The following is a 230,738-nucleotide window of genomic DNA, read 5'->3' on the forward strand; positions in this document are numbered from 1 at the left end:
GAACACTTAGCAAGCACACAGGTTTGTCATAAACAAACACAAAGGTTTGCATTCATCTTGCTAAACTTTCTCACGTCAAAAAAAATAAATGTTCAAAAAAGCCAGGGGTATCAAACCCATATAAGTACTACTTTTGTTCTGAAACCTTTATCCTTATGTAAATGGTGATGGAAGTCATTTCATGTTAGACTTTCTGAGAACTCCTCATGGTAGCTATGAAGCTAGTCTTTCTGTTTTGTCTCGTGGCAGTGATCTCTTTCCTCGTTGGTTTCGTGTGTAACCGGGGGACTGTATTGACTCAAACTCTCCAGCTGGCTCCTCAGGTATAGACACTACCTCAGGTTGAGGTGGGAAGCGATTGGCTAGAAAAATATTTGGGATTGCCAATCAAAAAAACATTTTGGTTTTTTTCTGCAATGTTTAAATGCACAACTGAAATATATTGCACTATGAAATTCCATAAAGATCCCTGTTTTGATTTTTCTAAATTACCAAAGAAAAAAAGCAACATGAAAAAAGAAACCTTTCAAATGCTGCTATGACATTTACAGTACATCCATAAAGGTACTGGGTAATAAAATGTAGTAAAATAACCAGCTCATACTACAATAGACACGTGAAAATGGCAAGTGAGCAACATTTAGCACTGTTGTGGTAGACATACAAAAGAACATGATGAATTGAAATACAAATGGAACATGCTTCACTCTGGACCAGAGCTGTTTGAATCACTCGAGGCGCTGAACAGAGGTTATGCTGGTGGTAAGTAAGCAGCGGGTTATGAGGCACAAGCTCAATACAGATGTTAACTGGATTTTTAGTGAAGTGTCCTGATTCATACATCATTTACAAGGCATAAAAATTAGTTTTATTTACACACATGACCTCCACATTAACATTGGTGTCTGTTATGAAATCCTCTGTGTTAGTACTTGTTTTATGTTTGGTGTTTGTACATGCTCCTTCCTTCGTAGAAATGTTCAGTCTCTGATATTTTTCCCACCACCGGTTTTTGGTTCAAGATGCAAACAGGCCAGCAGGTTGCCATCACTGTAGCTTGTAGCTGTGAGATGATGTTAGTGCCTGTCCCCTCCGTTCTGTTTATTGGCTTTCATAGTGTTTGTTTGTCTTAATGTTCAGTAATTATGTCCATGGTGATTATCCTTACAAGCCCCATAGCAAACGGGCAAACATCTCAGAAATGGGACTTCAAAGAGTAAGCGGCACAGGTGACTTAGAGGGTTTATTATGCCAAACCTGAAAATATGCAGAGTAGGTGTGAGTTTTCGCTGTGGAACAAGGTTGTAAGCAACTCATTTGATGTAATGCAAGTCACCATTCAGTACTAGCTAGAATGCTTTACATGCCAGTTTAAAAACAGTTCATCAATGTATGGAGGTATTGACCAAATGCAGTTGATAACTGACCGACTGTTGGCTAAACTCTGAGCTAAACTCTTTGGTTTGTTTCATAGGGCTTTGAATTAGGTTAGCTTTAGTCATATCAAACCAAACAGAGACAACGTTTTTAAATTAATCCAGGGCTAACATTTGCTGGAAAAGTCTGCTAGCTTTACTGATGATATTTGCTTGTATTTGCCATTTTAGCAGCTAAATCAATGCCAGGAATAACAAACCTTTTTACTCTAAACACAAGAACCGTTCAGACGATGTATGGGACTCCCAGAGCTAAACCTTCAAGAGATGGGAACTGAATTAGGTTCTTTTACAGGTACCGACCAAGTTCTGTCTATAGTACCCAGTACTGATTCACGTAAAATCAACACTACCATGTTTCAATACCTAAACACATCCTTGTGACTGTGAGGGAGTGGAAGTGTCGGTGATTTTCCATGCTGGACTTTAACACAGCATTGCAGGTGGATTTAGAGAGAAAAAATATATTAAATTGAAATAATCTGAGATTTTATTTCAAAACAAACTTAATCTATTACCACATTAACACGCAAAAGTACCAAAAATTGGTACCGCTGAGTACCGATACTGGTTGCCAGGTACCGGCCATTGGTAACACACTGTTTCAAAAGGTACCCATCCCTAAAACCTACAGATGTTTACATGTGAGCAAAAGCTCCAAAGGCTCAGCAGCAACAAGCTTAGTGAACAGTTAGTCAGCGTTCTTTTTTAATATTAATAAAAAAAACTTCCTTTACAAAAACATTACTATTTATGAATTTAGTAAATATCTCCATACATTATCTTAGAGAGAAGAAGAGCACCCAGTTGCAAATGTAATTAGTCTGCATACACTTAGTCTTTAATCTACTATCTGACCATGCAGTACCTAAACATTAAGCGTACCTGTGTATCCTTGTCCATTGTAAGGAATGCCAACACACTGAGAGGAGTCGCAATATCCAGGGGGTCCTGGTGGTCCCCTCACCCCTGGAGTTCCCTGGCGGCCTGGAGGGCCACGAGCCCCAGCGGAGCCTGAAGGACCAGGGGGTCCTATTCTCGACTCTCCTGGTGGTCCTGTGAAGGGAGGACAGAAGGTAAGAAAAAGGCCAGTTACAGAGTCTCTGGATGCCTGCACAAACACCCCTGACATCACCAGTAAATCTTCAGTGCAAATTGCGGGGCTAACACGGGGTTGCAGCACTGTAATTTAAATTTTTCAATGGCTCAATTAAAAAGCTTGACCAAGAAGAAAAAAGTCTTGGGCTGCGTGGAGTTAGCCCCCCGGCCCCGGCTGTCTAGACGGTAAAAACTCAGGATGGAATTTTCCCTCTCCCTTTTTCTCTCCCTTAAGTGAGCACATGTGTTGTCAATGAAGCCACCAAAGAAAGCTCATTGTACCGCAATCCAATTCTCACACACGTATACAGTACACACACACACAAAAGTGAGTCATCAGTGGACTTCCACTGGTCTTCAGTTGTTTCTGAGTTCATTCATAGAAACAGACATGTCACTGTGTGTACTGTTTGCCGGTCAGACATCAAAAGTGGGTTCCTGTTGATCCGCAAAGTTTCCCTAGAGACAGGAAATCCTCTGAAGTGGTAAGCTTTCTGAGAAACATATTCGATACCAATTAAGGAAAGGCAACAGGCCTCTATAAACTGACAAACCAGACTTACAACAATTTGTAGCAATTGTTTCTAAAACTGTGCTAACCTTGATTGAAAACTGATTCGAGACTGTCTGAACTTAAGACACAGAAATTCTCTCCTTATGATGGACGTAAATTCCTTCCATTTAACTGACTAAAATCTGAAATGGGAGCAGTGTTTGGAGAAGCTCAGTATACACGAGGCATAAATCTTTAAGAAAGGAAGGAATCAGGAAAATGTTTGGGGTCTCTCCAACAAATTTATGCAGAGCAGCTGGCGAAATGGTTCTGAGACATATGGCGAAGGTAAATTCTGGCCTGCCGCTGGAATGTGTCATTTTAATTGGACTAATGGGAGAAATCTGTGTCCTTGAAATGTCCTCTGAAAATCTCAGAATAGAAAAAAGAGATAAAGAAATTGCTGTTACCTGGTGGCCCAGTTGAACCTCTTTGTCCTCTGATACCATTTCCTGGAGATCCTCTTTCTCCTTTCTCTCCTTGCAAGCCTGTGTTAACGAAAGGACACACATAAGCATGGTTTGTAACTCACTATTATCTAAGATAAAGAAAAGAATTATGACATTTGATGAAACAAGTATTTCGGAATTTATTCTTCTGAGCACTGTTAAGTAAAATCATGTGTAGACTAAAAAAGGTCATTCATTAAACTGTTACTTAACTTTTTGGCCGTGTCCCCATGACCTTAATAAATTCATTTTTCATGGTTATCTTATTTTCCCTGCTGGCTGCTTTGTTGTGCTTCCAGATTTTGAAAAGAAGAATACAGATCAGTTACCTCTTTCTCCTGCGGTTCCAGGTAAACCTGGGTTTCCAGGGAAGCCAGTTCTGCCAGGTTGTCCAGGCTCTCCACGGGTTCCCTGGTCTCCAGGAGGGCCAGGAGGACCTGGTGGTCCAGGAGAGTTGCTACGGTATCCAGAAGGAATCTGGTTGAGCATCATGTCGATTCGACTCATCTGATCTGAACGAGGAGGGAAACAAAGAGTCTCATTTGGGGTTTCACTGAAGCTTTACGAAAGCTTCACGAAGCTGTAACGACTTCAAAGACCCCTTCAGATCAAGAGAGGTTTCACTCACTGTTCACGAGCTGCTCACAAACTTGTCTGGCGATGGAGCGCATCATATTCTGGGAGGCAATATCTCCCTGGAAAACAAAGGGGTCATCATGAAACCAATGGCAAAGCTTTTATTTATTAATGATACATGGTGAACTATTCAATATGAATGTCAGTAACATAACACATACCCGCTCTCCTTTCTCTCCTTTAAGGCCAACAGGTCCCTGTTAACAAGAGGTACAGTCTTAGAACAACAACCCAGGCTTCCTCTAAGTGTTGTGGTTTCATTCTGAGTACTCACTGGGTTTCCTGTATCTCCTGGTTTCCCTGGTTTCCCAGTAATCCCTGGTACACCTGGATTTCCAGGGCTTCCCTGAAAAAAAAAAGAAACACAAAGCGTAGTGTGTAGTTTAAATAACCGCACTGTAAACATAATTGCAACATTTAACTTCTGCTCCCTGTTAATGATTGTGTAACAAGCTTTAAGTTGGGCTCTATGCTTTGACATGTGCAGGAGGGGGGGCATGTGGCACAAGCTGCCAAGAGCAGTAGATGGAAACACACATGCACAACAGTCAACGGGGATCGGATGCACATGCACACATACTGTACAAACTCCAGCCACCGTGAACTGCTAATGGCTCTTGGAGCAGTCAGGAGTAGTAGGTGCATGTGAATCCTATACTGGCGTGCTGCCTGCTGGCATCATGTCTGGATCTAATAGATTCAGACTTCTTTTAACCACAGAAGAAGAAAACGTGATGCATGCACCGTCCTTAAACCAGTGGTGGGGTCTACAGTCTGCTTTTTTATGTGTTGTTCAAGCAGAGTGAAAACCTGGAGCCAGAAGAGTAATTGCTGCAGATCTATCAGAAAATAAAGCCCCCTGCATGGGATATTTGTTTGGCTCCAAAATCAGCAACACAAAGACAGAAATAAACACACACACACTCACCATGGGTCCTGAGGGGCCTCTGGGTCCAGGTGGTCCATCTTTTCCTGGTGGCCCCTATGTAGAAACAACATACAATCACGCATGGGTTACAGCCCACTGGGGACTCCGTTCATGCAATTCATCAGTGTCATGGCTTCATACTGCTCTCAGCTTCAAATCTGTTTAGGTTACATATATTTAAGTCATGGTTTAGTTCTTCTGGCTTACGCAAGTGACAACATGGAGTGAAACTACACCAAGCATGGCGCAAGTGTGTGATCACATGCTAAACATTAGCTAAATGAAGTGTTGGAACCATTTGCAAGCTTTTAACAAAGTGTGAACACTAAGCAGGCCCTGAGGTAGCTCTTACCCGCGCTCCGCTTGGTCCAACAGGGCCCAGAGGACCACGTGGCCCTGGAGAACCCTGGGAAAAAAGCAGACACACGTAATCAAATGCTAATGATCAGGAACAAGACATTTAAACAGCTCCCTTCTGCATCTGTCAACATGGATTTACAGAAAAAAATCTGAAGTTTCCCACTTATTTAGCCAAAAATAATATATCATCATGTTACTAAAAGCTGGAACGGTTTCATGTCGTCTGTTGAAACATGATGTTCACAAAACAGCCCCTGCAGAGGTAGTGCTGTTAAAACAAGCATTATTGTGTGAAATTACCACGACAATAAGCTTGAGTTTGAGAATTTGACTTTTTCTGATGCTTGAGTTCAATTATTCAAAGGCCAGAATAAGTATTGGTGATGTTCTTTCCCAATGAATGATGGGAGGTGGCTGAATGACCTCATCTGGTTAAATAATGGCAGGCTAAGATTCTATGAAATAACAGCTTGAAAAATTGCTCTCCCATTAAAGGATTTTCCCTGTAACGTGACATCAGTTGAAGTAAAAGTGAAATAAAAACAAAGCACTGCCCAAGTCCCAGGAATCCCATCTTCTACAAATCAAAGATGTTCAGTTTTCGGACAGACTCAAAACCACGTCTTGATCATCTTCAATCACAAGGCTGGGAGAAAACATGTTCCATTCCCCGTTTCCCCTTCTGTAACATGAGTCTGGGCTCCATAATCATTTAACTGCATCCCTGGCCTCCTACTGTTTGTCAGTCAACATGCTGAATCCAGAGTGTGGGTCTCCCCTGAGGACGCCATGGTAAACCTCCCACTCTGAATGTGGTTTCAATCCCTCCGTTTGGACTGATTCCAGGTTCCAGTAGCAACACTGCTCTATGGATAGTCTCCTGCTTCCTGTTCATAAACCACAAAATGAGAGGGGCGGACTTACAGGCAGACCAGCCAGACCCTGGTCTCCAGCATCTCCCTTTGGTCCTTGGCGGCCCTGAAGGTGAAGAAGGAGGAGAAGCTTTACTCTTTGTTTTATATATTCTGGTGTGTAAGTGTGATTGATTTCATGTTTTGATAAGAACATCTGCAGGTAGGAAAATAACGAGGCAGTGGAGCTGCCTGGCTGGAGGTAAAGGGAGTTTTAAGTGTTCTGACTTCAGCTATAAATCCCCCTCACTGCAGTATTCACACACACTCAAACCAGTCTGGACCCTTATCTCCAATCCCTGTGTTTGCCTTATACATCCATAAATACAGATTAAGTGATCGACTTACAGGTTCTCCTGGTAGAGACAGTCCATTGGGGCCCTGTGGACCTGGTGGTCCCATTGAGCCTGGGGGTCCAGCCTCACCTCGTGGACCCATTGGACCCTACAGCAACACGCAGGCAGGAAAACAGAGATTTTTAATTGCTGACAAAAGAACCAACGCAATCAGTCTTTTGATTGTACAAATACAGACAACGCACATCAACACTGGAAATGGGCTTTAATGGTTCTTAACACAGAGCCCTTTGGTTCCAGCTCAGGAAAAATATACAGTTGATAACTGAGCTCAGATGTGATTATGTACACTAATGTGAAGCTGGAGCTGAGCAGTCATCATCCATGGGAAGATTACAATGAGGTGTTGACTTTAATCTCATATGAATTCGGCATAATTGATCATTTCAACAAGCCATTAAATGACGATGAAAAGTTAAATAACTTCACCTACTTTGGTTTTACAAAGAAGATTACAAACTTCAAGCCTGTAGAAAAATATGTATCACATGCTTCAACAGTGTTACTCACTGAATTGCCAGTCTGTCCTCTATCTCCTCGTGGTCCCTTAGAGCCTGGGCTGCCCTGGAGAAGGAAGAAGCCAGAAACAGAGTGAGTGCAACATCAGGAGTAGATTCCAAAAGCACTAAAAAAAAAAAAAAAACTAAGCTCTTCGAAATCCTTGCTGAGGCTCAGAAGGGTTAGCAAGCACACATATTCCAGACCTTTCTGCTGCTGTTTTTCCAACAGGCATTTATCGTTTGACACTTCTCCCTAAGCCCACGTTTCATTGCATGCCACTGGTTTGATCTTCAGCTGCTCTCTCAGAAGGAAAAGAAAATATCACTCCTGATGCGAGGGCCATCCTCAGTCGACTTAAGGTCAAAATGTTTAACAGGCAAATGTCAAATAGCTTATTATAGCTGCAGAGTGATTATAACGTCAGTAGAGAAGAGTATGGCTTCTTCATCATCATCATCAAAACATGTACGCCTTCTGGGAAAATCGTTTCATCAGGTGAGCACTTAGGATGAAGTACAGAAGACATGATGTTAGGAGGGGTCTTTACCGAGGGTCCAGGAGGCCCCTGAGGCCCAATGCTGTCCTGTGTGCATGTGCATGAGTGGGGCAGGGATGGACACTTGGCCTCATCTCTCTGAGAAGAAAAACAGAAGGTCATGAAATTAAAAACTGCTGATAATTGAGACCATGCCTTGGAAAACTACAGATCACAAGAGGTAAAAAAGGAAAGGCTTTATGTAACTCTGTGACAGTATCCTGGCAATGCCTTGTTTTGACTCCACAGGGAGATTTAAATGAAGTGACAGTTGAGAAAGCCTCTAAGGCTTGGGATGGGTCTGTCCTTCATGAGAAAGAGCTGCAGGGTCTGTGGTAGGCTTTCAGACCAGATGCTCAGTGACAGTGGCAAACTTCACCACATTTCTGGAAGTGAGTCTTTGATATAATTAGTTACATAACAACACTGTAATCACTGAGGTGATGTATTAATATGGGATGCAAATTATAGATCCAATTACTCATAATTGGATAAATGTGCATGCATCCTGTATTTACCGTACTTTGTCATAATAATTGAGAATTACAGCTGGCTTCTTCATCTGAAGGAGTCACTTATTTTCATGTAATTGGGGGATCACGCTGGCAACGGTCCGATAAGCGCAAATTACTCAGAATACAGCATTCTATTCAGTTGAGCTAAAGCTCTCTCATTTGGAGCAGCAATCTAGTTATCAGCCTAATGACTACATACAAACATACATGAACCTTTGAGAAGGAATGCATACATACGCCTGCAGTAGATAAACAGTATGAGTAGCAAGCATGTAAAAGATTAAATCAGAAGTCCTTCCAATGTACAACAAAACATGTGCGAGAAATCTGCCAAAATATCCCTACAGATGGCGTTCTGTCCTTACTGTGGCAGGCAGGTCGCAGCATTTGTCTCGGCTGATCCAGCTCAAGCTGCAGATAATATCGAACATCTGGAGCTGGAACTACACAACAGAAGAGGAGGAAAAATGACAGGGTGTTACAAATGGCTCTTATTTGTGATGAAAATGCACATTGTTGTAACAGAACAACAACACGAAACAAAGAGATGCAGCGTCTCATCCCTGCAGCTATCACTGGGAGCAGTTAAGAATTAATTATGTGTTCAAGCACAAGAGGTTCAGGGTATTAATGCTCTGGAAAGTTCCAAACACTTTTCTAAGCCCTAACATTTTAAGTGTCTTTTTCGCTTACTGTCGCAGACTGCTTCTTTCCGCCTCCAGACTTGACCATCTTGCCAAGCACTTCATAGCCTTCCAGTGTGATGTTGTTGGCCTCCTTGATGGGCTTCTCTGCCACCTCTTGGCAGTCCACGTTCAGCTTGACTTTTTCTGGAGAGATGGTGATGTGGAGCTGCAGGAGGGAGAAGGAGGCCTTATTAACAAACCTTTCTTGTCTTTCTTACACTTCACATCTGCAAACTCTGTTGCAACACAAACATTTGGCAAAGTGCAAAGAGCTGAGAAGCTTTAGATGAGCTGTGTTTGGGATAAATCTCCATTTTGAGGTGGCATGATTGCTCATTTAAATTAGAAGTTATTTAAGAAAGTGCAACCAGAAGGGGAGAAACAAGATCTGTGGACCACTTTCAGCCATGTTTTCTGAAGCCTGTTGCAGATTCTGATGCTGTGTTTATTATAATGGCTGAATTCAGGGAATTGTTTAGTCTCTGCAGAACCACTTTAATTATAGATTATGATATTACTCCAGAGTGGTTACTGATTTGGCATGTGGCTGCTGTTTGATGCCTCTGAAGATGAATGAACCACAGGAAAAGTAAAATATACAATCCTTGGCAATTCAGTGGAGATCTAAAGCTGAAGTCCATGATTGAACCAGGACACAGGACGACAAAGTGAAAGATTTTGGAGTTTTCTGTCCAGAGGATCATGCTTCACATCTTGAAACAATATCATTTGTGGTGCACCATCAAAAGTGCTACATTTTCCATACTTTCCCCCCACTATTGCAAATTTTCCCCTCCTCAACCATCGGACAAGCTTTCTTTATGTCAGGAAAAGCAAGCTACCATTTCTTTCTACAAAGCCATAACAACCACAGACTAGGCCACAGTTCCTGGCAACCAATCACAAAATTACAGTTCACTTCCTTGGCAACAGAAAAAAGTATCTGTTGACCACAAAGGGAGAGGGGTGTCGTTTCTCCCAGGATCCTAGCATGGCTGCGTTACACCATGGAGCTCATAAAAGCTTACCAAAACAGCTTTGGATGATATATTGGGATGGCAAATACTGAGCGTGTTTATATTACCTCACTGACCAATAAGTAAACACATGAAAACACATTAGTTGGTGGAAAAACAGCCTGAGATGAAGAGGCGTTTAAGTGACCACTGGTCCTTCGGTTGATGCTCTTTGTAAAGGGATCAGGTTGAGCTGCAGTGAAGCGTTGACAGATGAACCGTTTCCATTCACCATTTGTTAACACAGACGGTTTGCTTCATTGTGTCAACACGCAGTCAAAGTGCACTTGGTAAATTCTCAGGCTGCTGCAGTACGCTTGACACAGCTCAGTGATTTCTATCAGGCAAGCTTTTATTGGTCTTGGCTTCCCTCATTTTTCATCGTTTCATAATCCTGTGACTGGAAGGCCCACTGACGTTGATTTCTTGCATGCACTTGATAGGAAGCTGTGAGCTTTTCTATATAACATCATATCCAAGTTAGCTTTAAAATGTGTAAAAGGAGACCCTTAATCAGTCGGTATAATCTCTGTCAGAATGGTGTTTCAGTGCAGCAATATTTGGCAGATCGTAATCGTTCCATCATTTATAATGGGACGCCTCCAAGTCTGATGTGACACTTAGAAAAGGCAGACTGGATATCTAACAGAGGAGGATTTCAAAAACAATTTCCTGTGTTTCTTGTGTTTTTAGTGTCAGCGTGTTCACTCTGAGAGGTCACACAAAGAAGCAGGTTCATGTCCAATAGAAGGTTGTCACAAAGTACAATAAAAGCTTTCAGAGCAAGTTTTGGCAAACACCTCCTTCCCTGCTTTAATCAGTGATGCACATACTGGCACAGCCTCTCCAACACAAACTCTCACAGGAACAATTTTAGGACCAAGATCAAGATTTTTATGTTTTTTTTGACTGAGAAACAAAGCAGACAGGGCAGTGTTGGGTGACTACATCAGCTTGCATGTTTAAACTTTGCCTGGTTATCCCTGAGCACATGAGTAGTCACCGCGATTCATGGAAAATGTCTTCCTCACTTCAGTTAACAGGAAGGTTCCCACTGTGGACTCCCACCCCACAGTGTGGGAGGGGATTCCCCTGTGGGCTAGTGAGTGGCTAGCATCTGGTCAAGTCATCTCTGAGAGCTTTCCCACATGTTCAAGTGAGCAGGAGAACACGACCCCTTCAGCCTTGGTTACTCTTCTCGAACCAGCCTGAGGGGCTGAAATCTACAAGTGCTGTTTAAATGAGGAAATACCACAGGGTAGGTGAGGATTGAAAATATTTTTGATAGGGTTACACCAAACCAATCAGTAGTATTGGTTATCGGTGTATTGGTGCCCCTCAAAGCTGGAAGAGATCCATGGCGCCGATCCAGGCAAACAGCTCCATCCCTTTTTTTTTCTTTGCTACTTGATTTTTAAATGTTGCCTCTAATGCACTTGCTTTGGTTTTTATTGCATTACCAGTCAGCAGGGTATAGAAGTTTACATTTGAAGACAACTTGTGTACATTCTGAAGATTTTTTTTAAAGGTAAAGATTAAAATATTTCACAGTTTAAATAAATATTAACTTCAGTAATTCCATCTACTCATTTTTGGCCTTTTACCAGTCTTATCCCACAGTAGGGTATGCAGGTTATTATTTAACACTGGTATCAGATCGGTATTAGTATCCATCAATACCAAAGCCCAGGTATCAATATCGGTATCAGAAGCACAAAAGTTGGATCGGTGCATCCCTAATTTTTTATATAAATTCTGATCAGCTACTGGTGACTAAGGGCCATCGGACAAATTGTGATAGAACTCATAGTATCCAGCCAAGAAAATCCCTGATCAAAGGTACCAGATGTCCGTATCAAGCTCCAGCACAGCATAAATCAAAGGGATTGTTGGAAGCAGAACTAGGATGATTAGAAACATAAATAGACTCTTTTATTGTTTGTAAATGAAGAAAAGGGAATTTAGTGGATAGTGAAATTTCTATTTGAAGTCATTGTTTTTTTCTCTTATGAGTGAAAAAAAATTCTCATGAAAATTATCCTTTTTATTTGGTTTAAACTTGAAAATCTACTTTGAGTTTTAGGCTTAAATTTGTTTTCTTCACACATGGACAGCACAGCTGACTGCCATTTGTGACAACCATAATGGTCACTCTCAGCAAAAACACACACACACACACGCACACACACACACAAAGCGCTGAGGTCACTTGGTAATAGCTGTGGACAAAGTGTTGGCAAACCACTTACAGCATGTAAACACACACCAGCAGCGGTGGTGGCAGAGGTACTTACTCAGCAGACCAGCAAATAAGTAGCTAGGTAGACCGCTGCAGAATCACAAGCTCATGGAAGAACAACTGCTGCACCATAAACTAGCCACCCAGTGTACAGTCAGGACTGTAGGCTCAATTACAGCCACAAACTGGGAGAACACACACTCTTACACACACACAAATCAGGCTGCCGTCCAACTAGACCAGCAGTGATGTCATTTACATGCAGTCATGACCCAACATTTTCCGGGGTTCTGTTCATTCATGAAGTTACCCTGCAATTAGTCCTGTAGATGCTGAGTGGTCAAACTGAAACGTCATCTACAGTACACCCTGACTCATGGACCACTATTTCCCTGTCATCAGCTTCTCAGTTTCAAAAATCATCTCTGAAATATCAGGAAAGAAGGAGATCTCGGATGTTGGATAAGAACCTGTTTTATTAATTTTAATATCTTACAACTAAGGGAAAAGAAACGTTTGTTCTGAAGAAAGGACACAATGTCCTTGGGAGCGACCTCAATTCGATTGGACGGGGCTTCGAGTACATTGGAACCAGTCATTTTTCCACCAGCAAGAAATCTTGCATCCTGAGTCACTCCAGTTTGGTATGAAAATATACTATCCTCTATTGTTCTGGTCTTTACACCCCACAGTGGGGGAACATAACAGAGGATGTTTTATCCGCTGCTGTTTTGAGTTTGACTTAAATGCATTTGATGTCTTTTTTTCACCTCTTGCAGGGGCCACAAGGGACTCAATAATCCACCAATGTTTTTCATCACAGTTATAAGCTCTGCATGTGAGTGCATTGTAAAAGTTTCACCATGATAGAAAAGTGAAGAAAACAATGACATTATCATGGGCGGTAACTGTTGTTAAAGAGATGGAAACTGTGGATTTCATGCTAATGAATCTATTTTTTATTTAAAGACATACCCTGAAGAAACCTTAAATGACTGGAAGGCAATGCAGATAGCTGCGTGAGGAACCTTCAGACCAGGATTACTGGAAACATCTGGACTCAACTCTTTTTAATCCATGGCTAATAATCTTAACATTTTTCAGCCAATAATATAGGCTTTGGAAATTTGAAAAAGTGCTCTCACAATCACAAAATGTCTTGTGTGTCAACATCATTTTAGAGTTATGCTCTGACACTTCAACCTGAATAAAAGTTTAAAGGGTCATTGCAACAATTTTACCCACAAAGTTTAGTTTCAATTTTGGGGGATGGATTTGTCAGCTTGCAAGAAATGAGGACAGACCGTCACTAGGGTTTGGACATGTGTTGCATCTTGTTCAGAAATTACATTTACCCCAAACTTCCTGTTTGTTAAAAGAAGAGTAAAATAAAAATTGATCCCAGACCCCGATTTTTAATGTAGTCAGAATAATGGGGGCTTAGACAAAAAATATTCAGGAGAGTCTAGCTGTGGTTGAAATGGTAACATTTGCATGGTTTTTTGGTCTGGAGATATTAGAATATTTCTCAAACCTCTGTTTAAATTAGTTTACAGTCAAATCATACAAAGTCAAGAGACCGCTTAGGCAGCAGAACTGACTCTCAAAGATGGTTCACAGGAGTCTTATGACAGGTAACGTGAAACAGCCTCATGGCTTGGTCTGTTTCTTCTATTAAAATGTAACTCAGTCTTCAAAATGAAGCATAAAAATCAAAGACTTATTAAAGGATTCAAAAACAATATCTGTGAAAAGAATGAAAACATTTTTCTGAAAGTCTGCGGATTGAAAAAGGAAAATCAGCAAGCATGTAACCGCAAAGGACAAACAGTCTGTCCTATAAAAGAGCAACTTTAATAACATCGCTACGTGGTGAGCGAAGCACTCCTCTCCTTGAGAATCGTGCACTGTGTTTACCTTGTGGAAGCTGCCATGGAAAACCCGCTTCACTTGCTCCTCATTAAACATGGCTTTCTGGATCTCTCCTCGGGTGTCCTTGTTGTAGAACGTGATTGTTTTGCTTGAAGCTGAAAAGAGAAGAGTCTTTGATGAGTCCCTGACAGCATGTTACGATGGAGTAGCACGCAAAGGCCAGACAGGGCTGTAGAGAACACATGGTGGAGAGGAGAGGGATGAAGAGAAGGCTTGAAGGGATTAGGTCTATGCTTGTAATTATTTGCATGCATTCACCATGTGTGTAGAGCACTTTTGTAAATGACACCTATTTAGAAATTAAAGCCTCGTGTAAAGATTAAAGAAGAAGATTAAGCCAAATACAAAACCAGGGTATGATTGACAGCTGTGGATCAGGGATTTCTTCTTAAGTGGTTTAAGAGAGTGTACAGCTGTGTGTTTGTTGGGTTAGCTACAGCAGAGTCCCCCCTCCAGCTGAGGGCCAAAACAGGATGGGAGGCTTACGGTTCATGGTGACCCCGACCTCGGGGTTGTTGTTTTTGTCGGAAATCTGCCAGATATCAAAAGGTTCAGAGGGTGTGTCAGGCAACAGGCGGAAGAGCAGGATGATGGTGTAGGATGGGGGAAGACCCTCCGGATGGATCTCCCTGTTGCGTGAAAAACATACATTTGCCGAGTCATGAATCAGATTTTTCCTCTCAGTTCTCAGCAACATGAATATGACATTTTAGAGAATAATCTCCTGTGACACAGCATTTAATTCGTCACAAAGACCTGAAATCTGTTCATCATTGAAAGTTTTTCCTCTGGCCTTGGAGAAATTGCCCTCATACTGGAGCTATTTACCCTTCCCTCTTCTTTGCTGCAGATCAAAGTGCCCTCAGTCGTGCTTCTTAAGTCAACGGCTGTGTCTGCTCCCACAGACGCAACATTCTGAATATTTCACAGAGCATGCTGAGATAAAGATACTCTAGAGTTGACTCTACTGGCCACTTAAATGAGGCCCTGTGAAGAGGTAGAGCACTTGACCTGGAGGTTGTTTCTGTGGTTGTTATATCAATATGGAACAGGTGGGAAGAAGGCCTGGTTCAGGAACTTTCTAATTCCTCCTCCAATTTATTCAGTTCCCCCTAAGAGCTGATAGTTAGCAAACTTCAACAAGGAGTAGGCACAAGGGAAACCCCTTTGACTGCAGGGGCTGTTGAACATCATTATAAGTAATGACTGTGGGCTGGGCAGTTATAGTGCACAGGAGATAAAGCTGTTGGAATCACACTTCCCCTGTTTGACACACAAATACTTTTAGTTTCAGATCTTACTTTGTGGGCTGGTTTATGAAGGAGTCCTTATGTAGTCTGTATGCGATGTAGCTGTTGAAGGAACCAGGCTCCATGGAGATACCGTTCATGCCAGCAAACGTCCGGTCAGTGATGTTGAAAGCCTCCAGCATCCTGAAGCCTGAAGCGTTAGAAACGGTAAAGTCGGCATTTTAGTCTTTTTTAAAAAACTCTGAGGGTTAGTTCGTTTTTGAGGTGGTGATTCAGACATACCAGGGGTGGTGAATCCATTGATGTAGATCAGAGGGCAAGCTAACAAAAAAAAGAGTTATAGAGAGTTTGAGCATGAAGCTTTAGGAAGGTGATTTAAATTCAAGGAGCAGCATCCAAATATATAATTTAATGATGAATTAGTGATATTTTGCTGTCTGCCTTACTGGAGGTGGCAGTTTCGCAGATAAAGGTGATCAGGTTGTCTTGGATCTTGTCAAATGCATCATAGTCGTCGACAACAAACACATGTCTCTCGCTGGGCTTGCTGCCGATGAGTCTCAACTCTTTCATGTCCACATCAGCCACTCCAACCACAAACACACTGTAGCCTGTAGGAACAAAACACACACACACACATTAAAACAAAGACCATTGTTAGTCTTCCAATAACCACAGGCAGTTTCATCGCTGTTTGGATTATTAAGGAGTTTGTAAAAATCAGCCACAATCTTTGGCTCCAATTGGGGAAATCGAAGTTTGGGAGCAAAATGGGAATTCAGTTAATCCGAAACAGCTCTGCTACACAAAGTATTCACTGTGTATACAACTCAGATCATAACACACATGGAAATGATTTATAATTTCACACATACCAGAATGCTGCAGCCTTTCTGCGCTCTTCTTAACATCATCCTGGGACCGTCCGTCTGTGACCACCACCAGAACCTTGGGGACGTTCCTTCTCATGCCACTGTCTGAGGTGAAAACCTTCTCATAGACGTGCTTCAGAGCCACGCCTGGAGGAAAGAGAACAATGATGATGAATAAAGAGAGAACAGGAAGTAAAAACAAAAATAAGGTACCACTGAGATGTTTTGAAGCATACCTGTCTTTGTGTTGCCTCCTCTGTAGCGCACACCCTGCAGAGCTGACAACACGATGCCCTTATCGTGATAAGTGTTCAGCTTAAACTCAGTCTTGGCGTCATCACTGTACTGGACAAATGAAACCTAAACAAAGACAAAACATAGTATCAACATTTTTAAAATGAATTAAGAAATAATCAAACATCATTGTACAAAAAGAGGACCAAAGTTTATGCTAACCTGCATTCCTTTGGGGCTGATGACATCAAAGGCTCCAGTCATGCTCTTGACAAACTGGATCACCTTGTGGAAGCTCTCATCTCCAATACTCCAGGAACCATCGATGAGGAAGACCAGATCAGCCTTAGCACCTTTGCACACTGCAGCACAAGACCAGTGACGTTAATGTAAAGTCTCAGGTAACCTGGAAGAAGGAACTGAAACTGCTAAAGCTCTGCTCACCGTCCAGTGCAGGTGGGACTGTCGCTGGAGCAGGTGGGGTGGGGGGCTCGGTTGGTACCTCAGTGGGTTTGACCACTGCAAAGAGACAAAACAGAAGTTGAAAAAACTGTAGGGGCGAGTTGTTTCTACTAAAAGGCTTGAGTGTGAGACTGCTGTCTTGTCATTCATTTGTATTAGAGCCATAAAGTGATATCTTACATGTCCTCTCCTTCACGCTGACCCCAGGTCCCTCCAGGTTTGGTGTTTGGGCATAAACTGTGGCGTTGTAGAGAGTGTCAGGGGTCAAACCATCAAAGCAGTGGCTGCTCTCTGATCCTCTGACAGTGATCTCCTGAGCCCCACTCTTGGAGGCTAAAAGGGAAGAAAGAAAAAGAAGACAACACAGATTCAGGCTGCAGTTGTCTAACAATATCAAAGTCTATTCATATGAAGTTTCATATTGTGTAATTTATCTGGGAACCTACGGTCGAAAGGATTGACTTTGAGTCTGTAAGACGTAGCAGCTCTGTGAGGGGACCATCTGAGGCAGAAGTTGTCATAGCCGACATTGTAGGTGTTCAGGTCAGTCACATTCAGGTACACTAAAAGGAAACATTGGACTCAGTACATGTCTTTTTACAGATAAACCTGCTGGTCGAAAGGTGAAAGCACGATTAACGTACGTGTTGTGCCTGGTCCAGTCAGAGGTGCGCTGACACCTGTGTTGTACTGAGCCAGCACCTGCAGGTCGTAGGTGGTTCCAGGTTTCAGGTTTTGCAGTTGGTGGGAAGTCACATCTCCAAGAGTCAGCTCCATATAATCAACAGTGCCTGAGGGAAGACATCAGTGTAAAATAATGAGTAACTTATAAAGGAACAGATTTAATAGGCAGATTTTTTTCAATACCAGCACTGTTTCATCAAACACATGCATACCCTCAGGCCTGTACATGAGCTTGTATCCATTAACCCTGGACGGGGCGGGGTCCCAGGACACCCTGAAGCGTGTGTACCACTCATCAGACACGCGAAGATTCCTTGGGCCAAGCATACCCACTGCATGAGACAAGACAGGACAGCACAGTCAACACATTATGCGCTTCAATGCAAAGGGAATGAACTCCAGCGTACTCAGTGTCTGTCAGCAGGATAATTATTTTATTACAGCATGTTTCAGTTTTTGGATTCAGATGAATACATTCAAATGTCATCATCAAGATGATATATTCAACCACATCATAGAAAATTGGGAAAAGTAAGCTGCCTTAAGGAATGGAGTGTGATTATGATATGTAATAGGTTTCTTTTGTTTGAGAAACTAAATTAGGCAAAGCAGAGGCCAAAACTGCAGGCATGAGATTCCCCTCTCTGGAGTACAGCCAGGTCATAATTCTCTGGCAGAGACTCCTGGTTCTTTTGGCAATGTCGAAAAGTCAAGTATTTCACTTATTTCACTTTTCTTACAGTGACTGAGGATTTTAATCAAAGCATCACTCCCTCCAGGTTTTCAGCCATGGATTCCCTTTCCCAGTGGGTGCAATATTTTCAATGCAAACCATCAGTCGGTTTATGAAGTTTGTAATCCATGTGAGAATTTTTGTTCAATCTGTACCTGTGCGTCCATCTCCTTCCAGCTCTCCTCCTGGTCCATCACCGTAGATGGCAGTCACTTTGATATGATAGGGAGTGTCTGGGTCCAGGTTCTGCAGGACTACATTGTTTCTGTTTCCTGGCACTGTAGTCTAAAGGTGAGGGATCGCATAAAGAGAAATGGTTAACAAAAGAGTTATAGAAGAAATTATGGTGTACACTCTGGTTTATTGATTATTTGAAATAAAGGAACAGTGTGAAATGCAAACATGCTTACAAATTCATCAATGGGGTCTCCTGTGGTTGGGGCGTAGGTGATGCGGTACTGCATGACAGGACCTTCTGCGTGTTCCCAGCTCACAGAGAGTGTGGTGGTGGTCGGGTCATATACTCGCATGTTTCTTGGGCCACTGCGAGGCACTAAGCAGGGAAGAGGAAGTTAGATTTCCTATATGTGCTATTGCTACAGTTTGTCTGCTCATACAACAGGACACACCCACTAAGACTGTTTCCCCGCCAAACTTTTCATTTCTTTTAACACACTGATGGAGGGTCTTACATGTCTTCCCAGCGTCATTGGCAGGGGGTCCCTCTCCATCACTATACAGAGCAACAACTCCAACATTGTATGCTGTGTCTGGGATCAGCTGCTGCAGCAGAGCTGTAGTGGTGGTTCCTGGTACCAAAACCTGAGCAAATAGACAGAGAACATCAAACATCAGCACACATGAAGAATTCACTGAAGCATGTACAGAATAAAGATGAGAATAAAGACCAGAATAAAGCGAGTCAGTGGAGATAAAAGCTAAGAAACGATTAAACCAAGAGCCCATATGACACAGATGTTATTGAGAAATAAGCTTTGGTAGCTTTTTTTTGTTTGTCTGTTGTTATTTATTCCCCCATCTGTGTCACAGACCAAAATTAATCAGCAATACAAAAACAGTCTTTCTTTAATTTCTTTCATTTAATAAAAGTTAAAAGTGCTTTTGTTTAAGAAGACTGTAGCATGGTTTAAACCTATAAACTCAGTTCTGAAGAATTCTCTGTACTTCGACAGTCCAGTTAAAACTTTTTTTGTTTAAAGACAAAAGCCTATTAACTGAAGTTGAGCTAAACAAATGAATGATTATAATCGCAGCAGCTGATACCAATAATAGCCTGTACTGTGTGTATTCTTTAGGAACTCCAGCAGCAGTAAAAAGGATGTTCCACTTGCCCAAAGCACGCACAACAAATTTTTCTTGTCCTCTGACAGCTGCTTGTGTTGTACACTGCCTTGAACACCTTCTCCATACTCAACAGCCTCTTGCTGTCAGCCATAAGTGAAAGGAAGAGCCAGATCACCCTTTGAAGTTTGACAGCCGGCACCGCAGTTTAACCCGGTCTGACAGTGACAACAGCTGATTACATAGAGGCCAACCTCCTTACTCTCTCTTTCTGTAATGGTTATTTAGACAGAGTAAGGTAAGTGTTCCTGTAGGGTTCTAGCTTTGTGATAACCTTTTTCAAATGCAGGCAAATGAGAGTTGGTGCATCTGCTCACTGCCTCTTCATGACAGGTGAAAATGTAACTACGATACAGCACTGAAGTGTTAAAGACTTGTACAATCGAAATGTTTTTACAGGCGACACTAGTAAAGCTGGAAATTTGTGCTACAAATCTCCAGCTGGTGTTAACTTTGACGCTGCTGGCTGAAAAAGATCACACTGGCATTGACGCAGAACATTGGATCAAGCAAGGGAAAGAGGTCCTAAGCTCAGAAATGGGGATAAAGGCAGAGAGCGCCTCCCAATCACTTAACTACAAGTGCCTCGGTCTTTGATGCCCATGTTTTGTAGTGTCCCAGATAAGAAACCATTTTTACTAGTGCAGTCTTTCAGGCAGATGCTGGATGAGGGTGACACTTCAAAAGTTGATTGTGAATTTTTTAAACCACCCAGAAATCTTTCACATGTGAGACTATGGGCACACTGATGCCAGATGCCTCATACTGTGCCAAGAGCAGGAGCTACACTTGAAGAATTTCTGCTTTAATGAACACGGTTGTGGTTTAAAACCGTTTGGAGTATGTGAAAGAGAGGAATTCAGCTGTCAGTAACTGCACATGTGCAGGCATTAAAAATCACTCACATGGAGCATTTGGTGAACAGGCTAACCTAACGTCAGACTGTGCCAAAGGATGAGGCTGTTCAGACTGATTAGCAGTGTTAAACCAATTAGAAGGTATTTGGGTCCTGTTGTGCTCCTATATAAATATTTTTTTTAGAATCCATATGTGCTATACTACACATTTTTCCACACAGTAAATGGAGACTCACCGACTCAGAGGGCTTGGCGCCATTCATAGGAGCATAGACCACCCGGTACTGCTGTACTGGGCCTGTGGCAGCCTCCCAGCGGACATTCAGAGTGTTGGTAGTCGGGTTGAAAACCTGGATGTTCCTTGCAGGGAGACGCTCCACTGCCGAGCCAGGAATGTTGTTTGGTGAGAGCGTGATGATAGGCAGAGACAAAGATAAGAAAGGAAAAGGTTAGAGTGAGGGTCAGGGTAGTTTAAAAGAATGATGAGAAGATGATTGTTCAGAGTAGGGAGTGTTGAGGGAACAGGGTTACAGGCCAGCCGTTCAAGCGTTTTGTACAGAGTGGGAAGACAGATGTTAAAAGAGGATGAAGAAAGGCAGGGGAGAGAGAAACAAAGAGATTGCTGAAGTCAGGTGCTGACAGGTAAATGGGGAATGGACAGAGGTCAAGAAATTAGAGGTTAAAACCATCAATTACTCAAAAAACAATCCTGAAAGCTTTTCATAAACATGGGCAGTGTTTTCATTGCATTTAAAACCCCCTCACTTGTGGTAATGCCAGATCTCTTTGCCTTTTTTCCAACACAACATGGAGTTTAAAGGAGAGACATGCCCAAAGACATGAGAACATTTCAATAAATCCAAAACAATGCTGCCCAGCAACCGACAGAGACGAGTTTAAGACAGTATTTAACAATACAGCTTCCACCAGGACACTTCCTGTCAGTGCCCTAAAGGTTAATGAAAAGGATATACAAGGCATATGTGAGGCCTTGTGTGAAGCTCAGCTTCTTAAAAAAACCAAAGCAGATGTTCAGAGGCTTTGTGGCGCTCCCCATAATAAGCCAATAAATGCAGGGGAAAAACACAGTGGGTTGAACACAGTGAGTGAGCTTCCGTACTTTAAAGTTTCACACACCAAAGCTATTTGCCTAGAAAGCTGCTTTGAATTTTAAAGCACAATTAACAGTCAGTGACTAGCAGCAAAGTAAGCTGAAAGAGCCAGAGTAAACTGGATGAACAGAGGGAATAAATGAGCAACCGCGGTTTGACCAGAGGTGACACCATCCTCTACAGAGGCAACCAAGTTACAAAGTTTTCACCGAAGGGTTTTGTCGCTACAATACTGTACATACTGTACCAAAAGTTGGGTTAACATGTCGAGGAAAAAGCCACAGAACATGAGTGTCCAGTGCTACCAAGAGGAAAATCCGGGTAACAGTGGCAGGAATGGAGCATGACCTTAGCCAAGTGAGTTGAGAGCCATAAAACACATAATGCTCTCCATTCATTTCTTACACCCCCCCCTTCCCCACCCCCTTCAGTTTCTTTTTCCCAAAGGAGAGCCAATTACTCAATAAATCCCCTCCCCCCACTCCGCAGACCCACCATTATCCTGACCACTACCCTTCATTCCAAACTATAAATGGACAATATTACGGTAAAGAGAGAGGAGACACCATTATGATCCTGCCAGCCCTGAGGAATTCCTTCCTACGCAATCACTTCACAAAATGCTGACTCACTCTAGGCAGAGATTGGTGGTTTGAAATTGTGGGAGAAACTGAAAAGTCTCTGTTCTTCTATGAAGTTCGAACTAAGCTAACAGAGCTGAAAGCTGTGTCTTTTGATTATGTTAGAAGTTACATTTGTGACATGTATGGCGTATTTCATGTGTTCATTTAACTCTTGAGGCATTTGATCATCTGGGTTTGGCTCACAGGGTTTGAAAGAGTTTGGAAGTTATTTTTAAACAAATCAGTCATAACTGACTGCTTTATTGAAGGTCCCTGACAGACAGAAACCACAAGGCAAAAACGAAGGTCAACTGGTTCACTTCAGACAGGCATGAATTCATTTCTCAGCCCAGAAAAAAAATCCTCTGATCGTCAAACAGTATGTCATTCCCTGAATTCATATCCCCATTGGCGTGAGATATTCTAAACCTTTAAATTCTATTCTTTGTCCCTTAACATCTCTGAATGAAACACCACTAACTGGTGGTCTGTACCAATGATCACATGCATGCATGCTTACATGTTTTGCCATTCTCAGACATTCGTTGACCCTCTCCAGCAGCGTAGACAGGAACCACAGTTACAGTGTATTCGGTGTCAGACTGCAGGTCCTTCAGCACAGTGCTGTAAGTGCTGCCTGATACCTGGGCCTGGATAGAGAGGAAAACAAAGTGAGCTTTAGTTCCTGCTTTGGTGGCTGTAGATTACCATCATATAGCTGTCAAAAGAACAACAGCTCAAATGTAAGTGTTCAAATGCTCTGCTTTTCAACTCACCATCAGTTCATCTCCTCCAGCGACAGGAACATAGAAGATTCTGTACTGACGTACGTTGCCGTCAGCAGGTTCCCACTGAACGTTCAGGGTGCTGGTAGTGGGGTCAGTGACACGCAGGTTTCTAACGCCACCCAAAGGCTCTGGGATAGGATAAAAAAATTAATAACCTAGCCAACATAGAAGCTTCGCCCATTTTAAAAAATTGTAACCTGTCATCTAGAACGACCATATGTCAACTTACTGGTCTTTCCGGCACCATTCAGCTCCATGCTGACTCCTCTGGCGTAGACTGCCACCACGGTGATGTCGTATTCAGTGTCAGGGGTCAGTTTAGGAAGCAGGACGGTGGTTTTCTTTCCTCCAACCTGGGTCTATTTGGCAAAAATAAATGTTAACTTTATTACCATGTACCAATTCAAAAAAGACGGTCATGTTTATAAAAACAATGTCCATCCTGAGTTTTCATTTTGGTTGTGGATTAAACAAGAACTGACTAAAAACCCAACAAGTGTTTTCGTTATCTGCGTATTTGTCCATCTGTACTTCTGTAGCTTTAAACAACCTTTGGTGGCTCTAATACACTAAGGGGGAAGATATTTGATCTGTTTCTAAAAAGAGATAAATAGTTTTACTTCCCTCCATGTGTGCTGTAAATTGATGTCAATAACTCGATGGAAAGAATTCCACCTGAAGAATACTCATCTGTAAACACTTCAGAGCAAGAATGTTTTGAGTTCTCTGGACAAAACACTGAGCACTCTGGCCAAGGTAAATCTGTCGCTGATGGAAGAAACAGTCGGAAGTCTGGTCTTAAGAGTCAGGACTGGAGATGAATTTACTACATTACTTCTGGCCAAGGCTTTGGGGAGTGGGGACAAACAGGAACTCAGAGCGAGCTGGGAGAGCATGTGGATATGTGCGCGCTAATGTGCACACCTGAGCTTTTATGTCTGCTGTGATCCTTGGAGGGTTTCATTTATCACAGGACAACTCTGTGCTGAAACCAGCTAGATTAGGTTTTAGATGACATTGGAAGGCTGTAAGGTTCACAGTTTGGTAATGCACTTAGAAACTTGTTCACACATTTGCATCAGACACTTCTGAAATCTGCCTTGGCTTTCCAGACTAAATAACGCAAACCTGCAGGGACAAGATTTACTCATTAAAATCCTGACAGGGAATCAAAACCACTTGGCTGATGCTGGATTGTTAGCTTCCAGTTTTCCGTCACCTCGGTGCCATATCACACTGTCAGTCAGCGCAACCAAACTTTATCAAACTACAGATAAAAACATTCCATTTTGAGTTTAGAGGCAAACTAATTTTCAGCCAGAGGTTCTCCCTTTGAGCTCCAGCAGAGTAAATCACAAAGAAGAAAACTGGCTAAATCTTAAGCTGTCCTCTCAAGTGTGACAAATGTTGTCTGACATCCAAGCTTTAAAAATCAAAGGTAAAGGGAGTGAAAAAACAAATAGGTCTGAGAGCACAGCAGCTTTGTGCTGGACTTTCAACTCTGCATAACGACTGAATATAATACATAACACCTGAAGAAGAGTACTCTCTTATTATGCAAACAAACACTCACCTGGTGTGGGAAGTGCTTTTGAATTTTTATCAACTTGCACATAACACAAGGAGTACAGCCTGCATGGGAACCATCAGACCTCAGTAGAGATGATGTTTTATTTCCGGAGGGTCTGTTTACTGTCTCCCTGAGATGTTAAATTATCAGCTCCTAAAATGTGTCATGAGAACCTTTTACAACATTTATTTCCATCTCTTAGGCAACTACTCACAGCCAATAAATGCCAAGTGGTTAGGGTGAAATATTCTCACAAAAGTTAGCTAGGACATTTACGCAGCTTATCAGAGGAGGTGTCACTGTGGAGTCTTTTGTATAAGCATCTGCGTAATCCCTATTAAGCACACTTCAGTCCTGCTTTTTAGTCTTGCTTGGGGAAGCAATGAGAAATGTCTGACAATAAACTGAATCCAACTTCCAACAAGTTTTTTTGCACTTGAGCTGGGCAGCCAAGAACCAGTATTTGTCCATATCAATGCTGCCATATCAAAACAACAGATAGAGCAGTCTATACCGTTATATGAAAGCATATAAACTATGCAAAAATATCTCTACAAGCCTTTCTGCTCTACTGGAAGAAACAAATCCAGTGACTGAGTTAAATCTTGAGTAGCTAACTTTGTCCTGTTTAGCAGTTTAAGTCCCAGTAATAGCTTATATCTCCTCTTATGAAGCAGAATATGTGTAGTGTGTATTCAGCGATTCATGTGTAAGTCTGTTGTGTTACTCACAGTCTGGCTTCGTCCTCCAGCTGTGGGGACGTAGGTGATCCTGTAGTTCTGGACTCTGCCTGGAGCTGGCTCCCACCTTGCGTTCAGGGTGGTGGTGGTTTCATTGAACACAACTAAGTTGGTGGGAGGTCCCTGAAGTACTGAAAACGCATACACACATCTCACAGTTAAAACCATGCACTGGCACTCCATTAAACATTATGAAGCACTTGTTTGCATGAAATTCTTACAAACATCCTTTAAAGACACAGTCCTTGATATCTCAAGCAGGTCATGCTTAACTAAAGATTTTGTCAAAAAAATATCAAATAAGTCTTTCAGTTTCATAGTTAATAAATTTTATGTCATAGCACAGCTATTCAAAGGTCTACCGCTGGTTTGAATCAAGGATTGCAGCTTTAAACAAGAAAAGACAACCCATGTCTGAGATTGAGTCTTTTCTGAAGCAGCGATGGAGTCTCTTGAACAGCAATGGATTGATGAAAAGATGAAAGTGGATGGATTGATAAATGCATGGATGAATATGATGGACAGATGGTTGGATGAATATGATGGATAGATGAATGGATGGATGGATGGATGATGGGATGGGCTTTGAAAGACAGGATTCAAACCCCTGTTTTGCGAGGGCATGCATCATTTGCATCCATCTCCAGCCACTGAATATGACATGTGACTGAATGGAAATGACATATTTGGAAACAGCCATGGAATGGTTGGCATGAACGATGGAACATACATACAGAGACACAGACGAACAGACATTTAATAAAACCAGCTCTGTCAGCTGTAGTAGAGCACCATTGGAGCGATGGATGGGTTAAGGCTTTGCTTGATGATGGAGTGATGGTTTTCCAATGGCTGGATTAACAAAACATGCTTTCAGCAACTGAAATAAAAAGCATCCTCTTGTTTTACCACAATAATACTTACCTGTGGTATTACCCCTTTGCCCTTGCCTGGACACTATAGAGGCAAAAATAAAAATGTATAACGGCATGCCTTTGCTTCAAGTTTTTCTCCACAGATTTCCAAAGGGTAAAATCAAAGCTTCATCACTGGTAGGATATACAACACAGAATCCACCAAGAGGCCTTAGCAGCACAGCGTCAACTCATGTCACTGTTTATTGATTCTCACAGGAGGCCCAGGGAGTGTATCTTACATGTCCTCTCAGTGCCCAGCAGGTCCTCGCTCTCTGATTCATCGGGGTAGATTGCTGTGACAGAAACATCGTAGGGTGTGTCTGGCTCCAAGTTCTCCAGGACGTGGGTTAACTCATCGTTGTTCAGAATGGCCTGATGAGGAAAACAAACACAGCATGAAGAAAGACGCTTACTAAAATTTTAGCCAGTACAAACAGAACTTGCAACACCAAATCCATATTGGAATTTTTATAACTGGATTGGTGCACATGTCTGTTTTTTAGATGTTCTCACTGTCTCCTCTAGAGGGTTTTATCAAAGCAAAGCCACATTGGTGCTTGAATCATGTTTTCCCCTTACGTATTGAAAGTTGGATTCTCCCTTCTTAGTCCAGCCAATGCGGTACAGAGCCACATCAGGAGCTCCGTGCTCCCAGGTCGCCCTGAAGCTGGTCTGGGTGACTTCTGAGAATCTAAGGTTCTTTGGAGCAGGAACCACGTCTAAAGAGCAGAAAGAGAGAAAGTTAGAAGCTGGCAAACTGAGTCAATCAAATCATTTTGGCGGTCACAACCAAAATGACAACTTCCAGTCTTACCAGTAATTCCAGTTCCCAACATAGGCTGACCAGGTCCCTCGTCATAGATCGGAGTAACAGCCAGAGCATACTCAGTTTGTGAAATCAGGTTGTCCAGGACTCTGGTGGTCAAACTTCCTCCAACTTCCAGCTGTCAAGAAAAGATACATGGTGTACATCATTGCATAAAAGCTTTTTTATAAAAGCTTCCCAACTTGTGTCTAAAGAAAATGTTCAAAGAACTCCGGCTGTTGTTGTCTTGTGCCAAATTTCACCAAGTCTTGTGAAACGTTAATTCCATTCACAGCACGGGTTTCCTGGAACACTTGCAAAAACAGGGATCTGCTCCTAATAAGACTGGTAGGAAACTTGACTTGAAGGTATAAAGCTCCTTGTTTCCAGGGAAAAATGGGAACAAACACGAACAACATCAAACAACAAGGTGAAACCGATGTTGACCAAACACCTGGGTTACTTGTGTGAGACACCCCGCTGGCTTTACTGCTCTTGATTCCGTTTACTTTTATTAGCTCAATTTCAAGAAATTGCAATCAAGGGATTCATTAGAACACTCACTAGCTTGAAGAGTTCCATATGTTGGTCAGATCTTCAGGCTTTCAATTTGAGTTAAAAGTCTCTCATTGTCTTTCTACATCATAAAACCATGCAGGAGTTTTCACCTGGAATGAGTATGGGAATATGCCGCCACTGTTGAGTGGGATTTATCGTTGCCTGACAGAGTCTGTCACATCATCCATAAGGCCAAACATGACATTCTGCTACTTTCTAGGTACTAAGCTTCCTCTTCCCACGCACTAGGCTTCTCACATTCACAACTTGGCACCCTGAGCCCCTTTCACATGAGTTTCCATCAAAGGATCCAAGGACCACCTCAACCTGATTTATGGTGAAGGAAGCTGCAAAGGCGAACCACAAAGTTTGCTGCTGTGGCCCAAAAGCTCCCAAAAGGGGACAAGCTACCATAAAGTATTCATCCAACCCGTGGTTAGAAAACTTCACTCTGCTCCTGAAAAACTGTGTTCAGTGAGTTTCATAACCTTTTCATAGGACTCCAAAACATTCCCCAATGTCCAGCCAGCCTGCTGCAGTTTCCATTAGAAGGTCCGAGCCAATATATTGAGGGATCAGTCAAAAATATTGATATAAATTCATCACTATAAAATATAATGAATTAAACAGACTCCAGGATATAAAGGGCTGTGGTTAAAAAAACAGAGTTTTGTACTGATAAAAACATTGAACGATAATATCTTGTTTAAATGTTTTCTGTGGTAGAACTGATGCCAGGAAAGAGAGGGTTTGGATCCAAACTCACTTCTTTCGCCTCTCCTTCTTCGGGTTTGTAGGTGATGAGGTACTTGCGAACGCGCCCAGGAGCAGCATCCCAAATCAGCCTCATGGTGCTGTGGGTGATGTCACGGACCTTCAGCTCTCCTGCAGGTGGCAGAGGCTCTACAACAGGGGGAAGTAAATGTTAACTACAGGATAAGTTTATAGGCCTCCATACACCTTCTGTCAGTTATCTGAAGTTAACAAATACAATTTGTCTTATAAAAGACAAACATGTTCAATGAGATCTACTTGAGACTTATCATCCACATACGAGTGACTCCCTGCTTGGTCAGCGGTTCACTGGCCGACTCTCCGTACAGGGCAAACAGGGAGAGAGAGTAGGCTGTGTTGGGGAGTAACCTCTCCAGCCGGACATCAGTTGTATCTCCGCCAACTCTCATCTGTAAGGAAACCAGACCAAAGACAAAATGGAAGGTCAGAGGTGAAGAAGATGACAGGGACTCCTCAGTGACGGAAACAGACATTTGGTCAAGAGCAGTGGGAGAAATATTTTGGTTGCAGCACATCTGCTGATTCCGGTTTGACCCACTGGGTTTGACACTTCATAAACAAATGATGGTGTTCCCCTGGCAGACTGAGCTCATGGTTCACCCACCCCTGTGTGGCCAACAAAGAACCTCTATATTTTCCCTTTTTGCCTTGTGTGCTGAATGGTGGGGCAAACACTAGTGGCTTTGTTAAATGTCATTTTTAGAGTGTGACATCCAGATTTGTCAAGAACTGCTGACAGTGTGCTGAAGTCTTTGGCCCCTTCCACTGCTCGATCATGCATTTCCTGCATGTGAATATGCATTTAGACATGTGACTGTGTCCGCCCATAAACACATGTAAATGTAGTCCCTCATTCCTCGTTCCAATCTGTCAGATCCACAGCTGATTGGCTGTATGCCCTGTAACTCAGTCACATTGTCTGTTTCTGCGAGTGTCTCTTACCTCTTGCTCTAGGGTGGGCTGAGTGGCGTTAATGGCGCTATAGAGCAACATGTAGCCAGTAGCACCTTGAGCTCTCTGCCATCTGACCCGCATGGTGGTGGTCTGCTCATCATAAATGTCCATATCCCTCACAGCACTCAGGGGCACTAGATAAAAACAGAATGTGATGAATCTTCAAAGGATGTTCTCTGTCTTTTGTGTTCATGCAGTAAAATCTGAACTATCACCTCTGTTTTATAAACTTTTATAGATACTTTGTATCACTTTGAAGTCTTTCCTACAGTAGAGATCACCAAAAATGTGTAAATTAACAAACTATTAAAAGTATATAAATCTTGTGTTCAGAGAGTGTTGTTGTGTTGCCTTGAAATTTATTCCCAACTGAAACTTGTTGAAATCGTGTTAGCAATTAGGGATGTAAATCACCTTTGATAGTCAAGAAAAGCATAAAATTGGTGCTATACAAGAGTTAGACTCCTAGAGGCCGCAGTGTATCAAAGTAAAGGCTTAAGAATAATAATTTGTAAGAGCCCACTTTTATTCAACCAGTTGTTGACACCCCATTTATCTGGAATTCCTAAATATGAAAGTTCCCATGATTTACTGTAAACAAGTTCATCATAATAACACCTGCAGGCAATGATCAAAGATAAATATCTTACTTGAAGGTAGTTTACATTTCAATTCCCAGCTTTTACCAAAAATGGCTTTTTAAACCAAGTGAAGTTTCATAAGAAGACGTACATGTGGTCTCTGTTCCATCAAGAGGCTCGCTGCTGTCCTCTCCCACCACTGAGTAGACATTGACCAGGTACTTTGTCAAAGGGTTGAGGCCCTGAAGAACAACTGTGGTCTCCGTGCCATCAACAAACACCTAACGCAGAGGAAAGTAAGATAAATTGCAGCAAAAAAAGTCATCTGACAAATTCTGCATTTTCACACATTTCACACTTTTTTGATTTGGTGCCTGTGGACAGTTGCTTATTATAAAAATATCAGTTTAGAAGCATAATAAGCAAAAGCTCTACCTATTTGCAAGCTTCACTGGAGCATTTTGTAAAGTTTTCCAATTAAAACTAAAAATCCCTTGGACAAACACAGCAAGTGTTTCAATGCTTGATCCATAAACAATAATAAAACTCCTCTGAGTATGTTCAATATTTAACAAAACCATGTGAGCTTGACAAAAACAAACATCTATGTTCATGTAATGAGCTTCAGACACCAAAAAATGCATCTAATCCACATACCCCAAAGCCAAGACCCGGCTTGCCAATAGTGCTATCATAGAGTCATTATTTGCTTTCTAAACCTTTAAACTGAAAGCAGTGTTTTTGTTCCTTTGCCCTGTGTGAGATCGTAATGTAATTAGACACCTAAACAACAAGAGGCCAAAACAAACAGGAGGCTGGAAATAGAAGCTTGAGAGGAGTTTCCCATTACTTGCACAAACAGCGAGCTGGGTCACATCATAGCCAAGCAAAACTTTAACTTCCAAGAGGAGAGACGATTTGACTCTTTACAACTTAAACAAAGGCTGAACAAGCAGTGGAGACAATATGTGATGTATTATTGTGTGTGGTGGGTAATACCTGTTGTGGGGTCCCTGTCTCAGTCATGTACTCAACACGGTACTTTTCTACTGGGCCTTCAGGGGCCGTCCAGGTGGCTCTGAAGGACTGGTAAGTCACCTCTGATGTTACCAGGTCAGTGGGAGCATCGGGTGCACCACCTGTTTGGATGTTTGTAAAAACAAGACAAAACTGCAGTACAGACTATCACATTCAACATTGTTGAAAAAATAGTATTCCACAGTTTCTGACTTAAAGGGAAAAGCTGGTGATCACTGCTTTAGAAAAAGTTACGTGATCCTGCAGTTATTTTTTAATTTGTGGTAACGGACAAATTAGCTGGTAAAAACTAGATGCAACAGCAGATAATGGCAGACTTGTTTACAAACATGTCCCAACAGAACCACAGTACAAATTGAGGCTCTAAAGCCACATCCTCTCTGAGGAATTCCCCTACAGTATCCAACAGCAGCTCCTCAATTTGATTAAGAAGCAGATGATGACTTTTTTCTCCAGTGAGGATGAGTGGCCAGATATGTCACTGTCTGCAGGTTTGTGATGCTACCATTATGTTTACACCCTTATTGTCTTATAATGGAGGAAGCTATGTAAATAAGAAAGCGCCTGTCCTTCATCAGGAATTCTTTGGTGTAAACGCCAACATACCTGGGCCTTTGACACTGTTACAGAGGTTTTCTGTGAGGCTGTCAACAATGTCCAACAGGAAGGAGAAGTCAGCCACATTGTACATGTGGATGGTATCTGGATCACTGGCAATGGATCTCAATTCATTCTCATCAGCGTTCTTCACACCTACAAACAGATATCAGTGGATATCAGTTCCATATCATGACTTCATTCAGTGAAGTTTGTGTAAAGAAAAGTTCAACTAATCTCAGCTTACCAATGGCATAGAGCTCGATGTTCTGGTCACGCAGGGCCTGAGAGCTGATGATGACATCATCCTGGGATTTACCGTCAGTGATCAGCACTCCAATCTTTCTAGCACTGGGTCGCATACCCACATTCTCTTTGAAATTGTTCTGGAGGAGGTAGTTCAAAGCCAGACCTGTGAAGATAAAATCATAAACACACATTGTAAAACTGTCCTACTGTGGTTAAAAAAGTGGAATTATGGCTGTTCCTGTAAATAAATAATAATAATACCAGTCAGGGTGTTTCCTCCTTTGTAGGGCAGGTTAGCAACAGCATCCAGGAGAGACTCCCGAGTTCGATGGGCATTCAAGTGCCATTCAGTCTTTGGGTCTCCACTGTACTGGGCAAGACCTAAAGACAGATAAAAACATTTGCTTTGCAGTGATCTTTTTAGATTTCTTTTTTTTTTTTCACTTGTACACCTTTTAATCAGACCTACCAATCTGAACCCTGTCAGGTCCAATGTCAAAGACTCCCACCATACGGGCGATGAAGGCACGAATGGTCTTGAAGTTGAGACGTCCAATACTCCAGGACCCATCCACCAGCAGCACAATGTCAGCCTGTGCAGTGGTCCTACACTGAACATCTGTCAGGGCAAGATTTCAGACTCTTACACAAACACTCAGTACATGGACAAAAAAAAAAATCATTTCTGACGCTTGTGTACACAAAATGATGTGTGGTGCATTGTAGTGATTGAACAGATGCTCACAAAGGTGGAAAGAAAAAGAGTAGAGTTCTTAGTCACAGAATTTCATTAGAAGCCCCAAAACAAATAAAGTAAAACACAATCATAAAGTAAAACACAAGCAAAAAGTTAAACATGGATTTTTTATTAGAGACATTCTGTGATCCAGGTGTTGTGATTATCATTCTGTCAGGAAGCATGTTGAGGCAGTTGTTCTTTTTTGGATCCTCGAGTCCCAGGGGCAAATCAGGTGAGCACTCTTTAATGGCCTGTGACATATCAAAGGCCTCCATAGTAGAAATAACTGTGCCCTCCAGAGATGCAAGGTAATATTCAGATCCTGTTTTTCCAAAGAAGTGTGTGAAGACAAGGAAAGCTTCTGATCCTCAGCACCTAAAAGAAAGCTGCAGATGTGCTCTGGAGAAAGGCATGTTGCACTAAGTACCACTGTCTGCAACTAAAAACAGGTTAACATGTTTGATTTACAGATTGTTTGCTTACAGAGAAAACTAAGAGCCCCACCCCCCTAACAGACAGACAGTTGTTAAGGTACCACTCCCACTTCCAGATGGGAGAGACTAGTTTGTTGGGGTAAAGAAGTATGTCAGATAACACACCAACAGACAGGTCTGTAAGAGCGATATCAACAAAAGAAAGAATTATAATGGAAACTTCTGACTTAAGACCCTCTCAGATAAAAATATTAAAGGGTAAAGTACTTGTGTGCTTTTGTGTTAAGATCATCCTTAGTAACTGGGATAAGAAACAAAAGAGACTGTGACTGAAGACTGTTTTGTTGGAGACCTGCCTGTAGTCAGTAGACAGTACAGGGAGGGTAAGATCCTCTCACCTCTTCTCTTTTATCTTCTGAAGCTGTTTAATCTGCCTCCTTTTAAGGACTGGACCTGCAGCTGAGTGGTCAAGCTGACCTTTAGAGGAAACACAACATTTTTCCTCTTCTCATACTTGCTCCCTGCTGTGCTCTGACTCACAAAGCAGTAAAAACACTTTATAAACGCAGACACAATATTATACAGCTAAATCTAAACTGACTGGACTTCTAGTGGAAATAAAAAGCGGAAGTCCAAAGTGACACACTGAACAAAGTGAGAAAAAGGCAGGCAGCTGGAACAGCAATTACATCCGTTATTTTGTCAAACAATTAGCTTAGAGGAAAGGCATTTAGAGAAACTAGTCTGCTTTTATGAGGCATGAGTTTACAGTGGATATTCCTAAGTAAAAATTTATTAAGTGATGCTGTCTCAGTGTTTGACTGTTCCCTTCCCAAAGACATAACACACAGGAGACACTGCCATAACAGTGGTGACAGGCGTAGAGAGGTATGACTGTCTTTTTCCCTTTGATAGTGTTGTGCTTTTTACTAATAAATATTGCTTTAGTGGGTTATTTGTTAATTTTACCTGTTGGTACATAAAACGGAGGATCAGGTTCATCTGAGAGAGTGGTTTTCTCCTCTCCAGCCAATGGCATACTCTCTCCTCCATCAAACACACCAAACACACTCACGCTGTATTTGGTTCCAGCTCTGTTGAACAAAAAGCAAATGGTTATCAGAATTTTTCTGATTCCTCGTTACATGGTTGAGTGGGTGTGTGGAAATACAGGTCAGACAACACACCTCAGCTCCTCCAGCACCACAGTGTTGTCATAAGGACCAACCAGAAGTTCTCCGAGGTCAATATCTTCTCCTACTGGGTGGAAAGTAACTTTGTATCCCTTCACATCACCAGGGGCATGGTCCCAGGTTACACGGAAACTAGTCTTGGAAGGCTCTGAAGTCTGAAGGTTTCTTGGGCCTTTGTAAGGTGTCACTGCAAGGACAGGAGGAAAACAGAACTGGATGAAGAAGTTGTTCAGTCAGAGATATTTATGATGATAAGATAGTGGTTGAGTAAATAACGGATAAACAAAAAGCAATTTGTGATAATGTTACGTACATGTAGTTCCTTCTCCTTGCCTTGCTTTGCCTTCTCCAGAGCGGTAGACAGGCAGAACAGTGATGTCATAGGTGGTGAGGGGAGTGAGGCGTCTCAGCACAGTTGAGGTTGTGCCACCGGGCACCTTGGTTGCCAGCTGCCGCCCTCCTACCTTTGGTTTGTAGGTAACCCGGTAGTTGACTACATTTCCAGGTGCTGGTTGCCATGTCACCTTCATGCTCTTCTCTGTCTCCTCAGACACAACAATCACTCTGCCAGCTGCCGAGACTGCAAGGATGGAAAGAACAACAAAGGTTAAAAGAGGAAAAACAACGAATGGATAGTCTGAGGGAAATGTAGATTTTGGAACCTGTTCAGATGGTAATAAGTGCTAAATGTGTGTTACAGAGCCTGTGTTTGCAATATACCTCTGGAAATATAAGCAGCATAGCTGTCCTGCTGTTAAGCAAACTAAGCTATTTCACGCTCAGCGCAAGTCTTTCATCCAGATATCTGCTCAGTTTCCACATGCGTGTGGACCCAAACCTACCAAAACATTTCAGGTTTACAGACATTTACAGTAAGCAGGCCTACATTAACATGATTGATCATGTATAGTTGGTAGGTTTAACAGCCAGGCATGAAAGTCTGATGTCTACTGAATTTGAGCAAAGCCACAGAACTTATTTTTCCATTGTGTGTCACAGAGTGCTTTTTTTATTTTCAGAGCAGGAAGGGCAAGTGAGAATTGTCAGATGCCTCAAAATGAGTTGAGGAAAATATGCAGAAAGTTCTACTTCAGAGAACTTTTATTAACGGAAAAAAATAATGCATCCAAGTCTGCTGTGTGTGGCTCGGCCCAAAGAGACCTGTGATTTGTGTCGGGTGCACGCAAAGGGAACAACAGATTGTCGGAGCAAAGAGCAGGAAGGAATGAGAATGGAGGTTTCAAAGCTGTCTCATGCTTGTTTTAAGTCTGCATGTATGCCACTCTCTTTCGCTTGCCAGAATCAATATACACTAATGATGTTAGAAACATATTTCCTTGGGCGCATTCCATTTCACTAACTAGTGGACAAAATTCCCCGCAACTGGTTTGAGTTTCCACTCAATGTGCTTTTCTCATCTGAGCATGAGTGAAGTCTAACAAGGCAGAGGCCAGCATCTATCTGCCCTTAATCCCCCATGAAAGACTACTGCAGGTGTGCTGGACATTACATCACCTCAGTACATGCATACAACACACACAGTCTGAAAGATCCTACATTCTCAACAGCAAAGGCAGAAGCCAGCAGCTATGATGTTATCGCTTAGCTCGACAGAAAGAACGGAAAGTGTTGCTGAAAGATCTCCTTTCTACACAGCATCCAAAAAAGGTCCTTACAGCTTAACCGTGTTTCCTGGATACACTTCCAGCCTGCGTCACTGGCCCATATTTCTCCACGATGACCTCCTAAATTATTTCTCCAACTTAACCGGCAAATGAAACTTTAAGGTCTAAAACGTGTTTATTACAGGAATGTCCAGACCTGCATTTTTGGCATTAAGAGTGGTTTTCTTAAGAGTTACACACACAAAAAAACAGAGCAACGTCCCTAAGCGGACATGAAACACAAGAAAAGAATTTATGTCTTTTGAGTCTACAAGATACTGTATTTGGAAGAAGTGACTTACTATCCGTGGTTTCCTCTCCATTCAATGGCTGACCCTCTCCATGACCGTAGGCAGCAAACACAGAGACCTGGTAACGTGTCTCTGGGGTCAGACCATCTAGAACGGTGGCTGTGGTGTCTCCTGGGATTGTCTTTTCCCCTTCCTCGTCGCTGTACATAGACTTCCACTTGATGCGGTACTGACGAACGTTACCCGGCGCTGCGGTCCAGGAGACGGCAAAGCTGCTCTCTGTGACATCACTTGTAACCAGGTCTCTGGGTGAACCCAGCTCTGTGGATAAATAAGAAACAAGAGTGTGAAAACAGAGGAAGAAGTATTTCTTCAGTGCTTAGTGTGTACATGACTGGATATGGAAACAGAAAACAAATAGCATTGCTGGTTTTCCAAGACTGATCTGCTCTGAGGTAATAATGGAACTGAGATGTTTTATAACTGAGGTAGAGATATGTTTCTTCAGATGGCACTGGTCTCTGACTCTATAGGTTTGAGAAAACACACACAAAAAAGACGACACCAAAAACCCAAGAACAGTCTCCAACAATATACAGGATCCACTCAGCCAATGTGACATTCTCCCTTTATAATCAGAGGCTGTTGGAAAAATTCTCTGCAAAGCTAATCACAAATCACACATCCCCAGTGCCTCTCCCGGCAGCACTCTAATTTTCCATAGAAACAGACGAAACCTGATCCACAAAAGTGTGTTTTCTACAATCGCAGATGTTGCACCCTCCCTCCTTCCCTCACTTTTCCCGAGAGACCTGAAGGGGGAAAGGGAAAGAAATACAGTGGAGGGAATTTGTGGTGGTGTTCGTGACCAGAAGCCAGCACACGCTTGGCTGAGAAGGATGCCCATGGAGTGATGGACTTTCATCACTCCAGTCTGGCTGCCATATTGAGGATGCACCGCACCAGGACAGGCTGCCGCTTAAAGCCTCCCACACAACCTCCAGGATCCCTGATCCTTATTCAAGCCCCTAAGCCCCTGCATGCCAGCACCTAATGGCAAAATAATTACAGAGAGGAAAGTGCAGCTGGGTGGTCTATCTCAAACTGCCTTCATCAAACCTCAGCATATGCATCAGAAGTCCACCACAAGTGTAACGGATGATCATTTTGAAGTACAGAAGCCACTGTGTCTATATGCAAACTGGAGAGTCCTTCTTGGCCTCCTGATAAAGATGAAAACTCATCTGAGCAGCAGCAGCCAGTGACATAGCAGAGCAAAAGGCACCTTGAGAACAGAGGCGTGGTGTGTAGAGTAATGACCACGAGCATTGACTAATGAAGAGTTACAGAAGCATGAAAACAGAGTGGGCCACATGTAAAAAAAAAATTCAGATCAATCCATCAAAAGGACAATGTTTGCCAAAAGCAGAGGATAACCTTGACTGACTTTTCCGGCTGTGTGTGAACCAAGGACGAAAGGATCACGAGATAATGACTTCTGCAGACAGTAGCTTGCTTTTCTTCTTGACTTGCAGACGGGCCAAAGAAAAGGGGCGACTCCAAGAACCAGAGCGCATATACATGAAACACATGGTCCACAGGCTTTGCAGGAACTTCGGAGCATGTTATATAAACATTAACCAAATGTCACGCGCAGAATACTCAAATTAATCATCAGAGGTGTCATATTCAACAAAATAGAGGCACTTCATCGGCTTTGGAAATGTAAACACTCATCTTTTGATGCTTAAAAAAACACATCCAGGAATCCCCTTTCAACTCTAAAACTTCTTCCCAGCCTTTAAAAAGAAGTGAGCTCTAAAATTAAAATCTTTGTCAAGACCAGATCACAAATTCCCAGCCTCACCCTCTTCTCCAGAAAACCACATGTGACATAACTGGAGATCATCTGAGAGATTCGCTCCGGGCCATGTGCTGGCATAACTTTCACATCTGCAGCCAAAGACGTCTAAAGCTTGAAAATATAAATGCTGCACCTAACAGAAAAATGCTCGCAGGCGATAGAAATGCTCATAAAAACTCTACAAGCTCATGCTGTGAAAAAAATCCTAATGATTTTCTATGGCTGAGGGAGTCGGTCTAATGAGCCACTGTCTGTCTTGATTCACAGTCTTGGAAGTGGATTTGGATGGCGTTATGAAAAAGCACACAGAAACTGAGTTAAAAGATTACACTGAGCTCTGGTTTACAAAGTTTTGCTTTCTCTGTAAACTCTGAAATGAGTGCAGAAAATACATCGTTACTACATCATGCCATTTCAGCACTGGCACCAGATTTCAAACTTCCGTACTTTATTGCTTTTGGTTCATGAAGGCAGACACCTGAGCCACAAAGATGAAGCCGTCAGTGTCTATGTGCCAAGGTTGCCTGTCTCTGTCCTTTTACCTCAAAGGACCTTGTGAGTGTTTGGGAGAACACTCTGGGAATACAAGTGCAGGAGCATGGCTCAGAATAAAATCTCCCAAAGGCATATTTTGCTTGGAAAACCAACAAAGATGCTACAGTTTCACCTGGTGATGTGCTCCTTTTCAGGTTAAAGTTTTTAAAAAAGTTATTCAGGCACATAATGAAACATTTGCTAAGTCATGCAGGTAGTTAATTATTTAAGAATTTGGTACAATAGCTGCTTCAGGGGTTGAGTATTTGACCTCACAGTTATGGGTGGAGTTTTCTATTCACAAGGCCACCCTGAAGCATTGTTCACATAATCTTTGAAGTACCCTTTATTCTACCCATCTCTGCACTCTCTTTGCCTCTGCCTGTCCTCTGCCCCACCCTGGAGAGAGATGAACAGACGGTTCTCACTGTGACCAGACAGACAGACAGCTCAGACAGCCTTCAAGGTCCTCTAAGGTAACATCTTCCACATGCAGGATTAAACGACCTCTTCTGAGGAAAATAATCCTGCAGTGTTTGTTTATAATTTCCACATGTGTGATGTCCATGTAAGCATATGCTATGACACCTTTCTTTCCTCTTTCTGAGTCATTTCAGGATGTTATCATTCTGTCCTATTAAAGGCTTCTGTACTGGCTACCATTCACCATTAGCCACAAGGGAGGGCTTTGTGCAAGCCACTCTCTCCCAGTTTTCACCCACATGGACTTCACATAGAGGGTCACTCAAAATGAGTGACACTCAAAACAATGAGATCAGTGTCGGCGCATGCTGACGTCATGACAGCTTAATGGAGCTGGCTAAACAAAGTGCTTTGTCATGAAGCTTTTTCCTGTGGGGGTGGATGGCTGGTGACAGCACAGATGTGACATGTGGAAACAAATTCTTAGACAACAACCAAGCTTCTTGGTAAGTGTGGGAACAGGGAAATAAATAGAGAAATACAGGGAAAGGAAATTTATAAAAGCTATTAAACTTTTAGATGAGTGGAATATAGACTTAGTACATGCAGGGTGCTTCTTAACGAACAGTTACAGTGTTAGAGACAAACACACCACGCACATAGCTTTGATGTGTCCATGGCTTTTAAACTGAGTCACACATGGACAAAATCTCCACAGTTGCAGTGCTGTTTTCATCCTGGCACCTGAAAACTGTTTCAGCATTGCTGGTCTCTGATTTTTCACCACCACCACAAAAACAACTGAAGTTGGGCTCATGTATTACCTCAAGGCCATTTAGGTGGGCATGTAAGACACACGATCCCCATTATTAAAAAACAACCTACCAAGGACGGCTCTTTCCAGAACAATAATGGGCTGCGAACTCCTTACTGTAATGCTTAGCTAGACATTTCATATTTAATTAACTGGTTTCACAGCTATAAGTGGAACTGAATGAAAGCCAGATATTCCCCAAAGGCTAGAACCTCCCCTTTTTCTCACAAAACAGAGCTCTTTGACTGTTCTGTGGTTTGTCACCACAACAATCGTTTATACAACTCTGCACAACATCAACAGAGCTGCCTTGACTTCTGACTACTGCACTGTGTATAAACTTTGGACTCCACACTGTGCACACTGAACTTGACACAGTCACTTATGACTAATTCCATGTTTTGAACACATTTTAATGGCCAAATCATTTCCCAAATGCCTTACAAGCCACTGTAGCTCACAACATTCTGTGTCTCAGACAAGCTGAGACGTACAGGTATTACGAGGCAAGCATATGGCTGTCAAAGTCTGTTCCAAGCCATTTCTGAGGTTCCCAAGGTTTACAAGCATCCCCCACCCATTTCCATCTCACTTGCCTTCAGGGCGGCAAAGCCAACCTTGCATACACTCTGTGCCAAAGAATCATAGCAAGTGGTACATTCCTGTCTGCCCTCTGTGACCATAGCTCATTTAACCAACCAACCAACCTTAAAAGCTTAACTTCCTTAATTCTGATGTGCTTGTCTGTGAGGAAAGAGTGAGTGTGACATTCTTGCAGAGACTTGAGGACAAAATGCTCTACTTTGCAATTACACATTGGCTGGTCATAAACCTGCAATGCTTCAAAGATTACAACTAAGAGGTAGTAGTGCAGTTTTCTCCTACCTTCTAAGGTAGTTCCTGTTCCCATTAGAGGATCGCCCACTCCAGAAGTGTAGCGAGCGCTGACAAAGAGCTCATATTCAGTGGCCGGTTGGAGATTCTTCAGCACAGCCTGGGTTGTATCTCCCTTGACAGATATCTCCTTCCCATCACCGCCCGCAGCAGGTTTGTAGGAAATGCGGTACTGAAGGACATTTCCTGGAGCAGCCCTCCACGCCAGTTTCATTGTGGATATGGTCTCATCAGAGACACGAAGGTCACGAGGAGAGCCACGGACTGAAAGAAAGAGATGCAACAGTATTTCATATCCAATGCAAAGACAAAACAAGTTTCACAAAAATCTTGAAGCATATATTCCTGACTTACCTTCCTTGGTGGTGCCATCTGTTTGCATGTCGTCCCCCATGCCAGTGGAATACTCAGCAGACACAGACACTCGGTAGGTAGTAAGAGGGAAAAGCTCCTGCAGAACGATGGTAGTCTCTGGTCCAATAGTTTGAGCCTCAAGATTTTCCCCTCCACCACTTAGTGGGATATAGGACAAGCGATACCGTATCACTGAACCAGGAGCAGCTTCCCATATCACCCTGAAACTGTCAGTTGTCTCTTCTGTAACTCGAAGGTTTCGAACAGTTCCTTGTTCTGAAAAGAGAAAAATATCTTAGATTTAGCATATTCTTGATTCAGAGACAAAGCATCGGACCTCTTCTGAAAAAATGTCTCTCACCTTCTAGAGTCGTCTCTTCCCCAGTCAAAGGGAAACTGTCTCCTTTGTCATACTGGGAAAAGACATTGACTTCATAGGTGGTTAGAGGGTATAGTCCAGGCAGAACAGCTGTTGTGGTATCACCAGGCACAGCCAGGGTAATGTAGTCTCCAGTGACATCTTCAGCCTTGCGGAAACGCACCAGGTAAGACAGGGCATTAGCAGCAGGAGGTGTCCAGGTGGTACGGAAGCTCCTGGAAGTGATCTCGGAGAACACCAAGTTGGTGGGAGGAAGCAGACCTGAAAATACAAGATGGCTTATTGAGAATTGATATCATTTGGAATCAGCTAGAAGTCAAAACCAAAGTGGGCCAATCTTATAACTTTAAAGCATAAATGTTATCTTCTTCACCAAATGAAGTAAAGGGTGTATTAAACAAGTAATGTGTGATTTTGGACAATAGACTTCAGTGTTAACACCAAAATTGTGTGGTGAAGTCATTGTACCACTGGTTGGAAAAGCAGCATCTTAATTCTGGGTGATCCTTGAGACTCAGTGTTCTGCTCGATTCAAAACAGAACTCTTGAAGCTGTCCCTGTACTGTTTCAGACTGAAAGTGATAACGTAAGCTGACTTATACTAGAAACAGGTGTCAAGTTTTTGGTTTGCTCACTGCCAGGCCATGGTGGTGTGGCTTGAATTCATTTTGCCTGCACGTTGCCTCCCAGAATTTTCTGCAGTATTAGAATAATCTTTCTTTATTGCATTGGCTGTTTCTCATCACACAAACTCTTAAAGACAAGCCCAACTGACAGGCAGATTGATCAGCATTTAAAATGGGTAGAATGAGCAAAACTGCAGAAACTGACAGACTTAGCAAATGAGTAACATCTCCAACTGTTGCCTTGAAGTTATTGGCTAGTCACAGTTTCTACTACTTACTTCTCTTTTTGATGTTGAGCAGCTCCTGTTCAATCCTCAGACAGATGGACTGAGTCAGCTCTTTAGAGATCCTCTGGAAGGCATCAAAGTCTTCCACTTCGAAGACGTGATTTTCTGAGGGGGGATTAGCGATGGCCTCCAGCTCCGACCTCACTGCATCCTTTACACCAACAGCAAAGATCTCCACATCAATATTCCTTAGGTTGGTGGCTGCATCTTTGAAGGAGTCTGATGACTTTCCGTCTGTGATCAAGACCATGACGCGAGGTACATTCTGTCTTGCACCACGATTGGGAATGAAGATCTTCTCTCTGACGTAGGTCATGGCTCTACCAGTGTTGGTTGACCCTCCACGGTAGGGAAACGTGCGCACAGCTTTGACAACAGCGGCAATATCATGGTGGGTGTTGAGAGCGAACTCAGTGTGGGGATCCCGACTGTACTGGACCAAGCTAAGTTGGACTTTGTTTGGTCCAACATCAAAAGAATTGACCAGAACTTCCAAGAAGGCACGGACTTTGGCAAAGTTTTGTAATCCAATACTGTATGATCCATCAACCAGCAGGACTACATCAGCCTGCACATCCACTCCCAGAGAGCACTCTGAAAAGACAAGACAGAATGGGTAAGCTCAAGGCTTTGTATTGCTTCACTGATGGGTAAACTGCTTATTTTTGAACACTGGTGTGATGACAAGCACAACAAATCATCTCACCTGTTGACACCTTGACAGGCTGGGTCTTCTCCATTGCCATGATAGGTTCACTGGGAGTCAGGCCTTTCAGAGCAAACAGGCTGATCTCATATTCGGTCTCAGGGGATAGGTCCCGGACATTGATGGATGTCTGGGTGGGCCCCATGTACAACTCTTGTCGCTTCATTCCAGGTAGCATGGGGATAAGGGTGACCTTATAACCTGTGATTTCACCTAGTGAGGGGTCCCATGTCACCCGCATTGATTTTGATGCAATTTCTGTGACTTGCAAGTTTGAGGCTGGCTCCACCACTGGGGAAACAATGCAGGAAATGTCTTAATCTTCAAATCTGCATCCAACTGTTTGTTTAGCCGTATTTTAACAATTGTCATACGTCTTAATGGGATCTTTTTGTAGCAAGGACAGAAACTTTGGAGTAATACATATAAATCTCAACTTACTCTCCTCTCCGCTGACCAGAGAACTGAGCTGATCATCAACGCCAGTGCACACTTCAGAGATGATCTTCTTCTGTACCTCTTGGATCATATCAAAGTTGGCAACATTGTACACGTGCTTGCTGTGAGGTGTAGAGGCCATTTCCCTCAGCTCCTCCTCATCTGCTCCTTTAATACCTATGTGGGAAAATGTGAATTTCAAAACCATTAAACACAGACTTTCTTTGCTCAGCGGCTGCATGACAGATGTGGTAGAGCGCTGACAGTTTTAAAGCAGTATGTGGTTAGAAAAAAAAGACAGTACTTGACTTTTATCGAGTCGAATATGGATATTGCAATCAATGGAAAATCAAATTATTTCCAAGAACAGGCAGACTTTCACATGGGAGAGCTTATTCAACAGAGAACTGAATAATAAACCATACCTAGGACAAATATTTCCACTCCAATGTTCCTAAGCCTTTTAGAATACTCCTCCACTGGGTCCTGGGATTTTCCATCAGTGATGATCATGGCTACCTTAGGAAAACCTTTCCTGGATCCAGCTGCCTCCGTAAAGATGTTTTTCAGCAGGTAATCTATGGCATCACCTAAAATAGAAATTTGCACATGTATTTACAGCTTTTTCCATACTTGAACCCCTTCATGTGGGGAATATATCAAAAAACTTTGACATATTTTAAAAATTTCCACATTTAAAGGGACAACCAAAATCTTTAATCATGTCAGTGCTTACTGGCTGCTTTACAGTGGAGAAGAAAATTATAAATGAACATGTTTCCATCTGTCAAAGCATCTTACCTGTCATAGTATTTCCTCCTTTATAAGGCAGGGAGCTGATGGCTTGGAGCAGATCTCCTCTCCTGGTGTAACGGGTAAGAGGAAACTCTGTGCGGGTGTCGGTGCTGTACTGAACCACAGCCACTCGGGTCTTGTCTTCGCCAATGTCAAAGGCACCTGCCATGGCACCAATGAAGCTACGGATGTGCCTGAAGTTTTCTCTGCCCACGCTCCATGACCCATCAACCAAGAACACCAAATCTGCTATTGCGCTAACCGAACACTCTGGGGAAAAACAGTGGAGAAAAAAAGAGTCACTCAGTTAGAAAGTTAAATAGCAGATCATAAAGTTGTTTTGACTTTTAGTTTTGAAAGTTTTACAACGGTTTAAAGACTGGTAGAAAGCATGGCTCAAAGTAAACCACCGTCCACGCCAAAAGTAAGCCAATAAAGGTATGGTAGTAGCTTGGTATGAGAGCAACATTTTTACAATGGCCCATTTCTCTTTCTGTAGGTCTAAATAAATTCTTCTCCTTGACAGTTTGTTGGCTGTCTCAAAGATATGTCTTCTGACATCAAAGGAAATATCAGCCAGTGCCAAATAGTGCACTGGTATAGTCATTACAGTGGGTAAAAACGTGGCTTCACAGACTAAACATTTAGCAGAGGTTCCACCAGCATTGTTCACTTGTATACTTTGAATTCAAACGGGGCTTTAAATCGCTGATGAAATTCTCTGCTGCACTTGTGATGACTCTGTTGAAATAACTGGCAGGGCTTATTTGGTTGGACTTTAATCCTTATTCCCAAAGGTCTTATTAACTCATAATTCTGTCCCTTAAACTTCTTCAGCCCTATTCTTAAAACGACATCTCTGTTAACATTTACTAATGTTTGGAATTATTGCCTGGAAAAAGAGCTTTAAGGGTGGTTGTGACATAGTTTCTGGAAATTTAACCATTAATAAAGGTTTGGGTAAATCTGGAAGTGAGTGTTATAATTCCAGAAGTAACACAGGTGGGAGGAAAGTGATCCTCCCATTAATGCCATGACATTAGTAGCTGACAGTTGGATTCAATAACTCTAATCCTCATCTTTAACTGTTTAGGTGACTGACTGTAGTTGCCTCTGGGTGATACATTAAAATGTGTCTTTTCCTTGACAACCCCTCCCCTTCCCTTCGTCTTCTCCTTGACGCTTGGCAGAACCCATGTCTCCAAGCTTCAAGCCTTCCTTTTCCTTTTCTCTTAATGAGCCAACTGGTTTCAATTAAAGTAACCAATGTGTGTCCTTCCAGTTACTGTCAGATCCCCGTCTGCTTAACTGGTAAGAACCCCAAAAGAAGGTAAAAGGAAGGCCTGACCATGATATTCCATTTGAGAGGAAACATGATGACAGCCATGAAGGGAAAATTTGAATTAAAAAAAATGTAAAGTAAAGTAGAGGACAGGCTCTGCTCAGATTTTGGTTGACACTATAGTAAATATACTCACTGATTGCATCTGACTGTGGCCTCCTGACTCGTTCGCTGGTGTTACTGGACTGAACTGAAACACAGGAAACACTCAGTGAATTAGTGCTGCACACTGGCGCCCCTGCCTTACTGGGGGCTTATTCACTGTGGAAAAGGCAAGTAAATCAACACATCATAAAAGCCAGACAGGATCAAAACCACATGCACACAAACACATATTTTTATGCTGCATTACCTTCTAACTGTAAGAAATTTAACAGTCAATAAACACAGATGGGATTTCTCACTACTATGGCTCATGGCTAAATGAAATAGAAAAAAAGAATAGTCTTTTTTTTTTTTAATGTATCAACTATGTGTTAAATATTCACTTACTGGTCAGTTGTCCAAAGATGGGAATGCTCTCCTCTGTCCCAACAAAGGAGTTTATGGACACCGAGTAGTCCAAATCAGGGGTGAGGTTAGTGATTGAGGTTGTGGTAGCATACGCATCCAGGGTAAAGTCTCTTGCTGGTTCATCTGGAAAAAAACATCCATCAGGCCAACTGATAAGACAGATTGTTTCATGGTTATCGTTAGAGCTAGCTTTAGATCAGCTAAACTGACTTACCTGCATCTGATACAACTTGTATTCTGAAGCCCTCTATCCTTGATGAGGGTCTTGTCCATGACATGTCCACTGTGTTCTCATTTATAATTTTAAATTTCAAGTTTGAGGGTGGCTCCACTGCAAATAGAAGGTAGAAACTGTCAAATTACATCAAATATGACACATAACATGTATGAAAATGGTTGTATTTATGATCAAAACAAAGGATTTTCAATCAAGCATTCACATTGATCCCAACGACAAACACTTCATGGCTGAAGTGGACTTGTTTGTTGTTGGGGACAGACACATAGCACTGACGTCCATTTGTGAGGGTGACGTTTAAAGAACACATGACAACAACACTGGAAAAAGTGTGAGGAGCCATTTTGGAGTAAAATGGCGTTTGTTTGAGTTGCTCGACCGACACGGCCAACAACTCAAGCACTGGCATACACAACATGTGCATGACTCCACACAAACTCTCTCAGAGTGCAAACATTGAGTGAACCATCCAACACATGCTGGGTGCAGTCTGTCTAATGCATGCTTAGACCACATGTTACGCTGCTTTTATCAAAAAGTTTATCTCAGCATAACAAAAAAGTCTGACTTCATTCTCAAGATACTGATTATACAATGGAATCAAGGTTGCCGTGAGACTCTTGAAGTAAAACTTGACAAAATTAGGCACCATATGTTGTATATACATTGTATATAAACATATTTCAAACATAGAAAGTGGTTTGACATTTATTGGTTTAAAACTCTTCACAGAAGTGAGTGGCACACATCCATTGCAAACCTTTTAAAAAGAATACACAATTCGTCACCGGAGACCCTTGTGTACTTTTTCATCGGCAGGACAATGCACAAAAAAATGACAGAACATAATTACTGCTGACACTCAAAAGACTGTTCAGGTAAACCATTATAAAGAAAGTGTATACAGTGAAATAAATATGAAAAACATAAAGTGTGACAAGACCACACGCCTTTACATCGAGCTACTCGATCACAGCATCATGCATCATGTACATGAGAAAGTTGTTTGGCTCAACAACTTTGAGTGACTTGACGATAGTTTCCATGTACACTTGGGACCACACAGACAGAGATGACAAACATATTTTATAATGATATTCTTTCTTACAGCTTCTGTGCTAACAGTCTGGAAGAAGGGAGGCCAAACATTCATCAGAGATATTAGAGATGGTTAAGTCTGTGTGTGTTCTTAACATACGTTAATGTTAGATCAAGGTCATTTCAGTCGAACAATTTAACGACTGCCCTTTTAAAAGTGTTATATGGTTAGTTTTTGGTAAATTACAGTAACTATAGCCTTTAAAATGAAACTCTTAAGTTCCATGCATTTCATGCAACTCAGATCAGACAATCATGTTATCATACAGGAAATTAGTTTTACTCAACAGACATTCTTCTTGGTGAAAACTGGAAGACTTAAGATAGAGCTAGATGGATGTATTGTTTTAGAAAACTCAGGCTGTTAAGTAGGTTAGCATGATATGTGAAAGTGATGATAAATGGTTATGTACCTGAGCATTCATGCAACAAAACAATGATCAATGCAACGAGGGGGCATGTGAGGTGTTGAGTGAGAAAGTGAGCGTCATGAGAAGCAAGAATATCATTGTAAAATACACTTTATGGAGGAAGCCATAGCTTGGGACACACTGAATGCACAGGCAGATGACAAACAGGAGCCCACCAAATAGTCAAAAACTGGGATTGGAGGATCACAAACCTGGCATATCAATTCAAGGAGCCTGGATGGACAGCGTTCCCCCTGATTTCCACGAGCATTCATCTCCAACATCAAAATGGTATGTGAATGTGTATGGGAGTGAGTGTATTTGTGAGATGTGCATGTTTGTGGATGTTTGTATTTAAACTCTGACCAGAAAACTCCCATATTTGTTTATGATTCTTTGAGCATCTCAGTTTGTTACAACTCTACTGACCATACGACCTCCAGGTCAAAAATACAGCTGCAGAACAAATGCGAGTTTGTCCAAATAATTCCTGGTCTGTTATTTGGACTTTGACGTTGATTTTGTTATGTGGATGTCTGTCCCATCAGTTCTTAATAAAGGACATCTCTGGCTCTCTGGGGCCAGTGTCTGGCCACTGTCCTGTTAGTAACCTCAGAGTGAAGCCAGTACACCAGCCAGCCAGCTATGCTGGCCGGAGCTACTGCCGGGGGGAGAGACCAAGAAGAGGAGGAAAGAGCACCGACTCTCCCAAAGAGGCAGGACAGATGCCAAAGTAATTCCACAACATGTGCTGACATTAAACACCACTGCATATTAACTTTCCATATGTACTGCAATTCAGCGTTTTTGCAAAAGCCCGCAAAGAAGCCCTAGAAAGGCTCTTTGTCTTTGTGCTGTCTGAGGATTAATTTGCTATTCTCGTATTTCATCTTTCCATTCCGTTAGTGAAGATATGTGAGGGTAGACATTAGACTCAACTCCGCCCGCCAGAGAGCTTTCAAAAGGAAAAATCAGGAAGGTTTCCATACCATATTTCCATATTTGCCGTTTTACTAGACTGAAATGTTTGCATAAGAAATTACTTCAAGTCATTTTATGTCAGTTGTACTGACAGATTGTTAACAGTCAATGACATGTTAGCTCTAATAGCATGTATGGTAATACCTCTCTGACAGCTCCCAAAACAGTAATATGTGAGCACAAAGTGAGGTCAGGAAGGAACATAGTTGTTGAGATACACCAATTTTATACACAAGTGATTTCCTTGTATATCATATATTCTTTTTCACTATATACAAAAGACATTTTCTGAAGGGCTACTTTAACTATTACCTAAATGGGTAATTGCACTGAGCTTATACATTTTTTAAGTTATTCGTTTTTTTCATTACTCAGTGTTTAGCGTTGCACAGGCTTGTGTTGCAGGAGTAACCTGATGACTCAAAACACTGTGCCTTCAACCATTAGAAAACCACTGCGGAGAGATTTACACAGGTTAACAAGTTCCTACTACAACCTCAGCACAATCATTATAACTCACAAATATGTGATGTAGCATTTTGATGGCTAATTATGGGGACTTGGCAACCTTCCAAATTGTGCTTTGGAAAAAGCGCACAGGCTTGCCATAATAAAAGTGAAACAGTAACAGCCGTGCTCCAACATTTATGGGGGCACATTAAACCCTGAAATGACTTTTGTTCTACTCTGTGTCATGCTGTTTAATGCATTTAATTATAATATGAAATTAAATGACTTTGTAGTTTTGCAGTTGCCAAATCTAAACAAGAAATTTGCTTCATAATTATTTGGTATAAAACATCCAAATTACAGCCTAAGACTTGAATATTTGTTCTGTAATTGGATTTCACATCAAAGCATGTAATGAGTAGTGACAGATAAATCGGGCAAAATATGCAACAAATAGGGGATAAAAGGATGCTCATCAGTCAGTAGTCCAGAGGCAGCAGAGTTACATAGCATACTCATGAAATAGGATAACTCTATTCAGATTATCAATACAAAGGGTTCAGTGTCTGTATCTAATGACTCTGATATTAAAGTAAGAGGCTCAACTCTTTCAAAAAACAACTAGTGGAGATAAACAGGAGAAAGAAGGGAAGTGAAAGATAAAGACACAGAGTGGAATAGTATATGTATGTGTACTGAGGCCAGATGGTTTCATTTACCTTGAGCATCTACAGAGGACAGCAGGGCTGCAAGCAAGGCAGCCGTGGCCAGAGACAGCCCTATCTTCATGTTTGGCCCTTGAGGGTCAGCAGCGCTTTAACCTGTCTGAGTAAAGGGAGAGAAAATGTGTTGAATCTGCAGATCTATTACACTGTTCACTTTGTTTGTGTGGTCAGACCCGTCACCACATGCTGGGGGTACATCTATATCTAATTTACTGCTGCGCTGACATAGACAGATTTAGATTTTGCTGAAGAATGACTGGTTTGCCCTTCACCAAAACCACATAATTCATAACATATGCGATCAACATGCACTCTCTAACTATTTCTTAACAGACCTAATATTCAATCATCACTTTTCACGAGGACTGAAAGGGCAAGACCCATCCAGACAGTGTTTCACAATAGGTGCCACACCTTGCGTCTTCCAGCTAACGCCCATACCCTGAGGTAGTACTTATAGACTACAGGTATTAAGTAATGAGGGTTTAAAAAGACACTCAACACATACCCGTTGGTAATGATCTAACACAGACATCCACTTAGCTATCCTGTAAATGTTGGATCTTGCTTTACTGCTCCCTACATTTATCTAAGTCTTACCTGTGGCTTCAGCCATATAGACATTGAGTGTGAGTAATCTTACAAAGTCACCAAAAACGCATTAATAATTTAATCAATCACTGTTTAAAATGTGTTGTATTGTATATTGATTGAAATTGTATGGGGGTTATAATTAGGTACCTCGTCACAAAAATAATGCACTTTAGATTTTTAAAAATATGTAATTGACTCCTTATATCTCAAAGAAATTATCTCTGCACAAATCAAATACGTTATTTCATACCACAGAGTTAACTTTAAATATTTTTATGCAATTTTCATATCATGTGAAACAGAACAATCTAATGCTCACTTTTAGACCGCATAAAGACAGTAGGCTACTATAGCTGCTTTACAGCGTCTGAGTTCTTTACCACGAGCTGCGTGCCCCGCCTGCTGCACGAGCGCTAAAACTGCAGCTGTAGCAGCGAAGAAATCCGATTCAATATCAAAATCATTGAATTCATCAAGGAGATTTCCAAAGCTTTGCATGTCTATCTTAGTACAATCTCAAATGCTAAATCAGACAAATACGCAGTTTTAATTCAAGATTTCAGTAAAATGGTTCGGAAACTTAATGAAATAATGTGACTGAGCGTTCACTATTTAACATTCAACTTACTTTTAAAAAATAATATTCGTCAAAAAACGAATTTAAATGTTGTTCAGCTTGTCCTCTTGGCGTTAAAAATACGCGGGCATACTTAGCTCACAAACGCTTAACATATTGTAGAAAATATAATTTAAAGGTAAAGATGCAATGATAAAGTAAACTTCTTTCTCATTTTATTTTTAAATGAAAAAAAAAAAACACTTAAAAAAATAAGTTAATGTACTCACCTACTCAACCCCCCAGAAAATCTCCCGACCAAATGTGCGAGCAGCCTGCTGGAAGCCTCCCCCTCAGGAAAGTGAGAGAAAAGTTTCAGGAGCTGCGCAAGGACCCCTCTCTCCTCTCTCTGGCTACTGGAAGCTCCACCAGCAGATGTCCAAGAAGGAAAAGCCTCTTTCCAAGTGGGAAGAATCTTTCCACCATCGGCTACTTAATAGGGGGCAGTTCCCAGCTCTCAGTTTACCATCAGATGGGCTTCTTACGAAACTTCTGCCCGTCAGTGGATGCATGTCCCCCACTAAGACCGATCTAATGTTTAGAAATTACATTTTTTTGCCTGCATTCCTTTGGTCTGGTGATTTAATGAGTTTCCAGCGCCAATGTGACTTCACAGTGGGGTACCAGATGGTCTGCCGTCACCGAGGGGAAGTGTCATATATTGACAACAGGCAACCTTATCCAATGGAGTTACTCATTGTTAGATGGACTAAAAGTAAAAAATATGCCTTTATTCTGAAATCACTGAAGTTTGGCTTTTCATATTTTTCACACTGCTTATAACAAAATTAATTGAAGCATTAAATCCAATATCTTCCACGAATTTCTTCAAATAATGTGATCGAAACCCTACATCTTTTTAAGGGTATAAAAACGAACTATTTCAGTAAGAGCCTTTTCTTAGGCAACCTGTGAAAAAGCTTTTGACAGACTGGGTGTTGGTGCCCTCTACTGGTGAAATCAAAGACTTACTTTAAGCACATCATGATGGCGTTTATGAAATCCAGCCTGATTCATTCACAAAGTGTGTAAGGTCAGACAGTTCATGAAGTTGTACATTTTTTATTTTTCAATAAATAAACATTTCTTCCATACATTTAAAAATACTGATACTGGCAAGACAAATGATTCTTTATCTTCACAAGAGTTTATGTAACCCATAAAGCTCACACATGATTGTTTAATCATAGTGCAAATTCCAGTTTGCTGTAGCTGCTTCACTCTGCTTTCTTGGGCATTGCAGCAGTGAACAGCTCATACACAACATATCCACTCCCTGTGAAGAGATCAAACCAGTAGTGAAACAGATGTGGCTTAGATACAACACAAGCTAATTGACGTGACTTCAAACAACCCTGGATGATGCATTGTCAAATTACAGTTATTCTGCTTTCAAAGTCAGCTTTAGCAATAATATTTATGGTTGAGGCAAAGTTTCTTTTTCTAAAACACAGAGACATCCTGAGTTAGCCTTACTCATCACATCTCAGACTAATGCTGACTTACCAAACACAGTGAGCACCATTGTGCCTCTGTAGAGCAATGCGTCCTTTGTCCCACCCTTCAGATGGATAGGCATGCCATTGTCCTCCTGTTCAAAGAGAGCTAAATTAAGATATATCAGTTTTTGTACTATTTTCTAATGAAGCTGGAGGATCTTTAACTTCTTTATTTCTGTTTATAACTTTCTCTGCTATTCAACTTTTTGTCTACATCATCTCTATTAAACCACAACAATTAGGTGGTGGCATACAGAACAATGAAGCAATGCTTGTCCGGGGATTTAGAAGCATGGGTAGCCCATCTATCAACTATGGCTGCAGTAATTTCTAGCGCTATGCCAGGGTCAGCAGAGCCCGCCACATTGGAACTTCGCTGTTGCAATGGGTTTTTTAATTAGCAGCTTGCAAGCATTATTAGTATGACTTCAGTCCCAGCTACAGCTGGATGTCATTTTAACAGTGAAGGGAAAACCCACTCATACTTATCTGTCAGGCTATAAAGAGGACATAATCAGATTCTGTCTCCAGAACCTGGGAATAGAGTAGAAACTTTAACATTATCATTATCCGTACAAAAAAAGTCTCATTCTCTTTGAACACTCATGGATAAACAAACTCTGTAGACAACTCAAACAGGCATATGGTGACTAAAGAAAGAAAAGTAAGTACAGTAGAGGTAAGAAAAAGGTTTCCCTTGTTACTATTGTGGGTTTGATGATTCCTAAAAGTGTCAAAACCTTTATGTCAACAATAATTATGCATACTTAATAGTGTCATGTGATAGAACACTATGTCTTTAAATAGATTGACTTTACCTGAAACAGTTTTTGTTTATCTTTCACAGTGTTATCAATTTGTCTGCGAGCACTGCTGGAGATGGTCCGCCTGGAGAGCTGTCGAAGTCCCTGGTGATACAAACAACTGAGGATTACATTTGTTTATTCAATGTATGATAATAAAACAGTACAAGACAGATAAGTATCATTAAATGAGTTTTAATTACACATAAATGGAAAAGGGTCCGTGATGGTTCAGCAAGCTGGCTGGAGTGAAGTACGGACATGCTATATGTTCTACAGCATCTCACCACTTCAATATGTGAGCTATAAATAGCTCCTGAGGCGTTTCAGCCAAAGTGGGGACATCTTCTGGCGGAGTGGCTGTATTACACTGATATACAAAGACGAAATCGGTGCGTTGACCTTTGTAAATAACATGTCCCTTAGCATGAGACGATTAAGTAATGCAAACGGGTGAATGTTATCAAGAGGTCAACCCACTGCTTTTATCTTTGAGGGGACTGATCTTGGAGCCGAAAATGCAAATTACGCTGTATTAAATTCATAGTAGTTGATGGTTTGGCAATACATTTTGAGCTGCCAAGAGTATTGAGGACAATTTGGAGAAACAATTTTCAACTCAATGTATACTTTATACCTCTCCTTGCTGAACCTTATCGCACCATAAGCTTTAAACTTTAAAGTGACGTCTCTTAAAAAAACATGCCGTCCATCTGTCTCGTGAACAGTGCTGAGACGCTGCGTGACGTAGCGACGCCTTGTATGAAACGGTCGATTGAAATTTTAGAGAATGAAAACAAGGTAGTCGCTGTTTTATGGTAGATACCTTATCGACGACTTCCCGCGCGTAAAAACACCTCAATCAGACTTCACCTGTTGCTCACACAGAAACACTTCAAATGACGACCGAATGAAATAATCAATCGTTTATTTAACAATTTGAAAAAAAAAAAAACAATGTGTGTAACCCTGCAACATAAATCCGCCCTGTAACGCTAGCAGGGTTAACAGCTTCATCAACTTATAAGTTTATACGGGACTGAACAAAACAAACTTCAAGAGCGTTAATTCGTTTCATTATAATGAACTCAAACGATTTAAACAACAGTCAGTTTTAGGATAACTTAACCAAAACAGATGTCCTACTTACCATAAGCTGTCTGTACATTTTGACAAACTTCACTTCTGTCGCTCGACGAGGTTGAAGAAACGTTACAGCACAAGGACACTGACAGTTGGCTTCCCACAATTCACCGGTTGGTCTGTCACATCCGGTCTCGTGACATTGTTATTAATAGTCATATTTCATAGAACGTTAAAAATGCTAATTATAAGTTCGTCATTGTAACAATCGTAATACTAGGAAAAGGGGAGAAACTACCCGGTAAATGAGGGATATTCCTTCGATATATAGTTTTGATAAGAAAAAAAAAAATCATATGGAGCACGAATACATTCAACAAGTTGTTTATTGGACCCTACAAACTTTAAAAAACCCAGAAAAATCTCCAATTTCTACGGTTAACTTATCTTAAATTAATCAATAAACTGTGATAAACAAAGGATTAAGTGAAACATAGGGAAAACTAACAAATGTGACACTTTTAAAGTGCATATCATTTGGTCAACAATGAAGAATGTATTACCTTAATCACACACTGGTCAAACTGTTATAACGAAATAAATATTTGTGCTCGGATCAGCCTGAGACATTGCTCAGAGTCAAAGGATTAAAAGCATTGGATATAATGTTAGAGAATAATGATTTTTCATGGTTAATATGTCTTGCACATCATTTTTAAGTTGCCTTGTGACTGGAGCAGTCAACTTACACAACCAGTCACATCAGAGGGTAGCTAACCTTATATTTAGCATAACTTTTCATGAGTATTCTATTACTCACCAAAGATAAAATGCTTCATTTTAACACAATGCTCACCATAATAAACAGCACACGTGCAATGATTATCCCATACTATTTTCAGGGTATTCTCAAAGACCAGAGAGGTATGTCATTGAAACATGATGGTACATTCTTCAGCAGGATATATTACAGTACACAATTTGGACAAAAACTTGCATTAAAAATACTTACATCCTTCAATAATCAAGCCATTTGCAAAGCACTGCTAAAATAGAACAGATACTTCTGTAATATATAGATAAATAGAAAATTCAAATGTTATTCTGAAGTCAGGGAGTAACATTCTTAGCAGCTGACTCGAACCTGTATGCACAAAGACACAGACTGAAACATCCTTCTACTGTTGCCCAACACATAAACTCAGCTTTTGATGGGAAACTGCCATCCTTACAGAAACACGCAACAAACAATGACAGAGACCAGTGTATTCACGCTGACATCAACAAGCGGTCCACAACAGACCTCTTAGGGTCAACCATGCATGCAGAGGCAGGAAAATGCAATATGGGAACAGTCTAGTTTGGAATATCGGCACTGTTGTTGCGGGTGTCATATTTGTGGTGGATGATGAGCAGAACCACACCCAAGAAGAAACAGATGGAGCCAACAGTGATGTAGGCAATGCCAAGGAAGGGGTTCTTCCCTCCCATCCAGGAGATGGTGCTCAGGATCATCCTCTTACGACCATCAAAACTGAGCACGGGGTAATCTGAAAAATTTACAGTTAAAGAAATGATAAGAAATGGTTTGACAGAAATCTGATGACAGGGTTAAAATGCACCCTTCACTTTTTAACAAACCCTTATGGCAAGGAGAATGTGTAAGCATACTGAAACCTACAGTGAAATAAAACAAAGCTAGATTGTGCATTACAACAATAATAGTGTGACTTGTCTTAAAAGCAATAAACTTGATCTTTCTCTGAAATATGTAGTAAATTACCTTATGGGTTTAATGTGAAAAGTAAATCCTAAAACAGAAATTTGGAGCAAGAAGTATAAAACCCTGATAAGATCTTGTGCGGGCTCATTAAAACTAGTTGTGGAGGTACATTTTGCTTCCGTGTTGTTATCTGGGTCGCCTGACCACTTCTGAATTTAGCTCCATGGTTAGGCTTGTTGTAGTACAACTTTCAACTCCCAGCTCTCAAGCAGGTATTAGATCAAATTAGTGATGATAAGAAGATAAGCTTTTTTAAAATAGAATCAGAATTTTACTTGTTGATTAAGGCGTTTTGTTGCCTACGGGGCTATTCAGGTCAGGTAAAAACATGCATCGTCAGTTTCAAGTACAACCACTCACTCTGCATTATCATAACTTTCCAAATGTGTCTGTCACAATACGCTTTTGATCTGCTCTCATCTGCCTGCCCAATTCACCTTAATAAGCCTTTAAAAGCATCCAGTTAAAAAAAAAAAAAAACTAACAAAAATACTGTGATACAGAGAAAGGGAAGTGGCTACACTTGACAGGAGGGACAGAGCAGTTGGTGTTTATATAGCCAAATGAAGTGACAGGCCTATAAAACATTGTTGGATCATTTACTAAACTGGCATCAGGAAACTTCGTTAACCATCTAAAAGAAAAAAAAAAGAATCAAAATCCACAAAATTTAAACAACTGTATTTTCACTGTACCGCTGGCATTGTTTTCACAGCTTTCTTAGTATGATGTTATAACTGCTGTGGCCCTGAACACGCAAGCAAACACATTATCTGTCTGAAGTAAAGTGTCACAGATCACCTTGGACTGGCATACAGACCACATCTGTCGAAAATGGCTTTTTACTGCCATCCTCAGAGGGACCAGGTGAAAACAGCCTTTAAGTTTTAAATCTGATACTCTCTTAACATCACATAAATAAATGACGACATAATGTAATCTACGATTAGTGTTCCGCATTAATAATAATAACAATAATCCTATACTGTGAAGCTTTGAGTAAAAATTCTTGATAAATCATCCAAGCTAACCCAACAGCAAAAAAACGGCCTTAAATCTTATAAGATGATTTTTTTTAACCAAGATTCAAAGGATACTGTAAGTGATGTCCAAGACATATTGGCCACTTGGTAGAGTTGGGGTTGAGCTGGATTTCTTCTGGATGATGCGGTAGAGCTTCCGAAAGGTGGGCAAAGCAGCTGTACGCATCCACACGATGAAGTCCTCATTGGTAAAGCCGTTGTTATCATCATCTGATGGGTCTAACTCGTACACAGGCTTCCTCCAGTTCACTGGCTTAGAGGTGCCTGAAGTGGTACAAAACAAAACCATGCTGGTGACTGAAAATGTAACCGTTTTAAATTAAGAGAATCTTTGCTGAACTTTGCTAAAATTACCTTGGAAAGCCAAAGTGAGGTTGTTGTTGTTTCCACCGGGATTTCTGAACTTCACATGCTTGTCTGTCCACCACGCAATGCCTTTCTTTACCAGACGAATTGCATTTCTGGTGCCATTTGAATCAATATGGTACAGCTCCAGAGTGTCTTAAAAACAGAAAGAAACACAACATTAAAAAATGTTACATTACACTAAGGTACAAGTATCCTGTGTTTACTTCAAAAGGTTGCTTTTGTGGGAAAGATGAGAATTTATGACGCTGAAGAGCATGTCAGACCTACCATTGAAAAGGCTGTTAGCTATGGCTCCACAAGGGGCTATTGGTTGTCCCTCGCTCATACGATAAGGTTCACACTCCTTGCTGGGGCTCTGTAAAAAGCATCCAATGTTTAACTAATGCATGGGTATTTGATGAAATTTCTGCATTCCAAGAAGGGAAAAACTCATAAGATAATACCATCAAAGCAGAGCGGTCGCCATTCAGTTGACTGTCATCCCTGGACTTCACATAGCGCCTGTGGTTCTGATAGAAGTTGGACAAGCCGTAGTACATGAAGACATTGCTCTGCAAGGAAAAAGACATTGCACCATGAACAAAGCCTGTCAGTAAGGGCAAGGAATATGACAGTTTGAGAAATTTTAGCAATTAAATGGACTATTCACTCTTGTTTGTTCACATTGCAGATTCTGCCAGTTGTAGGTTTCATAATGTCTAAAAATGTGGTAATATTTTTTACATGGCTCAGTTTTTGGGGTGTGCCTTGAAAGATTCCAAAGACGTCTCATATGGTTGAACCTTCTTAACAGCTTTTCCAGAAAATGCAGCTGATAGGAGCTGTATATAAGTGATCAATAAAAGTTTTCCAACGGTCGATGGTCAAACCAATTTTAGACTAGGTCGCTCGATGATAAAGTGATCCCTGAGTCTGCTTTTTTTAGGCTTTGAAGGGCTCTTAATGGACCTTGGTGTCAGGTAGAAAGTAATTTTTCTTTGTTACTATACATCAAGCAACACCATCACTTTGAAGCCAAAGCATGCATTATTTATTCGATGTGCACACTGTAAGCTTCCACTTACCTCAAATGGCTGCTCCAGAGTGAAAGACACAGAACACTGACACGGTGTCGTGCTATTCCAGCTGAAGTTCTTGGCACAGTTGTGGCATGGACTGGAAATGTCAACTCCAGTATAATCAACCTGTAAAAAAGAAGAGTTTACTTTACTAGTATGCAGGATTGTTATTTTATACTGTTGGATGGGCATGCAGAGATGCAAACGAGTTCAAACAGCAGGATTGGATAAAAGTTTGTTATGACAAAACTTTACAGCAGTAGATTTCAAATTAATGTTCTTTGAAGATACTTTAAATTCATTTTTTGAGTCAACTGGTTAACTGGATACCCATATGTCGAAGTATAATGTGTTTGAAAATGTTTTTCTGACATTGCGATAAGTAAGGATATTTATCCTCCAAAACAAAATAACACATGCCCCCAAATGACAAATCCATAAAGTTACTGCATGTTCGGATTAGAGCTGTGCATTAGTTATTACTAGTACGTTTCAAAGTAGTTAATCGATGAATTAACCGCTGTGAAAAAGCTTTGGGTACCCGTGGGTCGTCACACAACAGGTTTATGGTTTAGCTGCTAACCTTATTTACATTACTTACGGACGCCTTATAGTGAAAAGTGAGTATGGTTAAACATACTGCGTAAAACTCTGCCAAATGTCGTCATTTAAAGGACTGAAATTAGGTAAATCGTTAAGTGAGAGGTAAGCGTTTATATATTATCGTACCTCGAACTCTTTGATGTTGTTTGATGAGACATACAGGCCGATGCCGATGGGGATGAAGATGAGACCGATAACGAAGAAAGCTGGCAGCACGGTGCCAGCTGTCAGGATGGGCTGCCATGCCGGTAGTCTCTGTTGTTTGAAGGCTGTGTTGTCAGGTTTTTTACTCTTGACAGCCCCTGCGCCTCCATGGTTCGCAGCTCCCGAGTGGTGTCCGTCCTCTTCCTTCGCGTTGTAGCTTGACGCCATCATGGCTGCAATCCGCTTCGAGTAAAACTAATCTACTGTAGTTGTCAACCGTCGAGGTCCGCTTAATCCCCAACGGTTTACCCGAGACAAAACCTCAAAAGGAACTGTCTAGGTGGGTATGGAGTGACATGTACTCTATATCCGATCCAAATGTTTTACCTTACTCATTGTTTTGACAAAGTATTTTCTCCGTTTCGTTAATCTCGTCCTCGACGAAGAAGCCGGAAGTGCGTAAGCCAATAGCGTGTTGAAACGTATCAGTTACATCATCACAGCAGAGGAAGACGCCCATGTAACAAACTAATGCCGGAACAGCTGATGCCTATTGTAAAGATTCCACCTTTAAAAAGAGACTTTTGTTATAATATCGGCAAGGGAGATGTTTAAACTGTAGTTTTATGGTTTAGAAGTAATGGCATTACTACTACGACTTGTAGCGTAGGTCTGCTTTTTGTGTATATTACGTTGTTTGAATTTCTATTTGTTTTTCTATTTTTTAACATTTTAAATTTAAGGCTTTGCTTAGCGGTTGTTGAACTTTGACCCTGAGACCCAAGCTTTTGTCAGGTGTGCATCTGTGCATTTTTGTTTTCTCCTTGCTATTTAGGTTATGTAAGACCTAATATTATAATAACTTACCTTGGTCTTAGTTAAAGAAGTTATTTGTTGCTAGTTTTATTATTAAGGTATTAGTGTTACTGTACATAATTACAATAGTTTCATTCAGAAAATGTGTAGATATTTTTTTTTTAACCATCTTGTTTTCACCAAAATAGGTGTAATGTTGTGACATCACCAAAAGATGACACAGGCAGTGTCCTGATATGTAACTAACGGGTCAAAGTTTTAAAAAATGAAGTACTGTGGGCCTAAAAGGCATATATCCTCATATGAGTATGCACAATTTCAGGAGGTTACAATGTTTAAATGGGATATATGGGGTTTTTCTTCTCTTCACAAGCAATGAACAAAGATAATCTCCTACAGTCATGAGTTAAAATTATCGCTTTAAAACTTTTGCTTCAACACACTTGATCCAATTTTCTACCCCTTTGTTTAATGGCAGCATTGTCCACTGTGGCAAATGATCTCAGTTTAGACAGTATGTCACAAATCAGTGGACTGTTTTAACAACTTTGTTGAACACCCCACATTCATAGATGTTGAATTGTGATGACAATTCCCCAGCTTCCTCTGTTGGCATTTTACTTTCTTATTTCCCCTTTATGAAACAACAGACAACAATGGCCTTTGAAATCAAGTTTATTTCATATTATTTTCAGTACAAACCCTTCACAGAAACAACAAAAAAACATAATTTACACAAAAAAAAGTGTTTTGACCTATGATGTGTCTTTATAAAATATTATCAAAAAACTTCTTATATGTAATACAATCACTCAAAAACAAAAAGCAGTTAGTAGCAGCAAAGTCTGATGTATTTATCCAAATGCCCATTAAAATACACACTGAAAATACAAAGAATATGGATCCATATAAACGCATTGATTGATATGAGACATAAAGTACATAAGACTTGAAAAAAAGTTGGTAATTGGTGGCTTTCTTTTTAACAAACAAGAAAAAAAAGCATTTTTGCCTTGTTATGTCAAATAATTCATCTGTTGGAGCACCATAATCAGACATGTTTGAGTATCCTGAAATCAAGCTTTACCACCATTTTGAAAGGTACTGTTGTTCGCTGTGGATTTTTTAACTTCTACCCTCATAGACTGACTCTCAGTTCGTGACTCCAGTTTCACTCCACTCGAGATCCCCATGGTTCCCAGCACAGCCTTTCCAGTCTTCAGGCTCTTGGACATTGGGATGCGAGTCAGCCCTGAGCGCACTGGCTGGGCATCATGCCCAGTCTGTTGACAATGGGGAAAGAGAGTACAGTTTCTCAGGCAGGAGTATGAATACAGTGAGAGCCATGAAGTGTACATAATGAGCAAGGGGTTAAACCCATTAAAAAGAAAGAAAAACAATCTAAAGTTTATAAGAAATGTAGCTAACTATATATGTTAAAAGAAGCATGTGAAGGAAAATGTAAATATTTAATTCTTCTTTCATTTCGATCTCTGTGTTTGCTCAGGCTTGGTTGCAATGTGCTGTTACTGTTTCCAGGATCTTTTGTGTCAGGGAAAGGGCACAGAGCCCTTACATTGGCTGTTTGTGAATGTAAACACTGAGTAACAACTATAAATTACAGCATGACTGTAGCAGGGTGGCAAAATGCCACATCATTAGCTCTGGTGCAGTGAGGCCCGCACATAGGGCCATTCCTGTCACGCTATCAATCTAACCCACAAAGAGCATATTACAGGGTCCAGTGGAACCCCAACACGGTTTTCTTCATTTCCAGTTCTAGTAAATTCACCCCATGAAACTCTCTACTATGTACCTAAGGAAAAAAATATCACCTTTAAGATAAGGATTTCAGACTTCTATGATAAATAGATTGGTTTTTCTGAAAAAAGTTTATCATTTTCTTTCAGACCGATCGATACCTATGTTATTTCTAAATATAAGCAGCCTGTTATCTTAATCAAGCACAGTACCTTATTGTTTAACCATTACACAAATTGGAATGTGAATAAATCTCATTTCATGAGAGGTTAAGTTCAATTTTATCGGACACATTGCAATGTAAAATGGTGAAAAATAATCTCCATATAGTTAGCTGTAATACAAGACAGTAAGAAATCTTTGACCAGGACCAGGAATGACGGGTCAGACACACAACTATGGGGGTAATAACAGAAAAATCTACAAAACAGCAGATGGCTAGGGCCATGTCCACACATAACCGGGTGTTTGGGAAACCGCATATATTTTTACACGTTTAGTCATCCACACAAAAACACAGTTTTACGTCACTGAAAACAATGTTTTCTGAAAACTCCGACCAAAGGTGTAGATGCCGGGAATCTGAGTTTTTGCCCAGTGCGAGTGGACGATAGTATTATTAAAAACAAATTGGGGGAGTTGAAAATACCCCGCTACATGTGTACAAGGTCTAAGTATGGGTACAGTTTAGGAACTTAAGTGGAAAAAAAGAACAAAGTCACTGATTCTGACAGTGATGTGGGAAACTTAATCAGGTGTGTGGCTGACTTCTGAAGTTATGCTCCACTTGTTTAGATTCACTTTCATTAAACTGCTCTGTTCAGTTTGAGTAGTATAACAGCTAGGTTGGCACATTATCATCTTTTCCTTGTTTGCACTCTCTTATTAGCATGCTCTGTCAGATACAATCCAATGCACCACAGGGAAAAAGTAACCGGAAAACATCACAATTTTTCCAACTAGTTTCTTGTGATGCTCGGAAGCCACTCTGTGCATGTTACTTACCTACTTAGCAATGACCTGTTAGAGCATGGGTGTGAGTTGTAGTGACTAGCTGTCATCAGCTTAGAATGCTATTTCAAGATTGTGCACAAATGCCAAGGTGTTCTGATTTCCAAAGTGATGGGAATCAGTGTAGCTCTGTAACTTCAGTCTAACCCCACTACCATCTACTACACCTTCTAGTAAAAGATTTTGTTGGCTTTATCTGCAACCTGTTGACTGCCAACCTAACCTACTGTGCTAGCAACTGTAGCCAAGTATTTGACAGAAAAATAGGAGAATAATATTGAGCACATGGGATTGATTAACTGAATTATGAAGAAGTATGTTACTTTATCCTTGAGATGGACGAAGACCTAAACTCTCACCTAAACTCAACTTACCATGCTTTGTGTGGGTCTTGAAGGGTTGGTTGCAACAGGTGATATCGTGATGCTGCTCATCACTTTGCTCTGTGTGCTCCTGGTAGTAGTTGTGGTGATTTGGCGGGGGGAGCGTAAAACTGTCCCGGTTGATAAAGTCATGTCCTTGTTCTCTGCAGACACTGGCCTGACAACCATTTTCGGGGCGATGCTGTTGCCTAGGTGAATGTGGATCTTGTTGTCATCAGTAGTGGTGATAACACCAGGGTTGTTGTGACCCTTTCGTATCGGCATTGGGACCATTTGCTTCTCCGGGGTAACCTTGAACACAGCTCGGCCCATTGTCATCTCCTGTGGGTCTGGGGACACAGATGCTTCAGGCACGATGGCTGTGCTCACTGTCATAATGGAAACAGGGGAAAGGGGTCTTCCAGAGGCCGAGGAGGGAGCTCGGATACCTTCTGGGGATTTGGCTCTGGATATTGCTGTGATTGTGACAGGAGACTTGGCTCTTTCAGGGCCTTGATGTCCAGTGGTTGACTTCTTCTTGTGGACTGAAGCAGAATAAGTAGGAATGATTGTGATTCTGGATTTGGGTTGAGATGGGTTAGGGCTTAGGGGAGCTGAGCTTGAAAAGACATCCTCAGTAGTAGGACTGCTAATCTCAAGACAGGCCATGTTGTTTTGGTGGTCAGGTGTGACGCGGATGTGCAAAGGCTGCCCTTGTTTTGGGGACATGGTCAGTTCAGAAGGCAAATGGTTTCCATTGATTTGCAAAGGCTTTTGAAAGTTGGTCTCATGAGGTGTGTTGTCCTTTTTCCTCATCCAAGGAATCCAGGATTTCTTTATACCTAGGTCACTGCTAGATGGAGGGAAACGCTCAATACCACTACTCTTTTCTGCTGGCTTCTTCAGACACTTCTGTCTCAGGTTGTTCATGATGTGATTCTCCTCTTGGACAGACTTTCTGATGAATACAGCAGGGGTATCTTCCTCTGACCCAATGGATGATGCCTCTGTCTGTACTCCAGTAGATGTCACAGCAATGTCCACCATTCTTCTCCCATTCAAACTGGGCCTCAAGGCTCGACTATGGCGTTTAGCAATCTCCAGTTCTTTGGTGACATGGAAAACCTCAGTGCTCATGTTCTTGGCCTTCTCCTCTTCTTCTAAGAATCTCTGTTGCAGGATCGAGTAATCCACTTGGAGCTGGGAGAGTTGGTCTTCTTTATGCATTAGTTCATGAATCTTTTCCTTGAGGGCAACAACATCAGCGTGCAGTTCCCTGGTTTTTACCTCCTCCCTCATGCATCGTTGTCGGAGGTCCTCTTCCTGGCATTCTTCCTCCCCTTTTTCGATTGCTTTGTTACGTGCAATCTGACATCTCATTTCCTCTACCTGTTGAGAAAGAATGTTGGCTTTGTCTTGCTCAGTCATGAACTTTTTTTCCAACATGTCATACTGATCCTCTGTTTTGATCAGATCTCCCTCGACTACTTCAAGTTGTTTGAGGCGATTTTTCAGGCGCTCAATTTCAAATGTCAACTCCTTAACTTTATTGTCTTCTTTTTTGATGGGGTCAGACATTCTGCCCTGCTCACAATTCACTGAATTCTTCACTGATAGCTTTTCTGCTTGCTCAAACCCATCCAGCCTCTTTTTCATTTGACTGACCTTAGAATTGAGATCTGTAGTTTTGTCAATTTCATCAGCAAGCTTGGTGCTGAGCTCCCCCTTTTCAATGGTGAGGATTTCTACTTTGGTTTCCATTTCTGATTTAAGCTTCAAGAGCTTTTTGCTTTCCTCTATCAATTTCTCAGTCACCTCCATAACTTTACCCTGCTCAACTTTAATCACCTTGGTCATTTCCTCTTTTTTCTTCTCATCTGATTTAAGTTTTTCCATCAGGGTTTTTCGTTCATCCATCAAGGCGACGGTCAGTGACTTCAGCTTACTCAGGTCATCCTTCAGGCTCAACTCAGATTTTTCCAACTTAAGCTCAGAGGACTCAAGCTCTTTCATGCGGATCCTGAGAGTGATAACTTCATCAGAGAGCTCTTTGGTCAGGCTCTTCTCTTTCTCTAGAGCTGTGTGTAGCTGTGCACACTCAGCTTTACTGATGCTGAAGGCTGCTTCAAGTTTCTCCAGCTCCATCATTCTTTTCTGAAGCTTTTCCACTTCCAGCCTGAGGTCTTTACTCTTGTTGTCCTCCTCCAGTAGCCTCTTCCTTAGCTCTTTGCACTGATTTTCAGTCTTAGTGATCTCTTCATCCTTCCCCTCCATCTCCAGCACCCGTTTCCTCAAGTTCTCCAACTCTGTGATTAAATTTGAGTTGCCACATTCTCCTTTACTGATCTTCTCCCTCAGTTCTTGCAGTTCCTCCTCAGATTTTCTCAAAGCTCTGTTGCTTTCCTCTTGCTCCTCCACTTTGTGCATTAGCCCTAAAAGTTTGGCATTGAGCTGACGGTTGTTGATCTCGTGACTGGCCAGCTTGGCACTCATCTCCTCGTGCTGTTGGGTGAGCTTGGCAGATTTCTCCTTTAGCTCAGCCTCCAGGCTCTGCACCCTATTCCCATCCTCCTGTGCACGCTCCCTGGCTTCACTTAGTGCCTGCTCCCGCTGCTGTAGCTGCTGGCTCAGTTCCTGGACCCGCTGGCTCTGTTGGTCCATTTGCTCTAGGTGCTGCTGGCGCTCATTGACCAACATCAGGGCAAAGGACTTCAGCTTGACCAGCTCCTCTCGCACTTTGGCCAAACGCTTTGAGTGCTCCTTCTCTTTTTTAACCTGGTAGGCCTTTTCGGTCTCAAGAAGCCTCTTCAGTCTAAAATTTGAAAAAGAAAAAAATAATTAATTTGGTGTAATATCTATTTTTCAGCCTTTGTATCCCTATTTTTCATCACGCCACTAAAATGTGATGACTTTTAATCCAGGATGAGATGTTTAATCCCATACAACGTTTTAGTGGTCATGAGTAATAATCCTCTTCTTTTCCATTAGTTTGAGTACAGTATCTCTTTTTTTTATCATGTAAGGTATAATCTCAAACCATTCACACCAACAACAGATTTTTAAGACTCCAACCTTATTTTTTACTGATATCCAACCCTTGATGAGTCGAACTTTGTATTATATTTTGCAGCTGCTATTTCTATAATTCTGATACAAAAGCAGAGTTTGGTGGAAAAGTTTTGGCATGTTGTGCTGCTATGGTGAATAAGTAACAGGATCAAGTGGGGAAACTGGCAAATATCTGCACCATTAATCCCAGACACTCCTGGTATTTTCTGCTTGTTGTTGGGATACAGACCAAGAGCTCAAACTGCAAGAGAAAGTTTAACACCCCCTCACCAAGTGGTCTCCTTTTCTCTTAGCTTCTTTCTATGCTGCTCATGCTCATTCTCATCCCCAGCTCCAACAAAATGCATGCAAAGCAGATTGAATGCAAAGCTGCATCCCTTCCCCACACACTCCCGGGAAGATATAAACACACAACCTGAACATTTTTGCAATGCAAAAGAAGCCAAATGAATTCAGGGACCAGTGCAGGATGGAAGATTGTGCACGTCCAATCATATCTGCTTAAACTAAGCTTTGCTTAGAACACATCCACAGGGGACATGGTTACAGAATCACAAGAACTTAAATACAAAAAAACTACATTCAAACTTACCCACTGTGGATTCTTTAGGGTCAACAAAAGAGTAAGTTTTGCCATTATTCAAAATCCACTGAGAATACTTAAGAAGAAGGCAGAGGCAGTCTTTTTGTTCCACAGATCTTCCCCCGTCACATTCCAAGCGTGTTATCAGGACAATGAAAGGTGAATAAATACAGTGCAGCACCATCAGACTTCTAGTGAGTGATGTCACCTCATCCATATAAGGCAGTAATGTGTGTGTAGAGAGTGTGTGCAGCTCTGCTGTGGACACAGTGAAGGGGGTGGGACCCTTTGAGCAGGAGGAGTGCTTTGTAAACCTCTCCCCAATTTCCATGCTTTCATAAAACATGGCAGATTTGAGGGAAAACAGTAACCGGCTTCCTCTCTGACTTTTATTTTTTCGGGGGGGGGGTCAAAAGTTTTTTGAAGACTAAGAATATCAAGTTTTGCACAGATAGATTTGTTACAGTGTAGGTTTGGTGATTATCAACCTTCGATTTGCAGGATCTCCATATTTGATATAGTTGCACAGTTTGCCTGAGCAGACCACAAGACAAACTCTTACTGTTACAGGAGACGGGAGAGTCTGCTGGTGTTCCACTCAGGAGGAACCTGGACTCAAACAGGGTTTCTTGAAAATGTTATATGTGATGAGAAAAACAGATATGGATGAGGTAAATGTTTCCCTCGGGATGGAAAAGATCTAGGATGACATGTAGCCATAACAATTGAACTATGAAGAATAAATTCTGATTTATACATTAAACTCTTCAGTTGTTCTTATAATAAATCCCTGTTTTCACAACCTTCAAAAACAAACTTGAAGCCGTATCAGAATGTAAATGACAGCTAGCATGTGAATGAATTTACAATAACAGCAGTCTTCTTTGCCAGTTGGAATGAATACTTTTGGCTACTGTGCAAAGAGGCTATCCAGATCTCTGAGTGCAGCTCTTAAAACTCAAACATACACAGGCAGATGTCAGTGATACCCTAGAAAGTGGCCTTCTAAAGTTACTTTCATGTAAAGGTCAAAGTTATGATGTCAGTTGTATTTGGCTTCAGTGGTCAAGTAATGTAAGAACCAAGAATAAGTCCTTCAATTCTTGGTCTGTTACTAAGGAGTAGGAATGGATACTGAACTAGGTACTTTTATGGGAACCAACCAAATTCCATCTATAGTATTGATTCACGTTAAATCAAAAGGTTCCATGTTTAGGTACCTAAATGCATCCTTGTGACTGTGAGAGAGTGGAGGAGTAGGTGATTTTCCATACTGGACATGAACACAGCATTATAAGGTAATATAATGAAGAATAAATTTGTTAAATTGAAAAACTTTGAGCTATTATTATTTAACAAATAAATATTTATTACAACATAAACACACCAAACTACCAAAAATTGGTACCAATACCAATTACCAGGTTCCAGTCATCAGTACCGTATTGTTTCAAAGGTAAAAGGTACCCATACTTACTAAGGAGGAAACAAACTGAACTGATTAGCTGTTAACAGTGTATTCAAGTGGCTAATATGAATTCTTAGCAAAGGGACAAACAGTTCCTTTGATAAAGAAATGCAGCTACCCGCACGGTGCAACTGTCTCCTCTTGGTAATGTTTCCTTCCATTATATATATATATATATATATATATATATATATATATATATATATATATATATATATATATATATATATATATATATATATATATATATATATATATATATATATATATATATATATATATATAATCTATTATGTTAATTTTAGACTACACACTGTTGCTGAAATAAGGAGTTCCAGCCCCTTAATCACCTTAAATTTGTGTGAAAAATATAGAAGTCCACTTCTTAAGTAATTGCACAGGTGTGATTTAGCCAGTGTTCCCAAGAGGATTTCTTTTCCAAGCAGTGGAATAACATCTCATCCTGTGTTTCCTGGGGAATTTGCTCAGAGGCGCTGCGGCCCCTGTGTGTACAGAGCCTGAAGATTGAAGCAGATATGAGCTGCCAAAAAGCTGCCAAAACACTGTGTTGTACAGTAATGACCTCTCTTGACAGAGGAAAAGCACTTACAGTCGAGCACTGAGAGTCAGTGATAGTGTACTGTTTGCATGATTTATGTGGTGTCAAAAGAGAGGAACCAGAAGAAGAAAGAACAGTGGATATTTCAACACAGCTTTAATAGACCTGTCCATACCGTGTGTGTATGCATGCAAAGAATTTTGTCTTCAAAAGTATAAGAATACGATCATTTCAGGTGTATGTTTTTATTCTATGTGCGTGACTTTACTCTCTCTGGAACTCCCTTTCCTTCTGATAACCGTAACACACACCTCCGTGCCACTTTAACATTTCAACCTCTTGACGCGTAAATTGCTTGTTGTCTGAGAGGGTGTTAATGGCTGATGGCTAAAAGTCAGAAAATGCTTCTCCTGACGTGCCCATCCTCTTAATTCCTGTACATGTTTGGCACAAGACCTTTGACTTTTCTGTCTTCACTTGCATCCAGATGGCTGGAGGAGATCAGCTTGATAAAGACTGGATGATGACATGCACCCATCTGGAAGGCTGAATGTCAAAACAAGGCAGAGCAAGGAATGGATAATATCTGCATGCCTTTGTGCTGTACTCGTTTCAAGAAAAGATGATTTTTACCCTGTGTATAGGGAAAATATTCTACAGTGCTTTTCTTTTTTTAATGCATTGGTGTCATATCAGCAGCATATTATAGATTTGAATATTTTTCTCCTTCTGTTTTGCAATTTTGTGTCTATTCTCAACTCCAGGACAGTTTTGTGTCCTTCTAAGGCAACAGGAAGGAGAATCTGGTCTGCAGGTGCTGACAGACGACGTCCTAGCAAAGCTCATCCCGTTCCCCTCTCCCTCTCTCTTTCTGAGGTGACAGAGGCCGACCTGCGCACAAGCCAAAGAAGCTGCTGGAAACTACCTGGCATTAGAAGGAGGTCACCTCCCCCTTGTGTAAAAACCAAAGATCAAGTAAGAGTGAAGAAATTTACCATGGGCTTAAACTAAAGCCAGGGCTTAGTATCCACAGTTTTCACTAAATGTATCCAATGTTTTCCAATTCAAACAGAAAGTTGTGCTCTGCAGGGGGCTCGATGAATTTCGTGATCCTCTAATATTTTTTCAAGTACCACCACAGAATTTACTATAAGTGAAAAGACAGAGTGATTCAGATAGCAATGCCCCCTGATGTTGATTTTTTTTATTCATGTGTATTAGCTTAATAATTAGCTTGATAATGTGATCACTGAAACATCTGATACCATCTTAAGGTTAATGTGTAAACTTGTTCAAAGCCTGGACTTAGTGGAAAGTAGAAAATGTAAGCATGCAAACATGACTAAGAACTAATGGTGGGTATATGTAGTTGTAAACAATATATACAATTATGGTTAGCAGGTTGACATTTAGCTCAAAACCCAGTTTATTTTGAGTACAAGCATTCACATTTGTAACATCAGCTTAATGTTTTCAAGTAAATTTTCTAAGAAGTTTTTCTAAGCAGTTTAAATTATCATCACAACATACTCCAAGAGTGCAGTCAGCAGCATTTTTGACCAAGCAGCAACCCCCGGTCTAAGAATATGAGACAATGCAGAAGTGCTATAATCTGCTGTTCCTCCAAAGTCCACTTGAGACTGGCTCTGGAAGTACCAAAGTCACATACTCTCCGAGCCAAAAAAGAAAAGCCATTTTCACAGCAGAAATTAACCTATTTACAGCCTGGTTCAAAAAACGTCTCCTGTTTAAGTCGCTAATTTTACTATCAGCACACACTGTACGGGGGGTGAATTTTTTTTCTTACTCAGCAGTTTAGAGGATATTAAGATCGCAAGCTCACCCAATCAAAGGCTGCGATCAGAGGCCGCAATCAGAGGCCACTATAGCCGATCTGCTTCAAATACTGGTGACATCAGGGAGACTACGTCCATCAGTGATTCAGTCTATGTTTTGGACCAATAAAAGTTGATATTTCAGTTGAAATTTTGACACAATTGGATCAGGCATCTCTGCACACTGAACCATAAGAAAAGAATCCAGATTCTACCCTCTTACCCCTTCTCATAAAAACCATCCAAAGAAGGCCAGGCTAAAGTCTGCAGCTCATTTCCCAGTGCTCTCTCTGGTGTGTGATGGCAGCTCAGCTGTCAGGACTGTGATTTAGCTTTCATGGTCTGTTTCCTGTGTCCTGCAGTAAAAGCTCAGGAAGAGATGTATTCTGTGCAGGCACTGGGTCAGCACTGCAAATGAACTGTTTGAAGTTCTGACAGTAGATGAAATGCAGCACATAAGTGGTCTCCTGTCTGTTCTACAGATGATTGACTATATAGTGTGTGCTATACAGTACACATGCTTTTTCTCTTTCTCTCAGTCCTGCTTACACATGCAGAACCATTTGTTGGCACAAATTCTCTATTTATCTTCATTAATAACTGTACAATCTGTAGACATGTAACACTTTGTAAGCACTCTTATCTCCATTTGGAGTCTAAGTACTTATATCAAATCGTGTTTCAGCTGACATAAAGACAAAAATAGTCGGCTAAGTCATCACTGGGATCAAACAACTTATTCTAGTATGAATAGATTAGAACATTTTATTCAACTACATTAAACAACTCATGCATACAACATCTCCATCTCCCAGGGTTATTGTGTGAGAGCGGACACCCAAGTGTGATGGGAATTACGTTTTCTAACAAGCAACAGCCAGTTTAAGTCTTCTATCAGCAATCACTTTAATTAGTAGGGCCTCTTTCCTCATATACATTCAGAGCACAGCTCCACTCTCACAGCCAGGCTTGTTTGATCTCTGTGGGGCCCTCCTCACACACGTGATGTAACCGTACCCTCTCCCATGTTAGAAAGAGCTTCTTTCCACCTGACCTCTCATCACTTGTCTCCTCCTGACCAACAAGCCAGGTCACGACCTCACTGATGACTTCATTCACAAATGATGTCATGGGAGGTTTGCTCCTGTCCAAGCGCTCTTGTCTTTTTCTCCTGCTCCACCACCCGTGCCTCTGCGCCCCTCTCTACCCCTGACCTCCCTCTTTCCCACAGCGAATGGTCTGACCCTTTCCTCACCCCACTCTCCGTCCCTCCTCCCTCGCTCAGGCCGTGTACCTCTCACTGTCACATAAAGGTATGTGAGGTTATCACTCCAGCCACCATCTCCCCCTTCTCATCTTCACTTGGCTGATGAAGCTTTTTTTCACACTCTCAGATATCAAAGCATTCCTTCAAGACTCTTTCTCACCACACACACTTTATGGACTACACACTGGTTTTATACGCTATGATGGCTCTATGTTGCATGCTATGTGTGTCATCCTCAGTCTTTTCTTAAGCATTATTGACTGATACATATTGTGCATATTAATTCATATTCTAATCGTATGTGTAAAGTTATAGCAAGTTCTGTTTCTGTCCATTTTGAATTTTCTCTTTTTATGTTTTTTATTTTTCCTGATTTTCACATTTTAAGGTTTGAAAAAAATTTGCTGTGAAAATACATAAATAAATAATGTTCATGTACTAATGTGACTTTGAGCTGTATGACATCTGATACAAATGTACTCTAACATCCAAAGGATGACATCTCTCAGCAAACTAAAATGTTTCCCCACCGCTTTTAATTGTGTCTTCCTCTCACCTTTCTCTCTCCTGCTCCAGCAGGTTGGTGAAGTCGTCGCTTTTGTTCATGTAGTCTACATGTTTGCGTTTCTCTGTGTCCAGCTCTTGGACAGTGCGGCGGTGGCACTTCTCTGCAAGCAGCAACTGACCGAGCATCCTGCGGTACGTCTCTTTGTGTTTCTCCTGCAGACGATCCAGCTAGGAAAGAGCAATTACAGGATGTTCATGGCTGCACTAAAAACAAGCACAATGCTGTCCAGTAAATGTAGCAATAATCTCACTGTTCAGGAACATCTCACCAAGCTGCTGACCAGTGTAAAACTATTGAGACTTATAGACACATTTACTGACCTCAATCATGGGCTTCTGGTAGACGCTGTGCTTGTGTTGCTCTGTGCCCCTGATGAAGCCGTCTCTCTGCAGTGCCTGCAGGGCAGAACCTGGTACTGCAGATCCATATTGTGATTCAAGGGCCTCTGGGGCCATTGGTTTGGCTCTTAGCATGCAGATAACATCTTCTCTTGCCTGAAATATAATGACTCACAATTATTTCAACACATTTTGACTTAAGAATAAGGAGGAGTGTGTTTTCTACATCTGCTCAGCTGTTTAAAGAACACACATCACTTTGTGATGGTGTTTAAATGAGAGAAAAGAGAGATTCAAAATGATTTATTACATGTTTTGATTGTCCAAATTACAATTATTTATCCGTGGTACAATCAGTTTGTCAGATTGTTAACACACTCATTTGTATTATGGATTTTAGATTTCTTTCTAACAGCCACTTTGAGAGCACTTCTCTAGTTTTCTCTAGTTTCAAACTACCACTTTCAACCACAAGATGGCTCTATTGTGCAAATAACTCTAAACGTACTCAAAACACAATGAAGGCTGGACATCTCCCATTCAAACAGGTTATGTGTATCTACAATGCTAAGATCAGTTTTGTTCTCATCATAATCTCTCATATTAATCATTCCAACAAGTCGAAGGCTAAACAAACAAAACAATGTAGAGTACAGCATGTAACCCACCTGAACTTCTCCTTCCATGATCCCCAGCAGCCTCAGTAGATCCTCTTTTGACAGGTCCATGATGCCCTCACTTTTGCCCCCATCATCAGGAGAATCACAAAGCAGCTTCTCTTTGTCAGAGATCACTTCTACCTCCACCTTTTCATCATCCTCTTTCTGCTGAACTTTGGGGATTAGGCTTTTTACGGGGAGACCCACTTCCTGTTCTTGGCTGATGTCATTGTCTCCCTGTGGGACGCCAAGGACCCCATCGGCCGGGCTCTCCACCCCGCTGCTTTTGGACCTCATCCTCTACCTGCACAGAGAACATAAGTCACAGTTTGATTTGTTGTGTTTTCTGATGTGTTGTTTTGCCGTTAATCTTTTGTTACCCCATATTAGCCATTTGAGTTCCATCTGAAAGTTCATGACTTGTGAAAATTTGTTTTTATCACAACTCTCCAGTGACTGTTTCATTGACCCACTAATACCAAATGACATGTGACATCACATGAAAACAAACATGTAAACTCAAAAAAACAACCGATAGCAACTTGATGGCAGTTTTCCCAGAAATTTTCCCAATCTGGAACACATATCCACTATTATTAATCACTGTGCCTATGCTGTTTGTGTTAAACGTGACTGTACGCATCTGTGACACTGTGTCTCTGTGTTGTGTATCTCATGCTGAGTATTGATGGGCAGGAAGCACATTTGTGGCACTCCTGGGTGCTTCAACCTTCTCTGCTGACATTAAAGGTTTGAGTCAAACATTTTATCCAGATCCAGAAAATAAATCCACTAATGACAGACTCTAAATTTAACTTTACTACATTAAACATTTGTGAAAACACAAGCCATGTTGAGGTGGTCCACAGCATGTTGTGTTGATTACTTAAACATGCAGTGAGAAGTGGGAGAAAAACTTTGAGGAGTTAGAGCTTGTAGGTTCACTCATAAAACCCACATATTGCATAACTTAATTAATTTCTGAATTATTTTATTTGATGTCCCCTGCACCCCTGTTTGTGGTGTTAAGGAGCTCTGACTGTCATTAGAAGACAATTTTTGGCCATTTCAAAGATGATACTATGCAAATTAGTTTTAGGGAGGCCTACTCCCCCTCTCTCTCTACTGGGATATTAATTACTTTAGCTACCCATTTCAAATTATATTAAATAATTTTTCACCAAATTGCTTATCCAGTACTGTAACCTGCAGTATGTTGAGTATTTTCCAAAAAGTCTTTGATTAGGCAGTCTTATTCAAAAGTTTGAAAAATTACTCTTAGCCATAAACATGGTAGCATTGCTAATTAGCTTCAGCCAGCCAATAAAAACTGCTGTCCTGAGGCGGTCATCACAGTATTTGGTTTTAGCAGGTTAGTTTTGACTGTTTAGGCATTACTTTGGATATTTTTGCATGCAATTCCAAAAAAATGTACCACAGATACCACTGACTCTGAGGGGGGATTTTAAGTCAAATAACAAACACCGACCAACATCTACTGGAAATGCTGACTGAACCTAACTTTCATCATGGGCTCCACTTTTTAACACTTGAAGTCAGTGCTTGTTTGCAGGTGTGTTTAAGGGACATAATGAGTTGGCAAAGAATGGCATGTTTAACCTCTCTTATAACACCCTTGAGATTAAGTTCACTTTGGTGATCAATTCAAGGTATTATGCAACACTACTGGATGATTACTAACAGAAAACGCCCTACACAGTCTAAAATCCCCAAAATGTAGAACTGATGATATCACAGCACCTTGACCTCTGAATCATGCGCTGAAGAAGATGACTCAAAAGTTGAGAATTCTCTCAAAAGCCCAGGAGAACTGATAGATTCAAAACCCATTTAAATTGTTGGTGCACATAGTATGTTAAGTGAAATACATGAAAACACAAAAAAATCACAGGGAAAGGTGTGTCAATTGGCCCACTGGGGCTCAAAGTCAAACATTACTAAGAACAGCCACAATCTGTTAAAAAGCGATGTCAGAGGTGAACGTGAGGGAATTTGACTTTCTGTATGCATATTCTAAAGTTTTGTAAGTGTATACATTATTGGCCCTTGGTTTGCACCAAAAAAGTTGTTTGTCTTCCTCTGAAGCAGTGGTCTGTGAGGTTAAGAGTGCACTGAGTTCTAATGGTGCTTGAACCCAATCTCTTTGTATCCCACCTTCTTCCAGGAAATGACCCACACACACTAGAGAGCAGAGCACAAGATAACAGCAAATGCATCCTTGTTCAAAAGGCAAAGAAGAAAATCAGACAAACCAACACATTAAATGTGTTCCTTATCATGGTTCAGGGAGTTCATGGAGTGCACACTGACTCCAAGGAGAGCTGGTTCTCTACCAGAGATTAATTGCAGTGCCGTCTTTCCTGCCCAAAACCATTCGTTTCAGCTGTGAGCTCACTATCAGTGACTTAGAAGTCAGAACACAGTAGCGTACACAAATACTTATGGTGTCCAACCCACCATTCAGCCAATGCCAGGGAATCTGAATGACTGGAGACATGCCCAGTGGTAGAGTGCATTAAAATTGGCACGGCTGGGACATGAGTGATGAGACATAGAAACATGTGCAGTGCTGTAAATGACTTGGGCAGAGTTCCTAAGTACGGTGACAAAATGGTTGACAGTCAGTTAGACACCAAGTTTATTTTTAATTTCTGGGCTGATGCCATGAAAACTCAGAGGCTACTGTAACGGCTCATTTTGCAGAGTCTATTTCTGTCAACAGAGTGAGTGGGGTAATGTGGGGTTGCGATAATTAAAATGATAGAAAGCTACATAGAGTAATAGTCTAAAACAATTTAGCAACTTCACACAGTGAGTATTTCACCCTGACATCCCACTCAGCTGTTTCAAAAGGTTAATGTACTGATATAACAGTGTACTGTACTAATATGCTGTGAAAGGTTTCAACATGTTCCTGCACCCTATGCATTTCTTTTTGTTCTAAATACATAAAATGTCTCAGACATTTTTTTTTGCCATTTTTTATTTACAGATTATTTTCATTTTATTTATTTTTTGTTTTCTATTTTTTCCCAGTCTCCATTTCCTGTGGATGTCTTTTTCTATAGTGTCGGTTGTTTGCCACAGTATTTTCATGTTTACCAACTGTTGATACATTGATTTGAATGACGTGTAGTGAAAATTGGTAGTTGTTTTAATATTCAGAATAGACAGAGACGCACATACAAAGAGAATCCTGGTGTCACATGAATATTTCCACACACAACACAACGAAGGAGCCCATCAGTTTCACATAAACAAAACACGTTTGATGACTTATTTAGTTCAAACAACTTGGCTAGCTTTAGCTAGCTTACAGATATTTAGCATTCTGGCATTGCTAGGTGTCTACTCTATTCACAATGTAACAAATTATGCCCCAAAGCTTCTATTAGCAAGTAAATTGGTTTAAGCTACCATTAGCTTTTGTGTGGCGGGAGTTAATTTAAAGCCACATGTCCTCTAGATTTTCAGTGGTTTTGTAAAAAATTGTTTACAATTCCTTCTAAGGGAAGTATCTGCTATTTAACCGCAAAATTGTTGTTCTTACTGTGTCTCTTCACTTCAGAGTTCAAAGAAGTTTAAAAGACTAGAAGTAGCTTTCTATATATAAATATCATAAAAGGCTGATAAAAATGTGATTGTGGACTTAGTGTTAAAGGGGTTCAATAACATTGGGTTAAAGATTGCAAATGAACTCAGTGTCGATTTCTATATTTATCCTAGTAACACTGTTTTATATAAATTATCACTATTTTTGCTGGTTATGTTTTGATAATAAAGTTTTGTTGGTCAAGACTTGGTCATCATCCATTAATTGATTTATTTATTAATTTGTACGTATTTATGTAAGTATGTGTGTATGACTATCAGTTCAGCCAATTGATGACAAGCTTTTGATCTTCCCCAGGCTGGTCAGGACAGCCATACATGTAGTGAATTCTCCAGGGATTCCCAGGACAAGTGGCTTCCATTCCAGTCTGACATTCAGCATTCAGCAGTTGTCTTTATGGAAAACTGACAAGAGCGGCAAGACAACAAGTCTTTACTCTAAAGCCTGTGCCAACCTGCTACAATGTCCACACACCTAATGGCATCTTAACCATGGACACTATGTAACAGATTGCCAAGCATCCAATTCAAAGTTCCTTTGTAAAATGAAAGGGCGAGCCAATATCCTGCAAGGCCCCAGTCAAGGCCTGAGTCTAAATTTAAAGCAAGACCCCAAATCCATGGTTTGGGTGGATCCAGCTGTCACATTATTGAGTATTTATAGAACCAAATGAAACACAAGGTCCAAAAATTAAAAAAGGCCAAAAATATTTTTGCCAAGGGTCAGCAAGATGGGGAATGTCTGTTTGACAAGAACATGCTTTTCTAAGCTGCTAAAGCTAGAAGTGGTGAGCAACAAACAGCAGACTGAATTCATATCAATAGTCAATAATAAACCCTTTGTATTACATAAAGTCGTATTTATCCAGCAATTGTCAAAAAACTGACTAGCTTTGACTCTGGGAGCATTTATAACGGTGGTGTGAAAATAGCTTTGACTAATTTTTCCCTCAGTCAAACACCAGCAGGAATTTTTCTACAGATATTTCCACAGTTAAAAAAAAAACTGGCTTTGAAATAAGCATTTGCAAGTTAGATGAGCTGTAAACTATTTGCTTAATAGAAATCTCTGCATCCATTCCCTCTTGTTTGACTCTTTTGGTGAAAGACAGTTTTTGATGCTGAGAAACAAGAAAGATTAGGCAAAACAAAAGTTTTTCCCACATTATTCACAGACAGTTTGTGGTTATTTAAACAAGAAATAATGTTTTTTGGGTCCGCTGTTTGATTTCAATGAGTTAACATTTTTTGCCATAGTAGTCTAAGTCTTTAATTATGATATGTGTACTTTTTTTATTTTATCATATATGTGTATTTTGTTATACTATTATTTTATGCATTTTTAAAAACTTAATTTCATTTTTTTTATCTATCTATCTATCTATCTATCTATCTATCTATCTATCTATCTATCTATCTATCTATCTATCTATCTATCTATCTATCTATCTATCTATCTACCTACCTACCTACCTACCTACCTACCTACCTATCTATCTATCTATTATAATTATTATTTTATTTTATTATTTTTTTTTTTTTCTTGTTTTTTTAATTCATTTTTTTAAACACTTGTCAGGCTCAGGCACTGTCTAAGACTTCAAGAAAGGATGGAGACAGGAGATGGCTTGTGATCAAAGTGTGACTTATAGCCAAATTCACTTTCCAGGGATGAGAAATTAGAACAGTGGCTGCAAATGGTGTTTTAACATATAAAGAGGGAAAATAAATAATTTGATTCATGTATATCCACCGGATGGGTATTAGATATGTATTCACACCAATCCAGTGTGACTTGATAAGGAGTGGGAAACTTGATCTTGATCTGTGAGGGCAATAATAAAATGCAGCATGCTTGGGAAGCTCTTCCATCCTCACAAGGAAAACAAACTGACCCGATAAGATATGGGACGTTTCTTCAGAAATGAAGCTTCTGATAAGATTTAGAGCTACAAGTTCAAGCCGTTCAATATTGAAAGTTTTGTGACCATCTGTTCCCCATATTGTGGTACAAAGCTGAAGTCTTTTTTAAGTATTATGATGGACAACATATTCCAGCCCAGACTGCCATTGACCTCACAGGGTCAAATTTTACATAATAGACATGTTCTAGGAAAATACCAACACTGGAGGCAGAGTGGGCTTGTTATCTTATTTTCAGATACCAACACAAACCCAGACACATGCTCTTGAGATTCAACTTTTCTATTAATTCTACAGTAAATGGAACCATCAATGAGCGTTCACGTGCAAAACTCAAGCATTTACAGCTTATCCTCCTGGCTTCTAAGTTATTAATACTTTACTGTAACAAAAGCTCTGCTGCTGGCGTGCCATACTGGGGCAAAATGTCAGCATAGGTTGTGGGTTTCATTTTGTAGTATTCTCCTGATGTCACATTAACTCGATCCTCTCACTGGGGCCTTCTGTAGCTTCAGCAGTTAAGGTTTCAGTGATGAGCACACTGAAATAAATGCAGGCACTTCTCTACTTTAAAGTCTTATTTCACCAGCTTGCTTACATTCAGGGGAAACACTTTTTTTTTAACTTAGGAAAAACATCCTAAGAACGGCTTTAATAAGTCACTCATAAGACCTGACAGAACTATGACACTTCTGCTGGTGGCTGTTGGTTAATTATTCATTTTGTGTCTTTTATGAACTCACAAGAACATGGTGCGTAAATCCACTGGGGAACAGCAAACCTTTCATGTCGTGAATGCTGTATGAACATCATCTTCATGTGGAGACTTTGATGTAGATTTACTACATGCCAACCCATCTGTGCTTAAGCCACACATACTGTTTGTAAGCATATGGATTGGTGCAGCTGCTGGAATACATGACTCACCTACCTCTGTTATGTTTATTATGATTTGCATTTATGTAACAAAAACAAGGCAAACAATGGAAATAATATAAAAGCTTGAATTGACATAACAAATGTCTTTCAAATGTCGTAACATTTGAAAGTGTTTCAACAAAACTGTCTATGGAGCACTATGTTTCTCTTGACCAATGGCATGAGTGGCTATCAGCTTTACGGCACAGAGATCAAGGAGGAGATCAAGTTCTGGCTGCTCTATGAATAGAAACAGCAGGACAACATATGGACGTAGCTCCCTCAGATTTGGTGCATGTCATGGGGTCAGCCATTTGTCTGGAGTCTCGTCTAAATCTCTGCTCAATCCGAATTCCACCGATTGTAATCTCTGCTCCAGCCTGTGACCCACATTCTCAGAGGAGCAATTGACCCTCCTTCTTTTTGGGCCTTTTTTGCTCAACATTGATTGATCTTCTTTAACCAAATGTTTTGATTGTAAGATTTGTCTCTTCAACTTGTAGTGAAGGACTTAGGTAAACCACCTCCTATAACTTATTTACAACCTTGACAGTAAGCTATATTTTGAGATATTTAAACATCCCATGCTTGATGTATGTCAGCCCTGCGATTGACTGGCGACCAGTCCAGGGTGTACCCTGCCTCTCGCCCAATGATTGCTGGGATAGGCTCCAGCCACCCGCGACCCTGTAACAGGATAAGCGGTATAGAAAATGGATGGATGGATGCTTGATGTACTTGTCTAATGGCACAGCAATATATAATGTATTAAGATCATTATAAATAGACTATGACTACTCCACAATGCTCATTAAACCAGCTCTCTTATGTGACTTTTCATTCCAAAGCTTGTGTAGCTAACTGAATCATACAAGAACTACATTTCTAGTCTATTTAATTTGTCAGAAAGCAAAAACAGACGTATTTCATTTCATTACACCTGACAGCTTTAACCTTTCCTGTAGAGCAGATTCTTCCCCTTTGTCAAAGTCAGTGGGCAGGTATGCCATTGCATGATTTTGATGGCAAAATACCCACATCTGAAGCTCTGTCATCTTTTGAATTTGCAGCCAGGGTTTGCTCCATAGAGAATCAAGGTGGGGCCACGGTAAAACTCTGTTTTTTAATCTCTAATGAATAATAAAAAAAACTTTTCAGGTAAAAAGGACTGGAAGACGATACAGTCCAGTAATATCTTCAAATCACTACAGCATACAGATGTGAGAAACATTTCTTCGAGGTGTATTTGTTTTTCAACGCTTGACCACAGCCCCATTCAAATGAATGGGGGACACAGAGTTTTTGACCTATACTGCAGCCAGTCACCAGGGGGAGCCGTTTTATATGGATGCCTCTCTTTGAGCTGAGTGAGATGATGTCCATTACTTACAGTCTATGGGATGGACAGCTTGACAGTGTAACAAACATGAAACCTGAAATATTGCCATCGCTCCCTGGTGGCTTACTACAGTACAGGTAATATGAGTCTGTTAACACTGACACATACTTTAAAAAATAAATAAACAAATAAATAAATACATTTGGATAATAATATATTACTTAAGATACAATATCAATTTTTGTAAGCATCTCGCCCTCACAGTGTATGCCAAAGAAAATGTTGTCCCTTGGACAAATGTAGTTTATGGCCCCTGCCTTAACCCTGAAACCTGATATACACCTCTCATCAAAAAGTTATATTTGAACTAGTTATCTGCAAACCAATATACTCTTATTTTACCTGTTGTTAAAACCTGCTTTTTACTTTCAGGAAAGTGTATCTGGGGAAAAAAAATCACACAGTTAGACCAAGCAGCAACCTCAGGTCTAAAAATATGAAGCCTAAGCAGAAGTGGAAAAAACTGTTATCCGAAGGTCCGCATGTTTACAGCCTTGTCCAAAAAACAGCAACAACAAATGCTATCTTCAGACATTTGACAAAAAAGAGCGGTTTAGACCATCTTCTTGTGACATTACGAAGAAAGACCCAACACCAAGACCTGATAAGATCCAGTCCCATTTTACAGGCAAGACTCAGGCTTATCTCATTTCTTTTCACCATGAACAGAGCACTTTACAGCATTAACTGAGCTACAACAGCAAAGGGAAAAACGTCCTTTTAACAGGCAGAACCTGTCCCGTGTTGGACTACTGTCTGCCTTGAGCATACTGGTGTTATAACGAGGGACAGAGGAGATGCAGAAAGAGAGAGATCTCCTCCACTGCTGCCCTTGTAAATTTTGTGGGTTAGTGGGTTACTTATATTGCTTGGTATTGATTAATTTTGTGTGATGTTTACCTCAATCATAAAAAAAAGTTTCTTCAAAAAGAGGTGGAATTAGTTTTTGAAGGTAGAAGGTGAAAAACACAGAGCAAAAAAGATGAAAATGAAACCAAAGGGTGGTATTTTTTCTTCAAAGCAACAATGAAGTTCAGAGAGCGGTTCTTATCTCAGAGCTATCAGTAAATACACAGTGTGTATCTCCTCCATATGTCAGTGACATCACTGCAGAGAGTCTATGGGTCTTTTGTTGCTGTCGTTATCAGTCATCACTGAAAGAGTCATGATTATGTCACTTCCCGTCAAAAAGCACAGATGCTGCATGGGATGAGTAGAGAGGGTGGGAAAATGGTTGAGCTCATATAATGTTTTCCTTCTGTGGAATTTCAGATGTCTGACAAACTGAAGTAAGTTTTTTCCACGGGACAAAGACGTAATGGCACAATTTATGTGCTTATAGACGCATGTAGGGAAATTACCGTGATCCTATTTAACCCTGATAATTATTCGCAACACCCTGAATATCCCTCTGTTTCACCAAATTCATGAATGACCTCACTAGCCGTGGTATTACAACAAGTCCAGAACAAATTAACAACCGGTCAAAATTGCCATCATACTGACAGATCAAAGTGTCATGTGATGGACTTTAGTTGCCATGGCAGCTCAGGTTTTATTTTTGAACCATGAGAACATGAGTTATAAGTACCACTGTTCTGCGAAACATCCAAAAGTGTCCAAACTGCATTTTTGGAATTCAAGACCAGAGGCCCTTATACGACTGGAGCTGTGCATGTGTCAGTGTCAGCTGTTGTTGAGGCCCACCAGACGTTTCGGGAAGACACAGGCTGCTGAGCTCCACCTCCCTGCATATTGTGTCAGTGTTTCATGCACATAGAGTAATTCTAAACACAGATCAGCTTTTTATGCATGCACATTAGTGCACATATAAGTCACAGGCACAGCTGCACACGCAATGAGGAAGGAATGGGTTCAAGGAGTTGATGATATGAGGGAAACTATAAAGGTATCAACGGATCACGAAAGCAATAGATTTGACTGCTTTAATTGTATAAATTCCTCTCTTCAAGTGCTTTTTTAATTCTTCAAATTCATGCAGTGTTTGCTTTTAATCTTCTTATTATTTCTGTGAAAAGCTTTTCCCTCTTTTTTGGTAGCAGCTCTTTGAAAACAAGCTTCACATGCAAAATCTCATCTAAACAAAAGAGAGCCCATCATCCGGTCAACTCTAAATATTAATTACGACCTACCTTGACCGCTCATTCCCTGCTCTGTCAGTAGAAAATTGGCTGTGCTTAATGTTGCATCAAAGAAGCAAACCCTGCACCTCACAGTTAAACTTTATTACTGCCTTAACAACCAATGTCGCTTGAGTGACATAGAGCCATGTCATGAGGTAAGCTAGTGACACATTTAGTGCATCTCAATGCAGCTTTGGCAAACCCCCAAGCTCGGCCGGCTTCCACTTCACTCAAAGACCACACCATTGATTTACAGTAAAACCAATGCATTTACAAGCCACAACTGATAACTGCCCAGTCAACATTCACAAATCTTTCCTTGCTGCTATTTTTTTCTGATTGAGCTGCACAGACTTCTTCTGGAGCATGTGCAGAGCCGGAGCGGATAAGCTAAGATAAGGCTGGGACAAGCACAAAAATGTTAATGAGTAATCTCTTGCCACTTGTTCTCTTTGTCTTGTTTTAGCGGTGATATCACTGAGTGCAAAGAGACCAAATCAGCTGAAAGGGGGTGGGAGGGAGGAAGGGTGAGGCTGCACAGAGCCCCTGAACACTGACAGAGAATCTTTGACAGGGGTGTAAGCCACACCTGCGTTAGATTCCCATGCACAGGGAGGGATACACTTTATGTTTTCCTCAAGGCACGAAGATGTCCTGCTTGACAAATGGACAGCAAGCTGGAGCCATGTGTCTTTTCCAAAAGGGAGATGACTTCATGCAGATGAAATGGAATTCATTTTGGCATCATTACGATCCATAAATATTCAGGATGAAAGATGTCATCCTTAAGGCCTTAGAAGCTTTTGAATGTTAGACATAAACATGTATATTTATAGTTTACGTAATGCATTTGGTGCGCATACAGTAAGAGAAAGCATGAGATTTTCCCACTGCTTCAGACGTGTTGGACTTGGCAGCTGAGGGAGAAGTTGAAAGTTGCATGTGTGCATTTCTGTAGAGTGCATATCATTTAACATGAACTGCCAAATAAGATGGATTACGTCTGCTGCATTCTTAATATCTCAGAGCCATTTTCTTCTGTTGCATTGTATTGCTGTGGGCTTCTCCTCCCACATGCTTAGCACCGAAACCCTCACACTAAATGGTCACATTCATGCAAGAATATAAGGTGTAATTCATTGAAAAATGTGATTCATGACCCCCTCTCCCCCTCTCTTTGAGTTGTCACAATGCCAGTTCTGTGTCATCAACAAGAGTCGTCCCTTGTCTTGTCAAGGGACAACTTATTAATGCAACATGTTGAAATCAGTGTCATATGAATGAATAAAGCTTGAGCTGCATTACGCAAATTCTTCAAGAAATAGTTGCTTCATTCATACGGTGCAGAGTAGTTCTTACCACAGCTCCCCTTAAGCCAAGAGAGTAATTCTATCAATCAATGCTTTTTATTGTCTTCATAAATTAATGACAGCTTAGCCGCTGCACCTGTGGCTCAGCTGTTTCCTGTATTTCAGTCAAAGAAGTAGAAAAGCTGATAAGCTTGCCTTTGCCAGAGGCACATGTTTGTTTCTGCAGATTTTTTCCCACGCACAGGTAGGCAGAACAAGAAAGTTCCCATTGGAGGAAAATGAGGAGAAACAGACTTACCTGCTGTTGTGGTGTCCCCAGTTTTGAGGTATAAGTAAGTCACACCAAGGGTAATCCCAGTGAAAATGGACTACAGCAGTAAAGTATCCTCTGGTATCTTCTGGCTTGTGTGGTACACTTGTGGTGTCTCACCCTGTTGTGCCAAGAGCCATCTCCAGCTCTGCCTTCTCTCTTTCCAGTTCTTCAGGTCAGAGAGGGAATGGTAGCGAGTACTGTAACTTCCCTTTCTCCCTCCCTCTTTCCCTCACACAGCCTATCCAAGCCTGCTCTGCATGAAAGTCTTGAACACACCTCTTATTTTCTTTCCCTCCTATCCCCTCTAAAAGTCAGTTGCAGAGAGTGTGAGAATAAAAGGCAGAGGGGGCTGAAGGGAGTGGGGAGGCACTTTTCTTTCCCTTCACAGCAGTTGAAAGAAGCCGTTGCTCAGAGAGGAAAAAGGCAGAGGTGCAGTGTGATGTCCTTTGTCACAGGGCCAGATCTTTTCACTTAGCGACTTCCTCCATTGTCCCTCTCAGCTCTTTTTTGACTTGAAAGTATGCTTCTATATTTAACCTGTCCATGCTTGCCAACTCAGGCGCTGTTAGCAGCTGAGACTAGCTGAATGCTAGATGTTTTGGCTGGCCAGCTTCAGTGCTAACTCCCCACTGACCCTTAGTGACAGCTGAACCATGCCATACCATTCTCTCATGCTGGGAAAGTCCGGTGACGCAGCCACCCAAGCCCGAGCTGTGGTCCAAGGAACCACCAATTGCAGAGGAGAGCTGAGTTCAGAGAAACTCCTGAGGACTCTGGCAGCTCCACTGCCTCCTCAGCCCAGCTTCCTGAAAGAAAGGCTAGCAAGCTAAATGTGAGGTGCAGTAACTGGGCTCTGCATCAATGGGAACAGCTAGATCTGCTGCCAGGGCTGGACATGAGCACAGCAGTGGAAAGTAAACACCTTTACCCAATTTGGTTCAAACCTCTGACCAAAAGCTTCGCCTTATCACAAAAGCTCAACTCAAAAAAGACCCTTTTGAGTTCTATTTAATACCATACACGATAATCTCATTGTTGAAATTTCACTGACTTGATGACTTTTGTTTGAACCTTTATTGCTGACTTTAACACAGTAAAGCCAAGATATGTATTCTTTTGAAACTGCTTGACCACACTAATTAACCTGTGGTTGAAATTTTTATATAAATGACCTGGGATGGTTAAAAACAATCATGTTGATAGCTTTTCAAAAGACTGAAAGATTCAGAGGTCATAACAGAATGAACTATCAGATTTATGTAACAGACTATGATTTTTTGTGTCAGTTGTTAGCTTGACTGGTACAACCCTGCATTTTTTCTCCCGACATCATGTTTCAAAGTTAAAATTTTTCTACAGACGTACAGAGAAATCCTGCTGTACTACTCTCTGGTAAGGAGTATCTCAGCTGTACTTATAAATCCATTACTTTAGGGGGAGTCAGGGTTTTTTAAACAATTATTTTATTTTGAAAATCATTTCATTAACTAAAACAATGTGGCAATGAAAAATTGATGGTTGCATGATGAAACTTTAAATCACCTTGGCTTGATGATGCTTTCTAACAAGTTCAGCCTACAACTGGTTGTGTAACTGAAATTTGAGATAAATGTAACAACAGAAAAAGTAAAATTGTAACATCAAGTGTTATATTGTGTGAAGAGAAGTCATGCTGTTCTGTAGTCATAGGCTGTAAAAAAATGGATGTCATCCTGTTCAGCTCAAAGTGAGGTCGCCACGAAACTGCTCCCCCTGGTGACTGGCTGCAGTATAGGTAAAAAAATCTGGCTCTCCAGTCATTCCAGATGGGCTGTGGTCAAACTTTAAAAAATTGATACATCTCGTACAAATGTTTCTCACGTCCAATTTCTGTGGTGATTTGAAGATATCATTTAGCTGCCTTGTATTCAAGTCCTATTTTTTCTGAAGAGTTTAGTTTTCAGTATTTATAAGAGGTTAAAAATATTGTTTTACGTCACGTTAAATGATGATTGACAGCTGCCGTTCTTGTGTATTTTTTTGGGGGGACCGTAAAATATGTCAGGAGGTAGGCGGGACCACGCTGTACACTCTACATACAGTCTTTGGTTGTAGTGCATTGTATACAGTCTTATCATACTATTATGTATCACAAATTCTTGTATTGTGTCGTATGATATTGTATTCAATCATGATAAATGGAATCACATGATAAGGTGAGATTTTGTACACCTGGACAAATAAATTGTGCCATAAAGTATCGTGTCCTGTAAAGTCGTATCATGTTGTATAGTATTGTACAATACAGGGTTATATCTTACTATACCAAATGTACTGTATCATATCATTCTATATCATGTCATGTCGCATCATGTTGTTTCATGTAGTATCATATCATGTCGAATCTTGTAGTGTCTCATCATGTCATATTGTGTCGGGTCATATCGTGTTGTGTCATGTTGTATTATGTTGTATCGTGTCCTGTCAAATCATACCATACAGTATCATAAGGTATTGTAATGTCTGATTGTAGCACGTCTTGTGTCTCATGTCATATCGTGTCCTGTTGTGTTGTATTGTGTTATACAGTAAAGTACCATATTATATCATGATGTATCGCGTGATGTTGTGTCATATCATATCATGTTGTAATGTGAAGTGTCTCATCATGCCCTATCATATTGTATTGTATTGTATGATATTGTATTATAATGTATCATGTTGTATTGTATTGTATGGTATCGAATTGTGTCACATGGAATCACATCGAAAATGATATCCTATGATGTCATTTTGTGGCATGATGTGTCACATTGAATAAATAAATAAATAAATATACTGTAACATTAAGTATAATTTCCTGCAATGCCATGTCATGTTGTCTTGTTGCACTACAATATAGTGTCATATCTTAATTGTATTGTTTTGTACCGTACTGTACTGTACTGTACTGTATTAATCATGTTGTGTAAAATGGAATTACATGGTGTGGTGTGATCATTTATTATTTTGTGATGTGTTGCGCCATGCCATTTCACATTGTATCATAGCCATCAAATTTTTACTGTATCATATTGTACTGTATAATATGGTAGGTAGTATGTTATATTGGTTATGTTGGTGGCGTGGTATGGCATCCGATCACATCGTCTCACTTTGCATTTCATCATGGAAAGGTATGGTGATATATGGTATTGTCTCATACTGCATATCGTATATGATTTTATTTTATATTATTTATTTTTGAGTATGTATGAGGCCGACACTGACATCAGACTGCACATCAGTTGGTTCAGACTGTGTATATAACTAAATGTACTAGTGAGCACTGCATATCAGTATCATAAGGAGTTGAGCTGCAAACTTGTCATAATTGTTTGCTGCAGTTTTAGTTGGTAGTTTTGTTTCTGTTGTTGCTACTTCTACTGTTCAAGACACAATTACTGGTCAAATCTCAGTGCCCTGCCAAACACAGATTAGTGTTACAGGGTAAAATCCAACAGGCTAAAGTCGGCTCAGGTAACCTGTAACCACAGCTGCCGAAAAGCAATAAAAGGGATGCACAACAGCTGCATTTTTATTGTACATAAAGTGAAAGTCTTGTATAGTCACCAGAGGGAAGGTGAACACAATGACATTCTTATCTCTAGGTGGAAACCAAGGCAAACACAAAACACACACAATCAGCTAATCAGCAGATAAACTCGCTGAGGAATTGTGTCATAAGGACATAGTGATACTCAGTCCCTCTTTTTCAGTTTGTCTGTGTTGCAATGCAAATCTGGCCAAAGAGCAGTTTTGCTCACACACACATTACTGGATTACGTGGGTGTGGGGCTGATGTAAGGTTTAATCAAACAAAAACACACACTGCAGTACACACAATTCAGAAGCACACATTAACAGCCGTATACATATTACAGTGTTATTTTAACCCATTATGTAACTTCAGCAATCCAATAGCATTTGATTTCTGCCTAGAGGGACAAAACAAACTGCACGCTCTGTAGGGTAATACTGAATATCTAGACTTTTTTCCCATTGCACACAACACTCAAAGTGAATCAGGTCACAAAACTGTCCGCAAAACACAGCACAATCATTTGACACTCCTCCCTTCTCATGTATTAAGTCATAAACCAACATGTGGTATCAAAAAGAAGATCTATCCAAACTGAGGTCATGAGAAGTGTATTTTGATTCAATGCCATAAATCCCCACACCCAGAATGAAGTCATGTGGTGGGATCTAGTGAGGAAGAGGTTTGTTATGATTTCACTCTGTATATATAATGCCCACAGGACGGTGGTCCTGTCTGGGCCCATTGGGGCTGTGGTTGTTATGAATCAGAGTAGAAATATGGGCTGGTTGAAGGAGCTGCCATTCCCACACTTAAATGATGTGATTAGAATGCAAAGCAATCTGATTTAATTAATGCAAGATGGGTGATAAAATGTTGCTGTGAGAAATGAGCTCTGTCACGCAGCTGCAAGGAAGCTTCAGTTTAAATCATGTTGACGGTTTTATCAAAGGATACATGGAAGAAAAAACATCATGATCCTGTTTAGAATCACTTATAATTTCATCAGCCCGCCTTATCAACTGATGTTACCAGCATCAACTTGCCTTCTGTTAAATCTCAAGTACAAACCAACATTAGAACCTCAAGTCTTAACCGGGTCTCTCAGCTCTTGTCATCATATCCCCCCTAGCAAAGTAATAGCTTAGGTACCTTCCAACAGTCGTGTCTGTCGTCAAAACACTCCAACAACATTATCAACCCTCTGTTCACCTCCACTTCTTTGCAGACATCACCTCAGCTCTCCTGGGTCATTTTCAGTTTTCAGTGTGCTGACAGATTGTAATGAGCTGTCCAAGCTGAGAGAGATTAGACCAGGCTGAAACAAAAAGGAACATGGCGTTCCTGGCTGGAGGCCATGAGGGGACCCAAGAGGTTAAAGAAATACGCATGTAGGCCAGAGAAAAAGTAGTTGAAAAAGTAATGGACAATGGACAACTAAGTATTTAACAATGTTGGAATTGAGTAAGTTCTTTATACAATTGGGATAAAATGTGCAAAGACTAATCGCTGTTATAGGCTAATAGTATTTGAAAACTATTGAAGAGGACCGCATCATGTAGTTCAAAATCCTAATGCTGTTGTACTCTACATCTGCGCTCATGGAAAGCTTTCGTTCAGACTTTGGTATCTCTCTGATGACTCTATGGTATTACTACTATAAAGCTAGAAAAAGTAAGCAGCCAGTTTAGTTTAGCTTAGCTCAGCATAAAGACAGGCCAAGTTAGTTAATTAGACACAACAAATTCTCAAATATCTTAACCACATGATATTTTCTTTTGTTGGTTGAATGAATAGTGTATCCAAGAGTAAGGGCTTGGGTGATTTCTTCATGTTAAACTAAGTGCTGTCTGACACCTCCAGGTGCATGTTTATGGTACTCACTTGACAGAGATATCAATCTTTTCATCTCAAGCTCCATTTAAAAAGTGATGAGGGGGGCGCTTGTATGGCCTAGAGCAGTTCCCAATTTTTTCAGCCTGTGAACCCTAAAACAGCGGTGCCAGAAACTGTCGCCTCCCCATCATGGGAGTACACTAACAGGCTAATCAGAGGAAGGACAAAAACAAAGAAACAACAACAACGAAGAAGAAAGGTAGAAAACAGATCAAACATTTTCTGTTTGCACAGTCTTATATAAAATTTGACCCCTATTTCTTTATATTTTTACTTTAATTGATGACTTCAACTAAAACAGTTATTGGATTTCAGGAGGCATTTTTTTTACTCTCTTATCTGTATTTCCACTTCAGGGATCACTGACTTCAAGGTCAGGTTGCACGATCCATGAGTGTTGCCCTCAAGCCTTGGTTCAAATCCAACAGGTCACTTTCCACTCTCACCCTGTTTCTTGCTCTATTTTAGGGGTGGTTAACCAGTCGGAGACCAAGAGCCACAAAAATTACCATGGTACTACAAAGAGCCACATCACACATGTGGTCTTACCAACGCACTTCCTCTCACTTATTAACAAAATGACATAAAATTAAAATCAATACCTTTCCAATTTTCAAAGCGAGAATTTTTGTTTGTGTGTTTAAATTCTTTCTTGAAGCCGTGTCAAAGATAAACTTCTGTTTTTACTGCAGAAGAGACAAAGTTCTATCTATCTATCTATCTATCTATCTATCTATCTATCTATCTATCTATCTATCTATCTATCTATCTATCTATCTATCTATCTATCTATCTATCTATCTATCTATCTATGAGCGCACAAGCAATTGAGAGGAGCACATGCAGAGTAGAGAAACTGAAACTTAAGTATCAATCTCATCACCCAAGTATTAATCAATGCTGATCCCAACATTGGCATCAATATATTAATATTTCAGATTGACTGGCACACAGCTTGTCATAATAATATTTATATGGTTTTATGAATGGATCAAGGAGCTGCACACCAGAAGGCAAAGAGCCACATGTGGCTTGCGAGCTGCAGGTTGGCCACCCCTGCTCTATTTACTGTCCTGTCTTTTCTAAATAAAGGTATAAAAAGCCTGAAAAAATAACTGGAAAGAAAAGTAATGAAGATAAATTCAAACAGAAAATTTAGCTTTGATATCCCAGCAGACCAGTGTTTGTTAAGAATGCCTACTGACTTTCTCTTTGTGTGACTAGGATCTTATTATTGCTACAGTTACTGTTTCCAAGATCTGAATCTGATTATCAAAGTGTCATTAATACCAATGAATCAAAGTTTACTATACAAATACCACCAAACTTAAAAAAACAAGAACACAATAACTACCACAGGGGTCCTATTCTTTATGATGTACTGACCTAAAGGTTTTCTTTGGGTGACATCCAGCTCTGTCTGATACAAGGTTTAGATTTTCCATTTACATCTACAGTCAAGTCATCCCTGCCAAAAATGTTTAATATAAAAGTTTCATCAAAAACTGGTGTTACTCCCAAATTTCTCAACTGTCATAAGTATGTGTTCATTCCAAAGTACTTGAAAACTTTAAGTCACAGAATGGCGATAACAAAGATATCTGTCTCCTTACTATTCCTTTATTAGACTGAACATAAATTATTTGATGAGTATTAATTTTGTATTTCTGTGTGTTTAATGGGATAACATTTAGACCAAATATCCTACAAATGGATATGCATTGTACCACACATCTGGTTTTACTTTCTGGCTGTTAACTTTGTTGAGCCTGTTACATTGCATGGCACACAGCTGCACATAAATACGACTTTTCTTTGAATTATCATCATAGCAGAGGTTAATGTTGAACTTACTGTAGACAGCTCATCTCCTGTGGTTTCTGTGTTAGTGATTTTAGTCTGTTTCACTAAAATTGCTTCAGAAATTATACACTTTCAAGTATTTCTGCCTTTGTTTTTTCTTCTGATGTTTCACTAACAGCTATGACTTACCATCTCAGAAATGTTAATTACTTATGTTTCATTTCCTGTACTTGCTGCTCACACACACACCATAGTGGTGCTGGGAGGAAGTGGCTCTCTGACGACATCATGTGTTCAGCTGCTAACCATATATTTGTTGCCTATAAAAAGAATTCACTAAGGCGTCTCAGGCCACAGAAAAACATATGCCTCACTTCCACAATATTACTTGAACATTCCGTTAAAATGTATATTCTCTTATCTACTATACCAACTGACTTTATTTAATAAATCAAATACATTAAGACAAATTATTTTTTTAACTATAGATGCTTCAGATTAACAGAATGCTGACCTTAATAATCTTTGCAGGTCAGACCATCAATTTATGATCCTTTAGACATCATGCATATTTTAAACAAAGTTCTGGAAGAAGATGACTTTGCAAATCCTTCTCACATCAGCAGACACAGCATGACCCCTATCCTGTCACATCCCACCCCTGTTTCTCTTTTGGTTCGAAAGCTTTCTGTCAAGGTCAGCCATCGGGGGAAACAGACCTGCCACTCATCTCCCAAACCCTGGAGGGGAAGGGTATTTCCATCCTGAGCTCTGACACCAGTGACCCAGCATGGGTCGTGAGCACAGCCAGGGGAGACCACAGAGCCACAGGGTTTGTTTCAAACAAAAGCAGTGTATCACGCAGCATGACAACACACTTGGACAATGACTTTTCCCCTCTTGTGGCTGAACGTGGGCTACTAAGAAGCTTTAGCAGAGAGGTTTCAATTACTTCAATATGAAAGAGGAATGAAATGTTTAATTATTGGCCTCATAATGACAGTGAAATAAGAATATGTTTTGGTTCCCTGACAAAACCTTTCTTTTTGATTTTGACAACATATCTATTTTTCCCAGTTTAGACACTAACTTGTACTGGATGTCCTGTCTGGGGAACAAAAACTCTCTAAATCAACAAAGCAGCGTTTTCTCTTCAAGACAGCATCATAAACTTATACCTGATGGATGTTCTCATCTAAAGTAATGCTATACATCACCCAAGTCATCGAATTGTCGCCTTCTGTTGGCAAAGTTTTACAATTACAGCAGCAACAAACCGTTTTCAAGGGCAACACAAAATCCCGCCTACCTTAATTTGATTCGTCGATGTTACCATTCCTGCAATCTGATTGGATGCTTGGACGTCAGTTGAATGACGAATGCGGATACAAACGAAGAAAATACACACCGATGAGAAACGTGGGTCAACTTTTGTGTATATTCAGCTCTATTTTGTGCATGTGCTGTGTACAAATTGTTATCTGTAATGTCTCGGTTTTAATAACCTCATGTGAAGTCTTCTTTCTCAGTTTCATAGTTTTTACCTTGATCTTTGCTATCCGTCATTTGGACCAGCATCTTATGCTAGCAGCAAATGCTAAAATCTCGGTTAGACTATAATTTCTCAGTAAAAATATCTCTATGACTGCAAGAGGTTTGAGTACATTGCTCTGTTTTGAACCGCTGGATTGGATAAAACTGTCATCGAAATTTAGTTCTCGGCTTGTTGTAGTTTACTTTAGTCTATTAGTGCATTAAAACGGAATGATGACAGTATGCTACCTTACTTAACTATACTAACAGTTAAGCTATCAAATACCGACCTTTACGAGTATTCCAAGCGTGTTGTAAAATAGTATCCACCATGTGTAATGTGTACTACCAGTGGTTACTTAATGTTCTAGTAAAGAGCCACTAGATGGTGCACTAAGTCATGTATTATCAGATAGTGTGTTGAACGAAAAAAAAGAAAACAAAGTCACCTTTTCAGCATCCCCGCCTCAGCTGAAGGCCATTTATTAGAAATCAATTACATGACTTGATCAAGGAGTAATTAGAATTGATCACCACTTGTCAGAATAAGATATATAGAACAGCATTTGGTGAAAATGAGTATAAAATGTTTTAGATGAAAGGTTGAATTAAGGTAATCAAATATCTTTGTAAGAATTGAAAAATGACACACAACACTAACATTCTGACCATGCACATATCGCTGTATAATGTCTGCATTTGAAAAGGTCACTCCTGACTTAACATTCTCTTCACCTTCATTGTAACATTACCTGGCAGTGTATTAATAACAATAATAACTTACATGTTGCCCTTTCCAGTATTTCGAGACATTTATGCCTCTCAGCTTCTGTCTGATTCACTTTGCTGCTGAGAAAGCTGATCAATCATCTGGTTTCTCTCACCTCTTGGTGTGTTTCTGTTTTTACAGTGTTTATGCCTGATGGCTGCCACAGGAAAACTGGTGCCTTACCGCCTACCTCCCTTACCAACAGTGAGTGAGCTTGTAAAGCTCTACAAACTGCGAGCTGAGAAGCAGCTCTCCCAGAACTTCCTGTTGGACTTGAGGCTCACAGGTCTGTCTGCCTCATGCTCATTTTCTTTTCTGATACTGTCTGCAGTGCACCAATACTTGCTAGCACCTGCTCTTTTTTCTTGCTACACTTATGGCACAGTAAATGGTGTGTGTGTTCTGTCAGTGCACTTGATTGCACAGCTTCACATGTCCTTGTCTGAAGACATCGAAAACGACAAGCTTTCTCTGTAAGTGAGGTTGAGTAGATCTTCTGCTAATGTGAATGGACTGAGTCAATTGTTTACAGCCTTTGCAGAGCTTGAGCCTTAATATAATTATCAGTGATGCAGTGCAGGTCTGATCTGCTTTCTTGTCCTTCGGCAAGGTGACTGTTAGATTAATGTATTGCTGCATCACACAGAGGCAGACAGATATTGCAACATCACACGCTATTAATCTCAATTTAGATCCCCGACACTGGGATCCAGACATCTGATTGAAGAATTTAGTTTGATTTATGTGACACCTCTTTTGAAGTAAGTATTCAAGAATGAAACTCACTATTTGGTCTGTTTTCTATCTCTGTCTCACCAGACAAAATAGTTCGTCAAGCAGGCAATTTGAAGAATGCCCATGTGTGTGAGGTAGGACCTGGTCCTGGAGGTCTTACCCGCTCCATCCTTACTGCAGGGGCAGCAGATCTGCTTGTAGTAGAGAAGGACACACGCTTCCTTCCAGGACTAAAGGTAAACTGAGTAGCCACAAAAATACATTGTCTATGTAAACTGGTAAAATGGGCAACATCATTAGCCACCTGCAGAGTGATTTACAACTATCTGGTCTTTCCTGGGTGCTTCTTCATTTTTCTCTTTATGTCATATCACATACATCATCACAGCTCTTGTCTGAGGCAGCGCCTGGGAGGTTGAGAATTGTCCACGGTGACATTCTCACCTACAGGATGGACCGGGGATTTCCAGTCAATATCTCCAAGCCATGGGAAGAAGGTGAGAAAGACACTTGGTGAAAGCTGATGTTTTTTCGTTCTGGGTGAATGCACTGAACTCTAGTGTTTGTTTTGTCTACCAAACAGATCCACCAAACCTTCACATCATAGGGAATCTCCCCTTTAACGTCTCCACCCCTCTCATCATTAAATGGCTTGAGAACATGTCCAACAGAACGGGGCCCTTTGCATACGGACGAACCAGACTTACTCTCACTTTCCAGAAAGAGGTGGCAGAGGTGGGTAAATCCTGCTGCATATTTCATTTTTAGGATCCTGTTGTCTTCCTCAGGAGCCAATAATAAGTTATTGAATAAAAAAAAAATGTGAGGAGTATGTTACATTCTGTGTTAAATCTAAACATGCACTGAGTAATGGGGTTTATCCTGGTTTTCAATAAGAAAATACAAAGTGTTTGTCTTCTTTTGGCCAGTCAAATCATTCACAGCAGGATTTACTGATGTTTGCTTAATTAACATAACTATTAAAGACCCATTAAAAGCTAATTAGAATCCTCATACGCGCTCATTATGCTCCACTATCTGTCCTGTTGAAGTGTTAACCAGACATGTTTCATTACCACTGAAAGTATGCAACCCTAACACCTCACTTCACAGAGATGCAGCACTTATTTTTTGTATTTTTTTCTTCATCCAGAGGTTGACAGCCAGCACAGGCAGCAAGCAGAGGAGCCGTCTGTCGATCATGGCGCAGTATCTGTGCACAGTCCATAACTGCTTCACCATCCCTGGACGGGCCTTCGTTCCTAAACCAGAGGTAGAGTTTAAGTTTCCTTGCTGTACTTAGCATATAAATGGAAATCTTATTAAGTGTTTTTGTCTTATTTTCAGTAGAAAATGCCATTTTAGACTTAAAATAAGCTAAATTCACCTGACTAACCCAGAAAATGTCTTGTTTCAAGTAGACATGCACAGATCCATGAGCGCCTATTTCCTGAATTTTGGGGGAATCGGTGATCATGGATTAGTGATCGGCCCATCCTTACATAAAAAACTGATCTTATATTCCTTCAAGAAGGTCTGTTAGCCAGCCATTGTTGCTTTTTGCTCTGAGAGGTATTTCACAGGTATTGTGATCAGTGCACCCCTAGTTTAAGTTGTTCAAAGACTGAAATGAGGTCTGAATTGCTTAAAACAAGCTAGAAAAATCTGCCAGTGAAACAAGAGAAAAGTTTCTTGTATTAAGACATTATTCTAGTTTCTAGCAAAATTTGTAGTAAATTTTTCTTGCTCCATTGGCAGACTTTTCTTACTTGTTTCGAGCAATTCAGACATCATTTTTGTCTTTAAACAACTTGAAACAAGACATTTTTTTGGACTAGTCAGGTGAATCTGGCTCTTATTAAGTCTTAAAAGACATTTTCTACTGAAAATAAGACAAAAACACTTGATAAGAATTGCATTTTTGAAGTTTGATTTAACCATGTTGTCAAAGGAAACAGGAAGGCTGTTTAATATTTGGCAGCAGGATTGGAGTGCATTCCAATTTTCTTCGTGAGAATGTTTTTTTGACCACATGCTTCAACTTTGTGCTTTCAAGTTTGGTCAAATATAAAGTAAAGCTAAGTTTTGTGGTGATTACGTAGGAATGAATCAATGACTGTATATTTCAGGTCTTCCCTTCAGCTCTTGTGTACCACTACCGTTTTACAAACCTACACAGTTGCACTCTCAGGGGATTATGTTGAAGTAAGATTTCAACTTTAAGAACATTTTTTGCAAAGTTACACTTTGTTTGACAAGTTGAATGTTCATTTCACCCTCAAGCAGCATCCTTGTAATCTTAGCTGCATGAATCACATGGGCAGACAGACGTATAACTATTTCACTGTTCTTACTCGAGTATATGATGACAGTGAGATCTCATCACATCTCCTAATATCTGCCCCCCGTCTGGTCCCATGATCCCATCAGGCCTCCTCATCATGTCACCATCACTCATCCCTCCCTTACTCTCCTCGCTTTGAGGCTACATTAAGACTGTGTTGAATCAGTGTTGTGTCTGCTCTGTCTTTGGCCCCTCTCGAGGTCGTAATGATGCCTGGTGGGTATTTGAGATATGGCACGATCACACGGCGCTTTGTAATGAGGGCCTAGTTCTTTTTTTGGACCCATTTCTCTCTCCACTTTGTTCAGCCCATGTGCGTGTATCATTGGCCAAAGAAAAGCGGTCACTCTTGCATAACATGAAATTGCTAGGTCTATCTTTTTATTCAGGGGGTAAAGATTTATTGGAGGACCAAGAGGCGCATTAAAAAATTACAGTCCTGCTGCAAAATCTGAAAATTCAGCATTGGCTAAAAGACAGCTGCTCTCAGATGTGTTTGGAGATTGCAGATGCCAGACTCATTTGAAAGACTCAGGAGCTCCCTTACATCTTTGTACAAATGAAACCATGTTATCCTTTCCCTGACTAAAGGATAGGTGTTGGGTTGATGTCAGAGATGGTCTGTTGGTCCCTTGAAAATGTCGTGGCTCTTTAGGAGATCCAGTGTTGGTAAATATTTAATCTCCTGTGTGGAGTAAGATGCAGCAGAGTGAATGGGACCAGGCCTGATTGTTCATTCTCTTAGAAGGAATGGCTTCCAATGATTATTTCATCACACTCATCTGCCTTCCTGTGGGTTTTTTTCTGCTCTCGAGTTTCTCATTTTTGTCTGTATTTCCAACCACAGCTTAATGGATCATAGCACATTTGTCTTTAATGTAAATGGGAACCTGTGTGTGTGCACTTGCTACGTGTTATGTACTAATACGAGCAAAGTAGACTCACTCTGTAGCTATGTGTGCATGCACTGCAGATGAATCAGCGCCTCCCACATGCCCACACAGGCCATCTATCCCCACTAAATGTTTTAATGGGCACTTGGTCGAACTGATATCATTAGGAGAGATGATGGCGCTTTGATGAGCTGGCCTCCTGCTGCTGGTGTCCTATAAAAGATCAGAGAGTGCATGGTGTAATTAATGCTATCATACTCTGCATTGTCCAAGCCCCCTCTTTACTGGTATGTCATGTAGTATGATTCATAAAAAGCTCTGTGGCTCCAGATTGTTTACTGGTGCGCATAAGAGTAATTACACCAAATGTACATAAACAGTAAAAATGTCCCTCTTGATTTACTGAACAGCAAGGGCTGGATGGAGGAGGGGTTGAGGTTGTGACACACAGATAGAGACCTCTTGCTGAAGCAGTGTGCTCGCTGAACAAACCTGCATGTTGTCTAAATTTAAAAATGTGTCATACTAGTATAACAAAAACACTTTGGAGTTCATTCAATAAAATAATCTTAGTGCTCTGGAGATAAAGCAGAGGCAACTTATAAAAACTATCAAGGCAATTTAATCCATCTTTTTTAGTCTCTCTTTGTCTTCATGTTTTTTATTTCTAGTTAATAAAACTGCAACTCACACCTTGAGTTAATAAAGCAGATTAGTGGTTCGACTCTAGGCATCATCATGTTCTCTCTAAAGCTTTGGGATTACCTGATTGAGTGAATGAAGCAAAACTGGGCTTTTTGTCTGCATTTGGCTCATCCTTGTCACACTTAAAGGGATATGTTTCTTATTCTTGAAGTGTGGTTGTGTGAGGTACTTGTCAGTTAACAGGGTGTTACCTGTGGGGGATGCAGGTCAGCTGGATCTCTATGGATAATCTGTGCATAAATCTGTAACAAAAACAAGCCTATTGTCTTCTGCATTATGGTCTAATTTGTCCACTGAACTTAGCTTATTTGAAGAAAGTAAAACCCATTAATATTGCTGAAGTGATAAGTCTCTTTAGAATTTTTTCAGCTCTTACCTGCAGTCAGAAAGCTGATTTATTTCAGCAGCTAGTACCCTTACTGATACATAGGCTTTGGAATTGACCAGTAGCGATCCGATACCAGTATTAAATATTAACCTGCATGCCTTACTGAGGGATAAGACTGGTAATGTTTCTGATAAAAGGCAAAAAATGAGTATTTGAATTTGCTGAAATTAAAAGCTTCAGAATGTCCACAAGTTCTTTTCACATGTTAACTTTTATACCCTGCTGACTGGTAATGCAGTAAAAATCAAAGCAAGTGCATCAGAGGTAATATTTCAAATCAAGTAGCAAAGAGCACTGGTAAAGAACAAAAAAAAAGGCATAGATTTGTTTGCCTGGATCGGCATTTCGGCCCCATGGATCTCTTCCCACCGAGACCAGTCCAGCTTTGAGGGGCGTCAGTACCCGATACCACCGATTGTTATTGGTGCATCCTTACTTACCAGGTGTTGGGTTCATTATGTACACTGTTATCTTGCGAATTTCGTCATAAGCATGTCGCAGTTTCAGATCATTTGAAATGTAGTGCACTATCTCGCTGACGCAGTATTAGCTGCAGAGTTTGTTATTTCAGCTTGAGTCTTTGCTTCGGCAGCTAACCCAGCGTATTTCCATGGGGAAAACATGATGTGTGTCATTTTGCAATAAAAAAAACAGTGAGAGCTGAAAAATACATTGAGGGTGTATATCCCTGTTCTGTTTTTTTTTTTAAATTTAGCTTCTGGAGTTTTAAGAAAGTCGAGTAAGATCTCTGGTTGTTGACTTATGCAGGTTGGACTCATATGTAAGCCGCAGGTGTCCTGTGATTCAATAAGGAACTGTTGTTCCCAGGTCCCACTTGTGACAGCAGTAGCTTAGGGTTTATGTGTCTGCACCAATAGGTAAATGAGTTTCGTTCTTCCTCTGGAAACTCCAGTTTAGAGAGGTGCTTGTTTCTACCATAGACAGTATAAAATATATGCAGAGTCTCAGAGACATCACCCTTTGTTCCCAAAGTCGAGCCTTGAAGCCCATCATTGGCAGTTGCCATATTGAAAATGCTGACTCAACCGAACTTCTGTTGATGTTGCGTGAAGAGTATAGCCTTAAAACTACAGTGTGCTGGTCTGTCAGTTGAGTCAGCCATGCCCTCCGTAAACTGAATATCTTAAGAAAAAAAGTCTTAAAAACATTCCCTTCCTGTGTAATTTGTACCAACAGATAAATGAGCTATTCAGGCCAAACCAGGCTGTAAACATGTTGAGCTTTGCTGGGCTTTTTTAATGAGTGTTTTTCTAGTTACCCCAGCCAAAGAAGTTAGGTTTTTGGTTTTTGTCTGTTTGTTTCTTTGTGAATAACATAACTAAAAAAATAACAAACAGATCTTGATGAAATATTCAGGAAATATTCAAAATGGGATAAAGAAGAAGTGATTAAATTTTGGAGGTGATCTGGATCACCGTCTAGATAAAGGATTTTTTTAAAGGATTCTTTATCATTGTGATATAGGGCCGTTTTCACCATATGTGTATATAACTTCATGATAAATGGTCGGATTGCTTTGCAAAACAATACAAGACAAGGTCACCATAATTTTTTGACAGATGTAAAAGTACGATCCAGATCCTGGCAATATTCTGGATGCTAAGATTGGGAATATGAAATATGTACTGGGTCATCTAAATTTTCAACACTGTCAGGAAACAAATTATGGTACAAACCTGCAACTAACACCAAATTGTAGCAGACTGGGAGCTGAAAGGGAGTATAACATTAAAGTAGGACTAAAGTGTTGGTGACAATCACAATAAGCTTGGAGGTCTGCGCTCTTTGAGTGTTTTTCTAGTTTTTGGTGTACCTGCAACCAGCCCTCAAGTGGACTCTAAATGAACTGCATTTTGTAGCGCTTCTGCATTGGATTCATGTTTTAAGACTGAAGGTTGCCTCTGGTTTCCATGTGTCATTGGCACTAACAAAACCAGTCATCTTGGAGTTCTGTTGTATCTTCTGTCTGGGTGGGTGAAAACTTAGATCTTGTGTTTGAAAATAGTGCTGAAAAACACTGAATACTAACAGTAAAGTAAAGTATATATGGCATAAACTTAGACCTTCTATTGTGTTTGTGTTGGACATTTTTTGGTACAACTAAGCTTGTATGCAGCAGTTAAGAGTCTGACAATCATGATCCTCTGTTGGTCCTCTGAAGGTTAATAACATTGCTACTCAGTCAACCCAACTCTCACAAAACTGAACAGAACAGGTCAGCTCTGTTGTCAGTCATCATAAGTAAGTCTGTGTATCTTTAAAGGTTTCGGTGAAATTATAAAGCCACTGGTTGGTTAGTTTCAGACGCCCACTTCTCTTTCATCACCAATGGCAACTCTCAGACTACAGCAAATGAAATGGGCAGCAGCAGGTGCTATACCACACATATGGCAATTAGTGGAGTGTGAAAAACATCTGAAGTGGTTTAATACTGTGTAATCAAACAAACAGGGATTCACAGGAGCCACAGAAAAAGCAATGAAATCACTGAGCCTTTCCAAACAAGCATGATGAGAAAATAGCTTCGGTTAAACGTGGGGGGAAGGGGTAGCGTGGGTTGATTTGAACCTACAGGATCTGGGCAGTGTGGGCTAAAGGGATAATGAGAGGGGAAATGTTGAATCCATTTTAAATTAGCAGCTGTTGGAGCTCGTATTGACGTACGCTGCGCAGATAGGCTCTTATCCGTGCTGCTTTAATCTGTCCGTCTTGTTTCTCTCGCCCCCCGTCTGCACCTCTCTTGAGTCCCATTGAGTGACTGAGATTGTCCTTGAAGGTTTGAGGAAAGGGATTGGCTGCTTTGATGGTGTTCTCCCCCCCAGGCTCAGAGTGCCCTGAGCCTGTCCTGCTCAAGATCACACCTGCCTTTTTTTCTCATTAGTCGTTCTCCGCCTGTTAATACTCACATTAACAGACAGATTGAGTGATAATGTGTTTATGTCATTCACAGATTTAGACATTTGAAAACCTTTTTCCAAAAGAAACTGAGAATTGAAAATTCTTTAGTTGCTTCACTTGTTATACACATTTCTTATTCGTATTCTAGTCAGGGGTCAAGGAGTTTCGAGTGCGTACCACCATCAGGCTCCTGCATCTTCACCACGAAAAACCACTCATCCAGCTTCATCTTCACAGCCTCTTTACATAGAAAAAGGCTGATTAGCAAAGAGCAAAGAGTGTGTCTTGACTTGCTCATCGTCCTCTTTGCGTTCTCACTAGAATGTGATTAAAATCAACTCCTGTCCTACTGCGGCAGGTTTTTAAGTCCTGCAATAGATGCTCCATCACGAGCTACCTGCTGTCTCTTCAGGAGAGCTCCCACTGAGCATCACAGCCCCCTAACAACTGTCATTTATTGAAAGAGTGAGGAGGAAGAAAGGAGGCAGTGAGGAAGGGAGTGGGAGATGCTTCGTGATAAAGGTAGGGGAAAAAAAAAAAAAAAAACGAAAATGAGTTGGAGGAAGAGAATGAGAAAGAGGAAACCAGAGTAATAACTTTGGAGGGTGGCGATAAAAATAAAAGATGGATGGAAATGGAGCTTTGAAAACTGAGAATGCAGTAAGATAAGAGAAGATAGGAAAGTGGAAATAGAGTTTAAGAGAATGTGGAGGAAATGAAACTACATTCTTGGGTGTGGAAGTGATGTATTGAATGGTCAATGGTTGCCTGAAAAGGATGTTAAACGGGGAAAGCTCCCTCCAGGAGTACAGATAGGCCGAAGACAGTTTCATGACAGAGATCGATCTGAAAGGAGAGTGAGGTGTACCTCCAGCAGATGGTTGTCTAGGCCAGTAGTCAGCCTGCTCTGAGTAATGGCTGCATCAGCCATCAACCCGCCAACTAACTGAGCCTCACAGGACGAGAGCCCTACAGATGTTCGCCTTGTACAGCGTCGCCGACCAAGAGCACAGGCCAGATGAGCCGAGCATAAATTAAATTTGTTGATGCTGCATTAAGCATCCATTATTGCTCATAGATGGCAGTGACAGCCTCAGTCCATGCCCTAAAAGCGATGTTTTAACGCCCTCTTGTTCTCCTTTCCATGGCGACGCTATCAGCAGCTCTTTCAAGTAACAAATGAATGCTATCTTTTCAATTCAGAGGGTGTTTCAGTGGTGAATGTGACCCACCTCAGTGCATTGTAATGCAGTGGCAGGCTCAGTGATGGATACCTTCTCTGTGACCTGAAGCGGCCCAGCTCCCGCCTCGACGGCCCGAATGTGAATCTACTCTGAAGGGCCTGCTGCTCTCTCACCTCCTGCCGCACACTCCACAGGCACACAATCCATCCGAGCCAATTCCTATCCCGCAAACAGGGTCAAATGCGGTATCAAGAGTATCGGAAAGAAAGTTATTTCAATGACTCGTGCCTGCACGGTAAACGCCTGAAGGCTTGGTCTCAATACATCACAGACCCAAGGTAAAGAAAGGCTAAAAATACCCTCTCCTTCTCTCCTCTCCTTAAACAAAACGCCGAGGTTGGCAGAGTTGACTTATGAACATCTCTAGAGATATATTGCTCTGCTTAACAAGAAACTGTGTCGGGGTTAGCTCAGAGTCAGCGATCACACTTTAGCATATTCAGCTCTGTTTAGTTAGTGAGCAGAGCAGGCTTGGAGAGTATGCAGGTTATTTTGAAGAGTAATGCCAAAACCCTGGCTCCATCCCAACTTAGGAAAGCCAGTCAGCTTTAAGAAGAAAATCACAAGCGATGCTTTGATGCTCTCATGTCTAATGAAGTGGAAAAAAAATGCCTCACCACAATTGGAGGCATCAATCTATAAGCTATTAACCTGACAGGTTATTTGAAGGCTTTAATTTTTGGGCTTCATGCATCGTGATTTTATGACTTAATTTCAGGCTTTTAAGAGGCACTAGCGGTGTGGGTTGGATTAAGTGGGTGTACTGATGAGATTTTGTACAGGCGGGATTTTAAAAAAGCCTTGTTATCATGATTGTCTGAGCCATAGAAACAAAAGAAAAACGGTTTTACACAGAGCTGCATCAGACTCTTCCCATGCCTCTGTGCTTAAGCTGATTATTGTGGATCTGCGCCCTAACTGAAGCTTAATAGTCTTTTCTTAAACTATGAAATAACCTTTATAGTTATCATTTGCATCAAGAGAGATGTAAATTCAGCCAAACTGGTGCGTCAACACCTTTCAGTCTTTCAGCCGCCTTCGCCTCCAGTTTATAGAATCTTCCCAGGCACACGTCCCGCCCCCTGCTCGAAAAAATGAAATATTAAATGGCCTCCTTTGAACTGTCAGAATGTATTGTTTTCCTACACACGCTCCTTTTGTCATCTGCACGGCTTTTACTGCCTTCCTCAGCAGTAAACTGCTCAGCCAAGGTCGTCGCTATTATTCCCCGGCCTCGCATGTGCACTGGGACCAGAGGAGAGGCGCGCCGACAAAAGGAAGGTCATTCTCCCCTGGCGCTGATGGCCATGTTACATCTCCAGTATGAAGCTTCATGAGCATAACGACTGTCCAAAACAAAGTGGCACATTAAGCACGGCGATACACTCAATCGATTTGGGTGCTCGCTGTGTTCTGAGCGCCAATAGATTTTTGGCGAGCAATTGGCCTCACTGCTCCTTTGCATGTTCTGTTATCTGTCTGCTTGAGTGGGTGAATTCTCCCATCTTCACTTAGAATAGAATAGAATAGAATAGAATAGAATAGAATAGAATAAAATAGAATAGAATAGAATAGAACTTAATTGTCGTTGTAACAAGTACAACGGAATTGAAGGCACAGCAGCAATCAAAAAAACAAAAGTAAGAAGTGCAAAAAGGTCCATAAGAAAATAGATGATGACAGCTTGTCCATCATTCTCCAGTTCAGCCAGCCTCCAGGACTGAGCTTCTTCAGCAGTCTGTTCAGTCTCTGTCTCCTGGATCCTGTCTGTTCACAGCAGGTGAAGCTCTTCCAATGTGGCATTGGTGTCTGATGTTAGCTCCATTAGCTATGTCTGTGAATAGCATGATGCTACTCTGCCCTCTGGTATTCCCTCTGTTGCTGGGTTAGCACAGCTAGCTCGTACATCTTATTGGAGATAGATCGAACTTTTCCAATAACGATGGATGGAAGGACAGGTCGATGTCGTCACCTTGTGGGAAGACATCAGGCCTCACACCAGTTAGCACTGACATGCTACAGGCTGCTAACAGCTGAGTCCACATGTAAACAATGCAGCCATGGTTACATGTAGGATCTCCAGACAAACACAGGAGCAAAAATAGTAAAAATATCACTGAAGCCACAAAAAGTTTGGTGTCCATGACCAACAAATGAGCCATACAAAGTAATGATCCACTCCAAATACAAAGATTATGAAAAAGAGACAAAATAAAAACAAGAAACAGACAAAGAAGAGAGAGCTGCCAAAGCCAACAGGGCGGCGCCTGTTGGCTATGGCTCAATGACTTCATTGTCATCCACATTTCTCTTCCTGTGGTTTTATTTTTGGGAAGGTCATTTGCCAGTCAGGAAAGTCAATGAAATAATCAGGGTGTTTTGAAGATGCAAGGAGGCTCAAAGAGGAGCCTGACGCATGATTAACCTCTGCCTCAAAGTGTCGAGCTCTCACATTCCAGATCTGTCACAGCGGCAACTCGAGGTGAAAGCCTTTGATGGAAAATGTAGGTTAAATACACCGAGGAGCAGATCTTATTAGCAGCTCCCCACGAGAAGAGTAGTTATTTGATCTGCTCTCTTGTTGCATAACCAGGAGGAGTGGGTGAATGTGAGGGAGACTTGAATAATCCATGTTTGTTTCGAGAAAGCACATCCGTACTCACTGGATGTCTGCGACGCCCCAATCAGCTGTAATGAGATCCCAAATTCTCTTGGAAAGAAAGAATCCAACAAGCACTCCATGGGAAGTTTTCAGCTTTTATTCCAAGGAAAATAAAGTGGAGAAAACAAACTGTACAGTCTCCTGACACAAAAAGAGCTCTGCTGCAGGCTAAAGACATCATGCAGTAATTGGCGCAAACTTTGATGACTTGGAGGAGAAATGTGGTGTGAGCTTTTAGATTTAATCATTATACAGTTTCTGGCATTCCGTTTGTTCATTTTCATGTGACACTAGAAAACTTGTCTTTGCTCCAGGGAAGCTGATTTCATCAAACACATTGTGGTTTGAATCCTGCTTTTTATAATTTTTGAGATTGCCTTTTTATGGTTCAATTTTCTTTTTTATGTTGCTTTCTACTTCTGTCAAATATCTTAACTTTGGAAGTGAGTGCACTTCCAGAAAACCCTCAGAATAGCAAATCATCTGCTTTGTATTTCTAACCTCTGAAACATTCACATTTAGAAAAGATGATGATTGGTATCAGTTCGCATTCTTCAAAAGTGAAATAGACTTGCGCTCTTTTTTTATAATCAGTAAATCTGCTTATTCTTTTTATGTCTTTTTTGAAAATTGTGAACATCCTTACAAAAACCTTTTCTCAATTCAAAACTTACATAACAAAAAAGAAATTCTCTCAATGATGGAGCTGGAACCTCTGAACGACTGATACTGATCAGTTTGTGAATTCAGCTCTGATTTTTAGTTTTCTCTCATGAAAGGTTTTTTAAATCGTATGAGATCAGAAATTCTTTTTGTGAAAATTCCTTTAATTCATTCGTAAAAAATTGTGACAGGGACAATTAGGTAGTGATGGAATATAGCTTTTTTAACAGGAATGCTACAAATTGAGCTAACTGTTCTTTTGAAAGTGTTTATAAAGTCATTTTGACAAATCTGTCCCACAGTCTCCCACTTTACAATTATACCAATATACCTAGTGTCACTTAAATATGCTGTGAGGGGGATCAGTTAGCTGCAGCGCCACCTTTTGGCCCGGAGTCTCACATACACTGTCGTGAAGACGTCACTTTGTGGCGTGTATTTGTTTGAGATCGGATTGGAACAAATTCTCTATGTGCACGTCAACTTTTTACTAGATACTACGCGAAAAGGTAAAGTCGTAATCAACAGTTATGTAGCACTGTGGTTTTAAAAGGGACAACAAGCAAACATTGTCAGCTTATGTCATACTTTAATAGCTGGCTATTTGTAGCATTAATGGCAGCCCAGTGCTCCAGTGAATTGTGGTTATGTCCTGCCAGTCATCTACCAATCAGAGCTAACGTAACCTCACTCTTCATTTTATTGATAGACTCTCAAGTTTGAACAGACCACTGCAGAATTACTTCTGACTGTGTTAGAACGCACATTATTACAAACACTTTGGCACTTTTAGCCTTTAGCTTGGACTGAAGCACTTTCTCATTTAGCTTTCTTCTGTTTTTTTTGTCCTTTTTCTGTCTGTGAGGTAGGCTCCTTTGTCTACCATTACTACAAAATTGGCGTTGATAATGTCATTTTGAAGTGTGGATCACGATCAGGCATATATCTAGAAGTAAGTCTTTTTCAAAACCACTTAGAAACTCCTTACAGCCCTTTAAATAAGTGCACATACCGCATCAGTCCTTATGGATTCATTTTACTCATAAATTACAGCTGTTGTCGGTCTAGCTCTTGCATAAATGCCCATCAAACAGGACCTCTTACTTTACACTGTTCTTCTTTTGTGTATATTTATTACGTTAGTTACCAGCTCTACCGCTCTTATTTTCTTCAACCTCACAAAAGTGTTGTAACAGTTCTAGTCACGTATTAGCTGATGCTTTCATCACAGGAGATGCAATCACTGGAAGAGGCTAGGTGTGATATTACAGGGGGAAGTCAATCCCCAAACCCATTTGCACATAGAAATATTTTATGAATAATTAGCTGGACTGAAATTGCTGGTCGTATGAGCACCTGTACAGTACAACAGAGTGTAGATAAGGCAGCAAGATTGATACTGTTATTCATCCTTATAAGCCGATCTTACTGGAGCACACAACAGATACACACAGCTAGCATGTTGCTTTCACAAAATAGTTTTATTGGTAAAAAATAGAACTACTTGCACAAGCACATTGAGACAACTGTATCAGAACTTGTGAACTGTTTTATCATCACAAATATGCTCTGGCAAAGTAAGAAGTGCTAAAGCATCCACAAAAATAAGCTGCTATTATCAAAACCATAGATCACTGTCTTGACACAGTATATGCAGGAGAGCTGTAACTCTTGACACTTTTAGGACCTAGTCACTTTGCACTCTGGCCATTTATAAGCTAATGAAATTGCGTGCTGATGATCAAGCTGCACAGCCACAAAAAAGAGGAATTTCTAGCTTCTATTTTCCACCTGAATCCTATCAGACAGAAATTGTTCCCTTTTTCCAGAGTGCCAGTTGTGTTATGTATTTGCACTGGTCCAGGGAGCCTTGAATGCTCATCCTTTTGAAACAAACTGCTGTTAAAGTAACACGAGTAAAGGTGCTCTGCGTAGTCTTCTTATAAAGAAGATATGGTATGAATATGATATTGTATTTAATATTGAAACAATCAGAGGGAATCCCGATCCCTCAGTAAAAACAAACAAAGGTCAGATACTTGTGTACAGTTTTCACAGACTTACAGTGAACTAGAATTCCTGAATCAAATACATTTCTTCTTTTTATTTCATTTAGAAAACACCACTCTCGTGTCTTTCTACTGAGACGCTCATGCCCAGTGAAGTCTTGCTGTGCTTTGGGAAATGAGGAATAAAGAGGATTTAAAATAACCCTCGAAAGCTGCACTGGTCTGTACACAAGCATCTACTTGACTTGAGACTTAGTCTGGCAGAACAAATCACAAATCCATAAAACATTTGCTAATGTATAATTCATGTACAAACAACGCAATAAAAAAATAAAAAGAAAGAACTTCGCTTTGTATTAAAACGTGTCATCATGAGACAATTTGGCACATTCTCAAAACACATATAGTGTCAATATTAGTTGATGACATGGCACATTCTTTACTTTGTTTATTGCATTGGTTATGGTGCCTGGGCAGTGAGTTGTTGTCAGGAGGCCAGTTCCGTCTGTGCTGGGCAAGATGGCTAAGTCAGGGTGGGGTGAAAACCTGGCCCTAGAGGGCTGCCAGGACTGGCAGTGATGCCCACAGAGATGCCAGTGGCGTGCCAGCAGCAGCCTGCAGGTGGCGAGCTGGGCCTAGCCATCTGCTCTCCCTTAGGAAGCTGCATGTTTCAGAGAGAGACGGAGAGAACGTGCAGTTCTATACATCACTGCCAAGGCCTGTCTCAAACACAAAACAATATTCCTCCTATATCCTCTCCCGTGAAGAGAAGACACACTTTGGAACGTGACTGTGAAAGCGTGACTGTGCTGCTGATACATGAGTAGGTGGGAGTTTTAAATACAGTATGAGCATGTATGTGGGTGACCATGCTTTCACCATGCCTCAGCTTACTCGTCAATGATCACGTCCATGTGACACAAGCAGAAAAAACAGAGAATGACATGTAGAAAAAGAGGAATGGTTACATACTCCAAGGCCTGCAATTTAAGACACAGCGATGGTCTGCAGGTGCAGACTGGTAGCATATGCGCACTGCTGACGCACTTGGAAAACAAGTCACATATGGAGAATGACTCAAGCCTTTTTTAGCTGCCTGCCACCCAGCTACCCAGTGGACCATGACTCTCGAAGCTTCTCCTTTTCTGCTTCTTTTTTTTTTTCCTCTCTGCCACTGCACCATTAAACATCTGTTCATCCCTGTGAGTCTACTTGCATGGTGTAGACACCGTAGCAGTGGGCAGCAAAGAGGAGCATCTTCCACAACCTGCCACGCAGGATCATGTTAGAGGCTAATAAAGGGGATTAAAGAAAGTAGTGCAAGCAGAGGTTCTGATTAAAGCTTAAGGAGCCATGGCTGGAGAAAAAGAAGCCTCCCCCCTAAACAACTCCACATCACTGACTGACACACACACATACCCCCAGACAATAAAGATATTTGAATGCCAAATTCTGTTTCCATGGCAGTGTGGAGGAGGATGACAGGAGTAAAAGCACATGCAACACGCCGGCATGTCTGAGTGTTTACTGTGTACAAAAACACTCAAAAGCATGAGTGTGTGTGTGTGTGTGTGTGAAGGAGACTGAGGGGTTGCTGTAATGGGCAGATGAATTGAAATGAGGAGCTGCTACAGACACATAATTGGTTTGAAGGAAAGAGAAAGAAAACAGCAGATCAGACAGTCCACTGTACTGAAGCACTGAATATCTTTCTGTTTATTTCTCTCCATCTCTCACTTATTTCCACCTGCAGAGAGGGAGAAGCAGGCAACTGTTTATCTGCCTTTTCTGTCTGAAATCCAGCCCAGCAGCCCACATCTACTCCTCCTGACAGACCTCTTTGAACACTTACAGCAGGGTAATGTTACTACAGCTTTTCAGGCACAGGCATTTTGTGGCTATGTCTCAGTCTTCTACCAGGCATTCCTCTGTATTAATACACAGACAGGCTCCACACAGCATGCTTTAGAGGCAAAATATCAACATCATTCTAGTAGCTAACAAAAATATGACCATTTGTTTCGATCAATTCCACATAGCATTCTAGTGGATAAGTATACGAAAATCTACAATGGCTTGCTATGAAAAGGTTTCCACCTACTGCACTCAGGCGATATATTGCCTATTTTGTCAATTGGGAAGGGTTCCAAACGATTGTAAATAGCAGCTAAATGATTGCTTTTTTTACTCCTTTCAATTCCAACCTTTGGCGAGGGAAAAAAAAATCTACACGGAAGCCTTCCTCATTTGTTTAATCCATTCCCCGGGGAACTCTTTCTGTGATTTACTGATGAAGGATGTCTGCATTTGGTTAGCGGCTCCCTTCGATGCTGCAGCACCTTATCCTGGTTCCTTACACATTCACACTGTTTGTTCCAAGGCGCTGCTCAGGGAATACCTCCACTGCTTGTGCTTGCAAAACAGAAAAAGGTGGAGGAGCAAGATAGAGGAGAAGAGAAAATGAATTCAAAGTTGTTGCCCTCCTTTTTCATTTTGTTCTCCTCCTCCATCTGGAGTACAGCCTAGAGTGTACCATAAGCCGTGATGGTTTCCCCTCAGGCTCGTCTCCGTTCATCTGTAGCATACACAGTACTGTTTTATTACACATAGTCCTGCAGGCTGTAGCCAGTCTTATTGTCTAATGGGGAGAGGGAGCAGTACTGATGCTGGAGCTCCTGCTGCTGAAGCAGTTGTTGCTGTTGCTGCTGCTGGAGCAGCAATTTGTCAGGGGGAGGGAGCAGGACCAGATCCTGGGGGCCATGCCTCTTCCCTGAGCAGGACATACAGAATATGGACCCCCCAACAAAGAGGAATCCTGCCGAAACAAAGGCCACGTACACTGCTCCCCCAGGCTCAAACTTATTGCTCTCGGGCACGCTGGAGTCCAGAAAGTTGGTGATGACCTCGTTGGTAAACCAGGAAGCAGGCACCAGACACAGAAAGCCTGCTGCCACAAAGCAGGCGCCGCTGGCGATCGCAGCGTGCCGCTTGGAACGCCGTCCACCTCCCCAACGTGTGCACTTAAGTCCCAAGGATGCAAGGCAGAGACCCATGGCAGCCAGGACGCAGCAGAGCACCATAGTGGTGCGGGCAGTCTGCAAGTACGCAGGTAGAGAAAGCACTGAATACTTGAGTGTGCAGCTGAACATGCCAGTGCTGTACCATGTGCAGTCCATCCACAGACCCTGCATCTGAGAGATCGCTGTGATGATGTTGGAGCCCACATCTGCGCTGACCTTCCAGTTGGGCAGCAGAGTGGCCACCATGGCTCCCATGATGCCCAGCAGCGCTAGGACAAATCCAAATATCTGCATGCCTGTGGATGCCATGCTTCTTTTCAAGACAAAGCTGCCGCTGCCTCAGCCGTTGTCCTCGCCAGGCAGCATTCAGCCAGCGTCAGCCAGGCTCCTCGACCCCACTGCCCAGCCGCCTCTCTCCCCTCCCTTGGTGGCGTACCAGCTGCCAGTCAAATCTCCAGCTCCTCAGCTCCCTCGCTGTGGCTCCACTGTGCTGGAGGAGGGAGATGAAATGGAGAAATTGAACAGAGTGGGTCCTCTCACTCTCCTCCTTTCTTTCGCACCCTCATTCACTTTACACAAGCACATACTTTTCTGGCTGGAAACAAAGAGCAGCATGAAGCACGAGCGATAAGAGCTGGCTCTGGCTGATACAGTAAGTAAGCAAAACACTGGGGGTCGTTGTGCATGTATGCTTTTCTATGGGCTGCCTGCTCCTGTTCCTTACCGGAGCCCCATAGAGCTGTTACTGGAGAGGGAGAAATGAATTTGTGGTATTTGCAATGCTCAATTGCTATGTGGACTTAAAGCTGCAGTGCCCTTACCCCTTACATACTGTGTTTTTCATCAATTTCATTTCTATGCTGTTTAAATAATCCCTGTACTGACAGTTAACAGCAGTTAACAGTCACACATTTCTTTTTTCTAGGGTGAAATATCACTTAGTCTAATTTAGTTAGCTGTCAGGATTAAACTTTGTTAATGTACCTGCTCCTTTTATTGAAACTAAGTCCTGCTTCCTGGCGGCGCATTGTGGTCTCTCCTATCTGCAGAAATCTGTCGTCCCTTTCAATAACTGATCTTGAATCTTGATCTGATAGCTGTTCTTACGTGGTCCGAGCAGAGGGAGAAGGCGATGTTGAAATAATCCCTTACCCCGGCTGGTGCAGAGCTGGCGCTGACGCGTCACGTTGTTCGCAGTGGTTCCTGTAAACACACAGTCACACATTGAAAGACAGTCTGCTGCTGTTGAGGGGGCGAGCAGGAGAACACAGCCCGGACCGCAGACTCATTGAAGCCATCCATTTCCTTAGCAACAGCGTATCAAAGGACATCCCAGCGCCGTGGACCACACAGGCTTGGCCGGAGCCTGAGAGAAATAACCGTAGCGCTCGAGCTGTCTCCTTCTTTCCTTTCTCCCCCTCCCTCCCTCCTCCTCCCTCACTCTCTCCGTCGCTCCGTGCTCGCCGGTTTGTGTGTGTATGAGTGTGTGCTGGAGAAAAAGAGCCTCTGCCTCACAACAACAACTTAATATACGGTTAGACCTCACCGTGCTGCTCCAGACTGTAGGTCTATCAGCTGTCACTTTCATGACAACAACAGCGACGGACTTTGTCTCAACACGTTACCCAAATACCAAACTCAGGATTTATTGTCGTAATTCTTCTTATTATTATTTTTTTGTTCAGTTCCTGTCTCATTTAACATATAAAATCTGAATGTTACCTTCATAATAAAAATAATACCTAAAATAAAGTTTGTGGGCTAATGTAAACAAGCTAGCCTTTAATCTTTTGAAGCATCACCTGACTGGAGGAGGCTGACCAATAAGCTGTCTCACTGTTTTACTGTTACCTCCATTTCTATATATGCAGTTATTTCACACATTTAAACAAATGTGCTCAGAAATATAGTTCAACTAGAAAAGCATCTCCGCCAAGCATATTGTGATTGTTAGCCTACCAACACTTTAGTCTTACTTTAATGTTATACTCCCTTTCAGCAGACTGTCTGCTACAATTTGGTGTTAGTTGCAGGTTTGTACCATAATTTGTTTCCTGACAGTGTTGAAAATTATGATGACCCAGTACATATTTCATATCCTGGATCTTAGTATCCAGAATATTGCCAGGATCTGATAGTACTTTAACATCTGTCAGAAATTATGGTGACCTTGTCTTGTCTTGTATTGTTTTGCAAAGCAATCCGACCATTTATAGTGGAGTTATATACACATATGGTGAAAACAGCCCTATCTAACAATGATAAAGAGTCCTTTAAAAAAAGTCCTAGATCTAGACAGTGATCCAGATCACCTCCAAAATATAATCAGTTTTTCCTTATCCCATTTTGAACATTTCCTGAAAATTTCATCAAGATCTGTTCATTACTTTTAAGTACTGTTGTTCACAGACAGACACCTAAAAACATTACCTCTTTGGTGGAGGTAATTATCACAAAATACCCCAAGAAATTGTACATATAAGAAAAAAAGCCCATAAACAATTGTTTTACACATTTTTCAAAAGCAGAAAAGCTGGAAAGAAAATTATTGTCTCTTTAATTGTATTTCTCTTAGAGAAATCACATTAACGAAGTCAAACTAGAACGATATCTGTCTGTTGCTGTGAGAGTGACTTCAGTACTCTTTTCAAAACCTGTCTTGCAGTGTGTGTACCTCGTAAGCTACCACAAAGTGTTCTACATCCCATTAATAAATTTAGCTGTTCAGTAGTCACAGTGTTACCCTACTGTTCGTACAAGATAAGACAGAGCCTAGATGCAACGTGTTGATTAGATTTACAAAAAGCCCCACTACACAACTGGGAAGGTTAATCTAGTTAAGACAGAGGAACAGTCTGCTATCATTGTGACCAGATGAGCTCATCAGACCTGTAGTCTGCCAAAGCTTTGTTTGTGTTTTTGTTTGTTTATGTGTTGGTCCAGAGGCCAGAGGAGCATTTGCACCCCAGCAAGCCAAAACTGACCCTCCCTGGAGGACCATCTTCATTAGGCGTCAGTCAGCAGGAGCCCAAAACTCACAGCTGCTCCCCTGTCTTAGCCTGTCTTTCCTCTCCTCTCTGCAAAGGACGTACCACAGTAGTGGGAGTGGCTAGGGCGGCTACTGAATGACAAAGAGGACGAAATGATAAAGTGGAAATAATCAGTCAGGACTAATAGGGTTGATACCCTTGAAAAGGCAGATGTGTATCGCTGGTATTTTGCTGCATGGGCAAATTTACAAAAAGAGCCAGCTGTGGGAATTTTTTACATGTTCTCCTACCTACACTGAAATGACCAGGCACTGTCATCAGGGATTTGCAATTGGTTGGTAGAAATTGATTTGTCTAAATATTGATCTTTTTCTCTTATATGGCCCAGTGCTCTTTCCATTCAACATTGTTTTTCCCGTAAATCACCCCAAGAGACCCTTTTCTTAAAATGAGATCTGGCTTGAATGCTGGGATGGTGCACGCCACATTACCTGCGGTGTGATGTTGGTGTCGACCTTCAGCACTACATTCTCCGGGCTCCTTGTGGGATACCGCTGCAGCACGAAGAGAATGTTTTCAGCTTTCCACACTCACACACTGGAGTGTGCCGTGTGACCTGTCTCCTCGTAACCGATGAGATTGTAAGTGCTGATGCTGGTGTTGTTCTATGAGGAGAGAGATAAATAAATGAAAAGACTATAGGGGGAGGAAGAAGGATAAAAGGGGGGAAAGGATGGAAGGAGGGAAGAGCAAACCTTGGTTAAGATATTTCTAGTGAGTGCAGATGTGTGACTCTGTGATGTGTGAAAATATTGCGGACTATTATAAGCGTGGTCCCCTTTATTTTATCACCTCACAGCAGAGCTCTCAAGCCTTTCCGCAGCATAGCTCTGAGGCACAGCCGGACCAGCCACGCTCACTTCTGCCCACACCAAGGGCTTTTATCGTTCAATTTGCATTTTCCTCTTTTATGTCCTTCCTTGCGTAATTGGTTTTCTTGCTCATCATCCTACAGAAACGGTTTGTACGCTGTGGAGATGCAAGGTGTTGTGTGATAGCTGTGATGTTGCTGTTAGTAAATCTTGTTGTGGAGCAGACCAGTTTCAATAGATATTATGTGTAAACCTGTGTAGGACAAAACACTTGACATTTTGAAAAATGACCGTCACCAGCCTGATTAATGACTCTCTTTAGCTTACATCAGTGAGTCTGGTTCCCAAGTGGAATGACATTTATGACTTTTTAAGTATCTCATCAGAACTATTTTCCCATGTTGTCTTCTTTTGTTGTTTTTCCACTGGGCCAGTATGTTTCACATTTTTGGGCAAAGATCAGCTCTTGTATGACGAAAGCATCTCTCCACGGAGCTGTCCGTTTTTCCAGGGCTACACTCTTGACTGTTCTGTGTGCACGCCATGGGTGATTTCATGGGAAGTACGCTGGGCTGCCTGCACAGGAAGCCAAAGCCCTTCCTCCTGAAACCCCTCAAGCAACATCAGCCTCGTATATTCAGCAGCATTGACTGCTGCCTTCTCCTCTCTGAGAGGCTGTCGCTCTCCACTGATGTAATGGAGGGTGTCTTCCTAAAGTATTGTCATGATTAATGCAGCTCTTCTCTCCTGGTTGCAGGATCTCGGTGAGCTTTCTCTCTCTGTCTCTCGCATATTTCCTGGCTGTATCTAGTTTTCCTTCATGTCCCTGCGCTTTTTGTGAACCTGCCGTTATGTAAGCAGAGGTGTTGGTGGTTCAGGTAGCACGGTGGCTGATGCCCAAGGGTCCCTGCCATCTCATCTTGGATACGCTTTGAGGGACATGACAAATTATTGCTCACACGCCATTGGGGAAGAACTCACCTAGAAGAGACATCGAAAGTGGGATGAAGAAAAGGGAGCTGGAGAACCACAGGGCAAATCTAGAGTAATAGGGCTCCTTCCTGAGCCGTGGCAAGGTCACACCTCCGGCATATGGTCGCATAAAGGTTTTCTAATACAGATGAAAGGCTCTTGTTCTTGAGTGAGAAACAATCCAGAGACGTGACTGTGAGGTAATGATCTCTTGTATTTTGCCCTTTTCAGACATCCTACCAGGGGAATCAGACATATGAGATCATTTCACAGGAGCAAAGCTAGAGGTTATATGCACAAAGTATGCAAAGAAAGAATCAGGTTCAGAGTCAAGAGTGTGAAATTTTGTGTTGCTTGGGGATTTTTATAAACTGACCTGTAGATAATCTGATTTAGGCAACAAATTAGCAGCCATGATTCCCTTGTAGCAGCTCTGCTTCAATCCAAGAGATTACCATCTTAACATTTCCGTACTGTCATTCTCAGTATGATTTGTGCTGCCACTGCTGTAAATAAAAGATGGGGGGGGCTGAGTGAGGAGATTGACTCTATCTTGTCAGATAGGGTCAATAAGTCCGTCTGCTACTCAAGTTCAGGATCCCCGAGCTCATGCAAAGTGTTGTAAACGTCTCGAGGGGGAGGGCTGTGGGGTTCAGGCATGTTCATAGCACCTCAATGGAGGGCCCAGCTGACGGCGCGTGATTTAAGACGGAGTTTCCTTGCATGTTGAGGTTATCCGGGGGAGGATTAATGGCACGGGGCAGGATATATTCCAGCAGTGCTACCCAGTGAAGCTGTGTAGCAAGGCCATACATTAATCATAGCAGCAAAGTGACTTGGACAAGCTGATGGCTGAAATGCTGCTGCCTGTATAGTCCCAATATCGACTTTTCCCCCCTTGCTCCTCTCTTAAATCATGAAGTGTGGAATATAAATAGCCTAATTATTCCAGCAGAGAGTGAAATTAAAGACATTTCTTTTTACTGCGTCTACCCAACAGATGGTAGTCTGATCTTGCATCACTGAAATTCTGATGGAAGAATCTTTTGCAGTCTGGATAAAATTCAAAATGAAATCCTTGCATGTTGATGAGAAAGGTGAAGCAACGGCCTCATCATACAAATGTAAACTAAAAGATGCAATGGCTCTGTGCCCTTGACGACACCTTTCCTTTTTGTGTTTAAAATGCATCATTTCAACTAAAAGGGTTAGTATATTAATAATAGACTCTTCAAGAAGAAGCCATTACTGACACTTCAAATAAGCCACAGTCTTCATTCAATGTTCAACTGTGTTAAACAAGACAAATCTAAAAATTAAAAATTTACCATACACTTAGCAGCTGTATACGACATGCACTTACTCATGACATCCTTCTTTCTTCTTGCATGTCAGCCTGTCAAATACTGAGCTCAGGAGTGTGGAGATTTCTCTGCACTGTTACTGCATCTACAGCACTTCTACCCACTCTAACACCACTGCACCAGGAAGCTGAGCAACAGCCAGGCATCTCTGGACACAGGGCTTTGTAGATCTGATAGAGAAAGAGTGTTGCAGTTTACAGGTGCTTCCTGCTGCTCCCTCAGTTGTTCACGATAATGGGGGAATCTAAGATGCTCCTGGGAAATCGTTTGCGTGTCTTTGGACCACTTTTGTTTTCCTCCTCTAATTAACAACCGCAGTCCCGAGAAAGCAAAGAGCAGCTGTGAAACCCGGCAAGTCACACATTCCAGAAATAAAAGGATGCATGTGGAGCGCTACAGGGTATTTATTCTGATCTGAATTAGATTATTTTTTTAGATTACTTTGGTACATGCTTGTATTTAGTGGAGGCAGGGGAGCAGTTTTTAAGATATACTGTATAGTTTATGCAAACATGTGAAATCCTCCACATCTACTTAGACTACCTGTACATATGCAGTTAGACCCTCAGTGTAACACATGTTCAGCACATAATTAAAAACATTATTCAGGCTAAATTAGAAATAACACCTACTCCCACTGTCAGAAGTCACTTGAGCTGATTATACATTAATTTCCTTCTATGTTAAAGTCCTATCTTATAAAGTACGAGAATCTAAGAAGCACATAAGGGAAATAAAACGTATTATTATTAACATCCACACTTCAGATGTTCTTCCTCTGAGCCCCATTGTCAGTCTGCTCAGCCAGTCAGAGCACAGATTCTCTCAGCACTGTAAGACTATTACCAACTATGGGAGACAGACATGCCACTGCTCTGCTCGGCTGCCCACTGTCTGGCTGTGCCACTGGTCCACACACAGCAGAGTATCTCTCCACTTACTCTGCCGTGCCTCAAGCTATAACTTGCAGGACTGAACAGCATCCTGTGTGAAAAAACTTGAAAGTGACGGCTTTTTGTGTGCATCAAACGCACAGATGCAGAGATTCAGAAATAGTCTTTTAATGTATTTCAGTCTTTTTGATCCCATCATGGCTCTTGGTTGATGAAGACAGTAGATAATCCTTAATAACAAGTGAAAGCAATAGAATGAGAAGGGAATGTGTGGATGTATAAAGAGAGAGTGATCTGAGAGCAGGAGGAAGGCTCTGATGAGTCTGCCATGATTACTTTAACAGTGTGTCCTGTCAGCTTAGGGCTGACAGGGAGAAATAAGGAGACAGCAGCTTGTGAATAACCAAAGCTAAGGTTACAACAGCTACCAGTCCAGTCCTGTACTGTAGTTAAGTTGTTGCCTGTGCATGAGCAAGCTGAAGATGTGAGTATTAGATGAACTCATCCTAAAACCACAACTCGATTTGGTCACAAAACACATCACACTGAGTCTGCTTTATCACTGATCCCTTTGTGCTGCTATAGAAAGTGTGAAAACGCAGCTAACAAGCTAATAGGTTCACAATTGGTCCAGTTGGTCCACAATTACAGTACATGTTTGAAACACTAGACATTGAGTTTTTATGGTATGTATGTATTTAAACTTTAGTTAGGCTGATAGTTTTTGTTGCCCATTGACTTCAAATGTTAAGTCAACAATTCAAATAGTTGTCTAAAAGTAATGAAGCTCCCATGACAAACTTTCTGGTAAACTTTGGCCCATGAAGCTTCTCAGTCATTCAGGCTAAAATACTTACAATTTTGATCTAAAAAAAAAACAAAAAAAAAACAAAACAATCAGACTTGGTAAAATTCTTGTGTTCCTTTGTCTGATTTGATATCTACACCCCTCCCAGAAGTCATAGGCCCCGTTTCCACCAAGGAGTTCAGTTTGTGGTTTTTCCACTGACCAATCTCTGGACAGAACAGTACCATCCCACTTTTTGGCACACTTCTGTTGGGGTGCCAGACATACTGATCTGACCCTATCAGGTGGAGCTAGAAACACTGCAGTCCATTGATTGGTCTAAAGAATTGTCTTCTCATGGCACACAGCCCTCTCTGAAACAAAGCTTGGTTGTGCTTTATAACAAAAAGAGCCACATGGAAATCACAAAGAAGACAAATTGCTGAATGTCTCACATCTTTGCTCTTTTTTTTTCTTTGTTGCGTTTTTCTTCTTCATTGGATTTATTAGCAGGAAACACTGTAGTGCTGCGATAGAGTCGCACTATTTCACAACTGATGCAGCTATCAGCATCCAGCTTACACGCTGCCTACCAAGACGGGGGCACAGTTGGCTGTGGAAACATAAACAGAATCGGGCTTTACTGATCAAACCCATACCAAACTGGACTGATCCAAACTGGACTGCTTGGTGGAAAAGGGGCAAAAGACACCAAAACCTACAGCACAGGACTCGTCAGTCTTGCATCATGGTTCATATAACTGTGATTCATTACCAGCTGAAAACCCCTTACAGGAGCTTTCATTAAAAGTTAAAAATGCTTTGAATAGCAAATGTCCGGTTGATACACTTTTCTAAGTTGATGAACTATCAGTTGAAAAAGTTAGTTAAAAATAATCAATAAACAGTTGAACTGGATAAAAGGCTAGCATAGGCTAATAGTGATTCACAGTTAAGTTGAATCATGGGTTGGGCTTTAAATAACAAAAGAATGATGATTGATGATTCACAGACATTAACTGTGGCTAAAACTTCTGTTGATATGTTATCAAAAACTGCAGAGCTTTACAATTAGAGGCTTCTAGGAGGTGTAGTTTCAACATAACTTTCTTGAAGGTGTTTTCCTTGGTCAGAGAAAGCAGATGTTTATAAATCAAGGTACCAGATAGTGTAACTTCCCAAAAAGCAGAATATACCCATTTTTAAATCAGTATATATTCATGCTTTATTGGTTTTCTGCTCAGAGAAAAAGGTTGATCAGGACTGGAAAGGAGGCTGCAGTGAGTGAGGCTCTTAGGTAGAAGGAAACTCTGTTGTGATGCAGAGAGAGAAACAGACAGGATAGAGGCTCTATGGTCCATCGCACAGGTGTTACTGTGGCAACTGGAACTGGCTTGCCAGTCAGCCATGCTGCGTCATCTTTGTTTTCTTTTCTCTTTTATCCAAATGTGTGGACCCATCTATCTCTTCTTTAGGTATTTCTTTCTCTCTTTGTCCGGCTCTGTTGCTCACTTGCCATTCGTCAGTAGGCATTTATCTCCAGTTTATTTCTCCACCCTTTCCAATCTCCTTCCTCCTCACACCTGTCACTCTTTCTCCCACTCTTTCCCTCCCATTCCTATGGACACACACTCTCTGCAACATACTTTGAAGATCTATGTTAACCCCCTGCTTTTTGGATTCCTCTCTCTGCCTCTGTGTGTGTATGTGTGTGTGTGTTTAGGTGGATGTGGGAGTGGTTCATCTCACCCCTCTGGTTCAGCCTCAGATCCAGCAGCCTTTCAAACTGGTGGAGAAAGTCGTCAGGAATGTTTTCCAATTCCGGAGGAAGCACTGTCACAAAGGCATAGAGTAAGCAAGAATAACATAACGTGATGTGTCATGTAAAGCATGTACTCTCCTTTCTTTCTCTCTCTGGTTTTTACTTTTTAATCTCATCTCATCCTCATCTATCATGCTCTCCTTACATTTTTCATTCTCTGTTTTCTGACAGCCACATCTTCATTTCATCATTAATTACAGGGGTTTTTGATTAGCTTTTGTCTTGCACACTCACACACACACACGCGTGCACCACTCTACAACTTTCTGAAAATCAGAGCATCCTCAGAGCTCTGTTCAAAACCACTTGCAGCGTAGCCACACACCCACATATGCATGTGCTCGCAGCCCGTCACCCCCTGTGCTTGTTAGGAAAGGGTATGTAGGCCCAGATAACAAAAGAACACTGGCTGTGTGAAAGAGAGCAGCAATTATGAGTCATTGAGGTGGCATAGGAAGACGAGGCTGCACATTTTATGTAACTGCAGTGTGTTGGTGGCAGAGGCACCAAATTGATGGGGAGGCACCAGCGCTGAAGCGCCTAAAAAGCATCTGTACTGCAGAGAGGACAGAATTGGCTACTGCTTACAAACTCGTAGAGAAAGAGTGCTGGGGAACTTGTAAGGCAGGAGAATGTCCTGTTGAAAAAATGACTTATACTCTCCGTATTGAATTTTTTGAAATAGAGCGTTTCAGGTAAATGAATATGAGGAGGATAATTAATTTAAAGGAGCACTTTTTATGTCACAGGAGTTTGTCTGAATGTCCGTATCTACACCCTTGATTCTGAAGCATGGCAGTGGAAAAAATTAGCAATTCACGAGCGGTTCCAGCCCTTTGTGTAATTTCAATTAACTTCACGGATTTGAAACAATTGCTGAAGGATAATTTCTCTCTGTTTGAACTTTGCAATGCCATTAAAGTTGCATGATTATGAAGATATCAAAGCAACCTGTGCGTGTGTGTAGGAATCTGCCATTTCTTTACTTCCTCTCTTTTATTCTCCTTTTAGAAAGCTGTTCCCTGAGGCGTGTCGTCTCGAGCTGACACAAAGGATGATGCAGAAGGCAGATGTGGACCCCACTCTGCGCCCAACAGAACTCACCATACCTCAATTCAGAGCTCTGGCTGATGCCTACGCTCTTCTCTGCACCCAGGAGCCCGGTCTGCTCAGCTTTGAGTTCAGGGAGGAGCTGAGACTGAAGCACCTCGCAAAGCAAAAAAACGCAGCAGTGGACACATTTAGCAGCACGACAACTGGCACACCAGCAAGTCCACAACAGCCCTGCTGAAAAAAGAAAGTAAGGAAACCAAGAGTTTCTCACTAATGGCTCCTTTTAGCACGGGGAAACAACAGTCTGCTCTTAGCCGTGCCATTTCCACCTGGCACAAGCATGAATTTTTTAAATGTTGTTCCCTGCACTCAGTGAGGAAAAGGTGACTTGCTATATGTGAAATCACTGGGCTGAAGTAAGACCTGCAAGGCAAATAAAGGTCCTGAGTGTGTGGGACTGGCTCGAGGATCTTGTTCCACAATTGAAGTACGTGTGAATGAGGAAAGTAAAGAATGCACGCTAAGTCCCCACAGTAACGCTGATAAAAGTGGTTCTTATTTTCCAATCCTCCTTTAGATCCAACTTGCATAACATCTTATCCTGTGGGACCGGGAAGAAATGTCAGAATGTTTTCAGGGTGAAATAGAGAATGGGAACAACATGGCAGTCTGATATCCAGGCCATTTTTCCTTCCACTATGAACTATATTGCTGAGTCACTTGGGAGACACAGCCTAAAGGAGGAGACAAGTGATGGGAATTTGTAAGCTTCAGAAAAACCTTTCTTTTGTACAAGATAGAAGATACTAGCTCCTCCTAAACAACACAATAATCTAAATAATGAACGACTGACATTTGAGATGAATCCCTTTGAGTCCAACTTGTGACTTTTACGAACTGTTACTGAAGGCGCCAGTGTCCTGAGAACATTTCCAGATCTATTAAAGTGTGAGCCTTTTTACATGTTTGTCAAATAAATCTGATTGTGGTGTCATCTTTTTGTAGGGTTTCATGTTTAAGGTGTCATTACAAGTTTTAAATATCCCTCTTTAAAGCTAGAACAGATTATCACCAACAGAACATGGCCAGGCTGTTTCCTGCCAGTATGACAGATGGTCTGCAAGGGTTGACTTGCCAGAGAGAGAAAACACTCAGTTTCAGTGATCAGTGGGTGTTAATCTCCAACCACAATCAGGATACCATCAGATCCACACGAAAAATAGGTTTGCATGGTTGCTATACATGTTACGCTGTGAATGACTCTCAAGGCTCAGATATCCTAAAGAAATAAAGAAGTGGTTTTGTGATATGATGTGGTTTTATTTTGGTGGGTTGTTCAGTATGCCTGACATTACACACAACAGAGAGATCATTAACACCTGTGCAGCTACAGAGATAAACCATCATGCTGAGGAGATGTGTATGAACTCTGAAAACTTTAAGGTGTTATCCACACCTAGATGTTAGCACTAAAAGAGACACGTTGGGTACTCCCATTCAAGGTTGAGTTATAACAATCCCTCAGTCGAGTCCCAGAGGTTTGGGTAAGTTAAAACATCAGAGGAGCCTTGTTTTAGTCTTCTTCTTTTTACAGGAGCTATTACTTATTGTTTTCAAGGTGACTTTAAAATGATACTTCAGGGATATAAAAAGGAGTGCAGCCTGTTGTTTAAAGTGTGTTTCAAAATTCATCACTTTCTGTAAAATGGGCTGTGTGCGTAGGTGTTCATGATGGAACAAAGGATTGCCCAAGTCATGCCGATCAAACAAAGTTCATGTACAATTGGTAAACAAATATACACATTTACAGTTTGTTATTTTAAATCTTGCAGAGGAAATATTTGTAAACAATATGGATATGGCTTGATGTAAAATTGGGTTGCAAAATTCCAGGAATTTACAAAGTTAAAAACTTTCCATGAGAAATTGATGGGAATTTGGGGGATATATTAACTTCTTTAACCTGGTTATATACATCTGTAGATATCAAATATTTTGGTTTATTATACGTGGACATGCATGAAAACATGTCTCATACAATATTTTTAAATGACATTACAAGTGAATTTTAAAGATTTTTTCTGGAATTCTCCCCTAGTCTGTCATGAGCATGTGCATAAATATTTTTTATAAGCACACACACATGCAAATATGCCTGCTACTACTTTAAGAATTAAACTCATCAGCTTTTAGAAGTGTGGAACTTTTAATAGTTTAAGTTGAAGCTAGACCATACCATTAATTATATTTTTCTCAGTACTATCATCAAAACTTACCTTGACATGACATCCAGACTTCATATCCAGGATGTAGCCTCAATGGAAATGCTGTAGGCCAGTGAAGCAGTGATTGGTGATGATCATATTGTTTGCACGTGATTCATGGTGCAAAGCTGAATTTGCATTGAGTCATGTTGTTTTTAGCCAAGATCATTGAAAACTTTATTTAAGTTGATCACAAAAAAATAAAAAATAAAAAAAGAACATTTCCAAAATTCCCTATAAAAATTCTCAGGAATTTTAAGAAAAAAATATTTGAGTTGTTGGCAACAAACCCCCAAAAAATCCAATATTCCCAGCTTAAATTCCCATGGAAATTTTTTGAAAAAGTTTCCCAATGCAAAAATGAAACTGGATGAAAAACAGGGGAAGTATCCCTTTAAGACTCACTTGATGCCATACACCAGCGTGTCCCAAAAACAAGAGTTCTGGTCTGCTCTACACAAGTGCTTAGAACAACTGCACGCAGTTGTACCAGTAGCTTGGTATGACGCATGTAATAAAAAAAACTACAGGGCTTTATTTTTCACATCTTTATGAAGAATAAAACACATAACTACCACTCTAGATTTTACTGTGGTCAAGGTAAGTGTTAGATATATTTGAGTAGGCACCATGAGTCATGATGCCAAACTAGGGCCAAATGTGGCATTAGCTCCAACATGTATCATTTTTGAGATAGCACTACTATTTTAGTAGGTAAATGAGGGAATATGAAAGGATATATGATTTCTTTATCCAAAAACAAGCTGTCCTTTAAAGAAACACACCTTGGTTAATTTTACTCATCTGTATATAAATGGGAGTGCAGCATTAAAAGCCCTTTCTGCCTCTCTTTCTTCAAGTTGCCGTGCCCCACTTCTGTCAGATGATTGTGTATCCTATTGAGAATATACCTTTACTTCCTATGCCAGGATATTGAATCCTCTGATTTTCATGACAGGTAATCAGCGACTGGTGGGAAGTCTAACCAAGGGCCCAAGCCTGAGATAAGGCCCTTTCTATCCAACAATGCTCTACCTGTCAACCCAAGCCGACAGCTGAATTGGAATTTAAAAGCACTGTTCCCAAGGTGTCATTCACAGATAAAACTTTTATTTATAAAACAATTCCATAAGAATGAGGCATTCACATTCATTGGTATTCTAGCATTAAAGGCATGGTAAAGTTGAGCTGTGAAGGTCAAGAATGTAGTAGAGGTTTGCCTTTTTAAAGTACCCTAATTTACACTGTGGCCAACGAGCTTGTACAAAAATACCAGCTGCATTAACTGCAAATTCCTGCATTGTTTCAAACATGTACAGTGTCAAGTATGTATAAGAGAATACATGAATGTTTGCAAGGTAGAAAATATTATATACACAAGACACAGGTATAAAGAGAAACATGGGGAGGAACATTATTGCTGTTATATAAGTAGCCGTATCTCTGCATTTCCCAATGCATGCACTGGAAACTGGCAGTTGGTCAGGCTATGTTTAAAAGTGTAGATAAAACATGAAGCTGTGTTGCATTTTATTCAATGATGGACCAAATCTTTAGCCAAATGTTCAAGCTTTTACCCAAAAATGTATCTTCTTCTAAGATAAACATTATCAAAACTATCAATAAATAAAACCAGCATTAATTACATTAAAACCTGTACAGATAAAAATTATTTCAAATATAGGCAAACAGTGTACTTTAGTGCACAAAATACAGCAAAAAGGCTTCTCTGTAAAAGTCAGCATCCTTCCTGTTCGTTCAGGCTCTGTCCTCTCCTCACAAGTCTGACTCGACCCCTATAACGTTTGGCTCAATGTCATCAGTCTGTGAAAGCCTTCACTGAGTGCGGCTTCCTTTCATGTCATTGTTGATAAAATGCAATTTGTATGAAGCGGTTACTCAAAAGTTTGGCTCTGTGAAACCAAATAAATACATTTTGTGTAAGCCTCCTGCTTCCTAGCTGTGACACAACATGCTCAATGTTGCCAAATAAAAAAACTCAAACGTATTTCTCATGAGTGGCTTTCAATGCACTGTAACCTCTCGCTCCTCCTCTGAGACTGTCAGACCAAGGACAATCTTTCAATTTCTTCAAAGAAAAGGTCAAAAATGCAATAAACTGCCAATCAGCATGTGCTGCAGGCGCTGCAGGCTAAAACCAGGGTGGGATACGTCACTCAGAGGGTTCACTGACAGGGCCCAGAGAGAGGAGACTAGTGAGACACGTCAGTGTTTGGCAGATTCATGCAGTCATTACCACAGGGACAGAAGCCACCACAATTTGCCTCTCATGAGGAGAAAAGAAAGGGTGCCATGAGATCAGAACACTTACGCCTGACTTTTAATGTGCAGATGTATTGCTATCTTATCTGTCTTGTGGGAAAACTTCAAAACTGCCCTCAAGAAACCTGCAGCAAACCACAGAGGTTTCCCCTCTCATGATGCAAGGGATCTGGCAAGCATCTCCAACCTTATGACCTTTTACTTATGTCTGTAGTTCAGTATGGTTCTTCTGTCCTATGAGGAGGTGGTGTTTCCAGAGTCTGTGGCGCAGCTCTCCTCTTGGTCATAGAAACAGTCTTCATTCACAACCGAGGTCAAACTTTGGACACTGAACTCTCTTTCTAGCAAAGTGTTGAGGTCCACTACCCCTGAAGGCAGTGTTGCATCTGTCTGGCTGTCCAGTGACCTGCTGTGTGCCTTCATGTTTAAAAGTGCTCCCTGGCTCCTTCTGAAACTGCTGGGTTTCTTTTTAACAGCAGAGAAGTGTCCTCGCATCAGTTTAGGCTGAGTCTCCAGAGTGTCCCCGACTCTCTCAGGTTCAACACATGGAGCAGGTGGACACTGCGACACAGCCTCTTCTGAGAGTTTAAGTTGGAGGAACTGAGCCTCTATGGCACTGGTTGGGGAACTGCTGTCTCCACTGTCACCTTTTGTTCCCCCTTCGCTAAAGCCATCATCATCTTCATCGCTCAAAATGTCAGACTCTTTAACAGCTGAGGTGGAGCAGGGTTGTGTTTTTGATCCAGATGTTTCAGGTAAGCTCTGCTGGTCTGACACTGTGTTGGGGTCAGAGGTGGTGCAAGGTGGAGAGGCGCCAGACAAGCTGTGTGTTCCACTGCTGAGGCTTCCCTCGTCTGAGTCTGGCCCCAGTTTGGGATTACCGGCCGGCGCGGGGAGATCTCCGAGCGGCTGCTTGCACAACCAGGAAGCCCTGGAAGAACCTGGTGACGTACGTGGAGATGGGAGTCAGAAACAACTCTTATCTTAACACAACACTCACATCAAAAGCCCTGTGAGCATTTTATGAGCTAAAAAGTAAGATATGATCGTCTCCCTTGTCATGCATACTTAGAATTACGCAGTTTATGACTTTTAAAGCCTGAATGACCAAACAGGCTCAATACCAGCCAGTAAGAATCACTCCCATGCCCTCTGTGACCATATTTTTCCTGAAAACTTTCCCAGAAAGCAGTTCCTGCTATTTAAAAATATGCAACCCATAGTTGGATCTCTTATCAAAATATTTTCCACAGAAGGCCTCTGAATGCTTACCTAGCCGGGCAGAGGAGGGCAGGGTGTTGCGCAGGGGGGCCAGACGCTCCTTGCAGCCCCGCTCCATCGTGCCCTCGCTCCTCATGTTCCTCCTCACGTTCTCTCTGAGGATGGAGCGGATCACTTTGATGATGTTGACCTTGCTCTCCGGCACACTGAGGAGGACACAGCAGAGGTACCATAGAAACATGAGCACTGGGTATGATCAACTTGATTTCACAGGCTAAATATAGAGAAAGAGGGTCGCGGTGAGACAGTTCCAGCATGTCCCCAGTGACGAGGGAAATTAAATTCATTAGGAGTGATCCCAATGTCACACTTTAATGAGAATGACCAATTTGGTTACAGGCTTCAGTTTCGCCACTATTCCCTTGAACACAGCTAAATGCTAACACAAAAGCACAAATAAAAACCCATAGGGTGGAAAAATCAAACCTTATGTGACTTAATTCTTTGGGACTTTAAAACAGAGACAAAATAAAACCAACAACACTGATAAAACACACTCCATAAAACACATCTATACATTATTTAATCCCAGAGAAAACAGTGATGGTGTTAAAACATGGAGATATATGGTACAAAGCAGAAATTAAGACAGATTCAGCAGGAAATTCTTCAGACATATAAACATCATAAAGCAAGCATCTATTATGTTTCTGGTTCAACTTCTACCAACATAACTAGCAAGACTTGTTTGTACAGGAGGTTATGTTTTTGGGAAAGTCTATCTAATTGTTTGTCTGTGAACAACATAACTCAAAAACCAACAAATACAGATCTCGATGAAATTTTCAGGAAATGTTCAAAATGGGATAAGGAAGAAGTGATTAAATTTTGGAGATGATCTGGATCACCGTCTGGATCCAGGATTTTTTTAAAAGGATTCTTTATCATTGTGAGATTGGGCTGTTTTCACCATATGTGTATATAACTCCACCATAAATGGTCGGATTGCTTTGTAAAACAATACAAGACAAGGTCACCATAATTTCTGACAGATGTAAAAGTACGATCCAGATCCTGGCAATATCCTGGATACTAAGATCCAGAATATGAAATATGTACTGGGTCATCATCATTTCAATACTGTGATGGAAAATGGAAATTATGGTATAAACCTGCAACTAACACCAAATTGTAGCAGACAGTCTGCTGAAAGGGAGTATAACATTGAAGTAGGACTAAAGTGTTGGTGACAATCACAATATGCTTGGAGGAGTTCTGCGCTCTCTGACTGCTTTACTAGTTTGGCAATGAGATTATTACCAACATAGCTAGCATGATCAGTCTTATGAAATGCTGTGCACAAATAATCTGCCTGAAACTGCTGGCCTGTCAAAACCTTGATTTACCACCACACTACTTGTGTTCCTTCCTGTCAGGGAGTTATACTGCCAAGTTCACTAATCTTCCTTATGTCTTTGGGTAAATACAGATATCACCAACAAATCAAACCCTAGAACACTATCACCACACCATCACTAACTTCGGGTAAGTTTTACCTGATAGAAAACCCTTTACATCAAAATGCATTGAACAACTAAAGAAGACAAAGTGAGGTACTTTTTTTGAAGGAAGCATGAATGAAGAGTTCCTAAAAAGAACCTTTTTTTTTTTTTTTAAGTGCTTAACAAATAAAGTTGGATTGGATTGGATAATTAGCAAGGGATTTTGTCTTTGGTTTACCTATTCCTTATGATATGTGAGGTTACAATTTATATTCTTTTTAATAATAAATAATGTCTAAATTGGTTTACCCCTTGACCAATAGCATCTGGTGAAATCATTCAAACACGTCCTTGCTGACAAAACAGAGATGGTAGCAACACGCCTACTTTTGGTGACATCAGTGAGTGGGCTGAAACTACCCAAGAAAACCCATGAAACTCAGACAAATAAAACATAATAAAAATCATGGAAAAACATTTGCTGGGGTATAAATCCCCTAGTGATTGTATTCTAAAGTTAAAAGTCTGACTCATCAAAAAACTGCCAAGAAATCCAAATTTTTTAGAACTGAGATGTTTAACCCTTTATCACAAAATCCACAAAAAATCTTCCTACACCTTTTTGTTCATTATATAATTTTTGTATCACATTTGATAAAATGTGCAATCTTGGCAACTGTTTTAACAAAGTTTTAAGCAAATATGCACTCTTTCAATGTAGAAAATAGTTATTTCAAAAAATGAGCAATAATTTAGATGTTATTCTTACCACAACTTCTTGAAAGTTACGAATGATTTTCCTGAATAATAGTGTGTTAAAAAGAGCCAAAATACAACTACAGCTGCCTGTAGTGGAACGATAATCCTTAAGGGGGAAGAACACATTTTTTAATAATTTTTCTTTTTTAAAAAAAGGTTTCAAGGAAACTATTAATCATGTTAACAAGGACTTTGAAAGTCATAAAATCAAATATGATAGGCTCAGCAATATAGGGTTAAGCAGCTTGTTTTGCTGCAGACTGAGACTCCCACCCTGCAAGACGGTGCACTACCGCAGGTCATCCGTCTGGACTCACACTATCATGCCATCCATAACACTACTGCACATGTCTTTTTCTCATACTCACGTTGTTTTAACTCTTATTCTTCTTTTTAATTTGTTGTAAATTCTTTAATCTTTTGTTACTGTCTCGTATTCTATCCTATGCTGCACTTTGTTTCTGTCGATCAACACAAATTAGACGCCTTGAAAAGATTACCTGGTTTCAGCACACCTGAGGGACCCAGAAGCCAATGTGTGATGCACAGCAATTAAGGATATGTTGTTTAGTGAACCCATGTGAAAAATGTTTCGCAAAATGTTTTGAGTCTCTTCCATGCCCCCTACATGTCACAGTTTTGTTAATTACTCAGTCAGAGTCAGCCCCACAGGACAAATTATCAGAGGCTCTATTACTTATTCGGTAAAGCATCATTTTCTGCACTATCAAGCTAAAAGATTAAGTTACGGCAGAGCTGTGACTATTTTCATTCAGCTGTCACTGTGATCCTCTGATGTTGGCCCTGGCTATTTTTTCATACTAGGAAGTTCTGGAGTGTGTGATGGGTTTAACTTTGGTCTACAGGGTCTATGAATGCACACAAGAATAAACCAACAGTGATTTGAGCAGAAAGTTTAATCTCTAACCTGCTGCACAGCTGGAAGACGGTCTCTGGTCTGCCTTCCAATTCAGACTTTGTGTGAATCAGCTCCCAGATGCAGCTGCTCTCTGCGCCTGTACCTGTGAGGGCCAGGAAATAAAGGAGAGGCTTTTAATCACACAGACCAAATATGGTTTATGGTTTCAGGAGGTAATAAGGAGGGAGGGAGTGGAACTGAAATGCCAGGAGAGATGTGTGTGCGTGTGTGTGTGGGCATGAGAATAAGCTTAGGGGTGTGTGTGGGGAAATTTAAAGCAGGGGGGAAGAACAAAAAGATTTAGAGGATGTACTTTGTGAGTGATTTAGCTAGGATAATGTGGCAGTGTGCCGCCCTCTTACCTGCAGTATTTCCCAGTCTGACCTGCAGCGCAGAGAGTGGGATGAGCCAGCGGAACTTAAAGGGGTCTGAATCTCCATGAGAGAGAGCTGACCGTGGGTTGGGCTGGTCACAACACCAAGAGTGGAGAAAAAATGTTAGATTTTACCACAAAGTCACAGTTTGTGGCGTGTGAGTAAACGAGTGCAGCAGACTCAGTACCTACCATTTTCTTCTTCAGCTTGTTGTTTTCCCTGTAGACCAATATCACCGCTTTCTTGAACACTGGTGAGAGAACACATCATCGTCTTAGTTTTGACTGCAAACGCCTCCTGGGGAAAGCCGACTGAAAGAGTGTAACCCACAGAAGCATTTTAGATGCCAGCTTGAAGCTTTAAAGCACATATCAGCGCTACAGCAGCGGATATTGAAATTCACTGAGCTCCGTTTGCGTGCTGCAGCAGCCACAGTACAGTACAGTCAACTCAACACACTCACTATGCATACATTGGAAAATGTGGAAACACCTATAGAGGGCATTAAAAAGACTCAATCTTCAAAATCTTCTTAGATTGGCTTTTCTGGGATCAAACAGCATGTGGGGATTAAGGGAGAGAAGTAGCGTGCACATTAGTGGCCAGAATTCATCGCAGTCTGGCAGGGTAGGGGTGTTAGCTAAATGCTAAATGTCAGGGTCTCATTTGCACGTGTTACAAAATCAATGGTGGCAGGAGCAGCGACTCACCAAACACCGTCATTTCAGGGTCTTTTCTCATGCGACCAAGCGATGGATGCGGGTTGAGCCAGATGGTTGGAGAATGCATCAGGAACTCTCCCATAGAGATCTCTGTGACCTGGAGGACACACACAGGAGCTGGTTTATCACAGAGAAAGAGCTCAAGGGGAATATTAAACCAGACTTTTGGAGTCAAGTGTTTTAGTAATAACACCTACACTGCAAAAGATTGAATTCTTACCAAGTGTTTTTGTCTTATTTTCAGTAAATAATGTCTTTTTAGACTAAATATGAGCCACATTTACAATTAAACCTTCAGAAAAATGTCTAATTTCAAGTTATTTCAAGACAAAAATGAGGTACTTCTTCTAAGTCATTATTCTAGTCCTGACAAGCACATTTCTTTTACCCCAATGGCAAATTTTTATATTTGTTTCAAGCAATTCAGGTGTCATTTTTTGTCTTGAAATAACTTTAATAAGACATTTTTCTTGTCTAGTCAGGTACATGTGTCACATATTAAGTCTAAAAAGATATTTTTCACTGAAATAAGACAGAAAACACTTAGTAAGATTTCATTTTTTTGCAGTGTCAACAGTCTGTGTCTGTGTATACTGCAAAAAATGACATCTTACCAAGTGTTTTGTCTTATTTTCGGTAAGAAATGTCTTTTTAGGCCTAATATGTGACACATTTAAGTGACCAGTCCAGAATAATGTCTTATTTCAAGTTATTTCGAGACAAAAATTAGCTCTGAATTCCTTGTAACAAGTAATAAAATATGCCAGTAGGGTAAGAGAAATATACTTGTATGAAGGTATTATTTTAATCTTGAAAAGTACATTTCTCTTATCCCACTGGCAGATTTTTTTCACTTGTTACAAGCAGTTCAGACCTCATTCAAACCTCATTTTTTAACTTGAAATAAGACATTTTTATGGACTGGTCATGTGAAAGTGGCTCATATTTGGTCTACAGACATTTTTCACCGAAATAAGACAAAAACACTTAATAAGATTTCCGTTTTTGCAGTATAAACACTCTGTGTCTGTGTACACTGCAAAAAAATGTCGATCAAGTGTTTTTGTCTTATATTGCGTAGAAAATATCTTTTAAGGCTCAAAATAAGCCACAATCACTTGACCAGTCCAGAAAAATGTATTATTTAAAGTTATTTCAAGACAAAATAAGGTCTGAATCCCCTGTTACAAGTAAAAAAAATCTGCCAGTGGGGTAAGAAAAACGTACTTGTGCTAAGATATTTTATGAATCTTGACAAGCACATTTCTCCTACCCCACTGGCAGATTTTTTCACTTGTTACATGCAAATCAGACCTCATTCAGAACTTGAAACAAGACACTTTTCTGGACTGGTCAAGTGAATGTGGCTCATATTAAGTTCTATAAAGACAATTTTTACAGAAAATAAGACAAAAACACTTGGTAAGAGTTCAGTTTTTTTGCAGTGTATCTTCTAAGGATTTTATAATTAAGTTGAAAACACTCATAAGTCAACATCATTTTGCAGTCACTTTGAATATTTATACTGCAGTGGTTACTTAATATTCCATCAGTCTGTAAATATGTTTGATCCCTGGAGGCAGTGTAAACATTATTCCATCTGATGCACTGATATTTTGTTAAAGCTTAAACCAAAAAGTGACATGTGTTTATCATCTGTATGTCGTGGCAGGTGTCCTGTTTAACTCAGCGCACAACTGTTGCCGTGTCCAGTCAAAGCATGATTAGAACTGATCCTGAAATGAGCATCTACCTCTTTATCATGTCCAGTCTGCTCAGCAACTAGCTGATCAAACACGGAGCCGTAATCCTCGTAAATCTTCTGCATCTCATTTATGTGGCTGGCTACCTTCTCCATGGCTTTCAGCGCCTCTGCGGGGACAAGAACAGAATGAAGAGTTAGCAGAGATCAATTCTTGACTGTATATGAGACTGCTCTGTATTACAGAAGCAGATTTTATTTGCTCAGGTTGTGTATTCTGCTAAGGAGGAAACCCATCAGTCTGTACATGCTGAGATGTCCTCCATGTCATGTTGTCACTCACAACAGCATGACAGAAGTGACAAGAGTGAGCAAAGCTTTTATTTTTAGCATGCTTCCCTGAGTGTTTGTGGGCGTGGATGTGGGACTGTGGATGTTCTTCTCTCCCTACCTGTAAGGTGGTAGTGCTCCTCGCTGTCAGCGTCGGTGAGAGAGACCAGCTCCTTGAGCAGCAGGGGGTACTTGAGCACCCTCTGCACCGGTTTAATCAGGTAGGACTCCAGGGTGGATGAGTGCTGCTTGGTAGGATTCCTTGCATCCAGGAACTCCTTGAAGGCCTGATCCGTCTTAGCTGATAAAACATACGCATGCTGAGTTAATATTAATCTTTAGCAGTTTTTCTGCCTATGGTTGATGTGTTTTCTGGTGTTACCTTGGACACATGGGGAAGAAATGTGAAGATAGAACATGAGCTGAATCTGAAACAGTCTTAAGAAGGCCAGTGCAGAGTAATGGTGCAATAAGGTGTGTCCAGCAGGGGGTACTGTAGGCTTCTCCTCAACCTACCATTATGAGTGCTTTATTAAAGGGTGTTAACATAAATCTTTTACAAAGATCTTTTAAAAGGATTATAAACTGGAGACAAGAAATGTTCTGAAAGCAAAAGTTTCATAAAATTAAGCAGAACAAGTCTCCTGAAGCTGTCTTAGCTATGTGGTGAAAATGGCCAGGTTGGGATGCTGAAGTTTGCCACTGAAGCCGAAGGCGTAGTGTAAAACTGCAGGTGTAACACTGAACAAGCCTTCTGTAAAGGTGATGACATTTCCCTCAGCAGTATGCTTCCGCACCACTTACCGAGGGGGGCCATTAAAGTATTAATTATAGCACTCCCAGCCTCAGACAGGCAGCAACATCGACACCTCCCTGAGTAATTGGCAGGCAATTAACGAGTCGACAAATAAACGGGGAAACTAAGGCAACCCAAGGCCCTTGGCATGATGGGAGAGAAAAGAGGTGATGAAGACGGCAGAGACAGGTATACAATAACTTGAAGGGTTCCTAGACACCCACAGGTTTCTCCTGTGTGTCCTTGGATGAGCTGGTTGTGACCAACCTGCAGTGCGTGTGCTGGATCACGCTGAGCCAAATGTATACTCCATGAGTTTACAGTGAAACTACCACCTTGGTTTTCTTGATTATCAACATCTGCACTGTGCAATTATTGTGCTGCATGCTGTTCAAATATTAGCTTGTGTGCGCCAACTATAATAGTGCACACCCCAACATTTAAAGCTTTACTTTAAGAGTAGGATGTGTTTGAGCCATGCGAGAGGAGCACTTTGAGTCTGGCATTTTCTCCCTTCACCCACACATTACGAGCTGTAAAGCACAGAGCTGGCAGTGCCCACAGACTGAAGCACTCAAGAATAATAACTGAGCTAACATCCCCCTGAAAAAGATGGTGGAGCAAAAATGTACAATACATATTGATTATGTGTGTCATGATGACTAAATGCTCATATTTTGAAAGGGTAACTAAGTTCAAACTTTGACAGGATGATGCTCCTTGGCTTCTTGAATCACAGATATACAGGGTTTTTTAAGAACAGCCACAGACCTGATACAACGGCTACCCCAAAGGATGAATGCATAAAAACTTATTAGAGCAGCATGGTGGAATAATAAAACATCAAATGTGTTTTTTTATGAGTTTTAAAAATATTTAACAATGCAGAAAACTCTTTAGTGCCCAAGTGTTGCTTTCATAACCAAATTTGTTTTCCTCTAGGTGCTTCTGACCCATCAGAGACTTTTCAGAGTTTTTCTCCCTCTAATCCTATTAAACATCCATCCTGCTGCTTACTTTGAGGAATATCCCACGCAATTTTAGTAATGGGGCAGATTTAAGCGGCACAGGGGGGCAATTTAGCCACCCCAAATCCTTCCCTCCTCATCCACAAAGAAGCCAATCTCCTTACACGTCTCTGTACTGGGCAACGTTCCCAAATAGTGGCAGAAAGGCCGCCGTCTTAGCGGGTATAAATCAACTTAAAAATGTCTACTCTGTCACATGCTGAGCGAGACATGAGGAATTATTGGGGCTCTCAGGCTGTCACGGTCACATATCAGCTGCTGGTGGACAAGGTTATCCAAAGTCTGACTTTTAATGTGTGTATTTGTTTTAACTGGATATGACTGGAAATAGTATCACATGTTTAGAAAGAAACAAAGTATGAAATGTTTGGAGTCTTGCTTCTACCAGCTCTGAGGTTTTGCATAGTGGTGGAGATGAAACAGGGTTGAACAGAGCAGATTTTTCAGCCTCAGTCTCACTCTGAGTCATTCCCTTTTGTACAAAATTGATTTGCTTCCCAAGAGAAAAGGTCAAATCCTCAGGAGTGAAAGACTGTGAGGTATCTCTGATGCAACATGGGTGCAAGACAGCCCGGGACACTCTGGATTTGTAAGTGTTTGCAGATGTATTCATTATACCCTGCTCTCAATTTTGCAGCGGGTGTCCAGCTTTATGTAGCCATGCATGCTTGACTTGATTAGGTATGTGCCGTACCTCTCTCCAGGACCTTCTGGACCTTGATATGGTTGGCACAGAAGCCGCTGTAGAGCTTGAAGTGGTCGGCATAGTAGAGGAAAGAACCCCCGAGGGAAAACAGCAGCTTCTGTACACAAAGAGGGTGTGAGAGAAAAACAAAGACAGGGAGTGAGAGCTGCACACAGATGGAGGGAAGGTGATGCTACACGTAGCCCAGTGAGTACAGAGAGAAAGGATGAAAGAGTGTGAACATGGGAAGTCATGACCGGACCACTCAAACCCTCCCCCTCTCAGGAGACTATTCACACACCCCCCTCTGTCCTCTCCTTCTCACCTAACCTCTTGAGTACACTAGCTTTCAGCAGCTCACAATCTAACCAGTGAAGCGCCGCCTCGATCGATAGACCCCACACCTTGTCATGTCATGCCTATAAATCAGCTGTGCTCCTGTTGCACCACCTCAAATATTTATAAACCTCACCCTCACAAACATTTGGCCTTTCTCTGGCAGAGAGGATGAAATCTACTGGTTTGAAAATACTTGTTTTCTGTCTACTCATGGAATATTTGGACATTTTGTCAATATTTTGCTTTGTTGCTGTCTTTGTGTCTCACCTTGAACTGTGATGGGGTCTCCAGGGTGCTGAAATCAGGTGAGGAGGCAATCCTCTCTTCAAGGGTCTGCAGGAAGACCCTCTGGAAGTTTAACATCTCTGGCAGGCTGCCAAACAAACTCTCCATCTGAGGAGAATGGGGGAAGTATGTTAATGCATTTAAAGAGAGGCAGTGTGGAATTATGGGAAGGGGATGAAAAAGGAAGTAGGGCTAAAACGACGAATCGATAAAACCGTTAAAAATCGATTGGTAAAAGCGTCAACGTTTTTCCATATTCGATGCACTTTGCTGCGCTATTACTGTATTAGTTCGTCTTCAGTTTATTTGTCTTCTTCCTTTTTGGATTATTTAACGGTTGGCAACTACCCGAAAGTACATTACCGCCACCTACTGGACTGGAGTGTACATTGCCTGGGCTGCTGGGCTGGATGCGTTACATGTAAACAGATCAGCGTGGCGGAGGAGAAGCCGAGCCGGCAGGTGGAGGAAACAAGTAAACACACGAATAATGGCATAAATCGGAGTTTGCGAATATTTCACGCTGAGTAAAAGCACACAGCGTGTTAACTGCCACATTAGCAAAAATGACCTCGCATGGCACGGCAGTACGACTGCAATGATCTAGCACTTAAAACGCAAACATGTTGGAGTCATCGATGACGAGCAAGGGACCTCAACAGCGAGGTGAGGAGCTACAAAATCCCACGTAAACTCCTTTTATATATTGTGAAATGCATGGTATGTCTTCTAGGACTCGTTTTGTCTGTTTAATAAATCGTCACACCGTTTGAAAACCACGACGAGTTCATTAAACCAACGTTAGCATTAGCGTTAGCTGCTACAGATAGCGGTAGGGCAGAGGGGGTGAACTGTTTGACCTGCAGGTGAAAAGATTGAGGACACATTTTATTTATTTGCTTTTGTGCTCACTAAATTCTTAATTTAATGACATAACAATACATTTTCTATTATTTTGCCCAAACTGTTGATTCTTCAAGTGAAAATACATTCATCTTCTTTGTCTTCCCGATTCAAAGATTAATGGTAAATATAATCTTCAGAGAAATTGATTGCTAAAACAATCCTTAGTTGCAGCCCTAAAAGGAAGTAGGAGAGGAAGTGAGGCAATATGAGGCTACAGGTAAAATAAAGACCTAAGGTGGGTTGTAATTCATAACAGTCAGTCAGAAGTGCACCCTGGAGTGTTTTAAAAAGCACATCCTGATGGCTCCATCTCTGATAAAGGCACCTAGGGACAAGCTATGGCCACACTATTAAACAGCACATACCCATACAAACCTCTGCTGTCTGACATACACCCAACACACACTCACACACACACAGCTTCCCTTCATTAAAAGCAGTTTGAGGGCCCACATGCCCTTGTCCTTTTTGTGTCTGGACATGTCGCGCTGCCCCTTAATGGCCTTTTAATTTGCCCCAGCGCTCAGCGGCCTATCGACCGGCGCATCTTGAGGGAGACGTCCTGTGTTTGAGGTCACGCGTGGCTTGGAGCTGCACACAGGGTGGGAGACTGCGAGGCTAAGGTGATAGGGTGCTTCTGATACCACTGTCCACTGCTACGAAGCACACAATTAAAACTAATGTGAATGATTACGTATAATGTGGAGGTATCATCGAACAGCTAAACTGTAGTATGTGAATCCTGAGTTAATTCTAAAGGTGTAGGTTTACTCTTAAGCCAGCCTCTGTCGGTATATCCCTGCGGGACGCGAGAAGGTCAGGGTAGGGGAATGCTAATTTGTCCTCCAGCTAGTCATTGTGATAATGAGGGATATCTAGCCTAGCACTGTTCATCCACATCACCTTTGGGTAATACACACTCAATGAATTCCAGCCTCGACACCTCCCAGGACACAGCTCTGGAATCAACACCTCTCATCACCATTACAGTGCACATAAACACACATGAAACCACACTCATTATGCTCACTACCTACCTCATCCAGTGTGAGGAAGGTCTCATTCTGCAGCGGTTTCAGGTAGATCTCGAACAAACAGGCCAAGTCCTGAAACCATCAAATACAGAACAACATCAGGGACATGAGTCAAAGAGCAAAAACCAACATCTTCAGTTAACCTGTCTGTCTTTTAAAACTGCTTCCATCATCAGATTACTGCTTATTTCTTCTTTTATATCCTCCCATCGTTTCTCTCCCACAGTCCCTCCCCTCATTCCTCCACCCCCCCTTCCCTCACTACTTTAATGTGGCTGTAGCTTGTCTTGGTATCAGTGGGGATATTCTCATTAGGTTGATTTATGAGCTTCTTCCTCCTCCTCCTCATTCCCTCCTCCAAGCTGCCTCAGTCACTTGTGGTGCATGGATACGGGCGAGCAGGCCTGCATCAAGGCTCTGTGGAAAGACAATCTCCTCCCTCAATTACAAATTTACAGCTGTATGAAGGAGAGGGGTGCACGGGTGAGGGGACTTAATGAAAAATGAGGAGGTGAAGAAGAAAAGGAAAAATGCCAGGGATGACGAGTGTTACACAGTCAAAGATAATCATGAATGCGTCTTCGTAATGTGCGTCAGGGAGGAAAAGGTCGTATTGAAAAACATGAGGGCGGGCAAGTGATTGGGGAGGAGGGAGATAAATAAGGCTAGACAGGAGGAGGAGGGAAGAAGAAGCTCTGGCAGTGACACAGGAAACACATAAATATCTTATGTGTAGTTCTTCCCCCTGAGTTAAATATTCTGTGGCAAAACGAGAGGCTAAACATTTTGAGCAACATGCTAATTTTCTTTCTTGCTGAGTTAAAAAGATCCATAACACCCTCACGTCTGCAGTCTGCATACTAAATATGAAGCTGAAACCAGCCGACTGTTTACACTTCATTAAGATGGAATATAAGGAAAAACAACCAGCCTTTGGGATGTCGGAAGATAAGAAAAAGCCTCTACCTGCACTTCTAAGATTTACTAATAAACATCTTTTATCTAGCTCTTCTTCTTTGGTACAAACCAAGAGTAAAGGAAATCTATAGACAGTTTACAGGAAGATCATTTTCAGAATGATGCATCACCTGTTCTGGGCCAAATATAGTTACTTTTAATCGTTTTAACACATTACTATAAAGGATGGAACTGGATTTACCTGTTAGTACATAGACATGAGGAGGAATGAACTTACTCATCTAACAAGATGTTGTTGTATTTTTATTTGGTTGTTGAACTTAGGTGGCTGCCGGTGATAACACTCATTACTTTTGATAAAACCGTGGCGTAGTCAGCCAGAGTTAGTTTCAAAAGATCTTAAGTGTTTTTTCCTCTTTAAACAGAATGAAAGTATAAAAATTTATAACGATGAGTAAAAAATGGGAAAATGACCAGACTTCATAATCTTAGGGAAATATGAGGACGTGTTTAATCAAATATTCATGCTCGCTTATTTTAAGAAACTCTCATAAGACAGAAGCCCTGCGGTCTCACTTTCACATATGACTTCTCCGTGTCCACCAGCTCCTGGATGACCTTGCGTAACCTCTCAGTGGCGCTCATATGCTTAGGGCAAGGTCTGAGCAGGCTGGTGTCTCCTGAGGGACCACCTCCCTGCCGCGCAGGAGGATCCTTGGGCTCATCCATCAAACCCCCAGGGCCTGGGCCTGTCCCCTCTTGGAAGGACTGGTAGAGGGTGCACACAGTGTCCACACTCTGTAGGGGGCGACAGAGAGGGGGAGGGTTGTTAGGGTGAGACCATTGAGATTACATCATTCAGATAAATTAAATCAGATCACATGTCAAACTACTTGCACATATGTTCACACCCTAATATATGTTCTCAAATTAAAAATTCTCTTTTATTTAAACATCCACCACTAATGATTCCAGCTCCGCTTCTGTAGGAAATAATGATGTGTGTAATTCTGCTCTGTGCATGGCCAGTTATTCCACTGGGTTTTTGAATCATGCTATGGAGATTTCATTATGCACTCTATACTAACTGGCTTTGCATCAAAGACTTGGTAGTTCATCTGAAAGACTAAATTGGTACCCCCACAGATAGCTTTACATATCATTGCTTTATTACTCTTAACCGATTATGGACAGTTATGCAGCTTTTAGCCACATAAACTCCAGAAAATTCGACATGTCAATTGATCCCAAGAGGTTATGTATTAGCTCATATCAGCAGTGCTGAGGGATCAGTAAGAAGCACTTCACTTTCCAACTCCTCCGCCTCGGTTCATTCAGGAAAAAAAGGATCATTTCCCCTCGCTGCGTTGTACTTCTTAGCTAGGTGCAACCCCATGAAGACCTCAGCGTCACAACATTTACAGAGGTGTTCAGCTGAAACATAATCTGCGTCACTTTGAGTTGGACTGTATCGCCTCAGGTAGGAAAATTAGCATCAGTAGAGAGCACGGTGTTATGAAGTGTTGCCTGTGGCAGGTAATGTTTTGTTGTCAGTGAGCAACTGTGGAAGACAATGAACAATTACCAGCCTTTCTCAATATTTCCTGTGAAAGAAACACGCTTTCTTCTTCTCCCTACAACACCATGGTTGCCTAAGTGGAGTATGCACTTTTCAGGATCTATGAAAAATGTATACTCTTAATGAAAACCCAACAAAACCCCTAAAATGAAACGACCCAGCTAGCATAACACTTCATCAATAGCCCAAAACCTGCTAGAGTAGAACACTCAAGCAATCAATTATGTTCTGCATGTGCGCGCTAAAGATAGAATCCCCATGACCAGGCCCCAAGTGAATGGCATGCTTTAGCATTATAATCTGAGGGCAGTAACTGGAATCAGCAGAAGCTGATAAGTGAGAAGAAATAGCAGGTTCCAACCCGCTGCTCAGCACAGTGGGGAGGCTACCACGCCAAGCAAAACAGCTGCTCAGCACTCTCTGCCTTCCACTGCGAGCGAGTGTGTATGTGTGCGTCACATGAGCAAGCATTCCAGTGCTGCTCACTGCTAAAAACTGATCATCAACACACATGGATCAATGCACGCTGCATTCTGCAGGCATTAAAATGCAAACGTACACACTTTCCGAGCAGTGTGTGAAAGCTTGTCTGAGTCACTCTGCTCTGAAACTGTGAGCTCCCCCATAACCCCCACCCCTCCCATGCACACCCAGTGAGGCCACAGACAATCAAGGCTTCCATTAATAAGCCTGCTACTCATCAGCTAGCTCATTATAGCACGGTCACTCCAGAGACGGCCCTCCAATGCTACAATATAGACTGTGTGAAAATGACAGGCTGGAAGGAGGAGAGCGATAGAGAGGGAGGCAGAAGGGGAATCTTCCTCTCTGTGTCCTCTATGTATGTCTGGGCTAAGCCTCTTTCAAGTGATCCACCGCCCACAGCGGCGCTCCACTTTGCAGCTCTTTGAATGTGGGATGATAATTATAAAGGGACTTAATGTCTCCCTCTGCGCTGGTGGAGGGACCAACAGTGGAGAGCACAAGAGACACATACATACACTGCATGTGGACATACCTGTGGATGTGAAAACACACTCAACACACTTGATCCTGAACTTGGTGCTCAATAAGCAGAAAGCACAAATCTACTGCCAATGTCACCTTTACTACACGCCAACAGGTACAACGCAAACATGCTTCACAGGAATACACTCACCTGCCACTTTCTCAGGCACACCTGTCCAAATGCTTAACGCAAATTTCTAATCAGCCAATCACATGGCAGCAACTTAAAGCATTTAGCATGTAGACATGGTCAAGATGATCTGCTGCAGTTCAAACCAAGCAACAGAATGGGGAAGAAAAGGGATTTAAGGGACTTGGAACGTGGCATGGTTGTTGGTGCCAGATGGGCTGGTCTAAGTATTTCAGAAACTGCTGATCTACTGGGATTTTAACCCACAACCATCTCTAGGGTTTACAGAGAATGGTCCCCAAAAGAGAAAATATCAAGTGAGCGGCAGTTCTGTGGGCCAAAATGCCTTGTTGATGCCAGAGGTCAGAGGAGAATGGACAGACTGGTTGGAGCTGATAGAAAGGCAACAGTAACTCAAATAACCACTGGTTGAAACCGAGGTCTGCAGAAGAGCATCTCTGAACACACAGCACGTCGAAACTTGTGGCAGATAAGCTACAGGAAGCTCCCCAAAACTGGACAATAGAAGATTGGAAAAACGTTGCCTGGTCTGATGAGTCTAGATTTCTGCTCCACATTTTGATGGTAGAGTCAGAATTTGGCATCAACAACATGAAAGCATGGATCCATCCTGCCTTATATCAACGGGTCAGGCTTCTGCTGCTGGTGGTGTAATGGTGTGGGGGATATTTTCTTGGCTCACTTTGGGCCCCTTAGTACCAACTGAGCTTGGTTTAAAGTCCACAGCCTACCTGAGTATTGTTGCTGACCATGTCTATCCCTTTATGAGCACAGTGTACCCATCTTCTGATGGCTACTTCCAGCAGGATAACGCTCCATGTCATAAAGCTGGAATCATCTCAGACTGGTTTCTTGAACATGACAATGAGTTCACTGTACTCAAATGTCCTCCACAGTCCTCAGATCTCAATCCAATAGAGCACCTTTGGGATGTGGTGGAATGGGAGATTCTTATCATGGATGTTCAGCCAATAAATCTGTAGCAACTGTGTGGTGCTATCATGTCATTATGGACCAAACTCTCTGAGGAATGTTTCCAGTGCCTTGTTGAATCTATGCCACGAAGGATTAAGGCAGTTCTGAAGGTAAAGGGGGTCCGGGTCCAACCCGGTACTAGCAAGGTGTACCTTATAAAGTGGCCTGTGAGTGTAATGTTAATCACGCCATTGATTACAGCTTTCTGCAAGGTGACATGAGTACACAAGTTCACCTCAATATTATGTGCATGTCGCTAATTTTTTAACATACATACTTGATTGTAACAAATACTGCCATAGAGACCTCAAGGGCATCACCCATAAATCTGCAGCAGATCGCAAAATACTCCTCAGACACAATTGATGCTGTCACACACAGCGCCAGTCAGCCTTAATTCACTGATACACCCGGGGAAAACTCCATATTGTAGAGGGCAGGCAGACATGGGGAGCCTGCCTGAAGAAAACTTAGAGGTTGAAGGATATCAGAGCGACATATTTATCAAACAGCCTACTGGTAGCTCCTGACAGCGGGGAGCAGCCTTGTGGAGACTGATAACAGTCATATCTGCAATTTATTTTAGCTACAGGCATCCAGATGAAAAAGGGAGGGGGGTCCTGCAGGATCACCAAAAATATGTGTGAGTGTGTGTGAGCACGCGTGTGTGCCAAGCATCACATCCCTTCTTAAGCACTGAGTTAATTCTCACCACACCCACGCACTGAAAGGGATAGGAGCTCGTGTTCATCTGACACAAAGAGGAAGAAGAGGAAGCCGTATGGCGAAGGGAAAAAGTGGAAACGTGTGATTGGACGCTGGGGAACAAGCACCACTACCCCTCTATTACCAGGAACACAGATTTTTACTAAGTGAGATTTCATCAAGACTTAATAGCAGACACCTGCATCGGAGCGTGACAAGATGTAAGAAAGAGGGAAGAAAATCAGGTGAAGGAGGAGGAGGGGACCTACACCATCGTGACTCAGGAATTGCAATTGCCCTACAACAAAGCCAGAAACACAGCCTGACAGCTAGCCCAAATAACCAATTAAGAGCCGAGGACAGGAGCCAGCAGAGGCGGGAGAAAAGCCCGAGAGCATCGGGGAACTGAGTGGATGTGACAGCGCTGCTGTGAATTCCTATTCAGGTTTCTCGCTGACAGCTGACAGCTCTGGATCATGTTTCTACTTCTTCTTGCTATGAATGCCCTTTAGTCAATTTAGAAAAGACATCCGTGTCGACCTGCAGGTACAAAAAAAAAAAAAGTGAAATGAAGTGAGAGGCTGCTGAGACGTTTCGTCCCTGTCTACTTGGTTCCCTTCTGACAGGTCCAGAAGTATGTTCTTTCATTTGCAGTCAACAGCCGCTGGCGCATGTGCTGTACATAAATTTCTCTTGCTAGATTCGCAAGGTGACAGAGTACAAGGTTTCTGTGCTGCTTCCTTTTAACATCAAGGAGATCACAAATAATGATACATTTTTACCCATAAAATAGTTACTGTGACACTCAAGCTGAGCTTATGTAGAAAACTGAAACTACTCCTACGTCAACATTTGTATAAAAAGCTTTTTTGCCTCCTCACTTTTAGGAGTGACACTCCAAATCAAAGTGCTGTGCTAATGACTTTCTAACATCTCTTTTGATGAGGCCGCTTCAAAAACTGCACCAAATATTACAGCTTTAACACGTTTCACTTCCTGTCACAGCTTTTTTTGTGCTCACCATGAAGAGCAGTCTGTAGAGAAGCCTCCACGCTGCTGTAGCTTGCCGTTGGGTCCTTCGGGCAAGTGAGCAGCCCTTCCTACGCAGTCGGCCTCCTCGCAATTTTGGCATGACGGCCCCAGAAATGAAGTCCGATTAAACAAATCCCTCCAAAAAAGGCAAAAAATGGCACGGTCCTAAAAAGCTGGCATGGTATCTCAGAGATCTCTATTGAATTTCTCCACCTTCAAAATTTCATCAGATGGTTGTCCAGTTCCCTTCTCAACTTCTTCAACTGTCTTCCTCCTCTCCTGCTTTCTCCTTAGTACTTACTGCCAATTCTCTGCAAGGCCCTGGGTCAGGAGCCTCAGTCTAGAGTACACGTAAGTCTCTGAGGTGAAGTGATCTTTGATTTGGTTGGAGTCATTGATCCTGCGTCCTGCCATTCTGTGAGCGTAGGCAGCGGAAAAAAAAGTGCTTGCTGCAGGCTTGTTTTGCATATCAATCAGCAGTAAGCAGCCTGACCACTTGGATTGTGCAAATACAGGGTCTTCCTTTCCTCGGTAACTGTATCTTCCTATTTGTCTCCCTCTATCAGTCTCACATCTCTATTTCCCATCCTCACACTCCTCCTTCCCAGATATCCTTATGCCATCGCTCTCTCCTTCTGCTTCTTCCCCTCTTTCAGGCTCCATACAACCTTGGTGTAATTTCCAGAGGGCTGAATGGAGGGGCTGCGGGCTGTATCTGTGTCCAGTCTCTCAATAGGCACGGCACAATGCGGACTGTTCTGGCTTGTTACCTCCACACACAGAGGAATGGCTGACTCAAAAATGGGAGGCTGCGAGCCAATGGGGGTAACAGGGCAGGAATGTTAACTATGGCCTTGCACAATAATAAAACGTGACAAGTATCATTTATTGCAAAGATATTTTCATGCAAGGTGAATGAGAAAGTTTCTTACAAATGACTTGTTTTCCCATATTCTTTCATTTCTGGATTTCCTCTGTCTATGGGTCGGCGACTTATCAAAGGCATAATGGTACACAAAAAGCCTGGCTACTTCATTTTAGAATACTTAAAAATGTCAAGACATAGTTTTGATGTTAACCAAAGCTCCTTCAAATGTTTGTTCATCCCTCAATCTAACATAAAGGACTGGACAACAAGGAAGAGACAGCATGAGAGTGACAGGCAGTAACGCCCAAGCTGAACAAGAAGGACCATTGCCTTTACCTTCTTCCCTAAAGCAGCAGGATGAACCCCAGTCAAGTCATTTATGGTTGAATAAATATATTGTCTATCTCACACAGATCACACAGTGTGCTAGATCCAGACATACTCTGCATGCTACAACGACCTCTGACCCAAACATCAGACCAGATGATGACGACACATACATTTCGCAACAAAAGCTCCAACACAGTGTAGAGTGGACAGGATGCAGGGTCAGAGACAATGTCTGGCTATCCAGTGACCATTCTGGACTGGACTAAGTTGAGGCCTTCATGTGCTCTATCCTCCTCCTCTGATCAAAAGAACTTCCCATGCCAAATTTTTCTTTTGGGAAACTAAACATAAGTCTCATTTGTATCACACTTCGGTACTGCCTGTCTCCAAGTGTTGGCTGTAAAAACTCAGCAGAGTACACAACTCAACTCTGTCCGACTGGAAGATTACAAGACAAATGCTAAACGCAGTCTCCATCTCCCTTAAACGCTCCAGTGGAGTCATCATAAGCGGTGCTCAGTCTGCCTTGCAGATGAAACGCTGCTCAAATCAAAGGAGAAGCCTTATGACTTACCAGCAGAAAGGCTCCATCTCTGAAAAATAAACAAACAAACGTGGAGAGGGAGAGGATCAAGAACACAGGATGAAATACAGGCATGTCCCTGGGGTTGGCTTTACCCATCCCTCACTGGAAACAGCCCTGTCATGGCACTAAGAGAGAGGCAGAGACTCAGGAGGAGAGAAGGGACCTAGTGGCTAGTCGGCAGGCCAGTGATTCATTTGCAATGTTAGTGGGCCATGGTGCCATGATGCCATCTTCTTTTCAAAGCTCAATAAAAGACGACGCATGCTCATAAATCAAATAAATAGAGGGGTGGAGAAAGGGAGGGCTGGCAAAGTCGCGCTCCACTCAAGCACATTTACGCCTTTTATTATTCAGCCTAAACAAATATTATTCCTCAAGTCTCCGAGGACTTTGGGGGAAGAGTGTGTTTTAATAATGAAGTCAGCTTCAGATTAAAGCACCCATTCTCCTTCTTCCCTTAGGCTATTCAAATCCACTTCACTCCATGACTGCAAGTACAAAGGCAAAGTAATGCAGCCACTTTACGCTATTCTCGCTCCAATGGGATGCCTAAAATGAAATGAGAGGTTAACAAAAGTTGTTCACTTAGCTTCATGGAAACAAGTCTGTGGAATAACTAATGCAACCTTTGCCTGCATCTTTCCCCTCTCTGACCCAGTCATGCTCAATCTGGTTGATTTAGAAGCAAACACAGCACTTTGAACCATCTGCATGATACAACTGCCTCACATGACATCACGCTATCAGATAACAGAGCCACTACACACACAAGGTGACCGTCTGAGGAAGAACGCATTCCCATAAAGACTCTGAGAGCCTGAGCGATACAATTAGTTCTAACAGAGCCCTATCAAATACTGCTGAGATAACCTCAATGAAAGCAATAAAGGCGGAGGAGACAGGGTAACAAGTAACTCTTTGACCTTTTGACCTGCTCCTCTCAGCATGCGCTATAAATCTCACGGGTGTGCAATTACATTCAAAGACCATCAGGATGTAGAGGGAAGAGAAGGCTTGCTGGAAAACACAGGTAGAGAAACAAGATAAGGAGGAGCACGTCACGAGAGAGGAGGAAAAAGCTACGCTAGCATTTCTGTAAATGTTACTGTCAGCTAAGTCTCAGTGTCACAATGAGTATGATAAAATGCTGATGTGTTAAGGTACTGTTTATTCTGATTATAGACCTAGTGCTGTGTGTGAGCATGCTAACATTTTCTGATTAGCACAAAACACCAAGTACAGTTATTCATTTGCTAGTTTTAAGGCTTGAACTACATAAATAAAGAACTAAGGCAGGATATTGGTCCTGATGCTGAAACTGAAAATCCAGGCGTTCCTCAAAGCAATTGTGCTCAATCCTCTGTGAACCACAGTTGCCCCAAATTTCATTGCAATTCATCACATATTTCTTGAGATCTTTTAGTCTGAAACAAATTGGTGGACCAATCCACCATCCCTGGAGCCATCCTTCAAGCATGAATAAAAATGTAGAAAATAATTCATATACACTGCACATGACATTGTAAATGCATGCTGTAACTAATTAGCTCTTTAGAATTAAGGCTAGAATGCAAATATGATGCAAATGAGAGAATTCTCTAACTGTAAAACTAGTCCACACTCACATTTGTAGAGATATTTTTATCTGACGCACACAGAAGTCTGGGGGAGTTGTGTGAAAGTTTGCAGCTCAAAGTGTGAATCATAGTATCAGTTACTACAGTAATAAACTTTTACAAGAAGGGAGCAAATAAACGTGTTGTTACCGGCTGTTTTTCCCCTTTGATGCCTCTCTGGCAGGACAGACAAGCAACCATGTCCTGAGCCAGGCAGACCGCTTTGTCTTTCAGAAGCCGTCCCAAACCGAGCAGCGCGGAGCACAGGAAGAGATCTTTCTCCTCAGACTTGCAGTCTGAAGGCCAGAACCAGCACATAGTCAGGAGAGAGCACAAGGCCTGGACAGGCGACTGGTCTCGCAAGAACAGCTCAATTAAAGTGGTGAGGCAGAGGTACGGCCGCGGAGCTTCCTCTGTCATGGCTGGGGCTATAATTGGTATGGCGACTGCCATGGCTGCACAAGGCACCCCTGCTGTGGTCACTCCAGCCAGATCTGGGTCATGGTGGATCTGGGTCGCTGCAGGTCTCTTTGTAGTCGATTCCTTTTAAGTTCCTATCATCAGCTCTGTCTTCCCCAACTTGTTTGCGGTGAAGTGAACTGACACGAGCAAGCTCGCGTTTACTGAGCTGACAGCAGTAAGCTCAGATTATTAACCTGCTCACGGCCAGATGGCGGCTGATGAGCTTAGTCATAACACACACACACCCCTCCCAAAATTACCCCCCAAAGCTCCCGTCCCACAGACACAAACGCAGAGCGGCCGGGAGAAAAAATTCTCTAAAGTTTGGGAAAGAGATGGTTGTAGCTCCAAGGAAGCTGGGATCATGTTTGAAGAAGATGACAGAAGCTAATATCTGCAGGCATCTTCCATATCTTTTTGATGTGTGGGGCGCCGCGATTAGAGAAGAGAATTGAAACTGAATAATTCAACTTTCTGTTAGTCACACGGTTTTAAAAAGTGTTAAAACACCTCTCAGACTCCGCCGGTCCACTGAGAGGAGTAAAAAGAGAAGATTTAGGTTGGGGGAAAGAGGAAAAGGTAAGAAAAGTGTCGGCTAATGTAGGCCATATGCTTTTACTGAATTCAGGGAAGAAGCCTAATAACATCGCCACTTAGATTCAAGTAATTCAAGCCAAATCTCTCTGTACTGACAGCCAGACAAGAGGATGGCTCCATTCAATGCTCTCTTCATAAGTCCACCTAAATGCTCTTAGTGAAACGTCTAGCCTGGACAAAAGAAAAGAGGCTTTATGGGTCTGCGCGATATTTAACCTTTAGTTTGATGCAATGCACAACTGGCTTTTTCAAGATGGGTAAAATATATGACTGCTGCTGAAAATAGAATAAAAGCATAATGCAGTTTTTAACAGTGTTATTGAATTTAGAGCCCAATGAAAAGCTATGATCTCATGGTATAAAACAAGCTGTCTTATTTGGGCTAAAGGTTTGCAGAAAGTTTCTTTTTTCTTAAGAATATAAAATAAATACCAGAAAAAAAACACATTCAACTTATTTCTATTTTTTTTTTCCTTTTTCTTTTATATTTAAGTTTTTATTCAAAGCAAAATTGAAACATGTTTTGCAGCTAGACAAAGTTATATCCATTTTTTCAAAAATAAAAAGAGACAGTAAGACAAGTATACCATGCTGTTGTCTGAATATTGTTATAAAATGAGGTATTAATAACAAACCTTTGAATCAAGTTAAAAGAAAAAAAAGGTAATGTATCAAAAATGTAGTATGTCAGGGATAGTAGCCAAATAAGAAACTTGTTATTTACATTGATACGCATGTCTATGTCCTTTCATAAAAAATGTGAAAAATGTATGTCTTTTCAGGTATAAACACTCAAACTTAATCAGAACAAAATGGTAAACAGTGAAAAAGTGAAAATAAATTTGAATAAAATATATTTTTTAAAATCATCTCATTTCATCAAGTGCACAGAAAACTGTAGAAAAAAAGATTCATAAGTAATCCAAGGTTTCCAACAATGTTTAAACTTCTGTTGGTCAAGCCTTAATGTACACGCCACAGCAGAGCAAACAAAAACAGAACTAGCATGTTTGCGTATGAAACTAGCCTACAGTACTGAGTTTGCTGGAAGCATGGATGTATGTGCGTGCATTCACGTCTGCTTTCGATGTGGTGGCATCAACTCATCCCAGATTACTTCCCATGTCCTTCCATCTGTCTATTTCCTGTACACCAATGGTGTGTGTGTTCACATGTAAGCGTGTGAATATGCTGATGACCTGCTTGCCAACAAATCCCCATCGTGCCTCTCCTCAGTGGCTGATGTAGTAGAGATTAAGTGAGGCATGAGTAAACGAGGAGCAGCTATTCTGATTAGGTTATATGCATTTTTATGACTGAATTACTTCACAAAAGCAGTGCATGTCAAATCAATTGGATTTCACTCATGGGGGTTATCCAGAACCAACTCCACAATTGATTGCTTGAGCTTATGATTTTACCACAACATTGTATTAAACCAATTTCCACAGTGCACCAAAGTATCATTAGGTATCTCTCAGGCACAATCAGCCTTATGATGGTAAACAATGTTTGCTGAGGCTGGTAAGCACTTCACCTCAAACACACACACACACATGCAGATCTCTCTAGTGTAATAAGCATAAATTGGAATGCAACGGACCAATTAATCAAAGGTATTCAGTGTAATGAGGAGGCCGATTACTGGGTGTGACAAGAAGCTTGAAATTAGTGCCTCACTTCCATCCATCTCTATTGACTTTCACGACGTCGTGTGCACGCATGTGTGCCCCTATATGCTGATACATGGCTGATTTTCTACCCGGTGACTCGATATTTCTCTCTGCTCGCCCCAGAGAACAAACTGATGGCCCTGCAGTGATTAAATTCTGCTCTACGCGACAGCAAAAATCTGATTTACCAGCTCCAGTATCTCTCCCTGTGTGTGTTTTTTAATCGCTTTCACAGTGGTTGACTTTCCCTGATGGAGGCTGAAAGATTTTCTCCCCCCCTTTTTGTGACTCAAAATGCGCACATATGCAGTGACATAAGCACACACACATTCATAAACCTTGCCCTGCTTCTTTGCTTACACACATGCAGCCACACACACACCTGTCTTCCATTCATTGCTCTGTAAGAGACAATCGGCAGGGAGCTGAGCATCAGCAGTGTTGGTGCAGTGCAGATCCTGGCGCAGCGGGACTGACTCACGTCGCCGGGCAAACAAAAGAGAGATGACTCGAGCCAGAAAAGAGAGAGTAGAAGAAGAGAAGAAGGCCAGTTCTAATCCACCTCCTGGGTGACCTGGGGTCAAACTCAGCACGACATCCTCTGACACAGGCAATTAGAATAACGCCACAGCAGCCACAGCCACGGCAATTAGCAATGCTTTCTGGATATTTGGCCTGGATTTAGTATCAATGAATCATTAATGAAACAAGTTAAACACGACTGCCTATTCCCCTTTTTCATTTAGCCCAGATTACATAATGAGCAGGTTGGTGCCAAACATGCACTCACTTTGCCGACAACAACTTCAGACCAAAAAGGACAAAGTATTAGCCGAGTGATGTTAGAGAAGGTGAATATGCATGGACGCACAGGCATCTAGCCATGTCCACATCATTAACACATGGCTTTTTTGTGATGACCACACACTCATTACTGCTCCCAGTAAACACAAGCTCACACACTCCTCCCTATTACTCCAGCACTGAGGCGTAACTCCCAGCGGGATCTGCTCACGCTCAGTTTAATGACTTCAATAAAAGTTGGTTTACATATCAAGAAAAAGGACCGGAAATTCAACAACAGAAAGGACAGAAATAGGCGTGCAATCTGCCATAAATCCCCAGGGATGAGCAGTTGGCGTATTTATAGAGGAGCTTTTATTTTACAACTAATTTGAGAGGAAATTAAGGGTTTTAACAATTGCAGGGTACTGTTTTGTGTTTTTTGAACCAGAGCCAAAGTAAACAAGCACCAGGAATGTCACAAGAAAAAGCATGTCACTGACTTGAATTTATTCAGAAGCATTCATTTTAAAAAACATCTGTTCATGTGTTTGACAGAAGACGAGGATGACAGAAGCGAAGGAAAAGAGTTTTTTTCAGAAAGATTTGGCATCAGCTCTTTGGACTAGCATGTTTGTGTGAGTGTGTGTGTGTGCGCAGGATGGAGTGGGGGTGTGACACACCCTCATCTCTCAGTCCCCATGACAGTAATAAGCTGTGTTTACACCCGTGGCTATGATGGAGTATCCTAATTATGGTAATGCAAAGGATTGGTGCCAGTCTGGTTTGTGACAGCCCCACAGCTGCCACTGCAAGTGGGCAAACACACACACACACACACACACACACACACACTGCAACGTGCACACTCTCACACGCGAAAAGAGGAAGGAAAGACAGATACCACAGGTGGAAGTTTATTGTAAGAAACAATTTCCGTTGTAGCACACAAAGACACACTCACACACTTTAGCTCTTCCTACCTTGCTGTGCTGAACGGGCCTGCGTGCGCAGTGTGAGTGAACATTCTCCTGTCCTACACGCAGGGACGCATCATTTTCTGCTGCAGTGCACACATCTGGAGAAAGACAGAAGGGACAGTTAGAATATCAGGTTTGGTGTCACTTCATGTGTTTGTTTATTTATGTGTTTAAGTGTTTTACCACCCATCACTTCATCTGCACTGGAGTGTTTCATTTTGCTGAGGCACACTCTTTCACTGTCCACAGAGGACAAACAATGCTGACCACTTCAGCCTAAATCCATCATGGGTGCCTGCCAGTGGCTCTGAACTGAAATATGTCTCCAGTTCAAAAATAGCGATGGCATTCAGCCTTTAAAAAGGAACAAAATGAGGCAGTACTAATTAAAGACCCTGTTATCTCTTTTCTTTGTTCCACTGCCAGGAGCTGTTGCACAGACTTCACAGCTGATTCTTCCTCTAAATTGTATGTTGCATGTGAAGCATCCTGACAACTTGAGATTATCCGAGGATTTTAAAAACCTCTTCCAAAGTTTGGTTACTTTTCCTCAAAATTCAAAGACTTTGAGACATGACTTTTTCAGCAGTTGGCACATGAAAAGACTGTACTGGCGATCGCAGTCTGGGAGAAAGTCCAACGTGACAGCAGGAAAACAGGAAAAACTTTGGATTCTCCTGTGGAGCTGAACTCCTCCCTGACAATCTCTGTCAACGAAATGTCAAACGCAGGAGCAGAGTTACAGTTATCTTGTCGTTTGAATCTGATTCTCATGTCTGATTCGTTCGCATCAGGCTGAATGAAGTGACTTGACAGATGTCTTCCTTTGAGGAACACTATCATGAAAGTCAGACAAGTGTAAATTCCCTCTGTCGGCATTTACCTCCCTGCCTCCTTATCAGCCTGCCTGGGATCATATGCCCTCTTGAGACGGAGAGGAAAACTGCAGGCTCTTTGATCACACCACTTACTGTAATGAGGCCTTCAAGTCATTAATTCCTTTGTGTCCAATTATGGCTGTAGTGGAAGAAACACTAATGAATTGCTATCATTAAAATGACACTCTCCATTTTTCTCAAACTCTTTGTTTGGGTTTTTTTGTCTATTATTAATGCTTACCAACAAGAATAGTCCATTTTAAAGGCATTTCACTTTTTCACACGTATAAGGGAGAGGGTAACCATCAAATTCTGGCTATTCTGACACGTTCCAGTTCTTTGTCAAAGTCCTCAATTTGATTTAATTGAAATTGTTTACCACAATCCATACAGAATAACTTTGTAGAGACCAGGCAGCTGTCCTATCAGTTTGTTTCAGTGTGGTCAAAAGTTGCTTATTCCCATAACCATGCTCTTCATTTTCAGGCTGTTCCATTATTGTAAAGAAACAACAACTGCATCTAATCCTACGCTTGACTTTACCACAGATAACAGCTCTGATACATAACTGCTTCCACACCTCCAGCTCTATAAGCAGCATATAACTCATACAATTAGTGCTGCTCACATGCACCTTCACTGTTTTCTACATTCATATGCAGTTTATTCCTGCATTGCCTGCTGTGACTGGTGCATCTGCAGGTGCCAAACACTTTTCCTTTTACCCTACATTTCTACTTCGTTGAAAGAAAAACACAGCCACCTCTTTAAAATGAACTCTAATCTGGAATCTAATCTGATCCTTGCCTTTCTTCAAAGCGAAACAAACAAATGCATCTCTACCTGCTGGGTATCAGCTGTGTTTGTCCGGCGACATGGACGACCTTACTGTTCTGCTCTGACATCTCTTGTCTGCGGTGATATTAAAGCGAGCTGACAGGATACTATACAAAGGCTGTGATAATGAGCCCTCGCGGTCAAACGCCCCTCACGGCCTCTCAGGATGCAAAGAGCTGTGAGAACTCATCTGGGGCGGCTTCGGCTGCGTTTCTGCATCTGACTTTTAGCAGAGAAGGGAGTGAATCAGCCTCTTGGGAGGAAGTGGAGTTCTGAGAAGATCTTTAACTGGTGAGGAAGTGTTGTGTCAGTTTGTGGTTTACACAGCAACACTGCTGACTTTCTCAGCAAGTGCTGCACATTGGGAAACTTCAGTTTGCAGCAGGACTGTGTGTTAAAAAGAGTGCAGACCTAGAGAGCAGTCATTACAAAACTCATCACATATTGTATCAATGCTATTGGTGAAACTTGGAGCTATGGCTAATCTATGCCTTTCACAGAGGGAGTAGCACAGCTTGTTAACCGGGGAGCTGTTGAACTGGTGCCTGTGTATGTATGCAGAACTGAGAAAGTGCTGCCTCAATGTGGTTGCCAAGCGTTTCACAGCATCGGAAGTGTTTTCTCTTTGTGTGTCTATTCTTTTCCCTCTAACACCATCTGTCACACACAATGGATGCTGATTATCAAGTTCAACTTCAGTTTTATTGTTAAGTGCTTCCATTAAGTACTTTTGTAGCCTCCCCCCTGTAGAAGGACTACATTTCAATTTATGTACACGGGGTCTGTGCGGCTTACCAGACGAAGACTTGGCGCGGTTGTGCTTGCTGCGAACTTCCTGAGAAAGTGAGAAAGGTGAAGCGGTGAGGTTGGAGGTCAGAGTGGCTGCTAGGGGTCCATCCCGCCTCAGGCTCAGGTGCAGGGTCTCTTCAGCAAACAGCGTCTGGATCAGTGCCAGGTTCAGGCCAGACACACACCGGCCGTTCAGGACCAGGATCTCGTCACCTGGGCGTAAACCTGGGCGAAAAGAAACAAGTTTCAGGAACAAACCACATAGGATACACGTGACACTGATTCTTAATTCCCAAAGGAGTAAACACCTTCATTGAACGCCAGTCCATCATGAAGCACTTCACTGACAAAGATCCTGCTGTTCCTCCGGTTGTCTATATGCCCTGTTACTGCAAAGCCTGAAAATAAAAAAATAAACACGCAGACAGAGACAAATAGGGGGGTTAGATCTACAGGACTGTCACATACAGGATCCTAATCTATGACACCTGACCTCACTCAGGCTCTGAATGTATCCCACTCACCAAAGTCTGTGCTGCCGCTCTGCCTGCTCATGTGCAGCGTAAACACATTAGCTGGGACCACCTCCAAATGATCATTGACCTACAGGGTGAAATCAAACAAAACAACACACTTTAAACAAGTGGCAGATAATCAGGCTCAGTGTGACGCTGTGTGTGGGATTGTGCCTGCTCACCAGATCATGCAGGAGTTCTTCAGGAGCCACATGACAGACCTCGACCTCCTCCTCCTCCTCCTCAACTCTCCTGTGCAGCCGGAGGCAGTGTAGACTCGGGTCCAGCTGCTTCATCTGTTGAAAGAAGAGCTCTTTAATGTCCAGCAGGCTGGATGCATGGACTCATCAGATACATTTCATGGTGTAGAATAGGGATAGACCGATTATCGGTTGGGTCGATTATCGGGCCGATATTTGGCATTTTGGGGCATATCGGCACTGGCCTTTTTTTTAATCCGACGGCCGATATGAAACCCAATCTGAAACCCACAAAACTGTTTTGTTTTGACTCTGATGCTTCTCTGCACAGAGTTTCTCCCTGTCTACACTATGGAAGCCCTAGATGGTCATTTGAAATCAGTCATGTAAAACCAAACAGAAAATTAATTCAACTGCATTACATACCTGTTACATTACATTCTGTCCAGTTTAATTGCAGTCCCATAGAAATTTTAGAAAATTTTATTTACTGTAGAAAACTTAAGCTATCTATTTTCTTAAGTTTTTATTTAACTTCATAAAACATGCTGCTGAGCCTGGGAGCTGTTTATTAAACATATGCTTTAAGGCATTTGAATGCAGTTTAGTGTTGGAGTTTGTATTGTTCAACAAATTTTTATGCCAATATTTTCACTTTGACTGCAAATGAATATCAGCTTAAAATATTAGTTATCGGCCTCCTTGCCTACTAATAATCGGTACTGGTATAGGCTCCAAAAAATCCATATCGGTCTTTTAGATCTGCTGTGTGAGGAAGGCCTGAATTATTCACTGACTTTATGCTTGGTGATAGGTGATTTGCGGTAAACTCAAAGGGTTTACACATATGTATGTGTTGTCCTGGTCATTAAAAGCATAAAGACAGTGTCTTCTGCTACAGATGCTCAAATGGAGACTGCACGATAGAGGTGGGAGGAAAAATTGAAAATCTTTAAATCGGGATGTTTTGTTTGACAATATCATTATCATGATTTTTTGTCAAAAAATTGTTTTATTCTTCAAATTCTAATTTGTCATTTTAGTCTTTGTCTATAAGCTGGATTGGGAAAAAGTTACCACTTTTCTCCAGCAGAGAGTGAAATGTTTCTATCTGACTCATGTGATGTGCCTTTAATGGGAAAATATGGCTCCTGATAAAGTCTGAAGACATTATCATCATTTAACTTTTTCACATGGTCTGGGGTTAAAAAGCAAAGTAAAATAACGTAAATATTGAAGAATAGCAATTTAAATCTAATCAGTACCCTAGAAATCGTAATAGAATTGAATCACTCGAATAGTATATCATCCCAGCTTTACTAAATAAACATTTACAAACCCAACCTGACGTCACTGAAGATCAAAAACTTGAATTTACTTCCTTTGCTGAAACCTTCACTGCAATAAAAATGGTTTTCTCTAAAACAATCCAACCTGAATGGCACCACCCCCTACATTAATATTTCAGCTTCAATCATGAGGAATATGTCAAAGCTGTTGTGTTGACATGTCATCACTCTCTGATACTGGCTGCTAAGCTGACCTTGCAGGCTGCAGAGAGAAGGTCAGCTGCTTTCTGGTCTCTTCTGATGGCAACTTGGACTGTCAGCCCGTCTGGCATGTAGACACACGTCAGCACATCAATGCCACCGCTGCTGCTGTCCCACACACCGCCCTCAGGGGGCGACATGGAGTAGATACTGGTCAACACATCCAGCCTCTGTGGGAGAGGAAGAGAGGGTAGAAAGGGAGGGTAAAGATAGAAAAAGGAGGAGGAGATGAAGCAAAGAGAAGAAGGAGTTAACCACACGGAGTGGGGAAGTGGGGCAGCAGAGAGAGACTGAACAGCACACAAATCAATACGCTTCCATTAGTCTAAATGCTTGGCTGTGGATCAAGCAACGGATCAAAGATGTCATACAATTAGCCTTTCAGAAATTCATTTGACAACATGGACGGCAGTTGCTCCACATAATAGTCATTATAATGACCATGTACACAAGACGATTGGCAACGGTCGACCCATAGGGCCAGACGACTTGATGATATCTGAGCAGCTGCCTGAGACTTGTTTGATTTTAAAAGCCACAAGAGTTATTTTGACCCAAGTGACGGATAGAGACACTTTATTTTCAAATCAGTCAAACGTTCAGATCTGTCATTTGAAAATAATTATTATTCAGTGGCATTAACAGTGAGGTTAGAGCTGGGGATTACGGCGGGTGGGTTAACCCAAGGCCCTGCCTCAAAGGCAGTCATTTAGGGGTTTTTGGTTGCGACTCTGTGTCTCTGGAGGGAAACGCACCACTGCTGCGTTAAGGGGCTGTGGGAGAGGCCACAGTGTAGCCTTAAACCGCAATTATCAAGTCCCTCCATCCTGGGGAAACACAGCAAATGTACTGGAATTCAGTGATTCAGCACTTCTTACAAAGACGATATGACTTCTTGGTTCAACGCAAACATGGACCATGAAGGATAAATGCATCAGCAGATATAATGTGATGGTTAAAAAATATTATGGGATCATAAAAATGGAAATTGGTGAGGCTTCCTGTGCTCTGAGCATGTATGTGAGATTTTCTGTATTTCAGTAGCTGGCTGCCTGCTGTTGATGCATCACCTCAAGATGAAAAATCTTTTTTTTCTGCCAGACAAAAAAACGTAATAGAACACCTTAGGCCTGTGACTCAGACTCACTTGGCTGCCCACAGACGAGCAGAGAAGAAGCATTCTATATAATTTCAGATGAAAATGAACATTTGCCTCATTTACCATCTGAATGTGCTCAGTTATTCATGAATCACCCTCATAATAAAGGCCACCAGTGTTTCTCTAAAAATCCTCCCCGCACCTGTACGGATGGAGGAGCACAAGGTGCCACTTCACCACCCACCTCTGCTTCCATGTGAGGTCATGCTTACAATCAGAGGGTGAAAAAACAAGCCGTCATGGCGACTAGTTGCATAACAGTCCTGTTTGTGTCCCACCAACATGGCGTGACTGGAAAACTAAGATTTGGTAGCCCGTGCTGACCTGAGCAGCAGCTGAGTAACACTGTACACTCATTCATGGTCAGGGAGGGCTATAAGAGGCCGACGGTTGCCTGGTCAACGTTCCATAAAGGGCTGCCAAGGGTCCAGGCACGCGCCGAGCTTCAACGTGTGCTCTGTGTGGTCAGAGCGTCTTCTCTATTTACATTTGCATTCAGCCAAATAATTTGAACCGTAACTTCAGTCTTTCCTCTCACGTGTGGAAATTATTTCCGAGCAAGTCGTCCTCCACCCTGGAGCTTCTAAAGATGGAATGTGGAGAAACGGACGGTTAGTGGCCGCTGAGCTTATACGCCCTTTCTGTTCTGCTCTGTTCTGCCCAAACTGGCGAGCGCTGCTGCCTGCTCCTTCAGAATTTACTTCACAGTTTGAGCAGGCGTGGGTACTGGAGTGTGGTGAGACGTGGTGATACGGAAGAAGGGATCAGTATTTCATGGACAAGGGTGGTGAATTTTAACAGTCATGTCAGGTAGTAATGCAGGAACAGAAAAGGAGAAGGTGATGGATGAGAATCTTACTCTTTGTCGTTTTGTGCTTGAAATACATGTTTTACAGAATTTTCATGTGATTTTCTCCAAAATAACAACCAGCGTTAGGTACTGAGTTAGAGGAATCACTGTTTAACAAACAGAAAATGGCATGATTTCTGGACTTGGACTTGTTCAGTCACTTCACTCCACTCAGAGTGTGGGTGGACCGAGGCCCTGAGGAGCAGAACTGCATCAGGCATTGCGAAATCTGTTTTAACCCCTATGGAGGCCAACTCAGCTTTTTTACTGGCAAGATCATCCTATATATATGTCTCCCTGCTTTATGCAACACAACAAGCCTGCTCACCCGCCAACTCAGTATGGACACAAACACACAAGCGCACACATCACTTGACTTCACTGCCAACGATTAGTGGAAGATGATTGCTCAACGGAGTAATTCATGGGATTTAAGACCCAAGTAGGACAACAGTAATCAAGACTGAGCTGAAGAAGTGTATGTGCTGACAAAAATCAATACAACTGTCCAGTCCCTCTCCCTTTCCTTGCTCCAGCCCTGAGGAGTCTTAATCCCCACTAAATCAAACCAATTCTAGTGACAAGCTGTTTTCCACATCCACATCCAGGAGACACAGAAACACTCAGTCGCATTTTAAGAAACATTAAAGTGTCAACCCAATAAAGGCCATTACTGTTCCCCAAAGCCACTTCCTCTTACAAGTCCATTTCAAGGCCCTCAATGGGGCAGTTTTAACACTCAACCCATTCACCACAGGCTCGTGTTATGAATCACTCCATCCTGAAGAGCAGCCATCTATATCACATCCGTCCTGCTCTGTTGAAATGTCTATTAGTCTCATTCATCAAAGTAATAACTCATATGTTGGTCTATTGATTTGTCTGTAAAGATTATTCACTTGATTTCCTTCACTGGAAGAAAGAAATAAGCTTCACTTCCACTTGTGGTATTAACGTATTTAGTAAGTTGGAAAAAAGAGACAAGAAAAAAAAAAATCCTGCACTTTATGGCAACACCTGCAGCCAAGTAACTTATAGCATTTTGTCGCACTTACTAGGTTTTTCCTTCTGTCTAAATTCTTGTTTGTGTTGTACGTTGCTTTGGACAAAAGCGTCTGTAAAATAAAACTGTAGAAGTTGCCTAATGACACTGCACAGTAGGTTAACAGGTGGGCTCAAATAAAGCAGAAGCATAGTTAGCCGAACTTAGCTAAGCTAAGCTAGCTCAAGACAGAAGAGGAACTGTGTTTTATTCTGAAAAGTGAAAAAAACAAGTAAAGTTTTTTTTTCTGAAAGCAAAGTAAAATGCTAGAAACTGTGTAAATATGAAATCAACTTGAATTTATATTTCATTCTTCAAGACACAGAAGGAAAGAGAAAAGAGATATCATTAATAGTTGTTGCCAAATAGTGGAGTTCATTGCTGCTTTTATTACTCATAGATACATACTTATTTATTTATTTATTTATTACTCATAGATACATACTTATTTATTTATTTACTTATTTTTTGATATTACTCTTTATGTAGTGGTAAACTCTCTCTGTCGTGGTTGATAGCCTGGCTTCTGTGCCAGTTCTTCAACAAGTTTTTAACCAAAGGGATCCCATGTGGTTCATACATTTAATATTGACAAGAACCGGTACCTCATACAACCCCACTTTGAGGAAAAGAGTAAACTATACCTTTAAAAGGCTATGTCTAGAAGTCAACTCCTCAATGTTGATTACCTAAGTGCATATCTAAAGCATAAAATATTTATCTGGATTCCTGGAGTTACATGTTTTAACATAATTGTGATTTCCTGAAGCGACACACTCCAGTCTAAAAATTCTGAAGCCTATTCTTAAGAGCTAAAAGCCACAGTTTATTGAGTGTCTACTTGAGGTTGGTTGCAGAAAGACTTGAAACCACATAGGTTCAAAAAATGGCTTGGGTCTAAATTGCTAATTTCTCTATTGACACACACTGTACGGGGGGATTTTTTTGCACCTCAGTGGTTTAGAAGACATGAGGGTCATGAGTTTGCTCATCAGAGGTGCAGCTCATTTGAGGCACTGCATACTGCCTACTGCTTTTGCAAGTTGCATGTAGTCTGACTGTTCTGTTGGGTCTGTTCTATAGTATGACACTGGTTTTCAGTTTCGGAAAGCTGAGCTACAGCTGATGGATTTTTTTTTGCCTTTATTATAAAAGTACAAAACAAACTATGGGTGGATCTTGAAATTTTAGTTATTTTGTTATTCATATCACAGAAGAACCATCATATTGATGATGGTGTTGTTTTCACTTATATCTCACAGACAGCCAAACGCAGGGGTGGCCAACCAGGCCAACAAAAATGACCATGGTACTATCGGAGAGCCACGTCACACACGTGGTCTTACAAACACACTTCCTCTCACACATAAACGAAATGACATAAAATAAAAAATCAATACATCACCAATTTTCAAAGCAAGATTTACTGTGTTTGTGTGTTTAAATTTGTACAAGAGAAGAGAAACTGAAACTTAAGTATCAATCTGTACACCCAAACATTGATCAATACTGAACCCAACGTTGGCATCAATGTATCAATAATTTAAATTGATCAGCACACCACCACTCATAACAATATATATCTTTTTATGAATAGATCAAAGAGCCGCACACTCAAAGACAAAGAGCCACACGTTTGCCACCCCTGGTCTAACATTAGTGTTGTTGTGTTGTAGTTACAGTGTCGACTCAGTCCAGTAGATGGCGGTAATTCACCAAAACCTGCCAGCGCTCAGACAAACTGCAGTGCCCTGCATTGTGGGAAACAGTTGCAGGTAGACTGTTCTTTTGCATAATGAGAAATTTTCCCAGATTAGTGGGACATCCAGGGAATTTTTGGCATGCTGCAGATTTTGCAAGTTTTTGCATAATGCCAACTACAACATCGTGAATTTCGGCCAAATAGTAGACACTGCTAGTGATTTAGGCGGTTTGGAAAACAGCCTGTGTATCAAGAAGAGATGTGACCTCAAGATACAGTCTAAAGATTTTCTTTGCCTTTCCAAAAAGTGTACATAAGTGTTTGTCAACTTTTGACTTTCTAATTCTAGTCTTGAGCTTCTCTAAGCTGAACAATTTGTGGATTTGGTGTCATTTTCAAAATATAAGTATAAGGGGACAGTAACTATTTCCTCTAGTTAAAGAGAATAGTACAAAACAGTCTATCTCAACAAATATTAGTAAGTCTGTATCGCATAAACAAATGGAGCCTTGAATTAATAACTCTATGCACTCTCTTTTCTTTGAATGAGAACAATACTTTCATCAAGCTAATTTGTGCAACCTATGAGCGTTGCAGTGCTATTTCACACTAAGTTTAATAAATTTTACCATGTTAAAAAATCTCATCAGAGGCTTCAGTGAGTACGCATTTATTATGAGCAGCAGCAATGAAAGCCAGAGCCGAAAGAACAGGTGATGTGGCAGAATCATGCTAAAAAGTTTGTTACTAATCATAATTTAATGGCGTAAACAAAAAACAAACATTGTGACAGGGATGTGGAAGCTTTACTGCACCCATCAATCATTTCACACTCTATGATAAACACACTCTTCTATCAGTGATTCTGATCAACACTTGAGCCCAGCACCCTCCATTAACTCAATTATGCTGGGAATCGGAGCCCTGTCCATGTGGTACTTTAACCACAGTTCAACTCCAGTAAAAATCCCTGTGGTGTCTATTTATCTTTCAGACATCGGCGGATCAACATGAAAGGGTTCTTTGCTTTGATCCTGAGCATGTAATATGCACAGGCAGACACACACACACTTTCTGATCCCCTGTGAGTGAAAAACATCTTTACAGAGCTCACTATCAAAGCCAGGAAAGACAGCAGAGGTCAGAGTAACAGTGGAACCATTTCTGACACGGCTACTTCACGCTGAAACAGATAATTCGGCACATAAAACGGTACCACAGGATGGATGTGACAGATGGCAGAGGAATTTTTAACAGATATATCAAAGATCCAGAAACCGCAGCGGACAAAGTTAGCTATGACTATGACTCACCTCGGTGCTCCTGGGAGGGAGGGCGTACACTTGACCTCCAACGTTGCTCTCAAAAATCTGAAATCAAGAGAAAAACGTGAAAAGTACAGACAGAGGGGCACCACACTGATTGACTCATGAGCGATTAAGTGCCCAGCCACCTTGGTACCACAATATTAGACACACACTGTGCTATTATGGAGGTAATTAAAAACTACATGTGGCGAGTGCAGCGCTTTGATTCTACTTCCAAACGGCGCCTGTAGCCTTTGAAGGTGCAGTGGTAGAAATATGCTGTGCGGTTGTGGATGTGTGTGAGTGAAGGGGGTGTGTTCGGACACTCTGTGGTTTCTGTGTAGCAGGGAGATGAAAGGGGACACAGTCCGGTTACAGATGAGAGGTGGACAAGCGCTCCCCCCCTTCTCCTTCTCTGCTCTCCACCCCTCTGAGTTGAACCTCTCTGTTCTTAATCCATGCTATCTCCCTCCACCTCTCCTCACCCGCTCCTGATTGTACAGTGTGTTGTGTCTGGCTAAGCCCAGAACTGGAGGTGACTCTGCAGCCCCACGGGGCTTTAACAACTCTATAATACAGTGCTGACACACAATCATCTGTTATGTGAGGGTGTAACTCTGATCCTCACTCAAAAAACGGGGCAGTTAACAGCTTTTGTTGAGATACTTTATCATCAGGCAGGAGTGACATGATAGGTGGAGAAGCTGGTGACAGAAGCAGGGTGTTTTGTTTGAGAAATGTGTCTCAAGGTGTTTGTTTTTCTGTGAAATTAACAGAGCTGAAGCTGATTTACACGCAAAAATCCCTCTCTCGTGCACAATATACTTAGGTATGGGGCATACGAAAACACAATCCCTTCTTCTAAGGATGAGGATTAGTTTCCTCCCGAGAAGTTTTCTTTACAAATCAGAAAAACATTCCCTCATCTGACCTCTGATCAGCAGAGCACAGTAACTCTCCCTCCCTAGCATGAGTACATTTATAAAGTGGCTGTAAACAGTGCTGCTTCACTGTAAACTGACTAATTTTAGAAAGCTTTACCATCTCTCCCACAAATCCTCGGACCTTTCTGGCCTACTTCCCACAACCGACCGCCGGCCAGCTCTTTACTGTATACAGAGCTCCCCTAAGACGGATGAGAGATGAGAATAAAGAGAGGGAAGAAGCGGGGAGGAGAGAAAGACTTAGGGGTAAGGTTGTCAGGCCCGTAGTCGCAGTAAATGAGATTTAGTCTTAGTCAACACAGATGACTCAGTGTGGAAACTGTGGGAGAAAGACCGCCTCTGACTCTCTGATGTTTGTATTCTGGGAGACAGGACAAAGCTGGAGGGGAAAAGGAAAGACTCACGGTAAGCGATCTCATTCCATGTCTGTTGGGCAGACTTTGAATGATAAGGATCGAACTACGGGCGAAAAGAAAACATTTGAGAAGGTAACGACAGATTTAGGAGCATGAAGGAGAGTTTGGACCCTCAGAAAGCATTGCTCTCGACACGTGTCTCACAGTACATCACGAGCGCCAAACAGCCAATGATGTAATCAAGAATGACTACCACTGAATTTCCAGTAAAGAACAAGTGAACATGAGAAATACCGCATAATCCTACCCCTGCTCAAAATGAAAGCAACACCGTGACAGCAGAGAAGCAGCAATGCTTACAGACATTTTTTTGTTCTCAATGAGGTTTTAAGTGAAGAAAACGCCATGAAAGCCTCAAAATGAGCTTGTAATAGAAGAAGAACATGGGAAAAAAAATAAAGGGAGGCTGTTTAATATTTAGTGTCTTTACACCAGCCATCTGTAAGGCTGAGAAAAGAGTAGAGGATGCCATGTACCACATATGGCTTTTAATAATTCATGTGTGAGCTGCAGCGCCACCTCGGCCTTCTGCACTGCTAAATGTAAGCAGGCCTCATTAGAGCGGCCGGCTGGAGTTCCCCTGAAAAATAATAACACACACAGACATACCTAGCCGCTGAGAGACGTGTGCAAATGCCCAAACATAAATATCACAGAGCAGGTGGTGGCATGGGTGTGGAGATAAGAGGAGTGAAACAGGACAGGGAACGTTTTGTAAGCAGTCAGGAGTCAGCTCTGACGGAAGAACATGATGAGACTCCATGTTGGCTTCACAGCAACAAGAAAAACGACAGCAGATTGCTGATAATCAAAACCGCTCTAAACTAAAGAACAGACGTTTATAAAAGACTTGAAAAAATGAGCAATTCCTTTGTGGCGATTCTGAAAATAGACCACCAGGAGGAGAGTACTCTTCAGGGCCGTACCTTCAGGGTATAGCGCGGTGGATTTCTGTATCAATAAATAAACAGCTTGCACACCTCTAATTACTAACCAGAGAGGATTTAGACTCCCCCCCTCCACACCTGGGTGAGGAATGCCCCTCTGTGTTTATGTTGATGGGAGGTGCAAACTCAAACTTACCAGGAAGAAGGGGGGAGGAGGGGGGTGTAATGGTGTGTGCTTCTAATTAATAAGATCTCCTCAAGGGGGAAAAAGTGCTGGAAGGGCTGCATGGCTTATTTTTATGTCAGCACAGGCAATTTACATGCAAGTAAGCACAAAGGCAGCATGTTTTCACGTCATTTCATTAACAATATACACAGTGTGTACACAGGGTATAAGTAAGACACAGCTCCTCTCAGCAGTATATCCCCAGAGGTAGTGTGAGTGTGTGTGTGTGTGTGTGTTTACAGACATGTATGTGCAGCGCAGCTTGGCACTGTGAGCACACATGCTTATAAATTTTGCATGCTTATGTTTTGTGTATGGTATTGCTGGTTGTTCTGTTTTCTGAATACAAACTCCTGCATTCATTATCTGCTGTTTCAGATCACCTAAACGCTCTGGGATTCAGTGAGGATGATTTGGTATCATTTTGGGTCTGACAATTTAGTGTTTGGTGCAGGTTTGTACGATAATTTGTTTCCTGACAGTGCTGAAAATTATGATGACCCAGTGCATATTTCATATTCCAGATCTTAGTATCCAGAATATTTCAAGGATCTGGATCGTACTTTTACATCTGTCAGAAATTATGGTGACCTTTGTCTTGTATTGTTTTACAAAACGATCTGACCATTTATGGTGGAGTTATATACACATATGGTGAAAACAGCCCTATCTCACAATGACAAAGAATCCTTTAAAAAAATCCTGGATCCAGACGGTGATCCAGATCACCTCCAAAATTTATTTAAATCTATTTAGAACATTTCCTGAAAATTTCATCAAGATCCGTTCATTACTTTTTGAGTTACATTGTTCACAAACAGACAGACTCTCCCAAAAACAAAGTAACTAATCTACTACTCTAAGCATATATATAAAGTAAAATACATTGTCTAAGGTGGGGCAGCCATACTGTGTTTGGATGTTAATTTAAAAGCATCATGTAACTTTTTCATAGGCTCTTGTTCACGTGTGACATCAGTGGTACCTGTGATGCAGAGGGTCTCTTTTCCCTGCCTCTCCTCGTGAGGTTGTCAAGACCTTTGATGGAGGCGAACAGGCCTCTTTTGCGCTCCTTGTGAGTCAGGGACAGGGAGCGTCTTCTGAAAGTGGCCTCATCCCTGGAACAGATCTGAACAGATGCAAACTATCAGATTCCCAGTAATTTATCTCAACAGAGCTTTTCAGTTAATCAGGCCATCTTGATTAGCTGTATTTGCTTTAAGTGACGCATTAAGAAAGTGTTTATAAGGATGCTGTTTTGTTTCAAATAATAAAATGAATTTAAAGGGCTCTGTTGAATCATTTTTAGTTAATCAAACCTTAAAGAATTCAATACAAATATGACCCTAGGAAGAAGACTGCAGTGTGGATTTACATCCATGCGGTCATTCAGAGTCCAATCTAAGCCTCCTCACCAGAGCATGGAAGGAGGAGACAGAGAAGATCCCCAAACGTCCCAGAGTAGATTTCGTGGGGCGGCTGGCGATTGCCAGCAAGCTTTTTGGGTTGGGAAGTTCTCCACCTTGCAGGCTGGCCAGGTAGCAGCGCATTCTGAACAGGTCCATGTTAAACTTCTCCAGGTTCTGCTCCCACTGCTGGATCTGAAAAAAAAAATAATATGACTTCAGTTAGTGATGTTATAAAGCGAACTTCAGGGTAAACTTTGAGTGGTGGCTGAGAACAGAGAGCAGAGGGGATGTTAGGGAGGCAGCTGGGAGAAGGGAGCAGGAGGAGAGGGAGAATCAAAGAGGGAGATGAGGGTCAGAAAGGTGCTTTCCATCTACATGGAATTGCTTGCAGATGTTGGTGGAGGGTGAGGGCACACAATGGTGGAGGTTAGATAATAAGTGGGGACTGCGTATCTCACAGAGGAGTGACTTAGTGTACAGTAAAACCTAATGCTCATGTAAGTCCAGAGAGAGGGGTGATGTTGCACAGACCACCCGTTAAACCTCTACCCAGCACACACACACACACATGCAGCTTATACACAGTTTACAGTCACGTCCCCCCGTGGCTGTTTGCACTATGTATGCTGTAAGAAAGTGCTTATTTTGTTGGCTGGAGACTGCTTTTAATGAGAACACTCAAGTTAAACAACCCTCCATAACAACTGACTTTAATAGGTCTCGTCTGCACTGTGAGTTCATTTACAATAAAGCGCCCCGTGGCGTCGTCCCATTAGGCCTCATTCACATTGACAGCATTCTTCAGAATTAGAAACACACTGTGAGGGGACGGGAGGGCCAGCTTTTATGAACATCAGAAACAAAGAATTGGCAGAGACATCACCATGGGACCAAACTCAGCTATGTACACAGCTGTGCAGGTGTCCTTGGTTGACAAGCATCCAGTCAATGACAGGCATCCCATTATTCCCATTCCAGACACTGACCACAAGGACAAGTACTGGGAATCCAAATGATTTTATATGATGATGACCTTACGTTAGGCATGCGAGTTATGTGAATGGTTTTTAAATGATTAAACACAAGAAACAAATCATTCTCTAGGAAAAACTGGAAGAGGAGCCAACTATTGGATACGTCTATTGGACACATCTGTGATTCTGATTACCAAGTTACTGTAGCCAATGCCATTAACTATAGAAATGTTATTGGTGACTATCCTTATGCAGAAAGTGACTTCGAGTGATTGAGGAAAATTAAGTTAATTTTTGCTTCCACTTTTTCTCTTTTTTGCACAGTAGACAAACTGAATCAGCAAAACTAGCATAGCTAGGAACATTTCCATGAAATGTTTCCTGGGACCAACATATGCCCTCTGAGTCATTTTCACATTTCTAAAGAACTTCCTGATCTGTCCAGTTCTTGTGAACTTATGCTGCTAACTAAGTTATCAAAGCACAAATTTCTTTGACTGCTGTTCCTGGATCAGTTTAATATTCCACGCTGTCCTGGCAGAGCTCAAGAAATGACTTCAGGAGGAAACTGGAGGCATTACAGAGAGAATCAGGTCTTTCCTCAAAAGTAAAGACTTTTTGAAGAGCGGAAAAATGCTTGTCAGTGTAAAACATCCTGTCATGCTTCTTAAATACATGCCATCTGGATGTGTTTGTCAACAGTCAAATATAAGCACCTTTATTCAGGGATGTTCTGAAATAGTCCTGTGCATAAAATTTGATTTAGTGATTCATGCCTGGATACATCCCTGATGAACAGTCTTTAATAAAAGCTGATACACAGTCGTTTGCTCTCCTCTACGCATCACATAGGCTTGGGCCAGGGCAGAGAACCATGATTGGACCCATCTGTCCTGCGTGCACGACTTATTTACATTCATTTCAGGGCAATTAAGCTGTTCTCCCAACAGATTCTCATCTTTTCTTATTCCCCCTCTTTAACATCTGCTCCTGACCTCTGTTAAAAGCTTGAGTGCATAAAAAGTCTTTCAGTGCAACTTGATCGCAGTGTGTGCGTGAATACGTGAGATTGTGCTTGTGTATGTGTGTGTGTGTCTTCAAAAGAGGTCTGCTGGCACTGATTTTAGTGGACATGGGTGGGGGCTGGTACATCAAAGTAGTGCCCTTTTGGTGCAGGACAACCCCAGCGAAACCTTAAATCTATCATCAGCCTTGGGGCGCCCGAATCAGAGTCCTGTCCCGTACTCCCCTGACCCTATCATTGACTCCTACCCTGTCTGTCTCTTTGTCTGCTCTGAGGTGGCATACAGGCTAATTGGAAACAGATACGAGCACAGAGTCAGTCATGCAGACAGGCAGTGACATCTCCACTGATCAGTCCTGCAGGGAGCAGTCCAGCTTCTATCTCCATAAGTTCCTGATAGAAAAATTCTCCTTTTTCCAAAAAAAAAATAACTTAAAGCCTGTATCAGACAGCAACACCATCATGTAAATAAGAAGTCGGCAAACACTGACATGAGCAGCTCTCGCAACAATAAAGACAGCCGTTAGGACTTTAGGTCACCTAAGTCAAAGTAGGTAAAGGAAGCAAAACTACATCAAACATCCATTTCTTGTAGAGTATTTGGCTTCTAAATAAGCCATAGGTTATGAGCTTTTTATTCCCATCAGTAATCTGCAGTATGTAGGCTACAGCTCAGTGTTGGGTGCTTTGGATTCTTCCCCAGGCAGTGAGGAGGAGGAGGAAGAGGATAATGCACGTTGAGAGCCCATTACTCTGAAACATCTGGAATCCCAATCTGATGCTCGGGGAGCGAGCAGCTCCCCTGGGCCCCTCGCAATGCGTTTGGGGACTGATGCATTTAGGCCACTTCACCCACCCACGGACAAAAATAAAGCACGAGCTTGTCACCGCAGTCACAGAACCAGGAGAATTAAGTAGGGCACATCACAGGGTTGCTACACATCAGGTAGAAAAACAACAAACAGGGAACGTGGAGACATGAAGATGGCATGAAAACAGCATTACTGCGCCTCATGATCTCACTATGTAGCTGAGTTAACAGATTAACTGTAAAATACATCCTAGGGGAATGAAATGTAAAAAGCTGTGAGCAATGCTACAGAGGCCTTGTCGTTTGTTTGGTGAGCAGTAGGGCTGGGACGATATGCTAGCCTCACAATTTCGATTCTTTTACTTTTCAATTTAAATTGGGATTCTTTTATATTTATGATTTTTGGTTTTCTTTTTTAACACCAAACCATGTGAAAGAAAGTGAAATTATGATAATAATGTCTAAAGACCAAATCAGGAGCTATAATTTCACATAAAGTGCGAATCGCGTGAGTCAGAGAGAAACATTTCACCCTCTGCTGCAGAAAAGTGGTAACTTTTTTCCAATCCAGTTTAAAAACAAAGACTGAAATAAAGAATTTGAATTTGAAAAAATACTGATTTTGACAGAGATATATAGATTTTTGATTTTTTTTCCCCACCCCTAGTGAGCTTTGCTAACTGTCAGCTGATACACACAGTTATCAAATATTTACCTGATTCTCAATAGCCCTGCGGTTCTTGGGGTCGCTGACCACTGTCAGCTGCAGCTCGGCCATCTTCTTCATCTTCCCGTCCATGTCAATCTTCTGCAGTAGGCCCCGGACCTGGCTCCGCAGCAGGCGCACCGTATCTTCCTTCCCCTGGCGTTTGGCCAGCAGCGAGGCACTGGCTGAATGGATGGCTGTCACCCAGTTCTCCAGGTCAGTCTGGTTGCTGGCCTGTGAGGGCGAAGAGCAGACAGGGGGATTGATTGATAAAGTAGAGGTCAATATCCCTGCTACAAGCTGGATTCAAAGATGCTGTGACTGATAAATTTGCTAGGCCATGCTGTTTTTTAATCATTTATCACATCATGATGGTTGTGTGGTAAACGAGGCTTTGCTGGATCGTTATATGAAAATGTGATAAACTGTAGTTCATGAAATAACGCATACATCAAGCATTCATTTCCCCTGTTTATTAACCATTTTCATGATTATCACTCTTCTCTGAAGAAGGTGGATGTAGCATGTTGATCTAGAGATCAACTGAACTCTCTTAGATTGAGAATGACTCATGCTATTGGAGTGGAAACAAAAGGAGGAAACTCAGGCTGTCTTCATGTTACAGCGATGATTTGCTCTCTCTCTCTGTTTGCCTCTGGGGGCATGTCAGCTCTCTACAGAACTATTTTATTAGATTTAGGTCTAGACACCACGACATACTGCAGTCTGGGAAGCTTGTAATTTCAAATGGGGGAAGCTATGGGGACAGGCGCAAGGAAAGGCCTGAATTTGGTGTGGATATGTAGGTCAGTCAGCGCAAAAGGAAAACAGGATATAGCTTGAAAGTTTGGGAACTTTACTTTTAGGTTAATCACTTACCAAACCTGTAATTTCATACACCACGTTTAAGGTTAAGGAAAACTTCAAAGTGAAGGGCAGGTGTGACTGATCTACTGATCGCCTGTTTTAAAAGAAGAACTGTTAAGTGACGTGGTTCACCTGGAAGAGGTAGACGTCTCCATATGAGTTGCTGAGACAAAAAACGTGCTCCTTCTTGGGGTGCTCGGGTACAGCTTGTACGATGCTGTCCTCAGCCAGGAGAGCATAGCGAGGAGAGGCGTCCTGCTCAGGAGAGCCTTTGCCGTAAGTCTCATAGAAGAGTAATGTACATCCTGGAAAGAAGAGCACAAAGACGTAGAGAGGACTGTGAATGACAAAGATGCAGATAAGAAAGAATACATCATCCAGCCTGGTTTAAAGGACACACAGTCCTTGTAAAATCGAATAAAGTACAAAACAGCTCAAAACTTTTAAGTCTTAAGGCCACAGTCAGCCGTCACTGCCTCCACCTCCTATTTTCAAACTTCCAGGAGAAGTTTGTCAGTTAGTACTTCAAAGCAGAGAGGTAAAACGCAGCATATGTTCATACAAAACCAAAGCCTTTTTCCATTTGGCTTGAAGCAACTGCATAATCCCCTACAAGCTTCAGAGCAGGAGGGAAGGACAATCAGTCAATGTCAAGAGTGATGCCACTGTCAAGGACATGTCTGCTGTTGAGAGGAAAAAGCCTGAGAACAAAGAGGAACCCACCAGCTCTTTCAGATTGAATTATAGTACTAAAATTTGGGTAATCTACTTAACTTTGAATTATTTCAAAACCACATGTCAGCACATTCTTTGACTCAATTTCAAGGTACGTAATTGTTTCCCTCTTTGTGCCACCCCCCCTCCTGGAGTCTACCTCACCTTTCAGGGTCACCCAGTACTGCTTCCACTTGCGGCGGGTCACCAGCTCCAGCTTCCTGTCCTTGTGCAAAGTCACGAGAGGTTTAAAAGAAAGCCAGCCAGCCCGCCTGACCACCCCCTGCTCCTTCTCAAACAGCAAATCCAGCTGCTCCAGTGAACCCTCCGCTGACTCGCTGCCACTATCCCCCTCTTCAGTGCCAGTGGATGGGTCTCTCCTCTCTCCGCCTCCCACTCCCCCTTTCCCAGTGTCTGTCTCCAGCTCCCTCATGAAGTTCTCATAGATATTCTGGCGCACAGCGTCGCTGGTGGTTTGGTGAATGGCTCCTGATGATTGGGCTCTGGAGGCTCCAGGGAACCAGAGGAGGCTGGAGACTTGGGAGGGGGAGCTGGTGTCTGCAGTCAGACCATCAACCCCACTGTCAAAAGCATCAGTAAGGTCCTTGTATCTGGTCTCCTGTGAGGAAAATAAGAGATTACATGTGAGGAATGCATAGAGGCCCGATGATGCAGAGGTTTGATGACAACAGAACAGTTTTCAGCAGGACACAACATTATCAAGTGTCAAACATCATCTTTGGGCTTCCAACTCCTCTTCAAGTGAAATCACTGTGACTGTGTTCACTTTGTTTCCCCCTCAACACATAAACCTCTGTGTATCAATAAGAGTTCAAACTGGAACAAAAAAAAATCTTACTGTGCTACTTTCAATTAGCCTGAAGGCTCTAAACGATCGTAGGAGAAACTTTTGAAAGAATCCAGTGAAACCGCTTCAACCTACTTCAAAGTCAACATTAGAGTCCCTAAATCTTCCGCTAGGCTGAGAAAGTGGGACAAATTTCCTGTGATGGCACCTGGGAGGTTGGAACCCTCCAGGCTCAGACAATTTCACGTCGTTCGAGGGCCGCTGTGGCTTCCCAATCTCCCAAATGAACACTTGATGGAATTGCACTTTTCATGCCTAATGATAGTCTGCCTACACTTGACTAGATTGCAGCATTGATTCTGCCCCTGGCAACAGACCCAAGAGCTCTCAGCATGCAGTATGAGTCGTCATGTTGAGCTCATCCTCTGTCTTTGTTTTCCTCCCGTCTCTCACTCAGCACTTTTTATGTCCTTTACATTCTTATTTAGCTTCTCCCATTGTTGATATTTAGAAAACTATTCAAATTTGCACAAAACATTGCTGAGCAGCTGGAATGATATGAAAAGGTATAAATAAATTTCTTATTCATATGAAAATGAAGCACAAAGAAATCCCTTACTCAGCACTGCAGAGCGGGGGTTTACTCCTTGTCACCAGCTGACAGCTCTGTGCTCATGTTTAGCTACAGGGCAGCACTGAACCCCGAGAACCCCTGAGGAACAGCCTCTGAATAACCTGAACGCTCACCTGCCACCATGAAAAGTCAGCATTTGTATCAAACAGCCAGAGGGAAGTTGGTACTGAGCACAGGGTGGGTCTTTTTCAGCTTCCCATGTTTTCCTTCCACCAGCACAGCCCAAGTTTTCTTGCTCCAGCTGCTTTTCATTATCAGCAGGTTTTTGGCCTTTTGGCATCAGGGTTGCAATTTGACCTTTAAACCCACAACAGAGCCATGGAGTCCAGGTGGAGGGGAACCAGAGCTGGAGGTGCTCCTGATTTTGTGAGCAGCCCTTTGAGTTATATGCCATGGAGGTTTGGCAGTAGACAAAACAGTCCCAAAGGACAGAGGATGTACAGATTTAAGACCAGCTTGAAGTGCTTTGGAGTCTTACCTCGCGTTTACACGGAAACAGCATTTCAGTCGACCTAAAACGCAAACTTTTGAAAGAGTGGGATTTTTCTGAAACGCTGCCAACACCGTTGCCGTGTAGACAGTAAGCCAGCATTTTCAGTGGAAACGCTGACGTCACACTCCTCCTCATACGAGCGCACACAACAGGATAACAGTACCGTTGTTACAATCGTCACGAACTACCGTGTTGTGCTTGTGCTGCTCAATCTGCTGAATCTGCTGACTGTCTTCATACAAAATGTACACCTGTTGCTCCACTTTTGCGCTTAGTATTCCCCAATACACCAGATGATCGGCTCAACTCTACTTCGGTGGAAATCTCCCAAAAGCTGCTTCCGGACAAGACAGTTATAGCACCACCCGCAGGCCTGGCATGCTTACTACAGCGTTTTCAGTCCCTCAGTGTTTCCGTGTAAATGCTTTTTTTTTTCACTGCATTTTCGCTGCGTTTTCAGATGAAATGTTGTTGTGTAAACGGGCCCTAAGCAGGAACTTGTTACAGGGAAGAGAAAGAAATCCAAACCCTTAAGTGCAAATCCTTTTTTATGGCCTTAAAATTAAAAAAATTTAGCTGTGTCAATGTAAATGTATTCCTCCTCACACTTATCTCTGAAAACAGAGCTTAACATGTTCTGATTTATTATCATATCAGAAGAATCTCATTTAAAAGTTATTTTCGTTTCCTGCTGGCAAAAACAGCCACCTGACAGCTTTATTTCTGCATAACAAAAGTCAAGGAATTGGCAAAATGTTTGGCATGCATGACAATTAGATTTAGAGGGAGACATGACTAATTCAAGAGAAAGCTGTGTAGCATTTGTGAGGGATAGTGTAAATGTACTGAACACGCCCCTTCAAGGATGGGTGACAGTATCAGGGTTAAATATCTAAAACTTCACGTCCTGAGCTAGGAAATTCTGCTAAATTCCTACTAAGTAGAAAAAAAAAAGAAAGACAACCATTTACACAGCAAGCGTTCCGCATTGTGCTTTGGTTGTTTTGGTGGTTTACCCTCCTTAAAGTGACTAAACACCAATCCCTATTAGCAGATTTACCGCCTCAAATGCCCAGAAATTAAGAACCGCACAACAGTCCCAACACCCAAAAGTGATTCATTAACATTAGAGGAAGGGTGGGGTTAAATCTTCAGCTAGGATTTAGTTTCACTCGAACAGAGCTTCTCAGAGGCTTACAGCTATTCTCCTGGCAGAGCCCAAACAGCATTCTTAAACTTTACAAGGCGAAGCTAAATGAATTAATGCAGAAACAATTGCTTTCAAGCCTCAAAGACAAAGAGAGACATGAGTTCAGGCTCAGTTTCAACTAATGTTTTCTGTTAAATTAGAGCTATTAAGAATGCAGTCTCAGTAGGACTAAATCACATGGTTTTAAGTCACGTGCATGCCAACAAGCTGTGGTTATTTCTAACCCTCTCCTCTGACCCATGTCTGTATGCTGCTTGTATCATTTTACCACAAGGAAAATCTATCAGCTGCCTGTTCTGTGTCTCACTTTTACAAATTTCCATGCACTCCAACGAGCTGCAAGTTACCCAGACACTTCCAAATCTGACATTACACATCCTAATTCTTATGACATGAGCAAAATAAGACCTTATATAATGTAATGTAATCAAAGCGGTCAAACATTAACATGCAAAAACTGAACAGGAATAATCAGCATGCAGCACTACCTCAGATGCTCCCACCCAGATACAGTCATCATAAATTCTGCACATCAGCCCCAAACTTCTCATCCCCGGAGGATCCTCCATGTCGCACATTGTTATTGGTAGTGCCTCTCTTCATTGTTACATCCTCACAAACACATAACAAGATGAAGTGCTGGCTGCTTTACAAATTTCATTTTGCGCCGCCCCACTGTGCCCTGTCCTCAGACAGCTGGTGTTGTGGTGTGCCGGACCAAAGGACGGTGGTTGGTTCCTGGCCATGCCAAGACCACCACTGGGGCTCATAATCAAATAAACCTTGCCAGACAGGAAACTGACTGTGCATGGCTTTTACGGATGCTCCCTCTGGGTCTAATTAGCTGTAGCTCGAAGACAATAATAAGAGGGTAATAAATTCATCTTCTGTTTGTTTAAATGAGTACTTTGAGGGCTACAAAGAACAACTACAAAGACCACAAGACACCTATGAACCCTGTAAGTGATATGCTCACACAAACCATTCATAACGCTGATCGCATGAGTAAATCAGCTGAGTGTGTGTGGTGTTTTTGACACTAACCTGAGACTTTCTCTTCTTCCTGCTGAGGCTGCCTGTCCAGTCACTGAGGCGTCTCATGCGGGTTCTTATGGAGTCTTTCTTATTGAAAAAAAAATCTGTTCCTGTCGGTTCCCGGTGCTGCTGCTGATCAGGGTACTGACCCAGATCCTCACTCATTGTGTGGGCTTTAGTCCTGCGACAGGGCAGGGTGAACGATGTGTACTGGTGGGCCTCAGGACATTCCTCCTCCAGTGGAACATCCAGGACTGACGCAAAGGAGGCTCGGTGTGTCCTCTGGCTCGGTGGAGGCCCTTGGAAGTCAGAAGACAGGTTCTTTGTAACAGGAAATGTCGCAGCCATTGCTGGGTCCTTGTAGAGGTCTGCAATGGACACAGGAGGGGATCGCTCGGTGAAGGAGTCAAGCTGACGGATGTGGGAGTGGACTGAGGTCTGGTTGGCATGGCAGGGTTGGTCCAGCTCACACACATCCGTGTTTGGTCCCCATGGGGAGTCGTACCAGGAACCATCAGAACTCAATGAACTTCCCTTGCTGGTCCTGGCTGTGGAGGAGGTGGAAGCTGGAGGTGGACCACTGCAGTGACCATCTTGTGCACTGCCACTGGAACCAGGCAAACTGGGAGTGGACGCAGACTCCAGGTTTGGGGAGAATTTGAGGAGTTGGACAGGGCCAGAAGCCTCATCCAGGAGAAGGGGGTGACCAGAGGTGTTGGTGAACTCCACCCTGAGACTGCCATCCTTCTTGATCACCACACGTGGGCTGCTCTGTTCCTCCAAAGCCTCCTGCTCGTCACTGTGTCCATTAAGAGTGCGCCCGTTCAGCTCGGCTCCATAAGGGTTAGCTTCGTACTCATCTGACAAATGCCGCCTTCTAATGCCACACCCAGATGATCTATGCCAGTGGTGAGCACTCGGGCTGCCCCTTACCTCCTTGGAGACATAGTCATAGTGCCTGGCAGAGTACGGCTGTCGGCTTTTCTGAGGGGATAAACAGCCTCGGCCAACACACCTGGCCTTGTATGCTGAGCCTACTGGAGCACTTTTCCACCAAGTGTGAGGTGACAAAGCATCGTCTTTGCCTGACTGGAGCTTCAATGAGCATGGCTTTTGTCTTCCTGGGAGGACAAAGCTGGTGCCTTTGGGGCCCTGGATGCTGTACTGGCTCTCTGAATTCCCCATCGCAGTCTGGAGAAAGAAAAAAGTCAAATGAGGAAACAAAATAACGCGTCTGGCATTACCGGAAAAAGAAATGTTAGTCACACATTAAGCAGAACAGTATGACATGTTTATCTCATGATACCAGCTCATCAGAGACATAAAAATAACCTATTCATAAACATAATGAGGACAGTTCTATAAAAGAATATCATAGACATATTAATTGCAGCGGATGTTTCATCAGTAGAGTAGCAGCAGGTCTGTAACTGTCCATGTGACTTTCAAAGACAACAGCTGGACATGTTTCTTTCACATCTGGTCACTATCTGCACTGTCTGTCCCCCTTCCTCTTCACTACATTCTTCCTTTCCTTCTATAGAAAAGTTGGGATACACAGGCTTTAGGCTGTCACACTTATTATGTGTGACAGGATTCAGGATGATAAAAAAAAAATCACTTCCAGGCTCACAACACTCTTACATTAGTGATGAAGAGCCGTGACCAGACAGACATTACATTACATGGTAGCAGCAAAAGCACAGCTCGGACTGTTAGTGACAGAAGCATATTTGTTGCTGCCTGTGATGTGGTTACATAACAGGTAAGGCTAGGTGAGATCACTTCCAGTCTTTGATTTAGCACACCAAGCGGATTAGGAACAAAAACAAACATGTCCTCGGCATATAAAGAGAAATCTCTCCTTTTGAATATGCACATTATGAAAGAAGGTGACATTTATAAACAATTATGGTAGAAGAAATGACTAAATGGTGCTGATTTCACTTTCACATCTGAATAAAAAGTTTGAGTTTTGTACAACAGAAAAATTAACCATAATTAAAAACTCCAGATCAGAAGGCTACAGCTCTTAGACTTACCCGACTGAAGATTTCTTCTCAGAGTGGAGCCTCTATGTGCACGGTTCTCTCCACCTCATCTCTCAAAACACACTCATTCCTTTGTCATCTGGCTCATCTGAAACACAGAGACAGACGTTGACTTAGTTCTTAGTTTCTTTGGAGAGGACTGTAATTTACCAAGTGCAATGAGCCCCCTGTTTGATAACAGGTGTGCCAGTTAAAGAGGACACTTAATCCCTGAGATTTGGGAGAGGACAGTGTTTGGTGGGCAGCTCTACTTGTTTCTTATTAGCTCCACCATGGAGGTTATGTGTTTGGGAGAGTTCGTGAACAACATTACTCAAAAAGTAACAAACAGATTTTGATGAAATTTTCAGGAAATGTTCAAAATGGGAAAAGGAAGGAGTAATTAAATTTTGGAGGTGATCTGCATCACTGTCGGGATCCAGGATGTTTTTAAAGGATTTTTTTTCATTGTAAGATAGGGCTGTTTTCACCATATGTGTATATAACTCCTCGATAAATGGTCGGATTGCTTTGCAGAACAATACAAGACAAGGTCACCATCATTTCTGACAGGTTTAAAAGTATGATCCACATCCTGGAAATATTCTGGATACTAAGATCTAGAATATGAAATATGCACAGGGTCATCATCATTTTCAACACTGTACAGTACAAACCTCCAACTAGAACCAAATTGTAGCAGACAGTCTGCTGAAGGGAGTATAACATTAAAGTAGGACTAAAATGTTGCGTGACAATCACAATAAGCTTGGCGGAGGTCTGCGCTCTCTGAGTGTCTGAGTTTAATCTTCATAGATGACAAGCAAAAACATGACTTGGGTAACCGAATCAGAAAACTGAATTCCCAGCATCACAACAAACTGACCAAACTTATCTCCAGCTAAGTTCACAGAAGTCTCAAACCAACCCAGCGACAAAAAAACACAGTAAACTGTTGCCACTCTGGCACAACAGTATGACTTGTTTAAAAAAGGAAAAAAAATCCTCCCCCGAATCTTACTCACCCCAATCAGTCACCAAAACCAAACATTAGTAGCATTTTTCCACCTCCCCGCAAGGGCATGACGTCGTCTTTGATGTGAGGAAAGTTTTTGAAAGCCGGCTACAGTTTACCCGCCTGTTTATTTTTAAATTTGGATCCCTGGATCACTTTTTTTCTGCACTCATCACCGCCAAATTTGTCCAAGGGCAGAATCCAAAACCAGAAACGGCTGCAGAGCAGTTTTATTTGGCAGAGGTACCAGGCATGTTCTGAGAAGCTGTGAGACTTGTGTCTGGTGAGTGTGTGTGTAATGTAACCTGGTAACATGCATGTGGCGCACGCTCCAGGAAGGCTTTGAAATAGTGCTAACTCTGCTAAGCCTCACAGCACACGTACAGCATGTGTAAGGTTACAGTGTAAACACGCTCCTGCCAAAAGCCTTAACCTTCTGGATTAAGTGATCTGTAGTATTAAGAGTTTATCTCCTCCCGCTAGGATACACCTTGACTGTGAGGGGGGATTATGAAGTTGGGCGACGGAGTAAAAGGACAAAAGCAAAAGGATGTGTTTGATGAATGGCGTTACGAGACAAGTACTGGGAACTCTTTGAATGTAAAGTACATACAACTGAAGGTCCAAAGAATCAACTAAGACATGAAGCAAAACAAGAATCTTCCTTCTTTTTCACATGTTTGATCACAGGTGAAAATAGAACAGTGGAAACTTGGCCGGAGATGTGGAGGCAAGGTAATGAACTTGAACCATTGCTCTGAGCTGATCAGGGGATTAACCAAACAAGTCATGAGTTAAAGACTAAATTAGAGGGACAAAACAATGCGCGCATGAAAAGAAACACTGAGATAAAGACAAAATACTCTGTGCATGATAACCGTGTCTTTCTGAGCAGCTTCCTAAGAGTTACTCTCCAATTATTTCCAGCTTAGTTATGCCAAAGAATTTAACCAGTGCCATGGTTCACAAGGACCAAAGGCAAGGTCAAGCTTACAGGGACATGGTCAACCACACCTGACTAATTTAACTATGTATTCAAGCAGTTCACTGGAAACCTGTGAGAACTAACTTGCTTTATTGCTCAGTGTTCATTCTTCATTCTGTCCCTGGGCGCAGATACCAGAGTCTTTAAATCTGTGAATACAAAGGCATACTTTTCCAAGGGGGGGTCATGCATCCAAAGGCTAAAAAATTAAAAACCTGAATGATCCAAAGTCACTGTTTGTGAATGGAGAGTAACTTCACCGTGCCCTCGGTGGAGACACGAGCAAAAAAAGCAGCTGCTGACAACATTAGCAGTCAGCAAAAAGCTGGATGTGGAACTTGTCACAATGACTGCTTTCTTTCAACACGACTACTGACGCTTTCCTCGCCGAGTTTATTCACACAGAGCAGGATTGTGGGTATGAAAGGCTTTAAGGCGTGCCAACACACAAACCTAAAGACACACACGTTTGCCTTCTGCTGCGACTTGAACCGGAGCATTGTGCTGCTGTTTTTGGGGAACAACAAGGCAAGTCTTCCTCTTTCTGAAAACCCCAGCGCTGGCTCTGAACTCCCCCTCCTTTTTCCCCTTCACCTCTCTGTCCTCCTCAATAGGCTTCCTACAGGCCATCTGCTAAGGGGCCACGGGACCACTGCCACCCCAACTTTCCTCGACACACCCCATGACCTGGCATTCTTCTCGCGCTGCCCCTGGGTGACTCCCACGTAGGCTCTGTGTTTAGTCTGGCACTGTGCATGTCTTTGGTCAGAAGTTAAGGCGAACAGTGAAGAACGAGCCACGCCTCAACTTGAGTCTAAACACAGTAGGTGCATGAAGGCTGTGTGTTAAGGAAGTGTCTTTTTCCTCCACGGAGACCACCTTGAGTTTGTTTAAGAGGAGCTGCTCCCCCCTCTTCTGCATGAGCGTAGAGTCTGGGGATCTATGTTTGCAAACCTGACCTCCAAGTCCTTCAATTTAAACTTGAGGGACAACTCCTGACGCAGCAGATTGAAACAGAGGGAGACTCCTGAGAGGACCCAGCCTTGTAGTAATATCATGATGCTGTTAGTAACCCACTCCTTCAGGATGCAGAAATCTCACTTTGCTTTTTCAACACTGTGCGTTCAACAAAGAAACGTCCTGGAAGTACAAACAATAAAGCATAATGCTGAGTTTACATGTGGTTCCTATCATAAATAAATCATATAAATGACTTATACAGTACTCTAAATATCCTCTATAGAACAAGGCACTACAAAGGTCTCATGCTTTCTCCATCATTATGCTGGGAAGCAGGAACTATGAGGTCATTTGTTATTGCTAGTGACTGTTAACACCATCACACCGCCTTCCTCCTGTCAAATCACAGCCCATGGGACCTGTCTCTTATCACTTTCCTCTGGCTCCATTACAACTGATCTCTTAAAGGCGCAGTGCGCATGGAGCCTCACTCCTGTAGACTTTCATTCAAACTTCTACAAAACTCCAGCTCTTACAGCAGAAAAACAACAAGAGGAGAAAATATTTGATCAAAAGGCTTCTGCTGAATTTTTGTCACAAGACTTAAAGTATCTTGCAGTTGTTTGCTTGTGAGGAGAAATGTCTATCTATGAATCACTCGCTGAAAGCTCACTTTACTGTGTGGTGGATTCAGCCCAAGCCACCGAACATCCATCACACTGCTTGTTAAGTGTCTTCTGGACTTTTTCATTACACATTTAGAAGCTCTGCGCCTGGCTCCAGACCAAAAATGACAAGGCAGTCTCTCCAGGATGATTTATACTCATATGCCACTGCTTTACCAGAGCGCAGCCACAAATATGAATACATATTCAAACTCTTTCACACAACGTGAGCGCAGCATCCAGCAGCTTCAGCAGAGAGGTTCAAAGTTTAGTCAGCGCGGTAAGTTTGTCAGAGTCAGTTATTTCCATGAGTCAACGTGAGCAGCACATAGAGACTGACAGCCCTGAAACACTCAGCAGCAGGAGTGATGAGGGCTGAGATTGTGAGGGGTCATTTAGTCGTATTTTCATGTGGAAGAGATAAAAAGAGATACAAACTAAAGTACGAAATGTGCTCTGACAAATAAGCTACTCAGCACTCACACATGCAAACACAGCTCAGCCCACACCTGTGGCTCTGGACAATAGGAAACACAATCCAACCTCTTCACCCCAGCTTTCTCTTAATCCATTAAATAGGAGAAACAAAGGCAGAGAAAGATAAAACAGAGAGCCCATAACATCCCTTACCTCTGTGGCCCAGGCTTTCATCTAAGAGCTCTTTGAACAGCTTGCAAAGGAAGAACCTCACTGGTGTTGTCTGATCCCAAAGTGAGGGCTTGTTGAGTCTTAAAGCAATACACACACACATGCACACACACACTGAATCTGACTCACACACCCAGACTCACAGAAGGACACGTGGAAACTCCCTCCCGGCTGCAAAGCAGCAGCGAATCACAGTCCTCCGAGGGTAACCCTGGGTAACAGAGCGCCAAGAGGAAAAGCAGGAGAGCAGGGAGGAAAAAGTGAAAAGTTCTCAACAGAACAGCTCTCTCAGAAAGAGAAGCAAGGATGGTTTACAGCTCCCATCCATTCAGGGTCTCCACTACTGCACCGTGTTGTTTTTCCCATATCCTGCTTTTCCGTTGGCTGGGAGGAGGATGCAGGGTTTGTTACAGCTGAGGCGGTTTTCCATAGCTGTTTGAGGCGATTGAGCCAGACAAGCTGGCGTAAGTTGGCTGCAGCGCTGCCTGGGAGGCACTGCAGAGGGAGAAATGACTGGAGCTCTTGTCTGACCCTAAATACCACAATGACCCCAGGAGGAGGCAGGGGAGGCATTTAGTGACAAGAAGCAGAAAAAAAGTGTGCTTACTGTAAGTGTGAGTGTGTGAATGCACGAGTGAGTGTGAGCCAGAGAATAAGAAAAAGGCCATTGAGTTTCCTGGTGTGAAAAGGAGCCGGGGCCAGAGAGGAAATAAGAGAGTTAAGGACATGGCTAAGCTGTTTTGAAATTCTCCATGGGGGCATAGGGGGCAAATATGCATCTTATTTTTAAGAGGCTAATTAAAACACGAGAAAAGGGGTGAGTGAAAACATTCCTTGGAATTAAAACTTCTGAAATTAAACCCAAAGTGTTGTGACAGGCTTATCCCTGCAGAGACGAACTTGAGACCGCCGCTGGTCTAAAAACACTCACATGCTTCCATTGGTCTATGGTTCACATAACTGTGGTCACACAGTCAAACTGGACCCATCCAGAAAGCCACACCAGAACCCAGAGCGGCATCAAATCTGGACCAAGAGAGGCAGATTGTTCCTAAAACCGATCCCAACTCACTCTGCAGTGAGTTGTTTATCCCTAAGGAGCTTCATTCGATGGTTATAAAGGAATATATCACAACACTCCTCTGAATAGAAAACATGAGCACCAGCGTTGATTTCTCCAGAAAATCATCTCGCCCTGAATAGCTATTCAAAGTCATGAGCACGCCACGCCGTTTGAGCAGCTGTGGAATAGCCTTCCATCAGCCTGCTGCTTGACAGAGGCATCAGCTTCAGGACACAATATTAGCAGCCTTCTCTGGGGCTAAACAACATTGTTAACAACACAATAGTGCCACTGGCCGAGTCTGCGCTCCCCTCAAAGCCCTTTGTCTGCCTATAGATGGAGGCAGCTAAAAGCTTGGTCAACAACATACGAGTCAAAGAAGTGAGGCGCTGAGAGAGGAAAAGAAGGCAGGAAAGACGGCTGTGATGCATATTCATACAGAGCAGGTGCTGGGTCTAATTCCTCACGGCCAAATGGTCTGACCTCTAATTAAGATCAATTAAGAGCCAAACAAGCTCTCCAGAGCCAAGAGAAATCCCTCTACAGCCAAGCTCTGGACCACTGACTTAGCCCCACATCTCAAAGTAAATCCATTAACACGTCTTCAACTGCTCGACCAACAAGCCAAGAGAAACCAGGAAAGGAAACACAAGGAAAAAGGAAACTGACGAACTATTATGTGTTTGATTACACAGGTTTTAAAGAGTTTGTGGGAGGCGCTTTGCTTCCAGATAAAGATTTCATAACAGCAGAGAATGTGAACTGAGACTAAGATCAGCGTGGACTCTGATAGACTCTATCAGTCTCCTCTGCCTAGACTACATTCCTCACAGGTATTATCTCCTCAAACTTACGATCACGGTAATGACAGTAAAACGAAAGCACTTCCTTGAGATCTTTTAGTGAAAGATAAAACTGTATCTACCCACACTGTTATGAACTCTTACATAATCTTCTGCATTTTGTAACCTGTCATGTGTCTAAATCTAAGACCTAGGTCTTGGCTTGGGAACCAGAGGTAGTCAGTTCAAGTCCAAGTGTGGTCCAAGTAAGGAAACGGGTCTTGCTGCTGGAGGTGCTGGTTGAAATCTCTTTGGGATGCCCATGCTTGTTCAGCCTCCACATTCTGATATCTCTCAGTATTACGTGTCCACAGGATTCTGTTTATTTATCTGTGTGTAGCCTGTTTTACACCAGACTGGGAAAAATTAACTTTTTTTCAAAACTTAATAAAGTCAGCCTTCGTTAACATCCATTTTTATCTTTACTGGTGAGTAGCTCTACAGAGTTGTTGTTCGGTCAGTTGGTCCTTACCACTAAAACACACCAACCATTATTACATAAAGAGTCTGAATATGTTAAACAAAAAAAAAAATCAAAAATCGATTTATCTAATTTTTTGTTCGACAATATCAAAATCTGGGTTCTTTGTTAAAAAGTCATATTTTTTTTTTCAAATTCAAATTCTTCATTTCAGTCTTTGTTTGTAAACAGGATTGGAAAAAAGTTACCATTTTTCTCCAGCAGAGGGTGAAATGTTTCTCTGACTCACGCGATGTGCATTGTATGGGAAAATAAGGCTCCAGATGTAGTCTGTAGACATTATGATCATCATTTAACTTTTTCACATGGTCTGGTGTTAAAAAAGAAAACTACAAATCACAAAAATTGTAAATATCGAAGAATCGCAATTCAAATCAAATTGGCACCCCAAGAATCGTAATAAAATCAAATCGTTAGAATAGCCTATTGTCCGAGCCCTATTTAACAACCAGTGGTTGAAGTGCACCACTTTCTGTTTGGCCACAACAACAAATTCATTTCTGTTTATAGCAGTTTATTATTGTCTTGGAAACATCTAGATGCACTAACATGTTGTATAAAACTAAGTTGTACCTCAGTATGAATTATTTTGAATTCAGCCCTTATGAAAGAATGTTGATGTAAGCATTCGGCAACAAAAACAACAACAACAGAGAAATTGACATAGCGGTTATTTCTCATGTAAGGAGACTTTACTTCTGTAAGCAGGTTTCAGTTTGAACCTTGCAGGACATTGATGTAGGCCATTCTTGGATATTGCCCTCATGTTTCTCACTACATCAATATTCCTATCTCCTAAAAAAAGCATAAAAGAGCGTAAATAATCCCTGTTGGAATAAATGAATATCTGGCTATAGCCTTTTAAATTCCACACAGTTTCGTTTGACTCTAGCTTGCTAACACATTTTTTTTAACCATTTATAAAATTTAATCTTGAAGAAAAAAAGAGTTCATTGTTTGCAAAAAAAAATTCAACAATTCAATCGAGAGCAACTGTAATTGACAGAAAAAATAAATCCAGTGATGTTTTAAACTAAATAATGGATGGACTGTGTTTTTTTCTTTGATCTTTTAACTGCTTAAAGCACCTATACATTTGTCCCAATCACCCATTCATACACTGATTGCAAAGGCTGCTATGAAGCCCATCAGTTTTAAATCCATCCCAGTCAAACAACTACGGCACATCACTGAGGGCAGTTTTTGGGGTCAAATGTCCCGGGGACACTTCGGCATGTGGACAGAGATGACCGACTCTACCACCGAGCCACAGCCACCCCAACTAAAAAACAGACACTGATGTTACATTTTACCTCAGATGAAAGGATTACTTGCAATCAATCACTCCTGATATAAAAAAATAAAAAACCCATGTTGGTCGAGTGATGCTTATGGGAGCAGCCTGACGAATGGGAAGGAGAAGAAAAATCTGGGCAAGAGTCAGAGGAAGAAAGATGAGTTTTCAGTCAGCATGCTAATATTTCTTGTCTCCCTCATAAACAGCATGATGGAGCCTCTCTCATAGCTGGAGGCCGTTTATGGTTTGATGCAATTGATTATCCAGCTCACTGGGGACTGCAGTCTGCAGCAATTTGTGAATAAAACGTCCGTCGGGAGGGAATAAATTGATCTTAATTGCTCATTTTAGCACACATTAGTATACTGACTCACCCAGAATCATGGGTTTAAATATCATGTTCTGAGAATGCACTCGCTTTAGGGTGAGCTGGTCAGAAGAATTAGGGGTGTAGACGAGGAATTTACTTAAGCTGGGACGCTTTAAGGAAAGGTGAAAGGTGAAAGGTCAAGTCTTTTGTTTAGAGGATGGCGTCTAACCCTCTTCACATTTTAACTTTTCAACTGCTGAGGGCTATCTAGTGGAAGGATCCAAGCATCATCTTAAACTGACTATCTTTGCACGGAGATAAATCTCTGATAAAGTCACTCACACCTTTTGAAATGAAGGTGTTATTCCAACAGATACACTCCTACAAATCTGAATGAGATGGAAACATGAAAAATGTGCGTCGCATTCGGTGACATTCAAATCACACAAAGGTTATCCCTCCCATCATCTATCCTCCTCTTCACCTCCTCCTCCTTTCATCCCATACAGTGAAATCTTTATTATCTGCCAGCCTCCCCTGCTGTCAGCTTAGTTCATTTACTACAGATTGGAGCCGCCGCCTGACAAGGCAGCCAAAACACGGGGATCCTGACTCAATTTTAATTTAGCCGGGATTTGTTGCACAAGAAAAGGTGACTATGTGTGTCAATCTGAAGGGAAAGTGTGCTTTCGAGACGATATCAGAGAAGCCGGAAACAAGAAAACTGATTCACATCTGCAGCTGTGCTCAGGGAAGACATAGGCCTGGGCTGACAACAAATTTTGCTGGACGATATACTGTCCCACAATTCTTGGCAATAAACGATATATTGAGGATATTTTTTAAAGACCAAATTAACTACTCATATGAAATAATATGCCAAATTCAATAAACCTTTATTTCTCATAAATACTTTTTAATTTAGTAATTGGGTTGGGTGGTTGTGTTTTAGGCGGGCATGTGAGTTTGTTGTGTTGCCTTTTTTTGTTGCTGCACACTGGCTCGTCTGTGGTGATGGGCTCACCTCATTCATTCTATTTGAAGCCGAAATATTTCTACACTGGGGTATTTCTACACTAGTTTCTACTACGTTAACTTGCATTGCCCCTGACAAGCTCTCGAGGCTCACTTGCTGCGCTCTGTGTGTTTGCGCTAGCCTGATGCTAGCGCCCCCACGTCGACAAAGACGACAAAGATTTTGGAAGACTGGGGTTTTAGCTAGGGATGCACCAATCCTATTCTGTTATCGGGTATCAGTGCCGATCCAGCCCCTCAAAGTTGGATCGGGTATCGTTGGGAAACGATCGGTCCAAACTTGACACTGAGGCTAAACTATGATTTAGTCTACAAGGTATAAAATTTTACAATTAAATAGTCATTCCTTTAAATTCTGAAGCATTTTTTTAACTAAACTTCTGTTAAACATTTTAACACTTATAGTTTAAATAAATATTAACTTCAGTAATTCCATATGTTCTCATTTTTGTCTTTTACTCAAAACATTACCAGTCTTATCCCAGAGAGAACATACAGATTATCGGTCGATACCCAAAGCCCAGGTATCAGTATCCGGACCAGAAAAGCTGGATCAGAGCATCCTTAGTTTTAGCACCTATCTGCCATTTCTTAATGTGTATGTTTGAATGCATGTGCATGACTTAAACAGCAGAGGGACAAACAGGTTAACGAAAAAAAAAAGATGAAGAGTGTGCGTGCATGTGCGAGATCTGGCAAACAGCTGGAAGACTGCAGGTGCAAATCAGCTTTCCATCAGCTTCACTGCTAATTAAGCAGCTTAATGGACAGAAGAAGGTCATTTGGAGGGTTAAAATCTGGAGGAAAAAGGCACATTCATGCACACACATCCTTGAACTTGAGCCACGGCTACAGTATCTGGCTTTCAGAGTGACTAATACCCAGACAATTTAGCTGGATTGATTTTCTGGTGCAATCAGCATGCTCTCACACACACACCTCCACATCTGTGCTGCGGCAGAATATCTCAGCCTTGTTGTTTACTCAGCTTTCTACTGGTGTCTCCTCAAAGCAGATCAAGCTCTAAGAGCCCCTGTCTCTAAACAGAGGAGTTAAAACTGCCCTGAGGTGATGGTGATAGGAGGAAAAGAAGAAAGGACAGGCGGTGCATACGAAGCATGTGGAGTCTTTAGCAGCCACTGGGTCAGATAAAACAACCCGAGGCTCCTGGGAAAACAAGCAGACACCCAGCCCTGCCCAGGATGTCGGGGCAGAGCGCGACAGCTTCCGTGCACAAAGCGGGTGGAGAGATACCTAATTATCTCCCCGCAGATAAGAGACAGAGGGCCTTTGAGACAGGGGAAAGGGGAAAAAGCATCATCAGTAAAGCTGTTTTGATCTCGAGGAATATCAGTGAAAGCAGAATCATTTTTTCCTCCACGCCTCTCTAAGGTTACAGTGACTTTGTATATTTTACAGATACAAAGTGCATAAAACACCTGCTCCAAACTGTATCATCTCCACTTGAAGTGACTGTGCCTGTCCTTTGTGCGCTGCAGGATAATCTGTCACACTGTCTGTGGTGTGAGCTTTAGTGATTAATACCATCAGCCCGCGACTTACTCACTCATTACCATCGCAATAGCCACTGTAGTGTACTGCAGCAGTCATGTGAGACACAGCCCAAGCTCCCTAAGGTGATCCATCACAGATCATTGACCATCACAGTACAATATCAGTCACACAGAGCCAGCTGCTGGAGGTCACACGGGATCATCAGAGGATTCTGGGAAACAATGGGGAACTGTGGGTTTGGAGGCAGGTAGAGGTGAGCGTGTACAATAATCGATGTACGAAAAATATTTAAAACCACTAACATGTGCATACAAGATCCATCATTGGACTGGACAGGAAGGAAACGCTTATTGAAGGAGAAGAAATCGGTTTATCTGTAATTTGAAAGGAGAGTCGGTCAAAGTGCCCACCACGTGAACTGGCAGAATAAAAGCCACTCAAAATGACATGTGGCTGGTGAATACAGCTCTATCTGGGGTAGTAGGGCAAACAACCAAGACTGGCTTTGTCCCAGACAGAACACACACACACACAAACCACACACACCTGCTCGACTGGCATACACTCCTGCAGGGAAGGGCCAAACAGTCTGCATCCAGATGCTCTGTCGGCATATGTACATGTGAGAGTGTTTGTGTGCAAGTGTGTGTGTGTGTGTGAGTGTGTGTGGAGCTCCTCCTCTCATCCATCACTGCCACAAACCTGCATTAATCCGTCTCTGCATTCTTGAGGAGCTCTGACGCCAGAGGGACTTCACCTTCGTGGCCTCCCCCCCCACCCTGTGGGTAGGGCACCACTCATGGATCCTAGAGCCAAATGTTCCTGCTACACGCACAAAACTTGACTCTGAAATCTGTTGGCACCCTGTGAGCTGATGGGCCACTCGCATGTGATTTAGGCCCGAAAAGCCAGAGGACAGGTTGACACTAATGGATATGGTAATTCAAATGTTATCTTCCAATGCCAAGGCGAGCCATATGTTCATGGTAAACTAGCACTCCGACTGGCCATGGCTCTCTTTTTATTGCCTATTAAGGGACAAAGTGTAGATCACAGTCAGGCCAAATAGGGCATGAATCACTCGGCTCACTCTGATCGAATCCATGAGCATTATTCTCCTGACCACACCGCTAAGGAGACAATTTGACTGACACCCACAAGCAAACAAGCTAATAACAGCAAAGGTGAGACACACAGTATATGCGCTAAGACTTAGCTTCGCATTTTTTCTGCCAGCTATACATCATAATCAAGTCCACTAAAGCAGAGACTGACAGACTTGGTTTTGTCAGAGGTGGTTGGACTAGTCCGGACCTGTCTGGGCAGTTTTGTCGACTTGGTCAAGGCTAAGTTATAACAAAGGAACTAATGCTCAGCTGGCCATTAGCAGCCATTACCTGAGGCCATTACGCCTTTTCTTTTATCAACACTGGCGGGTCTGAGGGATTGTCTCAGTTAAGTGCTGAGGATGGATTTTAACAAGTGAGGAGGAGACTAACATGAAGACATGGGGAAAAATAGCATGACATGAACAATGGCAGTAAACATGCCTTTCACACAGTGAACTTCTCAAACGATTTGTTTTATTCTGCCTTTTTTGAATGCAGACACTAATATAAATGTCTGAAACGAGTGACACTGAGCCACAAACAAGCAGGATAATCCCTCTCCCCCAGAATGGAGGATTAATCTGTTCACAACACATTTCAGGTCTGCTTTGCTCATTAAGAACAGGCAAACCTTAAACCACACCACAAATGCTCGAGTGTACTTTGTTTCTGCTTAAGATGAAAATTCTCACAGTGCTCCAACAGAAATGTCTCCTGTATTCTCAGCCTGGCCCGGGCGAGACGAGTGTACGTCCTGGTGTGTGGCTGAGCAGACTGAAGTCAGGCTGCTGGCTGTAGATGGCCGGATAAAGTGGAGGAGCTGTCAGGATCAGGTCAAGGACCTACATCAGAGTCGAGTAAATACAGGACCACAGTATGGGCTGCTAAATAAACCACCTATCAGGTGCAATCGACACTGTTTGGACATATCGCATGCTGCACCTGGATTCTCCTTCACTTCACAGGCAACCCCTCAAAATTAAGCCTCCCACTAACAGTGCAGTTAACACGAGTCTGAGCTCACAGGTTGAAAAAGTTCATGCAAATTCTCCAGCACAGCAAACACCCTCCAACAGGAATCTGCTCGCAGCTCCAAAAGAGAGAAAAACTAATCTTCTCTGATGAGTAGGCAGTGTATCAAGAGGTTGGTAAATTCACAGAGCAATAAACAGGTAATAAAATAAGGCCGGCTTTAGTGCAGGCTTGATTTTACAGGAAGGCAGCTTCTGTTCTAGTTACTCAAAACAACTTGTTTGAAGCCCAGCTGTTCATAACATACAGTGTCTGTTACTGTCTGTGGTTTAGACTTACTGATAAGAGAAATCTGAGCTGGGCTGTCTGCTCAGCATCCTGAAAGCTCTAGTGATGGGTGAGACAGCTGGTGAGGAGCCAAGCACCAACTCACTCACACACTGAGATTTTTTACTCACAACCACAGAGTCTGGTGTTATTGTTTACACAGAGAGAGCTTATCTGCATTAAAGGTACAGGACGGCAACTTTGTGCCCGCTGAGCATCACGCATACATGACGCCTTTGATGAGTTTGTATAAATGTGAAATTGAGTCAGAAATATTCGACCACTGATTGAGAGCAATTTTGTAAACAAACAGTCACACCTGGTTGCATGAAAACTACAAGTTTGACCATGCACGCTCCAAGCTGTGGCTGGCAGTGTCTGTACGCCTGCTTATTTCAGGGGGCATAAGCTTTTGTGAGAAACAAGGCCACATCGGTCACGTTGTGCAGAGGCTAATTCAACCCTCATAAACAGGTTAAACACCTGCGGGGGGAGTGTGTTGATGTGTGTGTGGACGCTACTTTGCATGTCTTTTAGCCACTTTCCTGCAGACTCTCAGTCAGCCCACAGACCATGACCTAGTTTTCACAGCCAAACTGTGTCATAGGTTAACACGCAGCTCACTCGAGTGTATAGAATGTTGTGTTAAACCTGTTTGAAGAAAATTGTCTTGGTAGAGCATGTGAGTGTGTGTTCCTTGTCAAGTCGAAACAGATTGTGGCAGGAATTATCTGAAAGCTCACCCTGAAGGAGCCGCGAATGATGAAGGTGAGCTTAGATTTCACCATCGCACTATCACAAGAAATTACCCAGGAGCCGTTATCAAAGTATAATCCAGAACAGGTGCTCCACAAAGCAGCACTGTGTTTAACTGGGGGAGTTAAATCAACAACAACAACAAAGACTGACCTGTGCTGGCTGCAGGAAAAACACCTAAACCAGTTTCTCCAGTCACGCGGACTCTGAGGCACGTGAGCTAATTCGATTGTGGCAGAAAACTTGCACACAAATCTTTGCAAAACAAACTCCTTTGTCCAGCTCTGTAAAGCCTTTTCACTGGGGAATGTGCTTTAGAAAGACTGATAACACAGAAACACAGTAATTCTGGGACTGAACTGCACCTCATCTAGGGGCATGGCAAGGTTGGGCTAAGCGCTAGCAGCTGCACCACATGTGAACCACTTTTACCGACATGATTAAATTAAGGTCCCCTGCCAAACTCATTATTATCCCATCCATACAGGGAGTCACAAGAATGTCAATGAGGACTACACTCATTATGCAGTCTTCATGCACAGCGCTCAGTGAGAAACAAGTCCTTTTCTCAGGATTACAGACTGTAAATCAACACAGTTACATAGCTGGGCTGATGTGATTTTTTTTTTTATCACTTTGAAAAATGACAGGCCTGCCCTAAATTTTCATCCCATTAAAGAAATTCCTTGACCAATTGGATTAGCACTCACAGACTGATGTGACAGCCCGCTGAGGTCCCACAGGATGGGCTGGTGGAATCGACAGGCAGATGCTCCAACCAGCAGAGGTCACGAGGGGTCAAGCTGTTCCATTATGAGAGGACAAGGGTGGTATTTATTCACAGCCTTCTCCTCCTAAGTAGGGGAGGGCTTACAGGGAATAGAGATGGATCCTTAACCCTTGAGGCAAACGGTTGACTACAAACCATCCGCTGTTCTTCTCCGTACTGGGGGAGATGTGGCAACTGTTTCCCCCGCTGAGAAGAAAGAAGAAAGAAGAAAGAAAGGAGAAAGGAAGGAGAAAGGAAGAGTTGCGAGGGATTCACAGATTTCCTGACTCCTGAATGATCAAGAGAACCCACTGCCACCCTGAAAGGATAATAACAAAAGAACAAGGAGCAGGGTGTTCTGACACTACACGCTGCACTGCAGCCCACTTTAAAGAGATGTAATGACCACAGAGGCATAGCCCGCTTTGAAAATCTAACCTGATCTGACTTGTTTGTGAGGCTGTTTTGTATCAGACTACATCAAAGCAGCTCTAATGTGACTCTGAACACAGTGTGGAGATGATGCTGCTGAACTTTTTCTATAACTTTCATGCTACAGGAGGAGCGCCTTGGCCTTGGAGTCCTGTGGCTACCCAAAGTGCGATGCACAGCAGGCCAAAAACGGCCAAAACATCAAGGGTTATGATACAAATGGTGGTAAAAGATCGGAAAGAATGAGCGCAGTCTTCCTGCTTGTTAAAATACTTGCTGGCTCAGAAAAAAAGCCTGTGGCAGTGTATGATAGCATGATTAGCAAAAGCAGCAGGCATGTCTGGGACAGACATGAACATTCGGACACACACAGACAAGCTATCATCCTTTTGGAAAAGTTGCCCACTGACTAATGGGGTGTTTCTCTGGGGCCAAACTCGAGGGCCAATTAGGAATTGTGCATGCAAAAAGAGGAACAGAAAAGGCTGAAATGTTGTAATTAACTTTGACTTTCACTTTTCAAAGTTCTCGGAGCTTAACGAGAAATTAACATATGACTTATTGTGTCAAAGGACAAAAACAAAACTCAAAAAGAAACAATAAATAAGGCTAATAACACAGCACAGCTTTCCAAATCCACCTCTCACCCAGCCCTGTTTAAGTTGTCCTAACCGTCAGGAAACCCCAGTTCCTGGCGTTTCTCCACTTTGTTTTTAAAAGTTGAAGCCTTGGCATGCCAGTTCAAACTTATGCACAGTGTAATATTGTTATTAGTATAAAAAGAGCAGCCGCTAGTTTCCAGTGAGGCCGATTTCTCCACGCGAGCAGACCACAGGGCTTGCTGCTCGAGACAAACCGCCTGCTCTCATACACACAAAATTACTAGTGAGGAGCAGGACGAGCGCCTAAAGAGACAGGAATGGTTTTGAAAATAGCTTCAAGAAAATATCACAGTTATTAAAGTCATTCTTTTACAGATACAGCCGATGCCAGGGGAAACAGGCATTTTGGACTGGAGAAAATTGGCAATCCCTGATGAAAACTGTCATAACCCTGCTCAGACACCTCAGGCAAATAAAAGGAAATAAAGCTTTCTTGTACTTCTTTGTTTGACAGAGAAGATAAAACGCAATAACCTCGACAGCAAAGTGTTTCCAGAGCATGTCTGCAGGTTGAGTGACACAACATCAGCCACCTATTAGTCACCAGTCAGGGTGTGCTCCTTGGATCACTAACCTCATGAGACTGTGAATAAATGATTTCACCCTCTAAAGGGGAAATGATTTATAATGAATGACTTCACCGCTGCATGCATTCACGTTACACTAGATCCTGGCACATGCACGGTGCATATCAATGAGTTTTTAAAAGGGAGGTGGGTGTAGAAGAAAAGCAACATGTCTGAAAGAGGTTTATTTATATGCTCGTGGAAGATGAAAGGAAACGAGAAGGAGATCAGAACTTTCACCCTGTTAGAGGCAACAGGAGGTTCACACACAGATACCCCCTCAACATGGATAATGAAGGCATGGGAGAGTGATGCTGTAAAACACAGAGCGCTTGTTATTCTGCTACAAAGAATGCAGGCAGAGGAGCTGCCACACAACATATGCAACACAGCGGCCCCACATACTCCACACACACACACACACACACACACACACACACACACACACACACACACACACGGACAGGATATACACAGAACTTGTAATTGTGAGTCAGGCATTCTTCTTTCCCCACAGAACAGCAGTCTAAACTGTGGACACTGCTGGCCTACGCATCCTCCACTTCCAGGGAGATCCATCTGGAAAAGCCAACAATGGTCCCGCAGAGAGGGTCAAACCTCGAGGGAGGTTTGAGAGGTTGAGTGAGATGACCTGTCCAGCCCCAGCCATGCCATTAAGCGTCCAGGCAAGGACACAGAAAGAGGTGAGGTCACAGCAAATCACAACTACCTCAGTGATATTTGGATCTTGTGGTTCCCTGAATATTTCAACATTCCTGTTGTATCTCATGGGCAAAAAGAGTTGTACTTCAGGAAGAAGCAGCAGTAACTATTTTTATTCCTTTGCCGAGAAGAAGTTCAACACTTTTTACTGTCAATGAGAAATATGAAGCAAAATCTAAGGAGACTGATAGAGACATAAAATTTGTGTCAATTTGTCAGTGCCTCTAAAACTATAAAGGGTGTTACTTGGATTTTTTTTGATACTCTTTTTTTTTTTAAGTCAATATATGAGTTCTTAGACACAGGAAGAGGAAAAGATAAGTGAGAGTCTTTAAAGCAAGAGTTCACTTCCTTGACTTTAGAAGTTTTAACAGAATTTGATTCAAGCTGCAGACAATTCAGGCAACAGTTTCTCCAGTTTCTAATAAATCCCGTACTCTGTTGGGTGATTCCATTGTAAAAAGGGATAGGTACCAAATTAGGTACTTCCATAGGTACCGACCGAATTCTGTCATAAGTATCGTTTCACGTAAAAACCAAAAGGTATCATGTTTAGGTACCTAAACACATCCCTGATTGTTGAGAGGGAGTGGAAGAGTGGGCGATTCTCCATGCTGGACATGAACACAGCATTGCAAGGTTATATATATTGAAGAATAAATAAATTATTTATATTATATTGAAAAAAATGAGATTTTTTGTTATTAAACAAATTGATATTTTTTACCACATAAATGCAAAAAAGTACCAAAAATTGGTTCCGTTGAGTACCAATACCGACTGCCAGTTACCAGGCATCAGTACCATATTGTTACAAATGTGAAAGGTACCCATCCCTAGTTGTAAATGAAGACTCATATTTGCTGTCTCGAGTATTTAATGAACATTAAGCACTTGCCTTGATATTTACCCCGCATCCTCTCCCCAACTCCACAGTATCACATTTCCCTGAGAGGCAACCTTCAATAATCCCCTGACATGACAGTGAACCCATGACTGATAAAACTTTTAAAAAGCATCATTTATGAGCGCCTGGTGGCATCTGCTGTAACACACCGTCTGAGGATGGGAGCGTATTAATATTGCACGACTGTTCCAGGCTGCAACAAGCTGAGCTGCATCCTGCACTCTATGTAATCTGCTTGACTTGGCATCAACCTATGGAGGAACCTACCAGAAATAAGACTAACCTGGACTTTAAAGAAACGTGGTGCCATTGTCTGCTTCATTGGCAGTACAGTCGATGGTTTGTTTGTTTGCAAAACTTTCCCAGAAGTGGGACGCAACAGGGATCAGAAAGACACATCAGCCAGTTGAGCTTCTCTTGATCTTCCTCCAGTTTCACATGCCTTACTTAGAAAGTCGAGAAAATCCTTTGCACCTGTGCCCATCAACTGTTAAAACCACCTGAGCTGCGGGGTGTGCAGTCAGGGCGGCAGCCAAGCAGTGTGAGCAAGTTTTTCCCTCTGGACCAGAGAGAGCAAACCCAAGTCAAACAGCTCTTATGTAACAGCCAAGCAGAGATCATGTCTTGGCTCTAGCAGAGCAGAGAAAGTGAAGTTGGACAATTTTAGGCGATGAGGAAACCCAAGTCCACCATAGCCAGGAATGAAGAAGGGTTAGTCGATCTTAAGGCATCCAGAAAGTGCTGTAAAAATAAACAAGCCCACACACACAGGCTCTCCTGCTGCAGACAGGCTGATAAAGAACTCAGTTCCCCCAAATTAAAGATTTGATGTATTTTATACTACTTTCCTGCCATTCCACTGCAGATGATGCTGATAAGATGTCCATGTAATGATGGTGTGCACTGTTACAAGCCTTTCACTCACAAAACTTTTACCCTCTGACGGCTGAGACCTGTCAACAAACCAAGCCTTGATGTTTATACTGCCCCAGGAAAAAGGTCGTTTGGATACATTTACCTCTTTGGAGAAAAGGATTTTCAAAAAAGCTTTAATTGAGCATGTTCACTGAGTGGATGCCAGGATTGCCAATGACCTAAAGCAATCAGGACCGTGTCTCTGTTTACACTGGCTGCACGCCAAATGACTGAACCAACATGACAAGGCCCGGAGACTGAGGAGTGGAGAAAAGAGCTTATCTTGCTCGGAGATCAAACCACTGACTGCTTAAGCAGGGAGTAGGCTGGACAGGGGAAGGGGTGCTAATGAGCCTGAAAATATTCCTCAACAAAGCTCCAACACGACGGCTGCCAAAGAACCTCAAAAGCACTTCACGTCGGTCACAAAGCCCAGGAAACTGAAGAGATAAGGGCATGTCATGCTGCATGCGGCTCAGCAGAGCGAGCTACTAAGCAAGAAAAAGACGGGAAACAACATCAATATCTTGTGAGACGGCAGAGTTATAACAACTCAGTGGCATGATGGATGAAACCATGATAAATGAAGTATTGAAAACTGCTGGATCCATGTGTGGTCAGTGATGGATTTGTGTGTGTGGTATCATTCTTTCTCATCAGCTCTTATTAACTTTGTGGTAATAAAAGAAGATTCATCATACTTCAAAATATCACACTGTGATTGGATACTGGTCCAGCAACAATGATATGAGCTCAGCTTTGATTTTTGAACAGATGATAAATTTAGCAGAATCAAATGCCCGGCTTGTGGTGCAGTCCTTCCCAAAATACATCATTAGGTCTCCTCGCTTTCATCCAAAACCAACAAGACAATCAGCCTCCATCAATTGATGAGCAGGTGGGATGTGTCGGAGGAAATGTGTACCCACAATTTGCTCCATCCATCATTGGGGGAACACAAGACACGCGGCGCCAACTGAGCATCCAGGCACCGAGCACTTTGGCCGGCAGCACCAGCTGTGTTTGCCTTTCCAATAGGGCAAGAGTAGTGAGGAAGACCTTATGGCTACTGGGCCGAGGTGGGGCAGATCAATCACAATCTCTATTGTTATAAGGATCGACCTGTAAGCAGGCTCAGAGTTAAGAGAGGGGGAGCAGAGAGGGCATTTCCATACAAACAGGCTGGTTGATCCTGTGGAGAACGTGCCTGGATGAGGCGTTTTTTGAAACAGATGTCAGAAACAGATATGATGTAAAATGCAGCATAAAGCAGATATTTCATTCTACTTGTTTTTTGCTTGGATTGAAAACCAAAGATTCTTTATCTTTAAAACAGCAGACAGTAGGGCTGGGACAATATGCTATTCTCACGATTTGATTCTTTCACAATTATTTGGGTGCCGATTCAACTTACATTGCGATTCTTTGATATTTATGTTTTTTGTGATTTTTAAGTTGCTTTTTTTACACTAGACCATTTGAAAAAGTTAAATGATGATGATAATGTCTACAGACTATATCAGGATCCATATTTTCCCATAAAATGCACATCACATGAGTCAGAAACATTTCATCCTCGGCTGGAGAAAAGTGGCAAACAAACACTGAAATGACAAATTTGAAAAGAAAAATCAATTTTTTGACAAAGAATCCAGATTTTGATATTGTCAAATAAAAATTCCTTATATTCCAATTTTCAATTCTTTAATTCCCACACCCCTAGCAGACAGACTGTGCTTTGAGCATCAAAGATCACACACTCCAACAGGGTCTGTCGCAGGTGGATTTTCAAGAGATTATCAAGTCCTATACCCAGATCAATACCCCAGCAAATAGCTTCTGTGCCCAGCAGTCCTCGTCCTTTCCACCTCATTGTTCATACATTTTGGTAATCAAACTACAACATGTATTTCCACAGCCTGTAAATCACTTCGTCGGGTTCAAAGTGCTGCAGCAGCACTTTTCCCCAGACTGAAATATTGTACATCGTCTGGTGGGCTTACAGGAATTACATGCACTGCTACTCAAGTGCTGCCATCTTGCTTCACGTTCACCATTCACAATATGATTTATATGACCATCAATAAAAGAGCCGTAATGGCACGTCTCGTGGTTATTTCTTCGAGGTTAATGAAAGCTGTGATCACAAGTGAAGTCGTCGGCACAGTTTAAGAGCAACCAAACACCCTCTTCACCTCCAGTATCTTTTAATTTGTTACCTCTTCGGACACGTCGTTAAAGCGCGACCGTTTAATCTTCATTTTCTTTGCATACCTACAATCTATTCTTAAACAAGTGAACCTGAAAGAGTGCAAATCAATTTGGAGCCATGCATTAATCTCTTTAAGGGTGGTGGAGACGCAGCTATAAAGAGACCGTGAATGGGTGCATCGGTTCAGCTGGATGAGACCAAGTCGTCGCTCTGCTGAGCTGGACAGAACGATACTCTTTGTGCAGCCGAGGGTGGATCTCGTGTTGGAGAAGCTTCACAAAGTGAAGCTGACTTAACAAATCTCTCACAGTGGATGGCGGTGCATCTATTAAACTAGTAGCCACAACAAAATAAGTTAAATTCAGACTCACTGAATAATGCAGCACAAAAGGAACAAGCGTCTCTTTCTGGACGTTTTAAGAGACATGGTTTAAGTTTTTGTTTTGCATCCAGGCTGCCATTTAAAGACAGCACAGATGAAGTCAGTGTCAGGTTGGTGATAGCTTTCTGACCTGTGTCTGTGCACGCATGAGGTCAAAGCCAGCCATGTGTGTTTTGGTTGGCGTCTCGGTGAGTGCAGTAGCAAATAAGAAGAGTCAGCCAAGATGCTGTCAGCACCAGCTTTTAGTTCACCTGCTTTTTATAGCAACCACTCCAGACTCTGCAGGCTGTACACTACCAGCGAACACTCTGAAAGCCAAATATAATCCTAACCAGAAAAGAGAGAAATAGAAACACACAGGCCACCATTACTTTGCTTGACTGGTCTGTGTTTGTATAAAAAAGTGGGCACCAAAAGTGCATCCCACTGATCAAGGGAGGGAATTTGAAGAGATGTGCAGAAGAGAGTTAGACCCATCGCAATCCTTTTGTCTTATGATGAAGAGCCCCTGTGGTTTCCCCCTGCAGTGCCTCTATACCTAGACAGTGGAAAGCCTTCATCCCTGTGTGACAATAAGCACAGATGCTACCCATGCCTGATAAGTCACCTTATATGGAGAAAAATATGCAGAGCAGAGCACAAGAAACAGCAGCATTTCTCAGACTGCTATAGCCCTTCAGAATTAACAAAGACAGGCAGTCATACACAGCTAGAAGAGCAATTTCTCACATGACACATGTTCACAGAGCATATCAAACGTATCACTAACAAGAGGAGTCTTTCTTCCACAAGCCTTGACATAATTCCACCGTGTTACACCCTGTATATCAGCTCACTTCAAGACAGATGTGCTGTGTTTTTCAGGGGAGTTCCTGTGATACTGGTGTCACCGCTCTGTGCTGTTAAAGAAGCCTTCAACTTGAATTAGACAAAAGATGAGCTGAAGATGTTTGTGAAGTAACTGCGCACCACTCAAAGAGAGGCAGCGTAACATTTCGCTTTTGTTACAAGTAAACAACTCTGACTGCTGACAGTCCCCCCAACTGGAAGGCAAAACTCCCGTTTGTGTCACAAAGGAAAGGATTTAACAAGCCAAACATTCACTTTTTCCACTAAAAGGAAATTACGGGACACACTCAATCAGGATCACTCTGAATCATAACCCAGACCCAAACCCGGGAAAACAGGACAGTAAAACAGAACGTTCCTCATGGTTGAGGATTTCTTTGCCACAAAAATTCAAACCACAGAGGCGAAAGCATGCATATCGTGCTCGGCTTCTGACCCGGCGATTTAGTTTCTGATTCCTAAAAACAAAGAAGTGGGTGCACACTCAAGAACATCAACAATTACGTAAGTGAGCAACTATTTTTGTGAAGCTTATACAAGCAAGGGGTTTTGAAAGGCCGGATGAAATAAAAACCAATCACACAGCGTGTTCCCCCTCTTCAATAATAAACGAAAGACATTCTTGCTCTCGTGCGGCTGAGCCTAAATCCTGAATAAAAGTGATCCCAGTTAATGATGACTAACCATTTACTGTGCATCCACTTATCTAATCCATCATTCAATAATGATTAATCTCTTTAATTAGCATTAAAGCAACACATTTCCTCAGCTGAACACTTCCACAAAGACGCTGTGGCGAGAATATTGGACAGCCAAAGCCTTCAGACGGATCGATAACGAGGCCAGCCAGACTCTGTAAGTCAAACATTAGCCCGTGTTTTTATTATTACAGCCCTCCTCAGCTGTGTGCAGAGATTGTAACACAGTCAGATTGACACCTTCACGTGACAGGTTTCCATGGCAGAAGGCCCGCCCGTCCAAAAGGCACACCAGCCTTCCCTTCTAGTTCTCGGGTCTATTTGCTCTGGGTTGGCCCTTCACTCCAGGGGTCCAAGGGCCCTTTTGTTACTTATGTTTGTGGCTTAAGGGCCTTGCCATCCTTGCACAAGGCTAAATAACAATACAAAGTGACGGTAAATCACAGTCAAACACAACAGCAGAACATAACCGTGCATTAAGAGGATGACCAATGCCCCCAATCACTCAGTTCATAAATCAGAACAGGAGCCAAGAGAAGAAATAAACAACCTCTAACAAAACTGTGTGCTACACCTCTGAGCAAAGTGATGTTTGTTTCCACTGAATGACACCCACTGCCTCCTTTATGAAGGTTTCATTTACACCCACTGATAGGCATGCTGACAGGATGCCATTAATGTTATTTATCCAACATAATTAGGTTCCACATCACAAAAGGTTTAGTAAAAGATATTTCATGTCAATGAGGAAACTGTCTCCTTTATTATCTGATCATTATAAATACATTGGAAGAGGTCATTCTTTTTCTCCAGGGAACATGAAACAGATGAACCACACAGCACTTTATGAAGTGATGTACTGTCAAACTACAAGCATCAACAATGAAACAGTTATATACTAAAGGCTCACATGTTTGCAGCAGATAACGATTTCAGTCACAGCTGCTGCAGAGAGATTCACCGCTCACAGTAAGCCGAGAGGAGTCACTGCTACAGTAAACACAGAATACAACACAAAGGAGAGCAAACTTTTGTTCACTCAAACTTTGCAACCCTGACTGAAACGGAGGAAACGGCGCGTTTACAGGAGTGAATCTTTAAAACCCGGCATGACTGGGACATAAGTTCGCGTACAACTCACCGGCTCCAGTTTCCTCTGACTGAACACTCTCTTCAGTCACTCCGCACGTGCTCCCCTCCTCGCGACAGACAGACACATTAAACGTTGTTACATTCAATAAGGGATTTAACAGTAGCTCAGGTTTTCGCTACTAGAGACTACTTCCCCGGTTTCTCTGTTCTCAGACCCAACGATCCTGGGACGGAGCGCCAAGAGACTGCGGACTCCTCCCAGACAATGTGGGGTTAAACTCCTCCTTCCCACGGACATACAGAGGGGGGATGGCTGTGTGCTTCACTACAGCGTGGACGGCTCGGGGATTAATGGAAAGTAGTTGTAAAGCTCTGATAGAAGGTCCAAAGTCAGGTTGTAAAACAGCGGGTCGTGGACTTTATCTGGGTCTCTCACAAAAAATCAGGGTCCTAATTTAAGTCAAAATGAGCCAAGAGGGCATTTTACCCAACTGAATGTTTGCCTAAATATCTCATTTATCTAAAGTAGTTTTCCTACACTTTTCATATTTGTTATTCTAGCATATTATTCCATGTCAATACGACAAAAGAGTACTGAAGTTGTTGTGAAAAAAATTCTGCCGATAAGGTGCTATTCAGTTAGGATTATTATTATTTTCCATCTGAAAAATAAGTTCCTTAAATAAAATGTGGCACTTCATTTATTTGCACTGCAGAGCTCTGTGTCTGTCACCAGGTTGTTACAGTAGCTCTAAAATAATCAAATGCAACTTGGTTATGTTTAAAAATGCATTGTACAGTTAAAGTTCATGTGATCTAAAGGAATTGTTTTTCTGTATTTCAATACTGAATGTCTTGAGTTTGAAAAAAATAATACATTTCTTATTTATGGTAAAATCAAATGTTTTTTGTCTTGTTTTATGTGTGTTTCTTAAACAAATAAGACCGTCACAATTAGAGTAACATATAAATTCCAGTACAGGATAGACTTAGCTTTCTTTACAGTGAAAAAAACAAACAAACTTGTGATTATCGGTATCGGTATCGGTATCGGCCAAAAGGGGTTTTGATATAACGGCATATCGGATATCAGCAAAAATCCAATATCGTGCATCCCTTCAAAATATATTTTGACTTAAAAATCTATGCCCAAATAAATCAGAAATGCATGTCAACTTGAAACTGAAGGAATTGAGGTGGGCTTGGGATTTAAAAGTTATTACCCAGAATGCTTTTGGGAATTGTTGGGAATTACAATTTTTTGTCACCATAAGTAAGGGGAATAAGCTATGGATATGAAACCCTACGACACAATGTACAGCTTTGTAGGTGATTTCTGACTGTCTGAGCCAAATGATATGTTGTATTGTCTACCTTCCATATTAAAGAACAGGAGTCTGTGCTTTATGGGGCAGACCTGACTTTTGAAACCTAATAACAATGTCAAACAAAAATCTGAAGAAGTCAGGGTAACTAACAAATATGATTCATATAAACAAAAGTTAAAGGTCAACATAACTGAAAACTTAAGTTGAGTTGAAATACATTAATTGTTAAAAACAACTACCTGAAGATGTTAAGATAACTAACAAGTCTAAATCAACTAAACTAAGACAAGAGTTGACACAAGACATCTTATTTGATCAAGATTACTTCTGTTGGTGTAACAACAACAAAATGTTTTTTTTACTTAACAGAAAATTTTGAGGCAGACCTTAACATCATACTTTTACACTGTAACAACAAGCTACATTTAACAGTGTAGATGTAGAGAGATGGCCTTAAAAACAAACCTTTTATTAAACATTTGTTTTTATTCTTTTTAGCCCAATTTGGAGCTGTAAAGTCAAATAAAGTTACTTTTTGAAGGAAAGGAGCACAGAAAGCTCCTCCAAATTGCATCGTGGAAATTTTTATTAACATTTGTTTCATTGGTTAAAGTCAGGATTTACTGCTCTCATTTTAACATTTTTCTATTTTCAAACTTGTTTCTCGTAAACCCTTGTAATTCACAGGAAGTTAAGTCAAATTTGTCTCCATTACAATTTTTAAATTGACAGAAAAGGGTGTGCAAACAGTTGTGTGACCCCGAAACATTAGTTTGTCTTGTGCATGCTGATGGCTAAGGCTGTTTCGTCATATTTTACATTGACAAGGAAGATGTTTATTTTTGTTTGTTTTTGTATTATTCAATCGAGAAGTGTATCAATTAAGTAATTCCAAGTGATTGTAGACTATCCAAAGATTTAATGTAAGATAACTGTATCTGTATCTATCTACTGTACATAATAGTAGTTCGAGATTTATGTACTTTCGTGAGACTTAGAGTTTTATTGAACTTGGCTCTATTTTTTTATCTGGATGTCTTCAGTGGCCCTTGAACTGAAAGGTCTCAGTCAGCTGTTTGCTTGAAAAGGTGAACAGGGTGAGCATCTTTTTGAATGATGCAAACACCTGTCTGTCACATGGACTAATGAACTGATAAGCAGGGTGATAGAAAACAGGTTGGGTCTCTTCAGACAATCAAACTGCATGCCTGTGAAGACAACCGTCATTGTTATTCCCTGACCTTACAGTATTCTTCCTTTCTTCTCATTCTCTGACAAGCAATCTCAATCACTTGCATCCAAATGCCTCCACTCCCTGATAACAGAGACACAATGAACACAGCTTCCTTCCTGCTATCTCACTTGCTATCCTCACAAACTCCAACGCGCTATTGTGTTTCATAATGATCTTTGGCCAGGCATGTCAGTCAGATCAAACCTTTACAATTTACATATCAGCCTAAAATGAGGTCTAAAAGGAGATATGTGTTGCTCCACTGCACATTGAATCTGCAGAAACTGCAATAACACTGTGTTCCTTTCATCATAAGACAATTTAGATCTGTCTACACAACAAGCAGTCTCTTGTGTGTCTTCACATCTATTTCTCCACAGGGTATACAGCTCCTATTAGTCAGGAATGTTCCTTTTAAATCAGCATATCTCATTATGCATCTTTAGGAGTGTCAAAGGATTCTGCAGACAAATGAGGATGTAAGAGGAAGTAAATCATTTTATATGAGTATTTGGAACCTGACACTTTTTGACTGCAATTTTACACAACTGTAACACCTAAAAGTGTCTTTAAAATTTTTTTTTTTTTTTTAATTTATACCACACTTAAATATAAGCTCTTCGTTGTTGACATATCATTTCATGTGGCATCAAGCTTTGAGTGACATGATCTGATGTAACCATTGCTGTGTTGTTGCATAGGGACGATTGTAGGAAGTCTCTGAATTGTTTAACTCAGCTCATGACCCACAAAGTTAAATTAGATTATCAGCCACAGGATTGGTTATTTGATAATGAGTTTTTACTGACTGTGTTCAGGTCTGATTTTCTGTGGAAAAACTCAAGTGAGTATTTGCCATTCCCCCAAAAGTATTTGTAAAACAATCAAACAAAAAACATCTTTTGCAGCAAAGACTGGCAATAAGAAGTATGTTAACGACTGAGAGAGTTATGTACTTTATATAATTTTCTTTTTATATCACATTTGTCCTTGTGGCTGATACTGGAGCAGCATTAGCTCAAGGACATGATTTATGTTAAAGCTTTGTTTAGGATGAAGAAATTCAACAATCAGGGCTTTGTTGAATAAAAAAAGAGAAAAGGGGTCATGAGCAGGACTAAATGCTCACACAGCTCTTGGAGCTCACATCATGACATAAGGTTGTGGCAGATGATCCAAAACTGGTACATGGGGTCATCTTTAAGCTAACTAACACTCAGAAATTAGATGTCACAAAATGTAGTCGTTATGTTACAGTCAACAATTTTATGAAGCCACAAATCAATACATAGCATAGTCATTCTGCATTCTGCTTAAAATTCTCTTAAAAAAAAAAAAAAAAAAAAAAAAAAAAGGGAAGATCCAAATTCATGTTTTTGCTTCAACACTAAAAACAAGAACAAGTTGACCTTATTAAAAAAAAATATGGAAACTCATTGCCTCAAAAAAGATAAGTTACACTAACTAAAATATAACAAGTAAATAGAACTAGACTTGTTTGAGTATGCAAAACCTTCCTTACATTTTTTTTCCAGTTAATGCAACTTAGATCATTCTTCGTAACATTTTACACTTAATATTGATGTAAGGATTTAAAATGAATTGAATTTCATGCTCACTTTTATTATTATTTTTTATGAGTCCAGTTTTAAATGTTATTTCAAAAAACTTCAACTATTTTTTTATAAGTTAGACCATTTTTTTAGTGAATGTGACTTGCTCACAAATTTTCCAGAAATGAACAAGCCACCAAAAAGATCAGTGTGGACTGATCAAATAAAAAAACATCTTGCTGATAACTTTCTTTTTCGTTGTTAACCCAACTCAGAAAAACTAAGTTTCCCAACTTTTTCAACTTCTAGTTACAATTACTTGTTTTAAATGAGTGCTAATAACATTCTGATGAAAATAAGTTGGGTTGACTTAATTTTTTTTTTTTTTTTACCAAGGTCAATGTTGTGTTTTACAGTGTATAATAAATCAAGCAAACTAATGGGAAAGACTGTGTTATAAATGGGTGTGGTCAGGGGCCATATTGGAAATGGGGCCTGAGCCCCCACACTAACAGCTTTTGGACACCCACCTGTCAAACAGCTGAGCTGTGCCTCTGGTTGGATGAATTGCACTTTTAGTGTACTCCAAACTGTAACAAACCAAACCAAGTAAGAGAAAGTTCTCTACTTGTACAGTCTGTAGCCATTTAGAAGAAAGAAAGATGGAAGTAAACAAGTTTTTATTTCTACAGTGAAATGGTTTTTTTTGTTTGTTTGTTTTTTTTACGTTTTTTTTTTGTCTTGGTGTTAATGTGGTTTGCTGGTTCTTCCAAAGCCAGCCTCAAGTGGACACTCAGTGATTTTAGCACTTCCAAATTGCCTGAAGAAGACCAGAGGTTAACACTTGATTGGAAAGAGCCGCATCTTTACAATGGGTGCTTGTGGGTAAAGTAGTCATCATTTTGGAAAAACACAAATGTTTTGTCTTTACAATGCCTTTACAGCAGGTTCCCCCAAACACTAGGAGTGGCAAATCAGGCCCTTAATCTGCCTTAAAATGGTTTAGTGTGTGGCTAATCTGAGAGGAATGGTGTCAATTCATTGAAGGCCTTGTAGGTTATCAACAACGAGTGAAAAAACTAGCTTTAACTTCTATTAAATGTTACTGAATATGAAATTGTAATGATTTATGTAAAAAAGAAAAAAATTAAATCCCAAATCCCATGTCTTTTCATCTGGCCTCCTTCCTGTGTGTATTATGTTTCACTGTATAACTCTGCAAATATTAAAGCTCTCTGTATCATCTGGCAGCTTTCAGGGTCTCTGGTCACTCTGCATCTCATTAAACATAATTGGCTGTGACAGACATCCTGCCACCCATCATCACTTCCTGTTAGTGTGTATGTCTGTCTGACACAAGACAACAACCCCCAACCAGGGACCACCTTTCACATGGACCCATGGAAAAACTGGTGTGGGACAAGTGATCGCTGAAATATTGAAATATTGGTGTTGCCAGTTGCTCCTTTAAAACACAACAGGGGGCAGAAAACCATCGAGCTCAGCCTGCATCATTTTTTCCTGCTGACACAAAAAAAAACAGGCTGACAAGTTCACCCTCACACGCATGCACACACAGTCACACGCACCTCAGCACCTTCTCCTTCTATTAAATGAGGCGTCTTGACAGCTCCAGTCCAGCCACCCTCGCCATCAACACTTTGTTCTGCCATTATGTCCCCTCTAATAGGGTAATTCTATGTGTGAGAGTGTGATATTGTATTTGCAAGTAAGGGAGAGGGCCAGTGACACCTTGTTAAAAGGATTTTCTCACTCCGCTCATTGCTGCTCTTTGAACATCCTGATCCAGCCATGATTAACACCAGAAGAGGGTTACTCTGTTCTAAATTCACATGCTATGAAAACTCTTGTCCTTCATGTAGCTTTAAATGACTCGCTGTATCTGGGAGAAAATTGTTGTTCCAAAAGCTGGCAGGCAGGTGCAGAGGGCTCTCTGTGGTCACCTGGGTAAAAAAAAAAAAAAAGATGGTGTTGCGTGACACGGCTTCCAGGAACACAAGGATTTCGTTGTTACAAGGTGTGTGCATATGAGTGTGTGAGACAGATAATCACATATCACATGCCACACCCTCAGACCACGCTTTGCTTGTTTCTAAATACAGCAGGAGACATTAAAGCATCCTCATCTACAAAGGGGCTGCTTCTCAAACAATAGACAATGGAAATCCTCCTTTACAAAAGGTATTAGAGTGACAGTGAGGAGATAAAGAGTGAAAAAAAAGCCAGCCCGTTTTAGAAAGGCTTTTAATTGAACGTGACAGATCTGATCCAAGTGATAGCATATAGACTCATGAGGGCTGAGCTAATGGGAAATCAATGATGACAACAACTGAGAAATGTGTGTGACAGCAGCTAAACCTTTGACGTCAGTAATATTGGCATCCTTGACAACATGTGTGACTCTTAAAGCATCTGATTTGCACAAGTGTATTTATAATTTCTCAAGTTTTGCATAAATCCTAAGGATGCAACTTCAGAGTCCCTCCTGTGGCTTCATAATTAATTCTCTTAGCTAATATCATGTGACCCTGGCAGACGTAACCGAGGGATAGATAGTGTGCAGAAAAACCTCCAGAAGAAGATAACGAAACATGTAGGGATGAAAAACACACATCTGACTGCTGAACTGTAGAAAGGAAGAAGAAAAGGGGGTAGTGTGTGTGTGTGAGACAGAGAGAGTTGATTATTTGAGTATAGGTGACAAAACTGCCACAGCAGTGTGACAGAGTGTGGAGCTGAATTAGGGTTTTGTCTCCCCGTAGGTGGAGAAATGATTGAGATGGCCATTTGATGAGCGGGAAGAAGGGACTGTAAACAAAGATAGAGCCAAAAAAAGAAAGCAGCTTCACCTGTGGAAAATAAATTCTGGCTCGGGTAAACAAAGGACAGAATTGGCACCTGGGGCCACTGTGTCTGAGAGAGTGTGGAAAATTTAGCTGTCACAGTAAAGAGATTTTGTGCACTGTCACGTCGTGATGATATAAAAACCCATCCCTTTTTTAACTCCAGCTGATTGATCTATTGTAACTATAATTCTTCAGAAAATGAACCATTTCGGTTTAAGCTTGCAGAGGTAGTTCAAGAAAACCAAAACACTACAAAGGCCTAGTTCAAGAAATGTATGAGTCAAATCGAAGTTAAGATTGGGAGGAAAGGTAAAATGTGACAAAAGCTTTGTTAACTGTGCATCAAATGTGAATAAAAATGTGTTTTTGTTTTTTTAGTTTTTGTTGAAATGTTTTTGTTGTTTTTTTTTACCTCCGCCAATTTTGTTTTTGGGAGAGTTTGTCTGTTTGTCTGTAAACAACATAACTCAAAAAGTAACAAACAGAACTTGATGAAATCCTCAGCAAATGTTCAAAATGGGATAAGGAAAAAGTGATTAAATTTTGGAGGTGATCTGGATCACCATCTGGATCCAGGATGTTTTTAAAGGGTTCTTTATCATTGTGAGATAGGGCTGTTTTCACCATATGTGTATATAACTCCACCATAAATGGTGGGATTGCTTTGTAAAACAATACAAGACAAGGTCACCATCATTTCTGACAGATGTAAAAGTACGATCCAGATCCTGGCAATATTCTGGATACTAAGATCTGGAATATGAAATATGTACTGGGTCATTATCATTTTCAACACTGTCAGGTAACAAATTATGGTACAAACCTGCAACTAACACCAAATTGTAGCAGACAGTCTGCTGAAAGGGAGTATAACATTAAAGTAGGACTAAAGTGTTGGTGACAGTCACAATATGCTTGGTGGAGGTCTGCGCTCTCTGAGTGCTTTTCTTGTGTTTACAGTGAAATATAGTCAAAGGTACAATCACTGTCAAAGTCCCAGATGTGTGAGGGGGAAAAAAGCTGCCATGTCACTGTGGGTAAGAACAATTTGTAAATATGGGTTCAGACAATAAACTTCATTGAACATGGATTATGTGCCGAATTAGATTTTCAGTCAAAAAATGATAGTTGTCATGTTGGAAGTGCTGCCTCTTACTCACTTTTGGCTAACTCAGAACAGACAAACAGGTGGAGTGAGGGCAGGATTCATGCTGCTTTGCTTAGAGCTTCGTCACACTTGCCTCTCAGCCAAATCAGTCGTGGCCCTAATACTCAATCTACCCTCTGAAGATATGTTCACTAATGATGGGTTTTTTTGTTGTTGTTGTTTTATTTTTTAATTTTTTTGATGGCAATACAAATTTTTTCTTACAATCAAAGGATGACCAGTATTTTCAGCCCCGAGTGTTCTCTGTGCAAAAAACTCCCATAGACTCACTATACCAAACTAAGCCTGGTTCATATTTCATTAATGACACAACATACTTCTGCATTGATCATCAAACCCCGTTTCCTGCCCCCTTGCTTTTTTTGCAGCTATTTTGGGCACATTTTGTGGCTGTCAGTGATGAACTGTGCAGCTGATGTGCTGCAATTTTGAAAAAGTTGAGGATACAGAAAACAGACAAGCAATCACAGTTTGTGGTTTGTGTTGCTTTGATGTGTTTACAACTTGGGGGAGGTGTGTAGGCTAGGCAGATAGGCTTCTGCATTAAACAGGGCTACACAAACCTGTTGTAGGTTTTCCTGTTTGTTCAACACAGAAAACACACAAAAAAATGGAATCTTTTTGCGTGTATTTGTCATATTTTCAGTTGAAAATGTCTTTTTAGACTTAATTTGGGCCACAACGGTACTTATCCTTAGACATTGTTTTAGTTTTAAGCAAATCTTCAAACACATTTTTCTTGTTCCATTGGCAGTTATTTTTAAATTGTTATAAGACATTCAGACCTCATTTTTATCTTAAACAACTTAACAAGACATTTTTTCAGGACTGATAAGTTAGTTAATTTTTTTTTTTTCAACAGGAAATAAGACAAAAATGCTTGATATGATTTCAGTTTTTGCAGTGTACAGCTCAAGTCAGAAAGGAGGAACAAACCCCACTTGTTTCTCAAGGCACAATTACCAGATCTAGAGCTTTATGTTAATCATATTATTTTCTATTTAAAATCTTTTCCAAAATTAAAATTGTACTCAACTCCACTTCAAATTTATTTGTCTTTAGAAGGCAAAAAAATGATGAATTTAAAAAGAAAAGAAAAGACAGATGTTTTAGATGCAAGTAATGAAAAAAGCTCTGATCAAAGCAGCATCATCACTTCTTTGATAAACAAATGAAATGGTTATTAGGCAGTTGTTATTTTATTTCAAGCCATAATCTTAACAAAAGTATAATCTAGACCTGCTACTTTTGTAAAGCATGTCAGGATAATATTCATTGTGAATTGCAACACCTAAAAACAGCTTCAGATGGACACTTGAGGGACTGCAGATGTTCAGACTTCAGTATTGGATTTATTTCTCAGCACTTAAGGTTACACTTTGCTTTAATGTCACAGCTGCCTTGGAACAAGAAAATTGAAAAGGTCTGTATTGGTATAATGAATTTCTTTTCTTCACTTACATCTGACTTTTTTTTCTCACATTCACTACCAAAGGAGTGTTTTGTTTTTTCATGCAGTAGAAAAAACATGGTGCATTTACAGTGACAACAATTTGTATTTTCAAGTACAAACCGACATCAGTACAGTCTTATGTGGTACATCACCAAGTGCTCATTTACATGTAGAAGTGTTTGAGCACATTTGAGAAACTGTTGAGTGAAACAGTAAATTCTTTGCAATACTTTCTGAAAATCCCACAAGTCTACAGCACTACACAGATAAAACTCTGTGGATAACAGTCTGTTCTTTATCCCTTTAAGCCTGTATGTTTTATCTGCTCTGAATTTCTTGCTTTCACCAGCTCCTTTTAGAAAACACTGCCCACATACATTAGCTCACAAACATCCAGATGCCTGGATTTTCTCTGACTGGAGAAAGCCAGTCTGCAGAGACTGACAAGAAAACTGCTAAACATAAAACTCATGTTTGTCTTCCCATCAGGCTGTGTCAGTCAGGCACATGGTGGCACAGTACCATGTCCAAACATGGAGAGAGAAGAAATGACTGATGGACTCATGTCGGACAGCTCAATGTGCGGTCAGCACGACATCAGACATCCATCTAAAAACTCCACAAGAGAAAACACTCCGGTGCTCATTTTTGTATCTTTATTTAGCTGAATGTAGGGCAGATTTGACAATGACAAAGTCTGGAGGATGTAAAAGGCCAAGTATTTGGCACATGAGAGAGGAAAGGATATAAATGATTGAGAGACTGTGTGGGGATTACTTTATAAAAGAAAGATCAAGACTGGACAAGCTCCGTCTTTTGTAGACTCACAGTAAGAGAATAAAGAAGCAGTCTGTAGCTTTGGGCTGGAGCGACAATTTAAGCTGCTTCAAATCTCTTTACTCTTGGTCGAATAACAGCAGCCACAGCCTCAGCCAGCAGCCAGTGGAGAGGAACCCAGAGAAAAATAGAGATGCTATTTGACCTTAAATAAGGTGAATGTGACTGTGATGTGAAAAACATCTTAGAAGCTGAAGAAAATACACTGGAAATCAAAGGATCTGTTTAGTAACAAATGGAAAAGGCTGATTCCAATAAGCAAATGCAATCATTCACTCTGAAGTATAATGTCATTTGAGTTGGGTTTAGCTGGAGAGAAATTCTGCTCGTTGTAATTCAATAAGAGCAACAGACAAACTGGAAATAATGATTACAATCCAGACACAAACAACCGAGAGTTAAAAGTGAAAGGCAAGAATAAAAATGTGTTGATTATATTTTCTAATTACAACAGCATTTAAAAGCACAATTACTTTTTTACCAATTATAAACCGTTGCCAAACTATTGCTGGCCTTTGTGGGTCCACAGTGTAATACCTAAAGTGTGAGAAACAAATTGGCTCCTATTGCTCCATTACGACTCCGGTTGTCCCTCCTAGAGCCCACTAAGGTAACATTCCCACACCTATTACCTCCTTGCAACCCGCTGAGAGACACTTTCACACCCATGTGGTGGGAGCAGAGCACAGGGCTGTTAAAATTACCTTGTTAAAATTTGCTCATTTCACTTTCTTAATTAGAAACACACACACACACTGTTCTAGGTCTTTCCCACATAATCATCACCTGCGAGTGCAACGCACCCAACCTGAGTATGGCAGTTGTTTGTCTGGAAGCTCAGGTTTTAAAACAAAGTAGGAAATGAATGACCCTGGAGCTGTTCATGGAAAGCTGATACTTCCTCCCCAAACTGTCTGGACTGCTTTGTTTACAGGCCCTGTGGAGACTGCATGGCAACAATGGATTAGCATGGTACTTAGAGGTTCACATTTCCATGTTTGTGCCTGTGTTTGCTTCATGAGCAGTTTTTTTTTTAACATCACCCTGGGAATAAACCTCATTCATCCCCAAAGGGAACTCTAATTGTGTTAGAAATATAATCCATACTGCTGAATTTGTAGCTCCAGTGGGCTTCAACTTATTTGATCCTTTGTGAAATTCTTTTACCTAGCCTTAGCTTGGCAACATAGCAATGTAAAGAAACAGCAGGTGAGCTAGTGTATCTTTTTGTATCTCAGTGGCAAGAAGAACAACCTTGGCAGAACAACAGGATGATTAAGCAGTGTTTAACCTCACTAAACCAGGCAAAAGTCATTAGCTCTTTGGCTAACTAGCTTAACATCATTAGATGCTCTCAAAGTCCGTGTGGACTACATTAGCAAGCTACTTAAGTTTGTTGGGTTGCAGATTTAGCCTGTGAAGATGCAGGATGTTTTCAAAGTCAATGCTAACATTAATTGCTTAAAGGGATATGCTAAGTTTACACACAAGCGATGAGGGCCACTGTTACCTGAGCTAGCATGAACAGAAATAGCTTGTCCTCGTCTAATAAGACACTTTAACTGGGAAGTGAATAAAAACTACAAACATTAAAAAATGCCAGACATTTTTCCAGATGATACTTAATTCTGAATGCAACCTGTACAGTAAAATAAACGAAACATTTTACAAATCAAGTCATACAGGATAGCTTCAGTTGTATTTATTTAACACAGAGTCACATTTAAGGCTCCTAAGTGAGCATCTGGGAGCTTTTTAAAGTTTTTCTATCAGAATTACTTAGCTGACATGATGTGAAACAATATTAAAATGATTCCTGTTGCAAATCAATCAAAGTTACTGTGGCAAGTTTACCCCTGTGAATACAGAATTTGACAGTTTTGGAAACAAATACTTGAGGTAGTCTGTGGATGTCTGCAGAGTCAGACGTTTGAGAAAATTGGTCAAAAGTATAAACAGAAAGCACTAAGGATAAAAAAAGCTTCTCGAACTTTATTCACAAGCTGAAACAAAAGAAAAGCTCTCAACACGTCTTCATTTTGCAGCAGCAGGGTCTCCCCTGCTGTTTGTTTTTCTCCAGCAGCCCTCTGTGTGTGAGTGTTTACCTTTTAGCCTATTTAGCTAATAATAGCTAATGGATGTGTGCATGTGGGAGTCTTTGGGATGCTTGGTCTGTGAAATCGGATTAGTTTTCCTCTGTACTGTGATTTGTGTGCTGCTTCTATGCGCATGCGTGTTTGAATGGACATGGAGTGTGTGTATGAGGGTAACCTCTCCAGAAAGAGCAGTGCATCTACTGTTTGTAACACAACTGAGATGTGGTGATTTCTTAGTGCAGGCAGTGGCCAAAGCATCACATTGTGTATGACATTAAGCAAATATTAGGTATAGCTTTCTCCTTGAAAAGAGCTTAATATCATCTTGTGTGGCTGCTGGACAAATCCTGCACGGTGGATAACAGGATATTGGTGCTTTCTATAAGAAGGAAAGCCTCCAGGTCTTCACTCACAGGGGTTTTAATGTTGTTTAGGTCTGGAGATTTGGGGGGGTCACAGGAAGCATTTGAGTTCAAGCTGACAAAAGTAACTCAGAAAATCACTGCAGGGCCCAGGAGCACAACAAGCTCCAGGATTATTGTGAATGAACTAGCTTATCCTGATTTAACCAGAACCTGTCTGTTCAAAGCTTCTATTTCAGTCTTTAAATTATATTTATCAGTTTTAATGACTGAAAATTCATCAAACAGCCGTTCAGTTTACTGGGCACTGCTGTTGCAGCATGCATATAAAAATTTCACAGAGAGTAAAATTATAACAGGGCCAGACTGCTCATTATTTTTCTCTGAGGCCCTCTAACAGGTTAATCTGCCACATTCGCTACAGAGTAACAGCATGATGCTTTCTTGTCAAGGATCCAGACTTGGCCTGCTGTTGTCTGAACTAATAAACCCTTCAATAACCTTTCATACCCCACACACATTCACTTCTTCTGTGATGTGATTTATTAGCTCTGATGAAGACTTCTGTAGGTGAGTCTTTTCAGTTGGACTGCCAGTTTAAGCAAAACACCATTTACAAGTCAAATGACCTCTTCTCGAGGACTCCTCCTGCTATGAAAACTAAACTTCGGCACACATTAAACTGTGTTAAGGGATCCAGTTTATCATCAGGTTTAGAATGAGGTGAGATGAAGCTTGTTTTGTGTGTTGATGGAAATAGTGTGCACTTTGGAAATCTCTGCGCTGTTGTTGGAGTGACAGCAGATACAATAATTGTAATGTAAACACATTTTGACCATAGACTGTATATGGAGTGGACAGCATGGCTCCACCATTTACCATTGTACAGTTTTGAAGCCAAAATACCCGATCACAGGCGCAGCTATTGAAGCAGTTGTGCAGCCAGAGTTTGCGCAGTAGAGACTGTGAGGGATTCTGGGAGAATCTGAGTGGAGCTGAGTGACAAAAATATTATTATTTTTTTTGGTTCAAGAGTCTAATCACTTCTTGACTCTACCTCCTGACATATTTTACAATCCCCCCAAAAAATAAACAACGTCGGCTGTCAACCATCATTAAACGTGATGTAAAACCTCATTTTGACCTCTTATAACTAATGAAAATGAAACTTTTCAGAAAAAAAGAGGACCTGAACCCAAGGCAGCCAAATAATATCTTCAAATCACCACAACAATCAGACGTGAGAAACATTTCTCTGAGGTGTATTAGTTTTTCAAAGTTTGACCACAGCCCATCTGGAATGACTGGAAAGACAGATTTTTTGACCTATACTGCAGCCAGCCACCAGGGGGAGCAGTTTTTGTGAAGACCTCACTTCGAGCTGAGCAAAATGACGTCCATTTTTTTTTTATAGTCTGTGATGTTGACATATAAGCATTATTTTTTTCAGGTATCACTTGGTGCCACTTTTTTTCCACTCATGATTATGTGATAATATAATGACAGAAAGTATTTGTTTCTGTTATACCAATCTAACCCTGTTTGTACTGATGTATGTGAGCTTTCTTTTACCTGTAGTTCCTTTTGCACAGTGGTGATTAAAATTAACTGCAAGTTTCAGAAAGTATGAGTATCTTGTAACTGGGGCCTGTGAAACGAATTTCTCCTGCCCACTCCCCCACCCTCCTCATACCCCAATGCACCACCTGGCAGCGTGACAAATAGACACAGTCTCCATTACCCTCTCTGCCTCCATCACTTTACCCCCCATCCCGGCCTGGTATGATGTGTTCTGACCAGGCCCATCTTCCTAATACAGTATGATTCAACACTTAGGATGAGTGCCAGGTTCATGTTTCTCATTTTCTCCCCAGTGAGCAATGTGACACTGAGGGCGTAGGCAGAAGGATAAAATGAGGGTATAAGAAAGCTAAAAGGAAAAAGAAGTGAGGTGAACACACATTGGAGGAGAAGCAGATTGTCTGCTCACTCATTAACCAAAACTCCCATTTCCATTCTGTAAAAACTGCTGACCTCTTGACCTTCCTATGAGCTGACCATGACTGATTTCAGGCACTCAATGTTTCGTTTGACTCTGTTCATCTTCCTCTGGTTTGATATCCTATTTGAATTTCAGTTTTGTTTCACATCTCTGACTCAATGTTTAGCAGAAGCAGCTAATGTTGTACTGTTTGTTCAGGGACTGCTTTTGTTGTGTTGACTCTGGTAAATCACTATTTTTGGCACTTTTTTCATTAGCATACAATATTATGCTGACAACACAACACCCACAAAAGTAAACTGAATTAGATTTAAGGTTTGATCAAGTTGAAGGAAATACCATTAAAACAGAATACTGCACATGTATTCAGATTGTCAGGTTGTTTTATGAGCAACAACAAATCTACAAGTAAACAAAAACAGATGAAACAGGCCCAGCAGTTTCATAATTTGCAGTTTTATCACAATGTATAGTTTAAAGATTCCAACTAGAAAAGCACTCAGGGAGCGCAGACCTCCTCCAAGCATATTGTGATTGTCACCAACACTTTAGTCCTACTTTAATGTTATACTCCCTTTCAGCAGACTGTCTGCTACAATTTGGTGTTAGTTGCAGGTTTGTACGATAATTTGTTACCTGACAGTGCTGAAAGTTATGATGACCCAGTACATATTTCATATTCTGGATCTTAGTATCCAGAATATTTCCAGGATCTGGATTGTACTTTTACATCTGTCAGAAATTATGGTGACCTTGTCTTGTATTGTTTTACAAAGCAATCCGACCATTTATGGTGGAGTTATTTACACATATGGTGAAAACGGCCCTATCTCACAATGATAAAGAATCCTTTTAAAAAGTCCTAGAACCAGACAGTGATCCGGATCACATCCAAAATGTAATCACTTCTTCCTTATCCCATTTTGAACATTTCCTGAAAATTTCATCAAGATCTGTTTGTCACTTTTTGAGTTATGCTGTTCACAAACAAACTCTCCCAAAAACATAACCTCCTTGGTGGAGGTAATTAACTTGTAAGATTACTGATGACATCTAAAAGTGCATTTATTCAAGGTGAGTTTCCCCCCTGTCTGGAGTATAATTTATTGCTTTCTATTCTCTCCACACACGAGGGAGATGAAACCTAAAAATATCCTTTACCTTCTTTTTTAAACTGCATTTTTGGTCTGTTAAGTGCAGCTCCCATTGAGAGGCTCAGTTACCAGGCCATGTGACCAGACTGCGACACGCCTCACAGGGGAGTAAAAAACACCGGGAAAGGACAAAGAGAGGAGAGGAGAGGAGAGGAGGGGAGGCAAGGGGAGGTAAAATTGTCTGAGGTATATAAGTAGAGATAAAGGAAAGAGGAAGAGTTTAAGACTTTAGGGGTAAAAAAAAGTGAAATGTCTAACAATGGAGTGGAGGATGGAGGAGAGAATAGAGGTTAAATCAGATGAGGCGATGTGTGAAATGCAGCATCAGCACTCCTGTGCTCATCACTCATTTGTCATGTTGCATTCAGATGCTGCAGGGCAAAGCATGTCGAGTTTTTATATCCCATGAAAAGAGGAGAAAGGCTCTCAAAGTTAAAGAAAAAACACAAGAAAATTAGTGAAAAGGAAGTTTGATGTATAGGGATGTGAATTCATATACACAGCTGAGCTGATGTTTATTACAAGAGCACAGCCTTTGGTGCATTATTGATTTTTATAACTAAAAGCAGTAGAAAGCAGCAAAAAACAACATGCAGCAATACTTGGTATTAAATATTTATTAAATCCTTTATTTTGCTGCATAAAACCAACTATTGCTCTGCAACTTTTGACCTAAACTAGAGAAACCTGAGGCGTTTTCACACACAGGTAAAACTCAGGGTAGGATGCTGCAGACCTGCTACTTTACAGTGTTTACATTTATCTGTATGTTGACAGTTGCACTGGTGGGTTGTGTGGATCCGAGGAATAATTTTGCATAATCTGGATATAGACTTTTTTATGTATTGTCAAGAGGCAGTATCCATAAAACTGATGCCAATGTCAAACATGGCCAAACACCCCCATGAACTCGCAAGACTTCTCCAGTCCAGAGTACTCAGGCAGAATTAAATGATGTGTGAATGTTTTCGGTTGATCATATGTGTACGTTAGGACAAGAATGGACAGCAGAGATGGACAGGAAGGAAAAGACTATGAGAACACTTCCTTATCATCTTCTCTAGGTCATGGACTTTTCAACCCTGATTACAGACGCACACAATCACACACTCTCTTTCTCTCAAACACACACACACACACTCTGGTGTGACATCTGCTGTGAATAGACCCTGTCACACTGTGGTGTGTGCTGGGGCCAGCCGTCACAGATGTTCTCAGCGAGGTCTTCAGTCCATCCCTCCACCCTTGGGAGAGTTCAGGGAGACATCCAGAGAGACACGGAGACAGGAAATCTGTTATTTTTTTCTATTTAACAGGCCAGTGGATCCTTATTACACACACAGATACACACACACACACATACACAACTATATCTACACAGCTGTCAGAGCATACCATCAAATAAAAAAACGTGTGTGTTTGAACAGCATCATTTTCAGAGGGAGTAAAGTGTTTCATGTATTTGCGTGTAGCTAAAGAGTTTCTTGGCTCCTGATGTGAGTGATATAGGTAAAGATGGTGTGTGTAGTTGTGTAGGTGTGTAAGCAAATTTGAAGGAAAGGAAAATTGTGTAGTTGTATTAGAGAAAGCACAGATTTGTAAGTGTGTGGTTAAAAAATGGCAGAAAGTGTGTGTATTAGGTGTGTGTGTGTGACAGTGAAGAGATCCCCTGTGCCTTCTGGTCATTAATAAACATGATCATGAATGTTTAATCCCCATCAGCAGGGTGGCAGGGGAACCCTTGTGGGTGATATTGACAAAGTCTCACACACACACACACACACACACACACACACACACACACACACACACACACACACACACACACACACACACACACACACACAATCTTAACAGATTGGAGGAGCGGCAGGAGGGAGGTTTTGAAGTGCTCGACTCTTGAGCAGGACATTGGCTCTGTTCGTTTGTGTTTGCGTGCTGATGGATGAAATGTTATGCTACATATTTTATAAACAAAAATCTGATTAAATCTCAATGTAAAGGACTTCCTGTGAGTGTAAATAACGAGCTGTCCAGCCATAACAAACCAGCTCAGAAGAAATATGGACCATGAACAGCTTTTTTCAGATGAAGCCACCAGGAGTTACTCTGTTTAACACATAAACAGAGTCTCTGTGACATCACCCATCTGTTTCCAAAGCACAGATTTGTAGGCTATTTTCAGTGGTTGCCATATTGGAAATGCTGACTCAAACTTATTTTGGTCAATCTAGCATAAACTCAAGAGGCAGAGTTGAGGTGAGCTCTGTGCCTCCTGACTAACAGTGGCTATGTTTACTCTCAACATATTTTACAATCCCTGAAAAAAAATACACAAGAACAGCAGCTGTCAATCATTGTTAAACATGACGTAAAGCCTCATTTTTAACCTCTCGTAACGAATGAAAACAAAACTTTTCCAAAAAAAGAGGACTTGAATACAAGGCAGCCAAATAGTATCTTCAGATCACCACAACAATGGGGCGTGAGAAACATTTCTACGAGGCGTATTAATTTTTTAAAGTTTGACTACAGCCTATCTGGAATGACTGGAGAGACAGATTTTTTGATCTATACTGCAGCCAGCCACCAGGGGGGAGCAGTTTTTGTGGCGTCCTCACTTCAAGCTGAGACCTTTTTTTTTTTACATTCTATGCTGAAGATATACAGGACTATAGAAATCATGGTTGTTGAGTATTGAACCAAGGACTTCTGTTATGAGGTCTGCAGCTTCTGTTTACAAGACTCAAACTGTAACACCCTGACCTGTGTGAATGGTTTTCTATTAAAAGAGGGTGTTTTTCTGGACCAATGAACAATGCTGATGATGCTTTGATCACGCTGATCTGAGAGGAAGGGAAATAGTTGAATTGTTCATAGTTTTTGTTCAAACTCTGATAAGTTGTTAAATAGACAGTAACAAAGCTGGATTTTTGATACAAAAAGATGTAATTTCTATTTTGTTGTTTGTTTTAATGCATTAAATTATATTCAAGACAAAGCACTTTCTGCTGCATACACTTACTAAAATTGAGAAGATTGAGAAATTTAGGGATCACTATTAGTTGATTAAATATGGGATTATATAGGGGGAAAAAATAATAATTTACAACACGAAAGGTTTTCTGTAATATCAATATGTTTTTTCACATTGTAACATATGAAATTATGAGATTGTAATGTGATTCATGTTTTATTACAAATACGAAACACTATTTATCTCTTTATGGAGTAAAACTGTTCAAGTTATAATGTATAAGTGATAAGCTGATTCATCCTCCTGTGAAACCCCATGCGGCTTAAAACATCTCTTGGAGTATGCAAACTTTCATAATGTAATCTATTTTTCAAGTTATGACACAATGAAGTTCCCAAAGGTGAGGAGAAACTGTTACGTTCATCACATGTACTCAACACCCCTGAACGAACATTTAGCATAAGACATCTTTCAACTTCTGTCTAAATAAAACCCAAGTACGGGTTCATAAGCCTTTCAGATATATTCTTTTTGATTTTACATGTCGGTTTTATTAAGTGCTGGGCAAATATATTCAGGCAGTATTCTTTGAAGAACTTAAACATCCTCCTTCAAACCCCCCAAAGTCAGTCCAACTCTGTTCAGAACATCTGATATGATTTCATGTGGGTGTAAGTTATAAACCCTAACATCAGTAAAAGACGCCAAAAAGTTTGATCACAGGAGTTTGATCCCTACAAATCTGTGAACTTATTTCCTATCCTTCCCCCTCCTCCTCCTCTCCTCTCCTCTCCTCTCCTCTCCTCTCCCCCTCCCTCCGTCTCCTGGCTGATTCTGGTGAGTCAGGAATTTCCTATCTTTTTAATTTGACATCGTCTGCTCTGTCTCCTGCGCACACTTCTGAAGGACGCCTCACACTCTGGGGAGGGAATGTGCTTCTCACCATCGTAAACAAACAGGCAGACAAGAAAGAGGTCTTCAGGACTAATTACCAGCTCGAGCTGCCGGGCCGTGCTAACAAACAGCACTGGGGGGGAGCAGAGCAGACTGGGGGCGAACAAACAGACTCACGTGTGGGCGTGTATACATAAACACACACTCACCATTTGGAGTTCTTAATGGAAACAATGAGGACTGTTTTGGCGGTTGATGAACCAGGTGTCACATCTGCAGGAAGAGGCTGAGTCAGCCTTTAATAACAGCTTTTATAAGGTCTCCTTTTCAAGTGACGACAGGAGTGAACGTAGGCGACAGACTTCATGAGAACAAAGAGAGTTTGAAATGTCTGCGTGACTGAGGCTTAAATAATCAAAGACCTCTCAGATTCAGAGGAGTGATTATAATCAGAAACTGTATGTTAATGTTCCAGAGAGTTAATATGACTGTAATACATGCATGAGCCCTCTTAATGAGAGCAGAGCTGATCCAAGTCTGACAGTGAGGAGCTGCTCCCCTTACCTGCCTGTCTTTGCTGATACATATCATATTTCCAAGTTTTCCCAACTTCCACACACAATGTGCTGAGCTGTCAATCGCTTGCTCAGCATCTGAGTGCACCTTCCTTGCTGAATTTCCTCCTCCCAACACACACACACGCACACACACACCTCGTTTGTGTTGCCAGATTTAATAAGCTCCCCTGTCGCACAGATTACCCACTAACACACAACACTGTGCCTGCTGTGAGTCATGGTTCTTGCTAAAACATCAGGAAAAAGTGCTCATTGTTGCCTCCTTTCTTCTCCTGAACTTCTTCCTGTATCTCCATCACCCCTGCCCTTTAACCTCATACGCCCTGATGACCTCACACTCACTCCTAACAGTTTGAGACGAGAAGCAGAAGTAGAGACGCAGAAACAGACATTTCTGGGCAGATAGCCTTTTGTAAACAGATAATTTGTGCCGTGGGGTCACTAAGAGGAAAGATTAGATTCAAACTGTGTTGACGGTTGCTCACATTAGGCCTTAAATGTGACTTTACAGCTACTGTGTAAACAATGTTCGCACTGACGGGTTTAATTCTGGTTGCATTGTGGCGCCACTGACACACTGCCACACACACTGTTTATGTTTGTAGGGAAAGGTATCAGACATGTAGAGCACTGATAACACACACAGACACATCTTCAGTATGCAAATATACACTGACTTGGCAAACACAGGATTTCTCCTCCTGCTCCTGGCATGGAGTTAAAAAAAAAAAGAAAGAAAAACAAACTTGCCAACCTCAAGAGAGGATGAAATAAAATATGCTGATGGAGGTTGAGAACAATTGAGACAAGTTCCCACCTTCAAAACACAAAAATGGAGCATCACTCCTTTTGTAGAGTAGAAAAACTCAAACTAAAATTTTCTAAACCCAGATTTGATGAACTTCATCCTGCTACTCAGGATCTCAAAAGAGACATCTGTGCATCTGCACAACACAGGATCATATAACTCCTGCAGGGTAACAAAAAGAAGCTATTTGCATTTTCAGTTAAATGATTTGTTTGATCGTAATCCCTGACTTTTGTTAAGCACCGCCCTCGGCTTTCACTCTCAGCTCGTCCAACATTTTTTGCTCAGTCTTTAGAAGACTAATACAGGCTCTGTCTACCTTGAGTGTGTTTAGTTGTAAATATCATATGCACACTGAAAAGAATGATTCTAATCTTGACAAGCACATTTCCATAACCCCACTGGCAGTCCTTTTCACTTGTTATAGGCAATTCAAACTTCATTTTTGTCTTGAAATAACTTGAAATAAGACATTTTCTGGACTGGTCAGGTGAATGTGGCTAATTTAGTCTAAAAAGATATTTTTTGTTTTACTGAAATGAGACAAAAAACCTTTGGTAAGAGTTCAATTTTTTGCAGTGTAAAATTCAATTTGGCTTGTAAGAATGAACGAAAAGCCCCTTAGTGTCATTAACATGTTTGTTGACTCTTGTGGTGTGGGATTTATGAGTACCAAGCGGGAAATTTCAACAGGACTGCCCCTCAAGGTTGGTGTTACCGACGACCCCCCGAGTTTTAAATCAAAGATGGCTTCCCCGGGTGTTAACAGTAATTAAGCTCCTGTAATATTCTGTTTATTTTAGCATTCCTGACTTGTGTGTACCGCACTGCAACAGCTGTATACATTGCACCGTTTTATGTTTACATACAGAAATATTGCTGCTATGGCAAGTTTTTCAAACTTGGTAACTGGAACGCTTTTAACTCTGAGATGGCGTCATTTCCACTCCCCACTTCAGAGTTCTGATGAAGCTGGAATGCACCATGTGACGTCTCATTTTATTCATATGAAGAAAACTTCTTGGACTATATAGAAAAAAAGTGCTTTTTCCAGGATGAAGACTCTGTTTCCCAAGAGCACTTGCACTAACTGTCATGGAGCGTGACTCTTACCAAGGTGTGCATTTGTTTTGATAATAACAATTTATTTTATTAATATATAAAATAAACAGAGAGCAGATCTTTTTGACAGTACTTCTCTTTGTGTAAGGAACTTTAACCAGGGTTAGCAACAAGATAATGTGTTTATTTAGTTAAATAGCACTTTTGTTTAAATATGACAACAACTAGACTTTGTAAACTCAGTTTGTTCTGTAGTTTGGTGTACAAGGCTTTGTACAGTGTTATATGGTGCTCAGACGTGTCCACAACGCTCTTCATTTTACTGATAGACTCTCAAGTTTTAACAGACCACTGTAGAATAACTGCTGACTGTGGATTGGAATGGACATTAGCACAGTTTAGCCCTTTTAGCCTTTAGCTCGTGCTCTATCGCACTTAAGTTTAGCTTGCTTCTGCTCCTCTGTCTATTTTCTTTTTTGATATTCCAGCTCCTTTGTCCACCATTACTACAAAATTAATCCACAAAATTATTTTCAGCAAAGAAAAACAGAGCTCTCTTCTCAGTGCTAAACTTTGTTAGTCAACAAGGTGTTGTCATAGAGATTTAGAGGTAAATCAATCCTGTCTGACCCGATCAGGAAGCTGAGAAATAGCATTTAGAAATAACCTGTTTTGTTGCAGATAATCTTATTTTAAGGTGTGGACTATGATCAGGCTTATATCTAGAAGTGTGACATTTTTAATATAACTTAAAAAGTCCTCACAGTCCCTTAAGTGAGTGTCGTCATGATTAAATTAATGTCTATTTTGTCAGAGTTGGTTACCTCTTGTTTCGTCTGAAACCTGTCATCACTGTGAGTATTTGAGCCAGGTCACAGGAAAATCAGCTCACAGATGTTTAAGAGAAAAGATGGTAGAAAATGGTTTAAAAAACAGCTTGTGTGCACAAACACTGTCAGATCAGAATCAAGGAAACTGAGGAGAAGTTACATTTCCTTACTACCACCATACAGCTGAAATCTGTAAATCAGAAACCTTTCAACACATCTGCTAACGACTGAAGGTCAGGTTAGTACTGCTCATTCATCTCCTGTGCAGTTTTTATAGATGAAGGCCTTCGTAGCTGCAGAATCACCTTCATCTTCCTCTGGAGCATAGCTGCTTTCTCTCTGTCTCATTTAAAAAAGTGGGAAATAACTTCTCCTTGGAAAGCATGAAACAAAATTATCGGCTTAAAAGAGCCGCAGCCTACAATCACAAACGTTTTAAGACGGCGGAGTACGTGTACTACTAATGTGCCCTTGAGCAAACCACCTATTGAGTCCCTGCAGAAACACAGCCCCAGGGCTCCTGCACTGGCCTCCTGCACTTTCTCTCTCCTGCGGTGTGGGTGGACAACTCTGTGACCTTGGTGCCTCCCCTTAGCCAATTTGCAGCAGGGTGCAGCCTGTGGCGGTGCTGAGCTTTCGACGGGGCCAAAAGTTCTTGGGTGAGGTAACTTTTGGGCACCTCTACCCTGTCTTGAAAAGTCTGCTCGCTCTGATAACAGAAGCCAGGAGGGCAGAGGCATCTTAGAGGCAGAGTCCTACAGTGGTGAGTGATTACTGTGGCTGCAGAGAGGAAGCTCAGATAGGGGATTCCTCTCCTGCATAACTAGCTGGACTGAAGATAGATGACTCTGTTTTGCTCTAGCTCAATCTCCTGTACTCATTTATTCATTTGAGCTGTCACACCAACACAGACTGTCTCTCTCAACTTGGCACACACTGCATCACGTAGGAATATGATATCTGGGTATCTGGCCATGGAAGATAGAGGCTGATTTCAGTCTGGAGGCTTTGGGAGGCCTGATCAATAGCTTTAATCAATTAAGAATGCAGCAACTGAGAAGCTGCAGAAACAGGCCAAGTCTCACACTAAGAGGAGCTTATTCCATTTATCACAGCGCTCCTGTATTGATCGGAAAAAGGTATAGAAAAAGGTATCTGATGAATTAATTTCAGTCCTGAGGAACCATGACGAGTCTGCGTGGCAGCAATTTCCCATACCCTTCCCTTAATGCCAGGCCTGTTGTTGCTTCAAAGAAGGTAATTTCATGTGTAGCTATGCTCTGCGATGGCACTGGAGGCTTTTTATTTGTCTCAGGGAGCGGGATGAACAGAAGGTAAGAGAGCTGTGCACTGCAGATTTTTAGCTGTCGCACTCCAAGAACCCAGTCTGCACTACAGAGAAGGTGCTGTAGCGAGGAGAGCTGCAGTGCCACACTGACCTCTAATGGTCAGACGTGGTACTGACACTACAAAGACACAGGCAGTGGGGCTTTTAATGGCAACAGGAGAACAATATCAGCTGTAGTAATGAAGCACTTGTCTTCAATATAACCCAAACTAATTAAAACAGCTCCTTACAGGCCAAATTATGCATTGGTGTTTGACATCTCCAGCTCACATTCAGAAAAGGAGAGTTTCGATTTTCCCCTACGTCATATAAAATCCCATTTACAAGTTAAAGCTCGACCCTCATCACCTGTATAATCGACCTCATAGCAGTGAATTTCTGACTCTAATCCACAGAAGAAAAATATTACCACCTGGACTTGAATAGCAGTGTGTTATCAATGGTTTATGTGTTCCTATTATTTCTTTTGGCTTGGGTTAGACTGAAATAAAGCTGAGGCTATCTTTGGTTTGCCCCAGTGGGCTTCACTTTGGAGTCTAACATGGAAATAGAGAGCAGGATAGTTGGCACGGGGTGACCATTGCACATAAAGTCAAAGTGGGAAAACTACACCCTTATCTTCTCCGGAGCCCATTTTTAAACCAGATGAATATTTATCATGATCCCTCATTTAAAAAGTGAACATAGTCTTATTTTCTGCTGGAAATAAATAGCTTGAGGATGTATTTTTATTTCTGTCTGCGAGTGTATGAGTGGGCTCTCTCTGCTGTGTGCATGTTAATCTGCTTCAGGGGCGAAAGGAGTTGATTTGGAGTCTGAGCCTGTCAAATCGTTCACTAAGGGGGTTGGCTGGATGCTGCACCTTGCTGCCCTCTCAGGAAGCCAGGTGGGAGCTAGAAATTTATGGACTGAGTCATAGTAGAAGACACAAGCAGATATTTTAGGCTCGACTTAATCCCCTTGCTGAGTCTCTTGACGCTAAATCCAGAGGCAAACTACGAGGTATTTTCTCTGGTGTATTAATGTTTGGATTAGCACGGTAAGCTCAGGTGTAATTGCAG

General features: G+C 41.5%; 7 protein-coding genes across 14 annotated transcripts; 1 reads left to right on the forward strand and 6 right to left on the reverse strand.

The window, feature by feature from the left end:
• Nucleotides 1-221: 221 nt before the first annotated feature.
• On the reverse strand, nt 222-51,774 carry col12a1a (collagen, type XII, alpha 1a). Its single transcript, XM_074691678.1, has 66 exons — nt 51,525-51,774; nt 50,079-50,184; nt 46,397-46,513; nt 46,162-46,305; nt 45,806-45,859; nt 44,334-44,597; nt 43,958-44,122; nt 43,536-43,709; nt 43,095-43,385; nt 42,380-42,982; nt 41,458-41,736; nt 41,097-41,372; nt 40,734-41,006; nt 36,265-36,534; nt 34,612-34,878; nt 34,293-34,485; nt 34,075-34,199; nt 32,402-32,551; nt 32,194-32,313; nt 31,931-32,095; nt 31,693-31,839; nt 31,048-31,187; nt 30,200-30,329; nt 29,456-29,601; nt 28,773-28,902; nt 28,485-28,621; nt 27,170-27,299; nt 26,935-27,074; nt 26,595-26,727; nt 26,363-26,395; nt 25,430-25,569; nt 23,358-23,487; nt 23,117-23,256; nt 22,861-22,990; nt 20,842-20,984; nt 19,079-19,208; nt 18,797-18,939; nt 18,542-18,671; nt 17,866-17,985; nt 17,614-17,760; nt 17,416-17,532; nt 17,150-17,302; nt 16,952-17,026; nt 16,730-16,869; nt 16,510-16,633; nt 16,277-16,420; nt 15,848-16,012; nt 15,684-15,722; nt 15,453-15,591; nt 14,638-14,780; nt 14,137-14,246; nt 8,972-9,130; nt 8,644-8,721; nt 7,776-7,862; nt 7,238-7,291; nt 6,720-6,815; nt 6,385-6,438; nt 5,453-5,506; nt 5,101-5,154; nt 4,447-4,518; nt 4,334-4,369; nt 4,165-4,231; nt 3,866-4,048; nt 3,498-3,575; nt 2,322-2,492; nt 222-1,257 (listed from the first exon to the last, which is right to left on the reverse strand). Exons 2-66 carry the CDS (start codon nt 50,146-50,148, stop codon nt 1,247-1,249), a joined length of 9,222 nt encoding a protein of 3,073 aa, XP_074547779.1. The 5' UTR covers nt 50,149-50,184; nt 51,525-51,774; the 3' UTR covers nt 222-1,246.
• A 566-nt stretch (nt 51,775-52,340) lies between these two features.
• LOC141806736 (cytochrome c oxidase subunit 7A2, mitochondrial-like) lies at nt 52,341-54,885 on the reverse strand. The gene is made up of 4 exons (XM_074692399.1): nt 54,747-54,885; nt 53,612-53,701; nt 52,801-52,885; nt 52,341-52,570 (listed from the first exon to the last, which is right to left on the reverse strand). Exons 1-4 carry the CDS (start codon nt 54,762-54,764, stop codon nt 52,512-52,514), a joined length of 252 nt encoding a protein of 83 aa, XP_074548500.1. The 5' UTR covers nt 54,765-54,885; the 3' UTR covers nt 52,341-52,511.
• Nucleotides 54,886-55,067: 182 nt separating this feature from the next.
• tmem30aa (transmembrane protein 30Aa) lies at nt 55,068-60,154 on the reverse strand. The gene is made up of 7 exons (XM_074691503.1): nt 59,662-60,154; nt 58,939-59,058; nt 58,318-58,425; nt 58,142-58,229; nt 57,860-58,006; nt 57,560-57,769; nt 55,068-56,229 (listed from the first exon to the last, which is right to left on the reverse strand). The coding sequence occupies exons 1-7, from the start codon at nt 59,908-59,910 to the stop codon at nt 56,036-56,038; spliced, it is 1,116 nt and encodes a 371-aa protein (XP_074547604.1). The 5' UTR covers nt 59,911-60,154; the 3' UTR covers nt 55,068-56,035.
• Nucleotides 60,155-61,231: 1,077 nt separating this feature from the next.
• LOC141806186 (filamin-A-interacting protein 1-like) lies at nt 61,232-94,766 on the reverse strand. 3 transcript variants are annotated; one of them, XM_074691501.1, is made up of 7 exons: nt 94,697-94,766; nt 94,183-94,218; nt 73,985-74,279; nt 73,299-73,472; nt 72,967-73,145; nt 63,642-66,441; nt 61,232-61,778 (listed from the first exon to the last, which is right to left on the reverse strand). In XM_074691501.1, exons 3-7 carry the CDS (start codon nt 74,270-74,272, stop codon nt 61,572-61,574), a joined length of 3,648 nt encoding a protein of 1,215 aa, XP_074547602.1. In that variant the 5' UTR covers nt 74,273-74,279; nt 94,183-94,218; nt 94,697-94,766; the 3' UTR covers nt 61,232-61,571. The 3 variants fall into 3 exon arrangements, with proteins under 3 accessions (XP_074547602.1, XP_074547601.1, XP_074547600.1); XM_074691500.1 differs by lacking the exon at nt 94,183-94,218 and having other exon boundaries at nt 94,697-94,765; XM_074691499.1 differs by lacking the exons at nt 94,183-94,218; nt 94,697-94,766 and adding an exon at nt 85,601-85,770.
• Nucleotides 94,207-125,475, forward strand: tfb1m (transcription factor B1, mitochondrial). Its single transcript, XM_074691502.1, has 8 exons — nt 94,207-94,292; nt 95,317-95,461; nt 95,995-96,146; nt 96,299-96,407; nt 96,494-96,645; nt 97,064-97,183; nt 122,359-122,486; nt 123,469-125,475. Exons 1-8 carry the CDS (start codon nt 94,227-94,229, stop codon nt 123,746-123,748), a joined length of 1,152 nt encoding a protein of 383 aa, XP_074547603.1. The 5' UTR covers nt 94,207-94,226; the 3' UTR covers nt 123,749-125,475.
• On the reverse strand, nt 110,856-114,230 carry LOC141806190 (claudin-20). 4 transcript variants are annotated; one of them, XM_074691507.1, is made up of 2 exons: nt 113,910-114,230; nt 110,856-113,242 (listed from the first exon to the last, which is right to left on the reverse strand). In XM_074691507.1, the coding sequence occupies exon 2, from the start codon at nt 113,064-113,066 to the stop codon at nt 112,338-112,340; it is 729 nt and encodes a 242-aa protein (XP_074547608.1). In that variant the 5' UTR covers nt 113,067-113,242; nt 113,910-114,230; the 3' UTR covers nt 110,856-112,337. The 4 variants fall into 4 exon arrangements, with proteins under 4 accessions (XP_074547608.1, XP_074547605.1, XP_074547607.1 ...); XM_074691504.1 differs by having other exon boundaries at nt 110,856-113,247; XM_074691506.1 differs by having other exon boundaries at nt 110,856-113,247; nt 113,865-114,230.
• Nucleotides 125,476-126,862: 1,387 nt separating the features above from the next.
• On the reverse strand, nt 126,863-205,426 carry tiam2a (TIAM Rac1 associated GEF 2a). 3 transcript variants are annotated; one of them, XM_074691496.1, is made up of 27 exons: nt 205,176-205,426; nt 180,952-181,048; nt 178,919-180,100; nt 174,895-175,348; nt 174,148-174,320; nt 173,158-173,382; nt 169,640-169,825; nt 169,210-169,353; nt 165,758-165,814; nt 159,685-159,861; nt 158,124-158,237; nt 157,951-158,029; nt 157,735-157,824; nt 157,433-157,651; nt 154,926-155,020; nt 142,154-142,375; nt 140,663-140,731; nt 138,702-138,827; nt 138,105-138,213; nt 135,708-135,887; nt 135,308-135,426; nt 133,543-133,651; nt 133,024-133,082; nt 132,821-132,923; nt 132,468-132,561; nt 129,330-129,484; nt 126,863-128,998 (listed from the first exon to the last, which is right to left on the reverse strand). In XM_074691496.1, the coding sequence occupies exons 3-27, from the start codon at nt 180,092-180,094 to the stop codon at nt 128,292-128,294; spliced, it is 5,241 nt and encodes a 1,746-aa protein (XP_074547597.1). In that variant the 5' UTR covers nt 180,095-180,100; nt 180,952-181,048; nt 205,176-205,426; the 3' UTR covers nt 126,863-128,291. The 3 variants fall into 3 exon arrangements, with proteins under 3 accessions (XP_074547597.1, XP_074547598.1, XP_074547599.1); XM_074691497.1 differs by lacking the exon at nt 205,176-205,426 and adding an exon at nt 185,195-185,281; XM_074691498.1 differs by lacking the exons at nt 178,919-180,100; nt 180,952-181,048; nt 205,176-205,426 and adding an exon at nt 178,363-178,485.
• Between the last annotated feature and the right edge of the window lie 25,312 nt (nt 205,427-230,738).

This window comes from Halichoeres trimaculatus, unplaced genomic scaffold (genome assembly GCF_033239565.1).
Source record: "Halichoeres trimaculatus isolate MK-OKI-2021-1 unplaced genomic scaffold, fHalTri1.1 fHalTri1_scaffold_17, whole genome shotgun sequence".
Taxonomy (NCBI): Eukaryota; Metazoa; Chordata; class Actinopteri; order Labriformes; family Labridae; genus Halichoeres; species Halichoeres trimaculatus.

Excerpts from the sequence above, each read along its gene's own strand:
- tfb1m (XM_074691502.1), top strand. The coding sequence starts at position 94,227 with ATGCTTGGACGTCAGTTGAATGACGAATGCGGATACAAACGAAGAAAA. Across the intron at positions 96,147-96,298 it reads GCTTCCTTCCAGGACTAAAG|CTCTTGTCTGAGGCAGCGCC; the intron begins GTAAACTGAGTA and ends ACATCATCACAG. Across the intron at positions 96,646-97,063 it reads TCCAGAAAGAGGTGGCAGAG|AGGTTGACAGCCAGCACAGG; the intron begins GTGGGTAAATCC and ends TTCTTCATCCAG.
- LOC141806186 (XM_074691501.1), bottom strand. The coding sequence starts at position 74,272 with ATGAGGTCCAAAAGCAGCGGGGTGGAGAGCCCGGCCGATGGGGTCCTT. Across the intron at positions 73,473-73,984 it reads TCATGGAAGGAGAAGTTCAG|GCAAGAGAAGATGTTATCTG; the intron begins GTGGGTTACATG and ends ATTATATTTCAG. Across the intron at positions 73,146-73,298 it reads ACCAGAAGCCCATGATTGAG|CTGGATCGTCTGCAGGAGAA; the intron begins GTCAGTAAATGT and ends GCTCTTTCCTAG.
- col12a1a (XM_074691678.1), bottom strand. The coding sequence starts at position 50,148 with ATGAAGATAGGGCTGTCTCTGGCCACGGCTGCCTTGCTTGCAGCCCTG. Across the intron at positions 17,303-17,415 it reads CAAAGTCAATCCTTTCGACC|CCTCCAAGAGTGGGGCTCAG; the intron begins GTAGGTTCCCAG and ends CTTCCCTTTTAG. Across the intron at positions 2,493-3,497 it reads AGGTTCAACTGGGCCACCAG|GACCACCAGGAGAGTCGAGA; the intron begins GTAACAGCAATT and ends CTCCCTTCACAG.
- tmem30aa (XM_074691503.1), bottom strand. The coding sequence starts at position 59,910 with ATGATGGCGTCAAGCTACAACGCGAAGGAAGAGGACGGACACCACTCG. Across the intron at positions 58,426-58,938 it reads CTCTGGAGCAGCCATTTGAG|AGCAATGTCTTCATGTACTA; the intron begins GTAAGTGGAAGC and ends TTTTCCTTGCAG. Across the intron at positions 58,230-58,317 it reads GCGACCGCTCTGCTTTGATG|AGCCCCAGCAAGGAGTGTGA; the intron begins GTATTATCTTAT and ends TGCTTTTTACAG.
- LOC141806190 (XM_074691507.1), bottom strand. The coding sequence starts at position 113,066 with ATGGCATCCACAGGCATGCAGATATTTGGATTTGTCCTAGCGCTGCTG.
- tiam2a (XM_074691496.1), bottom strand. The coding sequence starts at position 180,094 with ATGGGGAATTCAGAGAGCCAGTACAGCATCCAGGGCCCCAAAGGCACC. Across the intron at positions 158,238-159,684 it reads TTCTCTCTGCAGCCTGCAAG|ATGAAGCAGCTGGACCCGAG; the intron begins GTCAGCTTAGCA and ends TTCTTTCAACAG. Across the intron at positions 132,924-133,023 it reads ACAAGCTGAAGAAGAAAATG|CCCAACCCACGGTCAGCTCT; the intron begins GTAGGTACTGAG and ends TGTTGTGACCAG.
- LOC141806736 (XM_074692399.1), bottom strand. Across the intron at positions 52,886-53,611 it reads ATAAACAAAAACTGTTTCAG|GAGGACAATGGCATGCCTAT; the intron begins GTAAAGTCAATC and ends CTCTTTGAACAG. Across the intron at positions 52,571-52,800 it reads AATGGTGCTCACTGTGTTTG|GGAGTGGATATGTTGTGTAT; the intron begins GTAAGTCAGCAT and ends ATCTCTTCACAG.